The 288,358-nt window shown below is 40.4% G+C and overlaps 5 protein-coding genes and 1 long non-coding RNA gene across 23 annotated transcripts; 3 read left to right on the top strand and 3 right to left on the bottom strand.

The window, feature by feature from the left end:
- Positions 1–38,907: 38,907 nt before the first annotated feature.
- On the bottom strand, positions 38,908–55,273 carry METTL13 (methyltransferase 13, eEF1A lysine and N-terminal methyltransferase). Of its 3 annotated transcripts, none has more exons than XM_059875461.1 (8): positions 54,743–55,273; positions 50,481–51,240; positions 49,008–49,207; positions 47,409–47,604; positions 45,120–45,287; positions 43,610–43,825; positions 40,930–41,136; positions 38,908–39,375 (listed from the first exon to the last, which is right to left on the bottom strand). In XM_059875461.1, exons 1-8 carry the CDS (start codon positions 54,893–54,895, stop codon positions 39,101–39,103), a joined length of 2,175 nt encoding a protein of 724 aa, XP_059731444.1. In that variant the 5' UTR covers positions 54,896–55,273; the 3' UTR covers positions 38,908–39,100. The 3 variants fall into 3 exon arrangements, with proteins under 3 accessions (XP_059731444.1, NP_001092555.1, XP_059731445.1); NM_001099085.2 differs by having other exon boundaries at positions 41,005–41,136; positions 54,743–55,180; XM_059875462.1 differs by having other exon boundaries at positions 54,600–54,835.
- Positions 55,274–69,868: 14,595 nt separating this feature from the next.
- Positions 69,869–99,102, top strand: VAMP4 (vesicle associated membrane protein 4). Of its 4 annotated transcripts, none has more exons than XM_005216916.4 (8): positions 69,869–70,048; positions 72,813–72,929; positions 78,524–78,570; positions 82,403–82,453; positions 87,963–88,063; positions 89,335–89,414; positions 92,681–92,732; positions 95,004–99,102. In XM_005216916.4, exons 2-8 carry the CDS (start codon positions 72,864–72,866, stop codon positions 95,030–95,032), a joined length of 426 nt encoding a protein of 141 aa, XP_005216973.1. In that variant the 5' UTR covers positions 69,869–70,048; positions 72,813–72,863; the 3' UTR covers positions 95,033–99,102. The 4 variants fall into 4 exon arrangements, with proteins under 4 accessions (XP_005216973.1, XP_010811531.1, XP_059731530.1 ...); XM_010813229.4 differs by lacking the exon at positions 69,869–70,048 and adding an exon at positions 70,297–70,358; XM_059875547.1 differs by lacking the exon at positions 69,869–70,048 and adding an exon at positions 70,463–70,799.
- Positions 99,103–129,457: 30,355 nt separating this feature from the next.
- MYOC (myocilin) lies at positions 129,458–143,607 on the top strand. Its single transcript, NM_174118.2, has 3 exons — positions 129,458–130,114; positions 140,023–140,148; positions 142,226–143,607. The coding sequence occupies exons 1-3, from the start codon at positions 129,553–129,555 to the stop codon at positions 143,008–143,010; spliced, it is 1,473 nt and encodes a 490-aa protein (NP_776543.2). The 5' UTR covers positions 129,458–129,552; the 3' UTR covers positions 143,011–143,607.
- Positions 143,608–150,584: 6,977 nt separating this feature from the next.
- On the bottom strand, positions 150,585–154,701 carry MYOCOS (myocilin opposite strand). Its single transcript, XM_059875704.1, has 2 exons — positions 154,465–154,701; positions 150,585–151,496 (listed from the first exon to the last, which is right to left on the bottom strand). Exons 1-2 carry the CDS (start codon positions 154,557–154,559, stop codon positions 151,352–151,354), a joined length of 240 nt encoding a protein of 79 aa, XP_059731687.1. The 5' UTR covers positions 154,560–154,701; the 3' UTR covers positions 150,585–151,351.
- A 6,184-nt stretch (positions 154,702–160,885) lies between these two features.
- On the bottom strand, positions 160,886–256,217 carry PRRC2C (proline rich coiled-coil 2C). Of its 13 annotated transcripts, XM_024976108.2 has the most exons (36): positions 255,985–256,174; positions 227,912–228,077; positions 226,843–227,020; positions 225,176–225,285; positions 223,960–224,085; positions 222,005–222,225; positions 219,165–219,247; positions 218,422–218,555; positions 218,254–218,341; positions 216,624–216,768; positions 215,743–215,796; positions 212,239–212,872; positions 205,888–206,057; positions 205,210–205,459; positions 203,714–203,924; positions 200,220–202,478; positions 197,601–197,809; positions 193,297–193,451; positions 191,440–192,259; positions 190,943–191,028; positions 189,414–189,602; positions 189,022–189,273; positions 187,334–187,426; positions 184,326–184,427; positions 179,764–179,965; positions 177,404–177,607; positions 172,422–172,534; positions 172,050–172,186; positions 168,741–168,972; positions 168,395–168,517; positions 166,878–167,096; positions 166,459–166,562; positions 165,941–166,067; positions 164,863–165,099; positions 163,254–163,306; positions 160,886–162,797 (listed from the first exon to the last, which is right to left on the bottom strand). In XM_024976108.2, exons 2-36 carry the CDS (start codon positions 228,021–228,023, stop codon positions 162,725–162,727), a joined length of 8,505 nt encoding a protein of 2,834 aa, XP_024831876.1. In that variant the 5' UTR covers positions 228,024–228,077; positions 255,985–256,174; the 3' UTR covers positions 160,886–162,724.
- LOC104974427 (uncharacterized) lies at positions 256,185–271,370 on the top strand. The gene is made up of 4 exons (XR_811920.4): positions 256,185–256,467; positions 264,248–264,441; positions 269,897–270,039; positions 270,126–271,370. It is a non-coding gene; the product is annotated as an uncharacterized lncRNA (long non-coding RNA).
- Positions 271,371–288,358: the final 16,988 nt, after the last annotated feature.

Genomic DNA, 288,358 nt, shown 5'->3' with positions numbered 1-288,358 from the left:
CTTATAAAAACACAGAAGCAGGGAACTGCAAAGAAATGGAAATGAAGTCTCTAGTTCTGCTAAAGATAATGATCATATCTGGAAAGACCTTGCAACTCATCCACAGAAAATCATCTAAGCATCTAATGCAGATTCATGCAATGACTATTTATCAACCTGATTTATTTTTCTGGCAAAATGACCTTATATGTTGCTAATAAGAGACAGAAGATAGCAGAGAAATGACAACAGATTTTAGGAAACTTCTCATGACCTGGACACCATCAGTTCTCCTTATCTGATTTCCTCTCCTGACTAAGATAATCGTTTTGACATATCTGGCCTCCAGAAAAAAAACAATTATTCTTACAATTTTCATTCAAGCAGGCATGTTCAGCCTACAAGATGCCCCCTACTGATTAGGTGATTAACTTCGAGAAAGCTGAGTTCAGGTGACAAAATGAGAAGAAGATCATTCTTCTTGAGAGTGAGACTGAAATGCTATTTGTATGAAGATCCAGTCTTGGATCTGGTGATACAGTGGTAAGAATCCACCTGCCAATGCAGGGTTGATCCTGTATCAGTTGCTCCCTGATCTGGGAAGATCCCACATGCCGTGGGGCAACTAAGCCACAACTACTGAACCCTACATGCTCTGGGACCCAAGAGCTGGAACTGTTGAACCCACACGTTGCAACTAATGAAGTCTGTGAGCCCTAGAGCCTGTGCTCCAGAAGAGAATCACCGCAATGAGAAGCCTGCACTCTGCAGGCTAGAGAGTAGCCCCTGCTTGCCAACCATTAGAAAAAGCCTGAAGGCAGCAACGAAGACCCAGTGCAGCCAAAAAGTTAAAAAATAAATAACAAATTCTTTTAAAAATTCAGTCTTGGCTCTCAAAAACATTTCAGAATATTTCCAATTTTTGGAGGAAAAGATAAATGTTATGGATAAGAAGTTGAGCTCTAGCCATAAGAAAAAATTACAATCAAGATAAACCTAATCAGGGTCTGATTGGAGACATGACCTTAATACCTGGTCCAATACCAAATCAAGTGAGGAGCTTAGTGCTATATTATTTAGCTTTTTTAATCTCTTCTAAATCTAAGAATTCTAACCTACTTATAAAAAAAAAACTAGCACACAATATGGTTTCTATTTTCATACCATTTTCGACATTGTTTTAATGTAGGTCTATTTTTGTAGCTAACAAACCTAGCTGTGAAACTATTCTGGGAATGATACGAAACTAGATATGAAACTATTCTGGGGATGCTAAATTTCCTCTTTCCCTAATTGGATACATATTACCCTACCCATTTGCCTCAAGAAGTTGGCATAAAAAGAAGGAATGGCCCTAATGAAGGAGAAATCCAGTCCAAGCCAGATGTATGGAAATGGATGGCTTCCATGGGAAGATCCTTACAACTCACAATGAGTTCACTTGTGGGTTTCTTCTTGAAATTTCTCAAGGGACCTACCAATACTTATAGGAGCTCATCCTTATCCCCCACACTAAAGCCAATGGGAAATTCTATATTAAGCACAGAAGGTTGTCTTAATATAGAATACAAGTCAGAAGTACCATCAAATGTCAGAGGTCGCTCAGCAACAATGGCAAGATGGAAACTCGTGAGTTTCAATTGCCCCATTTTAAGAGACATTCAACTCCATGAAGTGGGAAATTTGCTATCCGTCTCATTTGTTTTCCTGGGGTAGATTTTAAATAAAACTTCAGAGCCAAAAAATTCAATGTTCTATTAATTGCATTTGTTGTTGTTTAGTCACTAAGTCCTGTTTGACTCTTTGTGACCGCATGGATTGTAGCCCACCAGGTTCCTCTGTCCATGGGATTTCCCAGGCAAGAATACTGGAGTGGGTTACCATTTCCTTTTCCAGGGAATCTTCCCGATCCAAAGATGGAACCCACGTCTGCTGCATTGGCAAGGGGATTCTTTACCACTGAGCCACCAGGGAAACCCATAATAGCATAGTTTTAATAAATATTGCTTCTGAAATGTTTCTTCATCTATTTCCATATCCACACCACCATCCAGGAGTTTTTATTAGGATCTATTTGCAAATAGTAGCCTATTCCACTATGACTTAAAGAGAGCTAAGCAAATCCATATGAGAGAATTTACCATGTAAATTATAGTACAGATCCACCCAAGGGCAGAAATGTACAGCTCTAGAATATTTCTGTTGAGTTAAAAATCTAACAGAGAATGAAAAGATGCTCAGTCACTACAGAAATGCAAATCAAAATAACACACTAAGATGGCTAAAATTTTTAATGGGAAATAAGTCTTGGTGAAGATGTGGAGAAACCAGAATCCTCCTACATTGCTGATGAGAATATAAAATGGTGCTATTGCTATGGAAAACAGTTTGCTATTTTCCTTAATAAGCTAAACACTGAATTATCATGTTACCCAGTAAGCAATTCCACTCCTAGGTATATAGCCCTCCAAAACTGAAAATAGGTATTCAAAAATGCCTGGTATACGAATTCCATAGCAGCATTATTCACAATAGCCAAAGGTGGAAACAATCCAAGTTTCCATCAGCTGATGGATGGATAAACACATTATTTAGCCATAAAAATGAATGAGGTACTGATATATGCCACATTAGGGATGACCCTTGAAAATTTTATGCTAAGTGAAAAAGAAGCCAGATATAAAATGCTACATATTGTAGGTTCCATTTATATAAAATATCCAGAATAGATAAATCCAGAGACTAAACCCAGACTGGCAGTTACCAGGGACTGAGAAGAGTAGGAAATGGGGAATGCAGACTTAATGGGTATGGAGTGTTTTTTAGGATGATGAAAATGTCTTAGAACTAGATTATGGTGATGGTTATACAACATTGTGAATGTACTAAATGCCACTGAATTAAATACCACCATGTGTAAAATAGATAGCTAGAAGGAAGTTGCTGTATAACACAGGCAGCCCAGCCCAGCACTCTGATGATTTACAGGGGTGGGATGGGGAAGGGATGAGGGAGGGGAGACATATATATATATATATATAATTATGGCTGATTTGCATTGTACAGAAGAAACCAGTACAACATTGTAAAGCAATTATTCTCCAATTTTAAAAATAAATAAAATGGTTAATTCTATTTTATATGTAACAAAAATAAATGGAAAAAAGTAAACAGGCAGAGCCCACTTAGGCATACACACACACACACACCCCCACCCACACACACACCCCAGTCACTTGTGGTCCTTTACCAGGGTTTGGCAGTCTCATATGTTAGGTGGACAAATCATTCTCTGGTCACCAGAGCCCCCCTGGTAACCCCCACACCCTCAGCCCTGAGCCTGGGGGAGAGCTGGGGTTGAAACAAACATCCTCTATGACCCCCAGGCTTCTGAGTGGGTGATGTTCTCCTTTTTCTTTTTCAGGGAGATGACAGGAAGTACAGGCTGTGCTTTTGTTCCGCAACCTTCAGCCTGTTTCAAGAGCTCCTACCAGCTACAGACTCATCTCCAAGCCCAAGAAGCCTCAGCATGGCTCCAGGATGTCCAGCTTGTGTCCTCAAGAGCTCAGTGCCAATGCTTTGTGCATTCATTGCAGTGTTTCTGAGCAGTTCCACATCAGTATCATTTCCACTGATATTTGCACAAACAAGTTTGGACAACGTTACTTTAACATTCCTTCTCATTCCTACATCCTGAATTCTTGACTAGTAACATAAACGGGACAAGTGCTTGAGGGCTAAACACTGCCTCTACGTTTTTCAATAACGTGACAACTATTTGAGAAGACTATCACTGCCCTTACTCATCTCTTTCTACTGAGTCCCAGAAATGAAGAATAGACAAAACATGTCTGACACGTCATAAGGCTCTTAATAAACTAAACATCTTCCGGAGAGCAATCATTTTCTGTCTGGAAATTTTTTAAGATTGCAGTCTATGCACACACTAATCTTATGCAAATCACTTATCAAAAGCATATGCTAACCTCACTCACTGTGGCTCCTCTTTTGCATGCAGTGGTTTTTGAAACACCCTTGGAAGAACTCTCAGAGCCCAGTGCTGAAGAGAGTGCTGTAATCATATGTATTCTCTTACTTAATAAAATGGCACAAATATCAGATACTTCTTTAATGATTCAATTAATAAACATTTCTTGAGGGCCTTCAGAATACCATGCCTGGCACTGGACATAAAAGAAACAAAAGAGACAAGTCAAAAGAACGCAAATATTTCATTCTCTTTTTGAAAAGATCTATTTCTAAACATGGAAGGAGAACAAGTCAACAACCTGGACAGGTCAAAAGCTGGCACCTCAGGATCTAGATTCCAACTCAAACTCCATTCTTCTGGACCCCTTTTCTGACTGTCCCTAACCAGCTCTAGTCATCTCTAACTGTACTGCTTCATTTTGTATATGTGACTGCATTATTTTGTGTGTGTGTATGTATTCACATGATAGACATGGATATCATCATCTCTTTCTATGCACTCCATATATAGATAAAAGAGTACATGCACAGGCACCTTCATATCTTTCTAACTATAGTACAGGCTTTTGAGGGATAAGTGGCTATGCCTTGTATCTGTCATCACCTTTTTTTTATAGCCCACCCATCTTCGTGCCCATGTTCAGCATCAGGTGTGGGATATAAACTTAATAGGGTCTCAAGAGGGGCTGGTGCCATTAAAAAGAATGAAACAATGCCATTTGCAGCAACACTGATGGTCCTAGAGATTATGCTGTGTTTGGCTGTGTTAGTAGCTCAGTCATATTCAACTCTTTGTGACCCCATGGTCTGTAGCCCACCAGGCTTCTCGGTCTATGGAATTCTCCAGGCAAGAATACTGGAGTGGGTTTCCTTCTCCAAGGGATCTTCCCAGGAATCAAACCTGGGTCTCCTGCATTGCAGGCAAATTCTTTACTATCTGAGCCACCAGCCCTGTGCTATTATACAAAGTGAAGAGGAAGACAATATCATATGGTATCACTTATATGCAGAATCAAAAAAATATGCAAATGAACTCATCTACAAAATGGACTCACAGACTTAGAGAACAAACTTATGGTTACCTATGGGGAAGGATTTGGGGGAGAGATGGAATAGATTGGGAGTTTCGGATTGACATGTACATACTGCTACATTTAAAACAGAAAACCAACAAGGACTTACTGTATGCCACAATGAACTCTGCTCAATATTCTGTAATAACCTAAATGGGAAAAGAATTTGAAAAAGAATTGATACATGTGTATGTATAACTAAATCACTTTCCTGTATACCAGAAGCTAACACAACATTGTTAACCAACTGTTCTCCCATATAAAATGAAAAAAATAAAATTAAGGGCTGGTAAACCAACTTGGAAGTAAGGAAATTACTTTGGTCACTACATTCTCTTCCTTGAAACATAACAGCTATTCAACAACTTCATATGCAACCTTTACAAAACCATTTGGGGCTTTTCAAAACTTTTTACCTACATTATCTCATTTCATTCTCATAACAGAGTAGGTTGTGCGATTTCCCCATTTTACTGATGAACAAAACCAAGAGCCAGAGAAGAAACTAGTATTTCTAGCTAGGAGGTTGTACTATTTTGTTTGCCCTTCCAGATCCTCTCTCCTCTTTCTCCACCTGCTCCCTTTCCCAGGAGGCTGACCTACCTCAAATGCCCCCTTGCTCACTGGCTTCCAGTTAAAGTTAGCCAGTGGAAGGATCTAAGGAGAGAGAGCTGAAGGAGAGTAAGGTTGGATATTTGTCTCTCTTATTCCTTTTCTATGTTGACCAGAAATCAACTGTGACCCTTAAATGATGACAACAGCTCCTCTCAGGTGGCCCTCTCCATATTTCCCCTCCCTCCCAACTCCAGTAACCACTCCCTCTCTTTGGTTCTTCAACCTGATGATGGCTCCTCACTTTTGCTTTCCAAGAGACCCCACACCATCCTTGCTGTTTCCCTCAACCCAGGCCACACCTTGTAAATAATCTTTCTTTTAAGTGCTCCTCAACTGCCCAGTATGAATGTGCCATCTTCCTTGCTAGGATCCTGAGCAATGTAATTAGTACTAGTCACACTTTCTACCTCTTGCTCAATCCTTTGGGTTCCGAGTCTAAATGCTTGCTCACAGTAATATCAAATCAAAGCGAGGGGCATTATCACATCACATAGGCCACCTGTTCCACATCAGGAACTTCCAGGAGTGCTGCTGCTGCTAAGTCGCGTCAGTCGTGTCCAACTCTGTGCGACCCCAGAGACAGCAGCCCACCAGGCTCCCCCGTCCCTGGGATTCTCCAGGCAAGAACACTGGAGTGGGTTGCCATTTCCTTCTCCAATGCAGGAAAGTGAAAAGTGAAAGGGAAGTCACTCAGTCGTGTCCGACTCTTAGCAACCCCATGGACTGCAGCCCACCAGGCTCCTCGGTCCATGGGATTTTCCAGGCAAGAGTGCTGGAGTGGGGTGCCATTGCCTTCTCCATCCAGGAGTGCAAACACTCCCAAATGGAACCTGCTGGTTCTGCTGGTGAGGTCTGTAGCATAGAAGCCTGTACCTGCAGACAGCTGTAACTTGCTCTCAGTAAATAAGTCAGCCCTGGTCATCAACATTAGTGGAAGCAAGACAATGACTCATCAGAGAAGCTGCAGTCACTTGACCCCCCATGACTCAGACATATATTGTTAACAGTCCGTTGAGCTGCATAAAAGCTGAATAAACCAAGGCTCTGGTTCATCCAGGTTCCTGGCAATTAGTGAGGTAAAAAGCACTAGAAATCCGAGTCTATTTGGTTCTGTCCTCAAATATTCTCCCCCATCAGTCCTTCAGTGTCCTTCTGTCATCCCTCCTCTTTCCACCCCACGCACACAAAAAAGCACATTGCTGAAAATGAATCAGATAGAGGTACACAAGGGCTGCACTTCTGAGATAACAAGCACAAGGCCACCAGCCAACACTGCATTTTGCTCTAATCATTTTGTGATGCACAGAATCCACAGCTCCAAAGTCAGCTTTCTCTTGTCTTCCAGTTATAGCTTCAGCAAGGAACTCAGTTTAAGAGGCAAGTACACTCTGCTGACAAGTTTCTCATCCAATTTTTCCACCTCAGTTCCTCTCTCAGTTGAGGATTTCTCAGATTTTATGAGTTTGAGACCTATACCATTGATCTGACCTTGCAAAAGTTTTGTTATAGTAAGTAGATATCATGTTCAGAAATAACATGTTCAGTGAAACAACACTAATTACTCAGTGCCAGGCATTGTGCTAAGGCTTTTACTTTGTTATCCCATTCAATTGTCTTACTAACCATCTGAAACCAATGTGTGTGTATACATGTGTGCACATATGTTTTACAGGTTAAAAAACAGGCTCAGAGAAGTGATTTAGTGAAGGTCACGCAGTTATTGGTTTAAAAAAAAAAAAGGAATTTGAGTCCAGGTCTACCTGTCCCTCAGTTCCTTACTCTTAACCATTTTCCCATTTCTGTGTATATGTCATCATTTAATTTTCAAAATTCAGAGTTCTTCTCCAGACAAAAACACTTAAGGAAGCACATGCCCTTTTAGATTTTTTCAATTAAGTTTAATACTCATTTACTGAGCCCCTACTGTGTACCAGCCACTGTGCAAGGTACTAGGGCCGCAAAGGTAAAAAAGACAGTTTCTGCTTTCCAAGAGCTCACAATATGAGGAAGAGCTTGTGAATTTCTTTTAAGGCTTCTGGTTTCCCTTTGACTCTGGTATTATGTAAGAGTGAGTTTTTGCCTTTTGTTTATGTCAGCCTCATTCATAGCTGAGGGATTTCTGCTTCTTACTCTATGACTGAGATAACAGAATAGGTGATAACATATGTGTATATTTTAGAAAGAAAGAAAACAAAGAAAGGAGGGAGGGAGGGTGGGAGAGAAGTATTAAAAGAAAGAAAGGAAAAGAAGGAAAAACTAAGTTAATCAAGGTAGAAGGGAAGGTGGGGGGGGGGGTGGTGATTAGTAGGGAAACTCCAGAAAAGAGGTGAGTTTTGCAAAGAGAGATGTAAGAACCCCTAGGACTTTTATTGGAACGCATTGGACACATGCTTGATATTCACCCATTAAAGTATGAAAAGGCAAAAAGACAGGACCCTGAAAGATGAACTCCCCAGGTCGGTAGGTGCGCAATATGCTATGGGAGATCAGTGGAAAAATAACTCCAGAAAGAGTGAAGAGATGGAGCCAAAGAAAAAACACCCAGTTGTGGATGTGAATGGTGACGGAAATACAGTCCAATGCTGTAAAGAGCAATATTGCATAGGAACCTGGAATGTTAGGTCCATGAATCAAGGCAAATTGGAAGTGGTCAAACAGGAGATGGCAAGAGTGAACATCAACATTCTAGGAATCAGTGAACTAAACTGGACTGGAATGAGTGAATTTAACTCAGATGACCATTATATCTACTACTGTGGGCAAGAATCCCTTAGAAGAAATGGAGTAACCATCATAGTCAACAAGAGTCCAAATGTTCATAGTCAACAAGAGTCCAAAATGCAGTACTGGGATGCAATCTCAAAAACAACAATGATCTCTGTTCATTTCCAAGGCAAACCATTCAATATTACAGTAATCCAAGTCTATATCCTGACCAGTAATGCTGAAGAAGCTGAAGTTGAACAGTTCTACAAAGACCAACAAGACCTTCTAGAACTAACACCCAAAAAAGATGTCCTTTTCATCATAGGGGACTGGAATGCAAAAGTAGGAAATCAAGAGATACCTGGAGTAACAGGCAAATTTGGCTTTGCAGTACAAAATGAAGCAGGGCAAAGGCTAACAGAGTTTTGCCAAGAGAAAGCACTGGTCATAGCAAATACCCTCTTCCAACAACACAAGAGAAGACTCTACACATGGACATCATCAGATGGTCAATACCGAACTCAGACTGATTACATTCCTTGCAGCCAAAGATGGAGAAGCTCTATATAGTCAGCAAAAAGAAGACCGGGAGCTGACTGTGGCTCAGATCATGAACTCCTTATTGCCAAATTCACACTTAAATTGAAGAAAGTAGGGGAAATCACTAGACTATTCAGGTATGACTAAATCAAATCCCTTAGGATTATACAGTGGAAGTCACAAATAGATTTAAGGGATTAGATCTGACAGAGTGCCTGAAGAACTATGGACAGAGGTTCGTGACATTGTACAGGAGGCAGTGATCAAAAGCATCCCCAAGAAAAAGAAATTTAAAAAGGCAAAATAGTTGTCTGAGGAGGCCTTACGAATAGCTGAGAAGAGAAGTGAAAGGTATGAAAAAGGAAATGAAAAGAGAAAAGGAAAGATATACCCATTTGAATGCAGAGTTCCAAAGAATAGCAAGGAGAGATAAGAAAGCCTTCCTCAGCGATCAATGCAAAGAAATCGAGGAAAACAATAGAATGGGAAAGACTAGACATCTCTTCAAGAAAATAGAGATACCAAGGGGACATTTCATGCAAAGATGGGCTTGATAAAGGACAGAAATGGTAGACCTAACAGAAGCAAAAGATATTAAGAAGAGGCGGCAAGAATACACAGAATAACTATACAAAAAAGATCTTCATGACCCAGATAACCACTGTGGCTTGATCACTCACCTAGAACCAGACATCCTGGAATTCGAAGTCAAGTGGGTCTTAAAAAGCATCACTATGAACAAAGCTAGTGGAGGTGATGGAATTCCAGTTGAGCTATTTCAAATCCTGATAGATGATGCTGTTAAAAGTGTTGCACTCAATATGCCAGCAAATTTGGAAAACTCAGCAGTGGCCAAAGGACCGGAAAAGGTCAACTTTCATTCTAATTCCAAAGAAAGGCAATGCCAAAGAATGCTCAAACTATCACACAATTGCACTCATCTCACACACTAGCAAAGTAATGCTCAAAATTCTCCAAGCCAGGCTTCAACAGTATGTGAACCATGAACTTCCAGATATTCAAGCTGGATTTAGAAAAGGCAGAGGAACCAGAGATCAAATTGCCAACATCCGTTGGATCATCGAAAAAGCAAGAGAGTTCCAGAAAAACATTTACTTCTGCTTTATTGACTATGCCAAAGCCTTTGACTGTGTGGATCACAACAAACTGGAAAATTCTGAAAGAGATGGGAATATCAGACCACCTTATCTGCCTCCTGAGAAATCTGTATGCAGGTCAAAAAGCAACAGTCAGAACTAGACATGAAACAACAGACTGGTTCCAAATCGTGAAAGGAGTACATCAAGGCTGTATATTGTCACCCTGCTTATTTAACTTACATGCAGAGTACATTATGAGAAATGCTGGGCTGGAGGAAACACAAGCTGGAATCAAGACTTCAGGGACAAATATCAATAACCTCAGATATGCAGATGACACCATATGGCAGAAAGTGAAGAATTAAAGAGCCTCTTGATGAAAGTGAAAGAGGAGAGTGAAAAAGTTGGCTTAAAGCTCAACATTCAGAACCCTAAGGCCATGGCATCTGGTCCCATCACTTCATGGCAAATAGATGGGGAAACAGTGTCAGACTTTACTTTCTTGGGCTCCAAAATCACTGCAACCATGAAATTAAAAGATGCTTATTCCTTGGAAGAAAAGCTATGACCAACCTAGACAGCATATTAAAAAGCAGAGACATTACTTTGCCAACAAAGGTCCATCTAGTCAAAGCTATGGTTTTTTCAGTCGTCATGTATGGGTGTAAGAGTTGGACTATAAAGAAAGCTGAGCACCAAAGAATTGATGCTCTTGAACTGTGGTGTTGGAGAAGACTCTTGAGAGTCCCTTGGACTGCAAGGAGATCCAATCAGTCCATCCTAAAGGAAATCGGTCCTGAATATTCACTGAAAGAACTCATGCTGAAGCTGAAACTCCAATACTTTGGCCCCCTGATGCAAAGAGCTGACTCGTTTGAAAAGACCTTGATGCTGGGAAAGATTGAAGGCGGAATGAGAAGGTGTCAACAGAAGATGAGCTGGTTGGATGGCATCATCAACTCAATGGACATGAGGGTGAGCAAGCTCAGGGAGTTGGTGATGGACAGGGTAGCCTGGTGTGCTGCAGTCCTTGGGGTTGCAAAATGTTGGACACAACTGAGCAACTGAACTGATTGAACTGAAAATCACCCAGGATTTTTTTTATTGATGCATAGTTTATTTACAATACTCTGCCAATCTCTGCTGTACAAAGTGACTCAGTTTTACACATATATACATTCTTTTTATTTTCATTATGGTTTAGAGAAGGCAGTGGCACCCCACTCCAGTACTCTTGCCTGGAAAATCCCATGGGTGGAGGAGCCTGGTAGGCTGCAGTCCATGGGGTTGCTAAGAGTCGGACACGACTGAGTGACTTCACTTTCACTTTTCACTTTCATGCATTGGAGAAGGAAATGGCAACCCACTCCAGTGTTCTTGCCTGGAGAATCCCAGGGACAGAGGAGCCTGGTGGGCTGCCATCTCTGGGGTCACACAGAGTCGGACACGACTAAAGTGATGCAGCAGCAGCAGCAGCAGTGAATATAAATGCCTGTGCTATATATTTGGAACTTGTTTATCCATTCTAATTGTTTTACTTTAATGTTTTAAAATACAGTCAAGATTCAAAATTAGGACAATATAAAAGAGTGTGCAATTTAAAATCTTGTTCCCAGGTCTCTGTTCATCATCCCATCTACTCTTCCACATCCCATACTCCCATCTCCATCCCTGTGGTAAGTATTTATAGGTCTATTGTATATCCTTTCTCTGTTCCTTTATGCAGATAAGTGAATACAACTATACAAACACACACATTCCAAGATTTCCTGAAGATGCATGCATTTTTTTTACTATGCTAAAGCATATGTATTAATTGGGAAAATAAAATATTATGCATTTTAACATCTGAAAGAATGATTTTCATGGGTTATTGTTAGCCTTCATGGATGGAGTACCTCCTACATACCATTATATCTAATGCTGACAACAATTTCATTGTATAGATGAAGAGAAATGCGAGTTGAAAAGGTCAAGTAACTTGTCAACTTCAGACAGCTAGTGGCAGAACCAGGAGAATGCCTCCTCCTTCAGCATCCTATTTTGGGGAAAAGGTCCAAGCATTCACCTAATTACTTAAGCAAAAAAAAAAAGTCCTATATCCAGTCAATCACAAAGCATATCCAGTCTTATTTGCATGAACCTCTATATTTCAAATCTATCCTTTCCTCTCTATTCCCATTACTAGCTCCCTCAATGACCCTCATCATTATCTGTTTGATATACCATCATACCTGGTCAAAAACACTGGCTTTCTCACAGGTCCTTTTTCCTCTAGGTGATGTTCCCTGCAATTTATCGTCCCTTCTTCTCCTAGAGTGAGCTAATACACAAATACAACAGTGTCTATCTGCCTCAAATACTTCCATGCTCCCAATTGCTAAGAACATGAAACCTAAACATTCGTGTGGCATGGTTGGGTCCCAGACATGTTTCCTGACCGGATATCCCACCATATGCCTTATGATACAGAAAAAAAAAAAAACAAAGTGCTACAAGTCTCTAGAGCCCTCCAGCTCTCCTGCTCTGGGGTTTTGCCCAGCTGAATCCTCTGCCTAGAACACATTTCTTTTTCTTGGCAAATTCCTCATCCTTCAGCTTAAGTGATGCCTTTTCTGGAAGCTGTCCTTGCCTCCCCCAAACAGACCTAGATACTTTCTCCCTGTGCTCCCATTGGTTTTTGTTCATACCACATGACAGCAGTCATCTCATCTTAATGAATGGACCAGAAATTTCCTTTTCTAAACAAGCAACCCAAGTAATGGTTGCAGTGGTCTACCAGGCTCCTCCGTCCATGGGATTCTCCAGGCAAGAATACTGGAGTGGGTTGCCATGCCCTCCTCCAGGAGATCTTCACAACCTAGGGAACGAATTTTTGTCTCATGTCTCCTGCGCTCGCAGGTGGGTTCTTTACCACGAGTGCCACCTGGGAAGCCCCTTTCATTACGCACTACAAGCATTTTATTTTCTTATTTTTAAATTATATATTTCTATACTTATAGATTAAATGCACTCAAAATAGAAATGTTTAAAAGGTAAGATACAAACAAATCTAAATAGAATTTAGAATTTCTAATATTTTCTTTTCACACATAAGTGGACTGTCTTGCGCATCCTCACTATGGAATCTGCCTATCAATAAACTGAGCATCTTTTCTAATGGTCTCAAGGGCCACATGTAAGAAGATCTCCAACTACAAAAAAAAAAAAAAAATCAAACAAACATCTATTGAGGTCCTTCTATGTACCAGACAATGTGTTGGACAATTTCATTCATATTATCTCACTTAATCTTTTCAAAAGCCTTGTAAGATAAGTATTATTGATCTTTAAGATTGACATTTCATGAGATCCATGTAACTTGCCTAATATCTCATAAATAAATGATGAAAAGAGAATTTAAACTCAAGTAATATTTTTCATTATATTGTGTATATCAGTTAAGAGTGTATCTTGCTACAAGTAACAGAAATTCAATTACAATGATTTAACCAAATAGTGGTTTATTTTTTCCTATGACAGAAAGTTCCCATGGGTGGAATCAAGAGTGGTAAAAAGTATCTAGAATGGCATCAGATGCGACAGGTTTTTCTTTTTTTCTGTCTCACTATGTTTTAGCAAAGTGGGTTTTGTCACAAAATGGCTATTCCACCTCCAGGCATCACAGCCATGTTCTTAGCGTAAAATAAAAGTTGGAGAGGGGACAAAAGATAAAATGTAAAAATTGAAAAGGCACTTATCAGATGCCTCAGCCTCCTTTAACAAGCTGTCTCAGAAGCCCCACTTGGTGACTTGATCTTGCATCTCACTGTCAGAACTATGTAACAAGGTCATCCCTAGTAGCAAGCTGAGTAGCTTGAGCTGGGCATAACTGGGACAAACTTGGATTTCTCTTACTTAGGAAAGGGAATAAATTGGGGGGAGGCAACCAGGAATATCTGCCAAGTCGTTTCTGCCTTAACGCCAGAAATACCACTACATTGTAGCTGCTGCATGAATAGTCCTTAGCATTCCAGCAAGAGACTATTTTCTGGTCATGTAGTCCCCATCTGATGCAAGAATCCAGTCATGACCAGATGGTTATTCAGCTTCTGCTTGAAATTTACAGAGACAGGAAAGTTCATGACTTTACTTTGTAACCTATTCTAAATGAGGAAGCTTTAATTGTTGAAACTTTTATTCTAGTAATAATCACAGTGTATCACATTTACAATTTTACATTAGACCTAGGGGCTGTTTCTTATTCATCTCTGTATCAGGTCAGTTGATTGCCATAAAGAGGTGCCTTGAGAAAAGACCTGAGGCATAAATTGAGCTATCTTTTTCATATTGAGATTAAATGATTCTTTAAGCCATTAAAATCTTTTCTCTCCCAGGCCTATCCTACTCAACTAGGCTGTCATGTTCACTTAATAAGCAGTACGAAGAGTGAAATATTAGGGTCACATCCCAGGAGATGGTCAGGATGTAGAAGAAGCCCTGCAGAGCTCTGGAAATAAGCACTGTTTCAGGAAGAGGTGAATGTGCTTTAGGCAACAGCTTGTGATCGTGACCCACACTGTTGAGAAGAAATGGGGCCCCTGCAGAGCAGTTCCCAGTCCAGCCACCCGTCCTCTCTGCTCATCTGGGTTTCCAGTATTACCTTTGGAAAATTTTTGCTGCCAGGGAATGACCAGGAAATCAGCAAACATGAGAAATTCCAGTCTCCAGGATTGTGGTCTTTCTCCACTTCTTCTCCAGGGCAAGAAGCTCTCAACCCAGACCACAATACCACACACCTGGTGTGTTCGCCTACAGAATGAGTTTGTATTCCAGAGTGAAATATGTGGAGGAAAACAAATTAAGTGGAGACATAAGCTCCCAAATTTCTAGAGAGTAGGACATAATGCTTATGAGTTAGGATCTGCAGTCAGGCCAGAACAAGATCTGAGGGCTTCCCTGGTGGCTCAGTGGTAACAAATCCGCCTGCCGATGTAGGAGATGCAGGTTAGATCCCTGGTCCGGGAAGATCCCACATGCTGTGGAGCAACTAAGCCTGTGGGCCCCAAATGTTGAGCCTGTGCTCTAGAGCCCGGGAGCCACAACTCCAGAGCCCATGTCTGCAGCTACTGAAGCCTGTGTGCTCTAGAGCCCATGCTCCACAAAGGAACCACGACAATGAGAGGTCTGTGCACCACAACTAGAGAGAAGCCCACGCAGCAGTGAAGACACAGCACAGCCAAAAATAAATAAAATAAAAATTAAAAAAGAATAAGAGCTGATCTTGTGATGATTTAACTTCTCAGTGCTTCTGTTTCTTCACCAGTAAAGTGGGAAGCGCAGTATTGCCTATCTCAGAGGTTGTTGTGAAAATCAAATGATACAGACTGGAAAATACTTACCATGGTGCCTGGTGTATATATGCTTGGTAAATAGCTAATCATTGGCACACGGCCCCTTGGATTAGCACAGGTTCTACTCCTGCTATGGGTGCTTTCTGTATCTCTGACCCCTCCAGATCATACCTATTTCTTGTTCTTCCACCCCACATCCCAAACCATCTTAACTCTCTCAATATTCTAGTCCTCTGAAAAAGCAAGCCTTTTTATTTCTGATTATGATCCTCCTCTGCACTTGGTTCATAAACTTGCTAGTATCCTCAAGTGTCCTTCCTCAAATTGTCTTGCTCACCTTTATAAGCACAAATTGGGTAACTCCAAGTTAGCTCTCTTTTTATTTACTTCATTTTATTCTTCTCTGTCTTTGTAAAAGTAAAACAAGGATTTAAATCCTTCTTACTAAAAATAATTTTTAAAAGATTTTATAGCACATTACCATCTACCAAGCCAGGCTTCAGCAATATGTGAACCATGAACTTCCTGATGTTCAAGCTGGTTTTAGAAAAGGCAGAGGAACCAGAGATCAAATTGCCAACATCCGCTGGATCATAGAAAAAGCAAGGGAGTTCCAGAAAAACATCTATTTCTGCTTTATTGACTATGCCAAAGCCTTTGACTGTGTGGATCACAATAAACTGTGGAAAATTCTGAAAGAGATGGGAATACCAGACCACCTGACCTGCCTCTTGAGAAACCTATATGCAGGTCAGGAAGCAACAGTTAGAACTGGACATGGAACCACAGATTGGTTCCAAATAGGAAAAGGAGTACGTCAAGGCTGTATACTGTCACCCTGCTTATTTAACTTATATGCAGAGTACATCATGAGAAACGCTGGGCTGGAAGAAGCACAAGCTGGAATCAAGATTGCCGGGAGAAATATCAATAACCTCAGATATGCAGATGACACCACCCTTATGGCAGAAAGTGAAGAGGAACTAAAAAGCTTCTTGATGAAAGTGAAAGAGGAGAGTGAAAAAGTTGGCTTAAAGCTCAACATTCAGAAAACAAAGATCTTGGCATCCAGTCCCATCACTTCATGGGAAACAGATGGGGAAACAGTGTCAGACTATTTTTTTTGGGCTCCAAAATCACTGCAGATGGTGACTGCAGCCATGAAATTAAAAGACACTTACTCCTCGGAAGGAAAGTTATGACCAACCTAGATAGCATATTGAAAAGCAGAGACATTACTTTGCCAACAAAGGTTCGTCTAGTCAAGGCTATGGCTTTTCCTGTGGTCATGTATGGATGTGAGAGTTGGACTGTGAAGAAGGCTGAGCACCGAAGAATTGATGCTTTTGAACTGTGGTGTTGGAGAAGACTCTTGAGAGTCCCTTGGACTGCAAGGAGATTCAACCAGTCCATTCTGAAGGAGATCAGCCCTGGGATTTCTTTGGAAGGAATGATGCTAAAGCTGAAATTCCAGTACTTTGGCCACCTCATGGGAAGGGTTGACTCATTGGAAAAGACTCTGATGCTGGGAGGGATTGGGGGCAGGAGGAGAAGGGGAGGACAGAGGATGAGATGGCTGGATGGCATCACTGACTCGATGGACGTGAGTTTGAGTGAACTCCAGGAGTTGGTGATGAACAGGGAGGCCTAGCATGCTGCGATTCATGAGGTTGCAAAGAGTCGGACACGACTGAGCGACTGATCTGATCTGACCATTTACTCAACACTTGCACTTAATAAAGCTCTTAGGAAATGGCAACCCACTCCAGTATTCTTGTCTGGAGAATCCCATGAACAGAGGAGGCTGGTGGGCTACAGCCCATAGGGGTCACAAAGAGCCGGACATGACTGAGCAACTTTCTCTTCACTTGTCTTTATAACAGCCTGGCAAAGAACCATTATCTCCATTTTTAAAATGAGCAAACAGATTCAGAGGGCTGATAAAACTTGCCCAAGGACCCAAAGATTGTCAGAATGGATGTAAGACTAAATGTCTGATGCTCTGAAACTCATGGTTTGGTCTCACAGCCAGTGTGACTCAGTGCAAAGGTCATTGTGGGCTGGGCAACCTGGACAGATGATACATAACCAAAATCACTTATCAGACAGGTGAACAGGCACCTATAAATGCTGCCTTTATCCTCTCAGTCTCTACGGTATGAGCTGGACATGTTAGCACAAGCCAGTGGCACTGGGATAATCTGCCTTCTTCCTTCTACTGTGACTATAAGACATACCACCCAAAGAATCTAAGCCATTGCACTCCATCAGGTATTTATTGCACACCTAGAATGTATTCAATACCACAGAACAAACAGAGAGCTCGGACCTAGTCCAGTGGCTCCCCAGAGCTTCCACACTAGTCAGGGACAGAGACTAAGAATATAAAGTAGTAATTAACTGTTAAATTGAACAGCAGGGGTTGTAAATGCTGAAATAACTCAGAAAAGACAGATTCACGAGGTCTGAAATAATAAGGGATGGTTTGATGGAATGCAGTTTCAAGTGGGATGAGAGGATACACTGTGAAAGAAATGGGAACTGTATGTCTAGTAATAGTTACTCCATGTATTTCGTGTGCTAGGCATTTATATACATAAGGTCTCAGAGTATTCAAAATAATCCCCCTGGAAGGCAAGTGCTTTTATTCTAAAGAAACAGAGTCAGAGAAGTTAAACAGTTTGCCCAAAGTCACAAAGCTTTTAAGTGATAGATCCAGGATTTAAAATAAGGTTTATCTAACGCTAATGTCTGGAGAAGGCCATGGCAACCCACTCCAGTGTTCTTGCCTGGAGAATCCCAGAGACGGGGGAGCCTGGTGGGCTGCCGTCTATGGGGTCGCACAGAGTCGGACACAACTGAAGCGACTTAGCAGCAGCAGCAACACTAATGTCAGTGGGGTTTTTTCTACCTATGCTGCTCACTATTGACAGGCAAATCCAAGAACTAAAACAAATGTTACTGGCCCATCAAGAGGTCCTTCTGAGAGGAAAGGGTATAGTGAGAAGAACACTGGAGCTAGAATCAGCAGACTGAATTTTAATACATTTCTGTTTCTAACCTATTTGGTAAATGCCTTAACCCTTTTCAGCTTCCTTATTTAAAGAAAATGGAGAAAATTCTGGCATCTATCTCAAATAACTACTGTAAGTATGAAATGAAAAACATGTAGATATGACTAACACACACAAAATATCCACTTTTAAGCGTGAATTTTAATAAGCAATTAAGATACAAATTGAAGCCCTTAAAGTATGTGTTTCATTGGATTTACTTCAACTAATTTCCAAACACTGTAGCATTTTCAGGCCTTTCAGGGGATGGGAGTAGGGAGCAGGGTGGGATCAGAAAGGGGAGAGAACCTTCTGGGCATTTCTCAAATTATCAGAAGCCCTTATGTTATTGGAGCTACCAGTCCCTTTGTACAACAGATCCTCCCAGGCCCCAGCGTGTTTCCTCTCAGTGTTCTCTCCTCAGAAAGAAGAATTAAGGAGTGAGCTATCTACCAAACAGAGAGCCAAAGACCACCTCAAGCAGAGCACCAAGCTGAGCACACAGCATATGGTCCATAGACAGTGGTTAAACTTAATTGGATTCTCAAGGATCCTAAAAGCCAGCCTCTAAGACTAACCATTCTGTGGAATTCAGCAATAAATTGGGATGTCCCCTGCCTGAAGGACAGAGAGGTGTGCAGGGGGTTGAGCAGAACTTTCTATTCTGGCCCCTCCTCTTCATCCCATAGCCCACTGAGCTGTCTCCAAGGAGGCGAGTCCTCCTGGTAATGGCTGAGTATGCCAGACAGGGGCCTTGACTCATCCCATCGCCTGGTCAGCAGGAGCTATTTAAGCCAGAAGGATCTTAGGGAAAAAAAATCATTTTATGAATTTCAAGACTTTCTTGCTGACTGGTGACATTCACAGTCCAAAACTAGTACAATCAGAATTTCAGGCTTTGGTTCATGAATTGATGAAACAAAAAAATGACCACCTTCTATTTATGCAACTACAAGTGCCTTTTTTCCCCAACAGTTCAAAATACTGAATAGTATTCCCTTCTGAACTCTTAAAAATTCAGAAATAATGTTACTGGATGGGGGGAGAGTTTCAAGAGCCCTAAAGGGCCTGCTCGACTGAGTGGAGCCAGACTCTGGGGGTCGCTGATATTAATGTGATTCCACTGATGTCCAGGGACCCTCCTGCTGAGCTTGCTGGGAGAAGACAAGTGGACAGTACTCTTCTCTTCAGTCAATCATACATGCACCCATTTATTTATTCACTCAATAAGCATGTATTGAGGACTTTTTTGTGTGCTGGGCTCTGCGCTAAGCATTTGAGAGAGAAAGGAGTTTTAAAGGAAAATAACTTTACAGGTAGGGTTAAAGGGGACAGAAAATCAGGCTGAAAACTGTGGCCTATAGGAAGAGAAGTTAGTCATGGCCTAAAGCGTAGCCTTGGAACAGAGCAATTGAAAGTTTCCCTTGGGTTCCCCCACACAGAAAATATTCATGACTTGACTAAGATCATAGATATCATTGAAATCAGAGACTGACCTAAATCCAAGCCTGGAATGTCATTCTGACAACACCATGAGCCTAACACAGTGAGAATTCAGGCTTTGGAAAGAAACACCTGGATTTAAGCCCTGGGATTACCTTTAATTAGCTCAGCTAAACCTGTCTGAACCAAAATATTCTTGTGTGAAAATAGGGATAAAAAAATACTCATTGTAAAATGAGGTTGTTAGGATTAAGTGATATACTGTGATTTACATTTCCAATAAAAAGGAGTAACAGGGACCAAATTTTCCCTCCCACTTGAAACAACTGAAATACAAGACAAAATATTAATATATAATGAAATGGTTTCTAAGACATTGGACATCAAGCAATTAAAGACAAAGGAATACTCCAGCTGCAGCCAGGGCCAGCCTGCCCAGTGATGCACCTGATCAAGATTGATGGTAAATAAATGATGTGAGTCCCACAGCTGAGCCAGCTTACTATTTTCAGAGAGTTCCCAGGCCATGGAGTCAACGTGAAGCCTGCTCAACTCTGAAGACACAGAGATTAGACTCCAGAGATCAATTGACTAGCAATTTCAAGGTTGAGGGTCACTTTAAGTATGTAGTAGAGGACTTAAGTCCATGGGGTCGCTAAGAGTCGGACACGACTGAGCGACTTCACTTTCACTTTTCACTTTCATGCATTGGAGAAGGAAATGGCAACCCACTCCAGTGTTCTTGCCTGGAGAATCCCAGGGACAGCAGAGGCTGGTGGGCTGCCGTCTATGGGGTCGCACAGAGTCGGACATGACTGAAGAGACTTAGCAGCAGCAGCAGCAAAGGACTTAAAGATCAGGGAAAACAATACCCAGAATCAGGAATAATACACAGAATCAGGAATAATTCTTTCATCCTGAGTAGAGAACTCCGTAATTCAGAGGGCATTAGAGTATTCAGAAGGATTTTGCCTCAATAGTAAGACAAAAATCAACCTTACACTAAAACACCTCTGTGTTTCTAACAAAGCTTAAAACATGACCAAAATATCAAATTGTTTCCAAGTAATTTAACTTTGTCCTGAAAAAAAGCTCAAGAATATTTACAGGTATACATATATATCCAGCACTCAAAAACACAAAATTCACACTGTGAAGCATCCAATCAAATATCAACAAGCATTTAAAGAAGCAGAAAAACGCAACCCATAATGAGGAGGGAAAAAATCAGCCACAAAATAGCACAACTGATACAATTAGTGGACAAGGACATTAAAACAATTATTATAATTGTGTTTCACACAACTAAGAACTTATAGGAAGACTAAATATGTTTGAGATTTGTAGGATATAAAAAGACCCAAACTTCTAGTGGTGAAAAACCATATCTGGGATAAAAAATACAGTGGATGAGATCAATGGCACATGGAAAATTACAGGAAAAAATAAGTGAATTTGAAGACTGAACAATAGAAATTATCAGAAGTAAAAATGAAAAAAACAAAGCATCATTGAGCTGTAGAATAACCTCAAGAATCCTGACATATACATAATTGGAGACATCAAAATAGGGGAGAGAAATTTCTTTAAAGACAGATATTACCAAAGCTCACTCAAAAAATTTGTGAAGCCCGAATATCCCTATATCTACCAAAGAAATGGAATTCATGTATATTAAAACGGTTCCATAGAGGATATTCCAGACCCAGAAAATCCACCAATGATTTGCACTAAAGGAAGAAAGAATTCCAATTCTGCAGAAATGCTTCCACATAGTTAGAAATAAGTGAGAGTGAAAAAGTACAGTGTGAGTAGCTGTGTCCGACTCTTTGTGACCCCACAGACTGCAGCCTGCAAGGCTCCTCTGTCCATGGAATTTTCCAGGCAAGAATACTGGAGTAGCCATTCCCTTCTCCAGTGGATCTTCCTGATCCAGGGATCGAACCCAGGTTTCCTGCATTGCAAGCAGATTCTTTACCATCTGAATCACCAGGGAAGCCCAGAAATAAGGGAATATTTCTCAATTCATTCTACAAAGTGAGCCTTACACTGATACCAAAACCAGTGAAAACATTTAAGAAAATAAAATTATTGACTATTTTTCATGAACATTGATATAAAAATTAACTTTAGCAAGGAGCTTCCCTGGTGGCTCAGCTGGTAAAGAATTAGCCTGCAACGCAGGCGACCCTGGTTCAATTTCTGGGTCGGGAAGATCTGCTGGAGAAGAAATAGGCTACCCATGCCAGTATTCTTGAGCTTCCCTGGCTGCTTAGATGGTAAAGAATCCGCCTGCAATGCGGGAAATCCTGGCTTTAATCCCTGGATTGGGAAGATCCCCTGGAGAAGGGAAAGGCTACCCATTTCAGTATTCTGGCCTGGAGAATTCCATGGACTATATAGTCCACGGGGTCACAAAGAGTTGGACACAAATTAATGATTTTCACTGACTAATCAAGCAATATTTTAAGAGGATAATGCATCACTATCAAGTGAGCTTTAGCCCAGAAATGCAAGGCTGATATTTTTAATCAACTAGTATAATTCACCATATTAACAGACAAAAAGGACAAGAAATCTAAAGAAGTATTTGACAAAATTCAACATCCATTTCTGGTTTTTTTTAAATCTCAGTAAACTTGTGTAGAAGGAAAACTCAACCTGAAAATCTATGAAAAACGTACAGCCAATGGCATTTTTTGATGGAAGACAGAATGCTTTCCCTTCCGCAGAAACAAGGTAAGGATGTCTGCTCTCACCATTTCTGTTCAATATTGTACTGGAGATTCTAGTCAGCCCAATAAGGCTATAAAAACACAAAAAATTTAAAATTGGAAAGGAAGAAGTAAAGCTCTTTACTCACCAGTGACATGATTGTCTACAAAGAAAATCCTATGGAATTTTGTAGGGGGGGTGGGGGGAAGTTACTAGAGTAAATGAGTTTAGCAAAGTTTTAGAATGTAAGACCAATATACAAAAATCAATGTATTCCCCTATGCTGATGACAAATAATCAGAAATTGAAATTTTAAAATTCTATTTATAATAGTATGAAAATATAAAGTATTTAGAAAGAAATATGACAAAGGTATATAATGCTTGTACATTAAAATTTACAAAACATTGCTAAAAGGAATTTAAGCACATCTGAATAATGGAAAGATACATACATTGTGTTCATGGATTAGAAAACTCAATACTTTTAATTATATAAATTCTCCTCAGGTTGATCTATAGATTCAATGCAAACCCAATCACAATCCCAGCAGACTTTCCTGTGTGTGTGAACATTGACAATCTGATTCTAAAATTCATTTGGTCATGCAAAAGACCTACACAAGCCAAAGCTACTTTACAAAAGAACAGCTTTGGAGAACTTATACTATTTGACTTCATGACTTAGTATAAAATTATATTCATCAAGACTGAGTGATATTGGCATAGAGATAGACAAATAGTTTGATGGAACAGAGACTAGAAATAGACCCACACATATCTGAACAATTGATTTTGACAAAAGTGCAAAGGCAATTTAGAAAGAAAAAGACAGTCTTCAGCAAATGGTACTGGTATAAAAGGATTTTTTTTTCAAATTGGATCTATACTTCATACCATACATCATATTAACTCAAAATAAATCCTAGACCTATATGTAAAACCTAAAACTATAGAACGTCAGGAAGAGAAAAGAGAAGATAATCTTTGTGACCTTGGGCTAATAGCCAAAGATTCTTTGTGTGTGTGTGTGTGTGTGTGTGTGTGTGTGTGTGTTAATCACTCAGTCATGTCTGTCTCAGGGATCCCATGAACTGTAGCCCACCAGGCTCCTCTGTACATTGAATTCTTTAGGCAAGAATACTGGAGTTGGTTGCTGGTCCCTTCTCCAGGAGATCTTCCTGACTCAGGGATTGAATCCAGCTCTCCTGCATTGCAGGCAGATTCTTTACCTATTGAACCACCAGGGAAGCCCAAAGATTCCTTAGATATGGGTCAAAAACACAATCCACAAAAGAGTAAATTGATAAATTGGACTTAATCAAAATAAAGAATCTCTGCTTTTTAAAAGTTACTGTTAAGAAAATGAAAAGATAAGGTACAGACAGAAAATTTCCAAATCTCTTATCTGAGAAAAGACACAAGTATAGAATACTTAGAGAACTCTCAAAACTGAATAATAAGAAAATAATTTAATTTTTTGAACAGGCAAAAGATTTAAAGAGATACTTCACCAAAGAAGATACACGCATGGTAGACAGACACATGGAAAGATACTCACCAACATTAGCTATTACCACCACATACCTACTAACAATGTCTGAAATGAAAAATACTGACCAAACTTAAGTGTTGGCAAAGACATGGAGCAATGGGAGCTCTCCTCATTGCTGGTAAAAATGTAAAATGATACAATCATTTTGGAAAACAGTTTAGTAGTTTCTTAAAAAGTGACATATACACTGACCACAGGACACAGCCCATTCCACTCTTAGGTATTTATCCAAGAGAAATGACAGCATGTGTCCATTCAAAAACATAGCAGCTTTATTTTTAACCATCAAAACTGTAAATGACATAAACAAGAGACGAAAGGATATAAACCACTTGTGGTGTATCCAAACAATGGAAGACTCCTCAGCAATGAAAGTGAATTAACTACTGACACACACAACAATACGATGAATCCTGAATTATGTTGAGTCAAATAGAGGGTACATTCTGTATGATTCTGTTAATATAAAATTCCAGAAAATGTAAATTAATCTATAGTGACAGAAAACAGATCTTTGGTTACTTGAAGATAAGACTTAGGGTGGGAAGAAATAGAACCAAGGTATTACGAAGAGACAGAATAATTTTCTTCTGTCTCTTCTGAGGGTGATGGCTACGGTCATTATCTTGATTGTGGTGATGGTTTCATGGGTATATACAAGTTATAAAAGATTAAATTGCATTATTTAAACATGTGCAGTTTGTGGCTTGTCGATTATACCTCCAAAAGGCTGCTTCTTAAAAATTACATATTTGTATGGAATCCCCCACATAGTGGGCCATAAATAAATGTTAGTTTTCTTTACCAATTATGTTTTGGAACTATGGACAAATAAGATCTTAATTCCTGGCTAGGCGAGCTCTTTTTTCACCAGAAAAAGGGCAGAAACTGTTTCTGAAAAGCTAAACTGCTCAGTCATCTTTTCTTTCAATTTTCCTAAGCTGGCAGCTCTGTATCAGCAATGCCCTAGAGATTCAGGCAAGAGAGGCCAGCCCAGCTTCACTTCTCACCACCCTCACCTCCCAAAGCCATGGTCTTTGACAACCTAACCCAATTTGGTGGCTTATCAAAATGCAAGGGTCTTGATTATATATCCTACTGCCCCAGAATGGGGTCTGGGATTTAGCTAGTGCTTGATAAATGCTGAGAAGATATTAAAGATCATGGTTTCTATCCCTCTTCCTGTGTGCCTGCATGGTGACCTCTGGTCCTCCGTCTAATATAGGTCCCAGCAGAAACTCAGTAAAGAGAAATCTGAGGAGCCCAGGCACATCTGATATGGGTGAGGAGTGCTCAAGGCTGCAGCCATGGCTTTGCTTGTGAGGGGAGAGTAGGTCTATGAGGGCAAAGTTGATGCAGAGAAGTTGGTGCCACCCGAGGGCATTCCAGGCAGAAGCTGACAAGCTTCTGAAAGGCCTGACCTGGCCCCCGGCAGCACTATTTTAGAAGATGAAGAAATACCGCTGAGTACAGGAGAGAGAATCCTTCCCATTTCTACACAGGATCCATTTACAATGGCATTAAAAATATATAAAGTCTTTAGAGAGAAATCTGTACAATACTTGTGCATTCTAAGTTATAAAACGGCTGAGAGAAATTAAACTTGAAAATTGCACTTCATGGCTTTTGTGAACTAATTTTCAGTGAGAGGTCAAGGTGGGTTTTCTGCAGGACATGTTGACATAGATGCCTTTAAAATTAAATTAATACATGGAGAAGGACATGGCAACCCACTCCAGTATTCTTGCCTGGAGAATCCCACGGACAGAGGAGCCTGGCATGCTATAGTGCATGGGGTCGCAAAGAGTCCGACACGACTGAGTGGCTAATACTTTCCACTTTCAGATTTAAGAAAAGAATTTAATAAAATTCAATATCTATTTATTATTTTTGAAAACATTTAGAAACTAGAAACTAGAAATAGTCTTTAACTTACTGAAAGGTATCTAAAAATAACCAATAGTCAACCATACTTAAAGCAGTGGTTTCAGGACAAATACTGGGACTTCCCTGGTAGTAGAGTGGTTTGGACACCACACTTCCAGTGCAGGGGGCATGGGTTCAATCCCTGCTCAGGGAACTAAGATTCCACTTGCCATGTGGTATGGTAAAAAAAAAATATTTTTAATTAAAAAAAAAAGAGCAAATACTGTAAGATTTCACTTATATGTGAAATCTAAAAAAATAAAGCTAATAAACATAACAAGAACAGACTCATACAAAGAACAAATATTGTCACCAGAGGGGGGATAGCATGGTGAAGGACAAAATAGATGGATTAAGACGTATAAACTTGCAGTTATAGAAAAAATAAGTTATGGGGATATAATGTACAACACAGGGAATATGGTTATTAATATTTCAATAACTTTGTATGGTAATAGACTGGTTCCAAATTGGGAAAGGAGTACATCAAGGCTGTATATTGTCACCCTGCTTATTTAACTTATATGCAGAGTACATCATGAGAAATGCTGGGCTGGGTGAAGCACAAACTGGAATCAAGATTGCCAGGAGAAATATCAATAACCTCAGATATGCAGATGACACCACCCTTGTGGCAGAAAGTGAAGAAGAGCTAAAGAGCCTCTTGATGAAAGTGAAAGAGGAGAGTGAAAAAGTTGGCTTAAAGCTCAACATTCAGAAAACTAAGATCATGGCATCTGGTCCCATCACTTTATGGCAAATAGATGGGGAAACAATGGAAACAGTGACAGACTTTATTTCTTGGGCTCCAAAATCACTACAGATGGTGATTGCAGCCATGAAATTAAGACGCTTGCTCCTTGGAAGAAAAGTTATGACCAACCTAGATAGCATATTCAAAAGCAGAGACATTGCTTTACCAACAAAGGTCCATCTAGTCAAAGCTATGGTTTTTCCAGTAGTCATGTATGGATGTGAGAGTTGGACTATAAAAAAAGCTGAGCACCAAAGAATTGATGCTTTTGAACTGTGGTGTTGGAGAAGCCTTTTGAGACTCCCTTGGACTACAAGGAGATCCAATTAGTCCATCCTAAAGGAAATCAGTTCTGAATATTCGTTGGAAGGACTGATGATGAAGCTGAAACTCCAATACCTTGGCCACCTGATGTGAAAAACCGACTCATCGGAAAAGACCCTGATGCTGGGAAAGATTGAAAGCGGTAGGAGAAGGGGACGACAGAGGATGTAATGGTTGGATGGCATCACCGAGGCAATGGACATGAGTTTGAGTAGGCTCCAGGAGCTGGTGATGGACAAGGAAGCCTGGCATGCTGAAGTCCATGGGGTCGCAAAATTAGACATGACTGAGCGACTGAACTGAACTGAAGGTAATAGACGGTAACTAAAATATTATGGTGATCATTTTGTAATGTAAAAGGACATCAAATCACTATGTTGTACACCTGAAACTAATACAATATTGTAAGTCAATTATATGTCAATAAAAGTATAAAGATAAAACTTTAAAATGTAAAAAAAAGTCAATATAATCCATATAATAAGCATGCTTCCTGTGAAAAGCTCCTGCCGCGTACTAATGAAGCTATGCTTGTTTTTCATCAGACACATAATGTTCATAAGAACAGGAACTAGAACAGTACCTGGCACATAGTAGACACTCAATAAATGTTTATTGAATGAAATAATCATTTAACAAGGTATTTGTCAATTGAATTTGTATGCAATGCTTTGGAGAATTGCCAAAGTTATGTAAATTTCCTTGATCAAAATTGTGGTAACAACTTTATTTAAATACCCTCGCATTTCCTTATTCATTCCTTCACGGAGGGGGGCGGGGAGGGAGTCTATTAGCATCCCCAGGAGACTGGTAGAGATCCCGACCTTACCGTAAAGAAGAAAAGCTAGAAACAGTTGTTTAAGAACTGTAGATTACGTCTCAATTTAACCAGTATTATCCCTGGAGTATGGTATTCCGCAGGCCCCATCAGCAGTTCAGTAAGGACCTCAGCTTGTTCCCATTCACCACCAAAACAGAGAAAAAAGGTTTTATGAATATACTGTCTAGATAAATAAAATATCTCACTAACATAAATTGGCTGTTATTTCTCTGCTCTTATTAAAAGGAAATACCTTGTTGGCCACTCTTCACTTGTAGATACTTAAATACAACGAATTTAACACATTTCAAACCCTTAGTTTTGCAAAATGTTGCAAATCATTCCAATTTTATTGAGAAAAACATTTTAAAGAAACAAGCTTCAAACATCTCCAGTGGGATAGGAAATTCATACTTCAAGAATCACCTGAGAGCTTTGAAAAATGCAGATTCCTGGTCTCTACATAGCCAAGATTCTGATGTAGGCGGTCTGAGATTCAGTCCAGAATCTGCATATGGAAAATGGTCTCCAGGTAGTTTTATTGAGCAACCAGATTTCAGAACCACCTTTTACATTGTGTTGCTTTATTAAAACCTTCCATAATCACTGACTGCAAAATCAGGGGCTTCTTTCCTCTTATTCTAAAAGAGAGGACTGGATCTTTTAAACACACCAAACCCGATGCATATATAGGAGCTACAATCTCACATCCCTGCAAGACCAGGTATGTAGCATAGATACATGAGGGGGAGATAGAGCACAGTGGGGATGGCAGCAAACATGACTGATCTAAAAGGGACAGATATTTACCAGTTCTAGCCAAAGGTCAATGTGAGCATTGCATTACCAGAGTTTCTACATTTTCCAAAGAAATCCATTTCACATAAAATGTCCCGTGAAGGCTAAACACATCTGCAGGTAACACGTGGCCCAGAGACCAAACAATCTCTGGCTCTGAAGAGTGGCGGGGACAAAACCCTGTTAGACCATTGTATTCATTTACTGGTGGCTCAGCAGGAAAGCAGCAGTCTGCCAATGTAGGAGACCCAGGTTTGATACCTGCGTCAGGATGATCCTCTGGAGAAGGGAATGACTTCCCACTCCAGTACTTCTTGCCTGGAAAATCCCATGGACAGAGCAGCCTGGCAGGCTACAGTTTATAGGGTCGAAAAGAGTCAGACAAAACTTCGTGTCTAAACAACAACAACGTTCATTTACTGAGGCTGCCAGAACAAATGATCACAACTAAGTGGCTTAAAACTACAGAAGTTCGTCCTCTCAGATTATGAACCAGACGTCCTCAGTCAAGGTGTTGGCACAGCTGGTTCCTCCTGGAGGCTGAGGGGGAATGGCTTTATGCCTCTTTCCTCACTTTTGGTGGCTGTTTATAATCCTTGACTTCCCTTGGCTTGTAGATACATTTCTTCAAACTGCCTCTATTCTCACGTGGCCTTTCAGTCCTGTGAGTCTCCCCTCTCCCAGTCTGTTTCCCCATCTATTCTAAGGCTTTGTCATAGGATTTAGAATTGCCCCAGTCCAGGATGATCTCCGGAGAAGGCGATGGCACCCCACTTCAGTACTCTTGCCTGGAAAATCCCATGGACGGAGGAGCCTGGTAGGCTGCAGTCCATGGGGTCACGAAGAGTCGGACATGACTCAGCAACTTCACTTTCATTTTTCACTTTCATGCATTGGAGAAGGAAATGGCAACCCACTCCAGTGTTCTTGCCTGGAGAATCCCAGGGATGGGGGAACCTGATGGGCTTTCGTCTATGGGGTCGCAGAGAGTCGGACACAACTGAAGCGACTTAGCAGCAGCAGCAGGATGATCTCATCTCCAGATTCTTAATTACATCTGCAAAGACCCTTTTCTGAATAAAGCCAAGTGTGTAGGTTCCAGGGGTTAAGGCTTGGATGTTTCTTTTGGGGAGCCACTGTTCAACCCACTACAGGCAGGTTTACATTAAAAAATATCCAAACCATTATTTCAATGAGGTTTGAGTTTTTTAAACCCACCTTTTTCTTATCTAGTAATTTACTACAATAGAAATGACATCTGGCAGAAAATTTAACATGCCCAGGTGAGTATTGTTACAGTTTTATTTCTTATATGTTTCCTAGCTTTAAGCTGTTAGAATCATCCCATTACTCCACTTTCAACCATTGTTTCTAAAATCAGGGATGCTGGGCAAAGGGGTTCCTCCCTCTATGCAGTGCTCTACCATTGCAGACCTTCTTGACTGGAGAAAAATCAGTCTATGTCCATGGGAAGGAAAACAAAAAATTATGAAAGAGCAGAGTGGATAGAGTATTGGGTAGAGAGAAAAATAGGCAATGGAGGAATCTGTCCTCAGACACGAGAGAAAAAAAAGCAGGAAATGGGATTTGGGTAGAACAAGTCCTTGAATGAGAGCTGCCTCTCCCAAGGAAATTTTGTAGCCACCTCAGAACTTAACTGATTTCTAGCGCCATCTACTGGGAAGTATAGGAAGCAGCTCAGACGGGAGCTAGAAAAAAACCGAACAGTTGGCCACACCTTCAGTCATTTTAAGGGGGCCGCGTTTACCGGGACTTGACTCTTTCCTGTCCGTCCTAATAAGGATCTAAGAGGATTTACCAAACACCTGGCCGTCTTCTGTACATTCTTCAGTCTTTAAGTACATGCGGGAGCGGGAGGCAGGACGCAGGTTCCAGAATTCATCCAGGTGTGGCAATTTGTTAGTGAGGCTTGTAACAACAGGGTTTGTATCTCTTTCCTCCGCGGGTCCTTACCAAGAGCATGGTGTCTGGCACAGAAAGTGAAAGTGAAGTTGCTCAGTCGTGTCCGACTCTGCGACCCCATGGTCTGTAGCCTACCAGGCTCCTCCATCCATGGGATTTTCCAGGCAAGAATACTGGAGTGGGTTGCCACAGAGCAGCCTCTCAAAAAAAAGAAAAAAAAGCCTATTGAGTATAAAAAAGAAAATCCCAACTTAAGAATTCTACTGCTTAGCAGGGTGGGATGGGGAGGGAAGAGGGAGGGAGATTCAAGGACATATGTGTACCTATGACGGATTCATGTTGATGTTTGGCAGAAACTAACACAATACTGTAACTCAATTAGACTTCAATTAAAAATAAACATAACAAAAAGAATTCTACTTCTGGATTTCCCTGGTGGTCCAGTGGTTCCTGCAAATGCAGGAGACACAGGGTGGATCCCAGGTCTGGGAAGATTTCACATGATGCACAGCAACTAAGCCCATGCTCCACAAGCCAAGCCACTGCAATGAGAGGCCCGCACACCTGCCTTTAGAGAGTAGCCCGAATGCACCAACAGAGACCCAGCACAGCCAAAATAAATAAATAATCTTTTTAAAAAAAGAATTCCACTTCTTGCTGACCATTACTTGTGGACAAATTTGTTAAAAAACCAAATGGCAAGCCAAGCCACAAGAGAAAACTGGATTACCTATGACTTACTCTACTCAAGTCTTGGGATTTTATTAAGCAGTCCTTAGGATGCTCGCTCAGAGAAGGTAATGGCACCCCACTCCAGTACTCTTGCCTGGAAAATCCCATGGATGGAGGAGCCTGATAGGCTGTAGTCCATGGGGTCGCTAAGAGTCAGACACGACTGAAGCGATTTCACTTTCACTTTTCACTTCCATGCATTGGAGAAGGAAATGGCAACCCACCCCAGTGTTCTTGCCTGGAGAACCCCAGGGATGGGGGAGCCTGGTGGGCTTCCGTCTATGGATTCGCACAGAGTCGGACACGACTGAAGCGACTTAGCACCAGCAGCAGGATGCTCTCTGAGGCCCAGTTACAGTGGAGAGAGTGGCCCCTGTGCTCCATGGAGGAAATCACCCCTCAGCACAGCCGACCTTCTCATCCTACTGTCCTCCACTCAAAGGGCAAAGAGCTGAGGTGTGCACCAGTGTACAGGTGTGTGAAATACTAATATAAGTCCCTTTCCAGGTGGTGCAGGGGTAAAGAATCCACCTGCCAATGCAGGAGACTCAAGAGATTTGAGTTTGATCCCTGGGTTGGGGAGATTCCCTGGAGAAGAAAATAGCAACCCACTCCAGTATTCTTACCAGAAAATTCCAAGGACAGAGGAGCCTGGTGGGCTACAGTTCATGGGGCCTCAAAGAGTTAGGACTGAGCACACAGAGACTCATATTGGTCTCTGACCTGCCATAGAGAGTTGCCATTGGTACTTGCCATAGAGTTCCTAAAACTTCTACCATTTCCTGGGTGATAGGATAATTTTTCATTCTAAGGGGTGACTCTTGGTAAGTGCCTGGATGAGAGCTAGACATCAGAAAGACCGAGCTGAGGCAGGCTGGGACCCAGAATCCTTAACTGCAGTGCTTGCACCTGGACACACATCTCCTGGAGCAACAGAATACAAAGAAACTATAAGGAACTAAAAATAACTGCCTGCATGTGCAGTTGGGGCAAATTATTAACAAGATACAAAAAGACCAGAACCCAACTGCCACTTCTGATGAGCCAGGAGCAGAAGCAGGGGGCTGTGCATGACTCCTGCACACAGCCCCACCAAGGGGTGGGCAGACCACCTAAGCCACCCCTCCAGCCTGACCCGCAATCAGCCCCAAACTTCACCCTCTTCAAGAGACCAGCTTGCCCTGTTGGAGAGTGAGTCAGGCACCTGTTACTTGTCCTCGCTCCCTCCTGCTGCAACACAACTTCCAGTAAAGACTTGCCTGCCATCCTTGTCAGGCCTCCTACTCATTTCTGTTGATTAAAGACTCCAAGAACCTGGGCCAATAATAAAGCCTTGATATGATAGAAACTAGGAACTTCCACCCCCAGCCCAACCCCCACCCACTGGGGAATGGAGGCTTAGTAATCGCTGGTGCCTCCATGATAAGGACTCCAAAAGCTCCCATGAGCACAAGGCTCTGAGTGCCTTTAGGTGGGTGAACACATGGAGATACAAGGAGGGGGGCTGCTCAGAGGGCATGGAGCCCCACACCCCTTCCCACAAACCTTGCCCTTTGTAGTGTTTCCATCCAGCTGTTCTGAGTAGTATTTTTTGATAATAAACTGGTTGTCTAAGCAACCTGTTTTTCCGAGCTCTGTGATGCACTCTGACCAATGATCAAACCTGAGGAGAGGGTCATAAGAACCTCAATGTACAGCCAGTTGATTAGAATGCCATGCTTGCATGCTTAGTCATGTCCAACTCTTTGTAACCCTTTGGACTATAGCCTGCCAGGCTCCTTTGTCCATGGGGTTTTCCAGGCAAGAATACTGGAGCGGGTTGCCATTTCCTTCTCCAGGGGATCTTCCCAATCCAGAGACTGAAACTGCGTCTCCTGTGTTTTCTGCTGAGCCATCAGGGAAGCCCATTAGTTGATCAGAAGCACAGGTAACAACCTGGACTTGCAATGTGGAGACAGGATCTGAAGTGGGGCTGGGGGACAGTCTTGTGTGGTCTGCACTAACCCCAGAAAGACAGTGTCAGATATGAATTGAATTGTATAACAGAGTCAGTATCAGAGTTGGAGAACTATTAAGTATGGTGGTCGGGGGGAAGGAGAGGGGACCCACACATGATATCAGAGTATTGTGACTGTGAGTAAAGACAAACCACAGGGTGTTTTTCCTAAACAAGGTGGGAGACCACAGTCCAGTTACCAGGTGACAATTGCTGCTTGCATCTCAGAGCTAAGCTATAGTCACTGATGAGAATAACATCCCATCAGTTATGGCTTCCCTGGTGGCTCAGATGGTAAAGAATATAGGAATGTTGCAGGTAGGAATATCCTACCTGCAATATAGGAACCTGGGTTCAATCCTGGGTTGGGAAGATCCCCTGGAGAAGGGAATGGCAACCCACTCCAGTTTTCTTGCCTGAAGAATCCCCATGGACAGAGGAGCCTTGTGGGCTATAGTCCATGGGGTCACAAAGAGTCGGACACGACTGAGCAACTAACACTCCCCCTTACCTCAGAACACAGCCACTCATAGAACCTACCCCTCAGTGGGCTTCAACTTTGGCTGCACAACATTATCACCTAGAAAGCTTTTTTAAAATTCTGATGCTGCACTCCCATGTCCACTGCAGCATTATTTAACAGTAACCCACACATGGAAACAACCTAACTGTCCACTGATGAATGAAAGGATAAAGACGCAAGATACATGCACACACACACAATGGAATATCATTCAGTCATTAAAAAAAAAGAATGAAGTAGTGCCATTTGCAACAAGGACAGAAGTTGAGGGCATTATGCTCAGTGAAATAAGTCAGGCAAAGAAAGATAAATTATCATGTAGTCTTGCTTAGAGGTACAATCTAAAAACAGGAAAACAAGCTCACAGATGCAGGGGACAGACTGGTGGCTGCCAGAGGCAGAGGGGCAGGGGCAAAGAGGCGGCAGTGGTGGCAAAATGGGGGTCAAAAGACATAAACTTCCAGTTAAAAAGTAAGCAAGTCATGGGCATGTAATGTATAACATAGTTAATAATACTGTATTAGTGTTAGTTGCTCAGTCATGTCCTACTCTTTGTGACCCCAGGGACTGTAGCCTGCCAGGCTCCTCTGCCCATGGAATTCTCCAGGCAAGAATACTGGAGTGGGTTGCCATTTCCTACTCCAGGAATAATACTGTATTGCATATTTGAAAGTGGCCAAATGAGTAGATTTTAAAAGTTCATATCTCACACATCTCTCTCAGTTTCCTATTGTTGCTATAACAATCTACCACAAACTTAGTGGCTCAAACAACCCAAACTTATTACCTTATAGGTCTACAGTGTAGAAGTCAGAAATTTCTCTGGACTGAATTATTGGCTGATTTGCGTTCCTTACTGGAGGCTCTAGAGGAGAAGTGGCTTTCTTACCTTTTCCAGCTTCTAGAGGCTTTCTGAGTTCCTTCCATCTTCAAAACCAGCCAAGCATTTCTCACATCACACTGATTTGGCTTTACTGCCTTGCTCACCCACATTTAAAGACTCTTACGATTATGTTAGGCCCACCTGGATAATCTAGGATAATCTCCATATATTAGAGTCAGCTGGTTAGCAATGTCAACTCTGCTGCCTTAATTCCCCTAGCCAAGTAATGTAACATATTCCCGGGTTGCTGGAATTAGGACGAGGACGTCTTTGAGGACCATTTTTCTGCCTATCTGGGCTTCCCTGATGGCTCAGCAGTAAAGAATCCACCTGCAATGCAGGAGACACAGGAAACGCAGATTCTATCCCTGGATCGGGAAGATCCCTTGGAGAGAAAAGCAACCCACTCCAGTATTCTTGCCTGAAAAGTCCCATGGACAGAGGAGCCTGGGGGGCTTTAGGCTATGAGGGTTGCAAAAAGCCAGACACGACCCTGAGACTGACCACGTGTTCTGCAATCAACATGAAGCTGAGAACTACTGGTTTATCTGTAAGAAGAGGGACTCAAGAAGTAGCTGTCACCAAGCTGAGCCATGAAGGCAGATTGGAGACACACATTGAAAACTTGATGTTGGGGTGAGGGTGGGGGTAGCTACAGCCAGCCTCAGCAACTTTACACTGTTGCAGAATGTGTCTCGGTGGGGAAGGTGGTGGTGTTGTCATGTGATATACTCACATTCACTTCTCTGATAGTCCTGGGAGGTTTCAATTCAGTTCAGTAGCTCAGTCATTTTGTGACCCAATGGTCTGCAGCACACCAGGCTTCCCTGTCCATCACCAACTCCCGGAACTTGCTCAAACTCATGTCCATTGAGTCGGTGATGCCGACTCAACCATCTCATCCTGTTGTCCCCTTCTCCTCCTGTCTTCAGTCTTGCCCAGCATCAGGGTCTTTTCCAATTAGTCAGTTCTTCGCACCAGGTGGCCAAAGTACTGGAGCTTCAGCCTCAGCATCAGTCCTTCCAATGAATATTCAGGACTTATTTCCTTTAGGACTGACTGGTTTAAACTGGGAAGTTTAATTGTACACTATCCCAGAGGTGACAGGGACCAGCCTCACTGAAGAATAGCCGTTACAGAAAATGTAGGTCATAACACAGGATGCAACTTTTCCAGACTTTGAGACTGGTACCTATCAGCTTGTTCTTTGTTTTATGCTCACTGTACGTGTACCAGATTCTCAAGTGCTCCGCAGGCCATCCTGTACAGTGGAAAGTGACTGGCCAACTGGATGAATGTGGCTTGAAGACAGGTTCTGATTGGCCAACACTTTAATATTCACACATACATATCCACTCAGGATTTCTGGGGTCTCTTAAAAGATCTAACACTCCTGCAAGACAACACTCAGCTGGAAGAACAGCTGCCGCCTTTTGATGGGGCATTTATTCTCTGGTTCACAGTAGGCTTTATCTGAGCCTTTCTGTTTTACACCTGGCTCACTTCACCCATTTGTTACTTGCCTGATCTGGAAGGAATCTGACTTTACAAACTTCCCTATCCTCCAGAGTTCATATGCCTTTGTCGTTGTTTAGTCGCTCAGTCGTGTCCAACTCTTTGTGACCCCATGGACTGTAGCCTTCCGGACTCCTCTGTCCATGGGATTGTCCAGGCAAGAATACTGGAATGGGTTGCCATTCCCTTCTCCAGGGGATCTTCCTGACCCAGGGATCAAACCTATCTCCTGTTTGGCAGATGGATTCTTTACTACTGAGCCACCTGGGAAGCCTTTCATATGCCTAAGTTAGGCAAAATTCTCATAAAGACCCATTTGCATCAATGCAAAAGTGAATAATATACTGTGATCATTTCACAGTATACACAAATATTGAATCATTGTGCTGTACACCTGAAAGTAGTATAATGTTGTGTCAGTTACACTTCAGTTTTTAAAAATATGTAATAAAATGAAACACCACTCCCACAAACACATTCTCCACAAACACATACACCCACACAAAAGTGAATAGCTCTCCAAAGAGAAAGATGGCATACAGCCAATGGCATTGCCTTGTATACACAAAACCCTTTCCTCACAACTTAGCGAGCCACACTGAGCAGAGTTAGTCTACAGTTTGAGAAAAACCTGAATCACATGTCCTGGTGAACACAGTGGTCTCTATTGGAACAAATCTTCTAGGAAATTAAGCTGAAAGATGCCCAACTATAATTTCTGCCCACTGGTCTTTCTTCAGCCTTTAAAGTGTTAGTTGCTTAGTTGTGTCCAACTCTTTGCAACCCCATGCACTGTAGCCTGCCAGGCTCCTCCATCCATGGGATTTTCCAGGCAAGAATACTGGAGTGGATTGCCATTTCCTTCTCCAGGGGATCTTCCTGACCAGGGACTGAACCCAGGTCCCCCGCTTTGCAGGCAGACTTTTTAGCGTCTGAGCCACCAGGGAAGCCTTCAGCCTTGAGACACATGTAACCAACCTTACTCGTCTTACATACCCAGTCTTTCAAAAATTTAAAACGATTATCATCACCCCTGAATGCCTCTTCCCACCTCCAAATGCTTCTCTCCAGTGAGACCAATTCCTTGGACTACTCTTCCTAAGACATAGTTGAGACTTCATCATCATTCTGGTAATTCTTTAGCTTAGCCATGCCACCAAGTGTGCTGTTGAAAGTCTGCACAGCACTAGGGGGTGGTCTGACTGCAAGGCAGACGGGACCCTCCAATGCAGACCCTCTATAACCTATCCTAATACCAGATGAGTTTACAAACTAGAAAACAATGGAGGATGTCAAAGCTGAGTCCCTTGGGGTAGAAGGCAAGCCAAGAGATAACTTTCCCTTTACATGGTGCCAGGGAAGACCCTCTCCTGAAGAAGACCTAGTATTTCTAATGGATGTGATCTAAAAACATTATTCTGCACATATGGACTTCTTCTCAACAGGCTGCAAACTGTGTAAGGATAACAACACAGTTCTGAAATATGCTTTGCCTCGAGAGGGTAGAGTCATTTAAAGGGCCTGTGGGGAGAGGAGCTGCGGTGGTGGATTTCCCATAGCACTGCTATGAAGTCAGTCTTGGCTTACTTACTATTAGAAGAGATGAATTGGCATAATAGTTTCAATTGGCTCAAGTGAGATTTGGGTTAGATGCAGTTTTGGTTTAACTATCCTTTATCTGAAATTATGAGACAGTGTACTGAATCATTCACTTAGAAATGTTCCTGGAACATGTTCATTTTTATTACTAATTTGTGCTTTCTGGCCATTCTTAAACATCTTTACTTCCACTACAACTTTTTACAGTGAGTCTGGCATGTAGCTGCCACTCAGTAAATGTGAGTAAACCAATACCAGAGACTTCAGACTGCTAAGACTCTGACACACGAGGTCATGGGGCCAGATATATTCACTCCCTCTGGGGGAACAGAATAGACAGCTTGGGCTATGAGAAAAGTTGTTAGAATGGGTCAAACTTACGGTTGCAGGGGGAAGGCTGAGGGAAGGGTTAGGAAGTCTGGGATGGATAGGTACCCACTGCTATATTTAAAATGGATAACCAACAAGGACCTACTGTATGGCACAGGGAACTCTACTCCATGTTATGTGGCAGCCTAGAGGGGAGGCAAGTTTACAGGAGAATGGGTACCTGTATGTATATGGCTGAGTCCCTTTGCTGTCCACCTGAAACTATTACAGCATTGTTAACTGGCTATGCTCCAATGTAAAATAAAAAGTTTAATATAACATTGAAAAAAATAGAGGAGTGCGTTACCAGATTTTTAAAACATAGGAGCATGTCAGCAGTAGTTTCATCTCCAGGAAGACAAAGTAGATGTTCTCTTAAAGCTGTCTCATATCTATAGAGAGGCTACCCTATTTATAGTCTTTTGGCACAAAATGCTCTACTGTCTATCTCACTTGAGATGGTTCCTATAGGACCAAGAGAGGGAAAAAGCAAAGCAAACCAGTAATCACGTGTGATGTCTCCAGTCCTAAAGAGCTTGGGACACACTTGTTAAGGCATCACGCCTGCTGGAGCTCCAGCAGGAAACCTACTCAAGGACGCAGCACAGGAAGCAAAGGCAATCAACCCAAGCAGTACCAAAGAGGACAGCACAGCAAAGACTTTTTTATTCTCCCAGACCTTCAGGCAACCTCACGAGCAGGAGGGCACACGTAGATGAGTATGAAACTAAGAAAAATACGAGGCTTAATACACATTGTATTTCTTCTGGTCTCTGGCAGGCCAGCAGCCTGAAGTCAGTCTGGCAGGAAGCTGAGAGGACGGCCTGGTCCAGACACTCACACGATCTTCACAGTGTTGAGCATGTCGGACAGGACATACGTGTCATCCCAGCCCTTTCCGGGCTTCCTCAGGGTCTGCTCCAAGGCCCGGGCCATTTCCAGGAGCTCTGGTGTAGCGAGTTTGCACTCAGAGTGCAGCTGACAGAACAGGATCTCGTTGACTTCACCCTCGATTCGCCGGACGTACAGGAGGGGGAACACAGCCTTGAGCCCGGCCAGCACTGAGTCCTTTAGCCCCAGGTCTCGGCACACAAGATTGAGGATAAAGACACCTGCAGGGTGAGAAAGGAGAATGACCGTGGTTCAGGGAACACAGGAGACAAGGTTCTGCTCTGAGGAATACCACCATTCCTGATCCCGGGAGGCAGGTGGAGCAAGGGACACATCCATGGCAGCAGTGACTGTGCCGAGAACACACAGCATACGAAGGAAGAGAGTTAGGGGATGCGTGAACCATAAGGCTTCACGCTCATTTCTTGCTCTCTTGTGCTGCTAACAAATATGACCATTCTCTATGCCTCTGTTTCACAAAGGACAGTTTCAACTCTGTATGCAATCCAAATCAAAACACCTGGGAGGTGGTGAACATACGGATTAACAGCTCCAGCTTTTAAGTCATAAGGACCTGGGTTGGAGCCCTAAGTCTAATCGTGAGTCACTTTGACAAGTCTCTACTTCAGTTTCCTAATCTGAAAACAGGCGGCTCTAAAGATGAAAAAGCAGACTGCCCAGTCCAGGACATGTGGGGTTGCTAGCATCACATGCTAGCAAGGATGTGAACTGCTATTAATACAACTGCATTGTGACACTGTGTGATTGCATCTACAAACTGAATAAATGCATAATTTGTGATCCAACAATTACAACCCCACAGCTATGCCCAACAGACCTGCACACACACTTCACCAAAAGGCATCTACCAGAATGTTAATGGCATTTCAGTTCAATTCAGTTCAGTCGCTCAGTTGTGTCCGACTCTTTGCGACCCCATGAATCGCAGCACACCAGGCCTCCCTGTCCATCACCAACTGCCGGAGTTCACTCAGACTCACATCCATCGAGTCAGTGATGCCATCCAGCCATCTCATCCTCTGTCGTCCCCTTCTCCTCCTGCCCCCAATCCCACATCTATGCCCAACAGACCTGCAAACACACTTCACCAAAAGGCATCTACCAGAATGTTAATGGCAGTACTTCCTATTAAATCCTCAAAAAATAAAAAACCCCAATGCCAACAGCCAAAGGGATAAATTAATCGTGGTAGTCACCCAGCAATACACCAGAGCAATAAAAAGGAATGATGTCATCACAACACCATGAGTGAACCTCACAAACATCATGTTGAGTGGAATAAAAGCAAGAACATTCCATATGGACAAAACTAAGCTGTGCTGATAGAAGTGAGGGTGGTGGGCTTCCCTGGTGGCTCAGTGGATTATGAATCTGCCTGCCAATGCAAGGGACATGAGTTTGATCCCTGGTCCGTGAAGATCCCACACGCTGTGGAGCAACTAAGCCCATGCGTCACAACTATTGAGCCTGTGCTCTAGAGCCCGTGCTCTACAACATGAGAAGCCACCAGATTGAGAAGCCCATGCATCACAAAAAAGAGCAGCCCCCATTCTCTGCAACTAGAGAAAGCCCAAGCGCAGCAACAAAGACCCAGCGCAGCCAAAAACAGATAAATAAAATTATTAAAAAAGAAGTGCAGCTGGTGGTTATCCTTGAGAGGAGGACAAGTTACTGAAAGGAGCTAAGAGGACTTGTAGGGGTGCTGGTAAATGGGTATGTTCAATATGGGGAAACCAATCAAGCTACACACTTACGTGCATTTTTCATTAAAAAGAAAATCTTCCTAAAGGGCCCGTCCCTTCTCCCTCGCCACCTTCTGTTCTTCATACCTTCAGGAGTCAAGATGCTTTTGACCTTCTGCAGGAAAAGCTGGGCCACAAATGCTGGGGGTGGACAGCTCATTCCCAGGGTTGGGTCCTTACTGTCCACATCGAACATTATGACGTCGTAGTGAGGCCGTGCTGGGAAAGAGAAGCAGACAAGTCTCTGTTTTTTGCTGGATAAAATAATACCATTCACATTCCTCCACATTTCCTCTGCGATCTGTGGTTGGCATAGGTGGCTAAGTCAACAGGAATGACATGGAGGATGTGGCGCCTAAGGGCACCAAAGTCACTGTCCAAAGCAGTTACGTCATCAGGGCTCTGCTGGGAGTGCCCACGTCTAAGACAGCATCATCATCTCATCTGCCTCTACATTTTAAAGCCCCTCCACAGACACACATTTCTGGGGTCCACTCCAGCAGGATCATTACTCAGAGTCCATCTATACCAGTGATTTTCAACCCTGGCAGGACACTAGAGCCAAATGGGAAAATTCTAAGTACTCAGAGAACCTGGGCTCCACTCCTGAACAACGGAGTTAAAAACTCCTGGGGTGGAGAAGAACAGATGGGACAGGAAGTGAGAAGCCTCTGGTACTTTTCTTAAGCTCCTCAGGTGATTCGAAATAGAGAGATGAGAACCACTAATTTAGACAAAGCAGCTGCCTCTGCCTGTAAGGGCTGACCCAGCACATGGTATCTTTAACTTAACTCTGGAGAAAAATGTTCTCAAATTAAAGTCAGCAAATCTTTTCTAGTTACTTAAACAATTACTGGCTCTAAGGAATTTGTTCAATGGGTGAGAAAGAACTGATGATGAATCTGATCCACTCCTTAATAGAATGTTAGTTTTTTCAAGGGGTAGGCCTACAATATGAACAACTGGTTTTTAGCAAACTGAGACAGTGCTAATGATTATTCAATAATCAATATATATTTACTTAGGACTACAGCATGCCCATCACTGTTCATAGCACAGATTTAATTTTGGTTTTTCAAGAGCAGAACACGTTGGCTCATCAAAGTTCAAGGACAACCATGGCCCCCACCTGTGGCACTGAGTCCTCCAACAACCTGAAAGGTTGTTGTTAGAGACAAAGGCCAGGGCTGTTCAGATCCGGTTTAGAGGTCCTAACAACAGCAGCACATCCTGGACTGAGTACCTACCACATGCCTGGCACTCTTTTAAGTGCTTTCACATGTATTAGCTATCCTGGGTCTGGGCCCCCACCTTGGCATCAGCCACAGAAAGCAAAGCTGGGAAACTCTGATAGAGTTCAGCTCACTTTGCAATTAAGGCAGCATTTGTCTATCTTCTCTATACCTCAGAGAAGGCAGTGGCACCCTACTCCACCCTACTCTTGCCTGGAAATTCCCATGGATGGTGGAGCCTGGTAGGCTGCAGTCCACGGGGTCGCCAAGAGTTGGACACGACTGAGCGACCTCACTTTCACTTTTCACTTTCATGCATTGGAGAAGGAAATGGCAACCCACTCCAGTGTTCTTGCCTGGAGAATCCCAGGGACGGGGGAGCCTGGTGGGCTGCCGTCTCTGGGGTCGCATAGAGTTGGACACGACTGAAGGGACTTAGCAGCAGCAGCAGCACCAAAATACTTAACCCAGGCATCCCGTTTTGCCACACCCTTCCTAGAAAATGCTCTAACCCAGTGAGAACCAGAGCAACTATTACAGAAGAGCAGACTAGGAAGGGTAGGTGGCCTGGACTCCCCAGGTTCAGGCAGGACTGAACCAACCTAACTTCTCCTTAAGAGGCTCACACTCTGCAAAACATCAGTCACCAGGAGCCTATACATTAAGTTTCAGAAGCATCAGCAGAGCTTTTAGAACATATTAACATGCCTTTTGTCCAAGTCTGGGATACAAATTATTAGAGAAAAATGGAGCCTTAATCCCAGCAGCAGCAGGGCTATTAGAATTCCCATCAACACCTGCATCAGGGTTTAACCTCAGCACTGTTGACATTTCGATCAGATCATTCTTTATTATCAGCAGCCATCCTGTGCATTATAGGATGTTTAGGAGCATCCTTGGTGTCCACCCACTATTATGCCAGAAGCACCCCTACCTAATGGTAGGCTGTGCTTTTACAACCAAAAAATGCCTGCCGACATTGCCAAACACCCCTGGGTTATAACCACTCATCTACATGAATGATGTTTTACTCCATTTCTGGCTTCACCTTGAGCTGAAAGATTTACAGAACACATCTCCCAACACACCCCCCCAACATTTCTTCCCCTTTACCTCACTCAGCTCCAGACACTGACTGTCTTGGGATGATGAGGTGGTGGCAAGGTCACAGGGTCAGAAGAGATTCAGAAGAGGAGCCCGCTGATTTTTTTAGCACAATGAGGGCAGGAAACAGTCTGTTTTACTTGTTGCCACAGCCTAACCCCTAACAGCACTGAGATTATGATAGATACTCTATATTTACTGAATAAATATGTCAACAAATGAGGGAACAAATGAACAAGTGAAAGAATGGGATGATGCTCATATCTCTTAGAGATGAATTCTACAGGCCCTTGCAGACCTGACAACCTTGGATCAATCTTTCCTCAACACCCCTCCAAATTCTCCAACAGCAGTACCTTCTTCTTCTGCCAGGCGGGTTATAAAGTCCAGGCCATCTGCGATGTGGACCTTCATCCGGTCGCTCTGGGAAAAGCCAAACCACTGGGTAGCCACTTCCAACATAGAGGGGTCGATCTCCACAGCATGGATGCAGGACTTTGGGAAATGATCGTGGATAAAGAGAGGGAGGCTGCCCCCGCCCAGGCCTACTACCAACAGTGCCAGTGGGGTCTCTGTAATAAAGAATAAAAGCATTATGTTACCATCTGCTCACTGTAAAGTTCTGCACCAGCCTTAGAGAGGACAAAAGAGACAGTCGGATTGTTCGCTCTGGCCAGAAGATACAAGATTTAGAGACTTGGCCTCCCTTGTCTCTTTCTAGAAATTCAGGAGTCAATTTAATATATGTAAACTCAACCCTGGCCTCATGATCCTTCCTTTACTAGTTCCAGAAGAGCAATCATTATGTTATTATTATGGTTCCTTAAACATCGCAAAGCCCTCAGCTGACTTTACAGCAATAATCCCCACCATCAGCATCATTAAACCCCTCTACGAAACGGGAGGGACAATGGGCAACATCTTGTCCATGATCACAGGGCATGTAGATGTGATGCCCTCTGCCCAGCTTCCAACTCAAAGGCCACAGCTGCCTTTAATAAGACACATCCAACACGTGAAAGAAGTCCACCCAAGTTCCAGAAGTCACAGGAAAACAAAGGCCCAAATCCTACACTCAAGTTCAGAGAAATAGGGGATGAAAGAAGATATGAAACAAGAAAGAATCACCAAAAAGAGAGAAACCCTGAGGATTAAATGTAACAACTGAGAATCCAGTGACATACATCAGCACCAAGATAGACCACAAGTATAGGGTATTTCAACAGGACATACTCAGAGACTTCAAGGGAAAGACAGCTACAAGAGTGGACAGAAATAAATATTTTTGCTCCTGTGGTTAGATCCTAACCTATTATCAGCGATAAGGCTATGACTGTACTACCTACACTATGGATTTTTTTAAAAGCAGAAATTTAAGAAAGAATTACATCTGGCACTCAAAGAATACATCACTGAAAAGCCAGAAATTTTCCTAAAGTACACAGGTATTTCTCTGGAGATGTGATTTTTAAATGTTCCACCTGGTTACAGGGTATATGGATATGCAAAAATTCATCAAGCTGAACAACTTAAGATCCGTTCACTTTATAGATTTCACTGAAGACATTTCATACATTAATTTTTAAAACTGTAGTTAATTTTACACTAATTTTTAAATAAATGAATAGAAGAAAAAATTTAGATATCAGCACATATGTCTGTTTCAAGATTACAATTTGAATTTGTGGGAAAAGTTACTTGGATGTTCATAAATGATGCAGAAGACAGTTGGGAATAAGAAACACATGAATATATGCACATCTGTTGATCTGTAATCATGGTTCTTAAGCTGCAAGGCAGCCAACTCTGATGACATCTGTAATCTTACACATTTCCTACTGTGGAAGGCTGTGGCGACTTCCTCACCTAGAAGCAGCTCTGGGTTTTTCAGCAGCGCAAGGCCGGCGATCATGGCTTTGTGGTGTTCGCAGCACAGGTAACTCTTATCAATGGACTGCCCCTGAGCTGCAGGGAGGTCCTCTGGGGTATCAGCAGGCCGATGCTTCTTCCTGTCCTTTTTCCGTTTCTTCTGGGCTAGATCAGAGACAGAGACGAATGAGCTTGTGTGAGGTATGCCGCTCCTTGGAAAGTAAGGCACGCGAGCAGCAGTGTGCTGCAGCTGGCTGGCTGAGACTCGGGAACCAGTGGTGAAATATGCAGGCATTCTGTGAACAGGCTGACATGCTGGTAGCTTGAAATCTGTCCGTGGTGGCCATTTTTATGCACAGAAATTAGCGAACAGTACAATTCGTGGCTTTTTTTCCCCAAAGAGTTGGTGGTCCAACATTTAACACATGCCAGGGTGTCAGAAAAGGGAAGTGGCAAAGAAAACACCCAAAAACTGAGAACACTGGGATACTTGAGTGAGGGGAGCTAATACTTCTTTAGGGAACATAAAGCTGCTCACAGGAGAGGAGTTTATTCATGAGTTTTTTTAAGCAGAAAAGAACTTAAAGTTACTAATTACTGCCTCTGTGCCAATTATTGCACCAGGACTCTTACTCCTGTAGCTTTTATAACCCTCTTATTCCAATTCTCAGCAGATAGAAAATCTGGCAGTGCAGCTAGGATTTGAATATGGGACCGCCTGTCTCCAACACCTACCATCTTTCAACTGCATCGCACAGATGGTAATGCACACCACCCCAGTGGACAAGGACACTACAAATGTTCACAGAAGGGGGAAAATCCTACAAAAGGTCCCTTTACATTTCCTCTCCCTACTCTCTCAACTGAACCAGGACAGAGTGAACAGCTGGTTTTGCTGTTTTCCTAGGGACCAGCTGCACTCCACAGCAGCGCAGCGATGTGTGAGGGGCAGCCTGATTTAACATAACAATCAGAAAAGTTAAATCACTTTTTAACACATTCTCCTTCTTCTCACCAATACCCCCGTAGGAAAATCACTCCCATGAGAATTAAGTGACTAGGATCTTGACAACAATGGGGGGGAAAAAAACTTGAAACCCAAATTGGAGGGGAATATCTTCTTTGAAGCAATTTTACTCATTTTTTTGGTGAGATGAAGCTGAACCAACCTGCACCTCAAGTGACCCAACGACAGCTCAGGAACCCAGCAAACACAGGTGCACTTGACCAGGGGACACCCCTCAAGAGAAAACCGTCCTGCAGAGAGTCACCTGACCTTGAGCTCTGGGCAAACCCAGGACCTCATGAGGTTCTGAACTCTCTCTTTTCACTCTCCTTCCAGATGGCCTTGCCAACACGACAGCATGGTCATCAGGCAAAGGAAACTTCCAAGAATCAGAAAAGCCAATTTCAAATTCCAAGCCTGAGTCTCTGGGCCTCAAAAGGGAAGTTATACTGGAGAGGTGGAAGGGAGGAACGTTCACCTCTACTCTATACATCTGATTTGTGAGCTGATTACAATAAGCAAGTATTGCTTTTGAAGTACAAATATATACACCGGGGAAAACAGCAGGTGAAACAAACGATTGCTTTCCCCCTTAGGGGGTGTTTCTGAGCAGCACCTGGGAGATCACTTAAAAGGGATCCTAGAGAACATGGTCTGGATCTACCCTGTCCAAGCCTGTAACCCTGGCTACCTGTGTCTATTTACATTTAAATATAAGTTCATTGGAAATAAATAAGATTAAAGATGTAGCTCTTTAATAGTCATACCAGCCATGTTCCTAATGCTCAGCATCCACACTGGACAGCTCACTGGGTATTAAATATTTCCTTCACTGCAGAAAGTTCTACTGGACAGCACTGGACTAGGTGACGTCCAGGGCACCCACCAACTCTACAATCCTCTAAACCAGGTGCTAGGAGGTGGCTGTAAGGAGGAGAGCAGGCCTACTGAATTAATATACAGACGCATATTGAGCAACTTATAAAATAGGTGGTCTCTGAACTCCAGGCATTAAGGCGATGATCACATTTATTTGGTAAACTACCACACCCCACTCCTTATCATTTTAGAACTAGGCTTTGCTCAAGAGGAGAATATCGACCCCTTTCTGTTCATCACCACTCACACTCTAACAGCCCAGAAGATAAGAGGATGACCCACGGAGCCATGTGCCTCTGGTCTGTCCTACAACTCCGCCAAGCTCACAAGTCTTTCTGGCCACCCCACGTTGTCCATATCGCATCCTCAGGGACACCGCCACCACGTCCACGACGCCTCACCTCTGTGAGACACATCCTGCAGCAGCCTGGCTTCTGACTGCACCACGTTCCTGTTGCTGAGGAAGATGAGCCGCCGGAAGTAGCGCTTGTCATCTCCCTGCACGTCCTCGATGACGTAGTCGCCGCTCAAGGGGCTGCAGGCTTGGTGCTGAACGATCCGGACCCCAATGTCCCCACCCACAGACAGGAAGGGCACCTGAAGGAACAGCAGAGCTGTCGTCGAAAGGCCAGCTCCATTGAGAAAGATGAGAAAGTCTAATCCCTTGCCTTTGTGTCTCTGTGAGGAATCCCCACACCGAGGTCCTGTGTAGCAATGACTCCAAAGATTCGCCACTCCGTCAAAGTACTTTTCTGGGGCATTTGACTAGATCTCAAAAAGCTTAATCCATCTTTTTGAAAACCAACTGAATAAAGATTCCCCAAACCATTAGTGAAATGCAGTTGGTTCTCCACAAGAAAAACAGGAGTTTCTCAGGAGTAATTTCTAAAAGGACTTTAAACAGTCCAAGACAATGAAAGTGAGAAGCAACCCTGAAGAAGGACCAGAACCATGAGAGAAGGAATGTGAGCTGGGATAAAGGTGCCAAAATCCACGGGCAAAGCAACCTTTCCAAATCTGGAGAAATTTCTCCCTTCCCCCAGTGATTCTCATCTTTTTCCTGCATTTTACTAAACAGGAAAAAAAGAAAATGAGGAAAAAAATACATTCCCCCCTAAACTTTTCCATACCTTTCCCAATCTTCATACTTAATTCTTTTTAAAGACTTACAGGAATATTTAATCATCATGAGGGACTCCAAACTTTGAGAGAAAATTCACAAAAGAACCTTCCCACAAGCTCTGGGTCTCTCTAATGACACTAACCCCAGTCTTCAGAAAGCATCACAGACTTACTAATCTGTAAGCACAAAGTCAGCCTTGTGGGCAGAACCACAGTCTGAGAACCCAGGAGACTGGCTTCTCTTCTTTCCAGGTCTGTTACTACAGCACCAAGACTCCAGGTAGGTTGTCTTTCCCATCTATCAAGAAGGACAAACTTTTTCTATAAAGTCCTTGCAGTAAAGTCAATCACCCTGTCTTATGACCAGGATAGCACAAGACAGACAGTGTCAACTGATAATACCATATCACCATTTTGGCAAAAACCTTCAGTTCCCTTCCTAGAGAAACATCAAACCCACGGAGTTAATATTCTGAAAATTAAGGTGAGCTCTTTTGGCCCTTTCCCATTCTACCTCACACAATGACGGTTCTAAGGAGGAAAATGGCCAAGGAAATCCTGTGCAAAGTGCATTAGGAGAAGAACTGTCTGAGTAATCAACAGTGTGAGGAGCTGGAGGTAGAGACTTCCTTCATGCTGTCCGAGAGGCCCTGCAGACAGATGCTACTATGGGTCTCAATAAAGGCAATCACTCACCTTCCACTCACTGCCTGGGACATAATTTCTACCCACTTAGCTCTTAGCTGCCGATATGCCCTCTGGGAACAGTCTAGGGTCACAGACTCTAGTCCTAGCTTCTTCCAAGACAACCTCTGCCTTCCTGACTCTTAATACGACTTCTCCAGAGACCCTGAAAGCTGCTCCCCAAGCCTTCTTACCTGCAGCTGGGCGGGCATCCCGGCCGGGGCCAGCTCCATGACTCTGGCTGACAGCTCGGCCTGGATGCTGTCCATGCCTTCATACTGCTGACCTCGGTGAAGAGCCACTGTGATCAGCCTCCTGAAGCCTGCACTGGCTGCCAGCTGCTTCCGGCCCTCCTCCATGCCAAACAGCCACTCTGTCTCCCGACCCTGGGGGACTGGAAAGAGGCATTTCTTGACAGGGAGTCCTGGGTTCAAGCCCACAATCAACATGCCCCACGTGGCAGAGAGCCAGGCCATCCCTTCCAACTGTGACCTACTGAGGGGCTATCAATTCCCTAGTGCACAAGGCCCACTGCCAGCAGACCTATGGCAGGACCCATGGGAAAAAAGTGTGGGTGTGTAAGCGGAGGGAGGCAAGTACCAAGTGTAAGAAAAATAGTAATAATGCTAACATTTCTTACATGCCAGGCATGATTCCAAACAGTTTACAAACAGAAACTAATCAAATCTTCACAAAAGCCCAAGATGCAGGAAGCATTATTACTATTTCCATTTTATAAACGAGAAAATTAAGACGCAGAAGTTACTGTATTTGCCCAAGTTCACGCAGCTAGTAACTGGCTAAGCTAGGACTCAAACCCAGGCAGTCCAGCCCCAGAATCCATGCTCACATCCACTACACTATTTGTTCCCACAGGTGGACAGTCAGGATAAGGGAATACTTGGAAAAATGGATTCCATGTTGGGAAACCAATTACCAGCATGATGTATCAACACTTCACATTTGTCTAGAATATTCTACTTTTGAAAGCATTTCCTCTTACTATCTCTGTTGATCATTACTAAAGTGAACCTGGTATCATTTACCCCTTTCAATAAAAACACTAACATTTGTAAAACCTATCACGTGCCAGGCACTATTCTAAGACCTTTTATGCTTTTCACAACTACAGAAGACAGTTATGACCTCACTTTATAGAGGAGAAAACTGAGGCACAGAAAGAACACTAACTCATCCAGTAGCATCCCAAAGGGACTGAGCCAGGAATGGAAACCAGCCTGGTCCCAGAGCTGCCTTTTTCAGCAGCTACTCTGTCCTATTTGCAAAAACTCAGCAGAGAAACACAGAGACTTCTCCAGGTCATGCTGCTCACAGGCTACAAGGTTCCTTGCTTCTATTACTCTGTTACAAAGTAACATCTCTACAACAGCTTGACCTGCCTAAATTTATCTGTATTACTTCTCCCTACTCCAGGCCAACCCCATTCTCACACTTCATCAGGCCTTTGCCATGGAAGATGGGAAGACATAAACCTCAGATTCAAGCAGGCAGCTCCCCCTTCCTTATGCCGTGGCCAGTCTAACCTCTCAAAGTACAACCCCCTTGCAAGATCAAGCCAGCCAAGGCATACCCATCCACCAAATCCCCAGATCCAGCCCCGGTAAGCCAGCCCCCTTCAGGAAAGAGAGGGAGCAATCCCAACTCACTGATGAAAATGGCAAAATGATTGTCCCGCGATGGTTTCACAGTGGGGCTGTCCACCACGTGGAGGGTGTAGCGTGGCTCCCCCGTGTCCCCATTGCACAAGTCCAGGGACACACTCCCCAGCCCGGCCTTGCGGTACAGCTGGCTGCACAGCCAGGCATATTGCTGCCGCTCCCGCACCGCCTCGGCCAGCTGCTCAGCACTCTCCAGCCGCACAGGCTTGCCCTGCTCCTGAGCACACAGCTCAAAGATCTGAAGGGCAGAGCCAGTGACCGGCCTGAACTTGGTCATGATGAAGGCAAAGACAGGCAGGGAGAACCGAGGCTCTGCTTCCAACAGCTGGTCCTGGCTGCTGGCCACCTGGTGCACCCTCACCATCCACCCCTCCCGAGAGAAGTGACCCACTGCTTTCTTCAGGACGTGAGCCTGAGCCAGGGAGATGCAGAGGTAGCGACCGCCCACCTGCAGGACACGGCCAACCTCAGCCAGCATCCTGTCCACCTGCTGCAGGGTCTTCTCCTCCTCATCTGTCAGGACAGCGTCCAGGGTGCCCTTGTCCAACACCACCTGGAACGAGGCGTCGGGGAACTCCATCTGTGTCATGTCCATCTTCAAGAAGCTCATCCTGGGCCGTCGGCTGGCATTGCGCTCCTTCATTTGCTTGATGACGACCTCGCTAATGTCAATATTCACTATATCCTGATAGCCCACATCATACAGCTGCTCACTTAGCTCTGAGTTACCACACCCAACCACTAGCACCTAGGGAGAAAAAAAAAACAAAAAAAAAACAAGATGGAGGTGATCAAGGCAAAGGAATGAGAACACCATTACAGAGTTGATTCTAGGCTCTATCGGAATTCACTAGTAACAAATCAGATTTAGCCATAACAATGCAAGTTACACAGAAGCCGACTAACCAGGGTTGTTCTTTTCTCTGAATCAAACATTTACTACTCAAGAATTGATAGAAAGTCACAGAATCCAAATCCAAAGTCACTGAAATCTCCTATTTGTTTTACAGTTGAAAATGTAACTTACAAAACAGAAAGAGACTCACAGACTTAGAGAAGGTACTTATGGTTGCAAAGAGGAAGGATAGGGGTAAGGAATAATTTGAGAGTTTGCAATGAACATGTATACACTGCTATATTTAAAATGGATAACCAACAAGAAACTACTGTATAGCACATGGAACTCTTCTCAATGTTGTGTGGCAGCCTGGATGACAGGGGAGTTTGGAAAATGGATAATGTATATGTATGGCTGAGTCCTCTTTGCTATTTACCTGAAACTACTGCAAAACTGTTACTCGCCTAGGTGGCAAGAATACACAGAAGAACTATACAAAAAAGATCTTCATGACTCAGATAACTACGATAGTGTGATCACTCACCTAGAGCCAGACATCCTGGAATGTGAAGTCAAGTAGGCCTTAGGAAGCATCACTATGAACAAAGCTAGTGGAGGTGATGGAATTTCAGCTGAGCTATTTCAAATCCTAAAGGATGATGCTGTGAAAGTGCTGCACTCAATATGCCAGCAAATTTGGAAAACTAAGTAGTGGCCACAGGACTGGAAAAAGTCAGTTTTCATTCCAATCCCAAAGAAGGGCAATGCCAAAGAATGTTCAGACTACCACACAATTGCACTCATCTCACACGCTAGTAAAGTAATGCTCAAAATCCTCCAAGCCCAGCTTCAACAGCACATGAACCGTGAACTTCCAGATGATCAAGCTGGATTTAGAAAAAACAGAGGAACCAGAGATCAAATTCCCAATATCCATTGGATCATAGAAAAAATCAAGAGCATTCCAGAAAACATCTACTTGGGTCTTACTGACTACACCAAAGCCTTTGACAGTGTAAATCACAACAAACTATGGAAAATTCTTTAAGAGATTGGAATACTAGATCATCTTACCTACCTCGTGAGAAATCTGTATGCAGGTCAAGAAGCAACAGTTAGAACCAACATGGAACAACAGACTGGTTCCAAATTGGGAAAGGAGTATGTCAAAGCTGTATATTATCACCCTGCTTATTTAACTTCTATGCAGAGTACATCATGAGAAATGCCGGGCTGAATGAAGTACAAGCTGGAATCAAGATTGCCAAGAGAAATATCAATAACCTCAGATATGCAGATAACACCACCCTTATGGCAGAAAGTGAAGAGGAACTGAAGAGCCTCTTGATAAAAGTGAAAGAAGAGAGTGAAAAAGTTTGCTTAAAACTCAACATTCAGAAAACCAAGATCATGGCATCCAGTCCAATCACTTCATGGTAAATAGATGGGGAAACAATGGAGAGAGTGACAGACTTTATTTTGGGCTCCAAAATCACTGCAGATGATGACCGCAGCCATGAAATTAAAAGACGCTTGCTCCTTGGAAAAAAAGCTATGACCAACCTAGACAGCACATTAAAAAGCAGAGACATTACTTTACCAACAAAGGTCTGTCTAGTCAAAGCTATAGAGAAGGCCACGGCACCCCACTCCAGTACTCTTGCCTGGAAAATCCCATGGATGGAGGAGCCTGGTGGGCTGCAGTCCATGGGGTTGCTAAGAGTCAGACACAACTGAGCGACTTCACTTTCACTTTTCAATTTCACACATTGGAGAAGGAAATGGCAGCCCACTCCAGTGTTCTTGCCTGGAGAATCCCAGGGACTGGGGGGAGCCTGGTGGGCTGCCGTGTCTGTGGGGTCGCTAAGAGTCGGACACGACTGAAGCGACTTAGCAGCAGCAGCAGTCAAAGCTATGGTTTTTCCAGTTAATCATGTATGGATGTGATAGTTGGACTATAAAGAAAGCTGAGCACCAAAGAATTGATGCTTTTGAACTGTGGTGTTGGAGAAGACTCTTGAGAGTCCCTTGGACTGCAAGGAGATCAAACCAGTCAATCCTAAAGGAAATCAAGTCCCGAATATTCATTGGAAGGATTGATGCTGAAGCTGAAACTCCAATACTTTGGCCACCTGATGTGAAGAAATGACTCATTGGAAGTGAAGAAATGACTCATTGGAAAAGACCCTGATGCTGGGAAACATTGAAGGCAGGAGAAGGGGACAACAGAGGATGAAATGGTTGGATGGCATCACCGACTTGATGAACATGAATTTGAACAAGCTCTGAGAGTTGGTGATGAACAGGGAAGCCTGGCATGCTGCAGTCCTAGGGGTTGCAAAAAGTTGGATACAACTGAGTGACTGAACTGAATTGAACTGAACCCCAATACAAAAAGTTAAAAAAAAAAAAAACTGGGTCTGGCATAATCCTATTCCACTCATGCCTTGGGTTCCAGCTCATGATATTCTGCTATTTCCTGAAGCGAAACTTAAAACACAAATTGTTGCCTCCGTCTCTACTGAACAATCTCCCATTGATCCTTCAAAATTCTGCCCCATCTCTGGAAAAGCATGGTACTGTGACAATTGCATAAGCGTTTAAGCTAGGTAGGCCTAAGTCTAAATCCCCACATGAGCATTTACTACATTTATGATCTTGGGCAAGAAACTGCCTCTCAGAGCCTCAGTTTCTGCATCTGTAGAATTCTTGTACTATCCACTCACATTGAAATGTATTCTGAGAACTCAATGACTGCACACACACACACACACACACACACACACGCAGCCCCCAGCATAAAGTCTGGCTCTTAAGACTTTCTTCCTTGAATGTTCGTTTTCTACCCTCTTCCTTCCCTACTTCCAGTACAACCCCATTTCTGTCCAACCTATTACTGTACTTATCACTTCTGGAATGTGCCCAGGGTTTATATATCAACGCACTTGCCGCTAAAGGGATGAGCACAGCGCCTTAAAGTGTGGGCTCACAACAACTGTTTGATAACAGATTAATTTATCAGTAAAGCCACGGATTCTACCAGTTCTCACAAGAACTATTTGGTAACAGATTAATTTATCAGTAAAGCCACGGATTCTACCAGTTCCCCGGGCATTCACAGTGACAGAAAAGCACACTTTCTTCACTAGGAGGAGCTTCCTAGGTTCCACTACTTAGTAAGTCATTCTTCCTGTGAGGTTACTAATTCAAGAATGATCTGGGGGTGGAAGCTGTTATCTGAAAACCGTAGAAGGATATTTTGTAATTACCTTTTAGCCGGAATGTTGCATGAACTCCTGAAAATACCGGCCCAGTTAGGGCCCCCACGCCGGTCACGGTCTACCAAATGCAGGATTTCTGTTTTCAGTTCCTACTTTCCAGAGTACACACCGGGCTGCCAGGCCGCGCTTACCTTTTCCCTGGGCTTGATGTATTTGTGCAGCACCCCGCACAGTTCCAGGTAGGTTCCATACCACTCGAAAGCTTTCTTTCCTCGCTGCTGGAAGAACTTCTCCCAATAGTCAACGGAGCCAAACTCCTTCGAGCTTTTAGGTAAGAGATTCATATTCCCACTACCCGAGCTGCGTCTTCAAGATTCCTGCTCCCTGTGTGGTACCATCAGAGGGGCTTTCCCACACGTTGGCTCTGGGACACCGCTGAGGGAATTCTTTCCACGGACAAACAGCCTCATTTATTTGTTTCCAACTCCAAATCCAAAGCGATGATCCTTACACGCTCACCGCACCCGCGAGACACTGACCCTAAGAAACGTTCATCCCTTGATCCACGCCCAGTGCCCCGACCCACGTGGGGAGCCCCTCACACTTTTTCAGAGTTCGGTTTCAGAACCGGCTATCATATCCGGGTACGAGGCTTCGCGATTGGTCGGTTGCCCAGACCATCCAAGCAGCTCATTGGTCAGTGATTTTCGTTCCTGACACCTAAGTGGCTACAACGACCTCGCCTCACACCCGCGACTCCGTCGCTGGCTCCTCGCGTTTATTTACGTGAGCCGGAACGGGGCGGGGCCGCGGGCCGGAGGCGGGGCGGAAGCCGGGCTGTCCCACTGAGCTCGCCACGGGGGCAGCCTTCTCAGCTCTGGGCGCTCCAGCCTTGGGAGAGACCTCCGCCCAAGCTCGGTGCTCCTGACCTCGGTGTTTCGTCTCTGAATTCTCTTTCTAATCAACAGCCATCCAAGGGCTGAGCGCCGCTGTCAGGTTCACACTGGAGGAGGAGACCTCCGAAAGGAAAAACCTGTAGATTAGAAGGAAGGGGCCTGTGCCGATTCACCAGGTCTATTTCCCAAGAATTTGCATTTCTAACCAGTTCCCTGGTGTTACCAATGATGTGATACCCAGGGACCACACTTTGAGAACTGCTGTTAAGAGATAAGGTAAAATGGATGTTTCCAACTCCACAATTTTAAGAGACTATCTAAAAGCCCTCTACGAGAACCTGAAAAAACATGTATTTTCATGTACCACTTGCTGAGTGCACATTATTTCCTCTCTACTTAAGGTGAACTGGAAGGAGGCTTGTCTTAGGTAAGCCTCAGAGGCTTCAGCTACGGCAGCATGCAGGGTTCTTAAGGGGTGTGACATCTGTTCTTTCAAAGAGCGCTTATTGAGAGCAGAGGACACTGTGCTTGAATTGTTCCCCAATACCAAAGTGACAAAACAACATAGCCTCTGCCTTCTCCCCTCAAGTATTGATTCAACATTTTAAGGGTGTAAATATGCGTCCATCACTGTGGTGAAAGCTAAGGATGCAGTAGTAAGGAAGACAACAGTATGGAAGAACACATCAAACAGTTATAAAAAAGAATCTGTAATGAGGATCTGAGAATAAGTGCTGTGAAGGAGAAGTATAAGCGTCCACGAAAGTAGATCTCTTTCGAAATGTCTTAATTTAGGGGGTGACTAGAGAAGGCTTTCCTAAGGAAGAGACAAAAAGATTTTAAAAGATTTTGTAATCTTGCTGCTGCTAAGTCACTTCAGTCATGTCCGACTCTGTGCAACCCCATAGACGGCAGCCCACCAGGCTCCCCCTTCCCTGGGATTCTCCAGGCAGGAACACTGGAGTGGGTTGCCATTTCCTTCTCCAATGCATGAAAGTGGAAAGTGAAAGTGAAGTCGCTCTGTCCTGCCCTACTCTTAGGCTGCATGGACTGCAGCCTACCAGGTTCCTCCGTCCATGGGATTTTCCAGGCAAGAGTACTGGAGTAGGGTGCCATTGCCTTCTCCTTTTGTAATCTTACTGCTTTGGTAAATATTGCACACCTAAACTTGTTCCTGTAGTATCAGGATGACATAGGAAAGAACCAAGAAGTATTCTCAACCTCTGGAAGTCTTTTCAGGAAACTTTAGCTGCTGCTTTTCCCTCTGTCTCTATTGTCATTTCTTATAAGGAAATGATACTGGAAATGGTCATAAGTGATTTCGATCACAGCCCAAGCTCCAGCCCCTTATTTAATGCCCTAAAAATACAATTAATTTTTGCACTGTGTCTAAGACCAAGAGGGGAAGTAACTCACCTGTCACCATCTGTGTGCTTGCTCCCTTCTTTAAGCTTAGGAAAGCAGTAACAACCAAAGCACTTTAAACTAAAAAACATGTAGGGAAGTTTCCTAAAAGTGTTTGAATGACTAATGCAGAAATACTTTAGATGTAACACTAGACTCTCTTTTTAAAATACCCGTAAGTAAAACATTTCTTTCAAGTTTTGCCAATGAAATGTAATTAGTCCGTGTGTTGTCATTAGTATCGTTAATTTAAGCCAATTAGATATTAAAATATTTTGTTTTATTAGGATCCTCTGAGTGGTTACCAGTATGTATGATTTTTTTTAATTGAAGTATAGATGTACAACATTATATGTTACATGTATAAAATACAGTGATTCACAACTTTTTAAAGTTATATTCCATTTATCAGTTCAGTTCAGTCGCTCAGTCGTGTCCGACTGTTTGCGACCCCATGAATCGCAGCACGCCAGGCCTCCCTGTCCATCACCAACTCCCGGAGTTCACTCAGACTCACGTCCATCAAGTCAGTGATGCCATCCAGCCATCTCATTCTCTGTCATCCCCTTCTCCTCCTGCCCCCAATACCTCCCAGCATCAGAGTCTTTTCCAATGAGTCAACTCTTCGCATGAGGTGGTCAAAGTACTGGAGTTTCAGCTTAAGCATCATTCCTTCCAAAGAAATCCCAGGGCTGATCTCCTTCAGATGGACTGGTTGGATCTCCTTGCAGTCCAAGGGACTCTCAAGAGTCTTCTCCAACACCACAGTTCAAAAGCATCAATTCTTCGGTGCTCAGCCTTCTTCACAGTCCAACTCTCACATCCATACATGACCACAGGAAAAACCATAGCCTTGACTAGATGGACCTTTGTTGGCAAAGTAATGTCTCTGCTTTTGAATATGCTATCTAGGTTGGTCATAACTTTCCTTCCAAGGAGTAAGCGTCTTTTAATTTCATGGCTGCAGTCACCATCTGCACTGATTTTGGAGCCCAAAAAAATAAAGTCTGATAGTTTCCACTGTTTCCCCATCTATTTCCCATGAAGTGATGGGACCGGATGCCATGATCTTCGTTTTCTGAATGTTGAGCTTTAAGCAAACTTTTTCACTCTCCTCTTTCACTTTCATCAAGAGGCTTTTGAGTTCCTCTTCACTTTCTGCCATAAGGGTGGTGTCATCTGCATATTTGAGGTTATTGATATTTCTCCTGGCAATCTTGATTCCAGCTTGTGCTTCTTCCAGTCCAGCGTTTCTCGTGATGTACTCTGCATATAAGTTAAATAAGCAGGGTGACAATATACAGCCTTGATGTACTCCTTTTCCTATTTGGAACCAGTCTGTTGTTCCATGTCCAGTTCTAACTGTTGCTTCCTGACCTGCATACAGATTGGCTATATTGTACAATATATCCTTGTAGCTTATTTACTTAGTTAGTTTTTAATTTGGGCTGCACTGAATATTCATTGATATCCACGGGCTCTCTCTAGTTGCAGGGAGTGGGGGCTACGCTCTAGCTGTGATGCACGAGTTTCTTTTTTTGGTGGCTTCTCTTGTTGCAGAGCATGGGCTCTAAGGCCTGTGCGCTTCGGTAGTTGCAGCTTGTAGGCTCTAGGGCACAAGCTCCATAGTCATGGTGCACAGACTTAGTTCCCCTTGGCATGTGGCCTCATCCCAGAGCAGGAACTGAACCTGTGTCCCCGGCATTAGCAGGAAGATTCTTAAGCATTGGACTACCAGGCAAATCCGTGGTACCTTATTTTATACCCAGTAGTTTGTACCTTTTAATCCTGTACTGCTATTTTGCCCCTCTCTCCTCCCTCTTCCCACTGGTAACCACTAGTTCTCTACATCTCTGAATCTACTTTTTTATTGTAGCTTTAGTTTGCTGTACCTTTTAGATTTCACATATAAGTTATACCATATAGCATTTGTCTTTCACTGATTTATTTCAGTTGCATAATGCCCTCCAAGTCCATCTACATTGCTTCAAATGGCAATATTTCACTGCCATTTTTTATGACTGAGTAGTATTCCATCCACTGGGTGTGTGTGTATACTACATCTTCTTTATCCACTCATCTGTTAATAGATACTTAGGTTGCTTCCATATCTTGGCAATTGTAAATAATGTTGCTATGAACATTGGGGTACATGTATCTTTTCAAACCAGTATGATTTAAAATGTTAACTGAGCTTAGATAGAGACATTCAATATTGTGAGTTTTTTTCCCTAAAAATATAAATCCAGACCTCTGAATGTGTAATTTGCAGTTAGTCTTACTTAATTGAAACAGAAGGATTTTTGTAATAACATTCAATTAATTGATTGTTGCAAAATGAGGAATAGATAATTAAAATCACTTCTGACAACTTAGGGGGCAGAGGATGGGCAAGAGTTTGTGTTAGGCAGAATAATGTCCCTCCAAAGATGTTCATGTTCTAATTCCCCAAATGTGAATATGGTAGGTTACATGGCAAAGGGTAAGATAATCAGCTTACATTAAAATAGAGAGATTAGTTTATCCAGATGAGCCCAGTGTAATCACAAGAGTCTTTAAAAGTGGAAGAAGTGGAAGAGGGAGGCAGAACCAGATAGGTGGTAGCATGAGGAGAAGGACTGGCTTAGTGTGGCTAGCTTTGATGATGGGGGAGGAGGACCATGAGTCAACGTAAGTGCTTCTAGAAGCTGCAGAGGTCAAGGAAAAGGATACTTTTCTAGAGTCTTAGAGGGAGCACAGCCCTGTGGACACCTTGATTTTAGTCGATACTTTCAGGCTGCTGACTATAAGGTAATACATTTGTATTGTTCAAGTTACCAAGTTTTTGTTAATTTGCTACAGTAGCAACAGGAAAAGAACAGAGCATAAACATGAGAGGAAGGGTGTGGTTGGGCAGGTTAAAGTGGAAGGGGAGCAGCAGAAGATAAAGCTAGAAACTAAAGTGAAGGTCAGGTTTTGAGAAGAATAGAATTCTTCTGTTCCAAGCATTTGGACTGAACTTGTCCAGCTGCAAGAAGCCAATGGAGAACCAAGTTTGTTACAGTTGAAAAGAAGTGATAATATGAGAGATGTTCCTAGGAAGAACAAAAACATTTTGATGATTAGTTATCTATATAGGGTATAAAAGACCCTATATAGTGGAAACAGTGACAGACTTTATTTTGGGGGGGCTCCAGAATCTCTGCAGATGGTGACTGCAGCCATGAAATTAAAAGATGCTTGCTGCTTTGAAGAAAAGCTATAACTAACCTAGACAGCATATTAAAAAGTAGAGACATTACTTTGCCAACAAAGGTCTGTCTAGTCAAGGCTATGGTTTTTCCAGTAGTCATGTATGGATGTGACAGTTGGACTATAAAGAAAGCTGAGTGCCAAAGAATTGATGCTCTTGAACTGTGGTGTTGGAGAAGACTCTTAAGAGTCCCTTGGACTGCAAGGAGATCTAGCCAGTCCATCCTAAAGGAAATCAGTCCTGAATATTCTTTGGAAGGACTGATGCTGAAGCTGAAACTCTAATACTTTGGCCACACTGGCCTGCTCCATCATCTACAAAAATACCAAACTCCTTGGTATTGGGAAAATTGGATATGCACATGCAAAAGAATGAAATCAGACCCTATTCTCACCATATACAAAAATAACATTTGCATCTTTAATCCATTCTGAGTTAAGACCTAAAACTACAAAGCTCCTGGAGGAAGACATAGGAGGAAAATTTCATGACATTGGATTTGGCAATGACTTCTTGGATATGACACCAAAACACAGGCAACAAAAGCAAATATGTACAAAATGGACTACATCAGACTTCTGTGCATCAAAGGAAACAAGAGTGAAAAGGCAACCTATTGGGGGGACAGGGGACTTGCAAGTCATATGTCTGATAAGAGGATTAATATCCTGGCCACTCCTAACACTTGCTCTGTTTCGGGTTCCCGGCCACGCTGATCTTGCTGAATGATCATGCCCAGTACAAACCCTTTCACCTGGCCTCAGGCAGCCAGAGCCCTCCAGGCCCATAAAGCTCAGGCCAGTTCCCAACCACCTGCATAATCTCAAGGGTAAAGGGAGCCCACTACCTGAAAACTCCTCTGATGTGGCAGATTTAAACTGGTGACACTCAGTCCTCATTTGGACGTGCTGCCTGATGGAGTCCTGGGCTTCTCCAGCATAGTTCCCAGTGTGTCCTATTGGAGGATACTCTGGCTAGCCTGCCCAGCCACACCCTGCTAAGACCAGATTCCTCTAGCTCTACCTTTAGAGGGAATATGCGTATTTGTGTAGGTTAGGGTTTGGAATTAGGCAGATGACTTACATCCTTAAGAGCCCACTCCATTGACCTGCACCTCCTAACACCTGCCTTGTTCCAGATTCCTGGCTGTCACTGAGTTGGTTGTATGGAACTCCACCTGGCCCCTAGCTCAGTCAAAGCACCCTGCCTGAAAGGTTCTCTTTCCATTCAGATTTGAACAGCCAATAACAAAACCTATGGTGAGAGTGAAACAGCACAGCTTTATTCAGTGGCCAGAGAATGGAGAGGTGGGAAGCTAATTCAGAAATCAACTTCTCAACTCAACTTGGGTTGAGACACCACATTTATGGTGGGCCAGGGTAAAAGAGAGGGAATTGAGTAAAGAGAGGGAGGACTATTCATGACTCATCTGAGAACAGGAATGTGGTTTGCTCAGAATTGGAACAACATTCCATTTTAGTCCTTGTGTGGATTCTTCCAGGGCTTCCAGGTCTGTGGTGCTCTATCTGGCCAGTCCCAGAGGCTGAAAGTTCAGCTTCTCTGTACGCCAGTGTCGAATTGAATCTCTGAGACAGGGTTATGAGTGAAGTAGAAAAGGATAGCTTTATTACTTTGCCAAGCAAAGGGAGCCACAGCAGACTACCGCCCTCAAAACTCTTGAGTCCCAACTTGGAGAAAACGGTGAGAAATTTTATAGTAATTGTTCAAAGAGGGCGTGGTCAGCTCACGGACATTCTTCTGATGGGTTGGTGGTGAGTTAAGTAGGAGCATAATCAACCTTCAGGTCCAACTGGCCTGGGGTCTACATGCTTGTGGACAGCATAGCAACATTAATTGTTAATCTCCCACCTGGAGGGGTTTTCAGTATCTGCAGTATAGCTCAAAGATATTGTGTATATCCGGAGAAGGCAATGGCACCCCGCTCCAGTACTCTTGCCTGGAGAATCCCAGGGACGGGGGAGCCTGGTAGGCTGTGGTCCATGGGGTCACACAGAGTCCGACACAACTTTAGTGACTTAGCAGTAGCAGCATTGTGTATATCCCTTGATGTGGAAAGAGGACCTTGCCCCAGGGATGTTCTTGACAGTCCGTGGTCTCTCATCCCCTCCCTTCCCTAATTAACAACTGCTTGAATCCGCCCATTGGAACTCAGGGAAGGTCGGGGAGGCTGAATGAAGGCTGTTTCCTGTAATCCAAAAAACAGGGGACACATAAGGCCTTCTGCCCAGGAGCCCCACAGGGCCCTGCATAGTATCATCCCCACCACCTGCACAGCCTCCAGGAAGAAGCCCACGCCCTAAAGATCATTATGAGGTGGCAGCCTTAAACTGGTGAGAGTCAGCCCCCATTTGGACTTGGTGCCTGACGGGTTCCAGGCCTTTCTAGCAACCAGAGCTCCCAGGTGTCTCTTGATTGAATGATACTCTAACCAGTCCGCCCAGTCCTTCCCTCCCAAGGCAGCAATCATCTGGAAATCTGTCTTCTGAGGGAATATCCCAATTGGGTAGATTAGGGTTTTGGATTATGTATATGCCTTGATCCCTAAAATGCTGCTCACATTGACCTGTCTCTCCAGACCCTTGCCCTCTTCTAGATCCCCGGCTACCTTGAGCTTCACCTCACATACCTGTGCAATATGCACCTCTTCAGCAGGGATTGGGCAGCCTGGGCCCTCACAAGTATTGCTGAGGAGGTGGAGAATTTGGAACGCTGTGCACTGTTGGTGGGAATGTAAATTGGTGCAGCCACTATGGAAAACAGTATGGAGGTTCCTCAAAAAAGAAAAAAAAAAATTAAAGATAGAATTACCATATGATCCAGCTATCCCACTTTTGGTTTTATATCTAAAATAACTGAGAGCAAGATCTCCAAATGATATTTGCACACGCATGTTCACAGCTGCACTATTCACAGTAGCCAAGAGGTAGAGAAACCCAAACTTCCACTGATGGATGAACGGATAAAGAAAATGTGGTATATTATATATACTTTTTAAAAAAGTATTAGTGTTTTTAGAAAAAGGAACTCTGATATGTGCTACAACATGGATGAACTTTCAGGATATTGTGTTAAGTGAAATAAGCCAGTCACAATAAGACATCGTATTATTACACTTATATGACTTATCTAAAGTAGCAAAATGCATGGAAACAAAGTTGAGTTTTCACTGCCAGGGGTTCGAGAGAGGGAAAACTGGGGAGTTGTTCAATGGGTGCAGAGTTTGAGTTTTTCATGAAAAATTTCTAGAGATCTGTTGCACAATAAAGTAAATGTAGTTAACACTACAGAACTATACAGTATAAAATGGTTAAGATGATGAATTTTATATCATGCATTTTCTACCACAATTTAAAAATGCCAAATTTTCCTGCCTAATAATCTTTGCTCCTGCTATTCTCTCAGCCTGGAATACTCTTCTCTTGCTTTACGCATGACTGGTTTCTCTTGCAGATTGTGACTGCAGCCATGAAATTAAAAGACGCTTACTCCTTGGAAGGAAAGTTATGTCCAACCTAGATAGCATATTGAAAAGCAGAGACATCACTCTGCCAACAAAGGTCCATCTAGTCAAGGCTATGGTTTTTCCTGTGGTCATGTATGGATGTGAGAGTTGGACTGTGAAGAAGGCTGAGCGCCGAAGAATTGATGCTTTTGAACTGTGGTGTTGGAGAAGACTCTTGAGAGTCCCTTGGACTGCAAGGAGATCCAACCAGTCCATCTGAAGGAGATCAGCCCTGGGATTTCTTTGGAAGGAATGATGCTTAAGCTGAAACTCCAGTACTTTGACCACCTCATGCGAAGAGTTGACTCATTAGAAAAGACTGTGATGCTGGGAGAGATTGGGAGCAGGAGGAGAAGGGGACAACAGAGGATGAGATGGCTGAATAGCATCACTGATTCGATGGCCATGAGTCTGGGTGAACTCCGGGAGTTGGTGATGGACAGGGAGGCCTGGCGTGCTGCGATTCATGGGGTCGCAAAGAGTCAGACACGACTGAGCGACTGAACTGAACTGAACTAACTCTCTTGACAACCCTAACTTTTAAAATAGGTCCCCTTCATTCTCAGCCACTTGTTTATTCTTTTCAAAACAAGTGTCCTTTTACATCACATTACGTGATTATGTAACTTATTTCTGCTCGTCTTTCTTGCTGTATTATAAAGTCTGAAGACAGCAACTGTGTCTGTATTTAAACCACTGCACCTAATTTAGCAACAGAGACAACAGATGTTCAATATACTTTTTCGGAATGAAAAATGAGTTACAAATGAGTCTATGTAAACTGGGAGTAATAACATTTGCCTCATGGGGTTGCATGATAATTGGGTGCATAATGTATATGGCATAGGGGCTGATACTTAATAAGAACTCAGCCTGTATTTTCAGGGAAGGATATTTTCATTGTACTATGCCAGGGACCAGCCCCAGCTGATCCAGGGTATTCAAAGGGGAGACGGCTTAGGCCACTATTTAAATATTCATCAAAGATATAAAGAGTAATAGAATGAGGATAGCTCAGTAAGAAAATTCAGTGGAGAAAAGAGGCTGAGTAGCTTGGTTTACGTGGGAGACCAATAAAACTTCAAGACAAGAAGTTTGCACCACTTACGTAGGCCGCAGGCATCCTTCCGTTCTCCCGAAGGAGAGGAGACACTGAGGCCTCCCCAGTCGGATCTTAGAAACCCAGGCATAATTAGTAAGCATGGCGGGTTCCGCGCTCAGATGGAGACTCAGCCAGAGTGAGAGAGAGAGAGACATGGGGAGACCAGTATTTCGAGAAACTGATCCCAATTCTTTATTTTCCATGGTCTACTTTTATACACTGAGATGTTATGCAAAAGTCACATGGGGTCAGCAGTCCTGACTTTTATCAAAGTCAGGTGCTTCATACAAATGTATACAGAGGTCTTAAGGGTGTTACATCATCTTCTGGCCAGGGGGGCCTGCTGACAATTTATGACCCTCTCCTTGTGACAGCGGTCAGTCAACCAGGACACTTATTTCTCCAGGGGTGATTATTCTTAAAACAGACACCACCCAAATAAAGTTACATTCCTATAGGGGGAGGGTATAGTGGGTTTTAGTTAAGGAAAGAATTTACTTAGCCTAAGGTCTAACGTGATTAATATCAAAGGTTAATACTTATTTCTTCTATATATTCATTAATGTGTGTAAGGGCAGGGGATGTGGAGTCTTAGCAACAAACATTGGCTCAACAAATGAAAAACCCTTTACCAATACAATTTCTAATCAGCCCATTATACTTATACTAATAGTTTTCTAACTTTTCTAAGGAACCTGTTTTTAGAAGGTTTAAAGCATCTCATGCCTCTCATGGTTGGGAGGCTGTGAGCAATCACATGTGGCCGGACAAGCCTGTCAGACAGGCTAGAGAACCTTCAGAGGAGTTTGTAGGTTAAAACACTCTTGTCACGCCCAGGAGTTTTGATTAATTGGAGCTCTAGGTTAACTCCTTCTCCGAAAGAGGTGGTGGGGGACAGCCCCCCGTAAAGTCAGAGGTGTAGGGGAGAGCACAAAGTAGTAAAGTAGGCAGGCTCTGGTTATGGGGGTAGATGCTCGAGAATTTCCAGGGGGACTCCTGAGGCTCGATCCCGCCTTTGCGTATGTCGAGCCTCCTTCCTCATGACCTTTGTCATGGGCGGAGTGCCTCACGCCGGCCCCCAACAGTACTATACTCCAGGATTCTCAGGAATGGTGCAAGGACTCTGGGCAAGGCAGAGCTATGAGCATGTTAATAAGAAGTATTCTAATCAGGAGGGGCAACGTTCTGTGCCTGGGTGTATAAGAGCAGAAACAGTTGTTTATTCTTTGCTCAGAAACTTTTCTGTACCCAGTGCCATCCACTCTGCAGGAGAGGATGAAATACTTAAAGCATGAGTTCCAAACTGGGGGACCCTTGATGACCCATGGATAGAATTCAAGGGTCTGTGAATTTGGATGGGAAAGAAATTACACCTTTATTTTCCCTGGTGGCTCAGAGGTTAAAGCGTCTGCCTGCAATGCAGGAGACCTGGGTTCGATCCCTGGGTCGGGAAGATCCCCTGAAGGAAATGGCAACCCACTCCAATATTCTTGCCTGGAGAATCCCATGGACGGAGGAGCCTGTTGGGCTACAGTCCACTGGGTTGCAAACAGTCAGACATGACTTCACTTTCACTTTAATCTTTTAACAGAAATTATTAATTCCTTCACTATATAGCTCAGTTGGTAAAGAATCTGCCTGCAAGGCAGGAGACCCCGGTTTAATTCCTGAGTCAGGAAGATCCGCTGGAGAAGGGATAGGCTACCCACTCCAGTATTCTGGCCTGGAGAATTTCATGGACTGTGTAGTCCATGGGGTTGCAAACAGTTGGACACGACTGAGTGACTTTCACTTTCACTTTCAACTATAAATGGAGCCCCTTAAAACCGCTCAGTAGTGCTAGTGACTGTGTCACCAATAGAAATCTCTAAGATTTTCATATCACATTACAATCAGATATCCTGAAATACTGTTTATGCTCATTACTAATTCAAAACAATGGTAGATGTTAGTCCTGACACTAGATTTTTTTTAAATTTGAGTTAATAAAGAAGTATATATCTTTGCATATAACAAATTTTGCTTTTAAAATATTTTATAACATTATAAATTTCCTTCCTTTGTAATTCTGTATATTTTATTCTGAGGCATTTAGAAATATGATTTTATTAATAATAAGCGGTCCCTATTCACAAGATTGCCAAGGTTTTTGGTATATGTGTATATACAGTGCCTTTCATTTAATAGGAGGGCTTTGAATGATTCTTCATGGTCATGAGAATTTTTCCTTTGGGCACTGCCTTAAATCTATAATTACATAAAGAATAAACAGGAGAGGCCAACTTGATCCCTAGAGAAAACTTGACTATGTTTTTTTAAAAACTGGTACAGAAAGATTTCTTTCACTTTAACTTTTCATCCTCTGAAGAAAGTTTGAAATGTATCTATGCGAGGTATTCTGATGGCATAATTTCATTCCTTCTAAATAACAGCTCAGATGCCACTTGTGACATAGCACCTAAAACAAGGAACTATGATAAAGGACCCTTGTGATTTCTGATGTCAGTGAAGTGTGACTGTGACTCTGAGACCAACTTCATGGATTGTGTTACAGGCTTTGAAATGAGTATGAGCAGAATATGTGATATTTTCTTTGCTGAAAAAAAAGATCAAAAATGAAAAACATAAAAACATTCAGAGTCTAATAAAGGAAAATAGGAATGATAAATGTGTATATATTATGCACAAAAGGTTTAGATATAGCCTATACATGTATATATATAGAGAGAAAAATGTAAAGTAAAAAGAGACCCTACTTGTCTTTCTACTAACTCTGTAACATGTGGCAGAAGGGGTGCTGACCCAAGTATTTCTGATTAAACAATGCTGACTGAATGTGCCTTCATTGCCTAAAGAAACCAGAATCTTCTCATTCTGGCTCACCCCCCTTCACCCCCCCTACCCCCTCCCCGAGTCAGAGTCTATAATAAGTAATGAGTTCTAAGTACCCGCCTGTATGTGAGACGGCATAAGAAATTCTTCCTTTTGGAAACCCCTCCTTCCCATTTTCTTGTGTAGTCATGGCAAGTAAGCTTATCTCTTTATAGTAGTGTAAGAGTGGTTTGGATATAACCAAACCACTTTCAGGTCTGATGGAGTAAACTGAGACACACCAATTCTCTAAGAATAAATGGAAAAGCCAGATAAATACAAACAGCATCTCTATAAAACAATCCAAGAGCTGCTAGAGCATCGAGGCTGGAGGGGCCAAGATTCCAGAAGTGGAACTGCAAAATGGAGAGCTTTTTCCTTGGCCAGCTGGAGGTGTTTACTGATTCTAGGTAGAAGGCTGAGCACCTGGGCTTTGCCTGGGTCAAGGGTCATCACTGGGAGGCGGGGAGCAAAAGAAAATAAAGCAGTTATATTCTGGGTTCTCACAGGACTGAAGACACAAAACTGAAATCTTGGAGAGCCAGGATTTCAGAAAGAAGGAAGGAAGGAAGAACTGAGGGACCCTGATGGTTTCCCCTCAAAATTTTGCTGAATTAGAAAGCTGTAATACTTGGTATAGGAAGTAAGGATGAGAAAATCACTGTTTTTCACAAGTTGTCTGCTTGGCATCTTTACCTACCCAGCAGAGATGAGAGTCATAGTACCAAAATCCAAGAAAAAAATACACACTATAAACCGGCTCACAGGTAATTCACGTATTAGATTAACAGACAAGGACTTTGATTCAAGTATTCAAAAATGGAACTTCCCTGGTGGTCCAGGGGTTAAGATTCCATGTTTGTAATGCAGGTGGGTATGGGCTCAATCCATGGTCGGAGAACTAAGATCCCACATGCTGCACAGTACAGCCACCCCCCTAAAAAAATTCCCCCCAAATGACAAAAACATAAAAGAATTTCTCCAGGGGATCAGAATCTATTTTTAATGGAAATTCTGGAACCAAAAAATACAATCACTGAAATCAAGAGCAGTCTGGGAAATCAAGAGCAGGTATAACTACCTCTGTGCACATAGATATTGACGTTGGCTCAGGACGTGACTCAGTTGCACCTCCGGAGCCGGGTCTCAGTGCTGGAATCCTAAAATCTAGTGCAGACTCAAAGGGTTTGTGCAGACATGAAGGAAAAAAACAAACAAACAAACAAAATCAACTCTTCACAGAGCGGAAGGAGTGGGTAGGATGATCTGAGAGAGTAGCATTAACATATACATACTACCATGTGTAAAACAGATAGCTAATGGGAAACTTCTACATATGACACAGGGAGCCCAGCCCCTGGTGCTCAGTGACAACCAAGGTATCTTTCACTTAGTGTTTGTTTGGCTTAAATACGCACTAAATCAAAACACTATTCAACAAAGAACTTAAAAATATTTGGTAAAAATGACATGTATAAAAAAATGATAGAAAAAAAAGATTAAGAACAATTCAGCTGGGGCATATCTGGGAGGAATGGGTAATAAACAAGACAAAACAAAAACAATACTGGAACCGTTATGGATTACTATGCCCAGGCACTACAGGCTTAAATAAACCACTAACTCGGGGGGAGAGCAAGTGGGCAGAGTCAAGAGAACAGGAGAATGGATGTGCAAGGTAGATTTCCCACTATAAGGCTCCGGTGCCTGCGTGGTGTCTGGACCCAGGCATTTTTGGTTAGAACTCTACAACATAGTGGGGGAAAAAACACTGAGTCCTACCTAGACTCAAATCTGTCCACCGAGCTGGGCAACCTCAAGGAAATATCTTTGTACGAGAGATTGCTAGTCTAAAATAGGGAGACGGGATTAGTAACCCTGAAGATCTACACGTCTAACTCTGAAGCTATAAACAAGGGATCACACAGATCTCCTTCCTTCAGAAAAGGCCAGTCCTCAGGCTTCGAGCCGTCCCGGTTTTTCGGCACATCTGCAGTAGCTCGGGGGATGGACCCCGCACAAAGCACCGCCTCATTAACGCCTCATCAACCCGTCTCGAGCAGGCCTTCAGGGCCCAGCGCTGGGTTTCTCAGCCCTTCCTCCACCTCCCCGGAACGGCCGACCTCGGCTGGGAACCCGCGACTGTGTTTCCTCCCTGAACAGACAAAATCACCTGGGCCATCCAGGACTAAGCTTCGCGTCCGCGGCGGCCTCCGAGAGGAGAGCTGAGGGGAAATCGACTCCCTCGACGATCTCCGCGGCCTGGACCCGCCCCCTCAGCCTGGAGCCAGGCTGCGGAGGGCCGATCGGCTCGATGAGCGGGGGCGCAGCTGCGGCTAAGCGGCCGACGCCGGGTCCGCGCCCACTGTCTCCCGCTCCCCGCTCTCTTCTTCCGATTCCCACTCCTTCCCCCGCCCGTCCAGCGCCGCCCGCCCGGGAGAGTTGCCGGGAGCTCCCAGGGAGACTCAGGTACGGCCGTCCTCCTGGGCCCGACGGGAGGGGCGGATGTGCGGAGCAAGGAAACGGAGACGACGTCCGTGCCCCACCGCCCCCAACGTCCGCGTCGGGCTGAGGGGCTGGCCTCGGGGGTCGCCGAGTGGGAAAAGGCTGGGGTCGGAGGGGCGGGTTACCCTGAGGAAGAACGATCAGGACCTGGGTGTGCAATGAGGGGCGGTTAAGGGGGAGAAGAATAGAAATTGTAGGGTGCTCTGGGGAGATGGGAGGACAACAGCGGCGGGGATAGGGAAGCCTGGAGAAGAGTTGGGAGGCAGCCCGGAATGTGAGTGCGTATCTTGGGGTAAAAAGGACTAGAGTCAGGAGCAGATGGCGGGGGACGTGACCTGGTGCGACTGAGGCGGGGGCGGGTGAACGGGGCTGCTTGCTGGAGGGATAGATTTGTTTCTTTATTCAAAGACTGGGGAGAGAGCGCGCCAATCCCGTTGCGTTTATAATGACCGGAAGGGTAAGGTGAATCATTAACACTTTGACAGCTTTTGTGAAGAACATCTTCAGGCTGTGTCCATCCAAGTCACTCATTTCCGTGAAACTGTACCAACCAACATTGCTGATGAGAGTTGAGGAATCAGAAAGGGAACGGAGGCTGGGAAAAGGGAACCCTCTATACAGATTTCAAGCTTTTTCTAAAATGAAATACTAGGCGTTTTGGTGTGCTTGTTGTTTGCGTAAAGCAAAAAAGAAGCCAACATTTACTGAACAACAGGTTAGAAGTATATTACGTACTGCCTCTTCAAAAAATACAGGAAATTGTGAACGTATGATGATGACATAAGATGCTTATGGTGATGTGACATTATAAAAATGTATTGGTGATGTTGAAATACATCACTGAAGGTTCTGTTGTTTACATATATACCTAGACACAAACACCTGAATTTATATGTATTTTGGGCAGGAGAGATCTAGGGAGAATATATATAAGTCTAATTTCTGAGCATGGTTTATTTCTACTAGTCGTCTGGTGCAAATATCATCATTTGCCCTATCGTTCATCAAGTGCAGTTAATAATCTGCCTGCTGCCTTGTTGATGGCTTTTATGTTTGTCAGTCGCTGATTTCTTGCCTTCATGAAGCTGATTCTTGGATTATGGGCCCTGAATTTGGGTTTGCTCATCGTTAAACTTGTAGTTTTACTGTACGTTTCACAAAGATGTTATGTAAGTCTGCCTGCTATTTGTTTTTGGATGTTGAAGCAGCCCTTTTGTAGGGTTTAAAATATAAATAAAATGCAGGTGTAATTAAAAGCTCAAGTCCTTTGGTTGCTTCTTTTGTCATCTGTTTCTCCATACTTTCTGTAACATTTCTGCATGAATGAATTATTCAGAAATCGAAGTATGAGGAATAAAATGGGTCAGATGCCGGGTGTACGTGACAGAAATATTGTAGAATGAAGAACTCTAGAGCTGTTACTTAGGTAGCAAGTACTTGGTTTTTGTTACAAGTGATTACGTTTCTGGTTTGGAAAATTATTTCTTATCAAAGAAAAGTTCATATCAATTTGTTTGGATGGGAAGTCACCTTAAAATTTTACTTTATCTGGTTTATGAAACTGGACTCTGGGCTTGTTTTTTTCTTTTTTAAGTGAATGATTAACCACCATACTGATGTCTAATTATGCTTAAAGATCTTAGAGGTTGTTGTTTGCAAAGGGAAAGAGGGCTGCTGGGTTGTTACAGGGAAACGGTCTTTATAGAACAGAATTGTGTAACCTGATAGACAACTTATTGAATAAATACTAAAATTGATCATGCACAGTTATTAATAATTTAGGCCTGTGTTTCTGCTATTTCAATCAGTAGAGTGACTAATGCTGTTACTTATCTTTTACCAAGCCTTAGTTTTCTCTTGATTTCTTGGTGCTTACTTCAAAGAAGTGTTGTAAAGAATTAAAAAATGTGTGTAAGTTACTGAGCACAGTGCCTAACACAGAGTAAAATATTCAGTACACCTTAACTATTCTCGTTATTCATCCATCTTCTTGTCCAAGATACTGAAAACTTCTGTTTGCATATGTCAGCTTTTCCTCAAGAAAATTTTGAATATGTTGCATATTCAAGCATGTTCCTGAAAAAACTCAATGCAAATAAGCATTTTAAAAACAGATCTTCTGTAGCAAACAGAAAACCTGACTTTGTTTAACCCAGCACTTAGCAAACATATCCCTTTCCTTGGAACACCTGGTGTTATGCACTGGAACAGGGCATTATAATTTACAGAATGTTTTTGCATGTATGTATTAATCTGATATGACCATCCCAACTCCATGCAGAAGCCTTGAAATCACTATTTTACAGATGAGGAAATGGAATCATTGTTGATGCAACTCACTAAAAGTGAGTGAGAGAATTTGAAGTGTTTTCTGTCTTCTCACTCCAAATTAAAATCTTGAAGCATTTGATGTCTCACTTGCAAGGGGACAGCCTCCTGTTTTTCCCTCCTCTCCTGTGGAGTCTTCTGTTTCATTTTATAAAAATGCTGTCTATCACTGATTTTCTGCACATGTTCTCTAAAAGTTACCTCCATTTTTCTCAGGGTTTTAACTATTTTTTGTGTACTGAGTCCTCACATGGAGGAGGTGTGGAGACCCTGTGAGAGAGAGCAGTTGAAGTCAGAGAAGTGGAGGGGGCCCCATCACATCGGGCCTTGTGTGCTGTTTTTACTACTTTAGCTTGCACCCCAAAGTTTCACATCTGATGAAATTTATTTTCTCTTTAAGGTGGTAAAGATTTATCCTGCTGGGAAGTAGAAGAGTACCTCATTAAAAAAGATGCCTCCCAAGTTCAAGCGCCACCTAAATGATGATGATGTCACAGGTTCTGTGAAAAGTGAAAGGGTAAGTTCAGAATCTTAATCTTTAAAAAGGAAAGATTCAAAATTTGTTTTCTTTTGTAAATAATTTTAGAAAAATCTAATGTTAATGGCTATATTTGAATCCTGTATGTTTTATTCACAGTAAACATTAAAAAGTATATGTTACTTAGATTGGGACTCAGCCAAATTCTGTTTCTATTAGTGACCACATTTTGTTCCCAGCTTCTTTCTAGTCTTTAGAGGGGAATTTCATATAAATACACAATATCTTCTTTTGGACTCTGGAGCCAAATGTGGTTGGAGTTCCTCAGAATTTTTCAGATTTTACAAAGGTAGTTAGTGCACATTTTACAAGAGCCTTTTGAGGGAGTCTAGAGCAGCACCTCCAAACATACTAATGTTTCTCAGTGAAATGTCTGGTTATTCTAAGTATATAAATAAATTAGCAAACATTAATTCAGGTCAGCTTTTCCTTGAAGTGAGTTTTGACTCCAAAACTTACAAAATCTCTTGGTTTTCAAAACTTCTTAGATTTTGGAATTGCAGATAAAGAATTCTGGTCCTGCAGTTGCCTCAGAGCCAGAGTAGCTTTTATATAATGGTCAATTTCTTGTTTATTTTGGAATATTCTATGCAGAATTGTAAAAATCTAAAAATTATGCAGCATTTTAGAAGACAACATTGATATGAATATTGTAGATAGCTTTCTTTTAGAATAAGTAATCAATAAGGATTTATTGAGGGAAGGAATTAGAGCTGTTGTTTTTCATTCATCCACCTGAAGCCCTTCCTCACTTCCTGTCTTCCTGCCATTCCTTTATTTGCTGATTCATGCAACAGATAAATATTGCTATCCATTATATGCTGGGCATTGTGCTAAAAACTGGAGGGCATGGTCTCTCCTCTGTAGAGCTGATAGTCTACTTGACTTCATTTTACACACTCCTTTTTCACACCAAGAGCTTCTGTCCAGCATGTTATGATATAGAGGTTTCTTGAAGTATAGTATAGGAATCATTTGTCATCCCTTTATTCTCTTTATGCAGTTTTTGTTTTTGTTTTGCTTGAAGGAGGGTAGAATCCACCAGTAGACAAATTGCTAGTAAACTTTTAAAATCAACTTTATGTATATACTCAACAGTATAAGATATGCAGTCTCAATCAGTTCTACTACAAAGAATGGCACTTCCTTTCTACATTGTTGGTTGACTACTACCACAATTTGCTATAGAAATAGGATATTAGATACCAGAATTGAACAAAATTGGCTGTTTAAAGAGAGTCCTCCTTTTGAATGTTTATCAGATCATGACATTTGATAACTGGTTATAAGAATTTATAAATCACTTTTATGAAACTTTAACTTTTGTTCCTCTTTTCTATTATACTTTTTTGATAATAGCTTTATTGAGACATAATTCACATGCCATACAATTAACTCATTAAAAGTATACAATTCAGTGGATTTTAGTAAATAATATTTAGTACAGAATTATGTAATCATCACCACAGTCAACTTTCATCATTCCAAAAAGAAACTCTGTACTTTTTAGCAATCAACCCCTGTTCTCCTCGTCCCTGCAACCCTAGGCAACCATAGATCTATAGCTTTGTCTATTCTGGACGTTTTATACAGATGGGAGCATACACTATGTTGTCTTTTGTAAATGGCTTCCTAGCATGATGTTATCAAAGTTCATCCATGTTGCAGTATGTATCAGTTCTTCATTCTTTTTTATTGCTGAATAATATTCCAGTATATGAATGTCCCACATTTTATTCATTCATCAGTTAATGAACATTGGGGCTTATTTATATTTTTTGGCCATTATGAAGAATACTATTGCTATGAACGTTCACGTACAAGTTTTGTTTTCATTTCATTACGTATATTTTCATTTCTCTTGGGTAAATATCTAGGAGTAGAATTACTTGGTACTATAGTAACTGTGTGTGCAGCCTTTTGAAGAACTGCCAAACTGTTTTCCAGAATGGCTGCACAGTTTTTACATTCCCACCCAGAAATGTGTAAGAGTTCTAACTTCTCTGCATTTCTCCTCAACACCACTCTCTCCTCACCAACACTTGTGTTATCTGCCTAGTGGGTGTGAAATGATATCTTGTTGTATTACGTAACCCTTTTTGTGATAATGTATACTTAGCACTTGTGTTTGTTCAGTGGATAAGTGTAAAAACATTGGTTTTCATTGTGTTTCTCATTCGGCAACTATAATAAACACTGTATCTTTAGTATAGGGGGCAAATAAGCTGTGTTATGAATGTAATGATTGTTGCTTATTAGCTACAATAGCATTCTAGAAATATTTGTTAAAAGAAGTCACTAATGTATCTTCCTAAATATTATTAACTTGAACATCTTTTCATGTGGTCATTGGCCATTTCTTTTCTGTTAGGAATTGTCTGTTTCTCTCCTTTGATGATTTTTCTGTCTTGTGTCTTTTTGTCAGAGATCTTTATTTAATAGAGATATCAGACCCTTTAGTCTGAAAGTATGTTGCAAATTTCTTTCCCAGCCTGTTACTTTTTGTTGGAATTTGCTAGTATATTTTCTCCATCTCTCTCTTTTTTCCATTCTTTATTTGACATTTATTTTAGGTCAGTTTCTTATAAACAGATACTGGCTGGAATTTTTTTGAACTTCACATATAGTTTTTACTTTTAACAGGAGCATTCAGACCGTTCATGTTTATTGTGATAACTAATTTATTTGGACATTTTCTGCACTAGCTGGTTCCTCTGCTGGCAGTGAATGCGCTTCACCTTAATCTCTGGTTGGCTCTTTAATATTGTTTGGATCTCAGCCTAAATTTCACCTTTTGAGAATGATTTTCCTTGACAGCCTAATCTCATTTAGTCACCCTGTCACTTTTTATCCCATCACTGTTTTAATTCTCTGCATAACTTTTATCATCATCAGATGTTTTTCTGTAAGAGCTCAGACCTTATCTGTCTTGTTCTAAGCTGGTGCTTGGTCCTTAGAACAGTGCCTGGTACACAGAAGATGCTCAAACATATTTGTTAAATGAATATTGAGCAATCCTCTTTTCATTTTTCTTGCTCATTGTGTATTATTTATAATAATATATAGAGATAATGATATTCATGATATTATTTTTATTTATTTATTTTTTGGCTGTACTGGGTCTTTGTTGAACTCATGGTTTCTTTGTTGTGGCGCATGGGCTTTCTCTTCAAGAAGCAACGGCTTCTCCTTGAGGTGCGTGGACTTAGTTGCGCCACAGTGTGTGGGATCTAACTTGGACCAGAGATCGAACCTGCATCCCCTGCATTAGCAGGCAGATTCTTAACCACTGGACCACCAGGGAAGTCCTTCATTATATTTCTTAGGTTTTCCCAAGTTTCCCTAACTTCTTTTGCTAAGTTGATTATTTTTCCTTACTTTTCCCCTACGCTCAAGACCACTAGATAGTTAAAAAATTTCTTCCCTTTCTCCCTTTTTCCTTTTCTTTTACTAACTTTACATGTTAACATGTGTGTGTGCTATGTTGCTTCAGTTGTATCCAACTCTTTGCAACCCCGTGGACTGTAGCCCACCAGGCTCCTCTGTCCATGGACTTTTCCAGGCAAGAATACTGGAGTGGGTTGCCATTTCCTTCTCTAGAGGATCTTCCCATCCCAGGGATTGAACCCATCTCTCCTGCATTGGCAGGCTCTGTACCAATAGCACCACATGGGAAACCCAGACATGTTAGCAATAATGTTTAAATTTGTGTTTTCTGTCAACATGCTGAGAACTGGGCCCCTCTGGACTACTTTTCATTCTAGGCCTCTTCCCCCTTCCTCCACTTCTCTCCCCACCAAGATGAGCATGTCACTTTGCTTACTTCCTCACTTTACTCTCCTCTTCCTGCTTTTGGGTTTTGTTAGAAAAGTTTGAGATTCTTTTAAAGTTTTTCTTTATATTACATGTTTTCTTTTTCAATAGCTGTGCATTATAATTCATAATCACATTATCATCTTCCCTTTCGGTTTGACCACACATTTGATTAGACTTACTGAGTATATCAGTCTCCATCTTAAGATCTTTGTTCTGATTGAATTTTCTTCTTAGCCAGTGTAATTCCTTGGGTAATTTTCTCAGAAAAGGTACATGGGTGGTGTATTTGCTTCCTATGGCTGCTGTAACAAATTACCACAAATTTAAAGCAACACAAACTTATTATCTTGTAGTTTTAGTGACCAGAAGTCCAAAGTGGATCTTACTGGGCTACAGTCCAGGCACTGACAGGACCGTGTTCCTTCAGGAGACTAGGAAAGAGGCTGTTTTCTTGCTTTTTCCCAGCTTTTAGAGGCTGCCTGCCCTGCGTGGCTCATGCCCCTTCCTATATCTTTAAATCCAGCTGTGTAACATCTTCCAGTGTCCCCCACCTCTTTCACTTCTGCCTCCCTGTCTCTTTTTTTAAAAGTTTGTTTGTTTACTTTTATCTATTTGTTTTTAGCTGTGCTGAGTCTTCATTGCTGCATGTGAACTTTCTCTAGTTGCAGCAAGTGGGGACTCCTCTTTTTGAGGAGCACAGGCTCTAGAACACACGTGCTTCAGTAGTTGCAGCATGCGGGCTCAGTAGTTGGGGCTCATGGGCTCTAGAGCGTGGGTTCAGTAATTGTGACACATGGGCTTAGTTGCTCAGGGGCATGTGGAATCCTCCCAGACCAGGGATCGAATCCTTGTCTCCTGCATTGGCCACTGAGCTACCAGGGAAGTCCCTGCCTCTCTCTTTTTTAAGAACACTCTGATGACTGGACTCACATGATTAATCCATATTGACCTTCCCACCTCAGGATCCTTGGTTTCATTGCTTCTGCAAAGTCCCTTTTACCATGCAAGGGAACATAGTCAAGGTTTCCATGATTAGCATGTCGACATCTGTGGGGAGGCGCTATTCTACCTATAAGGTATATACTGTTGGAGGTCTTGTATGCTGAAAAGGTTTCATTTTTGCTCTTCTTTAGCCTCCTTTTGGAACTTTATATCTTCGCCTTTGGGGGAGAAGGTGAGACATTCCTCATTTTAAGAAAAACAGTTGTATCTTATAAGGTAAAAGTATAAAGTTGTTTTTGTTTGGAAGTTCAAATATGTGTAGAGGGCTGTTCATGGGCTGAGTTGCTATTAGGTGCCAGTTGTTAAGCCTTGTCTCTGAGCTCTAAAACCTACCTTATATACTCCTCTCTCTCTGATGCCGGAGTTGGACTCTGCAACTGCAGTACATTTCTCCTTTGCCTCCTGACTCCTTCTTAGGTTCTGTAAATAGATAGAGACTGGAAGGCCGAGGGAGGAGAAAGGACTTAGCCCTTCCTGATTGCCTGCATTCCTTACTCCCACTCCAGCTTCAGTGACCTCTCTCTACCTTGTGGTCAGTCAGAGGATTCTGTGTTACAAGCATTTTCTTAGAAAGTCCGCACTGCAGTTCTATATCTTTTAGCTTCTGGTGAAGCACATGTAATTACCCTTCCCTCTGTCTGGAAGCTTGGAGTTAAGAAATTTCACCAGGATAGAACTTGTATCACTGCTCTGTCCCTAACAATTTGTAAGCCCCATGGAATCTGAAAACTCAAGTCTTTTTCTTTTTTTGACAGAGAAATCTTTTAGAAGATGATTCAGATGAAGAAGAGGACTTTTTTCTGTAAGTTATTTTTGTTTGTTTTACAGCTTTATTGAGGTCTAACTGACATACAGTAAAATACATATAAAGTATACAATATGCATTTTGACATATCCATTGTATGCCTGTGAAATCATCAGAAAAATCAAATAATGAACATTGCCATCACCTCAGAAGTTTCCTCAAACCTCTTCACTTTTCCCGTCCGTGGGCAGCCACTAGTCTTCTTTCTATCACTGTAGCTTGTATCGTCTAGATTTTTTTGATAAGTGGAATCCTACAGTATGCTTTTGTTTTTACTGGCTTCATTCACTCTGCATAATTATTTTGAGATTCACCCTTGCGGTCACATGTATTAGTAGTTTCACCCATGCTGGCCCATGTATCAGTAGTTTATCTCTTTTTATTTTTGGGTAGTTGTCCATTGTATGAACATTTACCCATTCACTTATTGATGGATATTTGGGGTGTTTCTAGTTTTTAGCTATTATAAATAAAACTGCTGTAAACATTTGTGTACAGGTTTTATGTGGACTTATGCTTTCATTTCTCTTGGGTAAATACTTAGGATGGTAACTATGTTTACTTAACATACATAACATTAAGTTTATGTTTTAATGGCTGGTATATGTTTACAGCTATTTCCCAAAGTGGTGTGTACCACTTTATGTTCCCACCAGCATTGTACGGGAGATCTGGTTGTTCCAAAGCCTCATCACCACTGTGTATGGTCCGTCTTAATTTTAGCCATTCTTGTTGGTGTATAGTGGTATCCCGTTATGGTTTTTATTTGCGTTTCCCTAACTACAGATTATGCTAAACAACTTCTTTTGTGCGTGTTTACGGTTCTCATGTTTTCTTTCATGATGTATGTGTTAAAATCTTTTGCCCAATTCTAAGTTTGTCTTATTAAGGTGTAGGAGCTTTTTTTAAAATATGTTTTACAAGTTCTTTATCAGATAAATGTTTTTACAAATATTTACCCCTAGTCTGTAACTTAATTTTTTTCTTTTCTTTTTTTAGTCTTTTTATTTTCATAAATATCTTTTGAAGAGCAGAGTTTTAGTCAGTTTATTAAATTTTTTCTTTTATTGTTTTTGCTTAAGAAATCTTTGCCAAACCCAAAGATTCTAAGATTTTCTTCTTTGATTTCTTCCAGAAGTTTTAACATTTTGGCTTTTACATTTAGGTCTATAATCTGTAGTACATTAATTTTTTACATATGGTTTAGGTAAAGGTGAAGGATAATTTTAGGGGAGACCAGGGGGACCAGCGTATGGCTATTTGTGCCACCACCATTTGATAAAAAGATTATCTTTTCCCCATTGAATTGCCCTGATGCTCTGTCAGAATTAATTAACTTGATCCATCCTTTGCAGTTATAATTAGAAAGGGCCTAAGTTTTAATTGCAAAGACAGGAAGGATGACATATTGTTGCAGGAGTTTTCTCTGAAGGTTGATGTAGCAGAGTAAGCCTGGGAGGAAGCATTTACCTCCCTCTGCTATAATGTTGTGGAGTTTTTTGTAAAGACTTTTTTCCCCCCAAATAAAAAATACTTTATGAAAGTAATTGACAGCCATGAGGCAATCACAAAAAGAGCCTACAGGATGGAAAGCAAATCCAATAAGAGGAAATAGTATCATTTTTGGCAGGAAGGTCAGATGAAGTGGGAAGAATGTTTCCTATACGTAACAAAATTTCCAGTGTCACAAAGCTAATTGCTAACAGTGCCAATTAAAATGAGAAGCCTTAGACTACAGCAATAGCTACCTGTGAACAAAGGACTCATTATTGAAAAGAAGGTCAGATGCTTTGGCCAAATAAGTGAATACCTGAATGTAAGCAAGAAACAAACTTTTCAGGCCAACTCTGTACACTGGAGATTTACTCCCAAATAATGCTGTACAACTTCCAAAGGGCCTGATGACAAAACCGGCACACTTATTCAAAATCAACTCCCATACACTGTGGTTCTGTCTGTGTATTGAAAGGGAGACAAAGCAATAAAATTCCGAAATAATTTTTAAAGATTATTAAACACTACTTTCATAGCAGGATTATTCATAATTGCCAAAAGGTATAAGTAACCCAAGTGTCTGTCAATGGATAGATGGATAAAATATGGTATGTACACACAATGGAATATTACTGAGTCTTAAAAAGGAAATTCTGAAACACGCTACAAATAAATGAACCTTGAAGACATTATGCTAAGTGAAGGAAGCTGGTCATAGACATTTTACATGATTCTTATCTGAGACACCTAGAGTAGTCAGATTCAGAGACGCAAAGTAGGACGGAGGTTGCCAATGGCTGGGAGTAGGGGAAAATGGTAAATTAACCTAGATAGCATATTGAAAAGCAGAGATATTACTTTGCCATCAAAGGTCCGTCTAGTCAAGGCTATGGTTTTTCCAGTGGTCATGTATGGATGTGAGAGTTGGACTGTGAAGAAAGCTGAGCGCCGAAGAATTAATGCTTTTGAACTGTGGTGCTGGAGAAGACTCTTGAGGGTCCCTTGGACTGCAAGGAGATCCAACCAATCCATCCTAAAGGAGATCAGCCCTAGGTGTTCATTGGAAGGACTGATGCTGAAGCTGAAACTCCAATACTTTGGTCACCTCATGCGAAGAGTTGACTCATTGGAAAAGACCCTGATGCTGGGAGGGATTGGGGGCAGGAGGAGAAGGGGACGACAGAGGATGAGATGGTTGGATGGCATCACCAACTCGATGGACATGAGTTTGAGTGAACTCCGGGAGTTGGTGATGGACAGGGAGCCCTGGTGTGCTGCGGTTCATGGGGTGGCAAAGAGTCAGACACGACTTAGTGACTGAACTGAACTGAACTGAATGTTTAATTGGTCAGAACCTATTCTTTGAGTTTTGTGGTTTATACCTTGTTTTCTATCATCAGAAGAAGGAAAATTACTTAAAATATCCAAAAATTTTTATTTCCATCATACTAAAATGGATATATTTAAATGATACAATACTTGACTATAATGGAGAGATAATTTGAGAAATGTTAATATTTTCATAGACTCCATTTCCCTTTAGTTATGTTGCTAAGTTTAAGATGAGTAATCAGAAAACATACTTTAAAAAACTTAGTGTTTTGAATGGATTTTTCTCTATAGTCATCCCTGAAAATTAGCATTTCATTAGAGCCTAAATTCAAGGTAATTGGACTTACAGTGTTCTATGTGCTTAGTTGCTTAGTCTTGTCCAACTCTGTGCAACCTTATGGACTGTAGCCCACCAGGCTCCTCTGTCCATGGGGATTCCCCAGGCAAAAATACTGGAGTGGGTTGCCATGCCCTCCTCCAGGGGATCCTCCCCACCCAGAAATTGAACCCAAGTCTCCCACATTGCAGGCAGATTCTTTACTGTCTGAGTCACCAGGGAAACACAAGAATACTGGAGTAGGTAGCCTATCCCTTCTCCAGGGGATCTTCCTGATCCAAGAATGAAACCGGGATCTTCTGCATTGCAGGCAGATTTTATAGTTGATCATAAAGTTATTTATAACCCCTAGCACTTTGGTTGTTGTGGTATTTCAAAGCTTAATGATTAGAATATCTGTGTATAACTAAGAATTATATTGAAACTGATAACATTCAGAAGAATTGGGTTGTGACAGCCTGTACTAAGTACCAGTCAAATACAGATATGATTATATATCGTTAAGTTCTATCATTACTAGTAAAATCTGGTTCCTTATGATGAATGATCCATATTTAGAATTCAATGCGTATGTGTGTATTTTCTGCTTTGGTGTTTGTTTTAATGCTCTCTTTATTAATTGTATTTGGTGTCTCTTGGGTTGTTTTTTTTTGTTTTTTTTTTCAGAAGAGGACCATCTGGACCAAGATTTGGACCTAGAAATGATAAAATTAAGCAGTAAGTTTGTGAGATACTTATTTGTTTAAATGATTATCATATTTGTACCTGGACCAGGGGTTGGCAGACTACAACCTATGGGCCAAATCTAGTTTTTATGAAGTTTTATTGACACAGTCATTCCTGTTATCTTAGTTGCTTTCAAACTATAATGACAGATTTCAGTAGTAGTGACAAGAGACTTTATGATCCACAAAATCTAAAAACTATTCTGTCTTATCTTTTACAGAAAAAATTTGCTAATCCTTGAAGTAAACTAATATTCTAGGTTGTAAAAACCCAGTCTTTTTTTTTTTTTTTCCCCACAGAGCTACCTCTTAATTATAGCTAAGGAAATGCAGTTCCTGGTTGTTGATTTTTATTACTGTATATCAGATTCATTTACTTAGCATAATCTCAAGGTCTATTTTGGTTTTAAATCTATAACATGATTCCCATTTTCAGCATGAAAATAAAAGCAACATAATAGATTTAGTTTTCTGAAGTACAGTATCTTTTTTATATACTTCCAGAATTTATTCATACCTATTACTTATCCTAACCCATTTATTGATCTAAGGATTTTTTTAATGATTTTATTTATGTATTTTTGTTTGTGCTGGGTCTTTGTTGCTCCGTGGACTTTTCTCTAGTTGTGGCGAGCAGGGGCTACTAGTTTGGTGTGCAGGTTTCTCATCATGGTGGCTTCTCTCGAGGTGCATAGGCTTAGTTGCTCCAAGGCATGTGGGATCTTTCCAGATCAGCGATAGAACCCATGTCTCCTGCATTGGCAGGTGAATTCTTTACCACTAAGACACCAGGGAAGCCCTGATCTAAGTTTATGGCTCATTAATTTTCAGTTTAAAGCTTTTCTGTATATATTATTGGTGGTAGATGGTGGGTAATGCTATAGTGAATGTATTTAAGAAGTATATGAGTCCAGACAAGAAGGGAGAAGGAATAACTGGAGAAGTGAAATAGCCCTGGAAAATTACCACACTATAAAAGATAAACTGGAAGATAAACTGAATGGCCCAGGTTCAAGATCTAAAGAGGGGTAGTTGCTCCCCTAAGTCTGGATGTAGATGGCACATAGTGAAAAGTATGCTATAATGTAGTGTCAAGTTATTGATGAGATACTTGGGTTTTAGTCACATAGCTGTTGGAATGAAGAAATAGGCCCACACTTAGCCAAATCCTAGTTAATGGATTCTGAAATACACAGTCAAGGTACCAACGAATTAGTATACTAAATGGGATGTTTTCATCTTTTCTTGCTGCATAACAAGTTACCCTGAACCTAGCAGCCTGAAACAACATTCATCAACCCACATTTTCCATGGGTCAGGGGTTCAGTCACTGCTTAGGTGGGCCCTCTGTGCAGGGTCTCACAAGGCTGAAATCAGGGCATCACCCAGGCTTTGATTTCATCTGAAGCTGCTGACCAAGTTCAGGTAGTTGTTAGTAGGATTCACTTCCTTGCAGGTGTAGAACCCACAGTGCTTGCTCCTTTGAGGCCAGCGGAAGAGAGTCTCTGCTGCTTCAAGGGTCTGTTTCGACAGTCAAGATACAATGAGCCACTTAGGTCCAGACAGTTTATCACTCACATAGATTGTCAAAGGAGGAGTAGCCAAAGGTACCAGTTCCCTGGGTTCTTGTCCTATACACCAAAAATGATTATAGGAGGCTGCAGTCTGAGTTGTGAGATACCCTGTTACAAAGGAGCAAGTTCTAGCCCAGGTTTATAGAGGTTTATAGTCTGCAGATATATCCTGCAGAAAGCTTCATGTGTCATCAGACTCATGACAGTCTCCAGAGAGAGATGGAGAGGTGAGTAAGAGATGGCCTCACAAGTCACTCACCCTCTGGTATTCCGGAAGTACCACAGCACATTCAAGGTTGCAAGGATGCCATCGCAGAGAGGTTTTCCTCCTTTGAGCTGGAGTGACTTCTCTGTCCACCCACATATATACGCCTCACCTGCCATTGGAGGAGAGGACTCCACAGATGACACATCGTTTTTTCCCTGCCAATATGTTTCATTTCCTGTCTGACATCTTTCCCCAGACTGAGCCTGGTACTGAGTATGACCCAGTGAATCTTCTCAATATGACTTTCCAGCTGAACTCCTAAACCAGTGTTGGTTCTACATAATAGGCATTGCAGACTATGTCTATGTTAGTAAGTGCCAAGCACACATATATGTGAATATGGATATATGCATAGTAAATTATCACAATAACTTTGATCACAGAATTTTAGAACAGCAAGGGACGGTTGAGTTCTTACTCTAGAGCTGAAGGTTTATCAGATTTACTTAGAAGGTGATCAGTCATCAAAACATACAATTTAAACCTTATTGGTACAACCCCATGAATACTTATCTAACCAGAGTATGACTCAAACCTGTGTCCAAAATGGCCCAAAGTCGTGCAAAATGGCCCAAAATCGTGGAGCATAACATGCCACACCACTTGCCCAAGGACAAATACCTGGCATTTGTTTATGAATAGTAACTAAAATTGCTAGCACTGGTGAGTTTCTTTAAGGTGTATTATTACCACTTAATATGTAACATTTCCATACAAGGCGTGGGTCAGCAGCATTGTTGCTTTGTTCAAATTTGATTGACATACTGATAACATTAATTCCACAAAACAGGCCCAGTGTCCCTTTTTTTCCTTTATTGAAGTATAATTGTTTTACAGTGTTTAGTTTCAGGCATACAGCAGAGTGATTCAGTTATATATACATACATATATAAAGAATCTGAAAAAGTATATATATTCTTTTTCATATTCTTTTCCACTATAAATTATAAGATACTGCATATAGTTCCTTGTGCTATACAGTAGGTCCTTTTAATGGGTTTTTTAGTATACCAGTGTCACTTCTTAGGGAAGATTTTTGGGAAAGATCTTAAATATTCACATGCCTATATAAAAATTTATGATTCTCTTTAGAATGTTTCCTTTGCTTTTAAATTATAGCATTATAAATGCTACTCTAGTGAATTGTAGACATTCTTTTCCATGGGTAGGAAATCTCCTAACTATATATAGCCTTGGTCTAACCAGTTTTAATTTTATAAGGTCCTCAAGGAATATTCCATGATGAACAGCAAAAATATAAAACTGCAAAAATACAACAGACCTTTTAAACTTCTTTTGTCAACAGTACCTTAAGAGGCCACAAGATGGGGTGTTAACTGTGCAAATAAATTTTTTCTTTATAAAATAAGGGATGAGTGTATGTAGCAGAGCATGACCTTTTTTGTTTTCTTAATGGAAGAACACTGACATTAAACACACACTAAACATTAGGAACCATGCTAAGTGTTTAAAAAACACTGTCACATATAATTCTCATAAGGGAAAGATTATCATCTTCATTTTAAAGGCGAGAAAATATGAGGCTCAAAGAGGCTTGCAAAATGACTTGCAAAGCCACATACATAGTAAGTGATGACACTGAATTGCAAACCCAGATCTGTTTGCATCCAGAGCCTGGTCTCTCTACACTACACCATGCAGCTTCCCTATAGTGATAATTAGAGACATTTCAGGAGCTCAAGTGCTGTCAGACTCGAAGGAGGATTAAAAACAATGTTAAAATGTCTTCTCTCTGAGTACCTTTATATTTTCCAGGGTAGGTTCTCTCTTGTGTCCTTTCTTCTACTGCATGACTCTTTAACTGGAAATGAGATAAATCTCCACCCCTTCCTTCAAAAACTTGCTTTTCCTTTGAGTCCTTAATTTTCTTTTCCAGTTAGTGACCATCATCTATATCTACTCAGTTGCTCAGTTTATAAATCTAGAAGTTCTCTACCCTTTTCTTGCCCTAACTCCTTCACCCATATCCAGTTAATCATTGGTTCCTGAAATATCCCCTCCTCTTATTCCTTTAGCCTAGAAATTTCCCACCATCCATCACCTTTTTCTAACTATGCCCAATTCACTCTTAACCCCTTAAAACTTAGCACCAGGATGTGGATGGCATCTCTGGTCCAGGCTGGACTGATCTAGGCTGCATGACAGCTACCATGGACTTCCTTCCATTATAGCACTTAACATATAGTAGTATAATTCTAGCTACCAGTGTTCCCCACTAGACTGTGATCTTGCTGAGGATCAGGTTCAAAACATTCACATGATTGTCCACAATGAACAGCATAATTCCTTCGTAAGTAGTTTTGAATAAATGAAGTACATAATTCAGATCAGAAAATATTTGTTGAATGCCTATTTTCTACCAGGCACATTTCGCATGACCTGGGAAACAGATGAGTGAGTGTGACAGTTTCTGTTTTTACTGCATTTATGGTCTAATGGTGAAGATAAGACCAACATAAAATACAAATAGAAATCAAAGTATTGTGATTGCTGTGAAATGTAAAAGATCATGGGGAAACATGTTTTTACTTTTAAAAAATCCTTTTATTAAAGTAAATAAGTATATAAATTTTTTTCTATAAAAATAGTGTTCTGGCATGAAAATATCTTGAAATGTAGAAGCACAGTCATGACGTTTTCCGTTACCCTAATTGAATGTGTATTGTATTGAATGTATTGGATGAAAGTTATACGGTAGCTGGATTAAGAAGGTTATACCAGTGGATAGTATTATCTGAAGGAGAGCATAACAGTAATTTATTTGTCACTTGATAGAAAAATTAAATGTTGGGTAGTTTCCATTAGCCATGGAGATTACATATATGTCATACTGTTGAGATAATGCCCCTAGGTTTGTGATCATCTAGTAAGAATTAATCCGGAATTTTATGAGTTCTATTCCAATTAATCTGTCTATATCCATGGAGTCTTTTGCTTATAGGGATTCTAGGACATAATGATTCCTTCAGTTACGTTGGTTTTGTTTTAAAATCACATGTGGTGTAGGTATATTGATATAAAGAATAGATATAATCTGATCATGGGTAGGAGCTGCCGTACATTTTGTCCATTTCCACCCTGCTGCGCCTTATTTAGGCTATTGTCTCTTGCATCTGATGGAAGATAACTACCTAGAAATTTCAAGATTGGTCCTTGATGAACAATAGCTCTGCTTCCATTATAGTTAAATGCAGACCTTGACGTTCACTGCCTTATATCTCTTTCTCAAGTAGCTGGATGTGCTTGGCAGGACTTACACCCAAATTGTTCACTTATTGAACTGATAAGTCTTAAGTGCATACTCTGTCCCAAGCAGTGTAACAGGTACTGGGGCTATAAAAATGAACCAAATAGGCAGTTACTGAGCTTTCTGACAATGCATTTAATTTGTAGAAACCGGACTAAGAATAAACTATCTTTAAGTTAAATATTACTTTTATTTATATTATGTTGTCTTTTAATTTCGTGAGTACTCAAGCCCACAAATGGGAGGAATGTTGCCACAAGCCTTAAACTTAAAAACTTTAGACTTGAATGATTCTGAGAACTTGTTATTTTCTACAGTGTCTAATGAAATTTTCAAAAATTGTAAAATTCTCAAGAATACATTATTTTTTAATCTTTTTTTTTTAAACTAGTGTTCAGAATCAGGTGGATGAAGTCATTGATGTCATGCAAGAAAATATTACAAAGGTAATAGAAAGAGGGGAGAGACTAGATGAACTACAGGACAAATCAGGTACAGATACCTCATATATTTCTTGAAATTCTTAATCTGTATTTTGATAGTGTACTTCTCCCATTTTTCTAGCCAAAGTTTAGGAATCTTGTCTTAGGAAAAATGGTATTTATGGTTTTAATGTTTTAACTTTAGCTTCCTTTACTTTTTTAAAAAATTATTTTATTCAAGTGTAGTTGATTTATGTGTTAATTTCTACTGTATAGCATTTATATATACACACCAATATATATACTGTTTCATATTCTTTTGCATTATGGTTTATTCCAGGATATTGATTATAGTTCCCTGTGCTACACACTAGGACCTTGTTGTTTATTCATCTTATATATAATGTTTTGCATCTGCTAATCTCAAAACTCCCAATCCATCCTTTCCTACTGCCTTCCACCCACTGCCCACCCTAGGCAACCACAAGTCAGATTTCTACTTAGGTCTTCTGTCCATTTTTCAATTGAGTTGTTTGAAACTTCATTGTTAAGTTGTATATATTAGCTCCCTTTACTTTGAAACATCTTATTGTTGCATTATTGCTTTAATTGATTGATTGCGAATGGAAAAATTAAAAATTCATTATTGAAGAATTAGAGTATTTTCTTTTGTCCTGTTTTGTTGATGTACTTTGCATCTCTCCTGATCTCATGGAAAATAGGTCTGATCACTTCTGTTCAAACTTATCCAGCTTTTTTATCTCACGCTTTGTCTGTTAACTTAGAAACCTTTCTTTACTGACAGATGTTAGTCTCTGTTCTTATAACAGTTCCTGGCACTTATTAGGTACTCATATATTGTTTAAATGATGAATGGCTGAATGACTATCTGATTAATCCTTGACAGACTTGTTTAACAAAAAAAATTATTTAACCATTTTAAAAATTCGTACTGTTTTGCTTCAGAATCACTTTTGATATCATCTAAGAATCTAGCCTTCTCCAACTTGTAGATTTTTTCTGTAGTTGTGCCAAGTATTTGAGTTTTTAAAGAGTATTTTCTAACAGAATTCATAAGTTTATTGAAAGCACTGAGGCCCTAGAAGACTTCTCTCGTTCTTATCATAAAAGTGGGTTGAGCAAACTGACCTGCATTCTTTTTTTTTTAAGAATACAGAATGCCAGAGTTTGTGGGTGGAGGAAAGGAAAGATGTTGTTTTCATGCTTAAAGGGGAATAAATTTGCAGAAGTAGAAATTAATATTTTCTTGTCTTTGTGTGACTAGATAAAAGAATCCTGTTATGTCGTTTAATCCTTCTCTCCATCCTCTATGTGATATAGAAAGCTTATCGGATAATGCAACTGCTTTTAGCAACAGATCCAAACAACTTCGAAGGCAAATGTGGTGGCGTGGATGCAAAGTAAGTAGATCAGAAGATGTTGGATTGGTTGGTCAGCATATCCAGTGGTGGTCAAAGACATAAAGGAAAAAGGGCCTCTAGATTATAAGCTCTGTAAGGACAGGGGCTACAACTCTCTTGCTCATTATTATATATTCTGAGCCTGAGACACGGTGGAACTCTGAATATTTGTCAAATTAATATCTTTGGGGTTAGAAATAACTAAAGGAACCAAGCAGTGCCTGAAAGGATGTTTTCATGGGTTTCTTCATAGAGAGTAAACCACATTTTATTAATAATTTAGCTTCCTCTAGACTTAACTTGGAGAAGGCAATGGTACCCCACTCCAGTACTCTTGCCTGGAAAATCCCATGGACGGAGAAGCCTGGTGGGCTGCAGTCCATGGGGTCGCTAAGAGTTGGGCACAACTGAGCGACTTCACTTTCACTTTTCACTTTCATGCTTTGGAGAAGGAAATGGCAACCCACTCCAGTATTCTCGCCTAGAGAATCCCAGGGACAGAGGAGCCTAGTGGGCTGCCATCTATGGGGTCGCACAGAGTCGGACACGACTGAAGAGACTTAGCAGCAGCAGTAGCAGACTTATGTTATAAGAAATATTAACTTATAATTTATTATTAGTACCTTTTTGGAACAACCTATACCATTACATACAGATATTTAAAAAATAGAATGCAAGCTAGAGAAAAGTATAATTTTCTGTTGGAAAGGAGGGAAAAAATAAAAGCAGTTGAATGTGTCAAAATTCATATGGCAAATGGGGGGGGGTCTAAAAAAATCCCACTGTCCCTCATTATTCTAGAGAGTCTTCTGCCATACGACCCTGAACCCATCTGCCTGATCTCAGAAGCTTGGCAAGGTCAGGCCTGGTTATTACTTGGATAAGAGGAATAGGAAGTAAAACATTTTAACAAGGAAAAAATTAGGAATCATTATATGCTGATATATTCCTGCAAAACATTTTATGGAAATGAATTTACTTCTTAAATCAAGTATGACTACTGCTTATCAAGCAGAAAAATGTTTCTCTTAAGATTTTATAGAAAATTTCATATGAGCACATCTCATCTTTTTCCTCCTGATACTTTGTATCATTTTAAAGTCTCTCATTTTCCAGTTTAGGAATAACTTTGAAAACATGATGTTGACATATGCTAAGGATTTCTTCCAAGAGTTTCGTTAGATTTACTTCTTTTTATCTGTGTACCTGTTGAATCCTCTTATTTTCAGAAATAGAACTTAGGGGAAGATATAAATTTCATTGCTCCTCTTGTCTAGAATTTAAATTTTCTGGGTTTTTTTTAATGAGTAAATTTTCTATTTCTATACAAATGTTCTGTTCTGGAAATTAGTTTGGTGGAACAAAAGGTCAACGAGCCATTAACCTCCTCTCCAGTACATACACGTGACTCATTCACGTGGCCATTAACAAAATGATAATGTACATTTTGTGTAGCTTTTTTTAACCATAGCTAAAGATTTTCATTTTGTACTTTATGGGGTCCAGATCAAAGAAATAGCATGTTTTTAAGGGGAAAAATTAGAGTATATTTTTAATTTATATTTTTTAATAGTCTGTACATCACTGCCATTTTCTGGTTTAACTTCATAATTATTATTTAGGAAGGACTAAGAAAAGGGCTGTAGAAATGGAAAAGAGATTAGAGGTTGCCACTGGCTAAGGGTCGATGAGTAGAGATTGACTACAGCAGGGTATGAGGGCACTTTCTGAGTGATGAAGTGTCTTACGTTCAACTGCGATTGACAACTAGATGTCAAAATGCATGAAAATGAACTTTAAAAGGGTGAGTTTTATTGTATGTAAAGAATCTCTCAATAAACCTGACTTCTAACATAAATAAGTAAACATGTTTAATGAGAAACAGATTTTTGTCCATGTCATTTGGAAGAAGTGCACTTTTGACATGCGTGAATACTGTCATTTTTGGTTGTAAACATTTCCTGGCCAGTGTTAGAAACTGTTTATTTAGGTGTTTTTAAATTGTTATTAATATTTCCATTTAAATCTTCTAAATGTTAAACCTAGCACAAATTAATAGGGCAAATTAATATGTATTTTTGGTAAATTTGAAAAGCTATTGTAAAATTCAAAATTACTTTAGAAATGTTTTCAGGTTTAAAAAAAATGCAAAGCTTCCATATATTCTCTGGATCACTTTCATCACTAAAGTACTTTATAGTGTAATGTGGACCCAGACACCTATTGAAAATGTACCTATATTCATTTGATCTGAGTCTGTGTCTACATTTTTTGGTTATCATATGATAACCAAAGCTTCCGTGTATTCTCTTGGTCACTGTGTTCTTGTCATGAATATAATGCCACTAAAACGTCAGCAGTATTTTTATCTTAGAAACATTTCATTAGCTGCTTCTAGTTGCTATTTGTGATATCCACTGGAATGTTTCATGTGTTTATAACAACTGGGTACCTTTTTTCTGAATGAACCATCTTTTATCAATTATCTGTGAAAATTGTTGATGATAACACTTTCATTTGAATTCAAATCAAATCAATTTATAATTGCATTTTAGGATTTATAAATGCATTTTAGGATTAGATGAGGAATGTGACAATTTTATAGAGAGAGATGATGTGGACCTAAAATATTAAGTAGCTAAGGACTAATCTTAAGATTTCTCCTATCTGTAAAACTGACACACAGAATGCTCTTAGACAAGTTACTTATTAAATAAGGTTTATTCATAAAAAGTTTAAATTATATTTCTCAAAATGGAGATAAAAATGCTAAGAAAACAAGGGGAGCGCAAACTAACAGAATTCTAATATATTAATACTTTGAGAATAATTTGTATAAGAAATGCTGCTTTATACTATGTATATTGAACCATCTGTATTGGATGCCAATGGTATTCATAGAATCCTGACATTTTTGGACAGAGTTGCTAAAAGATTATTCTTTTCCTAGCCTTACATTAGAAATATGTGTGAAATCAGAGACAAAAAGACCAGGCCCATGAAGGCTTTGATTATTACTGTTTACTCTGTAGCCTTGAACAGTAAAATCTACACAAGCATAACCCCTCAAATTTGGGGAACTCTGATTATTACAGAAAGATGCAAATAGTCAAGTTTATATGAAAAAAAAATTTGGAAACCTTTCATAGAAGGAGATTGTCTGTTGATGAGTTAGTGTAATGTGGTAAATAGAATGACAGATACTCTCTATTATAAAGACGTGAAACATTAATCTTTTCTGTTTTTTGTTTTTTTATCTTTTGTAGATAAAAGCCATCATGGCTTTGGTTGCTGTTATCCTTTTGTTAGTGATTATCAGTAAGTATTTACTGGATTATTAATTTAGAGGAGTATCATTTGAAGTTTTTAAAATTTTCCTTTTTAATTTATTTTCAGTTGACCTAGCATGATTGATGTCAGGGTTGAGTAATGGATTATGGCCCAGACAGGAGCTTAACCTAGAATCTATAACTCTGAAAATGCATATAAATTGTATATAAAATTTTACATGAGTATGCATATGTACGGGTTTTTTTTTTTTAATAAATATTTATTTGTTTTGGCTGTACCAGGTCTTAGTTGCAGCATGGAAACTCTTAGTTTCAGCAAGTGGGTCTAGTTCCTTGACCAGGGAACGAACCTGGGTCCCCTGCATTGGGAGCACAGAGTCTTAGCCACTGGACCACCAGGGAAGTCCCCATATGTACGTTTTTATAGTGAGAGTCTTATCTTACATCAGATTATCAACAAGAATGACAGGGCTGCATGATTTGTTTGAGGCCATATATGGCTACTGTTACACTCAAGACCATAACACTCATTTTCTATTTATTATTAACTTTTAGGTATGGCAGCTCATTTCATAATACTGTGTTTAAAGAAAATCTAGATAAATTCTCTAGATGATAATTTTTGTTTTGGATTTGAGCTTCATTTCCATCATTGAAGCATAACTCTTGCCCTTCCTTTTTTCCCCTTTAATATCCTTTTTAAAGTCAGATCATTAAAAAAAATTTTTTTTAGTATAGTTGGTTTACATTGTTGTGTTAATTTCAGGTGTATCACAAAGTGATTCAGTTATATATTTTTTCAGATTATTTTCCACTGTAGGTTATTACAAGATATTAAACATAGGTCCCTATGCTGAATAGTAGGTCCTTGTTGCTTATCTATTTTATTTATAGTAGTTTGTATCTGTTAATCTCATTTCCTAATCTATCCTTTCCCCCTCCCTTCCCTCTCCCTTCCCCCTTTGGTAACCAGAAGTTTGTTTTCTATGACTGTAAGTCTGGTTCTGTTTTGTATGTAGATTCACTTGTATTAGTTTTTAGATTCCACATACAATTTATATCATATATTTGTCCTTTTCTGGTCAGATCATTTTTAATATCTCCTTTTCTCCCAAGATTCTTGTTCTGTGTTTACAGGGATTTTATAAAGATCTGGACAGTATCTCAGAATAACCATTTGAAAAATTCCATGGTGATACTACTTTTAAACAGAAAAAAAAAAAGTTTTGTTTCAGAGTCAGTCCTCATTATTTGTGGATTCTGTGTTTGTGAATTCATCTACTGGTTAGCATTGATCATTCACCCCAGTGCTTTTGGAGTCATTGGCAGATGCAGTCAGAAAGGTGAAAACTTTGGATCTGTTGATGTGCATATTCCAGCTAATGTCTAATGTCATGCTCTGCCTCAGTCCCACCTCATGAAGTAAACAGGTGTCCTTCAGAGTCTGTTCAGTGCCACATTGCTCACATTTCTGTCACTCTCGTTAATGGTTTTGCTGTTTCAAACGTTTCAGGTGTACCGGTGCTCTGTGCCGTCTAGTGTTGCTGAGTACAAGGCTGTAAGCCTTGTGGAGGAAACGTGTGTTAGATAAGCTTCGTTCAGGCATGAGTTCAGGCCAACTCCTGTTGGCCATGAGTCCAGGGCTAATGAGTCAACACTGTAGTAAATAAGGTGTGTCTACCCAGAAACTTATAAAACAAGGTTATGTACTGACTGGTTGTCAAAAACCTTGTAGCCAGAGGCTGGTAGGAATTTAAGCCTATGTTCGCCCTCAGAGCAGTGGTTCAGAATCCACTCTCTCAGTGTTTGTGGTGACTTTATAGAAAATAACTACTGCCATTACCAAGAATCAACCAGTGGTATGTTGAATGGCATAAAGAAGAAAATAAAATCCAGCTATTCGCTTAGCACACAGAGATAGCTACTATTAATATAACTATTGTATATACTTCAAGTCTTTTCCTATTAATAATATATAAACATGTTTTTCAAAAACTAAGATTATATGTATACTTTCTAATAAATATTTTCTAAATTTTCCCGTGTTATTAAATATTTTAAAAATATTTTAGCCTCTTTATACTATGATTTTGTGTTAATCTATTTGATCAAAATGCTAATATTAGACATTTAGGTTGTCTCATTTTTGCTCCTCCATTCCCATGTGTTATCTATCATTTCAGATTAAAATTGTCCCCGTTACCTCTTTTCACAATGAAAACTACGTTTAGGAATATTGTTTATCACGTAATGTATGAATCTGATTTTGATGTTTCTTTTCCATTTTTGTCTCTTGCAGTTCTTATAGTTGTGAAATACCGTACTTGATTTGATGACAGATCTTCATTAAACAAAATCTGGGACAATAATAATAAAAGGTTGCTGCATAATTTAAATGAAACTCATGTATATAACATTCACAGCTTCTTTTTCAAGAAATTATGAGGCAAGTATCACTTCAAATTGGAGCATTGAGAATGTCCAATTATCTTCCTCCCTTCCAACAAAATGTTGCTTTTAATAATTATGTTTGAGGCAAAGATAACCAGCCTTGATTTTGCCATATTCCAAGGGTCTAATTTGAAACTAGATACTTGCCAGTTCACTATTGTATATATAGTTAAACACTGATAAGGATATTTCATACTGTTATTTTAATGGCATAAGGACTTGAATTTGGTGCATTGAGGTAGGGATCAAGCTGGTGGTCAGGGAGCCTCTGCAGAGTACCAAATTATCATGCTGAAAGATGTGTATAACCATTCCATCGATATTTGCAAGATTCCTCTCATATTAACAATTGCTTTGTAAGCAATGTTCACATGTTTATAGATGTAACAAAAGCAAAATGTTGTAAATGTTGCTGCCTTCAGCTATAACTAAAAGCATTCCAGTAAACCTATTTTTGATTGTATAAGGGAATGTGTAGTGATTTTTTGACATTTGGATTATGGAAATGGGAAATTTAAAGTGTGAAAAGCATAGTATGGCATCATAAACTGGAGGTAATAAAATTATTGGAGAGCGTCATTGGAACATTTGAAAATGCCGAACATACAGCTAAAAGTCATGGTCCAGTCTGTTTTCAGTTAGCCTCCAATAAGGAGGACCAGTCCTAATGTGAGTAAATGAAATCCACAGGTAACTTGTCCCTATAATTTTCTGTTTATTAGTAGCTTTCTTCTTTAACTTCAACTAGCTATTTTACCAGAAATGCTAAAAGTAGCAAAATGACCTGCTTAGGATTTTTGATTTTTGCATTCCCTGATTATCTCCTGGGAAATGCATATTATACATACAATCAAATGTGAAATTAGTAAATAATAATGAGTATAAGAAGTCAGGAGCCTAGCTCATCAGTCGGTAACCAAATGCTAGGGTCACCATTAATCTCAGTCTGTTTTAATAATGATAAAGAGTGTTAACTTTAAAGTGTGCCAACTTTCTTGGGTTGTTTAAACATGTGAAAATGAAAATACAGTTTGCTAGTGTGTGTGTGAGGAAGTTTTATAATAAAATTGGAGGTTCTGTAGAGACTTGTGTACATGGACGTCTTCAGAATGTATATATAACTCTAAATTTGAAATAGGGTTAATAGAAAGTAGCAGTATTTAAATAGGAAAAAAAAATAGTCCATATAGGGTTTATTTCTTTGGTCGTTTTCATTCAAAATGTATGAAACATAGGATCTTTTTTTTTTTTTCAATTCTACAGGATTAGTACTAAGATACAAAAATGTTCTCTTTAGAATGAAAAGACGTTTGAAGGGAGAAAGCAGATTAAGAGATATTCAATACACCCGCAAGTTAAGAAGGTCTAAATATATTTGCTTAGCATTATAGTCCACTAAGAACATTTAAAAAGAGGTAAAGGTCTTACATACTATGGAGTGTGTTCTCTGGTTTCTCTGTCCTTTGTAAATGTCAGTTACTGTAAATAACATAATAAATACTAAACCCTTTGACAGAGGATACCCAGGAGAATGAGCATTTTTAGAATTTCATAGCTAATGTAGTTCAGGAATGGAAATGTTTTAACTGAGTGTACAGAATCAGTCCTAACATGTTTATTTTGTGTGTCCTTCATTCAGGATTGAAACTAGACTCACCAATGGTTAATTTTCTATTGGTTAGTATAGAAATTTGGCTTCTTCATATCATCTATCAGTGAAGATGATTATTTCTCAAAAAGAATCCACATTTCCAGTGTTTCTTTAATAAAGTATGCTTTTAAAGAAATAAAAACAATTTTTAAAACTTTTAAAAATGAAAAAATAAAAGGAAATATTTATATGATAATATCATATATATGTAGTTCTCTTTGTATTTAAATATATTGCTGCTGAGAATACTGGTGGTGGATATGTTACTCTGTTAGGGATCTGTTAGTGGTAGCCTGTTTAGTGGTAGGTCAGTTTATCATTTCATCCTCAGTCTTCATTAGTACTAAGACCCTTAAAGTGACGGACATGTTTATGATTTTATTATCATAACCTTGGAGACACGCACCTTAGGAACAAGAAAAATGTGTTCAAATTGATGCCAGGCCTGCCTTCCTTCCCTCCCTTAATCATTCTTTTTCTCATTCAGCTCAGATCATCCTACACTTGAAAAATGAAGTTTCCCCATCATCAAAACTCTCATTACTTAACAACAATGAAGAGGAACAGGAAAATTCCAAGTAGCTTTGTAAATACCAGTTGATACCCCAGTGAAATCAGGTCACCCCTTTTATAATGCCGGAAACAGACCCTTGTGGTTTATGTTTAACTACTGAAACCTGTTGCCCTACAGTAGTTTTGTGATAATGCTGATTAATTAGTTTTTCCTACAGATATGAGCCAGTAATACCTGTGGTCTTTTTGCTCCTCTGTCCTGATAAAGCTCACTGGAAATCACCCTCAGGTTTTTATAAACTTAGGGATTTCTTGACTAAAGAAAAGTTCAGTATTGAGAATGGAACATTATAAAATGGAGGAGGATAGGTAATAGTACACATTAAATTCAGAAATACCTTCTGTTAGCACTCCTGTGGGTGGCTTCTATATAGTCTTTATGTGCAGTTACTCTGCATTAAAAAATTATAACTTCAGCATTTTCTAATAGCAGAATTGGGCATCTTTCAATTTTGTATGACATGTGGGTATCCTGGAAATGATTATACATATACAAACTGAGAAGGAAAAAAATTGAAATTTCTCATTATCAGTACACTCCTAAACATGCTTGATGGCCTGTCAGCATTTTTATCCACACTCTCTATACTTATGTGTATGCATACTATGATTAAAAAATATGCTAGAAATTGTTTTCTCATGTTGAGAATGAGTGCCATTAGAAGCTAACTGTATTGAGTCAGTATTCCTAAGTCTAGGAAAAGCAACTCTTAGTCTGATTATATGTTTTCATGTGGAAATGTGATTGGAGTCATTGAAGTCAATTTTATTTTTCTGTGAGTGAGGAGTTAGAACATAAATCAGTCGAAAAGCATTTATACACTTTTGTTTTAGAATGCAGTAGAGTACTCATATTTGTGTAGGAAGTTGCCACAAGGCTGTGTGAAGATACTGAATCAGAAGGAGCTGGAAGGTGCCCTGTTTCTCAATCCATCCACTGTTTTTCCCATATTGTAGACAAATGGAACCATAGGGGACACAATCTTTTTATTCTGGCTCCTGTTTTAAGAAGCTGCTTGGAACAGGTCAGTAGGAATTGAAGGGAAAGCATGACCAACTCAATTGAGGGGGATAAACGTAAGCTTGGGAAAGCACAGATCACATCATACTTGTGTCCCCACAGCAGCCAGCCCAGTGCCGTGCACCTGGCTAGATGAATGTGCCTAGGAAATCACAGACACCCTGGTGTGCTTGTTCATAAAGCGTCAGCGTCCATGGCCCTCCCTGCAGAGGTGACACGACTGACATAACTGGGGGTCTTTTGCCTTTACCAGGAGATAGTAGTGCTGTTTTATAATGGGTAAAGAAATATTTTGATTTTACATTATTTCATTAGGTTCTTTTCATTTGAAAAGGTCTTGAAATCAGACCGTCTGTTAAATATTTTAGGGCTACAAAGTAAATTGCATAAATCAGTCAAATGTCAGAAATCAGACTCGAAGAAAACTCAAGCACTTGATCCTCTGCCTGGGGTATGTGTCATTGTTTTAAATTCCACACTCCTTTATTTAATCGTTTTGATAAGTGCCTTTGATGTTTTCAGATGTATGGTGGGAGATGAGCAATGTAAATGGCATGCACCCTGTGCTGTAGACTCTCAAGTCTTCATATCCATTTTCACCAGTGTTGCAAATCTTAGTCCTTGGTGTTCCTGTCAGATACGTATTTGTAGCCCCTCCATAGTAAACAGTAAAATAAACTATTTCATAGAAAACAAAATTAAGCACTTTTTGGCTTATTCAGTCTGTTACCTGTTGCCTTAACTTCATAGCGTAACTTATTTGAAATACCATCTGGCTTACCTGATTTGGGCTTCCCTGGTGATTCAGCTGGTTAATAATCTACCTGCAATGTGGGAGGCTTGGGTTCGACCCCTGGGTTGGGAAGATCCCCTGGAGAAGGGAATGGCTACCCACTCCAGTATTCTGGTCTGGAGAATTCCATGGACTGTATAGTCCACGGGTCGCAAAGAGTCAGACACGACTGAGTGACTTTCACTTTCACCCTGGTTTAGTCCATCCCAGTTTTCCAATAAGGTACATGAAGGAAAAATAAATAGAAGATGTCCTGTCACCAAAAACCATGCCAGTCCCCAATCTATTGACAGAATCTGGTAAGAATGTCTTAGTGTAAAATTACTGAGTCTCAACTGCAGAAAGAACAATTGGAATACTCATGCTTTTGAAAGAGAGGACGGGGGACAAATTTCTCTTGCACTTACACTTAGGTGTTCCAATCAGAAAACCTGCACCCACCCCTCAGCTGCATAAGCTGCTTTTAGAGGCACCTGGAGCAGTGTTCATTCTCTTCAACCTCCTTCCACCCAGAAACTAAAGTTTGTTTCTTTAATACTCAAGAAAGGTGTGGGAGGGGGTGATATTGGGGGAACATTGTACCCAGAAATGTATAGTCTCTACTAAAAGAGGACTGTGCTCAGGAATGGAGATGGGAAGAACTCGGGTTTGTGCATTCTGAGAATGATGGTATTTAATGTAATCCAACCAGTCATTGTATGAGAGAACCAGGCAGGGAGGTCAGATCCTCCCTGAATCCAACAGTCACACTTTATGAATACCTATCCAATGCTGGAAACTTCTGTGGAGCAGTGAGCAGACTTTGCTTTTCAGCTGCAGGTGTAAGAAGAAGTTTGACTAGACGCCAGATGCATAACTGAGCAGGGCCAGGCGCAGTGCACTCACCATGTGTATTGAGTAAAAAGACTGGATCTTGTCTAAGGATGTGTAAGAAGATGCACATGAAGCCTATGAACACATCCTCCGGGAATCCCCTGTAACATACAAAAACACCTCTCCTCCCCAGTTAGCCTCCACCGTCTAGCTTTGCTTCTCTTTCTAGCAATCATCCTTGAAAAAATATCTATGCTTGTGATTTCTAGTTCTTTTTCACTCATTCTCTTAAATACTTCAGTGGAGTTTTTGCCTCCTAACTTAAGCTCTTGTCAGGATCACCAGTGACCTCTGCATTGCTAAAGTCGAAGGTCCACTCTCAGCCCTCTTCCCTGCACGTCAGCAGGGTTGGATGATGCAGCTGATTGCTCTTTTCTCATTAATGCTTCCTACCTGGGCTTGATTTGTTCTTACCTCACTGACTGCTCCTCTTCCCAACTTTTAACATTGGACTGCTCCGGGATTCATTCTTGGTCTGAACCACATATATGCCCTTAGGTAATCTTATCTAATCTCATAATTTGGATAACATTTATGTGCTGATGAATCCCAAGTTTATGTCTCCTGCTTGACTTCTGAATACAGACTTTATCCAGTATTCTAGAGGACCTCAGCTGAGATGGCAGAGTAGGAAAACCCTGAGCTCACCTCCACTTGTAGGCACATCAAAACCACAAGTATTTACAGAGTAACTGTTGATCTAGCAGAAAAGACCATCTCCAAGAAAAGTTATAAAGAAGGAACCACAATGAGATGGGTAGGAGGGGAAGAATTGCAGTAAGCTGAGACCCACACCCCTGGGTAGGCGACCCACAAACAGGATAATTACAACCGCAGAGGTTCCTCCCAAGGAGTGATGGGTCTGAGCCCCATATTGTGCTCCTCAGTCCATGAGTTCTGCACCAGGAAGATGAGCCTCCAGATGCTTGGCTTTGAGGGCCAGTAGGGTTGACATTTGGGAAAACCAGAGGCTTGTGGGAAATAAGGTCTCCACCCTTAAAGAACACAAACAAATCTCACATGCTTTGGGATCCAGGGCAGAAGTCATTTGATAGGAACCTGGGTCAGACCTCCCTGCTTATCTGGGTGAGCCTTCTGGAGAGGTGGGAGACATTACTGGAGCTCCCCTTGGGGACACAGACATTGGCAGTACCCATTTTTGGCCGCCGGCTCTAACACGAGGACGCTAGTGCTGGCAAGCGCCATTTTGGAGTCTTCCCTCTAGCCTATTGACACCGGGACCTGGCCTTGCCCACCAGCCTGCTGGCGCCAGTACCGGGAGACCTCAGGCCAAGCAATTAGCCAGGTGCGCACACAACTCCACCTACCAGCAGGAAACTACCTTAAGACTCCCTGAGCCCACAGCCTGTCTAGGACACAATGCTGCCCACCAGAGGGCAGAGGGCACAGGACCCAGTCCCCCATCCAAAATGCACTGGCAGGAGACCACAGGACATGGCTCTGCCCACCAGTGAGCCAGCACTAGCCTCAGGAACAACATCATACACCAGTGGGCAGGAACCAGACATCCTGGGCCCTAACCCCACCCACCAACAAGGGAACACCAGCCCCAAGACCACCATAGCCCTGCAGCTTGGCATGGCAGGACCCAGCTCACACCAGCAGGTCAGCACCCACCTGAGGGCTTCCCAGACTGCAGCCCCACCCACCATCAGGTCAAACCAGCTCTAAGACACCTTGGAGCCTTCAGCCAGCTGCCCCAGGATCCAGCCCTACTCATTAGTGGGCCAACGCCAGCTTTGAGACACCCCAAAACCCACAGCTAGCCATGTCAGGAACCAGCCCTAACCATTAGCAGGATGACACTAGATCCAGGAACACTGGCCTTGCACCTACATACTTCAGAACCCAGTTATCTCCACCAGCAGGGCAGCACTAGCCCCGTACCCACCCAAGATTCCACAGCCAGCCACCTTGTGACCTGGTCCTGCCAGTCAGTAGCTGCACCCTCTGCACAAGGCAGGGCCTGCAACCAACTGGTCTGGGAGCCAACCATGCCTACCAGATCACCCACAGTAGTCAGCCTGCCACAAGAGAAGGATCCATGCAGCCCACAGCAGGCACCTTTAGAGCATATAGCTCTGGTGACCAGAGCAGAGTAGAGTGCACATCAATGACTAGATCATCCAGACAAAAATAAAAGAATAAGGAAACTGGTCTTAAATGAGACATTACACCAAATGGACTTTATATATATATATATACACATACATACATACATAATATTGCATCCAAAAGCTGCAGAATACACATTCTTTTCAAAGCACATGGAACATTTTGCAGGATGAATCTTATGTTAGGCCACAAAACAAGTTTCAGTAACTTTCTGAAAATAGAAATCATTCATCTGTACCAACCACAACGCAATGAGACTGGAAATCAACTACAAGGAAAGGACTGCCAAAAGCATAAACACACATAGGCTAAACAATATTCTACTAAACAACCAATGGATCACTGAAGAAACCAAATCAAAAAATACCAGAGACAAAAAGAATTAACACAATGGTCCAAAACCTATGGGACTCAACAAAAGCACTTGTAAGAGGAAATTCTGTAATACTATACTGCTACTTCAGGAAACAAAATTCTGAAGACAACAACCTAATCTTACACCTAAGTGAACTAGGAATAGGACAAATGAAACCCAAAATTAGTAGAAGGAAAGAAATCATAAAAAGAGCAGAAATAAATTAGAAATTTTAAAAAGCAATAGAAAAGATCAATGAAACTAAGAGCTGGTTCTTTGAAAAGATAAAACTGATAAACCTTTAGCCATACTCATTAAGAAAAACAGTGAGAGGGCCCAAATCAATAAAACTAGAAACTAGAGATTTCCCTGGTGGTCCAGTGGTTAAGAATCTGCCTGCCAATGTAGGAAACCCAGGTTTGATCCCTGATCCGTTAAGATCTCACATGCTGCGGAACAACTAAGCCTGTGCCACAACTCCCGAGCCTGCACTTAGAGCCTGTGAGCGCAACTACTGAGCCCACGTGCCTCGGGCTCATGACCTTAAACGAGAAAAGCCACCACAGTGAGAAGACTGCACACCGCAACAAGGAGTAGGCACCCACTCACCATGATTAGAGAAAGCCCGCGTGCAGTAATGAAGAACTACCCAGCACGGGCAAAAAATATAAATAAAAGTTTTAAAAATAAATAAAATCAGAAATTAAAAAGTTACAGATACATCAGTGGCGGGGACCAGCCCCGGCTGATCCAGGGTATTCGAAGGAGAGACGGCGTAGGCGAAGATCAGGAAACACTTGCTTAATTAAATGTTAATTAAGGATATAAAGAGTAATAGAATGAGGATAGCTCAGTAAAATTCAGTGAAGAAAAGAGGCTGAAATAAGGATAGCTCAGTGAGGAAATTCAGTGGAGAAAAGAGGCTGAATAATTCAGCCAGAAGGTGAGAGAAAGAACGACATGGTGAGACCAAGTTTCGGTGAACAAGGCCCGCACTTTATTTTCCAAAGTAGTTTTTATACTTTAAGTTATGCATAGAGGATAATGGGGGAAGGGGTAGAGTCAGGCAGCAAGCCAGGCTTTCTTCCTGCAAACCTATCATATGCAAAAGCTTAGGTGATTTGCATCATCTTCTGGCCCGGAGGCCTGTTAACATTTTAAGACCCTTTCTTCAGAAAACTTATTTTTCTCTAAAGGTGATTGGTCAGGAGCCACCCTCCAAAAGCATTAGATAAAGTTGCATTCCTACAGAGCAAAGGTGTGGTGGGCTATAACAAGAAAAAGAATTAACAGGTTACAAACATTAAAGCTACTACTTACACCAATTATATTAATCAATACACTGCCAGGGACACAGCAGGTAAGGGATATGGAAACTTAGCAGCAAACATTGGCCCAACAAGTGAAAATCCCTCACCAATACAATTTCTAATCAATCTTTTAACTACTCAAAAGAATCTGTGTTTAGACAGTTTAGAATATCTCCTGCCTCTCACAGTTGGGAGGCTCTGAGCAATCACATGTGGCCGGAAAAACCTATTCAGGCAGGCTAGAGGATTTCCAAAGGAATTTGTAGGTTAAACACTGTCACACCCAGGAATTATTAACTGGAGCTGTAAGCTAACTCTTTTTTCAGAGAGGTAGTGGGGGACAGCCCCCCGTAAAGTCAGAGGTGTAGGTGAAAGCACAAAGCAGAAAGTAGGCAGACTCTGGTTTTGGGGGTAGATGCTCGAGAATTTCCAAGGGGACTCCTGAAGCTCGATCCCGCCTTTGTGTATGCCGAGCCTCCTTCCTCATGACCTTTGTCATGGGCGGAGTTCCTCACACTGGCTACCGGCAGTGATAGAATTCCAGTTGAGCTATTCCAGATCCTGAAAGATGATGCTGTGGAAAGTGCTGCACTCAATATGCAATATGCACTCAATATGCAATATGCCGGCTCCCGGCACATCAGAAATGCAAGGGATCATAAGATTACTATGAACAATTATATGCCAGTAAAATGAACAACCTGAAAGAAATGGGCAAATTCTTAGAAAGGTACAATCTCCCAAGACTGAGCCAGGAAGAAATAGATATGTGAACAAACCAATTACCATTAATAAAACTAAATTGTTAATTTAAACTCTCCCCAAAAGCAAAGTGCAGGGCCAGAGAGCTTCACAGCTGAATTCTATGAAATGTTTAGAGAAGCATTAATATCAGTTCTCAAACCATTTTAAAAAGTTGCAGAGGAAGGAACATTTCCATACTCACTCTATGAAGCCAGAATCACCCTGATACCAAAACGGGGCAAAGGTCTCACACTCACACTCACACACACACACACACACACACACACACACACACACATTACAGTCCAGTATCACTGACGAACATAGACATAAGAATCCTGAAATATCAGCAAGTCAAATTCAACAATACATTAAAAGGATCATAATTGTAATCAAGTGGGATTTAGTCCAAGGATGAGAAGATTTTTTAATATTCACAAATCAATCAATGTGATAAACCACATTGACAAATTGAATAAAAACCATATGGTCATCTCAATAGACAAAGAAAGACTTTTGACAAAATTCAACATCCATTTATTGGATGTTGGATCCACTGTACTCAACAAGTGGGTACAGGGGAACATACCTCAACATAATAAGGAGCCATATATGTTAATCCTAGAGCTAACATTATACTCAGTGGTGAAAAGCTGAAAGGACTTCCTCTAAGATCAGGAACAAGACAAGGATGCCCACTCTTGCCACTTTTATTCAACATAGTCCTGGAAATTCTAGTCACAGCAGAGAACAAATAAAAGGAATCCAAATTAAAAAGGAAGAAGGAAAACTGTCATTTTTTGCATACATATAAAATCCTAAAGATGCCACCAAAAAAATACTAGAGTTCAATGAATTTGATAAGAGTTGCAGGATACAAAGTTAATGCACAGAAATTTGTCACATTTCCATACACTAACAACAAACTATCAGAAAGAAGAAAATAAGGAAACAATGGCATTTACCATCACATTAAAAAGAGTAAAATATCTAGGAATAAGTCTGAGGAGGTGAAAGACCTCCTTGGAAAACAATAATACACTAATTAAAGAAATTGAAGATGACACAAATAGATGGAAAGATGTACTGTGTTCTTATATTGGAAGAATTAATCTTGTTAAAATAACCATAGTTCCCAAGGCAATCTACAGATTCAACGAAATCCCTGTCAAAATACCATTGGCATTTTCACAAAACAAGAACAAAAGTTTTTAATTTGTACAGAAACACAAAAGACTCTGAATAGCCAAAGCAATTCTGAGAAAAAAAGAACACAGCTGGAGGGAGATATCATGTTCCCTGACTTCAAATTATAGTACAAAGTTACAGTACTCAAAACAGATGCATAACAATGGAACAGAATAGAAAGTCCTGAAATAAATCCATGAACTTATGGTCAATTAACCTATGACAAAGGAGGCAAGAGTTTACAATGGAGAAAAGACAGTTTCTTCAATAAGTGGTGCTGGGAAAACTGGACAGCTACATGTAAGAGTGAAATTAGAACATTTTCTCACACCATATACAAAGCTAAACTCAATATGAATTAAAGACCTAAATGTAATACCAGAAACCATACAACTTCTAGGAGAAAATATAAGCAGAATGATTTGGATAAATTATAGCAACATTTTTTCAGATTTGTCTGCTAAGGCCAAGGAAACAGAAGCAAAACAAGCAAGTAGGACCTAATTAAAGTTAAAAGATTTTGTATAGCAGACCAAACAACCTGACTAAAAAAGGAGCAGAACACCTGAACAGACATTTTTCCAAAGAAGACATGCAGATGACCATCAGGCACATAAAAAGATGCTCAACATCTCTAATCAGTTCAGTTCAGTCGCTCAGTCGTGTCCGACTCTTTGTGACCCCATGAATTGCAGCACGCCAGGCCTCCCTGTCCATCACCAACTCCCGGAGTTCACTCAGACTCACGTCCATCGAATCAGTGATGCCATCCAACCATCTCATCCTCTGTCATCCCCTTCTCCTCCTGCCCCCAATCCCTCCCAGCATCAGAGTCTTTTCCAATGAGTCAACTCTTCGCATGAGGTGGCCAAAGTACTGGAGTTTCAGCTTCAGCATCATTCCCTCCAAAGAAATCCCAGGGCTGATCTCCTTCAGAATAATCAGAGATATGTAAATCAAAACCAAATGATACATCACCTTGCATCTGTCAGAATGGCTATTAAAATGACTACAAGTAAGAAATATTGGCAAGGATGTGGAGAAAAAGAATCCTTGTACAATGCTGGTTGGAATGTAAATTGGTGCAGCCAAGAAAATATGTCAACAATTTCAAATCAATCGAGTGGTACTCACAAACCACTGGCTATCCATTTTACATATAGTAATGTCTATGTTTCAATGTTACTCTTTCAATTCTTCCCTCCCTCTCTTTCCCCCACTATCTCCACAAGTCTATTCTCTTATGTGCATTGCAAGTTTTAAATGCAAATTATAAGAGCTTTTCTCTTGTGTCCAGATTCACCAAAATTACAGTTTGATTTTAGTTCTGACATAGAGCAATTGCTTCACATTTGTTGCATGATAATCGATTAATTATCTTGTTTAACCCTCATAAAAGCAAATATCCTGAGGTGGTTCTTCTACTTGTCATGCAGTCCAGTATTCAGTCACAGATACATATTGAACACTAATCTGTGTAGCCAGGCACTCTCCTTTCTCATCTTTCCACTCACCTTGCCCTTTGGAGCACGGATGAGGAGTGGCAATGATCCTCATCAATGTCAAAGTGCAGAGAATTTACTGCCATATTTCTACCCCATTCCTCTGAAACTAATACCCATTAGTTACTAGCCATTTATCCTACGTAACTGGAAAGTTTATCTTAATATTCCACTCACCTTGGTGTGATCTGAAAAGCTTATGGAAATTTATTTTATTAGAACTTGGTCATTAGCTAAAAGAATTAAACACACTAGCCTGAGCAATATATTCAAAAAATTCAAAATGTTTTAAAATATTTGAGAGGACTGGGCCCAGGATCAGGGCGGGACCCTCAAAGGTTCAGGGCAACAGCTATTCACCAAGGAAAAGAAAATATGTCAACAATTTCAAATCAATAGAGTGGTACTCACATCTACAGCCTGGCAAGACGATAAGGTCCTGCTGCCATGCTGTGAGTCCCTTTTCTTCTCTTTGGATGATGCAAAACCAAGATGGAGTCACCTTGCTTAGACCTCTCCGAAGGGTTGTACCTCAGAACCTCGGTGACTCAAGTGGAAGTCCACGTGAACTCTTGACCTCTGATAAGCGAGCAGCAGGATGCTACTGAGAGGCTTCAGGGACTGAAAAGGAGGGATAGAGGAAAAGAGAGACCAGAGAGGTGTGAGGAGAAATTTTGCTGTCTGCCATCTCTCAGGAGCTGTGGTTCGCCTGTGCTGAGTTTTAAGCACACAGTTCATGAGGAGCAGCTGTGGGATGGCAGGAAGCCCTGTGCTCACATGTGAGGATAATCCCAGACTCACCTACTCATTTAACTAGCTGAACTTGTGCATGCGTGCGCAGTCACTTGCTGCTGCTGCTACTGCTAAGTCACTTCAGTCGTGTCCAGCTCCGTGTGACCCCATAGACGGCAGCCCACCAGGCTCCCCCGTCCCTGGGATTCTCCAGGCAAGAACACTGGAGTGGGTTGCCATTTCCTTTTCCAATGCATGAAAGTGAAAGTGAAAGTGAAGTTGCTCAGTCGTGTCCGACTCTTAGAGACCCCATGGACTACAGCCTACCAGACTCCTCCGTCCATGGGATTTTCCAGGCAAGAGTACTGGAGTGGGGTGCTCAGTCGCTTAGTCGTGTCCAATTCTTTGCAACCCCATGAACTGTAGCCAGCCAGACTCCTCTGTGCATGGGATTTCCCAGGCAAGAATACTGGAATGGGTTTCCATTTCCTTCTCCAGGGTATCTTCCAACCTAGGGATTGAACCCGGGTATCCTGCATTCCAGGCAGATTCTTTACTGTCTAAGCCACCAGGGAAGCCCAACAGCTTAACTCACTTGGTTACATTTTCTGAGTCTCCTGTCTCTTCTTTAAATGCACAGGACAACATTCGCGTCAGAAGACTCTTCACTGCAGTAAAGTTCATAAACTGCATGCAACTACTGTTACTTCCTCAGTGGGACATAAACTTTGCTTTCCTTTTTAGTCAAAACAACAGATTTGTTATGAGTTATTCATTTTCTTCACCCAAACCCTGTGTCTTTCATATATTTATGAAACCAACTGGGTTACCAGTTAAGTCTATTACGCTGCAACAAAGTAAAACAAATAGCTTTATCTATAAGGCTATCAAAATGTTGTCATTTTTAATCTCATTCTTTAGTCTGCTAAACTGCACACACGCTTCAGTGCAAACTCTAGTTAATTTTCTGAATGTATTCTGCATTTGATTCATGACATATGTGTGTCATACTAACTGAATTTGGTTTTACTTTGTAGTCATCAAAAACTTTGTATGATCACTGGCATTTTCAAAGAAAGAATACTAAAATATTATAATAACATGGAAAGATAGCCTATGCAGAAACTGTAATATGGTGGTTCAGTGTACTGGCTCTGTAGGCAGACAGATCTGACTTAGGGTTAAATCTCAACTTCATTACTTAATAACTTTGTGATCTTTACAAATTATTTCATTTCTCTGTGCCTCACTGTCCTCACCAATAAAATAAAAATTTTAAAAGTACATGCAATTAACATTTATTGAGTGTCTTACATCCAATAAATATTTTTTGAATCCATATACAAAATGGGTGTGGACACCAAGAGAATCTAAATATACTAAGAGGAAGTGTAAAGCATTAACTGAATCAGTGAATAATTAGATCTACTTTCAATCTGCCCTGGAAATAAATCCAACATGTCTGATAGGTATTTTTCTTTCCCCCTACAAAGCCAAGTCATTATTAATTGGGACCAGATAATGCCCTGTGTGTTAAGGAATTAAACCTTAGAGATCATTGTAACAAAGAACACCAATATTTTGAAGAAATACCCACCAAATTATTTTATGCCCACCTGACTGCCCTATTTCCTGCTATCTTCTTCCTGGTCACGGGCTCTGACCCAGGGTCACTCAAGTGTCACACATTTCTGAGCATGAGAAATACAGCATATGCTCTGTCTTAATCATCCCCTCACTCTCTCTTTTCTCCTTCCTTTCCTCTCACCCTCCTCCCGTCCCTTCTCTCTTTCTGTCATCTTCAGGGCCATTGTTATCATTGCTAATATTTTTTAAGTACTCAAGCCATGCCAGGAATAGTCCAGATGCTTTATATGCAACATCTCAATACTCGTCACTTTGTCACAAACACTCTATTCTTGAGAAGGTCAACCAAGAAAATAAACTTACCTGTATTTCTACTGTAATTAGAAGGCAAATCTTAAAGACCTCCCTGATGGTCCAGTGGTTCCACCTTCTGGAACCTTCCTACACTGTTGGTGGGAATTTAAATTGGTAGTCACTATGGAGAACAGTATGGAGGTTCCTTAAGAAATAAAAAGAGAGCTACCATATGACCTTGTAATCCCATTCCTGGGCATATATCCAGAGAAAAACATGATCCAAAAGGATACATGCACCCCAATGTTCATTGCAGCACTGTTTACAGCAACCAAAATATGGAAGCAAACTAAATGTTCATCCACAGAGGAATAGATAAAGAAGTTGTAGTACATATATACATTATTCAGCCATTATTCAGCCATTAAAAAGGAAATAATGCCATTTGCAGCATCATGGATGGACCTAGAGGTTGCCAAAAAGTAGATTTTTCAGCATTATAAAAAATATAATTTTGTTAATTAAAAAACAGTAGCTCAATGAACAATGGCTTCTTTTATTTTAAAAAGCTGGTGAAAATATCACGGTTTTGTAACTTTGTCCTTTTAACCTTCAGTTTTACTGACAAGCACTAAACTGAACCTGTTAACTTTTTTTAAGATGAAATGCTTATTGCTTATCTTCCATTGAATCAAGGGGCCTTTCCATCATTGTAAAGGCAGAATTAAAAGAAAAATTTTAAAATCCTCTATTTCAAGCAAATATTAGCCAACAACAATGAAAAATGCCCGTCGTTTTCTTTCTTCTCTTTCATTGCTGGGACTTAACCTCCTACTCTTCTATCTGATTTATTCAATGGAACATTTTTCTTATTCTGTATCTTAAGTAGTGTAAGTTTTCCTATGCCTTTCCTGAAGAGATTACATTTCCCCAAAAGAATATATTATCCTGCTTTCCCCAAAGTATATATTATCCCACTTTCCCTAAAAGCTTATGCTCTTGTCTAAAACTCTTCTCTATACCCTCAGCCGTAGTTCCACTTCTTGATGGCTTTCAACTTGAGATTTCTTCAGATCTACAGCCAGGTCTGGGCTTAGCCAACTTGACTCAGATTTTATAACACATGTCCAAAATTGCCTGGAGAAATACTGGTGCCAGGAATGAAATCCAGGTATTATTAATTTTAAATTCCATATCCCTTTTCATTTAAGAACTCCTCTTCCTCTCCCTTTACCCCTGTTTCCAAACTAAGTCAGCTTTCGAGACAGGGCTCATTCTAGCACCACAAAGTCTTGTTTATCCTAGAAACTTGGCCAGCAGATTCGAATTCTGAACAGTATGCCCTACTTTAAGAGGGGAGGTGACGGGGAGAGAAAATAGCTTTTCCAGAAGCACGTTGCTAACATTTTTACCAATCTACTTTTAAGATTTGGAATGATTTCTTCCTTCCTTAGTTTCCAAGAAAGCTTGGTTGAAAGCCATTGTTGCTTGATGACTTCCAAAAGCAGCCCAGTCCTATGTCTGTAAATATGTTGTTTCTTACTAAAAGCCTTCACCCTAAGTATCTCCTGCCTTGGTCAAACCATCAGTAGTTTATATTATGTATGAAGGAAATTGTGATCAGATACTTGTTGTACTGTAATAACTGAAAATACAAGTCAGTTCTGAAAAGATTGATGACTTCCTTCTTGGCATTCTGCTTGTGATTATAGTTGATATTGCCAAGTAAACATTGGATCCCAGTGTTTGGCAGGGGTCCCTAATCGTAAACTTGCTCCAGATGTGACTGTAATAATCAGGGTGATTTAATAACAAAAAGTACAAATATGAGCATAACTTTCCCATTTCCCTGTAACTATTTTGCTTAATATAAATGTAAATATTTGGAGTAAGACGAAGTTTATTCACCAAGGTACAGGTTAGGCTCTCTTCTCACATTAAACCCAAGCATTAAAGATCATCACTTAACTACCATTTCTCCCATTCTCCCATAAAATTTTTTTTAACTTTTTCCATTTAGAGTTTGGATATCAAATGCCTAAATATAAATTCTGTCTGTCCTAATTATAGCAACTATATTCACAGCAACTATATTCTTCATTTAATCACCTGTGTATGTATGGCTGAGTTCCTTTGCTGTCCACCTGAAACCATCACAACACTGTTCATCAGCTATGTGCTGTGCTTAGTCGCTCAGTCACGTCTGACTCTTTGCGACCTCATGGACTGAAGCCCGCCAGGCTCCTCCGTCCATGGGGATTCTCTAGGCAAGAATACTGGAGTGGGTTGCCATGCCCTCCTCCAGGGGATCTTCCCAACCCAGGTCTCCTGCATTTCAGGCAGATTCCTTATAGCTCAGCTACCTGGGAAGCCCATTCATCAGCTATACTCCAATACAAAATAAAAAGTTTAGTAAGTAAAACATTAAGATGCAGGAACTACATGTAAAGAAAAATCACCATGCTATTAATTCTAATTCTCTAATAAAAGGCCCTTTCTTGGGGTTGCAATCTGATATTCTTAGTCCATATTTCTTTGGGAGACGTTTTCTCTAGGTTATTTTCTTTTTTTAGTTCCCCAAATAAAGAAAACTAAGGAAATTATTACCTTATAATAGTCTCTATTCTATCATGAAAAAACTGCTAAGAAGCCACATCTGGAGATCCTGGTTTGATTTCCGGGTTGGGAAGATCCGATAGAGAAGGGATAGGCTATCCCCTCCAGTATTTCTGGGTTTCCCTTGTGGCTCCTGGTAAAGAATCCGCCTGCAATGCAGGAGACCTGGGTTTGATCCCTGGTTTGGGAAGATCGCCTGGAGAAGGGAAAGACTACTCAGTCCAATATTTTGGCCTGGAGAATTACACGGACTGTATAATCCATGGGATCGCAAAGAGTCAGACACAACTGACAGACTTTCACTTTCATTTTCTATCTCTTTATTTCTCTGTGGTGCCCACCTTGGAATATCTTCCATTTTGCTTTCCAGCTCATCAGCTTTCTCTTCATCTATATCTGATTGCTATTTAACCTATGTATTTCAGGTTTTAGTTTGACTGTATTTGTAATTTTTTTAGAGGTTATGTTTATTTTTCAAATCTGCCTCTTCTTTTTTGAAAAAGTAATAACTTGGTATTTTCTTAAGATCTCCAGTCTTTTGAGTTTTCAATTATTTTTACAATACCTGTTTTTTTAAGACATATTTTTAGTTAAGTCATATTTTTTTAAAACAATAGTATGAAGTTCTTGGGCTTTCTTCCCCCTGTTGCAGTGCCTGCTGGTTCTTGCTGATGATAGATGATTTCTAGGGCCACCACAACACACAGCTCCAAGAGCGTCATTCTCATCATTGCACACGTGCCCCTGCTGTGTGCAACACACAACCTGACAAGCATCTGCAGTGGGCCTAGTGGGCTCTGACTACATGAGTTTGAGTAGGCGCCGGGAGTTGGTGACGGACAGGGAAGCCTGGCATGCTGCAGTATATGGGGTCGCAAAAGTTGGACACGACTGAGCGACTGGACTGAAAACTGATTGGTAAATTATCTTTAGGAGGGATATTTTTTCTTGTGGGAACCCCATAGAAATTGCTTTCTGGTTTTACATTTCTGCCAAGCATTCTAAGAATATTATGAGGGATCCATTTTTACATTATTTCTCATCTTTCGGGGTTTCTGGACCACTCAGGTAGTATCAATTCAACCCTCAAATCTGTACAAAGTGGAAGACAGTTTCAATTCCTCAAAAGTCTTCTCGGGAAACAAACTCAAGCTTCCTTTTATTTCCTTGAGTTGGCGAATTGCTTTTTCTTTTGTCATTCTTTCAGTGTTAAACAATACACTTCTGTTGTTTAAGCCACACAGTCTGTGGTACTTTTGTTATGGCAGTCTTTGTAAATTGCTGCTGCTGCTGCTAAGTCACTTCAGTCGTGTCCAACTCTGTGTGACCCCATAGACGGCAGCCCACCAGGCTCCCCCGTCCCTGGCATTCTCCAGGCAAGAACACTGGAGTGGGTTACCATTTCCCTCTCCAATGCATGAAAGTGGAAAGTGAAATTGAAGTCGCTCAGTCGTGTCCGACTCTTAGCGACCCCGTGGACTGCAGCCCACCAGGCTCCTCCATCCAGGAGATTTTCCAGGCAAGAGTACTGGAGTGGGGTGCCATTGCCTTCTCCTCTTTGTAAATGAATACATTACTATTAGTCCAAGACTGAAAACAATCTAAGTGTCTGCTGCTGCTGCTGCTGCTGCTAAGTCGCTTCAGACACGACTGAGTGACTTTCACTTCCACTTTGCAGCTGGGACGGCTGAGTGACACAGTTCTGGCCAACGAAAGGCCAGTGGGAAAGTTTATGCTTTTCTAATAAAGCAAAGATGCTCTTGGTACCTGCTCCTTCCCTTCCTCCTCCTTCCCTTCCTCCTCCTTCTGGCCTTGAACTACTATGTGATGCCTGGAAGAACTGTCACATTGTGAGGGTGAGAGGCCAACAATTTTTTCAGGCTGGTAAAGTGGGAGGTAAAAGAAACATGGATCCTTGATGATACTGTTGGGCTCCACACCAGTTCCAGAATGCCACTTCCCAGATTCTTGTTGAGAAAAACAAGCTCCATCTATTCAAGCCAAGTTCCCTGTTATTTGTAGATGAAAGTATTCCTAACTGATAGGTCAGTTGTTGTGAAGGCCAAATGAGGTATATATGGGATTGTGCTTTGGAAAATGGGACCCAATATAAACATTTCAGATATTAGTTGCTGGTCAATTAAATATAAAGTTAATAGCATGCAGGCTGTTTTACTTGGGATCCTTTTTCTTTCACTAAGCTTCTCATTCTTCAAAAGTTTATATTACCTTTCTTATACTCTTTCAACTTTTTTTTGGTTATTTAGTACTTATTGATTATTCCCAGAAACTTTTTATGATTAAACCGAAATATACTGTGCATTGCAATTTTTAGAAAATAAATAAAATCAGTTGCCTTATTGTGGAGAGGGCAATGGCACCCCACTCCAGTCCTCTTGCCTGGGGAATCCCATGGACAGAAGAGTCTGGTAGGCTTTAGTCCATGGGGTCACTAAGAGTCGGACACGACTGAGCGACTTCACTTTCACTTTTCACTTTCATGCATTGGAGAAGGAAATGGCAACCCACTCCAGTGTTCTTGCCTGGAGAATCCCAGGGACGGGGGAGCCTGGTGGGCTGCCATCTATGGGGTCGCACAGAGTCAGACACGACTGAAGTGACTTAGCAGCAGCAGCAGCAGCAGTTGCCTTATTGAGTGAAATGAGTGCTATAAACAGTACCATACCTGTATCATTAAATGTAGATTATGAATTCCACCTACAGATGAATAGATAAAGAAGATGTGATATATATAAACAATGGAATACTACGCAGCCATAGAAGGGAATGAAATAATGTCATTTGCAGCAACCTAGATGGATGGATGTAGAGATTGTCATACTAAGTGAAATAAGCCAGAAAGAGAAAGACAAATGTCTTAGAATCACTTATATGTGGATACTAAAATATGATACAAATGAACAGAAACAGACTTACAGGCATAGAGAACAGACTGATTGCCAGAGGTGAGAGGAGGAGGGGTAGAGTGGGAGTTTGGGATTAGCAGAAGCAAACTATTATATATAGAGTGGATAAACAACAAGGTCTTACTGTATAGCTGGGCGAACTGTACTCAATACTCTGTGATAAACCACATAGAAAGAATATTAGGAGAATATATATCTATATATAACTGAATCACTTTGCTGTATAGGAAAAATCAGCACAACATTGTTATCTCAACAAAATAAATTTCAAATAAAGAATTCCACTGTCAAAAGCAAAGATACAGTTGCCAGGAGCATCTCAATTCCAGCAGTTGAGTCAAACCTTCTTAAGAAGGTAGTACAGCCAAACTATCCTAAACTATTGCTCCAAGAACATCAGTTCCTGAGCTAGGAATTCTCATTCCCCTTCCCTGGCTGAGAACTCTTGGAAATGAATACTGATAATGAAGTGAGGATGTAGAGGCCTACATTTATCATCACTCATGATAGTGTGTTTAAAGAGAAGAGATGAAGACTTGGAAAAAGTCACTAGCCACAGAGGTTCAATTTTCTCACTTTAAAATAAGGATTGGGATGGAGGTATTTATCTACCCACCCTGAGGGGTATCATTAAGTGTCAAAGTAATGTAAATAATGTCTTGGCATTTACTGTGTGCTTCTTAAACAGAAGCTTGGCTCCGGTACCAGGGAAGGTGTCTACCTCTTCATTCATGAGCCTCGTGGATCAGATCCCCTCTGTTTAAATCACCCTCATTGGGTGATCTTGGACAAAGTCTCACTCTTCTCATCTGTAAAATATCATAATAACAGTACCTACTTTATAAGTATGTTATGAAAGATTAGTGATGTAATCCTGCTAAAGCGCTTAACCTGGCCCCTGGCACACGGCTGTGCTTAATAAGTGCCAGCTGTTATTATCGTCAGTACTTGCCCTTCTGCTCTGTTGGCGCTTTCCCGTTAGCATATAAACACATCAAGTTTTTTTCCATCCTAAAAAAAGTAATAGACCTTAGATATTACCTCTTTATTTTTTCGCCTGTTCAGTTAAGTCTATGTTCATGCCCTCTAGCTTGCCCCTAGCCACACACAGGGTGCAGTGCTCAGTTGCTCAGTAGTCTCTTTGCAACCCCACAGACTGTAGCCCACCAGGTTCCTCTGTTCCTGGGATTCTCCAGGCGAGAATACTGGAATGGGTTACCATTTCCTCTTCCAGGGGCTCTTCCCACCTCAGGGATTGAACCCATGTCTCCTGTGTCTCCTGCATTGGTAGGCAGATTCTTAACCACTACACCACCAGAGAAGCCCATAGCTGCATACACAGAGCCTAGGTCAATGGCCTGTGGAGTCAATCCCACCCACCCGACCACAGCCCAGGGACAGAGCAAGCACATGACACAGCGGGTGAGCAGGAGGTTAAGAGCCAGAGGGTCATCTTTTCAAATCCTGGCTCCACAGCTTCAAATCACTTGTTTACCTTGGGCAAATTTCTTGTCATCTCTGAACCTCAGCTTCCTCATCAATAAGCTGGGGGTGAGAAGAGCTGCCTTGCTGGATAGCATCAGTTCAGTTTAGTCGCTCAGTCGTGTCCGACTCTTTGCAACCCCATGAATTGCAGCACTCCAGGCCTCCCTGTCAGAGAAGGCAATGGCACCCCACTCCAGTACTCTTGCCTGGAAAATCCCATGGATGGAGGAGCCTGGTGGTCTGCAGTCCATGGGGTCGCCAGGAGTCGGACACGACTAAGCGACTTCACTTTCACTTTTCACTTTCATGCATTGGAGAAGGAAATGGCAACCCACTCCAGTGTTCTTGCCTGGAGAATCCCAGGGATGGGGGAGCCTGGTGGGCTGCCATCTATGGGGTTGCACAGAGTCGGACACGACTGAAGCGACTTAGCAGCAGCAGCAGCAGCAGCAGCAGGCCTCCCTGTCCATCACCAACTCCCGGAGTTCACCCAAACTCATGTCCATCGAGTTGGTGATGCCATCCAGCCATCTCATCCTCTGTCGTCCCCTTCTCCTCCTGCCCACAGTCCCTCCCAGCATCAGGTTAAAACAGACAATGCCCATAAGGTACACAGCACTATGTCTGAAACATTGCAGAAACTCAATGCAGGTGAGATATAGTTACTACCTAAAATGTAAAGTGCATTATAACTTGCAGTCTATACCCACAGAAATGGAGCAAAGGAAGGAAAGAACTCGGCTAAAGCAGAGGAGGAACAATCAGAGGGTCATGAGACCAAGGGAAAGTCAGCGTTAGTGCAACAAGAGTGAAGCAATATTTCAGAAAGACTGCAGAATCAACATCAAATGCTATAATGATAGAAAAGATTATAAACTCTTAAAGAAAAGAAAGAAAGCAAAGTTACATTTAACTTGGATGGTACTATGTTCTTGGTTTTATTGTTTAGTTTTGTTTTAGCAGATTTACCTTTTTATTCAGTCTTGCTGGTACTAATAGTAAAATCATTCTGAGTTCCCTGACCATGGGCTAGCTCGATTTTGTGGAAAAGACTCCTGAGAGATTGGGAGCTTGTTTAGGAAGCTTGCTGAATATGAAATACATCCACAGATAATCTGCAAGGCACAGCATTTCCAGAAGGGTACTCAGGAGTCACTGACATAAGGTCATTTCCTAATTTTCCATACTGGATGCTTGTTCACTTTCACAAAGGACAGAAAGCCACAAAGAAGACAGCTCTTTCTTTTGAGCTCCTTCCCCCTCCACTCAAACTTTGGATATACCCTACCAGCACTGAGCTTTTAAAGGACAAACTGTGCTCACTTAAACCCAGAGTGCCTACTGTAACTGAAAGTGGTGCCTGACTCTGTGGCATTCTCTCATCTCTCAGTTTTGCTGGTGGGAGATCATAGTTCCCTCTTTAAAAACAAAATAGATTGCAATAATTTCTTAATTAAAAACCCTTTGAATCATTACTGAAATCTGTTCCATGGATTTAACTGATTGGCAGGAAAGAGATTTTCTGTTCTCTGTGGACTAAAAGAATTCAGAAAGGAAACGAATGGCTGAAAATGTTCCAGGAATGAAATCCCCCTCTTTAGTACATTTAGTACACTGATGAATTATCGACTGGTAAATTTACTTAACTTCACTCAAATAAGGAATAAACCAGCCACTCAGGAAGCCCAGACCCTGAGGAAGAGTTGGGTGCACATACCAGCTCCTTTTAGCACCAAATGTGTTTTTCTTTGAAACTCAGAAACTGAATTTATTCAAAAGTTATGTGGGGAAATTACTAAGCATCTAATAGGGTGGTTGAAAGATGATTGTACCTAGTGTGTGATCAGGGCCATTTTAGTAGGAAATGATTCTTTTCTCCTGTATCATCCAGCAATGTCTCATGAAAAGAATTCAAGAGAAACTTCCATCCTTATGGGGTCTCCCTGCTCCACTACAGGTACAGCTGAGTAATACCCAGCGTTAAAGATCCTAGTACTATTCTTTAAAGGCTTTCAGTCTAATCTGGCATATGATCTTCACAAGAACTTTCTGAAGCGTTTTAAATCCAGAGAAACTGAGGCCCGGTCAGCTCACCACTGCCCCAGAGACACAGGAGTGACCAGTGTGGAGGTATCTAGGTCCCATCCTTCTTTTGCTACAATATACTGACTCCCAAGGCTTCCCTCGGAGAAGGCAATGGCACCCCACTCCAGTACTCTTGCCTGGAAAATTCCATGGACAGAGGAGCCTGGTGGGCTGCAGTCCATGGGGTCACTAAGAGTTGGACACGACTGAGCGACTTCACTTTCACGTTTCACTTTCATGCATTGGAGAAGGAAATGGAAACCCACTCCAGTGTTCTTGCCTGGAGAATCCCAGGGGCAGGCGAGCCTGGTGGGCTGCCGTCTGTGGGGTTGCACAGAGTTGGACACAACTGAAGCGACTTAGCAGCAGCAAGGCTTCCCTGGTGGTGCAGTGGTAAAGAATCTCCCTACCAATGCCAGAGATGCAGGAGATGCAGATTTGACCTCTGGGTCAGGAAGATTCCCTGGAGAAGGAAATGGCAACCCACTCCAGTATTATTGCCTGGGAAATTCCATGAACAGAAGAGGCTGGAGGAGTACAAGCCATAGGGTCACAAGAGTCAGACACAACGGAGCATACATGCACTGACTCCTGAAGAGCAGAAATATGAGGAATAATAAAAAGAGTGGAAGAAGCTAAATAAAATGTTAAGTTACTTAATAATCACTTAAAAACAGTTCAGGCTGATGATTAATCTTCCACTCTTAGACTAAAAGTAATACAATAGGAATATTTTAATAACATTTTATCATCGTCTATTGAAAATATTCTACTTTTCTGTGAAAACAAAGTTTATATTTATTAATTACCTGTTAGGAAAAATCAGTATAAACAATATAGATCAGGGCTAAAATTGTTTAATTTTTATATGATTTTGATGAAGTGGAACAGGGGGTGAGCAGTAACATAGGAGAGCATGGAAGATGCCCTAGTGGGGTGGTGGGTGGTGGTGCTAGACTCTGTAACCCATTCATGGATTGACTAGTCAATTTCCAGTTTCCTCCTTTGTAAGAGGGAGTTAATGGCACTTATCAGGATGATCATAAGGTTCAAGACAAAAATGAGCTGGTACATGTGAAAATATGTTTATGTACAAAGGTACTGTTTAGAGAGAAAAGGCACCATTTTATTTATTTGTAAATATTCTCAAAAGCCCACAGATTTGGTTCATGTATTTTTACACACCAAGCTCAGTCTGATGTGTTACTCTTGTGGCATGGGGCTCTCTGAGACTCTCATCCCCCCTCCACTGAGTACCGACCATTTATTTCATTAGTAACAGACCCAAGAACCACCTTGACTCTACCCCAAAGATCACAAGTGGATTGTGCACCATTAGTAGTTTATAAACTTTTAGCATATATAACTGAATCTCTGTTATACACCTAAAACTAAGACGACATTGTAAATCAACTGTACTTCAATAAAATAAAAAATAAATAAAAGTAAAACAAGAAAGAAGCATGTTTTTCTCTTTGATGTGAGCCAGGAGAATTCAGCATTTTCCTACTATTCCTTATTAAATGTAAATAATAAGTAGAGTCCCCCGAAACTCATAAAAGTCTATTTTACCCATGCTCTTTCTATTGGCTATTGGGTACCCAATTTTTTTCCCCTCTTTGTGGGTGAGAAGGAAAGTCAAAGTCATCAGGAAGTTGTCTCTGTCTTCCCCTTAACTCCTAAATTTGAAATATCTGTCCCATGTCTAATACAGTGCTGGGCACACAGAAGGCCCTAGAATATTTATTAGATGAATGTCCCACCATTTTTCCTTCTCAAATAGGAGGGAGATGGGCCCCAGCTGGTGTTTGTCAAGTTGAGTAAAATTGAAGCTCTGTTCTCATCCAGACATTCTAAGAACAAAGCTAGAGGCAGAAGCCAAGCTCTGCTGAAGTATAGATAAGATAACCACTCCTGAGGTCAAGAAAAACTTCCCTGTCTGCACATGTGCAGGGAGGCTCCTTGGGGGTCAAAACCTCCATACTAAGTGGGGACATACCCCACGTCTCTCCAAGATTGCTTCCATGGTAATAAATATCGCCTAAACACAGTGAGAAAGGTATTACCGAACAAGAACTGTTAGCTATCTCTTGCTAACACATCTCCACTAAGGAAATCTTTTTTGCTAGTAGGCTTTTCTATTCTAAATAGTCCCCTCATTCCCCTCTACAAAACATAATTAAATGGATTAAATTTGAGTTTCTGTCTCGAGGTCAGAACTTCAATAGGCTACTGGACAACCTCTGACTGATATGGTTGGCTTGAGAGAAACAGATCAAGCAGTCAAATCTCTCAAGAACATGGTCTGGGAAGCAGAGGCTGAATCAGAGAGCAGAGCCGAAGGGCCCTATGCTAGGAGGTGGGCTCAGGCCTGGGCTGACAATGGGGGCCTGGATGAAAGCTGAGGTCAGCAGGAAGATGCTGACGCAGAGAGAAGCTGAGCTGCCATGAATGAGATCTTGCAGGTCCTGAGAAGCAGGGAGAACAGCACACCTGATCACGTTTCAAAAGATCAGTGTCAGTTTCAGTTTAGGGCAACACACTCTATTCTGCTTCCCTACCCACTACTTCCATTGCACATATCCTTTCTTTTTCTTGGATTCTTCTTTTTTATTTTATTTTTTAATTGAAGGATAATTCCTTTACAGAATTTGGTTGTACACACATCCTTTTCTTTCTTTCAATGCACCCCCCCCAACCGCCACCCTGATGAAACTTGAACGGGAATCTGCACCTTGAAACTGAAATAGGAGAATTTCTGTGCTCAACCAAAGGATGAGTTACATCTGCAGCTTTCACACAGTCTCAGGAGGAAACTTGGATTGCCCTCAGGGTTAGTCCAGGACTCCCCAGGAACATCACAGGCCACAGAACAACTGCTCATGTTTCTGCTTTGGCCCACATGGTGTAGGACACATAATCTCACTCTACAGAGCGAGCCCAGAGCAGCCATCCCCATATACGTTTGGGCAAATCTAGTCTTCAAGTTAGGCAATGGCACCCCACTCCAGTACTCTTGCCTGGAAAATCCCATAGATGGAGGAGCCTGGAAGGCTGCAGTCCATGGGGTCGCTGAGGGTCAGACACGACTAAGCGACTTCACTTTCACTTTTCACTTTCATGTATTGGAGAAAGAAATGGCAACCCACTCCAGTGTTCTTGCCTGGAGAATCCCAGGGACGGGGGAGCCTGGTGGGCTGCCGTCTATGGGGTCGCACAGAGTCGGACACGACTGAAGCGACTTAGCAGCAGCAGCAGCAGTCTTCAAGTTGCCAGTCGATAAAATGGGTGGAGGGGAACTATCTGAAGCATATTTGTTAAGTTCATTCTTGAGGGCTTCCCTGCAACACCATTAAATTTAAAAAATTGGATGGAGTAGGAAGGCTGATATCCATGTCCTAGTCTCATCTGCCAGCTCTATGATCTTGAATGAATCAGCTAATGCACAGTTTAACTCTGATCTACAGTTTCTTCATTTGTAAAAGAGGAATTATGGCTTTTGCCCAACTTACTTCAGGGTTATTGTAAGAAGTTAGATAAGATGAGGATGTGAAAGTGTCCCATGAACTCTTCGGCCCTTATTCAGATATATGTCTTTGGCTGAATGATAAAGAATTGAACAAGGAGTGTCCGCTCCAGGGAAGTGCTTGGGCTGTGTCTGCTCTTGTTTTTTAGTGTCTGATGCTCGTCCTGACAGAAGCTGACCTTCAGGAAGCATGAGGGCCCATAAGGTAAGCCCATCAGGGAGAAGCTAAGAAACCAAACACGACTGCCTTATGGCACTTGTCCATGTGAAAATTCCAGGAGAGCAAATAAAAATGGAAAATAAACTTTTCCCTTGTTTTTAATTTCAGGAAAAAATGATGAGAACCAAAGGTTGGTGAATAAGGAAAACAGCTCAGGAAAAGACATTTCCAAATTGATAATTAAGTACCTGTTCCTTAGGAAGGGACTTCCATGGAAACTTAAAGGAAAATGAGAAAAACATAAAAAACATGATCTGATCAGATCCCAAAGTGGATCCTTATTTAAAAAACAAAACAAAAACAGACAGTGTCACAGTGGGGAGGCATGCTCAGGAATGTAAGGCAAGAGAAGGACATAAACATGAAAGCAACAGCAACATTCTCCAAATGCAGGAAGCAAATAGGGAGCGGGAGATTTTAATAGCAGAACGTGGTTAAATATGTTCATGATATCTCCTTGTATCAGGAGACACAAACAATTGACTGGGTTTTAAGGAAAAGATGAAAAAGCATAGGGTAAAACATAGACTGTTCAAAAGTACCTACAACGCTGGATGTATTCAAATCAACGAGAGTCTGCTGGCCAGGGACCCTAAATCCTTTTAGAAGTCCAGTTTTCTTAAGGAATCTCAAGAAACTCTTGAAAGAGAACTAATTTTATTAATTTTAAATATAAATATGTGATACATAATCAATTTAGACAAGGCTAACAGTTTTGTAAAGTCAGGCATACATGAATGGTGTATCCCAGCTTCTGACTGGTGAGAAATCACTGTCCTCCCAAGCCTAGTTCTCCCACCCTGATCTACCGTGGCCTTTGTAACACAAGCCGGATGCTTTTTTCAAACTGGGCTATTGTTTGGTCTTTTGAAAGGGTCTCATTTTTTTCTTTCTGTACTTGCTTTCTTATATCCGTATTCCACCCCCACTTCAATACCCAATACCCTGTAGAAATCCTACCCATTAATTGCTGGAAGAAAATCAGCATAACAGGCCATATGATAAGGCTTTATGGGATGTTCATGGCACTAGTGGTTTAGAATCTGTAGGCTGAAAATTGCCAACAGTGTTATTGCAATCACTTAACTGTGATTTGACAGTATTAGATGCTAGCATGACATTTGGAGCTCTCAGAACTGCCAATAGGGCTGTCCCCACACACATTCAGCCCTCATAAAAGCCTTCTTCTGCAGGGAGGGACAAGCTCCTGGGCTATACTTTGTGGCTGCAGATACTGGGTCCTGCCTTTGAAAGTCTCTCTCTCTCCCGATAGGAAGAGCATCCCCAGTGCGCAGGACCAGCCCACATGGACAGCACTAGACTCCCCTGGACAAGCACTGGATGAAAGAGAATGTGCAAGGTTCACTGGCTTAAGACCTCCCCTTCTTTTGTACTTTGGGCCAAAGGATGGTGGGAGGCAGTGCCAAAGAAAATAGACATGCTTAATCTGAACGTGATTCTGCCTGCCTTGTCATTAGACACAATGTACACGTGAAGAACTCAAGGCTGACCTGTAACCAAGCCACAACCAGAGTGCCTGAGCCATTGTTTACATGTCATCTCATTAAGTCCCATTACAAATGCATCTCCCCTGTGAAGCCCCTCCGTTCACGAGGGACATGAGCGGCCCCTAGGCTTCTCCAGTACTTAGGTTACTCCGCTAGCCAAACAGTGTTACAGCCTAAGAGATCCTTGAGGGTGAGGGCTGTTTCTTATACAGTTCTGTGTGCGACACAGCCTTTAATACATAATAGGTGCTTAATAATGAGTCATTTGAATGATGAACCCCCGGGGAAACAGATGAAAAGTGTTGGGTGGAGAAAGGTGCCTTGAGCTGGCCAGTCAAGACTGCTTCTCATCAGTCCCTTCCCTGGCCTCCTCATGCTAGTAAGTTACAGTTTTAGTTCACTGTGTTTTGTAATAAGCCTCCTTAACTGTAGTGAAATAAAGGCATACAAAAAATAATCCCAATTAAGGCTATGTGTGTCCGTTTAGGGGAGAGGAGTGTGCCCCCAGCAAACACTTCTTCTCCAGCTGGGAGAGCCCTGCACTCAGACTCCAGGGTTGTGCCCAGAGGGTCCTGAGCAGCCCAGAAGATGGCACCACCTGTGGGTTTGCTCTGAGGGCTCTCTTGCTTTCTCTTTCTGCTTGAATGATGTACCCATCCACAAATCCATTGAAATTTTATTGAGTACTTGATGCTACTCTTATGGCAGAAAGTGAAGAAGAACTGAAGAGCCTCTTGATGAGTGTGAAAGAGGAGAGTGAAAAAGGTGGCTTAAAACTCAACATTCAAAAAACAAAGATCTTGGCATCTGGTCCCATCGCTTCACAGTGAACAGATGGGGAAAGAGTGGAAGCAGTGACAGATTTTATTTTCTTGGGCTCCAAAATCACTGCGGATGATGACTGCAGCCATGAAATTAAAAGATTCTTGCTCCTTGGAAGAAAAACTATGACAAACCTAGACAATGTATTAAAATCAGAGACATCACTTTGCCAACAAAGGTCCATCTAGTCAAAGCTATGGTTTTTCCAGTAGTCATGTACGGATATAAAAGTTGGACTGTAAAGAAAGCTGAGCTCCAAAGAATTGATGCTTTCACACTTTGGTGCTAGAAAAGACTCTTGAGAGTCCCTTGGACTGCAAGATCAAACCAGTCAATCCTAAAGGGAATCAGTCCTGAATATTCACTGAAAGGACTGATGCCAAAGATGAAGCTCCAATACTTTACCTGATTTGAAATGCTGACTCACTGGAAAAGACCCTGATGCTGGGAAAGATTGAGGGCAAGAGGAGAAGGGGACAACAGAGGACTAGATAGTTAGATAGCATCACAAACTCCATGGACATGAATCTGGGCAAACTCTGTGAGATAGTGAAGGACAGGGAAGCCTGGCGTGCTTCAGTCCATGGAGTCACAAAGAGTCTGACAGAACTTACCAATTGAACAACAACAATTTGCCAGACCCTGGGGACAAAATGGTAAGCCAAGTAGTCCCAGCCCTACCCTCACGAAGGTTCCAGTTTTTCCTGGAAGAACTGCAGAAGAAAACCAGTAGGCAGTCAGCTTAAACCCAGGTTGTGCTTAGTCACTCAGTCCTGTCCACTCTTTGCGACCCCACAGGCTATAGCCCACCAGGCTTCTCTGTCCATGGGATTCTCCAGGCAAGAATACTGAAGTGGGTTGCTATGCCGTCCTCCAGCGGATCTTCCCAACCCAGGGACAGAACCCAGGTCTCCCGCATTGCAGGCAGATTCTTTACCATCTGAACCACCAAGGAAGCCCAGACTCCAGGCTACAAGGACAGAAATAAACACAACCTTGAATCCAATTGCATTAATGGATACGCCTTAAGAATGCTGCTCCCTAGCTCCCGCTGCTGGCCTCATCTTGCATGAGAGGCCCCAGGCCAGCACCTTCCGTGCCTGCTCCAGCCACAAGCTTAGCTCTGTGGTTGGCTGCCGGACACACGCCTTCCTGGCTACAAGCATCTGAGCTGGAGACACCCTGGCTGCAGGTCCTAGGAGCTGGGGCACACAGTTTAACGGCGAATCTGGAGTGGACTAGGTTTCCTCAGAGAGAAAGGGGTTTGCACGTCCAGAGTTCCCGGAGGTGGGGACTCAGGGAGTCAGGGTCCTGGCCGCAGTGGGTAGTGAAAGGCAGAACGGTGAAAAGGGCAGAAGGAGGCAGCCAACCAGATGTTTGCTGCTGTTCAGGGGGCTGGAAAGTTTCCTGTGTCTTCTAGTGAGTCCTTTTCTCTGCTATTAGGAAAAGATTTCATGAAAGGATGTAGTTTTCTAAAATCAGCTGTGAAAACTCAAGGGTATGCATGAGGCCTTCACTGAAGGCCTTTGTTTAATGGGATTATAGGAAGCTAATTCCTCTATGGCTCAACCGGTAAAGAATCCGCCTGCAATGCAGGAGAAATAGGAGACATGGGTTTAATCCCTGGGTTGGGAAGATCTCCTGGAGGAGGAAATGGCAACCCACTCCAGTATTCTGGAAAACTCCATAAATAGAGGTGTCTGGCAGGCTACAGTCCCTGGGGTTGCAGTATCAAACATGACTGAAGTGACTTAGCACACATAGCAAGGTAGCTTATTTTCTTCCTAGAGCAGTGATTCCTGGAAGAAGTGTTTGGAGTCTTTCATGTATTCTGGGCAATTAGTGTGCTCTTGGGTGGACTTGGCTTATGTGAGAAGATGGAAAACCTTGGAATCTGGAGACTTCCGTTTTCTTTCTGGTTCTGCCACTCATTGGCTGTGTGACCTTGAGCAAGTTCCTCTCCTTCTCTGGGCCTTAATTTCTCATCTGGAAGTACCCTTGTGACTCTAGTGTTCCCTGAAGGCTTTGAGAGGGAGATGCTGGGAGCAAGCAGCGAGCAGAGCTCCAGTGGAGGTGGTGGTAGCAGGTCAGGGGAGGCAGGATGTGGGGTCCTGGTCAGTCCTTATCACATCAGGCTCCAGGGGAAGACAGAACAGTGAACCACAGTGATATAAAAAAAGGTCAACAACCCAACAGTCACATTTCTTTCCCTAAGCACAGTGACTTTTGCTAGGAACCATGAAGAACATTGAGAATGATTGCTTTCGCCTGGCATTCAAAAACTGGGTTGGTTCAAGTGAAAATGCCAGGGATTGTTAAACTCTTCACCCCTGACTGGCACCCACACAGCATAACAGTGACTGGCCTGAAGCTTAGGGGAGATAAAGCGAAAGAGAGATGAAGTGTGGGTAAAAAAATACAAAAATTTACTAAAGGGCAGTGGGAACCGACTGGTAAAGCCCTGAGAAATACAGATTGTGTGTTTCTGGATTATCCAAGGCAGAGCTGTATTGCAAAAAGGAAATCAATATAAGGGATGTTCAGAAGACCTGATTTCTAGTCCTACATTTGAAGTACAGGGAAGGCTGGTGTGCTGCGGTCCATGGGGTCACAAAGAGTTGGATATGACTTAGCGACTGAACATCAACAACAGTCCTGTGTTCTTCATTTACAAGCAGTGATACTGAGCAGACTGAAGGCAGTAAAATTATTTACATTTCTCTTTATCCATAACTCTTTTTCTTCCATGAAGCTGGCAGCCCAAGAATGATCTTAGTCCTTCCAACAGAAAGAAAGCATACATAAGAGTAAAGCCAAACAGATTTGAATCGATTCTTGCTGACTATAAGGTATTAAAAAAATCATTTTGGTAATGTTTATTATCTGATTCAGGAACTGAGAATAGTAGCCTTTAGTCAGCAGTAAACAGACACCTACTTGTAAGAATCTCAAGTTCAAGGCTAACTTTAGAACCAATCAAATAAGAATAGACTCTTTAGAGCAAAATGTATTTTTTCAGACTTGAGGTGAGTCTGCCCTAGGGCACATCTGAAATATTTATTTCACTAATACTGGAGATGTTATCAGTATCAAACAACATCAATTGCTTCAATACAAACATTATTTTAAAAGTTACTGATAAGGCTGTTACACATGTTCTGATTTGTATACTTGATGGATTTTGTTGTATTGGGGGGGATTTTTCTCTTTAGGTTTATTAATATAAAGCAAGGATTATTAACCGAGGGTCCAGAAAGCCTGTGACATTAAATGGAAAAAAAATTACATCTTTATTTTTTTACCACTTTTAAACTAAAATTGGACTTGAACATTTCCTTCCATAAATCCAAAATTGTATCAGCAGTATCTGTGACTTTGTCACCACCAATAGAGATCATAGACATTTTATATTTCAAATTACAGTTGTTGCAGATAGCATACAATAGCATTTACACTCAAAACTACTTTGAAATTAGACACCGCCCCCCAGATCTTGTTTTAAATATGTTAATGAAAGGACATGAATATTTCAATTTTTAAAATCTTTCAGTAGTATTTCAATATCATATGTTTTCTTTACAATCCTATATACATTTAAAAACATCTTCCTGGGAAGGGGCCCACAGATGTCATCAGCGAGACTGATGGCATTTGCACACGCACGAGTGCACACTAGGAGAACTCATAGTAAGAGAACTAGTCTAGAGGTGATCATTGACTTTGGTGCCTGAGATGCAAGACTGAAGTCAGAAAGTCCTTCCGGAGACACACCTGCTCTTATTTTATAGTGAGGGACAGGGGAAGAATTCTGCTTCCAACTGCTTCTAGAGGATGGCTACTCCCCGAAACCTGGTGGCATTCTGCCCTTGTACCCTGTCCAGCTGCTTTCATCTCTGTCACTGCGACAGGGACAGAGGGGCTTGTCTTAGCTATGGATGTATCCTCATTTTCTAGGACAGGGCCTGATACACAGCGGGTTCTCGAGAAAGTTTGCAGAGTACATGGAAATATGAACTAGAAGTAAATCCTTGTTGAAACAGACACACAAGTAGTGATGCTGGACGAGGTGGGCACGTGTGAGGGTGTGTGAGAAAACAGGCCAGGGATACAGGGACTGTGTTGGGGGTGTGGGCTCCGGAAAGTGGGGCATTCTTTTTTAAAAGAAATTCAAAACAGACTTCTGGAAGGTCATTTTTTAAGAATCTTGCTGGCAGTGTGAAAACACCCACCCCCCGCCTGTGCATGGCCCCACCCAGCCTCACGTGGCCACCTCATTCTCCCCCCACGCAGGGCTGGCTCCCGGCATATATGAGTCTCTGTGGAGCTGGGGCAGAAACCAGCAAGGCCACCCATCCAGACACCTCTCGGCGAGGGGAGAGTGTCTGAGGAGCCTCACCCAGGCTCTGCACTGAGGGCCTCCGAACACATCGCTGCCACCACAGTCCCAAGATGCCAGCGGTCCAGCTGCTACTGCTGGCCTGTCTGCTAGGGGGTGTGGGGGCCAGGACAGCCCAGTTCCAGAAGGCCAACGACCGGAGTGGCCGATGCCAGTACACCTTCAGCGTGGCCAGCCCCAGTGAGTCCAGCTGCCCTGAGCAGGGCCAGGCCATGTTGGCCATCCAGGAGCTGCAGAGAGACAGCAGCGAACAACGCGCGACCCTGGAGTCCACCAAGGCCCGCCTCAGCTCCCTGGAGGCCCTCCTCCACCGCCTGACCTCAGGCCAGCCCGCTGGGCCCTTGGAGACCCACCAGGGGCTGCAGAGGGAGCTGGAAGCCCTGAGAAGAGAGCGAGAACAGCTGGAAACCCAAACCCAGGAGCTGGAGTCAGCCTACAGCAACCTCGTCCGTGACAAGTCGGCTCTGGAGGAGGAGAAGAGGCGGCTGCAGGCGGAGAACGAGGATCTGGCCAGGAGGCTGGAAAGCAGCAGCCAGGAGGTAGCAAGCCTGAGGAGGGGCCAGTGTCCGCAGGCCCACAGCAGCTCTCAGGACGTGCCATCAGGCTCCAGGGAAGGTAAAGACGTGGGGTGAAGGTGACAGGATTCATGGTGATCTGTTGTAGGTGGCCCAGGCCTATCCTTCCCACCCTGTCCTTTCTCCCGGAGACCACACACACAGCATGAGGCAGACAAATGAAGGAGGGCAAAGCAACCACTTGCACATATTCCTAGTACATTAACTCCTGAAAATTCTGTCGAGGTTACTGGTTCTGAGTTCTTGTACTCACCCATGACAGTTTTCACCATTCACAGCAAAATGAGAAATAGAAGGACCAGATGAGATGCCTATATATACAATCAATAGGAAGTTGCCAACTCTCCTTTTAGAAAACTATCCTTTTGTGAATCTTTGTTCAGAGGTTGTTGATTCTTGCCTTTTGTTGTTAACATGTCCTCTATTTATGAAATGATTATAGGTGATAGGGGTTTTTTTTATGTCCTTCCTTAGCCAAATAAAGAGGCAGCAACCCTTTTGTGTGTTCCCTCACTATGTTGTTTTGGAGGTTTTCCTGCTCTCTGGGTAATCTGATAGGGATTGACTTAAATCTGTAGATTGCTTTGGGTGGTATTGCGATTTTAACAGGATTGATGCTGGAAGTTTTCCTGCTCTTGATTCAGTCTGAGAGCCTCTGCCTTTAAGTCACTTTGAGGTGGCTTTTGCTGCCTCAGATGCTGTTCTGTTCATCCTGCCCGTGCCAGAAGGTGAGTCCCTGAGTGTCTGGGCTGGGGGTGGGGGCACTCTTCGAGCAGCTGGGAAGACAGTATCGTTGTTACTTTTTGTGAAATTGTGCTCCCAAATATTTGCTGTTTAATAAGTTTTCCAGTCATGAGGAAATAAACAAGCAAATCCAGTTATGGGACAACTACCCCAGAGTCTTCAAAGATGTTGATATCAAGAAAGAAAAAAAGGGAGGTGGGGGACCTTGTTTTCAATTAAAGGGGACCATAGAGATGTAGTGACCAAGTGCAGTGCGTGACCCTGGAGTGGCTCCTGCATCCAGGGGCACAAAGCTGCAGAGAAAAGGTTTGGGATCCTTGAAGAAATTTGAATATAGACTGCTTGTTAGATTACGTTATTGGGTTAATGTTCAGTTTCTTGGATGAGAGATGGTAGTGTGGTTATGAAGAATAGCCCTGTTCTAAGGAGATACATACTCAAGTACTGAAGGGTGAGGTGTCAGAAAGTCTACAGTTTACTTTAAAATAGTCTGACAAAGATTATGAATATATAAAGAGAGAAAGAAAAAGAATACAAATTAACAAAGTCTGAACAGTTGGTAAATCTAAGTGAACAGCACATGGGGATTTATTGTATTAATGCTATTCTTTCAACTTTTCTAAAGGTTTGAAAATCTTCAAAATAAGATGATGGGAAACTTTTCTAAAGAGAGGCAGGTGTGAGATCAGAAAACCCAAGAGCTGATGCCTGGGTATGACCTCAGGCAAGTCATCTAGTCTCTGCATCTTGATTTCTCACCTATAACATGGCAATGAAAATTCCTACAATGAATAAAGATTTCTGTGGGGTTCAAGTGAAATGACTCTAAGATATAAAGTATTTTTAAAAATTTTATATTGCTAGAGTTGGAAGATATTCAGTTTAAAATTTTCTTTTTAAAAATGTATATTTATTTGGCTGCTTTGGGTCTTGTTTGCAGTGCACAGGATCTTTAGTTGTGGCATATGGGATCTAGTTCCCTGACCAGGGATCAAACCCAGACACCCTGCACTGGGAGCATGGAGTCTTAGCCAGTGGACCATCAAGGAAGTCCCCTAAATTTTACAGTGAAGGAAAGTAAGATGCCAAGGGACCCCAGGTGGAAGAGCTGATCAGTGACAGAGCTAAGATTTGTTGAACTTAAGTCTTTGAGCACTAATGAAAGAATCATTATTAATACAAGTGTTAATGAGGCATTATGTATTTCAGACTGTTTACTGAATGAAAAGCAGTGTGCGTTTATGAAAATGAGGCAACTTTTTTTTATTGTCTTGTGGTCATTTAACAAATCTTTGGAAATTTATTCTATGTGTTTTCTGATTTTATATTTCTTTTTGTCCTTTCCAGCTGCTCTACTTTTGAAATAAAGACAACAGCCTATTAGAGTGAAGTCCAGACTTGGAAGCTCTTTTCTAGCAGTGGGATTTTCCTGAGCAGGATATTACATTAGTACAAGAATGTACAGCTGGAAAGGGGGCCTCGAGAGCATCTGGCATCTCTGGCTCATTTGGGCAGACCTGGAAACTGAGGCCCACAGAGGTTACTCAGTGCTCCCCAGTTGCCAGTCCACTGCTGGCAGAGCTGGGACTAGAATTCAGCTCTACCTAGAGGTTCAGTGGCTCCTAGGACCCTGGTGGGACCTCTAGTTTGTAGAACCTAAACATGAAAGACAAAAGGGTTACATTGAAGTGACGAGGAAAGGCATGCTTGGAACAAAAGATGTGCTTCTGAGAGTAAAGGGCTTGGGTGCTGGGCCTCAGGTGTGGGTGTACATATGCAGGGGAGGCAATACCTGGGGAATGGAGGCTGGGCGGTGAGAGCTTACTGAGTGAGCAGAGGAAAGGACTAAGAAGGGGGACATTTTCTTACTCCACCTGTAATTCAAATTGTCACCACCACTTTATTGGGTAATTGTTGCTGCTGCTAAGTCACTTCAGTCGTGTCTGACTCTGTGCAACCCCATAGATGGCAGCCCACCAGGCTTCCCCGTCCCTGGGATTCTCCAGGCAAGAACACTGGAGTGGGTTGCCATTTCCTTCTCCAATGCAGGAAAGTGAAAAGTGAAAGTGAAGTCGCTCAGTCATGTCTGACTCTTAGCGACCCCACGGACTGCAGCCCGCCAGGCTCCTCCGTCCATGGGACTTTCCAGGCAAGAGTACTGGAGTGGGGTGCCATTGCCATAGGGAAAAAAGTCTCTATAGAATTACGAAAGACGCTTGCTTTTGCGCGTGTGTGTGTGTGTGAGTTGAAATAAAATACACATATAAAGTGTTGTATTAATAGTTTTGTAGTGAGATGTCTGGAGGGACTTCCCAAGTGGTCCAGTAGTTGAGACTCTCTGCTTCCTACTTCAGGGGGCACGGGTTTGATCCCTGGTTGGGAAATTAGATCCCACCTGCCTCACAGCCCAGCCCAAAAGTTAAAAAAGAAATGTCTGGAAATCTTTTAAATAACCCCTAAATAGAAAACACAGATTACCAGAGAAAAATTAGAGTTGCTTGTAGAGTCACAAGAGAAGCCCCACTTCCCTTTATTTCTCCTCTGCTTTGGACTGGTCGTCTCAGAGAACAGAATCCAGCATGTGGGCTTGTGGCAGCATTTGTATGACCACATCCCAGGGAGGAGAATCAGGGATGGGGGGAATGTGACAGGGAAGGAAAGAGAACCAACAAGGGGTGGCGGTGAGGGGCATTCTCCAGTGGGTCCCCATGGTGGGCAGCAAAGACTTGACCCCACAAGACTTCTGAGGAGTGGAATGCAGCAGAGGAAGGGAGCACTCCTCCCTGGATCCTGTGCTCTGTTGGCCAAGGATCATCCCATGGGATGTATCTCATTTCCCTGATCCACAGATGGGGGCACCAAGCTGGTTCTTGCAGAGCCCGCCAGGCTCCTCTGTCCATGGAATTCTCCAGGCAAGAACACTGGAGTGGGGTGCCATGCCCTCCTCCAGGGGATCTTCCTGACCCAGGGATCGAACCCGGATCTCCTGCACTGCAGGATGCAGAGAATGACCTGCAACTGGAGGTAAAGTGGAAAGCACGCACTGAGGTGTCTGGCACACAGTGACCAGCCAGGGGATGGACTCTAACTACGAAGGGCTTCTTTTGCCTGAGTTCCACCGTGGTTTAAAAATGTCACTTACAGATCAAAACGTCAACACGTATGTATCGTTTCTGTAACACGCATTGATTCCAGAGACAATAGGTGTTGGAGCAGCACTCAGGATAGTAGTCTGCTAGCAAATCTTCAGTTTCCTGGAGTATTCATGACAGCCTGTAACTTTGTCAGCACCCTTCTTTTTTTTCATCTTCTTCATGTATATAATACTGACCTAACTTTTTAGGCAGATAGAAAATAGCTACATTAATCATTATAATGTCATTTGCATATAGATATATATATGTTATGGAGAAGGCAATGGCACCCCAGGAGCCTACGGTGGGCCGCAGTCCATGGGGTCGCACAGAGTCGGACATGACTGAAGCGACTTAGCAGCAGCAGCAGCATATATGTTATGCAACCTTATGTACCTTATATATATATTGCCTCTGTGTATGTGTGTGCATGTGTGTGTGTGTGCATGGTATGCAAACAAGTTAATCAGCTCAGGTTAAGCTCTCTAGCATGTGTCCATCAAGCAGCGGTGAAAGAGTCAGGACAGAGCATGAAGAAAATATTTCCAAAATTTTGTAACCGATATGAACTTTTCAACCATAGAAAGACTGGATTTTCAAAGAAACAACTCCCTAAAACTTTTTGGCTGTCTGATACAATATAGTTCTTAATCTTTTCAAAACCTCTTTTTGTTTCCCCCCACACATATTCAGAATGAAATTTGAGTGATTCTAAAACATTCCAGAGAAACTTTAGCTTTCTGTTACATTTTTTATTGAAGACCATTTCATTTTCAGTTTGAGCTAAAACTTCTGAGGGTCCAAGAGTTTGAGGAACTTGTCCAAAGTCACACAGCTGGTACATGGCTGGACTGAATTAGGAAAGTATGACTTCTGGCCTTGCCAGGCCCCTTCACACAAGAGCTCCCCTGCCTTTTGGGCTCTGTATCCTCTCCCACAGGCTTCAGTTCTCATGCCCGCTCTGCTCTGGGAATAGGACCATTGCCAGGTACTGCTGGCTGACACAGCCACGCAGCAGCCAGCAGGCTTGCAAGCCAGCCATCCCACCTGCCAAATGAGAACTGGCCTTGCAGTCATTCTGGAAGCGATTCCCTGACATTATGTTTTATTGTGATTCTTGTTTATTCCAAAGAAAGCCATGAGGCGTGGTTCCTGCAAAAAGTGATTAAAGGGGATGGATGCAGGGGAAGGCAGGGAGAAAGGCCCCTGGTCAGAGCCCTGAGGGCCTTGGTGGGACCAGGAAAGGAACTGGGAACCAGTTAGGCACGGGTAGGGGGAGAAGAGTTGATGGCAAGATAGCTCTTTGGGTGCACCGTCTGGGAGCTGTGCGTGTGTGAGTCACCCACTGGAATCTGAGTCAGCTCCAGGAGTGGGTCACCGCCCCAAAGAGCTAAGCAGCATCTTCCAGGCTCTTGTAGAGCTTCTGGTAGCAGTCTGGGTTCATACTGGAGTCAGAAACCACATAGCAGACTAAGTCAGGAATGCTTCACATGAAGAATAACTGATGGAGGAGGACCAACTATGAGATAAAGTAAACTCTGCATGGCACCCTAGGTCTGAGTGAGGGGAACCAGAGGGAGCACAGACTTGGAATGGTCCCGGCTTCATGGAGGAAGGCGGTTTCAACCCATGAGACAGCAGAGAGGCTGGCCGGTTAGCCTGAGCTGGAGCTGGTATGGCCACCTCTTGAGTCTGAACCAGGCTGCAGGCATCTGCAGAACCAGCGTGGGGGCTTGCAGAGGTCCATAGAGTAGGGGGGGGTCCCTGTGCAGGGACTCGGGGTGCCATGTAGCGAGGGCTGTGGAAGGGTTATGGCCAATCTGAGGTGGCAAGGTCACAGAGGAACCAGGTCCTGGACTCGTGCCTAGGCAGGGCTCCACCAGGTGTCCTCACACTGGTGCCCACCAGCCCAGCCCCTGCAGGAGACCCACCTGCTTCCCCTGCAGTGTCCCTGCAGCACCCTCTACTGAGAAAGTTCAGCATTGTGCTCACTTTAGAAGAGAAATACCTTGTGTTTTAGAGAGCATCCATGAAAGGGTGTGTCATCTATGCATTCAGCACTGACAGGCAATACATTTGTAACTGACACTCAACCCCACCATAGGGTGGAAAGGTTCACAGCTGCCATGACCATGATAGATATGGGTTCAAGTCCCAGTCCCACCACTTACCAGCTGTGTGATCTTGGGCAAGTAACTTAACCTCTCTGAGCCTGTTTCCTCTTCTGCAAAGTGAGGATCATAAGGTTCCCTTTTAGGACTGCTATGCAGAATAGAAGAGCCTAGCATGGTACCTGGCTCATAGGAAGCACTGAGTAAGTGGCCATAGTTAATTAGGTGCAGACTGCAGTTCTAAAGCCTTACTCTATTTCTCTAAAACTTGTGAAGGCAACAGATCACATAAATAATGTATATAAAACTGCTTTGAAATGTGGAAGGAGCCATAAATACCTCTTAATCATCTCTTTTCACAAATAAACTGTTTTTCAGTATTTCAGTGCCAGTACTTTAGCTGGCTTCAAGGAAGTTACCTGGGGAAATGCCTGTAACTTTGGGTTCCTCCCCCTTCACATTTCTTTATTCCCTGTGGCTAAAGATGAGGTTTTTCTTTTTTATTTCTCTCTCTCTCTTTTTTGGCTGAACTACACAGCTTGCAGAATCTTAGTTCCTCAACCAGGGATTGAACCTGAGTCCCCCTGCATTGAAAGCACAGAGTCTTAACCACTGGACCACCAGGAAAGCCCCCCATTTTTCTTAACTTTCTTCTCACCGAATGGCAGGTATATGCCTCTACTTTTCTCACTATACATCTTTTTTTTCAGTAAAATTTCTCACTGAATTATATGACCATCCTAGTTACATTCAGAGAGTGAAATAATTTGTATCAGATGCACAGAGGAAGAAGCTGGGTGCAGGGGAGGGCGGGTCACAGTGACCCTCGATGGATGGCAACTTTGAATCATGGAGCGGACAAGCAGGGAGCTAGAGAGAAGCAAGGGAACTCTCTAGCTTTGCACAGATGCCACTGTGATGATATTTCTTGCTCACCTGAAACCTCATCTCCACAGCTCTGCAGACAGGAAGGCAATTCAGGGAACCGAATTAATGTCCCAAGACTCCCCAGGAACCATTTGGATTGAATGTTTCTGAATCCCAAAATGAACCCATGTTACTTCTCGGCCAAGAGGACTTGCCAGACTGAATTCCTCTGGGAATTCTGAAGGGAACCAGGGAACCAACTGTACCCCTTTTCTCTATATCTAGCCTTGCACGTCTGGAGAAGGAAATAGCAACCCACTCCAGTATTTTTACCTGGAGAATCCCAGGGACAGCGGAGCCTAGTGGGCTGCCGTCTATGGGGGTCTCACAGAGTCGGACACACCTGAAGCGACTTAGCAGCAGCAGCAGCAGCCTTGCACCTCACAGGTGCTCCAGAGGGGCTGGCTGACGGGATGGATCAACAGCTTGCCAAGGCTGCAGACAATGAAGACCTTCCACACCCCTAAGGGTACTCCCAGTTAACCCTGGAGTTTGGGTGCATAACCAGGATGACCTCAGTTGATTACACATTTTGATTTAGAGCTTTTAACCCCTCAGGCAGCCCAGTCTAGGAACATCCCCGGGTGTGAGGATGGTGCCCCCCAACCCCCACCCCCAGGGCAGTCACACTCTCCAGGAGGCCAGCTGAACAGCTGCACTAAAGGCAGGGTGGAGACTGTGTTGGGATCAGGGATTGGGGATCAGGATGGGTCAGGGCTCGCTGTGCTGCTGGGCCACACAAAAATACCACCACCAGCACCCTGGCCCAGCCCAAGCCTCAGGGCTTCTTTCCCTGCCTCCTTCCAGGGAGAAACATTTCTAATATTGTAGTTCACTGAAGCTAAACTCCATGGACTATAGCCCACCAAACTCCTCTGTCCATGGGATTCTCCAGGCAAGAACACTGGAGTAGGTTTTCATTTCCTTTTCCAGGGGATCTTTCCAACCCAGGTATCGAACTTGGGTCGCCTGCATTGAGGGCAGATTCTTTACCATCAGAGCCACCAGGGAAGCGCTTCACTGAAGCTAAATACCAGCAACCGTGAGAGGGAGCCTGGATTTCAGACATGAGAAAATGTGAAAGAATGTGTGGCTTAAGATTACTGAAATGTGGGCACATCCAGGAGGGTTGATTTCCATTACCTGAGAGGTCAATTTAAAAGGGTTAAGCTAACAAGTGATGAAAGACAGAGAATGTCTTCCTGACTTTCTGGGCTGTAGCCTCAGGCATTGCACTGACCACCCTCCTCTACCGTCCTGCACACCTGGGAACGCTGGGCTGGGAGCCAGGTCAGACTGCCTGAGATGGTCGGCAAGAGAAAAGGCCGATGATTGGAGCATATCTTTTTTATTCCAATACTTTGACATCTTGGCCTTGCCGCTACAGAAGGGACTGCCCCTCACAGGGTAGTATTCCTAAAGATAGTAAATGACTCAACTGGAAGCACATTTTTCATATTCAAACCAACCAATCCAGAGCCCACAACCTACTCTCTCTTCCTTTGAACTCACACTCGGGGCCACTATTCCTCCACCCTGATCAATGGGGGCCAGGTACCAGACACCTGTGGACAGCTCCCACACTTCAAAACCTTTCAGAAATTATCCAAAGTAACCAATCCTAAACCTGCTTATCCTGCCTCACTCATTCCTTCTCCTGGAAATCACAGTAAGTGCTCGCCCATGTTCCCCCTCCCTCCTGACCAATCCTGGTGCTACCCTGGGAGGTCACCCTTTGGTGACCTGTGGTACTCCCTTTGGAGTGGTGTATCCCCATCTCTAGAGATCAGTGAGTATAACAACTATCTTTTCAATGGCAATGTCTCTTGATCTGTTGGCCTCACCATTGCTATTGTTTAGTCTGAGTCATGGACTGTAACTGACCCCATGGACTGTAATCTGCCAGGCTCCTCTGTCCATGGGATTTCCCAGGCAAGAATACTGCAGTGAGTTGCCATTTCCTTCTCCAGGGAATCTTCCCAACCCAAGGATTGAACTCACTGCTCTGGTATTGCAGGTGGATTCTTTACCACTGAGCCACCCGGGAAGCCTGTTGGCCTCACCATACCTGAATGACAATCCATCTTACATTTTAAAACAGCTGCTCCTGTTATATTCAAGGGCTGCTATATGCCATAATGCTAATCAAAGTAATAATAGCAGTAACTTAATATCTAACCAATGTCATCCACACCTCTCCCCTTCTCCATGGTTCAAACCCTCCACCAAATTCCTATAGGAATCCTTCCTTGTCCACAACTAGCTTTGGAAAGGGATCTGACAGAATATTGCAGCTGAGTATGTAAAGCTTAACATGTTACTTCTTACAGACACATTGGTATTGTGACAAGGGAAAAAAAAAAAGTCTTGCAGGGAATTTGTTCATTGTTGAATTTCAGGCATCCCAGTTGATGCTAAGGATCTTCCCAATATCCCAGCATCAGACCTCACCTACTCATAAATCAGACCTTCTAGTGGGAACCATTTTAACTGTGTACAAGCTTACTTTATTTTGAATACTATACTCTGTGCTAGGCATGTTTCTATCCAATTTATTATTTGTGAGCTTTCTATTATGGGCTTCCTAGGAGGTACAGGGAATGAGGGTTCAATCCTGAGTCAGGAAGATTCCCTGGAGAAGGAAATGGCAACCCACTGCAGTATTCCTCTCTGGAAAATCCCATGGACAGAAGAACCTGGTGGGCTACAGTCCATGGGGTCACAAGAAGTCGGACATGACTTAGTGACTGAGTACACATGCACAAGTTTTTTATTATGGAATTTTTCAAACATTCACAAAAGTAGAGAGAATAACACAAACCCTAACATACCCATCACTTGGCTGTGACAGTTGTCAGCACAGCCCAGTCTTGTTTCATTGTCCTTCCCCTTCCACAACCCCACTTATTATCTTAGAACAAATCTCAAACATGGTCATATCTTTGAAACCCTATTTAAATCCCATCCTCAATATAGTCTAGCCTTAGACCTTCTTCCTCATGGTATAATCTTGCCTCTTTCTTTTAATATAGTTGCTAAATGGAATTTGGAGAACATGGACTTCCAGGAACTGAAGTCAGAGTTAACAGAGGTTCCTGCTTCCCAAATCTTGAAGGAGAGCCCATCTGGTCATCCCAGGAATGAAGAAGGAGGCACTGGTATGGAGTGAAGTTTCTCCTCTTCTGTACCCACATGGTCTAGTTCTGTGCTCAGAGTTGGTCAGTTCACTATGCGGGAGGCAGGTGGACAAGTAACCTCCCTGGGAGCAGAGGCAGGAAAGGAGAAAAAGAACAGAATCCCTTTTCTGCTCCCTTTCCAGGGTACACTGGCAGGGAGTCGGTCTTTCCTGGCAAAGCTCTGTATTTTGTCACTTACACTTACCATGGAGACTGCACTGCCCCAGGGGAAGATGAGAGATGTATCAATTTTTCCCACTTGGTTGTCATATAGAATGGATTGCATCTGAAAAATGACATTTTTCAAGTAGATCCTTAATATCTTAATCTTGGGGCCAGACAGACACCATGTACCATCCCAGCATATTATTAACTAAAGGTATCTTTCTTTAATTTTGGGTACTAAGGAAAAGTAGCATTGCCCCTCTCCAAGGTGTTCCCTGAAAGCCTGACTTTAAGATGATGAAGACCGTGTCTTTTAGAAACAGGGACTATCCGTAATATTGACAGTTATTGCTAGCACAGAGAGGCATGTAGGAGGATGGGGAGTTTTAAAATATTCAAAATAAGATTCTTTGAGATATGGACAACACAGAGCTTCCACTTTCTCTAAGGAGATTGAGATATCCATTATAATACAGAGATGTGATTCAAATAGTTCTCAACCATCTCTTCATTTTAAAAATCATATTCAGATTTTATTGTATTAAAATAAAGGCTGAAGTATGTGGTCCATTGGGAAAGGGCTTGAAAAACTTTGTTTTATTGAGATTATTGTAATGACTTGATTTTAATCTTACTGTTTAAAATAATGAAATAAACCAGACATAAAAATCATAAACAGTAATATAATGAACACCATGAGAACTTGCCCAGGTTTAGAAAAATATACAAATATAGTGTGAAAAGCTCTGTGCAGCCTTTATCTTTACAACCAATACCAAGTTGAAGTATTTATTCAAAACAATCCATGTATAAGTGGACTCATATAATTCAAACCTGTGTTGTTCAAAGGTCAGATGTACTTGGATTCATATTACATGGTGATCAAATAATATTTCCTGGGCATTTACTCCATACCAAGCACTTAACATGTATAATTACATGTAAAACTTACAACCCTATTACCCAAAACTACTCTTATCTCCCTTTACAAATGAGAATACTGAATCTTAGAGAGTAAAGTAACTTACTGAAAGTCACACAAGTGGCAGGTGGCAAAGTCCAGGGTTTTTTTTTTTTTGGTTGCTTTGTTTTTTGGCGTTTTATTTACTAGGGTTGGGGCTTCCCTAGTAGCTCAGATGGTAAAGAATCTGCCTGTAGTGCAGGAGACCTGGGTTTGATCCCTGGGTCAGGAAGATCCCCTGGAGGAGGGAATGGCAACCCACTCCAGTATTCTTGCCTGAAGAATTCCATGGACAGAGGACCCTGGTAGGCTACAGCCCATGGGGTTGCAGAGAGTCAGACAAGACTGAGCGACTAACACTTTCACTAAGACTTTACTAGTGTTAGCTTTTAATGTCATTCACTAGCCAGGATAAAGTTTGAGGAGAACTTTTGAGGACAGTTTGGAGTATTGTGGAAAATGATTTTTCATAATCTGAAACCACCCATTTGTGCTTCTCTGGACTGGCAAATAGAGGCCTGGGGTAGGGGGGTCGTGTGCCTTAGTTTCCTCAACAACTGAATTTTTATAATATCTGAAAATTGAGGGGGCTTCCCTAGTGGCTCAGACAGTAAAGAATCTGCCTGCAATGCAGGAGATGTGGGTTCGATTCCTGGAGATCCCCAGGAAGATCCCCTGGAGAAGGAAATGGCAACCCACTCCAGTAGGCTTGCCTCGAGAATCCCTTGGACAGAGGAGCCTGGCGGGCTACAGTCCATGGGGCCACAGAGTTGGACACGACTGAACCACTGACACACACACACAGAGGGGAAAAAAAGCTTAGGTTTAAACCTGGACCGTTTGCCTCTGGGGTTCTCACTTCTGCGAGCTCTGCCATGCTCCACATCCTGGAACGATGGTGAACACAGTTTTTGTTTTGTTTTCGTTCACCAGGATGCGGAGAACTCGTTTGGGTAGGAGAACCCATCACTCTGAGAACAGCTGAAACAATCACCGGCAAGTACGGAGTGTGGATGAGAGACCCCCAGGCCACCTTCCCCTATACCGGGGAGACCACCTGGAGAATCGACACCGTGGGCACAGACATCCGCCAGGTGTTTGAGTACGACCACATCAGGCAGTTCACGCAGGGCTACCCGTCCAAGGTGCACGTGCTGCCCAGGCCGCTGGAGAGCACGGGCGCCGTGGTCTACCGGGGCAGCCTCTACTTCCAGGCGGCCGAGTCCAGGACAGTGCTCCGGTACGACCTGCGCACCGAGACGCTGAAGGCGGAGAAGGAGATCCCCGGAGCCGGCTACCACGGGCAGTTCCCCTATTCCTGGGGCGGCTACACCGACATCGACCTGGCCGTGGACGAGATAGGCCTCTGGGTCATCTACAGCACCGAGGCGGCCAAAGGCGCCATCGTCCTCTCCAAGCTGAACCCCGAGACACTGGAGCTCGAACAGACTTGGGAGACCAACATCCGTAAGCAGTCCGTCGCCAACGCCTTCATCATCTGTGGCACCTTGTACACGGTCAGCAGCTACTCCTCGCCCGACGCCACTGTCAACTTCGCCTATGACACAGGCACCGGGAGCAGCAAGGCCCTGACCGTCCCGTTCAAGAACCGCTACAAGTACAGCAGCATGATCGACTACAACCCCCTGGAGAGGAAGCTCTTTGCCTGGGACAACTTCAACATGGTCTCCTATGACATCAAGCTCTCCCGGCTGTGAAAAGCTGCCAAGCTGTCAGAAAAGGCAGAAGGAGATAATGTTCAGGGTTCTTGAAGGGAGAGCCGGTCAGCCAAGCCCCCACAGCTTTCCTCTGCTCTCCAAGCTTGCATTAACCCAGAAGAATGTGCATGGTCACCGGGTCCGACTGGGCAGGAAGAGCCGTCTGGGGATTGAGACGATTCCATGTTATAATAGATATTCTTTTCCTCTGTCTGCTCTTAAATGGATATTTAGCCAAAATAGTGTAAGTTTTCTGGTGATTTGAGGCAAAAGCTATAATGTGTAGGGGGTTTCTTCATGAAAAGCACAAGACTTTTGATAAATGGGCCTCACTAGCTAAAGAATGTATGTTTGGAGAGGAGGGTGGGAAAAACAGGTTGCCCCACAGGGAACCCAGAGCCAGCACCTGCCCTTGCATGTTGCCTGGTTACCATGAGCTACAATAACAAGCAGCGCTTCTAAAGGAAAAGGGATGGTTCTTGTGGCAGCATGAGCATGCATAAGATGTGTCTACTATAGTTGGCTTCTAATGCTTCAGGTGGATCCAGTTGTGTATGACAGAATCTTTGCCCCATGAAATAAAATAATCTTACACAATGTTCTTGAACTTTGTGTGATAGTTTGTAGAAGAGAAGAGTACAGATTCTAACCATCAGATAACTCCTTTGGGTTGGGAGCAGTGATTGCAGGATGCTAAAGTTATGTTTTGTGTGTGTGTGTGTGTGTGTGTGTGTGTGTAACTTAAAGGTTTGTGCCTGGTTTTGAGGTCTTGCCCATGATGACCCCAGGCAAACTGCGGAGTTCATTCCTTCCCACCCCCATCTCCTTTTGCTTTTGGTCCTTCTCAAACAATCTTTCCAGCTTTTCTCCAACTTACCCTCTTTCACCCTAGCTGTATTTTGGTTTTTATTTGCTGTCATGGGTATAACTTTCAAAAGCCAAGACCTCAGGTGAGCAGACCTAAGGAATTCAGTGACTTCTTTACCTAAATTTAATTCTCTCTTTAAAGGTCTGTCTCCACAGACATCACAATATGAGGTACTGGGGGCTAAGACTTTAACATATGAATAGGTGGGAAAGACCATTGAACCCATATCAACTGTGTATTACCACTCTACTCCACTGGTAGCAAACTCTTGAAGACTAGAAAATCCAGAAGTCAGTGCATGAACTCATTCACTTCTAAGCACCTTTAGCTGGCAAGTGTTGAATAAAAAGTGGAAGGTGAGGAGACACCTTTGGTGGTGAGTAAGTGGTCACAGCACACGCACAGGTGAGGCAAACCCTGCTAGCACAGCCCTGTCCACGTTTCTTTCCTTCCACGAGCTACTGCTTTCAGCTTTGGGATGGAAGACGAGAGTGAAGAAAGGAGAAACAGAAAGGAGAAGGAAACTCTTAGCTTAGCTTCCAGGGCATTAGATACTCCTCCACTGTGGACTGTTCCTTCTGGGGTTGTGTTTGTTTTGCTAGTTCCTCTTTTTAGTCTGTATTAGTCAGGGTTCTCCAAAGACATAGAACCAATAGGAGATATATAGGTATAAGTATAAATGTAACACCAGGTCTTCCCTGGTGGCTCAGAGGTTAAAGCATCTGCCTGCAATGCGGGAGACCTGGGTTTGATCCCTGGGTTGGGAAGATCCCCTGGACAAGGAAATGGCAACCCACTCCAGTTATGCCTGGAGAATCCCATGGACAGAGGAGCCTGGTGAGCTACAGTCCATGGGATCGCAAAGAGTTGGACACGACTAAGCGACTTCACTCACTCACTCACTCATAAATGTAAAAAACAGAGATTTATTATGAGGAATTGGCTCATGCAATTGTAGAGAAGTCCCACGGTCTGCCACTTGCAAGCTGGAGACCCAGGAAAGCTGGTGGTATAATTCAGTCCGAGTTCAAAAACCTGGAAATTAGGGGAACTAATGGGATAAGTCCCAGAGCAGTTGCAGAAGACCAATGGGAGGCCAGCAGGGAGCAAAATGGGTGAATTTCTCCTTCCTCCACCTTTTTGTCCTTTTCAGGCCCTAAATGGATTGTACGATGCTCACCCTCCCTGGGAAAGGAGATTTACTTTAGTGAATCCACTAATTCAAATGCTAATCTCATCCAGAAACACCCACTCACAAACATACTCAGAAAGGTTTAATTTGGCCACCCCCTGGTCCAGTCAAGTTACATGAAATTGACCATCATGAAGTCCCAACCTCCCCAGGGCTTACTTTAGGGTTTATCTACTCATTCCTCTGGTGATCTTACCCAGCACCATGGTTTTAAATGCCACCTCTATGATGATAATCCTTTAAATTTATATCCTCAGCCCAGACTGCTCCTGAAATCAAGATTCATGTATTAATAATTTAATAACTAATTATTAATCTTTAATTAACACATGAATCTGGATTTCAGGAGCAGTCTGGGCTGAGGATATGAATTTGAAGAATCTACCTGCAATGCAGGAGACCCAGGCTCAATTCCTGGGTTGGGAAGATCCCCAGGGGAAGGAAGTAGAAACTCACTCCAGTATTCTTGCCTGGAAAATTCCATGGACAGAGGAGCCTAGTGGGCTACAGTGCATGGAATCACAAAAAGCAGGATATGACTGAGAGATTAGCACACACTCAAACCACCATATTTAAAATTGCAACTCACCTGGTGCTTCCCCTGCCACTTCTATTATGACTCTTATTATTTTTAAATTTTTAATTTTTTAATTGGAGAATAATTGCTTTACAATGTTGTGTTGGTTTCTGCCATACAACAATGCGAATCAGCCAGAGGTATACATATATCCAGGAACCTCTCTCCCTCCCCACCCCATCCCACCCCTCCAGGTTGCACAGGGTGCTGGGTCTCACTTCCTGTGTTATACAGCAGCTTCCCACTAGCTAGCTATTTTACACGTGGTAGTGTTTATGTTTCAATGCTACTCTCTAAATTCACCCCACCCTCTTCTTCCTCCACTGTGTCCACAAGTCTGTTTTCTATGTCTGCATGTCTATTCCTACCCTGCAAATAGGTTCATCAGCACTATTTTTTAGATTCATATATATGCTTTAATATGTGATGTTTGCTTTTCTCTTGTTGACTTACTTCACTCTATATAACAGGCTCTGGTTCATCCACCTCACTAGAACAGACTCAATTTTTTTCCTTTTTATGGCTGAGGGACATTCCATTGAGTATATGTACCACAACTTCTCTACCCATTCATCCATCAGTGAACATCGAAGTTGCTTCCAGGTTCTGGTGATTATAAATAGTGCTGCAATCAACACTGGGATACATGCATTTTTTGAATTATGACTGTCTCAGAGTATATGCCCAGTAGTAATTGCCCTTATTATTTTTAAATGTCTAGAGATCTCTTCAAGAAAATCAGAGATACCAAGGAACATTTCATGCAAAGATGGGCTCAATAAAGGACAGAAATGGTATGGACCTAACAGAAGCAGAAGATATTAAGAAGAGATGGCAAGAATACACAGAAGAATTGCACAAAAAAGATCTTCATGACCCAGATAATCACGATGGTGTGATCACTGACCTACAGCCAGACATCCTGGAATGTGAAGTCAAGTGGGCCTTAGAAAGCATCACTAAGAACAAAGCTAGTGGAGGTGATAGAATTCCAGTTGAGCTATTCCAAATCCTGAAAGATGATGCTGTGAAAGTGCTGCACTCAATATGCCAGCAAATTTGGAAAACTCAGCAGTGGCCACAGGACTGGAAAAGGTCAGTTTTCATTCTAATCCCAAAGAAAGGCAATGCCAAAGAATGCTCAAACTACCGCACAATTGCACTCATCTCACATGCTAGTAGAGTAATACTCAAAATTCTCCAAGCCAGGCTTCAGCAATATGTGAACCGTGAACTTCCTGATGTTCAAGCTGGTTTTAGAAAAGGCAGAGGAACCAGAGATCAAATTGCCAACATCCACTGGATCATCGAAAAAGCAAGAGAGTTCCAGAAAAGCATCTATTTCTGCTTAATTGACTATGCCAAAGCCTTTGTGTGGATCACAATAAACTGTGGACAATTCTGAAAGAGATGGGAATACCAGACCACCTGATCTGCCTCTTGAGAAATTTGTATCCAGGTCAGGAAGCAACAGTTAGAACTGGACATGGAACAACAGACTGGTTCCAAATAGGAAAAGGAGTACGTCAAGGCTGTATATTGTCACCCTGTTTATTTAACTTATATGCAGAGTACATCATGAGAAACACTGGGCTGGAAGAAACACAAGCTGGAATCAAGATTGCCGGGAGAAATATCAATAACCTCAGATATGCAGATGACACCACCCTTATGGCAGAAAGTGAAGAGGAACTAAAAAGCCTCTTGATGAAAGTGAAAGTGGAGAGTGAAAAAGTTGGCTTAAAGCTCAACATTCAGAAAACGAAGATCATGGCATCCGGTCCCATCACTTCATGGGAAATAGATGGGGAAACAGTGGAAACAATGTCAGACTTTATTTTTCTGGGCTCCAAAATCACTGCAGATGGTGACTGCAGCCATGAAATTAAAAGACGCTTACTCCTTGGAAGGAAAGTTATGGCCAACATAGATAGCATATTGAAAAGCAGAGACATTACTTTGCCAACAAAGGTTCATCTAGTCAAGGCTATGGTTTTTTCAGTGGTCATGTATGGATGTGAGAGTTGGACTGTGAAGAAGGCTGAGCACCGAAGAATTGATGCTTTTGAACTGTGGTGTTGGAGAAGACTCTTGAGAGTCCCTTGGACTGCAAGGAGATCCAACCAGTCCATTCTGAAGGAGATCAGCCCTGGTATTTCTTTGGAAGGAATGATGCTAAAGCTGAAACTCCAGTACTTTGGCCACCTCATGCGAAGAGTTGACTCATTGGAAAAGACTCTGATGCTGGGAGGGATTGGGGGCAAGAGGAGAAGGGGACGACAGAGGATGAGATGGCTGGATGGCATCACTGACTCGATGGACGTGAGTCTGAGTGAACTCTGGAAGTTGGTGATGGACAGGGAGGCCTGGCGTGCTGTGATTCATGGGGTCGCAAAGAGTCGGACATGACTGAGTGACTGATCTGATCTGATCTGATCCATTACATTTATCATCTCCTAACATATAATTCCATTATTTTTAAATACTTTTTTTCTGTCTTCTTCCACTGGAACATAAATTCCATGGAGGCAGGTATTATTTTGTTCAATAATATGTCTCTAGAGGGAGAATATTCAAACTACCGCACAACTGCATTCATCTCACACGCTAGTAAAGTAATGCTCAAAATTCTCCAAGCTAGGCTTCAGCAATACGTGAACTGTGAACTTTCAGATGTTCAAGCTGGTTTTAGAAAAGGCAGAGGAACCAGAGATCAAATTGCCAACATCCACTGGATCATCAAAAAAGCAAGAGAGTTCCAGAAAAAACATCTATTTCTGCTTTATTGACTATGCCAAAGCCTTTGACTGTGTGGATCACAATAAACTGTGGAAAATTCTGAAAGAGATGGGAATACCAGTCCACCTGACCTGCCTCTTGAGAAACCTTTATGCAGGTCAGGAAGCAACAGTTAGAACTGGACATGGAACAACAGACTGGCTCCAAATAGGAAAAGGAGTACGTCAAGGCTGTATATTGTCACCCTGTTTATTTAACTTATATGCAGAGTACATCATGAGAAACACTGGGCTGGAAGAAACACAAGCTGGAATCAAGATTGCTGGGAGAAATATCAATAACCTCAGATATGCAGATGACACCACCCTTATGGCAGAAAGTGAAGAGGAACTAAAAAGCCTCTTGATGAAAGTGAAAGAGGAGAGTGAAAAAGTTGGCTTAAAGCTGAACATTCAGAAAACGAAGATCATGGCATCCGGTCCCATCACTTCATGGGAAATAGATGGGGAAACAGTGGAAACAATGTCAGACTTTATTTTTCTGGGCTCCAAAATCACTGCAGATGGTGATTGCAGCCATGAAATTAAAAGACACTTACTCCTTGGAAGGAAGGTTATGACCAACCTAGATAGCATATTGAAAAGCAAAGACGTTACTTTACCAACAAAGGTCCATCTAGTCAAGGCTATGGTTTTTCCAGTAGTCATGTATGGATGTGAGAGTTGGACTGTGAAGAAAGCTGAGTGCCGAAGAATTGATGGTTTTGAACTGTGGTGTTGGAGAAGACTCTTGAGAGTCCTTTGGACTGCAAGGAGATCCAACCAGTCCATTCTGAAGGAGATCAGCCCTGGGTGTTCTTTGGAAGGAATGATGCTAAAGCTGAAACTCCAGTACTTTGGCTACCTTATGTGAAGAGTTGACTCATTGGAAAAGACTCTGATGCTGGGAGGGATTGGGGGCAGGAGGAGAAGGGGACGACAGGGATGAGATGGCTGGATGGCATCACTGACCCAATGGATGTGAATTTGAGTGAACTCTGGGAGTTGGTAATGGACAGGGAGGCCTGGAGTGCTGCAATTCATGGGGTTGCAAAGAGTCAGACACGACTGAGCGCCTGAACTGAACTGAGAGCAGGGCTCAGCTCAGATAGTAGGTGCTTGATATTTTTTGAACAAAGAAACAAACAGAAAAAAATATCCTGGAACTTGCTCAGAATAAACTGGAAATAAAGCTGCCACAAAGGGTGCCCCTTCCCAACATTTCCCCTCCTTGATTCTACTCTTAACTGGTTGTATGACCTTAGGCAAGTCACTTAATCCTTGTTCCAGAGCCAACAGAACTTTCTGTAATGGTAGTCATGCTATCTTAACATGCAATATGGTAGCCACCAGTCACATGAAGCTATTGAATGCCTAAAATATGACTAGTCCAAGGAACGGAATTTTATATTTTATGTAATTTTGATGAATTTAAGTAGCCACGTGTGGCTAGAGGCTACCCTATTGGAGTGTCTAAGTGTGTTCTCTCATCTGACTGAGGATGAGGTGATGTGTGTTGAGTCCCCCAGCTGGCAAGGACGGGTGCTCCAGGCATGCTCCCCCCACCCCACGCTGCTGCAGCAGACACAAGGGGAGGAAGCTGACTTCCACATCAATAGCAGAGCCCTCTGACTAGGTGGGGAGGGGGACATAGGCACACTTACAAGGGTGGACTTGGAGAGAGAACACCCACAGGGGCTCTATAAAGAAGTGAATGCAATAAAAGATGACCTCGTTGGGGCCCAGGGCAGTTTTCCCCAAAATGTGCCTCAATAGCATATGGATTATCTTGAATTAAAGTTACTTAAGGGGCCAGAGCAAGAGGAATACTCTGACCCTCCTTTCTGTCTGACCCTAAAAGCAGGAAATAAACCTCTCCTGTAAAAGGACATCCTTATTGTCAGAGAGAGAATTCAAGCTGAGAAGCCTATATAAACAAATCTTGGTGTTTTTTTAAATTTACTACTCGGAACCCAAACTCTGTTTAGATTCTTTAATTGAGCACCCAAAACCTAAATTTATTTGTCCTATCCACTCCTCACAAATGTATTGTTTCTTGGTCTAAAAAGTATAAAAACTTCCTGCTTTGGTCCCATTTCCATGACAACTTCACACGCATGAATCAAAATTTGTTTTTCTTTTCCTGTTCATCTGTCTGGCATTAATTTTATTATTAATCCAGTCACCAAAACTCAAGAGGGATAGAGGAGGAAAATAGCACCTGAGGACATTTCTCAGATGTGGACTTGGATGATCACCTCTTTGATGCTTTCAGATTCTTCACAAGAGCCCTTGGGAGTCCTTAGAGGTGCTTTAGGGTGTCTTGAGCATGGGATCTGAGCAGTATTCTTCTCCTCCCTAACTAGGTCACTTTGCACTTGGCTGCTTTTCCAGTTAAGTATCTTCTGTTAGAGTTTGAAGTTCACTTAAACCTCTGAGAAGCAAAATTTGAAAATGTTGTCCATAAATGTGAAATACAGCCCAGTCCCAGCCCAGAAGACAGGACGCAGCTACAAAAGAACATAAAACTACTGTGCCCCAGGCTGAGCTTTGAAAACCCAAACCCCTCAGAGTTCTCTGGAACTCAGATCTTTAAATTCACAGAGGCCTGGACTTTTCACTCATCCAGATTTATTAACAAACATTGGAGGCCTGGTCACTTTTTTTTATTTAATTCAAATACAACTGACTACCATAACTGTTCTCTAGCACAACAAAAATTGACTACTGAATATGAACATCATTTGGCTTGAGACCAAAGATTAAGTGCACGAGGAAGGGTAAACAGTGTTCAATGGTGGTTGAAGAAAACTGGGAAAGAAAGAATAAAGATTTGCCAAGACATTCTTCAAAACCAACCCCAATGACTTCGCAGAAACAGTTTTCTGGAGTTTTCTGTCAAAGTCCAGTTCAAAATGACGGATGTTTTAGGTGCTTAGGAAGTCTTCAGCTGGAGAGGGAGGTGGGGCTGGGGGTACTTTGGGGCTAGCTGCACTCGGGAGGGCTTGTCTGGATTCCACATCTGAGGGTATTTCCCCAGCGTCATCACTTTGCTTGGTAAATCTTTCTTCTCTGGGAGGAAAGGCACACTGAATGTCATTTAAATAAAACCGGGATTTTTAAAAAGGAGGAAAAAAGAACACCCAGGTCCCAGCCCCTAAAGAGAACACTCAGCATTTTAGATGACATCCTGCCTTACCTAAAATGACATACTCTCTATTTACACTTTGCATGTCATTTCTTCTCAAAGAGAATTGAACCATCTCCTCTGGTCCCACGGAACCAACGTAGCTGGGGTTCACCTCTACCAGCCAGCTCTCTGTAGTTTCTCTAGGGTAGGCTCTCTCTCTCAAGATTTTATTTGCATCTGGCCACCTGAGTTTGGTCCCTGGGTTGGGAAGATCCCCTGGAGGAGGACATGGCAACCCACTCCAGTATTCTTGCCTGGAGAATTCCATGGACAGAGGAGCCTGGCGGGCTACAGTCCACGAGATCTCAAAGAGTCGGACACGACTGAATGACTTCCACTTTCATTCTCTGGCCAGTTCAGCCTAGGCTCACTTCAGCTCTCCTTTATGCCCAGGCCTCACTCCACCCTGTATACACCCCTTCCCTGCCCCACACCCAGTCTGCTGGGTTCTCCTCCCCTTCTGCTAGAATGCACCATGCATCTCCGTTCTACTCAGGGCTTGGCAAACCCTGCCTTCAAGGGAATAGCCAGTCAAGTGATTCAAGATTCAGATTTAACAGTTCTGTACCTGCTATGGATTAGGACTTGGAAATTAACTAGAAACTAACTACATTTAGATTCTCAGTGGCAGCTCACTCCTACTAGTTTTTTTTTGCTGAGGAAGCTGAGACAGGTGATTCACTCAGGTCATGTGGCCAGTATAAGACAGAACTGGAATCCAAACTCAGATCTCTCTTGACCACAAGCTCAGTGCTGCATCTCCCAGTCAGAGCTGATCCCTAATGTTGCTGAGGGGGTGTGGGGTAATGGGGGAGGGGGTAACAGGGAAGGAAGCCAGGAGAGGCCCCAGAACTGTGAAACCTCTTTATTCTTGAGTGGATATTAACGTACAGTGACCACAACCCCCTGGAGACAATGCCCACTCTCACAGTCTAATCAGTCAGGTCAAATTTGCCATGTAACCCCATCAGTAAAATGTAACACCTCCATGATAGGGGGTATTGCTCAGTAGTGTCTGACTCTTCGTGACCCCATGGACCATAGCCCACCAGGCTCCTCTGTCCATGGGATTTCCCAGGCAAGAATACTAGAGTGGGTTGCCATTTCCTTCTTCAGGGGATCTTCCCAACCCAGAGATTGAACCTGCATCTCCTGCTTGGCAGGTGGATTCCTTACCACTGTACCATCTGAGAAGCCCTTAACACTTCCATATCTATGATAACTAAGAAATTGTACATGATTTTTAAAATCAATTCACTAAAATCTTACATTCCAATAAACACTGAAGTCAAGAAACACTGTGAACAAACTGGATGGAGATCCCTATTTCAAATTTTTTACTTTTGGCCAATTTTTTCAGGTTTTATAAAATCACCATTTTAAAGCTCATACTATATCCAAAGAACTCAAAAGTGTCAGCCCTGCTGATTGTTGTTTACCCATATTTGAATTATTAGAATTATTTCAACCCAGATTTCTTGGCAGAAATTTATGTTAGGCCACTTGTCTCTACTGAGGGTTACATTCATTGAGACTAGATGCTATAACTTTAAAATCACAGAAACACCCAAATTGCAACATGCTAGCATGTGCTGCAAGTGAGTGAAGCAGGCCAATAGTGCTGGACTTCCTCCAGCTTTTTATCTCCCATCCTTCCATCGGAATCTACACATGACCTCCTAACACACAGCGAAGGTACAGCATCAAGTCAAGTCAAACATTAACTTCAAAAGAGCTCAGTTTTCATAGAAATTGGAGTCCTAAAGTTTTTGTTATGAACCTTTATATATGAGATGTCTTGGGCATCCTACTGGATCTGGGGATTTCAGACCAGAGAGGAGACAGAACAGCCTACTGTGGATATTGTAGGCTTGCCAGATTTAGCAAAGTAAAACGTAGGTTGTCCAAGTAAATTTCAAATAAACAACTAACATTTTTTACTGTATTTATGTGTGTGCTCAGTTGTGTCCAACTCTTTGTGACCCCATGGACTGTAGCCCACCAGGCTTCTCCGTCCGCGAGATTTCCCAGGCAAGAATACTGGAGTGGGTTGCCATTTCCTCCTCCAGGGGATCTTTCTAACCCAGGAATCAAACCCGTGTCTCCTCCATTGGCAGGAGGATTCTTTACCACTGAGTCACCTGGGAGTTCTCTTTTACTGTAAATATATCACAAATCACACAGATTAAGTTAGACCCAAAAAACTCCTTCTGTTGTTCACCTAAAATTCAAATTTAACTAGGCATCCTGTATTTTATCCACTGACCATACCATCCAGGGAAGGTTGTCAGATGGTGGACTTTTTGAGAACTCCAACATGCAGCTCAGGCAGCTAGCTACTTCAAGGCAGGCAAACTCTCTTCTGTGGGCCAGACAACCTGCTGAGGTCTCTCCTATCTAAGGGCGTGCTAGCCCAGTCCTGAGCATCAGGCATAGAGTGGTGAAGGAGACAAATAGTTCTTGCCTTACAGGGAGCTGACCATCTACTTGGGAGAGAGAAAGAGCTTCTTGGCATCCATGCTGTCCCCAAATCTTGCAGCAACATACATTTTTATATTGTGAGGGCACATCAAAACTTCAAAGTTGTTGTCAAAGTGATCCTCACCCCTCAGTCAAGAGCCACTGATCTGAAGTCAATCCCAGTACCCTTATCATTGTCTACTGAAGGACCACGTGACACAGGTCTGCTTCCCACTGTGGGTGACAACGTGTTTTCTCATCCATAAATTCTGCCCTGCTGCAATAGATGGATGCCTTTACATAAACCTGAATCTAGAAGCAGTCCTTGGCCTTTGGCGTGCATCAGCATGTGTGCCCCATCCCAGCCCCCACCACAGATCCCAGGAGTACCTCCTGGTCATGGTGATCCTGCGCCTCATCACCTCGGAGGCCAGGTCTCTGTAGGGGAGGTTAATGCTGTAGCCCGTGGAGCCTTTCCCAGCCATGGCTTTGCACTCAGAGGGTTGAGATTCACTGACACCTGTGAATCTAAAACAAAAGCACCAGCAAACCTGCTTCAGGGATCAAAACAGCTGTGTCTGGGTCCAGCATGGCAGGGTTTGCAGAGGACTCTCCCTGCCTGTTTTCTCAGTGGGTTCCTCCACAGCCCACCCCTCTCCCACTCCCTGCCCCACCCCTGTCCTGAGGCAGACATCTTCTCATTTCAATGCCTGCCCTGGGGAAGAGCCAGGCCTCCCCACAATTAGATACAGCCGGTATTATTACCCCAACCTGGTGATATGGAAACCGAGGGCAGCTATGGCTCCCCCAAGGGAACAGCTGAGGAAACAGAGGCCCAGAGAGGTAAACTGTCTTTCCCGGGGTTGCACAGCTGGGCCTTGTCCTGGCTGCTTCCCCTGTAGCGAGCACCACTCCCTCACAGCCCTTCCTTCACAGGGCTGTTTGGCATCACTGAGGCACACAGAGCCCTCTTCCTGGAACACTTCTAAGAACAGGAAGAGGGGGCTTCTCTGGGACTCAGTGGCAAAGAATCCGCCTGCCAATGCAGGAGACACGGGTTTGATCCCTGATCCGGGAACATCCCACATACCACGGAGCAACTAAGTTTATGCACCACAACTACTGAAGCTGTCGAACCCTAGAGGCGGTGCTCCGCAACGAGAGAAGCCACTGCAACGAGCAGCCCACTCAGCGACGAGGGCCCAGCACAGCCGGAAAAACAAGGGACACGGGGTTGACAAGGCTACTTGTTCAAAGGCACTGGAGGCTTGATACTGAGAAGAGAAGCAGCAGCAGTGGGAGCTCTTAACAGTCAGACATTGTGGGATATCCTTTTACAGTATCTTATTTGATAACCACAGTAACTGCAATGTAAGTTATTATGATCCCTACTGAAGCGCTTGATGAGGAAACAGCAACAGAGCAGTTAGGCAGCTTCCCCCAGGGCACAGAGCTACAGTCCGAACCTAAGGTCAGTCTGGCTTCAAAGACGCCACTGCAGAGCCCGGCGACTCTCCAGTTCTGCCTCGGTGCCAAGTCATTTCCAAAGGAATAAGAAGTGAATCTCCATTCCTGGACACCCGGTCACACTCTTGAGGTGACATGGCTGTTCTCAGAAGAGGAGTTGCAAGGGCCTGAACTCACCAGCCTGACGTTCCGTCTGCAAAAGTCTGTTCTCAGGAGGAAGCCCAAGAGACTCACCTTTGATGTCAGATCAACTTAGGATATGACCCCTTCCACACCTCAGCTCATGGTCTTTAAAGAAACACCCTTATTCTGCACAGACTGTTCATACATCAGTTACTCCACAGCCTCCATGAAGGAAAAGGCCCAAACCAGCTCACTGCTGCCAACTGCCTCCTGGGCCTTTTTATCCTCTTGTAGTCAATCTTTCTCAGCTTGTGTTGGTAGATTGATTCGTGCCCTTCGAAGGTAACAGCTGACACAGGTGTTCCCTGTGACCTTGATGAGAAATCCCCAAGATGTTGCAGGGAGGAGACGGGTCTTGAATGCAGAACAGGGGAAGGGACTTCAGCCACATGTGCAATGAGGAAGCACAGAGGCCAGAAAGCAAGACATCTCAACCTGTTACCTATTGACATTCTAAAAACTAATTCATGTCCTCCCCTCCTCCCAGCAGCATGATGACTGATTTCCCCTCCTTCCTGATGACTCAGCACTTCTGCTGAGGAGGCAGGTGCTTTGGCTTTCAAATAAAAGTGGTTGATTGATTTCAGGACTCTCAGTTTTGAGCCAAATGATACTGAGCAAGTAATTTTAGCTTTTATGAGGCTAGGTTTTTCTACCTGTAAGAGGAGTAATATTCATAGCATCACTATTCATAATAACCAAGACATGGAAGCAACCTAAAGGCCCACCGACAGGGGAAGGATAAAGACGGATGCGTGTGTGCACGTGTGCACACACACACACACACACACACACACACACACACACACAATGGAATACTACTTAGCCACAGAGAAGAATGAAATAATGCCATCTGCAACAACACGGATGGACAGAGATGGCCACACTAAGTCAGTCAGACAAAGATAAATACCATATAACACTCTAATCTCAGATATGATACAAATGAACTGTCTATGAAACAGACTCACAGACACAGAGAACAGACTGTGGTTGCCAAGGGGGAGGAGGATGGGGAAAGAGGGGTCTGGAGTTTGGGGTTAGCAGATACAAACCATTGTATAATATAAAGAATGGATAAACAATGAAGTCCTATTGTATAGCATATGAAACTATATTCAATATCCTCTGATAAAACATAATGGAAAATAATACATATGTGTATAACTGAATCACTTTGCTGTATTGCAGAAATTAACACTATAAATCAAGTATATTGCAGTTACAATAAAGAAGCAATACTCTCTCCCAGGGCAGTTGTGAGGATCAAGAAAGTATTTGCAAAAATCCCTAATTTAGCCCTGTTTTGGTCTTAACTATTTAAATGCATGTCTATATAAACATATCCGTATATATGTGTATGTGTGTGTGTATATATATATAAAACCCAGGATGAATATGAATATATATGTATACTGCCCCTCATGTACTACCACGAATGTAAGCTTTTCCTCACAAATTCCATGACTACAGTTTCCCACTCACAAAACAGAACACGAGAATATGTATTCTCTGTAACATAATAGAAAAATGTACAACTATCAATATTATTACTAACTTTACAACAAGGGCACTGAAACTTCTCTTAGGCTCCCTTAGTCGTGTGGAACATAGACCAAGGGTATCTCCCAGCTTTGCAAATAGCTGAGAAGAGAAAAACAAAGAAGGGGAAGGCCGAGTTCCAAAGAATAGCACAGAGAGATAAGAAAGCCTCCTTAGGTGAACAATGCAGAGAAACAGAGGAAAACAACAGAATGGGAAAGACTACAGAGCTCTTCAAGAAAATTACAGATACCAAGGGAACATTTCTTGCAAAGACGGGCACAATAAATCACAGAAATGGCAAGGATCTAACAGAAGAGAGTAAGAAGAGATGTAAAGAATATACAGAACTGTACAAAAAAGGTCTTAATGACCTGGATAACCATGATGGTGTGATCACTTACCTAGAGTGTGTGGAGTGTGAAGTCCACACACACACACTTCCTGGAGTGTGAAGTCAAGCAGGCCTTAAGAAACATTACTACGACCAAAGCTAGTAGAGGTGATGAAATTCCAGCTGAGCTATTTCAAGTTCTAAAAGATGATGTTAAAGTTCTTCACTCAATATGCCAGCAAATTTGGAAAACTCAGCAATGGCCACAAGACTGAGGTTGGTTTTCATTCCAATTCCAAAGAAAGGCAATGCCAAAGGATGTTCAAACTACCTCACAATTGTACTCATCTCACACGCTAGCAAAGTAATGCTCAAAATTCTCCAAGCCAGGCTTCAACAGTATGTGAACCGAGAACTTCCAGATGTTCAAGCCGGATTTAGAAAAGGCAGAGAAACTAGAGATCAAATTGCCAACATCTGTTGGATCATACAAAAAGAAAATTCCAGAAAAACATCTACTTCTGCTTCATTGACTACCCTAAAGCCTTTGTGTGGATCACAACAAACTGGAAAGTTCCTAAAGAGATGGGAATATCAGATCACCTTACTTACCTCCTGAGAAACTTGTATGCAGGTCAAGAAGCAACAGTTAGAACCAAACATGGAACAGACTGGTTCAAAAGTGGGAAAGGAGTACGTCAAGGCTGTATATTGTCACCCTGCTTATTTAACTTAAATGCAGAGAACATCATGCAAAATGTCTGGCTGGCTGAAGCACAAACTGGAATCAAGACTGCTGGGACAAGTATCAACAACCTCAGATATGCAGATCAGTTCAGTCACTCAGTCATGGCTCTCTTTGCGACCCCATGGACTGCAGCATACCAGTCTTCCCTGTCCATCACCAACTCCTGGAACTTGCTCAAACTCATGTCCATCCAGTCGGTGATGCCATCCAACCATCTCATCCTCTATCGTCCCCTTCCCCTACTGCCTTTAATCTTTCCCAGCATTAGGGTCTTTTCCAATGAATCAGTTCTTCACGTCAGGTGGCCAAAATATTGCAGATTCTATCCTAATGGCAGAAAGTGAAGAGGAATTAAAGACCCTCTTGATGAAGGTAAAAGAGGCGAGTGAAAAAGCTGGTTTAAAACTCAACATTCAAAAAACAAAAATCATAGCATCTGGTCCCATCACTTCATGGCAAATAAATGGGGGAAAAATGGCAACAGTGGCAGACTTTATTTTCCTGGGCTTACAAAATCACTGCAGACGGTGACTGCAGCCATGAAATTAAAAGAGGCTTGTTTCTTGGAAGAAAAGCTATGATAAACCTAGATAGTGTATTATAAAGCAGAGACATCACTTTGCCGACAAAGATCCTATAATCAAAGCTATGGTTTTCCCAGTAGTCTTGTATGGATTTAAGAGTTGGACCATAAAGGAGGCTGAGCACCAAATTGATGCTTTCAAATTGTGGTGCTTGAGAGTCCCTTGGACAGCAAGGACATCAAACTAGTCAATACTAAAGGAGATCAGTCCTGAATATTCATTGAAAGCATTGATGATGACACTCCAATACGTTCACCACCTGATGGGAAGAGCTGACTCATTGGGAAAGATCCTGAGTTGACAAAGATTGAAGGCAGAAGTGGGTGACAAGAGGATGAGATGGTTGGATGGCATCACCAACTCAATGAATAGGAGTTTGAGCAACTCCAAGGATAGTGAAGGACAGTGAAGTCTGGCGTGCTGCGGTGCATATGGTCACAGAGTTGGACATGACTTACTGACTGAACAACACTACCAAGTTATAAAAAGATCGTGACTTCTGCCTTGGTGCTTTTTTTGGATGTTCCTGGAATACATATGAGTACCCATGTGCCTTTCCCTGCGGTTAAGAAAGTGACTGCTTTGTGTGGGAGGCCTACTTGGCCATTCTATTCTCCTTAATTATACCTAATGTACCTTTGGCAGGAAGGTTTAAAAAAAAAAAGCAGCACCTGAACCACGTCATTCTGGGCTGCTGAGGAAGGAAAGTTGGTAATATCTATGAGTAGTTGTTTTCCCCCCGAGACTTGAAATTGAACACCCCCTATTGGCAAGGGCTTCCCAGGTGGTTTAAGTGGTATCAAGAACCCACCAGCCAATGCAGGAGATGTGGAAAGTGGTTTTGATTCTTGCGTTGGGAAGATCCCTTGTAGTAGGAAATGGCAACTCACTCCAGTATTCTTGCCTGGAGAATCCCCTGGACAGGGGATCCTAGTAGGCTACAGTTCCCATGAGGCCACAAATAGTTGGACACAACTGAGCACATCTCTTGGTAAAAAAAGAGAAAGAATACATTGATCCATCCTCTTTCTGTCCCTCTACATCATCCTTGAACCTAGGACTTTCTCATCTGGAATCTCAAGCCTGATTAATGAAACTTCCTTCCTTTAATTCTCCACTGAATACTAATGCATTTATTTGGGAGCTCCCTTTTCATTTCAGGTGAATAAATTGTTGACTTTGCTTTTTTTGCTCAGAAACCAGCTAAGACCAAAATTTACATATAAATCTACTTATTAGCTAGCGTGTCAATAAATCAATTAGTATTACCCAAACAATTTTAGGTTTTAATCATACAATCAAGTTAAGCAGTAGGATCAGGGGGAAGACAGAGTGACTGGAAAATGGTCCCAGGAAATAGAGGTCAGGTATCAGTGACGGCAACCTGCAAGACTTCAAGCCACCACTAGACTACACTCAGGTAAGAACCGTCTTCTACATTCCCAGCACATGACAAATATATGTACTTGATCAACTGACTAAATTATATCAAAGCCTCATCTCTTGCTTAAACTCTAGTTCATGTAAAATATCCTTCTCCTTTGATATTTCTCTGTCCAGGGAAATGTGTGTGTTTTTGACAATAATTCTTTGGAGTAATTCTATGTTGGAATATGGAGTAAATTAGTGAGTCTTGCCCAAGCTTTACTAAGATTTATTTTGGGTCCCTCCATTTCCAGCCAGAAGAATGGTGATTCTATTGTCTACATTCAGCAGTTTACAACACCAAGAAAGACGACTCTCCTCTTCCTTGACAGACTGTTTTCAAATGAACATGGCTACCTCGAGAACAGGGGCCATACATACTATCCTCAAAAGACAGTCTTTACTTTGACTGAATAAGCTTTATAGTTCTTCAAAGTCAGAAATCAAGTTTTGGGGTGGCATTTTTTCCCCCTAGAGCATAATGTACTCTTACTTCAGATTTTAGGAATGGATAGGAAGCTCCAAGACTCATTATTTAGAGAATACTTTATTAGTTTCTGTAATCAAACCCATGTAGATAAGACCTTACATATTTAATACAGTGTGTTACCCCTGTACAAATGGAAAAAATTATGTTTAACGTTTCTAGACCAATATGGCTGTTAATTTCTGTACAATGCCAACCCAACACGGTACAACTGGGATACTTTTTCCAAAGTTGACAGCACAGCTAAAGTTTCCAAAAATTCAAATTATATATATATATGTATATATATATATAGATTTATTTATTTATATAAAAAGACCAATAGCAGTATGTTATGCATCAATAGCAGCAACAGCTTTTCCAAGTTCTGCAGTCATCTGAACAAAATTATAGAGACATCCAGCACACTCCATTAAAAAAAAAAAAAAGTAAAAAAACAAAACCTCAGAAAACAGCTAAGTTCTGTTACTGTTGTGGTACCTGGCACCATTTTTTAATTACGTTTCTCAATCATCATCTGGAAAGAAAACATTCTAGAATAACGTCATTAAAAACAGATCTGATAAAGCACAGTCACTACTACATATCATAAAGCAGGTACAAGATATTTTACATTCACAGAGGTATGATACAGTACTGTCCTACATCTATAATACTAAAGGATATAATTAAAAAGGCATTATTTGAGACTTGATTCTACTTTCCAGCAGAGGGCCCAAAGGATGGTTATGACACAGCTCTGGTACAGAAATGCACCTTCTTAGATAGGATTTCCTTTCTTCATTGGCATAGTTCTAGGTACTCACTGCTCTTCATGAACATCAGCTAAAAACCGTTTAAAAAAATAAACAAAAACCAACCATTGGATTCATACAAAGATGACTGAGGAGAGGCAAGCAGGACTCAACCTAAGTAGTATTTGACCAACTCCGTCATGTCTGAATGGTTAAGAGCTTCACGGAAGAAAGGAGATGCCAAGTAGCACTTCAAAGCTTTGGGCCACAACCAAAACACAGCATCATTTCAAACAGTAGCCAAACACTGCCCACTTGGGTATGTTCAAGGATGTTGACGTCAGTATTTCATCATCTGCTCACTCATCCAGGAAGAAGGGGAGATCAGTTACTGTACTTTGATTGTGTTCAACTCAATCACCATGTTACAAAAATAGCAAGCTGCCATAATAAAAAATAAGGCTCCTCTATCCAGCACCAGTTATCTTCTGTTCTTCACCACCAAGCCCATAAATGCTCTAACCATATTCCAAGAACATGAGGGAGCACAGAAACCACATCTGATGTCTTAGCTGGGACCATCACTTTGTTCAGGCTGAGCTATTCCTCTGTGGTGTTATTTCCCTCATATTTCTGGTGTTTCATCTAACCATAAGGATTTTAGTTCTACATTATATGCACTCAGGAATGTGTGCACGTATTCACATACAAATTCTGACTGAAGATGCATGGCCGTCAACAGAGTGCATGTTATACAGTAGGTGCAAGCTGGCAAAGCCTCATTTACGGGTGCAGCAGCTGCGTGTCAGTGTAAATTGCTCCTATGTCCCTTGTGCACCTCCAGGCTCTGGACGGGATACTGTCAGAGACCACTTTGCCCCTTTGGCTGATGACATTGTCTAACTTCATTCTCCCTCTTTCCCCTCTCCCTTCCCCTTCCCCCTGCAATAACCCACAGCCTTTAAGATTTTGTTTCTTCGGTTTTGATCGCCTGAGGTTTGATTGGTCCAGTTCTAATAGGTTTGGTGGCTATGGTGGGTGCAGGGGGTGGCTTTTCTTCTACTTTTTCCTGACAGACACCAGGAGGGTCGGTCAGGGTTTCAGGAGGTTTACTTGAGTCACTGTCCACTTTCTGGGCTTTGCCTCCTATCTGTTTGTTCTGTTGCTGTTCAGAGAAGAACCGTTGCGTGGACTGAAGAACCTCTGCTCTCTGCTTTGCCTTAAAAAATGAGAAACAACAACTGAAAATGCTGCAGTATAACCAAAGCCTGTCAATCAATCTCAGTTCAAATCTTTTTACCAATCACAAATCAGTTTTCCCCACGTTGGTTTGGCCCCAAAGTACCTCATTGATCTGTCAGCTTTTAATGGATAGATTTCTTCCTATTTTTGAGAACATTCCATGTGATTCAAAACAAAAACAAAACAAAACAAAAACTGAAAAGAATAGGACCACCTCCCACCATCTTTCCAAAGTTTGCCCTTGTAAAAAAACAATAAAATATAAATTGCTGTTGGTTTGTATCTTTTCTGTAAAAAACTTATTGATATCAAATTTTATTTAGGGAGCCTGCTTGCAAATTTGAAAACATATATATGTAATACTTAAAACTTCTATTTATCAATATGTGGTCTACAATAAAATGAAAAGGAAGCACTTATATTGTGGCATTACCAACACCTAGGACCAAATGTCTTGTGGCTGAGTCCTCTTCCCACAGCTCTCTTCTGCAGGGGAAGAGCATCAGAAATTAGTAACTACAACTTCACTTGATCACTAAGTTCTGATAGCTCCTACCACATTCTGAGCTGGTAAAATAATTTCCTAGTTTTATTGACGCTGTGCCCCCAAAGAATATACTTACGTCAATCTGTAAATTATACCACCATAACATACACAATTAAGACTAAAGTTTCTACACCTCTTGCATATAACAAAAGCTCTTCATGTTCTACAGGTAACCTGTACTATTCAAAGATCTGAAGCAATTTCATGACATCTGTATCCTTTTCCACCCCATTATTAAGCTCTAATGTAATTTCCAACATGCGGATGTAGGAAAATCAAGTGGCAAGGAGGCAATAGAACTGGAAACCAAGGCCAAATGGTTTCCAAAGATTTCTACACATATAGTATTTTTAATAGTTACAAATGGATGGAAATCCTAGGTACGCAGCCTTAATAAAAGCAGATAACATTCAACAAGTGTTTCACTTCAGGGCAATCTTTAAATTTGATTATTCAGGATCACAAACAAGGGACATCAACCCAGAAAGAAACTTTACTGAATCAACTGAATTTTCTAACAGGATTGTCCTAAACATATTTCTAATTCAGAATAAAGTGTGACTATGGACATTTCCCATTTGAAAGCGGTAAGCTTTTTTTTGTTCTCATCTTGCCTGATATATATACTGACAAAATTGGCAGAAGTACTAAGACTTTAAAAGTCAAGTCTAAGTAAATATAGAAACAGAAATAAATTATTCAGCTATCTGTACTGGCAGACAGGTTAAGTTTATGCTGCAAGAACTGTCCCCACACAGACTCCTCAAGGCACCCTTCTGCGTTTAGCAAACCTCATGTTTATCAGTGCCTTTTATCATGAAGGATCCCAAAGTGCTTTTTGAGTTCTTCATCTACAACTACACAATCAGTTGTGGAATACGGATGCCTCAAATGGCAGGCAAAAAAAAAAAAAAAGATATGAAACCAGTTTGAGAAGAAAACTATACTTGGATGCTTGGATGACTCATGAAGGAAGAAAAATCAAGATAACATGCCTTACCCATTCCAGAGGTTTCACATAACAATGATTTATATCTTGGGATGGGGGTGGGGGTGGGAAGGGAAGAAAAACCAAAAAGAAAGAAAATGGGGAAGCCTGTAATAATTCATATTACTTATTTGCTCTTCCCAAAAAATATACCAGCTAAACTCAGATCTCAAACATTTATTCTATAAACAATTCATTTGGCCACAGAGTTTAAAACGTTAACTTGTTTGCTGACTATAATTGCAAAAATAAGAAACAAACAAAAAATAAAAACATAAAAAAGAAAAAGAAAAGTGTGTGTGTGTGTGTGTGTGTGTGTGGGGTGGGGGGAGTAGGAAGAAAAAAAATTAAATTAAAAAAAGGAGGTGGTGATGAACAAAAGTAGTTAGTGTGGTCAAGTCTGCTAAGACAATGAATGCCTGGATAGGCAGTTACGGGTCCAGAGGCATCGTAAGACATGGTTCAGAGACAGATTCGTGCTCTGTTGGCTGTTAACACTGTACTAACCTTCATGTCTTGTTCAGCCTTCAACGCAGCCTGGGCCTGATTACCTCTGACTCCAGATAGTGATCCACAAGGACCCCTGGCTACATGTGGCAAACGAGCATGGCTCATGAGGCCTGTGGTCAGCGGAGGAGGCATCTGACTGGCCAGTGCCATTGGTGGCCTCTGAACAGGCGCTGGGAAGGTGTTAGTATGTGGGGCTCTTACCAATGGAGGGACCAGGTTAGGTTGAGAGAGAATCTGAGTGAAAAAAACAAAACATACAACATTGAACTGTTAAAAAAAAAAAATTGCCAACTAGACTAGGTTGGCTTATACCAGAGTAAATCTGTGCCCATTCTGCCAGTGAAAGGAAGTGTATGGGTTTGTGCCATTCTATTACAGGACCAAGAAGAAACATTCTCCATGCTTGGAGAATCTGACAAAAATTAGGCAAAGCAAGCTATGGCACTTCAGTTGGTTCTAGCATTTCAGCTACAAATTCTGAAGGGGAAATAGAAAAGCTATTAAATAGGATATCTTTTTAAAAAGATATAATTGCAGAAAAGGCACATATACCAACTATAATCTGAAGATAAATGAAAATACTACTAATCAACAAATATATGAGAGTTCTTATCAACTTTAGTCCTTCCATAGGATTAGCGAAGGGAAGAGAAGCCAACATGTTTACACATATATTAGAATGTCTTTTAGAATTTCTGTATCAATTGCATATAGTTACCTTTAGAAAACAAAAACCAAACCCCCCTCCCCAACTTTTAAACTAGAAAATGTTAAGCACTGGGACCCTTCTCTGAAAAGTCAGCTTCTTCAAAAGATAAAAGGTTTGGGACTGAAATAAATTTTTAGAGCTGTGTGGGGAATCTTTTGACTATATTTCAATTGTCTGCTTTAGAACTATATGGTTACTACTTGTGTCTAGCTAAAAATTGTACAGAATATATTTGAATGTCATAAATTTACTAAAAGCTGTTTCTAAACTGGTTATAATATGGCAGGATTATAAAATCAGAGAATTAGCCAGATTAGCAATCACTCGCAAGTAAGTAATACTCATTTCTCATTTGTATCTGCCCACCTGGGGTGCAAACTGTGTAGGAAATGGTTGTGCCATTCTCACAGTGGCAGGGGCTGACTGGAACTGCTTCTGATAGACAATGCTGTTCATTTTGCTGGACTGGCTGTTCGGACTTGTGGAAGTAGCCCTTGGAGAGAAGCCATCACTGGTCAGTAACAGTAGTGCCATGTAAGTAATGCTGTTAGTTTTTAGAGACATGGCTTTTGGTAGATTCATCATACTTGGTAGTTGATGAAAATTTACTGGAGATACCAAACATTATGCTGGGAATGGAAGTGCAGATGTGAGAAAGCATACTAGCTTGATTTTCCCAGGGTTAAATTTTTTTCCCCCTTAAAACAGAGTATAACAAATACATTCTTATTATAGTTAAGCTTAAATAATAGTTTAACACTGTGGGTAAAAGTATGAGAATGTCTTATACTTATTATAGGAAAAGTGACATATTAAGTATCTGACAGAAACATGCTACTCAGCTATTTGGAAATTCTATAAGCAAATTTAAATGCCCATTTTACCGGAAAGGACTAGATGTTGGTGTGGTGCTTCTGCCACTGATTGGAGGAGTGCCTGGTTTTATATCAATGCCACTTCCAAAGGCTTTTAGTTCCATTTCAGACATCTGAGGAAGAGCATAAAGTAAACTTAACATTTTTGCAATTCCATAAATTAAAGTGCTGTGTTTAGTATTTTATCTATAATTTCATCTGGCATAGAGCAAAGAACCTTAGAACAAGATTTTATGATTTCTTTGTTATAAGGTAAAGACAGAGGGCCTAAACACATTAATAGTAAGTGGATTAAAAAATAAGTATACTGAGCCTGACATTTTTGGGGGAGTGAAAGAAGCTTGATTTTTATAGACTATACAGATACATAAATCTAAACTCATGGCCTTAAATTCTCAAAAAAACTGCATACATTTCTCTTCACTTACTTTTCCTGTGGTTGCGATCATGCTATGCTGTGTTCCAGCAGGGATCAATCCCCTGAAAGGCTGGCTTACTTGTGCAGTACGACTCATGCTCTGGGCCTGTGCTTGTGGGGCAGTATGCTGTAATGGGGGCTGAAGAGTCTGAGGCAGAGCAATTAAAGGCTGCCCTGTAGATCCAAAATTAGGCAAAGAAAGTTGGGATGCTGGTAAAGGTACTGTAACCTAGAAAATAAGCAAACAGAAACTGTAGCAATTTGCTTAATCTGTTGTATGTATATCCCTTTAACTATATACATGACTCTTCAAATACTTCTGAGTAAGATTTTAAACAGAATACTTCAATCTATTAATATATTTCACATGTAAATATCTTGATTAGTGACTACCTCCATTCTTTTATTAAATGTGCAACAATAAAACAGATTAGCAGTAGAGAAACTCTGTATGAAATAATTATGACTGTCTTTGAATCCACAGTATGTCTTAATAACCCCAGAATACAATAAAATCATGAACATACACTTTAAGAAAGTAGTTACAACTTTCATTTTTACAATAGATATTTTTTATATTATTTTAAAGGTGTGGTCAAAATGAGCTTTGACCAAAAAAAAATCTTTCCGGTGTCATACAAATAGTATTTAATTTGAATGTCAATACGGTGATATTTTCTTAATTTTCACCCCCTAAAATATCCACCAAAAATAGCTATGAGAAGATGACTAACGGCTTGCCTCTCTCCTCCAGCCCTCCACCAACTTTTTAAAGAGTAAGCTGATTTATGAGATTGTCAGAAGGCAGTTTCATAAACATATACATTTCACTGAAAATTATTATTACATTCATATACTTAAGAAATTTTTTTGTTATTTTTACTCTATCATACTCTGCTACACAGTCCTATGTATTATATTAACTGGTGTGGGTGGTCTTCAGGGTCTTCCTTCACCTCTAGCATGGATGGGTAAAACATTTATCACACTTAGATGTAACTGCATGTACTGGACAATAGTTTTCCATTGTGGACTTTCCATTGTGTCCACAAGACTTGTGGACTCTTTTGTTAAAATAATTGATTATATAAAAATCCATTTTAGGGACTTCTCTGGTGAACCAGTGGCTAAGACTCCATGCTCCCAATGCAGGGGGCCTAGGTTTGACACCTGGTCAGGGAACTAGATCTTACATGCCAAACTACAGATCTTGTATGCCACAAAAAAGACCTTGTGTGCTGCAACTGATACAAAATAAATATTTATTAATAAACAAATAAAAAGAAGTCCTCTTTAAAAAGAGGTAAAGAGCATTACTGATTTTATGGGAAGTGAGGGTGAGAAGAGGGGTGGTGTAAGACTGAAACATGTCCCACTACCAGTGGACCCCAGAGAATTCCTAAATTCCTCAGGAAAAAACTCTGAGGCCACTGGACCATCTCCCCATCTTGGTTCTATTTTAATCCCCCAACAACAACAAAAGCAACAGCAACAACAATAATAATAAAGAAAATTGAGGAAATTTACCATGCCATAGTTTACCTGCTGGAGAGCACTTGGTGACTGGGCAGTGTTATAAAAATTTGTCTGACCAGGCTGTTGTACTTGTCCAGAATAAAGATTTGAAGCCTGGGTAAGATTCGCTCTAGCCTAGAAAATATTTTGTAAGAAGTAGATTGAAATACTTTCCAATTCAGGATCAAAGGTTACAACTTCAAAGTAATCTCAAAGAATCTGATTAGCATTAGACAGAAAGGAAGATCTTATTTTTTCATTGTGTCTTTTAACATTTTTTTTTTCCCCAAAACTCTTTCTTAAATAATTTGCTGAATAGGAATACAAAAACAGTGCGTGATTCTAGCTCTTGCCTTACCTGGAGAAGATGTGTATCGATCAGTTGAGAACCTCCTAGTCCTGATGCCTGACCCAGCTGATGTTCATACAATATGGGAATAGGTTGAGTATTTGAAGTTTGTTGGAAGGCCAGACCTGACTGTGCTTTGGCAAGTTCCTGGTGTTGGACAGCTGGAAAGTTGTGGATGGCAGTACCAGAAAGGACCATAGATGGCTGGGACAGACTGCTTTGCATAAAGGCTGGCTGAGATCTACGGAAGTATTAAAGAGAAAGGCATGTTTTAATCCGAACTCTTAAGAATGAGTATCTCAAATGACCAAATACTCTACTTAGCGTAACTAAAGAGGTAGAGAATACAGTGTCTAAAGCACTTGTTTCAAGACTTATTGAGCCCTACATACAGTAGAGCTCTGCACGTTAAACTTCTGGGAAAAGACTTATTATTACTCTTGCTGAGAAAATGCTAAGATTTTCTTCTCTTTAACAATGAGAATAATTCTATTTTCCTGTGTTCATTAGTAAGCTCAGAACCAAATCTGTTGTTGTTGTCTTTGGTATTACCAGTCTATTTGAATTTATAGAACCAACAGCTCTGATTTTTAATATCTGTATTTCATTACAGATAATATATACATAGTATACATATATAAACATGTAGTACATATATTTCAAGACCTCTATGGAATAAAGCAGAGTAGCAGTTAACAACAGGAGCACCCACAAAATTCCATTTTGTTAATTGAAGCATAATGGACTCATAACATTAGACTAGTTTCAGGTGTACAATGGAATGATTCGGTATTCATACATATGCAAAATAACCACCACAATGAGTCTAGTTAACATTAGTCACTACACATAGTTACACATTTTTTTTTGTGATGAGAAACTTTTTAAGATCTATTCTCTTAGCAATGTTCAAATATGCAAAACAGTATTATGGCCAAAGGGTATATGACTCCCTTATAAAGGGGATGTAATGTACAACATGGTGCCTATAGTTAATAATACTGTATCGCATATTTGAAGGGTTTTTAAAAACATACAATGCTGAAATATAACCCCAGACTGCCCTATTATTTCTGGGATGGAGGCAGGAACAAAACCCATTAAGCAGGAACACCTTTCTAGGGACACAACTAATTTTTACAACATCTACTTATAATGCTTCAAACATAAAATGTGAAAACATCAGTATACAGTTAAAACTATACCATCTTGGCAGAAATTAACGCCAATGATTCCCTGTTAATAAATACTATGCTAATTAGGTTCAGAACATGAAACAGCAGAATGATGTGGAAGGGATACAAACAACTACTTTCAAAGTCGAAACTGGTGCCTTTCAGGTAGCCATTTGTCACAATTACATAGACATTTACATACATACACACACACACGTTACATATAACATATATATACTTAAAAAGTTCATCTTCCAAGGGCAATTGTTAAAATGGGGGTTACAGAATGTCGGTGCATTGCAAATTCATCTCCCATGACTATTGAAGACATTACTAATTACTGAACTCGGTTTAACACAGCTCAAAGGTAGCAAACTTTTCAACAGTGTTTCAAACAGCCAATTAAAAGGAGATTGGTTTTGAGATTAAATCTATTTGCTATTTCTAAATCTACTAAAGTTTTTTTTATAAATATATACATTTTCTGGATTTTTACATTTGTGGAGTTTGGTTTTTTGTTTGCTGTTGAGTGCAGAGTCTTAACCACTGGAAGTCCCTCTACTCAACTTTTAAGTTTTACTACAAATTTCAATATAATCTCAAATTTAACAACATGAAAGAGACTGCCTATAGTTATATTTAGGGTAATAATTTTACTTGTACTGAGAATTTTTTGGAATAACCAAACTAAATGACAAGAGTAATATCAGAATTAATTAATTAGTATTAATTATACAGATGTACTCAATGCTACTGAAAAATCTTTAATAAAAAACAAAAGTGAGAGCCCCATTTATTAAGTTTACCAATAATTCTGCTCCTTTGAGAAAGTGTGACTAGCTGAGACCACCTTCTTTAGGAATGAAACATGATCTGTAGAAATGAGCTATATCAATCAATGCCAATTTTAACCTATAAAGTATGGAAATTCTACCTGAATCACTTGAAAGCAAATTTCCAAAAGAAAATGTCTAATTTTGCAAGCTAATTTACACTAAATGTCCTGAAAGGAATTTTTCTTTTTGATGGTTCAGAGCTATTACCATGAGTACTGATGACAGATGTACCATGATGATGACTGAGTTATGCCATCATCACTGCTATTATTCAACCCTTAGGCAACGGCACCCCACTCCGTACTCTTGCCTGGAAAATCCCATGGATGGAGGAGCCTGGTAGGCTGCAGTCCACGGGGTCGCTAAGAGTCGGACACGACTGAGCGACTTCCCTTTCATTTTCACTTTCATGCACTGGAGAAGGAAATGGCAACCCACTCCAGCGTTCTTGCCTGGAGAATCCCAGGGGCGGGGGAGCCTGGTGGGCTTCCGTCTATGGGGTCGCACAAAGTCGGACACGACTGTAATGACTTAGCAGCAGCCACCCTGCCAGTCTCATTAAGTTGGAGATGAGAGACACCTGGGTTAAATCCAGGATCTGCCACTTATTTGTACTGTAACATTAGGATAAAAACAAAATAAAACCCACAACCTCTTCAAATGTCAAACAGGGATGACTTAATCTACTTTATCTGGTCTTGGGAAAACCAAATAAGTTAGTGTATGTCAAGGGCTGAGTAATATATATTAAGTTGGATAAAGATCAGTTTTTATTACTTGCTTAATTGCAAAGATAACAGGATGAATCTTTCAAAAGAATGGTTTCTTCTATACGATACTCATATACGACAACATACTCATCACTACTACTTCTGTTCTGTTTCAGACACTCCACTTCTCTCGCTTTTATTACATTCCATCCTGGCCTCTGCCTTCTTACATACTGCTATCATCTGCTGTGCCTTAGCTCTTACACAGAGCAAGTCTGATTTACAGTTGTTAGCAGCGAGGTGGCACTTACACCTTTAGGTCCTTAAGCAGTTTTTCTCTGTGATTTCTAATTTTTATGGGACTGCTGTTAGCCTCTTCTTCAAGAAGCTTTGAAGCTTCACTTTGTTCAATAAAGTCTGACAGAAATTACCAGAGGCTGAAGTTCATGACACACATGCAAAACAATTATATAATGCAGTTTATAAGAAGGTCATCTTACTTTTGGGGGGAAGGAGGGAATAGACAGGATATGGCAAGAAGGTTCAGCATTTACATTGTTTCCAACATCATCACAAACATAATTATAAAGCATTTACCTGTATGGCTGAAGTGAAGAACTGAATAGTTCCTGAGCCTGGGAAACAGCAGGCCCAGCACCCAAACTCAGCTGGGCCTGATGCTGTCCTTGCAGTGGGGCATAAATAGGGATTGGGATCTGCTGAACTGAAGTTGGCTGCAATGCAATGTAAAAACAGTATGTGAACACCACATACACAAGCGACACACTTGGAAAATAAAAATGTAAGACATGAAACAAAACATTAATGCTACGTATCAGTTCCCTTTGAAAACAAAACAAAATGTAAACGTCTAAAATTCCTTTTCAATCCATTACTAGTCCTAAACTGAACCCCCAAATACTATTACACCATAAACATGATAGGGTGAAAGAAGCCTGTGATATTTACCTGAGAGAGACCTGGTTGGAAGCCTTGTTGCTGAGCCAAGGATGGTGGAGCCAGTCGCGCATGTTGGGTATTGAATAGATGACTTGTGTCCATGTAGAAAGCTGGGATCTGAGCTACAGATTAGCAGGAAAAATAAGAACCAATGAGTGCCTCACCTTCAGAATCTTCTAAACAGTAACCCCAACCAAACTTTAAAGCAGACTTCATATTAAGTGAGCCTTCTGAAAATTCATATAGCTAAGGAAAAACTAGAAATGTGAAAAGATGCAAAAGGAAAAAGATGTAACATTTCTACCTGACAGGTATATGCAAATTAAAACAATGACACTCTCGTACTTGTGGAAGGTAGGAAAAAAACACTTTCATATACTGCCACTGGGGTACAAACTAGCAAAATTTTATATAATCCACAAAAACTGAAAATGAACCAGCAAATTCACCCTAATTTTAAATCTACCAATTAGAATTTAGCAAAATATTTCCAAAGAATTATGCCAATTTATACGCTCCTTGGAAGAAAAGCTATGACCAATCTAGATGCATATTAAAAAGCAGAGACATTACTTTGCTGACAAAGGTCCGTCCAGTCAAAGCTATGGTTTTTTCAGTAGTCATGTATGGATGTGAGAGTTGGATCATAAAGAAAGCTGGGCACCGAAGAATTGATGCTTTTGAACTGTGGTGTTGAAGACTCTTGAGAGTCCCTTGGACTGTAAGGAGATCGAACCAGTCAATCCTCAAGGAAGTCAGTCCTGAATATTCATTGGAAGGACTCATGCTGAAGCTGAAACTCCAATACTCGGGCCACCTGATGCAAAGAACCTACTCACTGGAAAAGACCCTGATGCTGGGAAAGACTGAAGGCAGGAGAAGGGGACGACAGAGGATGAGATGGTTGGATGGCATCACTGACTCAATGGACATGAGTTTGAGCAAGCTCCAGGAGTTCGTGATGGACAGGGAAGCCTGGCGTGCTGCAGTCCATGGGGTTGCAAAGGGTAGGACATGACTGAGCGACTGAACTGAACCAACTAGAATTTGGCAAAATATTTCAAAAGAATTATGCCCATTTATATGCTCACTAGCAATGTGCTTTAAGAGCCTAATAATTGAAAGAATTTGGTCTAGATTCTTATCAGATTTCTTCTCCATGTTTATATTCACTACTTTGTGTTATGTTGTTTTAATATAACAGTATGTTTGGGAGAACTTTCCATATTGCTTTTATTATCATTATAAACAGTACTGCAATGAATGAACATCCTCATACATATATCTCTGATTAACAAGTAGGCTTATCTATACGGTAAGACTCCAAACTGGCTTCCATGGTGGCTCAGTGGTAAAGAAACCACCAGCCAATGAAGGAGAAACGGGTTTGATCCCTGGTCCGGAAAGATCCCACATGCTGCAGAGCAACTAAGCCTGTGTGCCACAACTATTAAGCCCAAGTGCCTAGAGCCTGTGCTCTGCAACAAAAGAAGCCACTGCAATGAGAAGCCCTCAAACCACAGACAGTGATGATGAACACATAAAACATTCTGAGATACTTTTCTAAAAGAATTATGCCAACTTACATGCTCACTAGCAATGTGCTTTAAGAGCGTAGTAATAATACCTATGGATCCTTACAGATACTGGGTATTAAATATGCTAAGTATTATCAATCGTCCTAATATTTCCCAAATACAAAGACAAAAAATAGCCTCACTGTCCTTTTATTCTGAATTTAAATCATGAGTGAGCTTGAATATTTTTCAATCATTTATTTACAATTTAACTCTGATTAATGTCTTTGTTTTTAAGGCAACTCATTCAATATCACAGTAATTCAAGTTTATGCCCCGACCAGTAAGGCTGAAGAAACTGAACAGTTCTACGAAGACCTACAAGACCTTCTAGAACTAACACCCAAAAAAAGATATCCTTTTTATTATAGGGGACTGGAATGAAAAAGTAGGAAGTCAAGAAACACTTGGAGTAACAAGCAAACTTGGAGTACAGAAATAAGCAGGGCAAAGGCTAATAGAATTTTGCCAAAAGAATGCACTGGTCATAGCAAACACCCTCTTCGAACAACACAAAAGAAGACTCCACACATGGACATCACCAGATGGCCAACACCGAAATCAGGTTGGTTATATACTTTGCAGCCAAAGCTGGAGAAGTTCTATATAGTCAGCAAAAACAAGACCAGGAGCTGACTGAGGCTCAGATCATGAACTCCTTGTTGCCAAATTCAGACTTAAATTGAAGAAAGTAGGGAAAACCACTAGACCATTCATGTATGACCTGAATCAAATTCCTTATGATTATACAGTAGAAGTGACAAATAGATTTAAGGGACTAGAACTGATAGAGTGTCTGATGAACTATGGACAGAGGTTCGTGACACTGTACAGGAGACAGGGATCAAGACCATCCCCAAGAAAAAGAAATGCAAAAAAGCAAAATGGTTGTCTAAGGAGGCCTCACAAATAGCTGTGCAAAGAAGAGAAGTGAAATGCAAAGGAGAAAAGTAAAGATATACCCATTTGAATGCAGAGTTCTAAAGAATAGCACGGAGAGATAAGAAAGCCTTCCTCAGTAATCAGGGCAAAGAAATAGAGGAAAACAATAGAATGGAAAAGACTAGAGATCTCTTCAAGAAAATTAGAGATACCAAGGGAATATTTCATGCAAAGATGGGCTCAATAAAGGACAGAAATGGTATGGACCTAACAGAAGCAGAAGATATTAAGAAGTGGCAAGATTACACAGAAGAACTGTACAAAAAAGATCTTCATGACCCAGATAACCATGATGTTGTGATCACTCACCTAGAGGCAGACAACCTGGAATATGAAGTCAAGTGGGCCTTAGGAAGCATCACTACAAACAAAGCTAGAAGAGGTGGTGGAATTCCAGTTGGGCTATTTCAAATCCTAAAAGATGATGCTGTGGAAGTGCTGCACTCAATATGCCAGCAAATTTGGAAATCTCAGCAGTGGCCACAGGACTGGAAAAGGTCAGTTTTCATTCCAATCCCAAAGAAAGGCAATGCCAAAGAATGCTCAAACTACCGCACAACTGCATTCATCTCACATGCTAGTAAAGTAATACTCAAAATTCTCCAAGCCAGGCTTCAGCAATATGTGAACCATGAACCTCCAGATGTTCAAGCTGGATTTAGAAAAGGCATAGGAACTAGAGATCAAATTGCCAATATCCGCTGGATCATCGAAAAAGCAAGAGAATTCCAGAAAGACATCTATTTCTGCTTTATTGACTATGCCAAAGCCTTTGACTGTGTGGATCACAATAAACTGTGGAAAATTCTGAAAGAGATGGGAATACCCGACCATCTGACCTGCCCCTTGAGAAATCCGTATGCAGGTCAGGAAGCAACAGTTAGAACTGGACATGGAACAACAGACTGGTTCCAAATAGGAAAAGGAGTATGTCAAGGCTGTATACTGTCACCCTGCTTATTTAACTTATACGCAGATTACATCATGAGAAAGAAGGGCTGGGCTGGATGAAGCACAAGCTGGAATCAAGATTGCTGGGAGAAATATCAATAATCTCAATACACAGATGACACCACCCTTATAGCAGAAAGTCAAGAGCCTCTTGATGAAAGTGAAAGAGAGTGAAAAAGTTGGCTTAAAGCTCAACATTCAGAAAACTAAGATCATGGCACGCGGTCCCATCACTTCATGGCAAATAGATGGGGAAACAGTGGAAATAGTGGCTGAGTTTCTTTTTTTTGGGCTCTAAAATCACTGCAGATGGTGATTGCAGCCATGAAATTAAAAGACGCATGAAAAGACGCTTGCTCCTTGGAAGAAAATTTATGACCAACATAGACAGCATATTCAAAAGCAGAGACATTACTTTGCCAACAAAGGTCCGTCTAGTCAAGGCTATGGTTTCTCCAGTAGTCAGGTATGGGTGTGAGAGCTGGACTATAAAGAAAGCTGAGCGCCGAAGAACTGATGCTTTTGAACTGTGGTGCTGGAGAAGACTCTTGAGAGTCCCTTGGACTGCAAAGAGTTCCAACCAGTCCATCCTAAAGGAGATCAGTTCTTGGTGTTCATTGGAAGGACTGATGTTGAAGCTGAAACTCCTACTTTGGCCACCTGATGCAAAGAGCTGACTCGTTTGAAAAGACCCTGATGCTGGGAAAGATTGAGGGCAGGAGGAGAAGGGGATGACAGAGGATGAGATGGTTGGATGGAATCACCGACTCAATGGACATGAGTTTGAGTGGACTCCGGGAGTTAGCGGACAGGGAGGCCTGGCGTGCTGCAGTCCATGGGGTCACAGAGTTGGACACGACTGAGCGCCTGAACTGAATGCTGTGGAATTTAGTAGGATGTTACCCCTCCCAATATATAAATTTCTTTGTTGTTCTTAGGTTTATTCTTCCCTCATGTACTTTATCATCAATTTGTCAGGTTTCAGATAACAAACTTTGGTTCTCTGTAGAGGGTTGGTTCCACAATACCACCCTCACTGTCCCCGGCCCAGATACCAAAATCTTTAAATGCTCAAGTCTCTTATGTAAAACTGGGTACATTGTTTGCATATAACCCAAGCATATCCTTTCATATACTTTAAATCTCTAGATTACTTTTAATACCTAATACAATGTAAATACTACATAAATAGTTATCCCTACACAGACAATACAAGCTTTGTTTTTTGGAACTTTGTGAAAATTTTTTTAAACGCTTTCAATCCACAGCTGATTAAATCTGCAGACTTTGAATCCGTGAGTACACTAATCTACTATCTATGTAACATAAGTGTAAGAAACAATTGCCAGAAGCCCCTGAATACTTACCAAAGAGAGACAGCATTCAATTCTATGAGGAAACAAATTTGCAAAGCAAATCAAAAAAAACAAACTTGAAAAGGTAAGGGAAAGAGAAAAACACAGAAGCATTAAAACATCTTCATTTTCTAAATTCCTTATATTCAAATCTTAAAAATCTTACCTGCTGCAGACTGAGACACATAGACTTGTGGACTCTGTTGCTGCTGAGCAATAAGGGAAGGCATACAGCTTAACTGTGAAAAATGACTTGCAGAAGGCAGGCTGCTTGTTTGTAATTGTTGGGGTTTCACTTTACAGATATTAGGAGGGTCTGATGTGGTTGTAGATTTTGTACTCAAAGAAGAGGTAGTATATGTACCAGCTCCTACATTGGGGAGAGGGATAAAATGAGAGAAGTGTAGTGTATATTTAAGTAAATTCAAGCAAATTCAAGTAAATTCAAGCACCAACTGGAAACTGGAAAATTAATATTTATGCTGAATAAGTACTTATTATGTACTTATATACTGCATCTCAGACCAAAAGTGGATATGAAGTGGCTTATAATAGGAAGAAACAATTATCAGATGCAAATAGGACAACAAAATCTGGAGAAATATAAATAGAAAATTGAAATATAAACTCACAAAACAAGGAGGCTGACAGCCCACAATATTGTCATAGCTTAATGTCAAACTAATACATAGTTTTCAATCATCACAAAGGATAATTGTCAGTAATGCCTAATGCAGCTCCCGATAGGCATTACTGACAGACAATCAAGAACTTTATTCATTTATGGTGAGACATAAATACAAGCACATAAATGGGCCCTGACAGAACACAACTGCTCCCCAAATGTCACAGAAACTTAAGGTTAGATTTTTTTTCCTCTTTGTGGCAAAATACCTTAAGGAGCTTTAGAACGTCAAATAAATATTTGAACATCTATTAAAGGCTAGGCATAAATGTAAGAAACACAGGGAAAAGTGCTGTACCTTAAGAATAATTATTATTAATGTAATATAAAAATTTAATATAAACTGCTCCTAGAAAGACATACAAATTTATTTCTCTCCTTGTATTTAGTAATTCTTTAAAAACAAGACAAACTATTAGTAATACTACAGTAAATAACAATACAGGTATTTGATTCAAAAGTCAGATGAAGTAGGTATTATTATTTTCAGACATCAAATGATGTTCTAAGAGGGGACCAACATTGAGGTATCTCTATTCTTCCATATGGATGACCAGGCAAGAAGGTCCTAGTTAAAAACTTATCCTAGTTGAGGGAAGTATAGGGAAACTAGACTCCAAGGAAAGGAAGTAGTTGGGTTCCAAAGAAAAAAGCAGGAAGCTTCTCAATCTCTTTATTTCCTAATCTTCCTACCGTACTCTCCTGGTTCCTTTACAGCCTCACTCCCTATCCCCAAGCAGTCTGGGGCCTAAGCTGTTAATATTTATATAATGAAGATGTCTTGCAAACGGGTGGTGGAAGAAGTACAGTTGGAATACTGTCTTTGATGTGAACCTCTGGGTTTGTCTTAATACATGTCTGATTCCAGATAATATCAAATAACTATAGTATAACCCAAAGTCTAGTCCTTTTGGTGCTTAAAACTAGCACAGAAAGCTGGAATACTGAGAATCATTACTGCAATCATTAAATGAAAACTAGCCAGAGAAAGTAAATTCTGTGCTGTATACATTTTACATGTCTTGGAAAAGGAATTTCCCACTGTTTTGGAAATATAGACAGTATTAGGAAAGCTTAAAATGAAACTTCTATTTTCAGAAGAAACATGGTTATGCATATTGTAAAAGGATGTATCTTCATAGAGTCAAATATTTCAGAAACATCTCTGGTTCTTTAAGAATGATAAAGCCCCATATGAGATAAAGGATTACACTCTAGTGAAACATTTAAGAAAAACATCTTCTAACTTGGGGTGTTGATGGACTCTCCTTAAAAACAACATAAAACCCAAAACACCAAAGCCAATGGATATCATTTATTCAAATAACAGACTGGAAAGTCTCTACCCTGTAACTCTTTCCCAGAAAATATGTCAAATCAATAGACTTAGGCCAAGAGCTCCTTCAAATTAGATACAGACCACAGAAAACTTAAAAGCTTTGTGATTCTGTGTTATTTCTGAATGGGTCTAATTAGCTGTATGAGTTAAATAAAAATCAAAAGGTAAAATTTATAAAAAAGTTTAGAGGAACAAGACAGGAAATTTCCCACCAATTACTTCTAGGTATCTGTATTGACAACTGGGGTGGGAAGAAGAGAAGATCAACTGAAGTACTTTAGTAAGCCGTCATTAAATATTTACCAAGCTACAACTGGGAGTGGGTAAAGAGAGGGGGAAGAAGGCAAACTGGTAAGAAGTTTATAAAAGAGCTGATAATTATCTCATGTACAATTTTACATCTTTTACGATTATATTTTTGGGAAGAGTAAATAGGAAAAGATCTGAAAGAAATTTTAAATAATTTAAGATCGTTAAAGAAAAGGTACATGAGGATTTCTACCTGACAGTGAAGTTGTGGGAGTGACTGAAGCAACAGGAATCTGCGGCACTGATGCACTTGAGAACGAACTGTAATTAGCAGTGCTTGGTCCACTCGCACTACTGCTGACCCCGCTTGCAATTGGAGGTGCTGTAGAGGTTACTGGGGACCCCTTTTCCCTTACATTTGGAGAATTCTCCCATGCCTTGCGAGCAGACTCCATCTGGAACAAAAAGAACATTTTTTAAAGCCAAAAAAAAAAAAAAAAAAAAAATCATTATCCTAACACAGAACTAATACACATATATAAACAAATATATATACATAAATGTATTCCAAATACAATCTTTCAGATTAGGACCATAAGGCTTTTAAACCTTTCATTTTCTCCTTTATCTCCACTCCTTTACTCAATTGCAATGGGTTTTAATTTTGTCTCTACAGAGTTTGTTGAACGCTCTGGCAAGCAGGTCAGTGAAGTATAGTGACAGCTTTAATCATCTAAATATGACTGGGACTGGTAGGAGTCCCTATTCCTACCAGTGAATAAGGAAACGGAAATACCATGTCCTTTCGGACTGATTTAAGGCTCTGATTCTAGTAAGCAAGACATTAAAGGTCCTCCATTAAATATCCATTCTCTCCACTCTTTCTTTTTAAGCCTTTAAGCCAACATTTCTTGAATGGCAAGTGAGATGTATCTTCTGTTTGGCTATTTTATGTTCACAGTGCTTTAAAGGCAATGTAACCAGCAGGCTTTAGGCTTGGGTACAGTAGTAGTATTTCTTGTTTCATGTCCAAATCCTATTCAGCATTTCAGGTTCTGACTGCCACCATTTGTATTTGTGGGTGCTGATTTTACCTGTAGTCTTAGTTTCTTAAAAAGTAGAAATGGGTCTTATTTGATCGATTTACAGCTATTCAACAGACATATGCAGAAGGCAATGGCACCCCACTCCAGTACTCTTGCCTGGAAAATCCCATGGATGGAGGAGCCTGGTAGGCTGCAGTCCATGGGGTCGCTAAGAGTTGGACACGACTGAGTGACTTCACTTTCACTTTTCTCTTTCATGCATTGGAGAAGGAAATGGCAACCCACTCAAGTGTTCTTGCCTGGAGAATCCCAGGGATGGGGGAGCCTGGTGGGAGGCCATCTATGGGGTCGCACAGAGTTGGACACGACTGAGGCAACTTAGCAGCAGCAGTAGCAGCAACAGACATAAATGTAAGCCACATGTAATTTTATATTTTCTAGTAGCCACACTTTAAAAAATAAAGAGGTAAAACTAATTCTGGTAACATATTTCATTCAACCCAATATATCTACAATAATAATTAAAACCTATAATCAATATAAAAATTGAGATGTTTTAATTTAAAAAGTAACATTTCAAATCCAGTATCTATTTCCTTTTACACTTACAGCACACACCTCAACCTGGATTAGCCACATTCAAGTGCTTAGTAACTACATGTGGTGTGTAGATACTGAATTGGAGAGCAAAGATGTAGATCCTCAGCTATTCTGCGGCTCATTGAACAGGAAAGGAACAGATACAGAAATTTTAAAGTTTCTTGTTCTACTAGTCAAAATATTGAGTGGAAAGGAAAACTCCAAGATAATCTACAAAACTCAGCAGCAATGACTTATATGTGTACGTGTTAGTTGTATCCGACTCTTTGCAACCAAACAGACTGTAGCCCACCAGGCTCCTCTGTCCATGGGATTTTCCAGGCAAGAATAATGGAGTGGGTTGCCATTTCCTTCTCCAGGGGATCGTTCTCAAGGAGGGATCGAACCCTGGGTCTCCCACATTGCAGATAGATTCTTTACCATCTGAGTCACTAGGTAAGCCCCATGAGAACACTGTTCACAAATAAGATTTTAAAATACCACTGTTGGGAAGTTTGTAGGTCCCTGAAGTGCCAACTTTATAAAAATTTCAACCTGATTTTAACTTTAATAATTTTAGAAATATTATGTATCTCCCTACTTCCCTCTTAAAACACACACTATATACAATTTAACCTTGATGGCCAATATCGCTACTACAAATTCAAAATATAAGACACTTTTAGGTTTGCTTCTTTCCTTTTCCTCACAGTCACCTTGCTGATTTCAAATGTGTTTTAAAACAAAAGTCTTAAGAGGGTAAGAAACAAAAGCAAAAAAGCCCCACACACTACCATTTAAGAAGTCCAACAAAATGCAATTTGCTAGTATTGAGATTTTATGACTTAGAGCAATTTTAAAGACTACAATGCCTTTTATATCCAGTTTTGTTGTATTGGAAATAAATTATAGCTTACCAATTTTACATAATATTTAGGCCATATACATTAGTTTCATTTCTTAAGCAGCAAGAAAATTTAGATTCTAATTTTAAAAATTCAAAGAACCTAAAAAGTATAATTTCTTAACTATATTCATTTTTCCTTTTGACAAATATATTGTCAGTAATACCCATATAATATTAATAGAGATTTCCATACTTTGTAAATCTCTCAAATAAAGAGAGGCATTAACAAAAAAAAGTAAACACAGATAAATCAACAAGGACCTACTGTATAGCACAGAGAACTTTACTCACTATTCTGTAATAACCTATAAGGAAAAAATACCTGAAAAATAATGTATATATGCATATGTAGAACTGAATCATTTCACTGTACATCTGAAACTAACAAAACATTGTAAATCAACTATATTTCAGTATAAAATAAAATTACACTAAAAAAATAAAAATAAAGAAACTAGAAAAAGTCTTAAGCTAATACAATTTAAGTTTAGTGTAATTCAACTGTATTTTTTGGGGGTATTAAAAACATGCAGTGAAAGGCAATGTGAAGAATCAACACCCAGCCTAAAGAATAACTAATAATATTTGCTTATTTGAGAAATCAAATGTAAGATATAAGTATGAAACACAGGTCGAGACAGTCATTCAAGGGGAAAAAAAAAAAAAAAAGGCTGAGTATGAGGTTCAGTTCAGTTCAGTGGCTCAGTCGTTGTCCTACTTTTTGCGACTCCATGGACTGCAGCACGCCAGGCCTCCCTATCTACCACCAACTCCGGGAGCCTACTCAAATTCATGTCCATCACGTCGGTGATGCCATCCAACCATCTCATCCTCTGTTGTCCCCTTCTCCTCCTGCCTTCAAATCTTTCCCAGCATCAGGGTCTTTTCCAGTGAGTCGGTTCTTCACGTCAGTTGGCCAAAGTATTGGAGTTTCAGCTTCATTATCAGTCCTTCCAATGAATATTCAGGACTGATTTCCTTTAGGATGGACTCGTTGGATCTCCTTGCAGTCCAAGGGACTCTCAAGAGTCTTCTCCAACACCACAGTTCAAAAGCATCAGTTCTTCGGTGCTCAGCTTTCTTTATAGTCCAGCTCTCACATCCATACATGACTACTGAAAAAACCACAGCTTTGACTTTGAGTAGGAGGAACTGGCAGTAAACAGTAAGGACTGGGTAAAGATGGAGATGACACAAAGCAGAAGTGGTTGTCTTGTAAAAATTTTATTGTCTCAAACTTATATTTAAGCAGCTTCTTAAAAAGAAGTTGTGGGTATTAAAAAAAAAAAGAGATGTGTGTGGGGGTCAAGGGGACAAGTGGTCAGGAGGCTGGAGAATCAAACACCAAGAGTCTAGAAACAAACATTGACCACATTATAAAACAACTTAGTTACTTCCTCTCTTGACCATCATCAAAAAGATTCACTGGCAACCAATGCAGCATGACAAAGTCCTGCTATAGTAGAGGATAAATACTGGCCCAGGTTGTAAAACTATAAATACATAGCACCAAAGAGATAAATAAATTGCAGCTAAAAATAACCCTCACTTAATTCCATATCTGTACATCTGTTCTTTTTAACCACTGACTACTTTTGAGGTGAACAACTGATATAAAATAGTCTCAAATAACTCTATTGTACAAGAGTATTAGTAACACGTAGCACAGTTCAAGATTTTAAGTTTAATAGGTGATTAAAAAAAAAAATAAGCCTAAACTTCTTGACAACAAAAAGCATGTGCTGTGTAAAATCTCTTTTGGACTCTTATTCAATAATTATCCAACAAAAATCAAATAAAAAATTACTTGTTTTAATCAATTACATCTTTAGAACTACCACTTTGCATTCATTCAATTCACACATGACTTACAGGAAAGACAGAAAACTAGCATTCTTAACCATTATTGGTACTTATGATAAAACAAAACAAAACAAAACAAAACATGCAACACCAGGTTACTTGCTTTCTGCATGACTAATGTTTCCAGTAACTATTAGTCTCTAAGAGGAACCCAACACAAACCAAATATAAAACGTTCTCTTGTATTTTTAAGACAAAATTCACAAGCATAGGCCTCATTTTAAATATGAAGATATATCAAGCTACTACTATGTGGTATTAAAAACTAATAAAATTTTAAGGTGTAATTTGACGTCACTCCATTTCCTCAGCTTAGTATTGCTGATTATTGCACTAAACTAGTAAGAACACCAAGAGTATTAACTTCTGTCCCCTTGCATGCAACAATCAAGGACCTTTAGAGACGGATGTTGTACATACCTTGAAGGTGAGGCTGAAAGTAGTGGGAGGAACTGAAGTGAGGCTGGAGCTCTGTTGTATAGTCTCCCTCTTAGGGAGTGGGAGGGTGCTGGGCAGGGGCACCTGAAAAGGTAGGCAACACATCACAATCTAACTAAGTCTGCTGCAAAAGCCCCATTAAATATAATGCTAATGTATTCTAAGGTTATTTTCACTAGAACCAACAGGAATATTTGACTGAAGTTACACTGCATTTACACTAATTGATAACTATGGACATCTTAGATCAAACTTCTGAAAAGAAATACTATCTGCTTATTTATACTTCACTGACAGAAAAAGAATCTGTCACATATATAAGGTATAAACTTAAAGGCCATGCTCCTATATTTTAATGTATATACAAAACACTTGGGGTTTTTGTTGAAACGCAGATTCAGACTCGCTTAGTCTGGGGAAGTCACAAAATCCTGCCTTTCAACAAGATCCCAGGTAATGCTGATGCTGCTGGTCCCTGGACCATACCTTGTAAAGCAAAGCTCTAGGGAATATAATTTCTATAATTTACAGAACCCACAGGTTCTATATGAAGCATTTAACATGATAGAGTAAATATAAGAAAGTCTCTCTACAGCAACCTAGTTAACTTATAACTAGATTCAAGAATAAAAGTAATGTTAGGAGGAAAGGCTATAATTATCACCTCCACCTTGTTACACTAAACAAATTATGGTAGCAATACATAACTGTGATAAGTACTGTTATTTAGTAGAAACTTGAGATATTGGAAACTTGCTACCTTTATCTCTTTTTTTCTTCTAATTCTCTGGATCTTAAGATTTTATTATGTACTACTACATGACTGATTTTGATGGTTCAGTCAGTTGTTTAAATAAAATGAAATGCTGGGGAGGGGTTTAAGATAATCACTTTGTGATACTATGGGCAATCTAATGGAGATTATTTTATAAATCTTTAAAACAGCTGCGCTATAATGATCAAAAAGAACACCTGCATTTAAATCTTCAAGATTTAAATGGATATGAATCATCCAAGATTCAAAACAACTGTAATATTAGGTACTACAACTGATAAATCAGTTAAGATCCTTAAAAAAAGTGTATTAAGCCTCAACAAGAGAAATAAGCCATCTTTCAGTTTAATTTTTATTTTTTAGACAGGCCAAGTGGCTTGTGGGAATCCTAGCTCCCTGACCAGAGATTAAACTCATGCACTCTAGGTGCAGAGTCCCAACCATTGGATTGTCAAGAAATTCCCCAGTTTAATTTTTAAAAAGACCACAGTTCTATGCATAAAATGGAACCCCTAGCCTAATGAATAAAAAAGCGACATTTCAAAAAGTCCTAAAAATTTCTACATATAGAAAATTTGTTTTTAACACTATATTAAGCTCAGAATCACCACCAAACTTGGCACAAATAAGCAACACTGTGAAATCATTTTACACTGATGACTTTTTATAAATGCTCCCTGACCCAAACTGAGCTTGTTTTCAAATACATTCTGAATACATTGCTAAAAATCAAACACAGACTATTTACTTATACACAAGACGGGACATCTTCCCTTCAATAGTCCTCTGTATACAAGCCACTATGTTAATTAGCCCTGCAGATCAGACGGAAACCATTAAAACGTTCATGAAGATATTTAATGAGTTTTAAGGGTTTTGAGATTAATGATCTTTCCTTTCATATTCATATTTTATAAATTAAATTTTTAGAAAAGGGTAGTTTGGCAGAAGGCATCATAATAACTCTGGAAAAGGTAACATATTCTATATTTTTCTAAAATGAGAAAAGACACTACAATTCAAATATAATTAAACCTTACTGAAACATTACTGATTCAATTTCAGTTATCATTACTTGATAATCCACATAGTGACACTAGGTATTAAACTGACCAAGCCTTTTTGCCCTTCCCTAGTATTCCATTGTTTCCTACAGAAAGTTAAATAAACCTTTCCTCAAAAGGTCAGGGGAAGAGGAAATTGGACAAATTACATTCATCAGCTCCAAAAGTGCTCTCCTATCACAAAGACAAAATGTGTGACTTCTTCCTTTCTATACCTTTTCCTTCAGCCAGACTACAAAAGTTGGATTAAATGATCCTTAATGCATTTCACCTAAAAGTCTCTATACCTGACACTAAAGACAAAAACAGAAAACATAGCAAAAACATTGTAATAAAACATAATTGAGAGTTTTTATTCTCAAAGTTATAGAATTGAAGCCTTTTAAGAGCTCTCTAAATGTATTTGTAAAGATTATTATTATTATTTTTATTTTTTAAAGAAAAGCCTTTGTTTATCGAGGACTATATTTAAAAAAGAGCAGATGACCAAATTTCTACCATATCTGCTCTACAAAACAAGAGCCACACATGTAACTTCTAAATGCTTTTTTTTTTCCGCTTACTCATTTTTCACCTGTCAGTCTGTGAACTAGGCAAAGTACTGGACTGTACCAATATTTAACAGATTCTTAAATTATAACATGGTTGCTCTGGGAGGCGAGAGCCAGATTTATATAACTGACTGTCATCTTTTAATAGAGTACTCAAGGGTTTATGAAGATAAACCCTTCACAAGAGGAATGAAGTCGTTAATGTCTAGTACCATTTTTCAAATTAAAAAAGAAACACATAAATCTTCAGTAATAATCGTCTTTTTGTTTTAAGTGAACGGCCTTTCACAGCATTATAAAAAGGTGTCATTTAAGAACAAAATTACCAACAAAATTAAATGCTGAATCAGTAGAATGTGAAAACTAAGAATAAAATTTTTTTACCAAAACCAGGTTAACAGGATTAGTACATATGAAATCAAGCCTAAGCATCACAAGCCTGGATATTAAAGTGATGATTTTCAGGGGAAAAAGAACTCAGCTTTGACTATTTCCTCTAATTACATTACAGTGCTCCCAAATACAAACTTACTGCCAACTCTTAGGTAACAATAGCCAGGTTCCTATCCAAACCTGCCACATCTCCAGTTGATTACTTACATTATTAACCAAAGTATCCTCCATCTTTGCATTATTAGTAGCCACAGTGTTAGGCAGAGAGGAAGAAGGTGTAGTATAGTCTGTTACAGACTCCTGTGGAGTTGTAAGAGAGAGAAAAAAAAAAAAGTTTTAAATTGAGTTAGTCACTTTCTAATGGCAGCCTAACAGCTGTAAAGTTATTTTGGAAGAAAGCAGGAGAGTATACCAAACCTTAACACTCAAATCTTAGAGACCAACAGTGGGATAAAACAAACATGGACCTACCACATTTCAACCATTGCTAGAGTCCTATAAATTTAAAATATATACTGCAATATAGGAGGCTGTCAACAGTACCAAATATTTATTTCTGTGGATTTCTAAAATAACTCTGTGTGGTTCTTATACTCAAATCTATAGCTTACTTTCAACTACTGATTTTTTGTTTTCTTCAAAATAAAACATGGATAATGAATGTCAAGATCTTAGTTGTCATAATTAGATTTTAGGATAAACTCTGTGTTTATCATCATGAATCTCTCCTTTAAACATGGTAGAGTCAGATCACATGAGCTTTTCACCTCCATGAACTAAGTTGCACGGCAATTAAAAAGAGAAGAATATTCAAGTAACATAAAAGGTTCCATCCATCTTTCTTTTCAGTGAGCATATGTTCCAGAGTGAACACCAAATGGCAGATAGAAAACTCCCACAAGTGTCAGTCCCCATAAGTCACTCAGTGTTATCTTGCCTTAATGAGTATTTTTAAAGACATGCATTTTTCCATTCAATGTAGACCCTAAATGCAAGTCAGTCATTCCTCTGGTGCTCAACCAATGAAACAGACTTGTTCCAACTCTGGAAGAAAACTGGCTATACTGGAGTTACTTTGGCTTGTGAAGTCGCTCAATTGTGTCCAACTCTTTGCGACCCCATAGACTGTAACCTACCAGGCTCCTCCGTCCATGGAATTTTCCAGGCAAGAGTACTGGAGGGGGTTGCCATTTCCTTTTCCTTTTCCTTTTCTTAGTACCCAGAGTTACTAAGTTAATGTTATTTCCTAACCTCAGAATCTCATTAGTGTGCAAGATAAGGAGGGGGTCCATTATAACTCTATTAACAAAATAAAAAGAAATATGCAGCAATTCTTTCAAAGTCTATAAACTTACTTAAAAGCATTCTGCTGCTGCTGCTAAGTTGCTTCAGTCGTGTCCGACTCTGTGCGACCCCATAGACAGCAGCCCACCAGGCTCCCCCATCCCTGGGATTCTCCAGGCAAGAACACTGGAGTGGGTTGCCATTTCCCTCTCCAATGATGAAAGTGAAAAGTGAAAGTGAAGTCACTCAGTCATGTCCGACTCTTAGCGACCCCATGGACTGCAGCCTACCAGACTCCTCTGTCCATGGGATTTTCCATTGCTTTCTCCAAAAAAGCATTCTAGTCTTGTGTAAATATTTTTTCACTTTAAACTACTCAGTAGTCCAGAATTAAGAGTTAGTTTCCACAGAAAGAAATAATTTACTGTAAGGAATTTTAGATCACATATGCACACCATGAAATAAAATCTCTGTAGAAATAATAACCCACATAAGCTACAGAATTATATGCCTGAACCAAAAAAAACCAAAAGTATGTTGCTGCTGTTTTCCCCATTCATGTTAGACCTGGCTTGCATCAACTGAATTGGTAATCACTGCCTGTTGCTTACCTTCACATTAGTACCATATTCTGTGGATGAAACTGAGATCATTGTTCCTATTTCAGTAGACATTTCTGAAACTGCTTTGGTTTCCTTTGTTGTCACAGGATCTGTACTTCTGACTGTAGCAGGACTTGGTTTCTCTTGTCCTTCTGGCTCCACCTGTTGGGCATCTTTTACTTTTCTATTTTTTAATGAACGTTCCTTTCCAATAGGACCAGGTTTATGTTCTTTGTTTTCAACTGGACTCAAATCTGGAAGCTAAATTCAACATTTATGACAAAAACACGTCATGATCAAAGACATTTCACTGAAATTAAATCCAATTAAAAAACCTATTTATTCTCCTTATATGTTAGTGGCTTTCATACAATTGTATGTGGAACACGAACAGTATTTACCTTCTGGGCTTTGATAGGGCCTGCCCGTGGTTGCTTCTGCCGTTGTTCTTTAGGTTCAGATATTTTGTCGGTAGTTTTTTCCGAAAGCACAGGAACAATTTCATTTTCATTCCCATTTGAAGCTGGAGCACCAAACTGAATTGTGTCAATTCCAATTTCAACTCCACTTTCTTGACTATTCTTTGTTCCCTAGTAAAAGAACATTTAAAAACTTGCTTCAAAGTACAGTTCAAATTTGACTGAATGATTTATGTAATACTACAAATTTTAAAAGTACAACAGAAGGTTTAAAGCAATCTACATCTAATTGAGATTAATTGAAATGCATGCATGCTAGTCACTTCAGTCATGTCCAACTCTTTGCGACCCCATGGACTATAACCCACCAGGCTCCTCTGTCCATGGAATTCTCCAGGCAAGAATATTGGAGTGGGTTGCCATGGCCTTTTCCAGGGGATCCTTCCGACCCAGAGACTGAGCCCGTGTCTCTTATATCTCCTGCATTGGAAGGCAAGTTATTTACTATAGCGCCATCTGAAAAGTCCCATAACTGACATTGGTTAAATTTAAGAAAGTATTCCTTTAACTGGGAGAAGGCAATGGCACCCCACTCCAGTACTCTTGCCTGGAAAATCCCATGGACAGAGGAGCCTGGTAGGCTGCAGTCCATGGAGTTGCTAACAGTCGGACATGACTGAGCGACTTGACTTTCACTTTTCACTTTCATGCATTGGAGGAGGAAATGGCAACCCACTCCAGTGTTCTTGCCTGGAGAATCCCAGGGACGGCGGGGCCTGGTGGGCTGCCGTCTATGGGGTCGCACAGAGTCGGACACGACTGAAGCAACTTAGCAGCAGCAGCAGCAGCATTCCTTTAACTACTACTGATCTGTATTAGAAAACAACTGATAAAATAAAAACTAGGGCAAGACTTAAGTTTTAAAGTTCTGGCTTTAATTGCCCTGAACTGTAGGACAAATCACACCCTCAACTTAAATGTAAAAAATCATTAAAAAAAATGTAAACAAATACAGCAACAAATAGATGAATAAATTAATGGAGGAGCAGAAAAAAGACAGGAATTCCAGTGTCACCCACTTCTGCTCTGAAAACAAAAATTAATATACATGAAAGCACTTCGTGATTGGTAATGGAGTGCACACACCCTAGGAATTATCTTTTAAACTTCTAATTTATGTAACACCTTGTTTGTGCTAGGCACTGATCTAGGCAGACACTACCAATCTAACTTGCAGAATCTGCACTATAATGGATAAAGAAAATAAGTAACAAGTTTAGATAAAAGATGTGCAACAATTAAAATATGGTTAAATCACTTAGAAAAAGGTCCTTAAGAGGTCACACTGAAACTGAATCTAAAATACAAGATTAGTGGAAGGTGTTTTTTGCAGACTAAGAATCAGGAATTAAGCTCTCCAAGTGATTCTGATACAGGCCAAAGTTTGAGTAACTGTTTTAAGGAAACTGCCACAATAGCCCCACAAAAGCCATTACTAAATCTGCTCCTACCTCTGATGAAGTAGCTGATCCAAATGATGTTAGGGGCTTATTCCACGCACTGACAGAAGGTGGCTGTGGTGGACTAATGGGACCTACTGAAAAGAAGTCACAGGAAATACGACCATTAAAATTTAGAGGTTAATAATTCATGATCCATTTAACCCTTTCTTTTTTTAATGGTAGCTAGACCATAAAAAAGTGACTTTTCACATGGTATTTAAAGAGATTCTTGCACACCAAAATAAATGATTCCCCCAAAAAACTGTACATTGTTTTATCAACAAAAAGTTGTGTCCATAAAATATGGCTGTCAAAAGTTTAACACACTTGACTTAGAAATAAAGGTTTTAAGAAAGGAAGCTAAGATTACAGATTACTGTTATTGCTTCCTACTAATAAAAAAAGAGATGGCTAGAAAAAAACCCGTGAGTTTATAAATAAAATTGAAAACAAACTCTCAATTCCCACACCATTCCCCACCCCTCACTTCTCTGTTGCACACTTACATTTCTTAGAAATGTCGTTCAGCACAGCTGGTGGGGCCACCTTGTTCTCCCATAATTCAGCTGTAAGAGTGCCATGTGACTGAGAGGTCTGGATGGGTTTTCCTGTGGCTACATAATCTGTGCCATTAGGTGTCTGAGCTGAAGGTAGTCTAATTGAAGGAGGTGGCTGTTTCGAAGATTGTGTTGTAGTCTGTAGTGGACTTTGGACTGGTTTGTGAGTCTGTCCCTGCGTCTGACCTGGGGCAGTGGGAGCTGGGACTGGGACTTGGACTAGGGTGGGGGTTGGGGCTGAGGCTGGGGCTGAGGTTGGGGCTGTCGGGGCTGAGGCAGGGACAGCTGCGGCTGAGATGGCTGGAGGTGGAGCTGAAGCTGGTGCTAGGGCTGAAGCAAGGATGGGAATTGAGGCTGAGGTAAGAATGGGGACAGAGGCTGGAGAGGAAGCTGAGGCGAGGATTGGGGTTGGAGCCGGAGCTGGAGAAGAGGCTATTGCTGTAGTTGGGGTGGAGGCTGGAACTGGAACTGAGGCTGAGGCTAAGGCTGGGAGTGGAGCTGAGGTGGAGGTTAAGACTGGGACTGTAGTAGGGGCTGGAACAGAAGCTACGGGTGATGCTAGAAGGGGAGCTGGGGTTGAGGCTGGAACTGGAGCTGGGGTTGTGGCTGGAACTGGAGCTGAAGTTGACCCTGGACCCGGAGCTGAGGTTAGAGCTGAAGCTGGAGGCTGTACTTGCTGGGTTCCTGTAGCCTGTTTTTTGGCAAATCTTGGTGGGAGCTTAGAAGTCTGATTTCTTCCCTTTTCATTTGCATTCTTTTTATTCCAGACCTTAAAAAATTTGCAGGAATCATTTGTGTCAATAACATTGCTGAAATGTTCATGAACAGATCTTCCAACAAAGTTACCTACTGCTAATTTAGTTCCTTTACAAAATACCTACTCAATAAAATAAAAACATCAAGGTTGCTAATGAGATTTTAAATTATGAGAAGCCAATATGTTATAGGGGAAAAAACGTATATTCTTGATACACAGGTCCACAAGCTCTTTTCACAATTCTGAAATTAAAGAAATTAAGTAAATTTGCACTAATTTCATTTGGCAGCAAAATCGGACTCTACCTGACAAAAAATTATTGGTTCCACTCAACTGATGTTTGCCACAAAAACATTAATTCTGAGAGTGTTGGTGGGTGTTATGCTATATAGAATGTATGCACTAATTTACCTTCTTAAAACACAGTAACAATAAATGACTTCGGAAAATATCTAGTTCGAGGACTATGCTCAATTAAACTCAATATTATCACACAGATAGGCTTTTTACAGTGCTTCCTGTTTTAGAACTTTCTAATCTATTAGGGCTCTTTATCACTGTGACCCACGTGCTCTATTTATGTTTATACTAGTTCAGCATTTAGCAAAATGGGTGTATGGGTCGATAAAAAGAAAAATTTAACTTACTGTGATTCATACTATGCATTTAAATAAACTAATTTAGATTATAAGAGAAATTGGTTTAGGTCATGAATCTGCAAGTTATTAGAGATCATGGCAGTTGTGTTCATTAGATTTCCATGATTTAAAAACTTTTAACACTGCAATGAAGTAAGATGGGGCAAATACGTTGCTCTGAAATGAAGATGATCTTCTCTAAGGCAGATAGTGAGATACAGTAATTACATTTTATTTAAAACTGATCTCACTGCGGTTAAAAACAGTTTAAAGTTGTGAAAAATCAGGTCATTCTCAGCACTTGAATAATAAATACAGCCCTGACCTTAAAGGTGGGAAGAAACCTCAACCATTTCCTAGTATATTTTGGGCAATAATCCAAATTAGCAGCAACAAATTGAAACACTAAACCTGTATTATTTGTTCTTCCTTCTTTCGGCGTTCTTCATCCTGTAAACGCTTCTGCTGTTTTTTAGATACCACTTCAGTAAAACCATCATCATTCAAATTTGACTGGGGGTCTTCAACTACTGTTACTTCAGGATGGTCATCAATTATAACAACACCTATAGGAATAGAATAAGATTTAAAGTGAAATTTTTTTCAATTGAAAAGATAAAACAGAAACGTTTATTCCAATAATGATTGGAATAAAATAAAAAAGGCAAAAATCCAATACTTATAATTCATAAAATAACCCATTTCCCACACCATAAAATAGCCATTACTAAAATTTGAAGGTTTCATAGATAAATCAAGCCCTAAAACTACCTGCTATGAATGGTATACATCTTTTTTTCCCTTAAGCAATGAAGTGGTAATGCCTTTTTTTTAAAAAAGAAAAATCAAAAGTCTTTTATCTTATAAAAGATCTTATATCTTTATATCTTATCTTATCTTTACCTCTCCTGGTCTCAAGATGTGTATCGTGCTATGAAGATCTATGTTAGCACTTTTATCTTATTTGCATCTAACCATTCTAAGAAGTGGGCATTACTATTGTTTCCCCTTTTCAAAGGACGCAATAAGCTCTAAGAGGCTGATTTGCTAACAACATGCTACTGACAAGCCAAGCTGCTCTTTTGATTCTTAATGCCTTTAGTTTATGTAGACTATTGTCTACAATGTGGAGCTGTTAAAAACATGAAATATGTTAAAGTTCCATGGGAATGTAAAGTGATATAGATGTACATATATCATAATGTATGTACAGCAGAAGAACAATTCATGATACACTTTCAATGCATTGTCTAAGAATTATTTTGCTGCTATGGCTAAGTCACTTCAGTCGTGTCCGACTCTGTGCGACCCCATAGACGGCAGCCCACCAGGCTCCCCCGTCCCTGGGATTCTCCAGGCAAGACCACTGGAGTGGGTTGCCATTTCCTTCTCCAATGCATGAAAGTGAAAAATGAAAGTGAAGTCGCTCAGTCGTGCCCAACCCTCAGCAACCCCATGGACCGCAGCCTTCCAGGCTCCTCCGTCCATGGGATTCTCCAGGCAGGAGTACCGGAGTGGGGTGCCATTGCCTTCTCCGAACAATTATTCTACCTTGTTAAATTACCCTATACATTCTAGTCAGTATAAGAAATTTAGACCCATTAACATTTAAAAGAAAAATAAAAACAGTCCAGGTGATATGATTTTGGGTTGCAGGTATAAAGCTTACACAATGAATTTAAGAAATGGGTGAGGCAATTCAAATAAATTAATTTTGCAAACAATATAAATATATGGGGTTTTTTAAAGCAGGGATTCTTTTTTAATATAATTAATGAATTTATTGTAATTTTTTGGTTGCACTAGGTCTTTTGTTGCTGTTTGTGGGCTTTCTCTCGCTATGGAGAACAGGCGCTGTTCTTTGGTTGTGGAGCACAGGCCCTATGAGGGCTTCAGTAGTTGTTGTGCATGGGCTTAGTTGCTCCAGGGCATGTCGGATTTTTCCAGACCCGGGATTGAACCCAAGTTCTCTGCACTGGCAGGCAGATTCCTATCCACTGCACCATAAAGTCCTATACTATGTTGTGATTGGGGAACACATAACTAAAAATTGCTTGGCAATGATATACATACAATTCAGAACGGTGATAACTTGCGGGGTTGCCAAGAGAATATGACCCAGAGTAGACCAAAGGGAATCTACCTGCAAACAGTTCTTTTTAAATAGCTAAAAATTCACATTCATAGAAATACTGACAGGGGAAAAAAATACTAAGATTGGCTTTCACTCTTTACAAACCTATTACTGTTAGTCTGTTTAATAAAAATCTGATTTAAAAGGAAAAACATTGATTCTGATTTATCTGTGGCACTTCTATTTGTGTTTTAAATCCTTTATGAAATTAACTGTGTAAAACAGAGCATATGCTTACCTCAATGCAAGGTTTTAGTTCAACATTTCAAAGGGTGTTATGCACTCCAAGAGACCTCTTCATAATTCTAAATTTGTCTTGGTTTTTCACTTAAACTAGAAAGTGTGTGTAAAGCTTGTCCTCATAGTCATACCATCACTAATTATTTTCATTTTCTTGCCTAAGAGCTCCTTTATAAACCTTTTGAATAGTTCACTCAACTGTGTAAAGCATTTATGGACATGAGAACAATACTTTGTGATCAACACCACGTTCTTGTCTGGTGCTATGTAACATTTGGAACTAATTTTAGGAAATTTAGATTATTTTAAAGAACCTAAAGATCACTCAAAATTAATTAAAGGACTTCTCTGGTGGTCCAGTGGCTGAGAGGTCGCCTGCCAAGGCAGGGCACACGTGTTTGATCCTTGGTCCAGGAAGATTCCACATGTCGTGGGGCAACTAAACTAGTGCCCCACAACTACTAAAGCCGTGTGCCTAGAGGCTGTGCTCTGCAATATGAGAAGCCATCACAATGAGAAGCTGGTGTTTGTAGCAATGAAGACACAGCACAGCCAAAAATAATTTTTTAAATGTTGTAAAAAAAAAAAACAAACACAAAACTTCAACAAGTTAAAACTAATAGCTCAATTTTCATTATAAATTCAGAAACAATACTTACCTTTTTATATTGTCTTAATAATACTTTGCAAATATATTCCAGAAGTTGTTTGGAAAAACTAGTAAACAAATATTTGAGAAGACAAATCTGCCATGTTCTGTGGACTTCTGTTATCTTCACTTGTCATTTTCCAAATGTGATGTCTAGATGGATGCTAGTCTCTCTTCTCATGGACCACACAGGCATCCAAATTTCCTATGGATTTACTTTAAATCAAAGCTTTCTAACTTTAGCACTGTTAACATTGTGAGTTAGCTGTTCTGTGCACTATAAAACATTTAGCAGCATTTCTGGGCCTAAACCCACGAATATGTCAGTAGGTGACTTTTCTGGAGGCCCAGTGGTTAAGAATCCACCTTCCAGTGCAGGGGACGTGGTTCAATCCCTGGTCAGAGAACTAATATCCCACAGGTCAAGGAGCAACTAAGCCTGTGTACCACCAACTACTGAGACCTCGAGCTCTAGAGACGGTGCACCACAACCTGAGAGAAGCCCACGTGCTGTAGCTAAAACCTGAGGCTGACAAATATATACATATATATAAATATACAAATGCCAGTAACATCTAGCCACCAGCTGCAACACCAAAAATGTCTCTAGAAATTGTCATATGCCCCTAGGGTACAGAATCATCCCTGTTAAGAACCACAGTTCTAAAGAATCTAAACATTCTTAAAACATACAGTTATGATTCTTTCTTTTCCACACGAATCCTAAAATGATAGTCCAGAATTCGCTCTCAAGTTTGTGTGCAATGGAATTAGAATCCCCTGGAGAACTTGTTAAAACACAGATTGCTTCACATGCCAAGAGTTTCTGATTCAGTAGACCTGGGGTAGGGCCTAAGATTTTGTTTTTCTCACAAACTTCCAGGTGATGATGACGGTCTAAAGACCCCGTTTTGAAAATAGCTGGTCTATAAATAATAATGTCAAGGTCCTGGGCCTGAATCAAATTGAATATGTATAAACAACCATTAACTAGATGAAAGAAAACTCTTATCAACATCTCTAATATGCAACAACAACAGTACCTAACCAGTTTCCCATTACTACTATCTAGTCTCAATCTTACTTAGTATTTTGAGCTTAAGTCTCATCTGAATGAATGGGAAATACCAATATTCGTCTGTGTAAGTGTCTACTCTTAGAGATTCCTTGTTAACGTCTTCATCATGCATTTCCTTCTGGCTGTGTTATCCTTCACATTTGACATCCCATCACTCCATGGCTTTCTGAAAGTATTTATCTACAGCAACACTACCTCCCATCCTATTATTTATTCTGTGTTTACCGTATCTTAGATACCAATTTTCTCAAGGTCATAATTCATTGAGGTTAACACTTCTCTCTTTTCAAACACAGCATATATACAAAGCATCTTCATTTGAATTTCTGTGTGTCCCCCCACATCCGTTTAGCAAGGAAGAGTGGTTAATTTACTTTCTTAAGAAAAGTGAAACTGTGGATTATCTTTAACTAGAATTTTATCGAGCACTCACAGGTATGGTAAAAGGTGTTATTTCAATTAGAGCTCTATCTGTGATTCATCATCAGTCTCTATGTCTACCTTGAAGTCCAACTTTCTTTTTTTGATGACTTATTTATTTATAGTATCTACTTAAATGTAACAGATGGACAGACAGACAACAGACAGACAGACAAAGGTGATCTGAAACGCACTTGCATAGTTGTTGAGATCAAACTGTGACAACGCATCCACTTTCTCTTTGGGTTTCTTAGGGCCTGGTTTGGGGTCTTCTCTTTTTTTCCCAGTAGAATCTTTGGAGTTCTTTTGTCCTGTACCATTAGGTGCTCCTTCTTGATGGTGTGCAGAGCTGCCATTGACAGGATCAGCACCACTTGTGCCTGCCGACTGGTCATCAAATGGCCTACAAAACAATAATCTGAGATTTTATTACTAGCTCCACATGTGTGTGTGGCGTGTGGCTTAGCTGCTCAGTCATAACCGACTCTTTTTTGACTCCATAGACTGTAGCCCGCCAGGCTCACCTGTCCATGGAATTTTCCAGGCAAGAATACTGGAGTGGGTTGCCATTTTCTACTTCCCAAACCAGGGATCAAACCTGTGTCTCTTGCATCTCCTGCATTGGCAGGTGAATTCTTTACCACTGAACAACCTGGGAAGCCCACTGTCTCCATATACTTGATCAAAAGAAAAATGCCCTTAGTGGCAGTTTCTAAAGTTCAATCTAAGAAGAAGTAACAGTGGGATAGAAATGCCTTAGTGATTATTGTTGGGTACAACTTTACTAAGATGGAGCTTCCCAATACAGGAAATAAGACTAGCTCCTCAGAGTTCTTTCCAGCAATTAAATTCTAGAATTCTAATTATTCCCTGAAGGTTCTTAACTGTGTCTATTCTTACTGTGTTCATTATGTTTATAAATAAGCTAATTGACATTGTTCATAGCAGAAAATTTCTGTGATCTAAGCTAGTCCAAAGTATTCACGGGTGGATCTTCTCCACAAGAGGGCGGTATATGAAAAAAAAGTGTAAAGAATTCTATGCTTACAAGTCTTTGTTTTAAAAGTTCAATCAGATTTATACACATACATACATATATATATATATAAACATTTTAAAAACCAGTTTTAATATGGAAACAATTCACTTCACAAACCAAAAATATTTCTACAGGGTTTTTTCCTGTTAACAAATTCTTTTCTTGGGTTCATTTTATAAAAACTTCAAGAACATACACCATGAAAAATGGGCTTATCAATTCATTTTCAGCTCAATCTATAGTATTACTCAAGATAAAAGCTTATCAAGAGCCTGACAAAAACCATGATCTCAAACATGTGAACTATGAATTCATTTCTTCTAAATGTGACACTTAGAAAACATTAATCTATAGCCAGTAACTGCTATGTCTGCAGGTTCAAGTTGCTACCATGTATATGGTACAAAAGACTTGCTAAAGTAGCTGAAACCTTGAGTATTACTACTTGAAATTCAAATAGCTTGGTTATAGTCAACAACTACATTGTTAATGTAACTATATATATTATCCTATTCTTTTGACTTTTAAAGGGAGGTTTAAATTCTGTGTTAAACTGGTACTCAATTAACACAACTTGGTAGTATTACTTTCCTGGAACTTCTTCTACATTATCAGGAAGTGAAAATATTTCTTACTGACTGATATGGTAACCTGACATGCTAAGTGTATCTAACCAATACAGATTAAGATAATATTTTGTCTGTATAAATTTCTTATCAGCTCAGGCTGCAAATCTGGGAATTTGTTTTTTTAAAAAATGGGCACACCATAATAATAGTTGCTGACTATATACCAGGTGTTACATTGTTTCATAAATTTCATGTCACGGAATCGTCACACATTTTTAAAGTTCTGCTGCTTTCTCCTCATTTTACTGGTGATGAAGCAGAGAATTTATACAAATAGAAGTACCAGAGCCTAGATTTAAAACTAGAAATAATGCTACTTTATAATTTTCTTAGTACTAAAAAATAATTTACTATAATCAGCATTTTAATATTTAAAAAGAACAGGCCAAATGCTATTTGTGTTACTGGTGGCCCTGGTGGTGGGGTAGGACTTTGCTTTCTAGGCCTCTCTGTAAGCTAGATGGTTTACTGTAGGTTTGCAACTTGAGAGGGAATATAATGTATCCTTAAATTTCAACATTCACTCTCTAGAAACCAGTACAGAGGGACTGAATATGATTACAACATACTAATTTAAGTCCCAGAGGACACCTGTGAGCACCACAGTTTTCCAGAGAGAAATCAAGAAAGGCAGGCTACTCATCATTAGTAAGATGATCTACCAAATGGAAGACATTGTATATGTCCTGTTCTTGGGTGTGTTGATTTTCCCAAAGCTACAAATTTCTAACAGGACTCTTTTGGGAGATGCTGCAATTCATGGGGTCGCAAAGAGTAGGACACGACTGAGCGACTGAACTGAACTGAACAATAGGCAAGGACTTCTGTGATCCACTAACAACCTCTTTCTCAAGCACTCTTACACTTTTAGAATAGAAAAAAAAAAAACCACCTACAGGAGAAGACTGTCTTGATCCTCTATAGACTGATGCCTTTGCATAGTTCAACCAAGAAGTATACTTTTAGTTTCTCTAAAGGTGCAAAAGCAGCCATTCGCGGACCCTGAGCTTCCACTGCCAAGGGCCTTGGTTCAATTCCTGGCTGGGGAATTAAGATGCCACAAGCTGAGTAGCATACCCCAGACCCCCACCGCCTGCCCCCGCCAAAAGATGCAAAAGTAATTATAGGTAACATAAAATACTCACCCTCGCTTTCCACCTTTTGATGGTGGGCCACTTCTCCTTTCATTCCTAGGACCTGAGAAATTCCTTCCGGATTTGGGTGGACCATTGTTACCACGCCGATTCTGGCGATCTATGCCAGGCCGCTGACTAGAAAAACTTCTCTTTGCTATTTCCCTCTTTGGAGGTACAACATTCTCTCCCGTCTTTACCACCACTTGAGCATTCAAATCAGCATTTTTTTTTTCATCCCTCTCACGCCTCTCATTGAAATCACTGCTTTCAGAGGCTGTTTCCCATTCTTCATTTGCCTGATCTGAAGAGTTCTGGTTAGATAAGTCCGGTGTCTTATTCCCAGAAATATCCCCAGCACTGTTAACTGGTTCCTGAACCACATTATTAACTGTGCCATTTGTGGGCACTGCCACCTCATTGGTTTTTGAAGCAGCCTCCCTCTCCCTTAGTCGTCTAAATCGGGGAGGTTTATCTTGCCTTGGTGGTCGCGTAGGACGCTGCCTTCGGGGCCTCTCTCTAGCTGGGTCAAATTTTCGTTCAAATTTTGGAGGCCGTTTATCTGCTGGGATAGGGATAAACTGCTCGTGTCTCCTTGGTGGCTCCCCACTGTCTGGTTTAGGAGCTTCTGTCTGCCTTGGGTTCCACTGATTATCCCGATAAGCAGGTCTTCGTAAGGTAGAAGGGCGTGATGGGCGACCTCCAGGATCTCTTCCACCACGTCTGAATGTTCCCCCTCTGCCTCGCCTTGTAGGCTCTCCTTTAGGAAGGAAGCCTGGTTTAGATTTATCATCATCCCTTACAAAAGATTTTTCTAGAGGTCTGTTATCTATTCGGACATGATTTTCAGGCTTGAAAGAAGACTGAGGCTTTATAGGTTTTTTGCTTTCAGGCCGTTCCTCTCTTTTGGGAAGCTTACTTTTGCTTAAACTATCCTTGTCACTTGCACTTTCATGAATTTCACTGTCTGTGTCAGTCTCTGAACCTCGCTGTCGTCTTCTTTTGGGAACAACTTCAAAGTCCGAGCTCTCACTCCGTGTTTCACTTTCTTCCCGCTGCCTGAGGGGCCCTGGGGCCACGTGCTCTGCTCGTGGCTTGCTGTCTCTGTACTGAGGATAATCTCGAGTGTGCCCTCTGCCGCCCCTGCCGCGTCCTCCATAAGAGCCTCTGTAGCTTCGCCCTCTGGAGTAATATTCACCTCGGCCTCGACCTCTGTATCCCTGATCTGGAAACCAATCTCTATCTCTAGCTTCTTTCCAGTAGGTCCTAGGGGGTAAAGTGGATTCTTTTTTAGCTGTTGGTCTTGAATCTGGTCGAGTTCTCTCTGTAACAAGGTCTTTGCTGATGACTTTCTCAGGCTGCTTTTCTTCCTTGACTACTGGTGCTGTGACAGCTTGTTGGTTTACGGTTTTAACTGCAGGCTCTACCTCAACACTACTTACAGATTCCAAAGGCTTCTCGGTATCTTGAGGTGGCTTTTGTACCAAAGTTGAAGGCGAAGTTTCTACTGAAGGAAGCTTCTCTGGTTCTGGTTGAGGTTGTGGTGGAACCGACTGTGGCTGAACTGGTGCTGCAGGTGGTGCGGGTGGTGGAGGAAGAGGTTCTTTCTTTTCTGTCTTTTCAGGTTTCACCACTTTTTCAGTGACCTTTTCTCCCTTTTCTCCTTCTTTCTCCTTCCTTTGCTCCCGTTCTTCTTTCATATCTCTAAGTATAGGTTTTTTAATAGGACCTGATCTTCTCACAGGCCTGTCGTTACCTTCTTCTCTTCTGTTGGAGCTAGGCCTTGGGCCCCAACGAGTTTCCGATTTAGATTTATACAATTTCTCAGGTTTTGGTCCATCAGAAGATCGGATAAAGCCCTCTTTTTTTGGTTTTTCCTCTGGCCTTTCTGCTGGTTCTTTTGAATCAATACCTCTGCTAGTTACTTTAGGAATGTTTGCAGATGGCTCATTCCTCAGCTCCTCTGATTTTTGAGTATGGTTAGATCCATGGCAAACACTTCTTTTCCTGGCAGGCTGACTTTCTCCCGCTGAAATTCGCTCTTCTTGAGGAGTGGTTATAGTCTTTTGATCAGGTACATCAAAACAAGTAGACTGACTATTTGTGTCAGTATGACGAGGTCTAATGTCTTCCACTGATCTGCTTAAAAACTTCTGTACGTCTGTCTCACTTGATTCTCTGACAAAGTCTGGTTTTGGATGAACCTCTAACTGACCATGTTCTACAGGATAGGCAGCAGTTATCTGTTCCTGATCCAATGGAGCTTCAGGCCTATGATAATGAGAATTCAAAGAATTAATAGCCATCACAGCAAAAATCTTTTTCACATGTACATGTACAGCAAAATAATCCCTCCAATTTAAAAACAAAAAATGGGTCCTAATCATAAAGAACCTTATGTCTCTACAAAAAGTTCAGTGCAACATTATTTGTAAGAGCCAAGAGATAGAAACAACCCAAATGTCTACTGCAGATGAATGGGGTAAGAACATGTATATGCATACAACAGCATGTTGTTTAAAGAAAGAAAATCCTGCTATATGCTACATCATAGATAAGGATATTACACTAAATGAAATAAACCAGTCACAGAAGAACAAATACTGTATGATCCCACTTATATAAACTATTAATATAATAAAACTATAAACTATTAATATAATAAAACTAGTCCATAAAGAAGTAATTACCAGGGAGTAGGAGGAAGGGGAAAATGAGTTGTGATGAAATGGGTAAAAAATTTTGGTTGTGCAAGATGAAAAAGTTAGAGATCCATTATACAATATTATGCTTACAGTTAACAACACTGTCCTATATACTTAAAAATTTGACAGGAGGGTAGATATTGTGTTATGTTTCTACTCCCCTCAATTAAAAAGAAATGAAACTCAGTCCTTGAGAAAAAGAAGTTTAGACCATGCTTATGTGAAAGTTTTATCTATCAAAACTGGTAATTTTCACTTATAACCAGAGTACACTAGAGTAGGTCCATCTTTCCCAATGAATCAGAATTTTAAAACATCATAAAACAAATTCCTTAAAAGGGCAAAAGCTCAAACTTATCATTATAAATTACTGAAGATCACCAATTGTCTGATACTTCAAAGTAACAGTAAATTAGTGTTTACCCTTAACTTGACCTTAGAAAACTTCCATAAGACATTGATAATTAAATGTCTAACATTTCTCAATAAGTGGAAGAATTATATCAACACTTTAGCCAGACTATATGTCAAGTACAGGAGAATCTTGACAATTTTGACAGCTACCACTAAATTTCAGTATTTAAATAAGGGTACAGAAAGAACTATGTCGCAAAATGCCCTAATCAATTAATACTAAATGCTGGGCAAAGGAAAATACATCCTAGAATGAAATAAGGCATATTAAATGGGAGAAAATCAGATCTGTGGCTCAGTCCTAAGTCAGAATGATCTCCAGGGAGTCTACATAGTTTTCATTTCCCCACAATATTCTATTGGCTTGCTAATGACTTTAATAATTACCTTACATCCTCAGGTTCTTCTGCTGCCTTGGGAGTGGTGGCCTGCTGAGGCTCAGTATGAGGATAGGGATCTGACCCCCACATCATTCGAGGCTCAGAGAGCGAAATCGCATGATCTCTTGCAGAGCGAGCCAAATGCTCAAATGACTCAGAATTGTTTGGTGACCCTTCCATCTGATCTCGTCTCATTAGTGGCTTAGGAGGAATCATTCCTACACAAAAGATCACAAAAAGATCAGAGTGCAGGGAGAAAACAAAGGAAACAGAATCATTATAGACATGGTATCCAGGTTAATACAGTATCCAGATTAATACTTAATTACTATTTGGACATCTCTATATTTAAAGAAATACTTTTGGCAAGTAAAACTGATTAACTCAAAAAATCATCAGTGAAAATTGAATTTTTCTGTGAATGAGATTTTTATTGTTGCTGTTAAATAAATAGATTTAAAAATCCAGGAAGCAACACAAGCAAAACCATAAGAACAGTCTATTTTACTTTAAAGGAAAGAAAAGATAATGCCTATAAAAATCAGATAATAAGTATCACGACTCTGTGCATGTTAAACATTTTGAGAATTACTACCAAGTGATGAATTTTCAGAAAAACATTTCCCATAGAAAATTCTATTAATTTAATTAGTTGATCAGTATGCCATACATTATGTCTCTTAAATTTAAAGTTTTCATATATGATAATATACATGTTTCAATGCTATTCTATATGAAACAGATCGCCAGTCCAAGTTTGATGCACGAGACAGGGTGCTCAGGGCCGGTGCACTGGGATGACCCAGAGGGATGGGATGGGGAAGGAGGTGGGAGAGGGGTTCAGGATGGGAAACACAGGTAAACCCATGACTGATTCATATCAACGTATGGCAAAAACCACTACAATATTGTAAAGTAATTAGTTTCCAACTAATATAAATAAATTAAAAAATTTTTTTCAGTATAAATTTTAAAATCAAGATGTAATTCTTGATTGTATTTTTATCCCCTCTAAATTTTCCTCTGTACCATCTTGGTGCTGGATTATCTGAATTTATTCTGATAAACACAGCTATTTTATTTGTTTCTAGCTAACCTATTAGGAAATTCAGGTGGTAGGCTGGTAAATGACAGAAAAAATAGCTGTAATATATAACATATGCATAAAATTAAAATGCTGAAACACCTGAAAGAATGAAAACAATGCAGCAAACAATAGATATTGTAACTAAGATAGTAATTTTTCCATCTGAAATTTTTGAAGTAATATTCACAAAACAGAAAGTACAGTATTTTGGTCTTCCACACTGTTGGTATAGTAACTGGAATTTAACTACTCTGTGCTCAAAGACGATATATCATTTTATGACTAAGAAGTCTTATACAAGTTCTTACTAGATTTTCACTCTCAAAGGAAGTAAGACTAAAATTGTGGGGAAAATGAAAAACTCTAAACTTGCACAACTGCAAGTAAGCCAGGAGACAATGCCAATTTCAACTTACCAGGATGAATGGGTGGAATATCCATGGCAGGTCTACCTGATATCATCCGAGGATCCATGTATGACTGCATCATGAGCCACCTTGGATCAAAACCCATGGAAGCCAAGTGCTGGGGGTGAGGCTGCATGGGCTGGTAAAGAGGTCTGTGTGGTGGTGGAGGGACAGCACTGCCGGATGGCTGAGAAGGAACCGTCTGCGGAAGCACACCCTGCTGTTGCTGCTGCTGCCACTGCTGCTGCTTCATCTGTTCCTGAAAAAATAGGCAGGATCTCACATTTTGAGCCTTTAGTTCCATGTGATAAATTAATACAACCAATCATATTGGAAAACAGACTTTTTTGAAACCCTAAGGGAAAAGAACTCAAAACACATTTGACAGTGAGAGATGGCAAGACAAGAGAACACAGGTTCAGTTATGACATTCTGCCTTATACTTGAGCAACTAATCACTCATTGATTTTACTGCAAGAAACCATTTCCTAGAAAGGAAGATGAGGCAGAAAAAAAGGAACGTATAAAGCCCATATCAACAAACTTTTACTAATTTAAAAGAGGCAAACTTTTCAGAGGAAATTTGTATGTTTTGGGTATTTTGAATTTTATGTTAAATTATTTCTCATACTACTGAACAATAAACCTTTCAAACACACGTACAAGATAAAATGTTTTTATTGTTACCTGCTGCCGCTGGAATCGTGGTGGTAAAGACTTCTGAAACTGTTTAAAATAGCCAGATAATACAGCAGGCCGAGGCTGAGACCCTGATTCTGGTTCTGGTTCATGTGCTACCTGCGTGGTCTCTTTCTCACTGCGATTGCTATCTTGTCTAGTGAAAACTGGGTCATCCTCTGTCCAAAGAAAAGGTGAAAGAAAATTATACTCATCTATGACACTTAACATTAATACATGCTGTTCATACTGGAGTGAAATAATCAGACATATTTTAAAAGCTAATGAGGAAGAAAGTATCCTTACTCCAAAACACCATTTTGTATTTTAATATTGGTAACCATCAATGCAATGAGGTAACATTAGTTTAACAAAACCTCAGATTTTCTCAAAGCTGGATTCTTAAGACAGAACTCACATGCCCAGATGCTTTATTATACAAAAGTCTGTATTTGATATTTTGTGATAATAAACCATTTCAAATTCTATTTTTCACTGTTTCAATAAATATTAACACTACTGTCAACATTTACTTGTGGTTCACTAGCATTTAGATGAAAACAAGAATGGCCTATAAATGCTTAAAATAGAACATGCTGGTTTATAAAATTTTTTTGATTAGGGGACTATTATCTATAGATATATTAACTAATGATAATATTATAATGATAATATAATTGATATATTGATATAATTGATAATATAATAATATAATGATAATGATAATATAATGAATTTAACTATGATCATTCATTTTAATGATCATAAAACGAATGATCATGACAACCAAATGATCACCAGTATCTTCAAATATATAAATCATTGTTCTATGTAAAGGGTATCAATTATGATACACAAAAAGGAGAACCACACACATCCCTTCAACCAAAAAAAGTTCTCATCCCAAAGAAAACCAGAGTTATATTCATTTTAGAAAATGACATTTGTTACAACTACAAAGCCATGTTATGTTATAAATTCTTTTCTTAGAGAATCAGAGGTGAATTTTAAGGGGAAAGCTAATGTAAAGTCAATGTAAAACCACGCAGTAAAGAATCAAAAGTCACACTTTGTATTACATTCGATATTAAAAATGTTTTAAAAATGATAAAATATTAAGAGGGAAAAGACAGCCAAGAAGGTGCAACACTTAAAAATGAAATGGGTACACCTTACTGGTAAACCCAGCTAAAGTTAAATTGCCATCAGAGGACATATGAAATGTGAATGAAAATACAAGTGCCACTAAATAATGATCACTACAAACAAAACTAAAATTAGTCCATGTACAATATATAGTCGCTGTTGACGGTAAATTAATCAGGGTCAACACATGTATTTGCTTGCAAAACTATGACTAATTAAAGGAATTTCCTTATTTCTAATTCATGGTCTTTTCTCACTAATTGCGAATAAAATTCTCAAAGATTGTTCTTTCAGAATTCATCAATTTTAAAGTAATAAAATATTTTTCATTTCTGTGGTGAGAACTTTTGCTTTACCTTTTTTAAGTGTTTTGAGCTAAGTGCTTAGGATACATAATAAAAGCCCATAATCAACATCAAATTATCTCTAGACTGCTTAATATAAGAAATCTGTGAAATGTGGTAACTAAACAATCTGCACGGGCTATATCTTATTTTCTAAAAAAGTTGAGATAAGAAAAAGTTGAGATAAAACACTCTTACTTCTCTTTATAGTGACATTAAGGACCAAATTTGAAGGCAACTTAGAATACAGATTAAAAACTTAAAGGAAAACTTTAAATAGCTTTATAACTTCAAGCAGCATTGTCTTATAGAAACAGCATGAGTTTTACGGTAAAAAAAATTTCAGTATTTCCATAACAGAAATGTACTGAAATAAAACTATTTCTATCTTAAATCACTGTTAACTCTACTAAGATGAAACTTTAAATTTGGAGCATAGTTCTATTAATTAGAGTTTATGATCCAATTTTGGGAAGAACACATCAGCTGATTATAGCTAGCAAAGGCTTTTTTTGGGGGGTGGGGGGGTGCGGTGCCACACATCAACAGGTATGAACCCATGCCTCCTGTGATGGAAGCACAGAGTATTAACCACTGGACCACCAGGGAAGTCCAGCAAAGTTTTTTTTTGGGGGGGTGGGGAGGGGAAGCATTCTGGTAAGCATATAGATAACCTATGAAAGCTTTTATATATCTAAGCTGGTAGAAAAACAAATATGAAATTATGAACAGAGCAGTCATTTAATTATGACAATCCAAAATTCCCATTAAACTCTATTCAACTTTAAGTTTTAGAGGTATTAACCCATGTATAAACAAAGGAGATTTCATTTAGTTAAATGCTGTGGAATCAGAAAAGAGTAAAAGAATCAGCATCTATGTATGAAGCCAATACTATTTTGCTGACAAAATAGAACTGAAGGTCATCTAACTATATGATATCTACAATAAACTCACTTTAGATCCAAAGATACAAATAAACTGAAAATGAAAAGACATTCCATGGAAATAGTAACCAAAGAGAGCAGGGTGGCTACACTGAGATAAAACTGACTTTAAATCAAAGTTTTACAAGAGACAAAGAAGGTCATTGCTAATGCTAATGCGAAGTTGCTTCAGTGGTGTCTGACTCTGTGCGACCCCATAGACGACAGCCCACCAGGCCCCGCCGTCCCTGGGATTCTCCAGGCAAGAACACTGGAGTGGGTTGCCATTTCCTTCTCCAATGCATGAAAGAGAAAAGTGAAAGTCAAGTTGCTCAGTCGTGTCCGACTCTTAGTGACCCCATGGACTGCAGCCTACCAGGCTCCTCTGTCCATGGATTTTCCAGGCAAGAGTACTGGAGTGGGGTGCCATTGCCTTCTCAGAAGAAGGTCATTAAATACTAATAAAAGGTTCAATACAGCAAGACGCAACAATTATAAACATTTACACACCTAGTAACATGACCATCAAAAAAAGTATGATGCAAAATACTGGGGGATACATACTTGCACATTCAGAGGCTTCAACAACCCTATCTCAATGATGAATAGAACAGCCACAAAGAAGTAAGGAAAAAGGACTTACTAAACCAACTAGACCAACTCTGGGCTTCCCTTGTAGCTCTGCCTACAATGCAGGAGACCCAGGTTTGATTCCTGGGCCGGGAAGATCCCTTGGAGAAGAAAATGGCAACCCGCTCCAGTATTCTTGCCTGGAGAATCCCACGGACAGAGGAGCCTGGCAGGCTATATAGTCCATGGGGTCAAAAGAGTCAGACATGACTTAGTGACTAAACCACCACCAAACCAACTAGATTCACAGACATATACAGAACACTCTACTCAAAAACAGCATATATATTCTTTTCAAGGACATTTTCAGAACAGACGATGTTAGGACCCAAATTAACTCTCAAAAGAGTTCAAAAGACAGATATAGAAAAGTTTTTTCTCTAACCAAAATGAAAAGAAGTTCAAAACCACTAGAGAAGTAAGGAATATTCATAAATTTGTGGAAATTAAATAATTTTTTTTTTTTTTAGTTCTACCAGTTTACTGCTACCAGCCCATCTCTCTCCACCCTCATGCATGCATGCTCAGTCATGTAGCCCGATGTACTGCAGCCCACCAGGCTCCTCTGTCTATTGCCTTTTCAGGCAAGAATATTGGAGTGGGTTGCCATTTCCTTCTCCAAGAAATTAAATAACACTCTTAAACAACCAAAAAATTAAAAAAGAAAGTGCAAGGGAAGTTGGAAAATACCGAAGAGATGAATGTAAACGAAAACACAACATAAAAAAACTTACCGGATGCAAGAAAAGTAAAGGGGGGAATTTATAGCTATAAATGGTTGCATTAAGGAAAAATAGGAAATCTCTCAAAATCAATAACCCAGAGTTATGACTTAAGGAATGAGAATAAGAACCAAACCCAAGGTACCAGAAGGAAATAAAATTCACAGCAGAGATCAAGAGAGAACAGAAAAATAGAGAAAAATCAATGAAAACAAAAGTTGGTTCTTTGACAAGCTCTACAAAATTGACAAATATTTAGCTGGGAGAGTAAACTAAGGAAAAAAAGACTCAAATTACTAAAATTAGAAATGAAAATGGGACACTACTACCAATCCTACAGAAATAAAAAGGATTATGAGAGAACTATGAACAACTGTACACCAATGAACTGGATAACCTAGATGAAATGTACAGTCTCCCAAACAAAAACATCTACCAACACTAAAAATCACAAAGAAATATAAAATGTGAACACTTTTAACTAGTCAGGAGATTGACCTGGCAATCACAAATCTTGCAGCAAAGAAAAGTCCTGGACCTGATGGCTTCATGGATGAATTCCACCAAACATTTAAAAAACTAACATCAATTCTTCTCAAACTTCCAAAAACTGAAGAGGAGGGAACACTTCCTAATTAATTTACAAGACCAGCATCAACATGATACCAAAGCCAAACAAAGACACAAGAAAACTGCAGATAAATACAAATATCTCTTATGAACACTGATGCAAAAATTCTCAACAAAATACTAGAAAACAGAATTTAGCAATATACTGATAGTATACTAATTACCAAGTGCGATATATTCCTGGGATGCAAGGATGGTTCAATATATACAAATTGATCAATATACTACACATTGACAGAATGAAGGAAAAATAACATGATCATCAAAATTAATACAGAAAAGGATTTTTGACAAAATTCAACACATTTTTATGATAAAAATACTCAAACCAGGAATAGAAGGAAACTACTTCAACATAATAAAATCCACTTATCAGAAACCCACAGCTAATACCACACTCAATGTTGACAGGCTGAGAAGTTTTTCTGCAAGATCAGGAAGAAGACAAGGGTGCCTCCTTTTGCTTCTTTTATTCAACTTAGTATTGGACAATTTTGAGGCGTTCAAGACTGCAGTGGAAGAAGTAACTGCAGATGTGGCAGAAACAGCAAGAGAGCTAGAATTTGAAGTGGAGCTGAGATACAACTGAATTGCTGCCATCTTATGACAAAACTTGAATAGACAATAAGCTGCTTTCCAATGGATGAACGAAGAAAGTGGTTTTTATGAGATGGAATCTACTCCTTGGGGATGACTATGAAGACTGTTAAAAAGACAACAAAAGATTTAGATTATTATTACATAAACTTATTTGGTAAAGCATCAGCAGGGTTTGAGAGGACTGACTCCAATTTTGAAAGATTTTTTGTGGATAAAATTATGAAACAGCATTGATGCTATAGAGAAATCATTTGTAAAATAAGAGCCAACTGATGCAGCAAACTTCATTGCTATCTTAAGACATTTGCCACAGCTACCACTCCAACCTTCAGCAACCACCACCCGGATCATCAGCAGCATTAACACTGATGCAAGACTCCCTCACCAGCGAAAAGATGATGACTTACTGAAGGGTTAGTGACGGTTAGTATTTTTAGCAATAAAGTATTATTAAGGTATGCATATACTATATATATATATATACACACATATATATATATTTCTAAAGAAAATGCTACTGCACACTTAATAGTCTGTAGAATAGTGTAAACATAACTTTTATATGCACTGGGAAATCAAAAAATTCACATGACTTGCTTTATTGCTATGGTCTGGAACAAACCTGCAACATCTGAGGTATGCCTGACTCAAAAGAAATGAAAATAGGGTCTCAAAGAGATATCTGTACACTCATAGTCACATCAATATTATTCAAAATAGGTAAAACATGGAATCGACCCAAGTGTCCATCAACAGATTGGGTAAGCAAAATATGGTGTGTGTATGCATTTATATGATGAATTAGTAGATTTAAAAAGGAAGGAAATTCTATCCTTTCTTTTTTTCTTTCACTCATGCTACAACTGATAAAACTTAAGGACATTATGATAAAAATGTCAGTCACAGAAAGACAAATACTATGATTCCACCCACACGAGGCACTGACAACAGTTACAATCACACCCACAGGAAGGAAGCAGAATCACCACCCAGGGGCTGGGAAGTTATTGTTTAATAGATACAGAATTTTGATTTCACAAGATGAAAGGAGTTCTGGAGATAGATGGCAGTGATAGTTCATTATGAGTGCTTTTAATATCATTTTAATAAAAAATGGTTAAGATGCTAAATTTTATGCTACATGAATTTTATCATAATAAAAAAATTACAGAACAAAACCCACATTTTCAAGTATTCAATTAAAAAAAAAGTATCCAATAAAATTCAACCTATAACCAAAAAACATCAATCACTTTTATTTGGATTACATATTTTAAAAATATACAAACATACAACATTCACAATATAAGTAATAGGAAGCCTTTTGCAAAGCTTATTTAAGGACAAACAAGACTATCATACCTTTGTTACAGCTGTTTTCACTTTCTGGTTTTTCTACCATAGGTTCTGAAGTAGGTTCTTTGTGTTCAGTTTTTTCATCCACTTTCTCTCTGTCTCTCTTCTCCAACTCACATTCCTTTTCCTGTTCTTTCGTCTTTTGCAGTTCTTTTTCCTTTTCTTGCTGCCGTTCTAGCTCCTTCTCTTTTTCTTGCTTTCTTTCCTTCTCCATTTCTCTCTGTTTTTCCTGTTCTCGCTCCAGTTCTTTTTCCTTTTCCTGTTGCCTTTCCCTTTCTTTTTCCCTCTCCTTTTCTTGCTCCCGCTCTTGTTCTTTTTCAAGTTCTTTCTCACGTTCCCATTCCTTTTCTCGTTCTTTTTCTCGTTCCCTTTCTCTGATTTCCTCTGGAGAGGGTTGTTTGTCCACTATGCCAAGCTTTTCATCCAGTCGTTTAAGTTTCTCTGCACATGCTGCTTTCCTTTGTTCTTCCATTCTTCGCTCTTCCTCTTCACGCCGTTTACGAGCACGTTCCACTGCTGCAGAAAGTTCTGACTGCTGCCTTCTTCTTTGCTTCCATATTTCATCTTCATCTGGGACCTGCTGCTTGGGGGGGAAAGGGCCTGGTCTTCCAGGTACTGCCTGTCGGTCTGGAGGAGGATGCTGAAATTTTAAAATAAATTCTCAGATGAGTATGACAACACAGGATATATCACAGACATATAGCAGGAGCAAAATTCTCCATGGAATATCAGAAAATTTCCCTGAAAAACATACACATTAAATGCAAAATCAATGTGGGGAAAATAGTATATCCAGATAAGTTTCTAGAATAGTTAATCCAGCCATCTAATATTATCTGAGCTGAGTAAAACTAGAAGCTGCCACAACATATATTTCAAAATCTAAATTTAGAGACAAAGGAAATTTAGAATATGAGTGCTTTAGTAGTAACTGCGAGAGATGGAATGCCTAAAGAGGGAGAAAAGAATCCATAAAGATGCAACATGGCACCACATGAGCTGAGATCAGGGTACAGTTACAAGGAAAGAGTGGACAGTCAAAGATGCTAAGTGAAGCACATAGAGACACTGCTGCTGCTGACACGCCAAAGGAGAAGAAATTCCTAGAAAGCAGGCTGGGTAGAGAATTCTTTTTTTTGAGAAGTCTATGTTTAAAGAGAGATTCATATCTAGAGCCCATGGTGGAGAGGGGATCACCTGAGAGACTGAGTTTTACTGATTTAATTTTCAACTGATGTGCTCTAAAACAATTACTACAAAGTCTAAAATCAATGTCAGCAACTATACAAAGACAAGCAGAATGAAAAAAAACACATGAAGAGCTGAAACATCAAGAACTTAAAAATGTGCTTTAAAAATACTGATAAATAGCTACTAGGGTGAAGAAACCTTAAAAGCCATGTAACTATTCAGAATTCCTACAAAAGAGATAACAATGATATGGTGAAAACACTGGACTGAATACTAAAAACAACCAACCAAAGAAACAAACCATAAATCCAGACTCTACCATTTACTAACAGTTTATCTTAGAAAAACTGCTTCATCTCTCTGGTATTGTTACTTAATCTATACCTCAAAGACAAACTGCAAAAACAAAGTAATTATATAAGCACACCTAATTTACACAGGGTAAGCATTTTTTTGAAAAGCAACTTTACTGAAGTATAATTTACATAAAATGTGATACATATATTTTAACTGTATAGTTTGATGACTTTGGACAAATGATAAACTTATGTAACTACTGCCCCATTCAACATATAGAGCATTTTCGTCAGTCCTCTGTATGAATCCCTGACCCCATGCAACCAGTAATCTACTTCTATAGTATAGAGTACTTCTGCCTTTCCTAAAATTTCACAAAAATGAATACAATAAGTTATGTTGTTTTGTATCTGGCTTCTGGTGCTCATGGTAGGGATTTTGGGGTCAGTGTACAACAACTGTTCGCTGAATTCTATTGCTGGATACTACGGCATCAGAAGCATACTGTTTCGTCTGTGGACGGACATACATTCGGATTGCTTCTAGTTTTTAAGTAGGAATAAGACAGCTACAGACATTCCTGCTTAAGTATTTGTGTAAATGCATGTTTTCGTTTCCTTTAGATGAATACCCAGGAATGGAACTGCCAAGTCATATAGCAACTATGTGTTTCTCTCTATAAGAAACTGCCAAACTGTTTTCCAAAGTGATTACAGGTTTTATGGCTCCATCAGCAATGTATGAGGGTGTCACCTGCTCTATATCCTTGCCAACATCTGGTGCCATCAGCCTTGAAAATTCTGGACATGTAACAAAATTTCAATGTGGTTTTAGTTTTCATTTTGCTGGGAACTAAAGATGTTGAACATTTTTCCATGTGCTTATTAGCCATCTGTATACCTTACTTTGTGAAATGAATGTTCAAATCATTCTGTTGGACTTTTTGGTCTCATTGTTGAGTTGCAAGAGTTTTTAAATACACGTACGTGCACCCCCCCCCCCCCCGCAACCCAATATAAGTTCCTTGTCAGATGAATTACTAATATTTTTCCTGTGATCTTTTCTTTGCCTTAGAGATGTTTTTAAAAAATCAGACTGATCAATCTCTTCTTTCTAATTCATGTCTTTTTTGTCTCATCCAAGACATTTTTGTTGGCCCAAGTTCATAAAGACTTTCTTCTACATTTTCTGCTAAATGTTTTAGTTTTAGCTTGTATGTGTATAGAAATGCTACAAAGAGCATGCAGTGGTTAAAAGGAAAATGACTAGTGCAGATGACGGTGATGGTATGTGCACCTATCACATCAGAGTGATCAAGGAAGGAAGGCCTGTGGATTGTTAATATCTGTGATACTTCAAAAGCAAAATTTTAGAAGGATGGAGGGACGAAGAGATTACCTATGCTAACTGCTGCTGAGATTAAGTAAATGAATACAGGAGAATGGATTGTGGCAAGATGGAACAGTCATTACTAATCTTGATAATAACATTTTTTCAAAGGTATACTGGGAGATCAAAGTATAACTGGAGAGGGTTAATGAGAAAGTGATGGCAGAAGTGTAAAGAACTCACTAAAACAATTTTGCCATGAAGGAGAACAGAGATATAGGGAGGAAATTGGTGGTGGTGATGGGGAGGTGTGAACTGTAGTGAGTTGAAGAAGGGTTGGAGTTTAAAACTTTTTTTAAAGGTGAGAGACAATATTACTGGTAACCGACAAAGATGGGATCCAGGAACAAGTAGAAAGGTGGTCCTAAGGAACAAGGACAATAGAAAAAAAGTCAGTACAGGAAAGGTACTTGATTGGGAAGAACAGGTGCTTCTTTATTTTCTTAGAAAAATTAGGAGCATGCTAATGAGCTGAGAAGGAAGAGGGAAAGCTAAAGAAAGAGGTGCAGCTACAAGGTAAGGTTGGTAACTATTTCATAAAAATTATCAATTAGAAACACAGAACCTTTCCACTGTAACAAACAGGGCAAATAATACCTACAGTCCATTAACAAGCATTTAATTAAGATTTACCTGCTGTGCAAGCAACTTTGGAGGTGGTGGCAAGTGTGATGATGGTCCACGTTCCTATTATAAAGAAAATAATTTTTACAAAATAAGATAAAAAATATCTACTTCAAATATTTCTGACTGTAATGTTTTTCAGTGAGACCAAAAGACTGCAAAAAGTAAAACATCATTACTCTTTTCCTTTTTAAATAAAAATACATCAGTCCCTATAACTACATTCTATAGAATCACTCAAGCATTTCAATAAAGTTACAAACACAAAATAACTTTGTTAAAAGTAGATTCTTAGTGTGAAAATCCTAGAATTGTAGCCCAAGTAATCTGGCTGTGGAGAATTATGCCTTTAATTTCAAATTTTTATTTATATAGGTCCAATTCTTTTCATGGAATTTTTTTCCTAATGGCAGACTAAACTTTTTAAGTTTATATAAAGAAAAGAAACATTTAAAACACTGGAACCAGATATGAATGGATTAGTTACTTGTTTTTATATTTCAGGATCTCACACACACACATATGAAGATATGGTCTATATTTCTCTGTTCATTCATCATTCCCTATTATGTCAGTTAAAAGTCACACAAAATACAGGTTTTACTTAATAATTAATTTAAAAAACCTGCTTTTCCAGAATTCACAAATTTATTTTCCAACGACTCACCAATGGCTTATGAAATTCAAACTTGTGGTTTAGCATATACTACTCGACAACTACTAGTTCTTACACAGCTCTTATTGGTATGCAATAAGTCTATGGTTTATGTCTCTTTAAGAAAAAATATATAGTTTCCATTTCCTAAGTCTTTTTCCAACTCCATGATTATAAGATTAATTTATCCTTGTCCCTTGTCTGCAGTGACAAGAACCTCATGATTCCCACAAACCTGATTAAATGGCGGTCCTTTCCCATAGGGACCTTTTGCTACTGATGGCTGGGTAGGTATCTGAGAAGATGATTTGGTGTTGGAAACTTCATCTGGTTCTTTTCGGTTTTCAGTGTTTTCAGAGGCTTTTGAACTTTGATCCTCACTGAAGAATCAAAACCCAAGTGAAATAATAAATAGAATAGACAAAATATAAATGTTAAGTAAATGCATTTTCTCAACATAAAAAAGACATTACTTTCATTCAGTTTTGGGGGAAAATTCATTAAGGAATGAGGTGGCTTTTTAATTGAGCAGTGCTAATTTATTCACTCAAGAAATATACGCTATTATCTGCAATGAGATGGGGCCTGGGCTTGGACAGATTATCACAAGATATAAGCTGCAATGCCTGGGCTTGGCCAGATTATCACAAGATATAAGCTGCAATAGAGTACTTGTCAAATACAGACACACCCACTTGACACACAATATGATTCCATCATTTTCTATTATTCTATTATTCTCACCCAAAACTCTCATCTGAATGCAACTAATACTCCAGATAATTAATTATTCTCATTTACTCTAATTTGTTCTGATTTAGTGAAAAAGAGCAATCAAGCTATAGTATTTTAAAAGTACTGACAAATCACAGGCATCTCACAGCTGATAATCAAACAGCAATGTATTACAACATTATGGCTGAAAAACTATACCGATGTGTACATGCAAGCTCCTGTTTAAGAGCCCAATTTTTATGCTTTATGACCCATATATTCCTGACCTCGCCCCATGTTTTTAAAAAAAAAAAAAAAAAAGGAAAAGCTCCCATTTCCCAAGAACTTATTGCTCCTTGTTAAGTTAAAAAAATCAAAGACTTGAAGCAGCTGTTGTAACCCAAGTAAGTTTTCTCCAGTTTCATAAATATGGATCAGGTCAAGCAAGTAAAAAGTTTTAAATGATCCCTGATACGGTGTCTCAAAGTACCTCCATTAGATGACAAGCATCTATGCAGTTTTTAACTTTTTATTTTGTATTAGGTATAGCCAACTAACAAACAATGTTGTGATAGTTTTAGGCGAACGGGTTAGGGACTGAGCCATATAAACAGCTTCTTTTAAAAAAAATAAGTATTTTCTTTAGAAACATCAGACTCTTAATTCCTTGATTATTCATACTTTGAAACTTTGGCTCATCAATCACCTTCCCACCCAGTAAAAATCCTCGGAGTAGGACACAGAAATTCTATAAGCAGGGAGCAAATACCTATCAATGAAAACTCTTTGCATAAATGGCTCATGTGGGACTTCCCTGGTGGTCCAGTCGTTAAGAATCCAACTGCCACTGCAGGGGACATGGGCTCACTTCCTGGACTCCCTGGTCCAGGAAGATTCCAAATGCCAAGAGGCAACTAGGCCCACAGGCCATAACTACTGAAGCCCGCACTCTCCAGAGCCCGTGCTCTGCAACAAAAGCCGCCACCGCAAAGAGAAGTCCGTGCAAGACTAGAGAATAGCCCCTACTCGCCACAACTACAGAAAGCCTGTGAGCAACAAAGACCCAGAGCAGGCAAAAATAAAATTAAATAAGTGAGCCATGTTACATTAACAAATTCACACTATTATTAGTAACAGATATCACAACTTACCTGCTGTTTTCTTTAGGACTACTACTTCCTTGCTCATCATCATCACTGAAATTCAGCTGTTCTGTATAATCCACTTCCATCTGAGCACCTATTAAATTAAGGAGAATTCAGACTGACTGTTTCAAAGTGTATAAAATCTAAAAGTGCTTTATTAATCTTGTCTCCTACCTGCCCAACCTTCGTCAGCTTCAGCATCTAGGTTATCAAATTTATCAAGCTCCTTCAGTTCTGATGCACTAAGGATGGAGGGACGTTCAGGCTCAGAGGCCCATGAAGGAGGTGGGCCTCTTCCTCGAAGGCCTCTAAGCAGTGACAGGTTATGAGGGAAAAAGGATACCAAGTTTTAATGATACTAAATTAGGAAAATAGTAAAAGACTGGAATTTAGTTAACTTCAATTCAACATTAATGCTTTCTACATGGTAATATACAAAGTATTCTGCACTGGCATGTGTATGAAAAGACTTTAAGATTAACACATAAATTTAAGACAATACATAATGATGTTTCTTATGCAGATATTTAACAGCAAAATTTTCAAGCATTTAAAATAAAACAAATATACATTAGAAGTCTATATGGCTAAGAGTTCTATTCATCTGAAAATAAAGAACTTGAAGGAAAATCATCATTCAGGAGGATGCTCAAGGTTTACAATTAAGGAAAAAAAGAATGGGGGTTATCAACGTCATGGAAGGAAGACGGAGTAAAGTGCCATCCATTTTGGGGGCCACAATTTTCAGTTTTCAGAATTTTATGTCAAGTGATTTAATGTTTTAGAAGATTAAAGTATTTTTGTTCTATTGATGAAAGTTAACCAATTACTTGTTGATGACAAATGTACCTTGAAGACAGAATAATAAATCCCCACAATCTACTCAACCTCCTGAAAATCTTAACAAGTAGTCTTACTTGTTTGTTTCAGATAAAGAAGGTGGAAACCTCATGGGACCATGTAGAGGAGGATAGGCCATCCTAGGATACTGCTGAAACATCTGCATAAAGGAAACAAAATTGGTAAATTTAGCTACTAAGTTATTTAAAAAAAAAGGTTACCCCTAAGCCTGAAATTATAATATATAGAAATTATTAAAATAAATAGCACTGTGAATACAGAATTTTATCTACTGGTATAGATTATCATTCACTGTCAATAACAAGCCATTTATAAAACTACTGCCTCTACCAAGTCATTACAAAGAGGTAAGAACTAGGACACATCATATTAAGAACTTCTGTTATCTCATTAACAAAGTTACATAAAAATAACTGCACGGAATTGAAAATAAACACAACATGCATGCACCTCAGAAAACTTCAATTTTCTTAACCAAGTTTAAAGATGTGAAATGATACAACGTGAAACCTCCATCCTAATGCAAGAGTAGAGTAACTGAGAGCAGATTTGTTGGTAAAGAACTCAGTTCAGATACAAGGATAGCCCATAACCCGAGGAAGGTGAGGGAGGAAGTGGGCAGGCAGCTAATTGAGGGATTTTCTATGGGTAGGGCATAAGTGGATTCTGAGCCAAGTTATTACACAGATAGTAGTTACATAAAAAGACCCAAAGATGATGCTCTCCATGGGAACTTGGCTTTGTGAATCTGACTTTAGGAAAATTTGTAAGATAGATTATGAAGACAACTAGTAATACCAAGGGAATTAACCTATGATTTATAAGGGAAGAAATGTCAAGCAGTGCTTGGTTATTTACTCTGCTCATATCCAGGTTAAATTATGTTTTAAAAAAATGAAATTGTATTACTTTAAATACATAATTTATATCCTGAAACAGATTAGTTTTTCTTTAAAAACAAAAAAACCATTAGATGAGGAAATTACTTCATACTTGAAGAAAAGCTATGCTTATATGATTGTGCTATGTAAAGAAGAAATTTCTAAGAAGGGTTGGGGCAACTGAAACTCAACTGGGGCAGCTTTGTGTTTGGGGAATACTCCAGAGAATTTTTGGTTCCATCTCACTTCCACACTGAAATTAGCAAATAGATAACTGGAGGCAAATGGTCATAGATTAAGTTGCATTAGATCCTTCTGCTGATTACTTAGGCATAGATATTATGTGGTGGTAAATGTTTAAAATTTAGGAATTTGCCTCAAGAACATTGTAGAAACAACTTTTCAATATATAATATTTTTAAAAATGTTTGTTTAGTGAAACACTTTATTTGAATAAATTCATTGATGAAATTGGTAACAGAGCTCACTTGATCTTTCCTCTTACCTTCCCTTATCCCACCCCCACATCTGGAAATTCAGGGGTCCTTGGAAGCACAACTTGAAAAATACCGGGAGACAAGTATTTGGATACAAATCATTACTCAAGGTCAGGTTAGCATTTAAGACCGATCTTATTATACACTCCAATAATTAAAGAAAATATTCAACAAGCAATTGTACTAATAATTGATTTCCCTCTATCTTAGAATGGTTAAATAAAACGTAAATTTATTTACTTGAACACATGTAACTCGCCATACAATTTCACAGTAGACTGAGAGCAAACAAAAAGAGGGCAACAAATTTATAGGAAATACAGGGGTCAGAAGTATATATAGTAATACATACTTTCAAAATTAAATTTCCCCTGCCACTCTTAGGTTCTTTTTTTTGAGGTGGGGGTGCAATGTGTGGCATGTGGAATCTAATTCGCTGACTAGAGATTGAACCTGTGCCCCCTGCACTGGGAGTGTGGAACCACTGAACTGCCAGGCAAGTCCCCTCAGAAATATACATTAAATGAAACTACAAGGACAGAATCAGCAAAACCCAGACTGTGAGAAACTCCACGGGTAACAAACTGTGATAGATATGCTCCAAAGAAAGTAAGAGATGGAGGCAAAGATACCCATAGATAACAAAAATGCTATGAAAAATACCAACCAATCTCAAGAATAGATGGTATCTGGATCCTAATTAAGAGACAATCAGGGAAACTGGAACAATGACTTAGTATTTAAAGAAGAATTTTTTTTTATATGTGTGATAATGGCACTGTGAGCTTTCCCCTAGTCTTTCTCTTTTAAAATCTAATCTAAAATATATATGGATGAGATGATCTACTAGGATTTGTTTAGTAATTCCAGGTGGTGAGAAATGTAAGTGAAACAAGATGTACCACAAATTGGTAATTGTTGAAGATGTATGGCAGATAGGGGAAGAAGAAAGTTCGTGCTTTCTTTTAATCATTTCTATTTTTGAATGTTAAAAATATTTCATTATAAAAAGATTTTAAAAACACTTAAAGGTATATTAATAAAAACTTCAGAACTAAAGCAGGTATTAACCTTTTTTGTGCCATGAACAACCCCTTTAGCAGTCTGATAAATCCTATGGACATCATCTCATAAAAATGTTTTTAAATGCATAATTGAAAACACAGGATTACTAAGAAATTAATTATACTAAAATTCTGTCCCCACGATATTTAAAAAACAAAATTTGTGATACAGTAACATGCATGCTTCAGTAAGTAACACTAATAACTATTTTGAAGTTATGCTGAGTATAAAAAATATTTGCAGTATCTTAATGTAATGTTACATGATGCCTATAAAGGATAAAACTCAGGTACTGCTGTGATTGATTCCTAAATTCATAATCAAAGGAAATGTTAATTTTTAGTTAGATGTTAATGAAAATAAAGACCTAAACTTTTCCCCATTCCAATTCTTCCCTTGGTATCCAGAGCAAAAACCTCTTATTTAACCCCTTGCTGATTCAACAATACTCACATAAGGAGGCATCATAGCTCTGTATTGCGAAGCAAGGGCAGGCTGTTGTCCATTCAGTTTAGCCTGTGGAGGACCACAAGCTATCCTCTTTTCTACCACTTTGAGGATATCACTTTGCTCTGATGTTCCAGCTGTGCTTTCATCCTGGCCAGGCTTTTCATCTTGGTCAGATGTTAAAGATGAACTAGCAGATTTGCCACCATCTCTCCAACAAGCAACATCTGGTGTGAAGAGAGATAGGAAAAAAAGAAAACAAAGAAAATCTCAAAATGGAACAGAGTGAAACCAAGTGAGGCATATTTCAAGAATATTTAATCAAGTAAGCACAGTGAAGGAACAGTAAAGTCTAATCTACTCTGTACTAGAAATCAAGTAAGCATAGTGAAGGAACAGTGAAAGTCTAACCTAGGCTGTACTAGGTATCTAGGCTTTGAAGGTGTTTAGGTAGTCAGAGCAGTGACTTCCAAAGTAGAGAGGATACACCTCAGAGGGTACCTCCAGAAGCAAACACTGGGGTTGGGGAAGAAAATATTAGGAATTCCCTATCAAGCTTCACCAGTTTTTGATACAGAGATTAAAATCAGTTATACCAGAGCAGTCCTGAGGGAAGGGAGTTCTATACCCCAAAAGGATTGATAGTGATGCATGCTCTCATTCATTTTCCATCTATTACTGCCTATTACATGTGCCCAAGCGCACAGATTTAGTGTCTGTGTAACCTGATTCAACTACATGTAACCAGATAAAACAGATAATTGGTTTTACAAGGAAACCCTGTTTGGTTCCAGTGGTCTCTACTCCTTCTATTCACACCTGGTGTAGTCCACTCAACTGTGTCCCAGGATTGGTCTGTGCAACCTGTAGAGTAAGACAGATGTGTTGGCGGTCTTCTCTGAAAACAGGCTATGAAAGCCTAGGGGTTTCCATCTTGAGTGAGAGATGTCTGTCTGTCCCTCCTTATTTTTTCTGAGGAATTCATGTTGTGAGCTGCCCATACACAAATGAGCCATGAGAGAGCTTGACACAGTACGCCTAGTCAAGTCAGCATCAGATGAAGGCTTCACTGTAATTTTGATGAGAACCAACAAAACCTGAGGCAGAACCCCCAGCTAAGTGGCTGCCAGATTCCTAACCCTCAGAGACTGAAATGTCCAGTTCAATTTGTTATCTTACTGCCAAATACATTACACAGCAACAGATAACTGGTGAAAAGAAACTAAACAATAGTGGAGTCGACACTACTATTCCTAATATAAACTCATCAACCACATAACAATAATTAAAAAAAAAATTATCTACTCAGATCTGATAAGAAATAGCCAAAGAAATACAAAATGTATCAGGTTATAAAAAAACATGGATTTGTAACTATTACTGCAAAGAGGAAAACCCTGTACAGGGTCCAGGGTCCTTTGAGGTATCTGTTAACAACACTATGAATCCAACATAACTCATTAGACATTTTAAAATCTCTCAAAGATTTTACATTTCTATTTTTATTTTCTGCTTTATAATGCATATAATACAAGTATCTCTTACTATTTAAACTGATTAGCTCCTCAGTTTGAATTCAGAAAGCAAGGGATCCCTGAATATTAGCAGAAAGCAAATGAATGGATAAAATTTATACATAAACATTTGCATATCGGGGAGGTTTGCTAAAAATTTTTACTATTGTAAAAATAACCAAATACTGATGTAAGTTCTCTAGTCATTTTGTTAAAATGCTAACTTTTGATTTAGTAGGTTGGTGTGAGGCCCAAGACACATACTTCCAACAAGTTCTCAAGTTAAACTGATGCTGTTCATGTAAAAACCATACTTAAGTGGCAATCAATTATAGTTACTGTCTGCCTTTTCAAACTACATACAACAGCAGCAGGCAGGAGGTTGTATCAAAACAGAACACAAATATAATCTCACTCTACACTTTTACTAAGAGAAAATATTCTTACTTGGTGGGCGTAAACTGGGTCCAGGTCCATAGTTGTCATCATTTGCTTCTTTTTCTTTTTTTTCCTGATCCCCAGCTGCCTGTAGGCTGGGAAATTCTTGTTGAAAATGACTATTCACCTGGATTCCTAAACATTAAAAAAAACAACAACAACAACAACATATAATACTGAAGATAATACAAAAACCCTTCCAGGATAGAGCTCTCTCCTTTTTCTGGTAATTTATTCCACACTGCAATGGTGACTGTACATATCCATAAAATTTTCAATTTATCTAGAATTAGAATCCCTTGGAAAGTTAATGAACAGCCATGAGGAGAAAAAAAAATCTGAGAAAGGAATCTGCCAGACATTGTTCTGGCAGACTCATTAAAATTGGTGCAGCAAACGAGGAGAGTTTCACTTCTGTTTCTCTTTTATTATGACTCCTTTCATTTTCAACACAAGTTAAATTTTTTTGCTAATAAATAACACTAAGAATCAGTTCAAACAACATTACTAAAACAGAATTTATGAATCAACACTACAAATATGGTGAGGCTATGATGTTTTTGTTTAACTGCTGAGATACTGATGGCACCTCACTATTCACTCATTTGCCTATCTACCTGCCTGCCTATTTTACACTTCCATAAACTAAAAGAACTGACTTCATTAGCTTGAGTGCCTAGACGGGTTTCTCTGTATGTTTTACAGACATATTTGCAAGTGGGGAAATTAAATTTTGTTGGGAAGCCCATCATTCCTAGCGGGGAGGGAAGTATTACAGCTACTATCCTTGATGGCTATTCTCCTAGATCTTCTCTACAATGGAAACTGGGAGTAGCATGCTTGAAACAGAAAAGGTTAAAGGGCACGGATGGAGATTAATATGGTTTACAGCAATCAACATTAATGTCTGGGTATTTTCTGTCTCAGAACTGAAGGCACAAGATTTTGTCTGGTTACAGAGGGTAAAGACAGAGTAATATGGGGCTTGGGGTATCTTAAAGACTACTTCTTTGATTCCTATTACTGGCTCATATATAGGTCTTAATACTGAAACTTAACTAGCCCAAGAGATTTTTTTAAAAGATCCTTTTTTTTAAGGGTCTAATAATTTCTTTTGACAGTGTTCTCTGCCCCTGCCAAAACAGTATAATTTGTCCCTTATCTTCTGTCTGGCTGTTCAGTAACTATCAAGCCTAACCAGTTTCCCCAGCTAATGTCTACTTACCATCTCCTTGCCCACCTTGCTTGTTACTGGCCCATGATTTGGGAGCAGGTGCTACTTCTGGGGGAGCTGCAACCCCAGGTTTTGGTTGTGCTGGTGGAACTTCTGGTGCTCTTAAAAAAATATGAATCCATTATTTCAGATATTGTATGTTTAAACAAAATAAATATTTCACTTAAGCTAAATCTGTATATAAATGATTTTGGCTACATATTTACTCAGATGCACCCCCCTATGCTTTCTCTCTGCAACATTCCTTTAAAAGAAGTACACCTATTTTTGTCCTCTTTTATTTCTACCCTTGAATAACCCAAGGAGATGACAGCTTTGTTTTTAATTTTGGAAGGAAAGGAAGGGAAGAGGGAAGGAAGAGAGAGAGAAAAAATAGAAGCACTCATTATTGAACATAGCTACCAAAAATTACTTTTGAAGAAGTAAACATTTATAATTAGAAATAACATTATAGGCATACATACAGTCTGGATTGGTGGGATTAGCCAGGAGCAAAGGCTAATAAGCAAGCTCTCCATTCAGCAGTCAATAGGTTCACCATTATATATTACTATTAATCAAAAGAAGTCATAGCAACCTGACTGATGTGTCCCCATGAGTAAAAGGTGTTTTACAAGGGTCTACAGTTTCAACTGACATCCCTGGTGGCTCAGATGGTAAAGCGTCTGCCTACAGTGCGGGAGACCTGGGTTCAATCCCTGGGTCGGGAAGATCCTCTGGAGAAGGAAATGGCAACCCACTCCAGTACCCTTGCCTGGAAAATCCCATGGACCGAGCAGTGTGGTAGACTGCAATCCATGGGGTCGCAAAGAGTTGGACACGACTAAGCGACTTCACTTTCACAGTTTCATTCAATCCTTGCAATGAGTTAAGGCTTAAAAATAAAACAGTTAACAGACTTAAGAAATGCAATATATTTCTGGTATACTCAGACCTAAAACTGACTTGCTACTACAAAATAATTCTATTAACTAAGAAGTAGAGAACAATAAGCCTTTGATAAGGTTCACCCAAGTAGTAGCATTTATCATATAAAGCTCCTCAGAATCCAGAGCTTTAGTAATAGTTATAGACAAAAAGTATCAAGCACTCATTTTCTTGTCTATTTTTAAAAATTACCACTACTTGGCTTGGTCATTCAATAAACCAAGAGCCCTGCATAATTCTTGACACAGAATACTAAATACTAAATATTTATTGAATGAATTATGATTAAGAGGGACATTACTAATTCCATGCCAGTTTTCTTATTAATTCTTTATTCATTCAAATAGTATTACTTGATTACCTATGATGTACATCAGGTAGTTTCAATGAGGCAGACAGAAACTCTAAGCTTTGTGGAAATTATTTAACAGAATGACTCTTAAATCATAGAAAGAGAATGCCTGATTTGGTGAGGAATAGGAGGGAGCCTAACACAGTGTACGATAAAAGGAAAGTTGTGACCAGTATTTCTGTCATCTGTTCTGCCCTGACACCTGAAAATACTGCCACTAAACCCACTCCCAGTAAAAATTACACTAGAGTTGACTATATATAAAACATTTTAAAGGGCATGATATATGTAATACACATAGCATATCACCTAGCACATAGAAGGGACTCAAACATAAAGAATGGGGAATGATTTCATTTTTTAGTAGACTTTGACTTACTTTTCTTCTTCGTGTTGCTCTTGTTTTGAAGCCCATCCTGTGCCGTCTTTAGGTACAATGTTCACATTAGGATCATTGCCTTTGTTTTCTGCTTTGAGACTTGGGAGGTTAGCAGGTGGAGGCATACGCCGAGAAATACCAACTTTTCCAAGACTCTGTAATCCATGGCGAGCTGCAACTAAAGATCAGTAACATCAACTTTCTTAGTAACTATTTTATTCTTAAAACAACACAAAAGACAATAGGAATTAATGGAATCTTGAGCTATTATTTTCTAATATTTTAAGAAAAAAAATTTAAAACTAAGCCACAAACCTGCAACATGACCCAAGGAAGAAGTTGTATTCAAATTAACTATCAAGTCACTGAACAGATGCTTGAAAAATTCTAACAGCTAAACTAACTCTATAAACTACAAAAAAGAAAACACTGACAGTGCTGTTTTGTACTTTTTCCCAAGGAACTGATTTTAAACTCAAAACTTCATACGTGAAACAATAAATAAGATACAAAACAATCTCACAGACATATAGGACAGACCTGTGGTTGCCCAGGGGAAGTGGGTAAAATGGGAGTTTGGGATCAGCAAATGCAAACTAGTATATACAGAATGGATAAACAAAGTCCTACTGTACTCAATATACTGTGATAAATCATAATGGAAAATGAATATAAAAATGTATATATATGTATAACTGAATCACTTTGCTATATGGCACAAATTAACAAACACTATAAATCAACTACATCTGATTAAAATATTTTTAGCTTTATACCTATTAATCTCATTAACCAAGTCTCCCCTTTGGAACCATACAGTTTAACTTATTTTCTGCTGACAACAAACTGGAAAAAAATAAACATTTTAAAACATTTATAAACTTTTAACTTTAAAAACTTCATATCCCCTCATAGATGTGTATGTACATAAAAAGCACAATGCAAACAGGGCTGCTTTAACACAGGTTTACCTAGATCCTAACAGCAATAGCTCTAGTATGTGATTTAGAGTAATAAAATGAAACCATGAAAATTATAAAAAACATAAAAGCCACTTGATTTTACTCACCTGTGGTTTTCTGAGTTTCTAATGATTTACCCTTGTAAGTATTAAATAAACTGAGTGTCGCATACTTTTTCCCATCCTTTGCTTTTGTGCTCTGGCCTGACTTCTCCGACATTTCGGTGGAAACTCATCGAGTCTAGAACCTTCTGCCACACCCCTTAAAATCAGTCTGTAAGATTAACAGAAGAAAGAGAATTAAGGAGGAACATTTTAGTTTACTAAAAACTTAGTAAATTCAAATGTTCACAGAAATTCTGAAAAATAAAAATGAGATGTTAAATCATTCTTTAATAACTCACATTAATAATAGTTTCATGAGCCTGTTTAATACTATAAAATTCCAACAACCAACATGTGACAAAGTTAATCAAAATAAACTGCCATCTGCTTGGTGAGTATATTATTTATGGTTTGTAACCACTTAACTATGTATAGAGAATATGGGTTTTAAGCCATACTGAGATGAACAGTTGAACTACAGTTAATCGATGGAGAATGTCTTTCTGTGTAATAAGCAAATATTATTCAACCTAATAGGACTGAGATGACCGGCATGATCGGCTTACACATATGGAGTCCAAATGTGACAGAAGGATAACATCCTTTTCTTATAAACTGCATGCCTGTGTTTTCAGGCAATATGTGTCTAACAAGAATCTTTTATTTAACAGTCTAGAATAGAAAGAACATTCTATTTTCTATGCATTCTGCAAAGGGTAGAACACTCCCTCATAAATCTAAGACACAATATTCTATTTCACTACAGAGTAAAGTGTTCAAGAAATAGTGTACACTTGTCAAAAGTCTCTGTATATATGAGAAGTAAACAGTATTTTAATGAACATTCATATACAAAGAGAACGTTCATCTTTGGAATTAATATACCCTAATTAAAAACTAGCCTAATAATACACAGGGGAGGTGATACAGATTAGCTCTCATACTATTTCTCTTCAATTTATTAAGATATACATTATCAATCTTAGGAATTGTTTCTTTTTTTGTGCATGTTTGCTCTATTTGTTTTGAGAGTAGAAGTAGGGCAGGAGGTAGTGACTCTAACAAGAAACCAACAATAGCTAAAAGCATGAGAGCTAAAGACAGTACAGAATAGGATGTAACGCAAAAAGCATTCGAAGTCAAGGAACGCCTGAGTAGGTCCTATCATCATAAAGATCCTTTCATGTATTGGTTTTACATTTGTCAATTACAGAATAAGCATCACATCCAGAGGTATGATTTTACATTCATATCAGCTAACATACAGTATTCATGTGGTTCCATAAAGTTTATCTGTAATCTTTACATCTATTATCTCATTTTAGACTAAAAATGTTATGATATAGTTAGTATTCTGGTTTTTACAGATGAGGAAACTGATGTTCATAGGCAAATGAGACTGGCTTTGAAATCAAGGCTTCTGGTCAGTCGGTTTATACCATGCTGCCTCCTATAACTAATTACTTAGCTTCTCCAAGTATACATTTACAATTTGAAATAAATTGTGTAAATCACTCACCTGCAACCAAAAGAACTACATTAACACATAGATCGCTTGCAATCATAGGTGCAAGGATGTATATAATTAATTTTATCCCAAGGGTGCTAATGATGACAGTGTGAAGACAGCTATACTCAGAGAATCTTTCTTGTTGACACATTTTTACCAATAACATGGACAAAGATATACAGGAAGACTATTCCTCTCCAGTGACAAAAAAGAGGACAGTGCATATTCACTAGATGACAAAATTAAGATTCAAGGGGATCTTTCTTCAGGTGAAAATAAGGTAACTGGTGTAAAATAAAAACTGTCAACTTCTTCTTTCACCCTCATTTGATGGCAATTTAACACCTGAACATGAACATGAAGTTGCTCAGTCGTGTGCAACTCTTTGTGACCCCATGGACTGTAGCCTACCAGGCTCCTCTGTCAATGGGATTTTCCAGGCAATAGTACTGGAGTGGACTGCCATTTCCTTCTCCAAGGGATCTTCCCAACCCAGGGATCGAACCCAGGTCTCCCACATTGTAGACAGACACATTACTGTCTGAGCCACCAGGAAGTCTAACACCTAAGAATCTCCAAACCTCTCTTAAAACCACAACTACTCATGGAGACCCTCACCTGCCTATATCATAAAAAAAGCAGTAACATAAAAAAACTTTAATTTCCTTAGGGCAAACCTACAAGCCCACCTGCATCTACATCCATCTTTCTGAAGGGTTGCCTTTCCTTCATCTGTTGTTGAAAGTAGTTCTCAGGATCATCCAGAAACTTGTTAGATATGCAAATTCTCAGGATCAAACGCATACCTACTGAATCAAACTGAGGATAAAACCACTGTGCTTTAAAAAGCCCTCCCAGTGACTGTGAAAAAACACAAAAGTTCAAGATATAATGATTTACTACGAGCATATATATATATATGCTACGGCATCCCTGGTAGCTCAGCTGGTAAAAGATTCTGCCTGCAAGGCAGAAGACCCCTGTTTGATTCCTGGGCCGGAAAGATCCGCTTTAGAAGCGACAGGCTACCCACTCCAGTATTCCTGGGCTTCCCTAGTGGCTCAGGTGACATGACTGAGCGACTTTTACCTTCATATATATGCTAAGCAGTGGTCCTTGCTGCAAATTAAAATCACTTGGGGATTTTAAAACATACCAGTTTCTAGAGTTGTGAGGTGGGATCTGATTATCAATTCTTATTTTGAAAATGCTCCTCAGGCTATTCTAAACATGTAAGCAGTCTTCAGAATCACTGCAATAAAGGAAGTGTACCTTTCCTTACATTCCATCGAAGACCAATCCTTCCTTCTGTGCTACCCATCCTCTCACTACTTTCTTTCTCCTCCTCAATTTGTCTGCAGGGAATCTCACCCACTTCTAAGGCTTCAACTACCAACTGTGTATGTCAAATTTATATCTCCAACCCAGAATTCTGTGTTCCTAAAGAATCCCACTGCCTGTTTACATTTCTCCTTTGTTTTGAATTACCTGGGAACACAGGCATCTACTTCACATTAAGGGTTTCAGATGCAGACCAAGCCAAGCGAATGTTTACAAAGCATGTGAGGAACTGTAGAGGGGGGAAGGAGAGGATGGGATGAATTGAGACAGTAGTACTGAAATATATACAATTACCACAAATTTGCTGTATGATGCAGGGAGCTCAAATGGGTGCTCTGTGACAACCTAGAGGGGTTGGATAGGGTGGGGTGGGAGGTGGGAGGGAAGTTTAAGATGGAGGGAACATATACCTATTCATATGTTGATTCATATGCTGATTCATGTTGATATAAAGCAATTATTCTCCAATTAAAAATAAATAAATTAAAAAAAATTAAGTTGGGGGCTTCCCTAGTGGTTCAGTAGTTAAGAATCCACCTGCCAATGAAAGGGACAAGTGTTCAATCTCTGGTCGCAGAACTAAGATCCCACATGCCAAAGGACAGTTAGGTCCACTCACTGCCCATGTACTACAGAGAAGACCCAGCATAATTCAACCCCCAAATAGCTGAGTCAACAGGAAAAATATCTCAACATGTGACAAAAATGCAAATGTTATACAAGAACTCAAACTGAAGAAAAAACTTGAAGAAACCCAATTATTAATGCTATGTTAACAGACAATTCACTAGAGAAATAATACCACTAAGCAAATGTATTGAAATGCTCAATTTTATAAATAAACAAAACTAACAAGTTAGGGCAGTTCAGCCTGTCCATATGTTTACACAAGGAAAACAAAGTAACAAAACACAATCTAACCACAGGGTGACAGAATATCTAATTCAATTCAGTCATCACAAAACATTTAGAGCTTGGGAAAAAAAAAAAAATCACAAAATGAACTTTAATTTTCCTACTTAAAAGTAAAATGAAATAAAAACATGTCTTATAAATTATAAGGAATTTCCAAATACAAAGAAAAAAAAAAGTTCTTGAAAATATATTAAAAACTTCTGTTCCAGTAGTTCTTTTTAAGGTTCAAACTTCTGTACAGAGTTTCTCCTTCCACTATTAATAAAACTACTGCCTATATGGTACTCCCTTCAGTGCATCCTCTTTCACCAAATAGATGAACCAAATACACACTGGGTGTATTCTGAGGTAAGAAAGATGGATAGAGTCAGATTCTCAGGCCAACAGAACAGAGAATTTATTCTTTCATATGCATATGAGTCTGTAATATAAAACCCAAAAAAGCTTTATACTACCAACTAACTCTCCCAAAAAGTAAATCATAAATACACATGACTGAAGCTAGTACAAATGATAATTATCAAAAGATAATTCAAAGATGAAACTATCACAATGTATCCATTTCTAAAGACAAAGAATTTGTAATCGTAAACAATGCTGGATACATGAGAAAAGCCAACTGCACCATAATGGTTTGCCAGTTATGTGTGGGCACTTTCAGCAATCCCATTCCTAGGCATATATGCCAAGACAACTCTAATGTGAAAACAGACATGCATCCCCCCACCCCCATACCAGCACTATTTACAATAGCCAAGACACAGAAGCAACCTAAATGCCCATCAACAGATGAATGGATAAACATGTACATATAGACAATGAACAGTACTCAGGCATAAAAAGCAATGAACTAATGCCACTTGCAGCAACATGGGTGGGTGGGCCTGGAGACTGTCATACTAAGTGAAGTCAGAAAGAAAAAGACATATACCATACGATGTCACTTATACATAGAATTGTGAACTTCCCAGGTGGTCCAGTGGTCAAGAACTGAACTGCCAATGCAGGGGACATGAGTTTGATCCTTGGTCCAGGGAGACTGCACATGCCATAGGGCAACTAAGCCCTTGCACCACAACTACTGAGCTCACGTGCCGTAACTACTGAAGCCCTCGTGCCCTAGAGCCTGTGCTCCGCAACAAGAGAAGGCACCACAATGAGAAACCTGCTCACTGTAACTCGATAAAGTCCATGGGCAGCAAAAAGATGGGTTAAGTTCTGGAGAGCTAATGTACAGCATTATGATTACAGTCAACAATACTGTATATGTACTGCAAAGCTGCTAAGATGTTAAATGCTGTCACCACGCTCAAAGTAATGATAATTATGCACGTGATTTGTGGAGGGTTTAGCTAATACTACAGCCACAATCACCATACACCTTAAACTTACACAATATCATATGTCAATAACAACTATTAAAAAAAAAAGAACTACAGACACAGACAAAATGTAAAACCTGAAACTATAAAACTTTTAGAGAAAACATAGGAGAAAATCTTTGCGACTCTGGATTACATTATATAAAGACTGCTTAGTACTCTAAAAGCACAATCTATAGGGAATTCCCTGGCAGTCCAGTAGTCAGGACTCTAAACTTACACTGCTGAGGGCATGGTTTCCATCCATGGTCTGGGAACAAGCCACATGGGGGATGGGGAACACAATCCATAAAAGGTGAAATTTCTAAATTGGACTTTTGCCTTTTGAAAGTTCTCACTGTTGAGAATGAAAACACAAGCTAGTATCTGGGAAAAAAACATCTGCAAATCATGTATCTGATGAAAGACTTTTATCTAGAACATGTACAGAACTCTGAGACCTAGTAACAGTACAATCCAGTTGTTTTTTAAAGGGCACAGGATTGGACACCAGAGATACATAAGTGGCAAATAAACACATGTAAAGACGCTCAGCATTTCGGTATCATTAGTATTTGGGAAATTCAAATTTAAACCACACTAAGATACCCCTATACTTCTACTGTACTGGCTAAAACTACAGATTAAACCAAGTGTTGATAAGGATGTGGAAGAACTGGAACTCTCAAAGTCTGCTCACGTGTAAAATGTTATAACCAGTTGGGAAAACAGTTCGGAGGTCCTTAAAGAAGAAAAAACATCCAACAACCATACAATCACAATTCTGTTAATAATGTTTATATGAGAAATGAAAACATACGTCCATATGAAGACTCAGACTTGTACTCTGGTTCATAGTTTTATTTGTAACAGGCAAGCACTGGAAACAACCCAACTGTTTCACCAACAGGTGACTGGAAAACCATATTGTTGTATATACATAAAAGAAATGAATACCCAAGCAGTAAAAAAGAATGAATTACTGGTAAATGTAACTGCATGGATAAATCTCAAAGTGATTATGCTGAAAGAAGCTAGATTTCCAACATATACACTATATACAGAATTTAACTCTGGATGAAAAATACTGCCTTCCATTATCAGTAAACAAAGGATATTACTGCCATCAAGCCAGCAGCTACAGCTCCCAATGTCAACTGTGCACCGTGAGGGGATTCAGGATGAAGAAAAGGAGGACACTGGCCCAAGACAGTTAAGGTGCATATAAAAGGAATGATTTCAAGGGGCCCAGACCCTTGAATCATACATAGAAAAACATTAAGTTCATTAACTTGAGATGTCTGGTTTTCTTTAATTAACAGTAATTTTTCAATGTTCCAACTACCTGGGTTTCTTTGTAAAATTTCTATATATCCTGGCTCCTCCCTTACCTCTTTAGACTGATTTCTAAGAGCCACCTGAGAAGCTAACTTCCAGACTTGTCTTCAGTTTTGTCCACCAAATAAAACGTAATTCTCAACTTTTACGTTGTAGTCGACACTACAAAATGCAAACATATCTATGGTACAGGGAATGGGTAGGAACAGAAGGAATTTTTATTGACATGTTCCTTATCTTGACTGTGGTTAAGTTTCATGATGTGTATATGCAAAATATCAAATAGTACACTTTAAGTATGTACAGTATATTACTTGTCAATAAAAAATATTTTTAAAAAGATCAAGGCCCTCTAGATTGAAAACAAACAAGAATATTACCATACAAATCTACCAGGGCAAATTAAGGAAGAGAGGGCTTCCCTGGTGGCTTGGACAGTAAAGAATCCACCTGCAAAGTAGGAGACCTGGGCTTGATTCCTGGGTTGGGGAGATCCCCTAGAAGAGGGCATGGCAACCCACTCCAGTATTCTTGCCTGGAGCATTCCATGGACAGAGGAGCCTGGTGGGCTACAGTCCATGGGGTCAAAGAGTCTTTAATACTTTGTAATAAACTGGTGATCTAATAAGTAAATTGTTTTCCTGGATTCTGTGAACTGCTCTAGGAAATTAATCAAACCTGACTTATAGCCAGCCTGCCAGTCAGAAGGATGGGTAACAATCTGGACTTTCGACTGGCATCTGAAGTGTTGGGGGGATAAGAGACAGTCTTGTGGGACTGAGCCTGTACTAACCTCTTGGATGTGATGCCCTCCAGGTACCTAGGTCAGAAAAGAGTTAAATTTTTAAGATACCCGGATAACGGCTCGAAAATCTAATTGCTTGATGTGGGGACTCTCCCCCCACCTCACAAGGCAACCAGAAATGTCAGTAGAATATTAAAAGTATAGGAGACATAAAATAGTGTTTTTAATTTGTACAAGGAAAGAAGATGGGAACAGCAGGGCAGGAAATAGGCTGGTAAGATATGAAATTGGAGAAATCAGTAGGCCTGATAAGGAATAATGAAGAACAATGTAAAAATGGGGCTAATACTGGAGCAAAAGAAAATGTCAGAACATAATAAGCAAGAAATCAACAAACTGCTTTTGTTCCTGGAATTGATAAGAAAGCAGTTTAAGATTCTTGTGGCTATAAAGTTAACCAAAGGACAAAACTAGAAACATACAAGAAAATCAACTGGAAATGAAAAATAAACACACCTCTTGTCAAACTATGTTGCATACATCATATAATTGAAAGGAATGCTCTTAAGTACTTTCGTTACCAGACAAATCATTTTAAGTTACCTCATTAAGAGCAGAAAATAAAAATCAAATTTTTATTTGAATAACAACAACTATAAATTCAAGAGCTGACTCTTTTGGAAAAAAATAATATAGAAATTAGCTGAATCACTTTAATTTTAAGTTAAACATTAAGAAGAATGAGATAAATACAATAAAATACACACATGAAGAGAATGCTCTGAAATAAGTATTTTCTAGGAAAACAGAAATTATCAGATTTGGCTCAAAATAAATAGGCAAAAACAATAAAGGAAAAAAAATAAACAACGTTGTTCAAAAACTGCCCATCCTCAAACAGTGTCTGGCCCAGGTGATTTCACAGGAGAATTCTGACATTAAACAGAGACAAGTCACATGCTATTTACAGTGAACTAAATGCAGGTCTTGGCAAACTAAGGCCTATGGCTGAATCCAGTCTGTGGCCTGTTTTGTAAGGCTTGGAAACCAAGAATGTTTTAAGCTGTGCCCACTCCAGTACTCTTGCCTGGAAAATCCCATGGGCAGAGGAGCCTGGTAGGCTGTAGTCCACGGGGTCGCTAAGAGTCGGACACGACTGAGCGACTTCACTTTCACTTTTCACTTTCATGCACTGGAGAAAGCAATGGCAACCCACTCCAGTGTTCTTGCCTGGAGAATCCCAGGGACGGGGGAGCCTGGTGGGCTGCCGTCTATGGAGTCACACAGAGTCAGACACGACTGAAGTGACTTAGCAGCAGCTGCGTTCTAAACCGAAGTCTAAGCATCTATCCTAAAAAAATACTAATGTGCAAAATACACATACACATAGGATATTCACTATGATATGGTATGTGATAAAATTTATTTATAACCTAGGTCAGTCATTAAGTGATCCATATTTTGAAACATTACTGAACTGGAGATGTAAGAGCTAAGAATCTGCTCTCACAAATCTTTTCAGTTTGACAACTCAAATAACAGGTAAATAACATCACTTCACATGGTGACAAATACTGTAAATAAAACCAACAGGACAACATGAGAAAGTACAAAAGGGTAGAACTAAAGTACTTTGGATCAGTGGATCAGTATCAGCCTCTCTGACTTGAGAGAGAGCTTCTGACTTGAACCTAACAGAGAAGCAGGCAGCTTCAAGGCTTAAGAAAAACAAAGGCAAAGGCCTTCCCATACTGATATGCTAATCATGTTCAAAAACAAAAAAGTGGTGAAGTGGAAGCTATTAAGAGAGGGTTGGCTGGATGACCATTAGGATTTAAAATTTTATCTTTGAAGCAAATGAACTCTGAGTAGAGGCTGTCTTTTTGTTTCAAAGATATTCTGGGAGTTCTGGTGATCCTGGGGTTAGGATTCGGCACTGTCACTGCTGTGGCCCAGGTTCAATCCCTGGTGGGGGAACTGAGATCCCCACAAGCCTCTTGGCATGGCCAAAAATATATGTATCATTCTGGCAACAACGTGGAGAACGACTGCAGGGGCCCATACGTGGAATATGAAGATACCAGACTGTCACAGCCTAGGGACAAGAGATAGGCCATGGCTGAAAAATGGAGACTAGACACAGGAGTGTAGGAAAGAGGAGTCAAGGACAAGAAGTCAATGATTCAAATTTTACGTTAACACTAAGAGGAATGAAAAAGATTAGCGTGAAAAACTAGACATTAAGTAAGATGGAAAGACTAGATTTAGAGAAGATGGGGGAAGAAAGAAGCTTCCCAGGTGACGCTAGTGGTAAGGAACCTGCCTAAGAGATATGAGTTCAACTCCTGGGTTGGGAAGATCCCATGGAGGAGGACATGGCAACCCACTCCAGTATTCCTGCTTGGGGAAATCATAGACAGAGGACCCTGGTGGAGAGTTGGACACGACTGAAGCAACTTACCGTGCATAACAGGGGAAGAAAGCAAAAGAAGCTGGTGAGTTCGTTTGACTTCTCCTGATCTGCCTTGTAGGTTACACAACAAATAAAAACCAGAAAAAAGTAATATCCAAATACATGTATAAAAATACTTTGTGTTCATTGAGTACAACACCATTGTCATTATTCCTCCCTATATCGTAAAAGGTCCTTCCAAGTGTGGTAATGAGAAATGCCTCTTCCTTTTGAGCACTGGCATGGGAACCTAACCCACATCAACAATCCTGTATCCAAGGGACAACATATCTTCTCTCTGGTGTGCTCTTGCCCTTGGATACTAAAACCTGAAATAATGAAACCTAAGTTCTCTTAAAGCCTGCTGGAGTAATTAGTATAGTCTTTGAAATAGAATTTAGCAAAGCAACCCTCTACAGGTTACACAGAAACAACAAGTCTTCTGAAATACCTCCCTACTGCTGCAGTGACAATATCCATTCAACATTTATAAAACAAATGTGCTGAGAACTAATAAACTGCCAAATGTTGTTTTAAACGTTCAGTTGCTCAGTTGTGTCCAACTATTTGTGACCCCACGGACTGCAGCATGCCAGGCTTCCCTGTCCATTACCAACTTCCATGATGCCCCTGTGTTCATGGAACTTTTGACGATAAGTAAATGAAAACATGGAAATGAAAAAACTGGGTAAAGGGACAGCAAAGAGAGGAAAGAGACTTTAGACAGGATGATGAAGGTTTGAAAGACCTCTATGCACAAGGGGATATGAGTTAAGAAAATCCATCTGTGGTTCTCAATGCAGGTTGCACAGACTTATCCAGGAAGATCCTGAAAGATAATATATGTCCAGGTCTCAGTGCTAGACCAGTTAAATCAGAATTTCTGGGGCTAGGTCTGACAATGACATTCTTTAAAAAGCTCCCCAAGTGTCTCTAAAGGATAGCTATGATTGAGAACCACCAGAAAAACAAAGCAATTCTGATCCTGAAAACAAGGCAGGAGAGGAAGTCAGGTAGACAGAGGTCAAATTTTGCAGAATATTTTAGGCTAAGAAAAAGAGTTATCATCCATGTGTTTGTTCTAAATGTCATGAAGAGCCAATGGAGGAGAAAAAAAAGAAAGAAAGTGAAGTCGCTCAGTCGTGTCCAACTCCTTGTGACCCTATGGACTGTAGCCCACCAGGCTCCTCTGTCCATGGGGATTCTCCAGGCAAGAATACTGGAGTGGGTTGCCATTTCCTTCTCCAATCGAGGAGAAAATAATCCAAAAAAAATCTCAATTTCTGAGTAAATGCATGACTGCATTCAGTAGACCCACATCTTGAGTAACAAAAGGGTACAACTGACATAAATTAGTAATTAAAGAAAAAAAAAAAAAAACCTTTGAAGCTGTCTGTTCTAGAGGAATACTCTCTTCAAACTTGCTATCTTCTGATTTCAAAAAAACACATGGACAGTTACGAGAGACCAAAGAACTATATCCTCTATTTGTATCCCTTTTAATTTTGAAAGCTTTTTATCATTTGTATAAAGAATAGTTTTTAGTTCCGTGGTGGCCTGGGTTCAATCCCTGGTCAGGAAACTAAGATTCCCATAAGCTGAACAGTGAGGCCAAAATACAAACATACATACATATTTATATTTAATATACACATATTTTATATGGTTTATACATTATAAACCACAAATATTTGCATTTTCTAGACATAAAACTGATTTTTAAAATTTATATATATATTACTACCCTGTCTACTATGTACTTAAAAGTCTAAATCATTATGATTTGAGGGTCAGTCTGCAAAAACAAAGCTGTGTGAATAATAGATCCTCTTTCTCTGTTTAAGGAAAGAAAAAGTGAACATCTAAATTCAAAGTTCTATGACTCTGAGCAAAGCTGGTAAGAAACTAGTTGTTTTCCCCACTGAAATTAGATGTAGCAAAACATGCACCTACATTTTCTAAATTTTGAACAGTGAATATGTTACCTTTTTTGAGCAAAAAACAAAAAAAAAGTTGAAAGGAAGAAATGGAGGAGAGTGGGAAAAAAAGGAAGTCAGTTCTTTCAAAGCAGTCTGTTTCCAAAAGGTCTTAAGGGAAATTTGAAAGGCAGCAGCTTACCATAATATAAACATCAACCTTTTGAAATGAAAGAATGGAACAATGATAACACAAATATGGTTTTCATGATAGGACAGGTATTGCAGGCTGAATATTTGTGGGAAAAAAATCTTAAGGGATATCCACACACCAAGAGATTAGGTACCATTTCTAAAATTTCTTCAGTGCCAAAAATTGTAAGATTCTAAGGTGACTGATTTATAATTACAAAAAGATTTGTAAGTATTCCAAACCAAGAATATTAAGTGATATTTAAAATCTAGTATATTACAGGGTGACATCATACTTTTGCAAATCACCAACCTGCAAAATTCAATTAAATGACAGAATTATAATCTTTCTGGCCTCCATGAGCTTCTAGGTATCCAAGATCTGTTTACTTCTCTTCCCTCAACGTTCTTATGGTGATTGTTTAGTTTCTTTAGGAAACACAGCACAACGTCCCACTCATTTAAATTATCTAACATTAAAAAGAAACTGCAAACATTTCCAGAGAAGCGCACTGGATGCATTTAACAAACGTTTTATTGAACAAATAAAAGAAGAATATACACTACTAATCGTCAAGTATCACATACAAATATAAAGACCTTATGTGTAAACCATTTTCATTGGTTCCTGTAACTGACATCTGTATCATTTTTCTTCCTATCCCTATACAGGAGAGTTGGTTTTGTCAGCTTTCTATTCTCTATGAGCTTTCCTCTTTGGCCATCTAATATACTGTTCACTGCTTCAGTAAGGATAATTCCCAACCAAACCCTTCCATCAAGCTACAATCTTTACACATTCATTTTTAATTGTGTATAAAACAAAATATCTTCACTTAAATTTATTGACAGAATTACAAACTAAAAACATCTAACTCCCCCACTCAAGCACAAAAACATTTACTCAGTGTCTACTGTATTATCAGGCAATACTAGGAACAAATGAAAGACATATGCTGATCTCCATCAACTAAGTATAGGTTTGAACAGGCTGGAAAAGATGTTCAAAGAACTGGGAGGAAAGAAAGTCAACTACTAAAATGAGGCATTGAAAACACAGAAGCAGCTGGAAACCAGGGACACAAGTATTCCCAAGACTGTGGTTTGAAGACTGTTAACAATGAAAAAACCTGGCTTAAAACTCAAAATTCAAAAAACTACGATCATGGCATCACTTCATGGCAAACAGATGGAGAAACAATGGAAACAGTGAGAGACTATTTTCTTGGGCTCCAAAATCACTGTGGACTGACTGCAGCCATGAAATTAAAGACTCTTGCTCCTTGGAAGAAAAGCAATGACAAACCTAGACAGCGTATTTAAAAACAGAGACATTACTTTGCCAATAATGGACCATATAGTCAAAGTATGGTTTTTTCAGTAGTCACATATGGACTCTCTGAGAGCTGGACAATAAAAAGGACTGAGCGCTGAAGAACTGATGCCTTAGAATGGTGGTGAAGAGTCCTGAGAGACTCCTGGACTACAAGGAGATCAAACTGCTGCTGCTGCTGCTAAGTCACTTCAGTCGTGTCCGACTCTGTGTGACCCCAGAGACGGCAGCCCACCAGGCTCCCCTGACCCTGGGATTCTCCAGGGAAGAACACTGGAGTGGGTTGCCATTTCCTTCTCCAATGCAGGAAAGTGAAAAGGGAAAGTGAAGTCACTCAGTCATGTCCGACTCTTAGCGACCCCATGGACTGCAGCCTACCAGGCTCCTCCATCCATGGGATTTTCCAGGTAAGAGTACCGGAGTGGGGTGCCATTGCCTTCTCCACAAGGAGATCAAACTAGTCAATTCTAAAGGAAATCAACCCTGAATATTCACTGGAAGGACTGATGCTAAAGCTGAAGCTCCAATACTTTGGCCAGCTGACGCAAAGAGCTGACTCACTGTAAAAGACCCTGATACTGGGCAAGATTGAAGGCAGGAGGAGAAGGGGACAACAGAGAATGAGATAGTTGGATGGCATCACCAATTCAATGGACATGAGTCTGAGCAAACTCTGGGAGATGGTGAAGAATAGGGAAGCCTGGCATGCTGCAGTCCATGGGGTCACAAAGAACTGGACACGACTGAGCGACTGAACAACGTTTAGCAGCACGTCTAGGAGTGGGGAGTAATGGGAGGCTTTGTAAGCAGCTGGACTGAATAAGAAATTAGAGTTGTGTCAGATAGGTGTAAAGAAAAGGGAGCTAAGGATACTGCCAGAATGATTAGAGTAACATTTCAAGAAAGTCTAAACTTCACAAGAATGAAGAGAAGTTGGAAAAAAATAAGGAAGGTAGAAGGGACTGGAAATTTCAAAAAGACTGAATTAAAAACTCTAGCAATAGTGATTATTTAATGCTTGCTGAATCAAGTTTATTACTGATTGCTCTGTTCATTTATCAACAACAACAACAAAACAGGAGAAAGTGTACTATCTGTGTGAGAAAAGTGGAGGCATAGGAGCTTGTCATTTGAATTTAAGTTTACAGGTAATGAAAAGTTAAGTACACATAACATGCACTGAGTGTGTACACACATACAACACAGAAAATGGTAAAACGAATACAGTAATAACCATTAATAGTCAGGGACTATGGATGAACACATGTGGGAATTCTTTGTATTGTTTTTTAAAATATTTATTTTACTGCGCCAGGTCCTAGCTGCAGTATGCAGGATCTTTGAGATCTTCACTGTGGCATTGAGGATCTTTATGTCGCATGTAGACTCCTAGCGGAGGCATGGAGGATCTAGTTCTCTGACCAGGAATCAAACCCAGACCTCCTGAACTGGGAATAGGGAGTCTCAGCCAGGGAAGTCCCTCTTGGAACTATTTTTGCAACATTTTTGGGAGATTAAAGATTATTCCCCCTCCCCTAAAAGAAGCTTTCAAAAAATGTTTATCTGCTTTCCAAAACATGTTCTCCCTGATTTTACCATAACCATTTCCCTTAACCTCTGGTTTAAAACCCTGAGTAATCTTTGATATTTATGTCTCCCATTTCTAACATAAAGAGGGATCCAAGTTCTATACAGTCTAACTCAGTAATGTCTCTTGAAGCCAAATTGTTACTTAAATCTGAGCTATAGAGATGCAGAATGTAAAAATATCAGTTGGATGTAAGAGCTCAAAGCCTAAGTCACCAAAACTTACTAATAAAGAAATAACTTTAATAAAACTCATAATATAGGAAGTGATGACTTGATATCAAAGCCAGTAACCAAGGCAAACTCACCATATGAAAATCAGAACTCAATTTTCATTACAGAAGAAATAAACATCAAACATGGAATAATAAATATCATTTAAAATATGTAGTAATAAATATCATTTGAGATTAAGAGATTTTTAAAGATTCAAGTTTTCAGTATCAAAAGTTACTGTATTATAATAGAGTTGAATATCAAGGATAAAAAGTTAAAGCAACAAGACAGTGATATCTCAATCAACAAATGTATTTCAACTGTTGTAGAAACATCATTTTGAAGTATATTAATGCAAAAAGCATAAGAATCAATGCACTGCTGCTGCTGCTGATGCGTCGCTTTAGTTGTGTCCGACTCTGTGCCACCCCATAGACGGCAGCCCACCAGGCTTCCCGTCCCCGGGATTCTCCAGGCAAGAACACTGGAGTGGGTTGCCATTGCCTTCTCCAGTGCATGAAAGTGAAAAGTAAAAGTGAAGTCACTCAGTCATGTCTGACTCTAGCGACCCCATGGACTGCAGCCTACCAGGCTCCTCCATCCAAGGGATTTTCTACGCAAAGGTACCGGAGTGGGGTGCCATTGCCTTCTCTGAATCAATGCACTATAGATTGTAAAAGGAGGGGTGACTACTAACTGAATTGTGTCTCCCCAAAATTCACATGGTGAAGCCCTAAACACCAATTAACATAAGGTATTTGGAGCTGGCACCTTTGGGAGGTAACCAGGGTTAACTGAGGGGATGAGAGTGAGCCTCATATGGGCATAGTACTCTATAAGTACTATAGAATGGGAACATATATATACCTGGGTTAGAATGGGACAAACGTAGAATGGGAAAGACTAGAGATCTCTTCAAGAAAATTAGATACCAAGGGAACATTTCATGCAAAGATGAGCACAATAAAGGACAGAAATGGCACAGACTTAACAGAAGCAGAAGATATTAAAAGGTGGCAAGAATACACAGAAGAACTGTACAAAAAAGATCTTCATGACCCAGATAATCACAATGGTGTGATCACTCATCTAAGCCAGACATCCTGGAATGTGAAGTCAAGGAAGCATCACTACGAACAAAACTAGCAAAGGTGATGGAATTTCATCTGAGCTATTTCAAATCCTGAAAGATGATGCTGTGAAAGTGCTGCACTCAATATGCCAGCAAATTTGGAAAACTCAGTGGTGGCCACAGGACTGGAAAAGGTCAGTTTTCATTTCAATCCCAAAGAAAGGCAATGCCAAATGTTCAAACTATCCCACAACTGCACTCATCTCACACGCTAGCAAAGTAATGCTCAAAATTCTCCAAGCCAGGCTTCAATAGTACATGAACCAAGAACTTCCAGATGTTCAAGCTGAATTTAGAAAAGGTAGAGGAACCAGAGATCAAATTGCCAACATCTGTTGGATCATACAAAAAGTAAGAGAACTCCTGAAAAACATCTACTTCATTGACTACCCTAAAGCCTTGACTGTGTGGATCTCAACAAACTGGAAAATTCTTAAAGAGAAGGGAATCCCAGACCACCTTACCTGCCTCCTGAGAAATCTGTATGCAGGTTGACAAGTAACAGTTAGAACCAGACATGGAACAATGGACTGGTTTCCAATTGGGAAAGGAGAACATCAAGGCTGTATATTGTCACCCTGCTTATTTAACTTACACGCAGAGTACATTATGCGAAATGTCGGGCTGGATGGAGCACAAGCTGGAATCAAGATTGCCTGGAGAAATATCAATGACCTCATGGATGCGGATGACACCAGCCTTATGACAGAAAGCAAAGAGGAACTAAAGAGCCTCTTGATGAAAGTGAAAGAGGAGAGTGAAAAAGCTGGCTTAAAACTCAACATTCAAAAAACAAAGATCTGACATCAAGTCCCATCACTTCATGGCCTATAGATGGGGAAACAATGGAAAGAGTGACAGACTTTATTTTCTTCGTCTCCAAAAATCACCGCAGCCATGAAATTAAAAGATGCTTGCTCCTTGGAAGAAAAGCTATGACAAACCTACACAGCATAAGTAGAGATGTTACTTTACCAACAAAGGTCTGTCTAGTTGAAGCTATGGTTTTTCCAGTAGTCATGTATGGATGTGAGAGTTGGACCACAAACAAGGCGGAACACTGAAGAATTCATGTTTTTGAGCTGTGGTATTGGAGGAGACTCTTGAGAGTCCTTGGACTGCAAGGAGATCAAACCAGTCAATCCTAAAGGAAATCAATTCTGAATATTTATTGGAAGGATTGAAGCTGAAGGATTGGCCACCTGATGCAAAGAACTGATTCACTGGAAAAGACCCTGATGTTGGGAAAAAATGAAGGGAGGAGGAGAAGGGGATGAGAGAGGATGAGATGATTGGATGGCATCATCGACTCGGCGGACATGAGTTTCAGCAAGCTCCAGGAGTGGGTGATAGACAGGAACCTGGCATGCTGCAGTCCGTGGGGTCAAAAAGAGTCAGACATGACTGAGCAACTGAACTGAACTCTTATAAGAGGAAGAAATATTAGAGCTCTCTCTCAGTCATGTGAGAACTCAGCTAGAAGGCATTCAGCCATGTGCAAGCCAGGGAGACTTCACCAGAACCCAAGTATGCTGGCATCCTGGTCTTGGACCTCCAGCCTCCAGGACTGTGGTTAACACATTTCTCTTGTTTAAGGTATTTTTCTTATGGTAGCTGGAGCTAACAAAGATAGAGAAGATTGATATATAACTTCAGAAAACAGCATTCATCACTCAAATTTTAACTAGATCTTCCATTTCAAGTAAAGAAGTCAAGACATTCACCACACTCTTGAGTTCCAGGTCAACTAGCAGTCACAAAATTCTACCTTTCTTTCTAAAATTAACTTTTATTGGAATATAGTTGATTTACAATGTTGTAAAATATTATCTTTCTAAAAAGCTTATTTTTGATTAATCCCTCCTCTAGTTGCTTGACTTTAAACACACTAATCAAAGTACTAATCTTTATGTACTCCTTAAATACATGACAAATGAGAATCACAAAATATTTGAGGCTGAAAATTATTTTGATATTTGAACAGTCAATATGAATTAATGGGACCAGAAATATGAATATATTGGAGCCTGTCCTTTCTTTTCTTGTCAAAAACCTCAATAAAGACCTGGAAAGTAGACACCACATATGACACATACATCTGAAAGAGTAACAATGCATTAAATGATTTTCTTAAGATTTAAAAAGATATTCAAATGTTGAGTAGAACTAAATTAGATCTAATAAATAGCTATATAGTCATACTTCAAGAACTGACTTTCATAAATATAGAATACAGATTTAGTCTGTTCATATCAAAAAGGACAGTTAGTGACAGCTAGCAGTGTGATACTGCTGCTGCTGCTAAGTCACTTCAGTCATGTCCGACTCTGTGCGACCCCATAGACGGCAGCCCACCAGGCTCCCCCGTCCCTGGGATTCTCCAGGCAAGAACACTGGAGTGGGTTGCCATTTCCTTCTCCAATGCATGAAAGTGAAAAGTGAAAGTGAAGTCCCTCAGTCGTGTCCAACTCCTAGCGACCCCATGGACTGCAGCCTACCAGGCTCCTCCATCCATGGGATTTTCCAGGCAAGAGTACTGGAGTGGGGTGCCATTGCCTTCTCCAAGTGTGATACTACTGTTTTATAAAAACTGCTACTTTAACAGAAATCTAATGTACAACTCTGGAACTGTGACAATTCTACTGAATCTTGTGCTTATCACACAGTTTATAGAGTATTACTCTCAATTCTTAAGATAACCAATAAAAACAAACTAAACTGGATACAAATGAAAAACTTTCTGTTCAGTTTATCCACAGGTGGAAGAAGTTATATCTTAAACTCATTCTCTACTTTCACCATTAGCCAAGCAACCCAAAGAGCTGTGAAATGAAGTGATACGTATTTTTGCTGAGGCACAAAATGTGCATCCAATACCATGAGGTACGTGAGAGAAGGGTGCTTCTAGGAAATAAACCTAAGATATTCTCTCTCCCTCCTGATGTTCCATGCCCATGGCTTGTTTTGGTTTTTAGAGAAACAGTAACTCTTGTGAAGAGATACATAACTGTTTCTGTGTGTGGGGGTGGAGATGGGGGTGGGGAGGGGAAGAAGAGCTCTGAAAAGAAAGCCAAATTCTGGTGCAGATGATGGAAGCCAAGAGAAAGTGAAGAGGTCTGAATGCTATTATGGTGTTCAAATATTTGGAAACTTAGAAGACCTTAAAATATGAATGCCAAAGGTCAACTACAGCATCTTCCTGGGCACCAGATACATTCAAGCAGAACCAAGATAAGCCTTTATCAAAAATATTTTAAAAGGTAACTTCTGCTTTGAATGAGAATGAACTGGTCAAGTTCTATGGTCACTTTCATTTTTAACTGTTATAATCACTTTGTTGTTGTTTAGTTGCTAAATAGTATCCAACTCTTTTGTGACCCCATGAAGACCCCCACCAGGCTCTTCTTGTTCATAGGATTTCTCAGGCAAGAAGCTGGAGTGGGTTGCCATTTTCATCTCCAGGGGATTTTCCTGACCCAGGGATCAAACTCATATCTCCTGAACTGCGGACAGATTCTTTACCACTGAGCCAACCAGGGAGGCTCATAATTAGTAATTCTAAAGTCAGAATGACGTAACGTTATTTGCAGCAACATGGATGGGCCTAGAGATTATCATACTAAGTAACTCTGACAAGAAAGACAAGGATATGATACTGCTTATATGTGGAATCTAGGGAAATAACAAATGAACTGACTTACCAAACAGAAATAGATTCACAGACAAAGAAAACAAACATGGTTCCCAATGAGAAAAGAATTTGGGGAAGGGGGGCGTAAATTAGGAGTTTGGGATTAACGATACATACTACTATATATAAAAGAAATAAACAAGGATCTACTGTATAGCACAGGGAACTGTATTCACCATCTTGTAATAACTTAGAAAAGAATATATATGTATAACTGAGTCACTGTGCTGTACACCTGAAACCAATATTGTAAATCAACCACATTTTGATAGAAAATAAATTAAAAAAATAAATCAAAGAGTGATAGCCAATATTTCTTAAGATCATCTGCTTCTATAATAGTAAAGCTAAGAATATCGCCATATGTTGAATGCCTCTACTACAATATCACTACAGCAAAAGCATTAAAAATTGTCCTTTAAAAAAACAAAGTGTAATATAAATAGATCTGTTGGCATTCTAATCAAAATGGTAGAAGCACTCAGGCTGTTCTTAGTAAATGAAATGTGAAATTAAGACTCTGGGGCCAAGAAAGCCTTAAAAATCAGAAAAGAAATGTAGCTATCAAATCTTCTGTACTATAAACTACTATAAACCAGCAAAGTGAAGCTGTGTGCCTATCACTTCCTCTATAAAGTGACTGTCAGAGCACTCTTTTGGACAATCTGAAATATTTTAAAATTGTTCCTATTACACAATTACTTCTCTTAAAAACTGATTCAGTTTAAATCTCAGCGCTAACATTTAGTAGCTGGGTGATATTTTTATAGCATAATTGTGGCATACACATATTATGGCATAAGCATTTTCTGTCATTAAATGTAATTCTGAATTTTTCTTTCCCCATCTGTGGGCTACATCTTTTGGCCTGTTGTGAGTCTTAAGTGTGTACAGAGCTGTTAAATTGTGTCTAGTACTTAATAATAAGCTTAATAAATGCTAATTTAACACTTTCAAACTTATATGTAATAAATAAAAAATAAATAATTTCTTAGTGAACTTTGTTTTTTTGCAAGGTTAAGTATGTTGGGTATTACGGAAGAAAAAGAGAAGCACTGTCCTAAGATGGTCATCCAACATCATTAATTATTCAAAACTTTTCATACGACTAAAAAGCTGTCTTTAAGGGTTGGAATTTAAAGTTTTAATTTTTAAGTATAGAAAACTAGTTAGCATCCCTCCCCATCAAGCACTGGCTCTATTCCTCCACCATTAAAACGATCTGTCTCGAGACATGTTAACTTACCCAGCTCTTTCTACTTCCACTTTTATACTATGTTTTCAGGTTTGTGACAAATACAACCGAAAGAAAAAAAATTTGGGGGGTGGGGTGGGTTGGTGGTGGTGATGGTAAGGTCAGGATTTCAAGCAATCAGCACATGTAAGCTGTTCTTGACTTTTCAATCCATATTCAACAGTTCTTTCTTCAAGAGAGATAATGTGTCTCCAAAATGTCAGAAGACTGATTCTACAGCTGGGAGATATTTCACCTTTCTACATTCTGTATTGTGTAGCTACATGTAACTACACATTACCAAAACTTACAGAACTGTACATTGAAAAATCCAGTTTTTCTTAATCTAATTTTAACACTTATACAGCAATATAACCAATCTTCCATATCTCTGTCAAAAGATTTCAATAACATCCTTTTCCTGCTTTTGAAACAAAATTCCTCTGTCTCATTTCAGAAGCAATTTTTCATGTAATATTCTTCAGTTAAGATCTACAAAATTTAAACCAAACATTAAGTTACTTAAAAGTACAGGTCAAGCAACAATAATCATATTGCCAAAATATTTAGTTTTTTTTTTTAAAGATTAAATAGTAAGTATAGTTTTACTCATGTATGCTCTTGCCTCTCTGAAAGCTGATAATCTATGTATATTTTAATATACTGTTCCCAAATTACTAGAAATGTTTAATACGTTATAGTGCCCATCTTTAAAATATACTAGATAAACTGAAATTCTGTACTTGCTGTTGTGCAACTACTTAACCCATCTTGGTAGTAAGTTCTAGGCTTTCTGTTCCTAGAGACCATTTCTCCAGTCTCCCAGTTGTTTTTGACATTCTAAACGCATCCTTAACATCTCTCCTTAAGGAGCCTTTCAGAGCACTGGCCTTCCCAGGGCCTTTGTGCAAACAGGAAAACACACCCTCTGGGAAGAAACAGGTACTCCTCTTGGTGAGGGGGTTGATGCCTTGGGAGGGAGAAGAGGAAGCACAACTTCCCCTACTGCTGCTGCTAAGTCACGTCAGTCATGTCCGACTCTTATGGACCCCACAGACGGCAGCCCACCAGGCTCCCCCGTCCCTGGGATTCTCCAGGCAAGAACACTGGAGTGGGTTGCCATTTCCTTCTCCAACGCATGAAAGTGAAAAGTGAAAGTGAAGTCCCTCAGTCGTGTCCAACTCCTAGCGACCCCATGGACTGCAGTGCACCAGGCTCCTCCTTCCATGGGATTTTCCAGGCAAGAGTACTTCCCCTAGGAGGCCTACAAAGGGCACAGGACTCTGCAAGCAGATTATGGATGGATTTCAGCCCTTGCTACCTCTCCCTCAGCCTGGCATCTGTGCAGTACACAACTGGTACAACCATAGACAGCAGCCCTGCACTTTCAGATTATAAATGAGGAAAGAATGCGGAAGGAAGATCAATTTTAACTTCTGTAGACACCCATTCTCTAACTACATACACATCCATGAGGAGATCTTCCAGTCTCATTGAGAATATCCTCAGTGGAAGCCTTCCAATTTCTATTTTTCATGTTTTTCTGTTTTAAATGTGGTTAGGACTCATGTTAGTCACTCAGTCGTGTCTGACTCTGCGATCCCATGGACTTTAGCCCACCAAGCTCTTCTGTCCATGCAATTCTCCAGGCAAGAATACTGCAGTGGGTAGCCATTCCCTTCTCCAGGGAATCTTTCCAACCTGGATCAAACCTGGGTCTCCAACATTGCAGGTGGATTCTTTATCTTCTGAGCCATCAGGGAAGACTCATATGATGTCAAAGAATATTACATTCAAAAAGCATCAATTCAGTTAAGTTCAGTCGCTCAGTGGTGTCCGACTCTTTGCAACCCCATGAGTTGCAGCATGCCAGGCCTCCCTGTCCATCACCAACTCCCGGAGTTCACCAAGACTCACATCCATCGAGTCAGTGATGCCATCCAGCCATCTCACCCTCTGTCATCCCCTTCTCCTCCTGCCCCCAATCCCTCCCAGCATCAGAGTCTTTTCCAATGAGTCAACTCTTCGAATGAGGTGGCCAAAATACTGGAGTTTCAGCTTTAGCATCATTTCTTCCAAAGAAATCCCAGGGCTGATCTCCTTTAGAATGTACTGGTTGGATCTCCCTGCAGTCCAAGGGACTCTCGAAGCATAGGAAACACATTTAATGTGATCTTTGTAACAATCCACTAAGATAGGGAAAACAGGCATTATCTTTATTTTCCAGATGAATACAGTGTATCTACAATTTGAAGAAGCCAAGTCAGTTGCCCCAAAAGTTTAACAGCTTTTGGCACAAAGTGACAAAAGGACTAACCCTAGGTTTTAAAACTCCTAGTCCGGAGCTTATTTGAATATTCAACCTACCTAAAAATTAAGAAGTCTCACTACTAATTCCTCCATGCTTAACCTTTCAACCTCATTACTTGACCTACGTTCTGTTAGGGTCCACCACCAATCACTCAAGCCAAAGCCTAAGAGCCACTTTTCACATATTTTTCTGAACTTGGCTATATTTGGCTCTAACAAAACCTAATTTTCAGACTTTTCTCTTTCACTTTGATTTCTGTAGTGACAAGTTACTCATTAGTGTTCTCCTTCTCTTGCCATAGATTGTCTTAGACATCCTATTGCATTTCTCTGTCTAAATAAACCCATTCTACCTTGCAGTTTATCCTGGTCATGGCTGACCCAAGTATGCAGTTAAGGTTCTAATTTCTATCTCTACTCCTGCAATGCTATTTCCTGTTTGATGAATCTATTTCTGGACTTTCATCACTTCTGGCCTTCATTAATGCTAACTGCTGCCTGATTCTATGCAGGATTCATTTCTTACAGCAGTTTTGTTCCAAAGGGTGGAATACAAATGACTACTGATGGTATATTACATGATTTTAAGTGGTCCATAAGGGGATATTTAAAATTACATGTTTACTTCAACACATATGAGGGGAAACTCTAACACCGAATAATCATGTAAATTTTTCTTTCAAATTCATTTAATTAAAAGACGGTAAGCTGAATTAAAGAAAAATGTTGACAGATGGTTTGAAGATAAAACAAAAACTGTAAATGACTAAAGTTTGGGAAACAATGGCCACTGGGAAATTCATGTAGTATACAAGTTAAGCACTGAGGCCCTGGGTCAATGATTCAAATCTCACTTACTAGCTAAGTAACTTTGAACAAATTACTAAATCTCTTTAAATCCCAGTTTTCTACTTGTGTCATGTTAATAAAATAATCCACATTGTAGACTTATTGTATGGAATGAGAGAATCCTCAAAGTGTTCTTAGTTCAGTGCCTGGCATGATAAGTGCTCACTGACTATTAATAATTACAGTTAAGTCTCTTCTGGCCATCATGCCTTTACTTGTAATCAACTGGACACTTGACCTATACTATAGACAGTTTTCCATATATGAATTTTCTGCCCAAATTTTCATTGCCTGCCTGTGTATTTTTAATTTTCTAGTATGAATCCAAAGATCACACAGTAACTTTTAATATTAAAGACTGTGAGCATCTTGGAAGTAGGAACCAAAAGCCATTTCCCTCTGATGCACTGTGTCTTACAAAATTAAAGAACTGTAATGTTGTTGAATAAATCTAAAAATTAGGAAGGATAATCTGATGCAAGTAAATCTCACAATGTACAGTACAGAAACACAAACTACCTGAAAGCATTTGATTCCAGTAGGTAAATAAAGGTGCGGGGCGAGGGATGATGGGGTATTCTTTTGCCCCACTATTTGTCAGCTGAACCTTAGTTGTGGGTCTAATCTTTGTGTTTCCTAGTCTCATTAACATATAATAAACTCTAGGCATATGCCAAGTATTGTACAAAGTGATAAGAACACAGAAACTGTCTAGTAAGGGAAAACAGACTAGTATCAGAACAGACAAGTAAATAGAATACTACTAGATAATGTTACGTAAATAACACCCAATAACGTTTTGAAGTGCTCCACAAATGCTGATGATGTCCTACTCTTCTTTAATGTAGAACACCCAGCACTACCACATACGGATCAGTGTATTACACTGACAGAAATAATTTCATTGCTATCTTGTGTTCAACTCTAGGTACATACTAACCACATAAAAGTTTTTGTCTGCCAACCAGACAACTGTTGAAACTCAGTAACAGCCTTTCTTCTGATTTGCCAGCAAATATGTTCAAACACAGGCCCCAAAATGTGATAGGCATTCTGTCAATCAAGAGCAAAATAATGACTAGAAATATAACTGGCAAAAAGGTCAGACTATATTTAGCCTGGGGTGAGGGTGGTGGTGGTGGATACACAATAAAAAGTTTACTGAAGCTAGCCTCCCCAGAGAACACTTTTATCCCAAAAGATGTACTGACTGATGCATCAAGGGCATTACTGAGAAGTTTAAAATGTTATGACTCAAAACTAACATATCAATTCTAAACAACAGTTAACATAGACTGAGAAGTTTTCATGGGGTTTGCCAGTTCATAAAATGACAAGTTTTGCTTTACTGAAGGTATATTAGTCATAACTCAAGCAGACACAACTTCTGGATCTCCTTCATGGTAAGAACAGGATTCTATACCAATTTGTGTTAACATTTTATCAGTGATCAATCCTTGCCTTACACAAATACAGCATAAATAGAATCTGAAACACAAGTTACTCAAGTGACTTACATACTGAAGTGGTGTTTGGGAGACGACAGAGGGAGGAAATCACTTGGAGGTTTAATATAGTCTTGGAGGACATAATTTAGTCTTCAAAGATATATTACCAGTAAAGACAGAGGGGTAAGGGTAGAGGAGAGACAGGAATTGGGATGAGGCAGAACTTCTGTATTTTCAGTCATGTCCAATATATTGATACCAGGTGTACTGACTTCAGAACATGAAGAAATCTTTAAGAAACAAAACCTAACACACACGTGTTTTGTAAAAAAGATATTTAGGTCTAAAAATATCTTAAAAAAAAAAAGGGGGGGTGGACTATTTATTAAGTTATCAAAGAAGGTATACCCTGTTCTGAAAATATACAGGTTACCCTCTGCTGAGAGTGTTTTCTTCTACCATTATCCTGCCATTCTCCTTCCACTGCTAGTTGACGTCTTAGTATGTATGAGCACAGCAATAAGCCCTTTACATACATTATCTATGATAATCCTATGGCAAGACTTCTTTGAAGGAGTTATTATCATCTCCAGTTTACAGATGAGAAAATATTTTATCAATACAGGCCAGATAGCAGAATTTAAAACTCATGTTATACCATAGAGCTGTTACTCAATTGTCCTTTAAATCATACAAAGTACAAAAATTAGCTTCTACCCCATCCCCAGAATAGCTGTAATCTATTTTTTACATCTTGCGACACTTTAACCTTCACATGCAACAATGTTTCTATATTGACTCAAGCAAAACAAAAACTAGGCTAATAATACTGTATCTTATTTAGTTACTATAGTTTACAAAATTACAAAGAACAGGGAGACAGCTTGATAGCTCAAAGCATCCCCCTTCTGTTTAGACAATCTGGGTTTGAACCTATGCACCATCAAAAACTGCCCTGTGACCTTGGTCAAACCACTTTCATTTCTCAAATTTCATTTCCTCATCTGTAAAATGGGGATGATGATAGTACCTCCCTCAAAGGCTTGTTGTAAGATTAACAAAGAGAATGTATGTAAAGAGCATATTTCTGTGCTCAGTAAAGGTCAACTAGTGGAGGTGGGAAAACAACCATATATAGAACTCACTCGACCAAAATATAAAAGTAAAATTAAAAGTCTATATTCTGAAAATTCCACTACGGAAAAGGAGAGAATTACTAGTTGATTATATGCTAGAAACTCAAATTCCATCTATTCCTCCTCTTTTTAGGAGATCAATGCATCTGAGGTGGGCCAGAAAAGATGCTGCAGTGCATCTGATGGCACACACCTAAAAATGGCTCCAGTCAAAGCAGCATCTTAATTACCAACAAGGGCGGTTATATCTACTTTTAACAAATGCTGGAGCTGGACTTGATGGGCGCTTAAGTTATCATCCTATCATTTCTATCTGCAAGAGTAACCTATCAAGCCTTCCAATCAAGAATACTGATTCTTCTGAGGGCATTCCAAATGAAAATCCTACAGCACAGCCGCCTACTGTACAATTCCAAGTACCCTGGCGAGGTATGAATCTATGGACCTAGGTTGAAGATCGGTCAATGCGGAAATCCGGGTAGCCTTAGAAGCCAGCAAACATCAGGCATGTCAGAAACCTCAAAAGAATCTCACATCAGGTCAAAACAAATATACATCCCTTTAAAGGAATTAGACATATTCCCCTCGAGGAAAGGAAGAATTTAACAGGATTCCTATTGCCCGCTCCCACCCACCATGTCTTTTTCAAGTCCTAAAGTGGGGCCTTTACCGTAACACCAATACTAACGCTATCTCAAAGCCAGGAAGCCGCAGGGTGGGATTCACCCTACAGGTGAGGGGATGGAGAGGCCTATGGGGAGAAAAGGCTATCCGAACCCGCCTCTGGAGTGGGGGCAGCACGTCCCTAGCGGAAGTAGGAACGGTGCTGATTCCCTCAAGAGCCCCTGACCGAGCCGATCTTTAACCCGGTCTCTCCCGCACACGACTCATTGCAAATTTCACCCTCACTGAACGCGAAGAAAAGGCAGGCATTAAAGGGCCTACCTGAGCCCTTCAGTCTGGGGAACGCGTGCCCACACTACGAAAAGAGACCGCGCACCCGTCTCTCCTGCGGGAAGGAAAACTCCCTTCCCTTAACCGGCAACACGCGTAATCCCCCTTCAGGGCCTGAGCTAAGGCCTGGGTGGGAGGAGACCGACGGTCCGGAACTCCCGCTGCAGACCACATGGGGCGGATCCGACCCCGGTTTCCCGCTCCCCGAGCAGGAGGCCGAGGCTCCCCCAGAAGCAGAGACGATGGTAGTAAACGAGAAAAAAGGGGATGCCAGACCCGAAGGCCCCACTGCACGCGGCTCCCCCGACGCTGGGCACCAGGGTCGGGGTGCGCTCCCATGCCCCGGGACGCCCCACGCCAGCCCTCCCCGATGGGGCCCGCTTTGATCACAGCTCCTACGCCCTCGCTTTCCTTACCCGCCAGGGTGTCAAGCTGAGTGTGTTTGCGCACTTCGAGGGGTTCCGCCGAGTTCTGATACGGGGAAAGGGAAAGGGGAAATAGGGGTAGGGGGCGGCTGGAAGGACCACGGGACCCGGAAAGCCGAAGCTACAGGATGGAGAAACCGCCAAAGCACTTTCGCTGCCGCCCGAGAGGCAGATAGCGAGCGAGAAAAAGAAGCAAGATGGCGGCTAGCCAGCCCCTACGTACGACGTCATGCGGCGGCGTGCGTAAGGCGAATCCCCGAGACCGCCCCCACGGCGCGGAGACGGCCGGATCACGTGAGGACTCCGTGGCGGCCCAACCCCGGCGGAAGGCTACGGCGCCTCTTGCTGGACGGAGGGCGTTCCAAAGATTAGAGCTCGCGCTGCAGGGCAAAGATTTTGTTTGAGATCTCTCCAAAAACTCTTCGAGAGACCTCAATTACAGGTTGTTATGCTTCAGAGAAGTGAGCACTCTTGGTAGGTGTTGGATAGTTGTGTGACTTGGTTCAAACAACAGTTTGACAGTTTAATTAAAATTAAGCTATGCGTAAAATTTAACCTTGATATTTGGCAATATGTTGGTATTTTCTAGAAAGGTGCAAACACAACACTCAGTACTCATAACACCAATACTTGTGTGTTGTTAAAGATATAGAGATAAATACATTATGATATATTGATATTATGGAATATTTGAAAGCTGTTAAATTCTGAGTAATATCTAAAGATAAGGGAAGTGCTTAAGCCATAATATGCTTATGCCGTAAATATGTTATAAAAACACACATATTAAAAAAACACATATATGCATATTTTGGAGAAGGCAATGGCACCCCACTCCAGTACTCTTGCCTGGAAAATCCCGTGGACCGCGGAGCCAGCTCCGCGGTCCATGGGGTCGCTAGGAGTCGGACACGACTGAGCGACTTCACTTTCACTTTTCACTTTCATGCATTGGAGAAGGAAATGGCAACCCACTCCAGTGTTCTTGCCTGGAGAATCCCAGGGACGGGGGAGCCTGGTGGGCTACCGTCTATGGGGTCGCACAGAGTCCGACCCGACTGAAGCGACTTAGCATAGTATTAGCATATGCATATTTATAGGAAAAAACTTTAAAATATATTTTGAACTATTTGTAAAGGCGAACACATTAATAGTGTTTAAAGCCATCAGATTTTTAAAAAAATGTTATGTTCACCTTTCTATAATACCCAGATTTTACAGTCAGAAAAATGGTTTGGTTTTTTTTGTTTTAAAATTTTTGGCTGCACCCACGGGCGTGTGGGACCTTGATTTTCCCACCAGGGATTGAACCCTTTACCCCTACGTTGGAAGGCATAGTCTTAACCTCTGAACCACAGCAGAAGTCCCAGGAAGAGTTTTAATGTGTAATGAAAAAAATTCATGACTCATAAAGTTGTTATGAGAAACGAATGATAAATGTGTGCATACATATGTACAGTGTATATATTGGCACCCCACTCCAGTACTCTTGCCTAGAAAATCCCATGGACGGATGGGGGGCTGCCCCTGGGGGGCTGCCATCTACTGGGTCTCACAGAGTGGGACATGACTGAAGCGACTTCACTTTCACTTTTCACTTTCATGCATTGGAGAAGGAAATGGCAACCCACTCCAGTGTGCTTGCCTGGAGAATCCCAGGGATGGGGGAGCCTGGTGGGCTGCCGTCTATGGGGTCGCACAGAGTCGGACACGACTGAAGCGACTTAACAGCCTGGCAGCAGTGTGCATGCATGTGTAACTATATAGCATTGTGTGTCAGATTTAAAAAGATTGCATTTTTTTAGTCTTTAAATAAAGCTCAAACAGGTTAGCTGTCTTCTACACCATTATGATTATGAAATTGTCACTGTAGAAGTGTTGGAACAAATAAAATAATAAAGAGAGGTAAATCACAGGCATTCAGCCCCCACACCATTGATATCAATGATCTTTTGAAACGGAAGCACTTGGCTGGCATAGCCAGGGAAAGGCCTGCTGGCCGCCCTCAAGCAGACAGGAAGCATTACTTTGGTGAATTTTCCAGAATACTCTAGAATGTTGTCTGGAGTATGTTAGAACAGAAGTGTCTTTCATTAGCAACATGCAACAGCTCCAGCAATCAGATGAACTTACCTTAACCAAGGTCACAAGACTAGCATGTGCAACCAGAATAGTTATTAATTTCCAAGAGCTGTACTTTGTGTACCTGAATACTCAGGATGGAAAGCCAGTGCATTTTCTATGTAGACAAACTTACTTAGGAAACCAAAGACATTATCAGAAGGTTGCTTGATGAGCACAAATTCAGAACAAGCTGAGTTGTGTGTATAGACTGTTCTTGATTCATCTATCTCCATGACAGGACAATTTCATCCCAAAGATAGAAATACTCAGTTTCCAATAGTTGGAGCTTTATATATTGATCTCCAGTACAGTAGGGACATCTTGCTGCTCTGTTGATTTGGGCGTCTTCTCTCCTGACAGCATTTGGATGGACACTGGCCCTCAGGTGCCTCTGTATGCTCTTTTCTCTGTTTCCATGGCTACCCAAACCTTTTAGCAATATTCTTCAATAAAATCAAGTCACAATCAAGTCAGGCAAGTTTGCATTTTAAAGGTGACTTTGCCTACTTCTGCTCGTATCCATTGTATATAATCTTAAAGTTTAACTTTCAGGAAGCGGTCTTATCATCCCTGTTTCAAATATCTTGGGAAAAATCTGACTGCCATCACTAGGTATTGGTGCAATGTCCAAAGCCAAATAGTACTCTTTAAAAAGTTTTATTTTGTTTTGGATTATTTGCAAATCTCCCCTAACACCCTTTTGGTGTAGATAAATTTGTCATTGGTAACAAAAATGTTTTCATGACAGTTTGAATGAAAACATGCGTTTAATTTCCTGTTGTGCTTTTTAAACATTAAGATAACATTAGCAAATTGCCAGTTGATATATGAAATAAGGACAGTCTAGTTTTTTTACTGAAAACAAATTGATTCTCCAAACAATATGACCTACTTTGTTTGTGATTGTCGAGCCTTATTAGCTAGTGGTTTCATTGAGTTTCTACCCTTCTCATTGAAATTGAATCTGTAAACCTGTAGATACTGAAAATTTATTAGGTATGCGATGAAAAAGAACCAATGAAGGTTTCATGCTTCATTAGTAATGGTGTTTCTTAAATGTTTGTGTGCACCTGACAATTTTAGTTTCCTTTCACCAATAGTCCAGCATATCATATTTAGTAAATTGTGAAATAGTATGAGCCTGATGTAATGAAAACCATAATTCCCAAATACTGAATGAAATTGTAAGCTCATTTTATAAACCTCAACAGATATTGTAATTTTGCCAATAAAGAAAATGTATTGCCAGTGCTTTGAAAAACTACTTCTGTGAACTTCTAAGAAGTTATATACTAAATATATTGTATGTTATATAAAAATATTCCATTATGTATAAAATAATGGAATATTACTTTAAAGATTTTCATTATTTGTCAGACTATTATTAATTTGCTTAGCAGACCCTTTTTTAAAATAATGGAATAAAAGGTGCTTTTTGGATAAAAGCATTGTTCATTCATTGCAAGTTGTGCGTCAAAGAAATTTGAATAATTGGGATTTACTGTCCACCCCCGGAATTTTCTTAGCTGAGAAGAGAAACTAAGTTCTTGGAGCAGTGGATTTAAGTCAAGAGGGTATAATATCATTAATGAACTGAGGGTATCATGGAGAAGAAAGGGGAAGAGGAAGGAGATGGAGGAAAGAGACTTACTGGTTTACAGTTTTGCCTCAGGTTGGAAGTTACTCACCGAAGTCAGGAAGTGAGTAATGTTATAGGGCAAGGATCCAGAGGCCAAAAGGAAAGGGAGAGATCTAGGGAATGCAAAGTAGAAATGATTGCAAAGAAGCTAGGCAGGTGGTAATTGAAAATATAGAAAAGGTGATTTCTAAATGTTTTAGGCCAGAAAGAGAAACTTGAAATGTTGCTGATAAACATAAATACAGTACTCAGTTATTATGTCTAAAATTGTAACTTTGGTTGCTACCTGTAGCATTTCTGAAAGTATAAGTCACTTTTAACTTTTTTGTTGCCCAACAGATTGTATGTAAAATGTGTAAAAGAAGCCACGAATTCAAATCATTTATTGCCACATAGTAATGAAAATAAGTAAGATTGATAATAAATTTCTCTTTTTTAATTGACATATATATATATATACATATGCATCTGTGTTCTCAGATTCTTTTCCATTGTAAGATATAGTTCCATTACAAGATATAGTTCCTTTATCTATTTTATATAAAGTAGTATGTATCTGTTAATCCCAAACTCCAAATTTATCCCTCCACCACCCCTTCCACTGTGGTAATAATGTTTGTTTTGTCTTAAGTCTGTTTCTGCTTTGAAAATGAGTTAATTTGCATCTTTTTTTTAGATTCCACATATAAGTGATATCATATGATATTTCTCTTTCTCTGACTTATTTCTCTTGGTATGATAATCTCTAATTCCATCCACAGTTCCTGCAAATGGCATTGTTTCATGATAGTACATTTCTTTGTTAGCACTAGAACTAGATATTTTGAATAACCTTTAGGCTTCTATGGCGGAGAAGGCAATGGCACCCCACTCCAGTACTCTTGCCCAGAAAATCCCATGGGCAGAGGAGCTTGGTAGGCTGAAGTCCATGGGGTCGCTAAGAGTCGGACATGACTGAGTGACTTCATTTTCACTTTTCACTTTCACTTTGACTTTTCACTTTCTTGCATTGGAGAAGGAAATGGCAGCCCACTCCAGTATTCTTGCCTGGAGAATCCCAGGGACCGCGAAGCCTGGTGGGCTGCCATCTGTGGGGTCGCACAGAGTCGGACACAACTGAAGCGACTTAGCAGCAGTAGCAGCAGGCTTCTGTGAAAGAAGAGAATTTCATGTGGTTCAAAATTTCATCCCCAGTTCAGATTCTGTTTCTTTGTATTCTCCATTCTTATTTCTGCTGGGGTTAATTAAACAGTTATTTCAGAAATAGTTCTTTGTGTTGCTAAGAGTATCAGTGAGTTAATTGCTTCAAATGGGAATTAATAGCACAATACTCGAACCATTGTTAACTTTATAAAGAAAAGAGAAATAGTGATTCAAAGAGAATGAGAAAAAGCTTCTCAAAGTTTTCAATAGCCTGGGTAAATTGCAATGAAATGAAATTCTTCATTTCAATGTTCATTATTACCTACATGAGAGTTTTAATTGGAAAGTCTTAATCATTATAGTATTAATACAATTTATTGTTGTTGTTCGATCACTTAAGTCTTGTCTGACTCTTTGCAACCTCATGGATGTCAGGCTCCTCTGTCCTCCACTATCTCCTGGAGTTTGCTCAAATTCATGTTCGTTTAGTCAGTGATGCTATCTAACCATCCCACCACTTACTTGTTAGGCTACATATTATCAGGCTACCTGCCCAGTCTTGGAAAATGCTAGGATGATAAGTCATCTCAGTTTGCATGAGACTGTCATGGTGTTAGTACTGAAAGTCCCATGATCCAGGAAACAGTCCAGGGCAGGATGGGGCAGTTAGTTACCCTATGCTGGCTGCAATGAAGCAGGGACATAGATCTTAGTTCTAAAGTTCTTCCACATTAAGGTCTCCTTCTGATCTCCATGATGTGCTGAGAAGATGCCCTTTCTGGAGACCACTAACTCACCTGCCAAGACATAAGAGACACGGGTTTGATCCCTGGGTCTGGAAGATCCCCTGGAGGGGGGCATGGCAACCCACTCTAGTATTCTTGCCTGGAGAATCCCGTGGACAGAGGAGCCTGGCAAGCTACAGCCCACTGGGTCTCAAAAAGTCGGACATGACTTAAGCGACTTAACGTGTATGCACGCAAGAGGAAGGGAGCCTTGTCTGATAAACAGAGAAGGTTCTTTTAACCTTGAGGAGTTAGCCAGGTTGCAGAAAACCAAGAAGTTTGGCCTGAGGAGCCCCTGGCAGCAACTGAACACATCAGTGCTGTGTTTCTCATTTGGCTGTTGGTGCTGCATTAACTACTGCATATAACCCTGGTATAGCTGCAAATTATTACATGCTGGGACTTCCCTGGCAGTCCAGTGGTTAAGACTTCATCTTCCAATGCAGGGGGTACAGGTTTAATCCTTAGTCAGGATCCCACATGCCTCGTGACCAAAAAGCAAAACATATAATACAAGTAATATTCTAACAAATTCAATAAAAACTAAAAAAAATTATCACATGCTTAATGGGGGCCAGCACTATTCTGAATCTTTTTAATATAGTTCTGTTCAGTCACTCAGTCATGTCCAACTCTTTGCAACCCCATGGACTGCAGCATGCCAGACTTCCTTGTCCATCATCAACTCCTGAGGCTTACTCAAACTCATGTCCATTAAGTCGATAATGCCATCCAATCATCTCATCCTCTGTCGTCCCCTTCTCCTGCCTTCAGTCTTTCCCAGCATCAGGGTCTTTTCCAGTGAGTCAGTTCTTTGCATAAGGTGGCCAAAGTATTGGAGTTTCAGCTTCAGCATCAGTCCCTCCAATGAATATTCAGGACTGATTTCCTTTAGAATCGACTGGTTGGATCTCCTTGCAGTCCAAGGGACTCTCAAAAGTCTTCTCCAACACCACCATTCAAAAGCATCAATTCTTCGGCATAGCTTTTTTTATAGTCCAACTCTCATATCTGTACATGACTATTGGAAAAAACATAGCTTTGATTGGACAGACCTTTGTTGGCAAAGTGATGTCTCTGCTTTTTAATATGCTGTCTAGGTTGGTTGTAACTTTTCTTCCAGGGAGCAAGTGTCTTTTAATTTCATGGCTGCAGTCACCATCTACGTGATTTTGGAGCCCCGCAAAATAGTCTGTCACTGTTTTCCATTGTTTGCCCATCTATTTGCCATGAAGTGATGGGACCGGATGCCATGATCTTAGTTTTCTGAATGTTGAGTTTTAAGCCAACTTTTTCACTCTCCTCTTTTACTTTCATTAAGAGGCTCTTTAGTTCTCCTTCACTTTCTGCCGTAAGTGTGGTGTCATCTGCATGTCTGAGGTTATTGATGTTTCTTCTGGCAATCTTGATTCCAGCTTGTGCTTCATTCAGTCCAGCATTTCTCATGATGTACTCTGCATATAAGTTAAATAAGCAGGGTGACAATATACAGCCTTGACATACTCCTTTTCCTATTTGGAACCAGTCTGTTGTATGTCCATTTCTAACTGTTGCTTCTTGACCTGCATACAGATTTCCCAGGAGGCAGGTCAGGTGGTCTGGTATTCCCATCTCTTTCAGAATTTTCCACAGTTTGTTGAGATCCACACTTTGACATAGTCAATAAAGCATAAGTAGATGTTTTTCTGGAACTCTTTTGCTTTTTCAATGATCCAGCGGATTTTGGCAATTTGATCTCTGGTTTCTCTGCCTTTTCTAAATCCAGCTTGAATATCTGGAAGTTCATCTTCACACAGGATTACTTTGCCAGTGTGTGAGATGAGTGCAATTATGTGGTAGTTTACACATATCATTTTACGTGGCAGATTGCAATGCAGTTGATAAAACTGTGCTCAAAAGGATCTGGGGCTTACTTTGAGCTCACAGTGCTGATTGGTGCTAGAGTTGGTATTTGAACTTAGGTCTAGCTTCAAGCAAGGCTGATGTCATCATTCTCCCAGCTTGTCTGGAAGGCTCTTTGCATACTTTCTGTGACCCTCACTCAAGGAGTGTATCTCTTCATCACTTGCTGTCTAACCTGGAGGGACAGTGATGATGCTATTGACTAGATTAGGCTCTTTTCTTACCAGTAGAGCATTATGCTACATGACCATTACTAGTGAAATCGCCCTCAACTCAACAACAGGATGTGATTTAAAGTGATTATTTAAAAAGCACAGAAAGAATAAGCATGAACAAATATTCATTGTTAAAAGGTCAACACCAAAAGCAAGAAATAATGTTGCTTAAAATCATTAAGTAATACATCAACAGTAATTTGGTCTGATACAAATAAAAACACTGAAGTAACCAGCTTATTGATTTAGAGAGTGAAATCCACAGTCATTCTCCTTAAAATTCAAATTGAATCAACATTTCAGCAATGAATTAATTATCCAGCTTTACCAGTGTTATGAAACGAGGAGGTAATGAGAAAGTATTTATGCTTATTTGGTACCATGCAAATATAAGTTCTAGTTATTTGCTGGACATTTTGACTGTTTTTTTTTTTTTTTTTGGCCAGGCTACATAACATGCAGGATCTTAGTTCCCTGACCAGGGAGTGAACCTGTGCCCCTGTGGTGGAAGTGCACTGGGAGTACAGTAGAAGTGGACCACCAGGAAAGCTTCTTGACCTTTATCTAAGATCAAAATATTAAAGAAAATTTGGGCTCAAGATTATCATTATCATTTTTTGTTCACTCAGATTTGCATAAGGTAAGTTTTTTCCAGGTACGGTGGAGGAAAAAAACAAGGAGCAACAACTTGTTGCCTGTTCTCTAACAGTGTGACTTCTGAGCTGGCCAGCCAGCCCTTGGTAATAGTTGAGGGTTTAAGGACTTATTAAGATGAAGTGGATTGTTAACAAATCGTAGCTAATTATTGCCACCTTGTATTAGAAGACAGTTTCCCTAAATCAGCCTAGAGGGAATTTTGCTTTAAAGAATTTACATCAATCTTGCAAGTAAGTGTTCCATAGAATTTCATGAGGTCAATGAGATGACCTCATGTCATGGGGAGAATTCACCTTTTTGAAGTGGATAGCAGAAAATAAATGGAATGGGAATTTTTAATACATTACTCAAATGGCATATTTGCCATTTGTCTATTTGTAAATGTCATGATGTGTATCATGAATCTGTATTATTTACTTTGATTTTAATATGTAACATTTAATATATGTTATGCTTTCTTTTTCCTTCAACAAATATTTATTAAGAACTTACCAGGTGGCACAGTGGTACAGAATCCGCTTGCCAATGCAGGAGATTCAGGTTTGATCACTGAGTTGGGAAGATCCTCTGGAGAAGGAAATGGGAACCCACTCCAGTATTCTTGCCTGGGAAATCCCATGGACAGAGGAGCCTGACGGGCTACAGTCCATGGGGTCAAAAAGAGTTGGACACGACTGAGCATGCATGATGTTCTAGGCACTGTGCCAGCCACAAAGGAGATAAAAATGAATAAAGCAGTCTAAACTCCTGTTCTCAGGGAGAGTATAATCAAGTGGGGCGAGGTTAAAAAAATTACAAGTAGTTATAATTAATGGTTATAAATGGTCTGATGAGGGAATTAAAAGGTAGCATGTGAACTGAAAGAATGGGCACCTAAACCAGATTTGCAGAGAGGGCTGGTCAGGGAAGGTGAATCCTAACAGACGGAGGAGCCTGGTCGGCTGCGGACCATGGGGTCGCTAAGAGTCTGACACGACTGAGCGACTTCACTTTTACTTTTCACTTTCATGCATTGGAAATGGCAACCCACTCCAGTGTTCTTCTTTTTTTTTCCCCCAGTGTTCTTGCCTGGAGAATCCTAGGGACAGAGGAGCCTGGTGGGCTGCTGTCTATGGGGTCACACAGAGTCAGACACGACTGAAGCGACTTAGCAGCAGCAGCAGCAACATTGTATAGGAATTAGCGACATATGTGGATGTATGTTAAGAATGAGTGTGTGTCTGTGATGGGGGAGGTATGGCAATATTTAGTAGAACAGTGTTTAGGGAAAGAGAGGCAGTTGGCTTGTATATAGAGAAGGGTGAAGAATGGTCCAGGCAGAGGAAACATCATGTGGAAACACACCCCTAAACCAAAGGGAACATGGCATGTTTGAGGACTCCTTGAGGACGTAAGGAGAAAGAGGAGAGATTGGAGTAAAAAGCAAAACTGCAGAGGTGATCAGAGACTATACTGCCAAGAACCTTATAAACTGAGTCAGATTCTACCCCAGGGGCAAGAGGAGCCTTTGGATGAATTTATACTGGGATATTATCTAGTCTAGGTGAAATTCATGAATTTTCGTGGCATTATACATTGAATACAGTATAATGTATATTATTCCTTACTCATTTTTTTCTTTCAACAAGTATTAATTGAGCAGGTACTATGCACCAGGCACTGTGCTAGCTGCTGGTTAGTAGTTAGTATAAATGGTTAGTATTTGAAATGGAGAGAACAGGTTGGCTGAGCATAGGAGCAACTGTTTTAGGAGGCTAGAATGATAATCAAAGGAGTAGTCAGGGCTTGGGGTGGGGAGGTGGGTTTGAATCCTACAGTGTGGATGGAGAGAAATAGAGAAATAGAGTCAGTCTCCTCAGATTATTTTTATTTCCAAAGAAACTTCATCATTATCATCTTAAGAAATTGGAGAGTTTTTCCTGCAGTGGTGTGATTTCAGAAATTGAGGCTTCTAAAACCGTTTTGTAACCATCAGATTTAGACTTTGTTATCAAACTATTTATAGAATCCTCCTTGAGTGCTGTTTGTGCCTTCATTATATGTAAAGTTGTTATCAGTCTAAGAACTAAGTGTCCTATGTCTCTCAGTGAGAGGGTCCCCAACAGTGGAGGACCCTGATATATGCTGCCCAAATTAATGACTTATTTTTCCGGTTCCTGAGAGATGGCTGGCTGGCAGTGGCCTGCAGATATGAGTCCTCTTTGGGCATTGCCTCATCTGAAGAGAGCTGCTTTGCCCAAGGCTGCTCCTCCTTCCTCTTGTCCCATTGGTGTGATGGTGTAAAGGTCTGGCCTTTCAACCTCCTCTGTGGGCTATTTGAAGGGCCATCTCTGTTCCAGAGCTCCACAAAGGGCTAGCTAATTCTCAGTCTAATTCTGCTTTCTTCTCCCCCTTTCACTGGTGTTGATCCCAAGAGCAGTCTAATTAAAGTTCTGCATGCTAGTTTTTGTTTCTTCTCTAGGGAACTTAACTTGCAATACCACCATCTACCTAGCTTGCTCAAACTAGTAATCTGGAAAATCCCCAGATTCTTCTCTTTCACACTTTATCCTTCATACCCTCCATATCCAATGAAGCATCAAGTTTTTTCTCCATTCCAGTTGCTGCCATCATAATAATCTAAGCCCTCACCATCCATCATCTGAGTAGAGTATTTTGGCCACTGCTAATTTGTCTTCCTATCTTTGATAAAAATTGCTTATTTTTTAAGAAAATAATTTATTATGTTTAATCCCTTTCATTGATCACAACCTTGTCATGGCGAAGGAGCTTGCGTAACTCAATAAAGCTATGTGCAGGGCTACCCAAAACGGACGGACCATAGAGGAGAGTTCTGATAAGATATGGTCCGCTGAAGTTCATGGCAACCCACTCCAGTATTCTTGCCATGAGAACCCCATGAACAGTATGAAAGGGCAGAAAGATCATGACACTGGAAGATGAACCCCCCCAGGTCAGAAGGTGTCCAATATGTCCAAGGGAAGAGTGGAGAGCAATTACTAATAGCTCCAGAAAGCTGGGTCAAAGTGAAAGGTATATTTGACATAAAATATAGTTCATATGCTTCTCAGGTGGTGCCAGCAGTAAAGAACACACATGTCAGTGCAGGAGACATAAGAGACATGGATTCAATCCCTGGGTAGGGAAGATCCCCTGGAGAAGGTCATGGAAACCCACTCCAGTATTCTTGCCTGGAGAATCCCATGGACAGAGGAGGCTGGCAAGCTACAGTCCATAGGGTCACAAAGAGTCGGATATGGCTGAAGTGACTTAGCACGCGTGCACATACTGCATATATTTAAAGTGTAAAAGTTGATAAAATTTGACTTACACCTGTGAGACTATTACCACAATCAAGGTAACACACTCATCACTGAAATTACTAAAGCTGCACGTGCAGACTAATTGGAAATTATTACACACACACATGCATATATAGTTGTTCAGTTGCTAAGTCTTGTCTCACTCTTTGTGACCCCACAGACTGTAGCCCACCTGACAGCCTCCTCTGTCCATGGGATTTCTTAGGCAAGAATACTTGAGTGGGTTGTCATTTCCTTCTCCAGGGGAATCTTCCTGGACCAGGGATAGAATCTGAGTCTCCTGCATTGGCAGGAAGATTCTTTACCACTAAGCCACCAGGGAAGCCTATCAGTTCAGTCCAGTTCAGTTGCTCAGTCGTGTCCAACTCTTTGCAACCCCATGAACTGCAGCACGCCAGGCCTCCCTGTCCATCACCAACTCCCAGAGTCCACCCAAACCCATGTCCATCGAGTCGGTGATGGCATCCAACCATCTCATTCTCTGTTGTCCCCTTCTCCTCCTGCCCTCAGTCTTTCCCAGCATCACGGTCTTTTCCAGTGAGTCAGCTCTTTGCATCAGGTGGCCAAAGTATTAGAGTTTCAGCTTCAACATCAGTCCTTCCAATGAACACCCAGGACTGATCTCCTTTAGGATGGACTGGTTGGACCTCATTGCAGTCAAAGGGACTCTCAAGAGTCTTCTCCAATACCACAGTTCAAAAGCATCAATTTTTTAGCATTCAGCTTTCTTTATACTTCAACTCTCACATCCATACATGACTATTGGAAAAACCATAGCCTTGACTAGACGGACCTTTGTTGGCAAAGTAATGTCTCTGCTTTTTAATATGCTGTCTAGGTTGGTCATAACTTTCCTTCCAAGGAGTAAGCGTCTTTTGATTTCATTGCTGTAATCGCCATCCACAGTGATTTTGGAGCCCAGAAAAATAAAGTCTGACACTGTTTCCACTGTTTACCCATCTATCTGCCATGAAGTGACAGGATCGGATGCCATGATCTTAGTTTTCTGAATGTTGAGCTTTAAGCCAACTTTTTCACTCTCCTTTCACTTTCATCAAGAGGCTCTTTAGTTCTTCTTCACTTTTTGCCATAAGGGTGGTGTCATCTGCATATCTGAGGTTATTGATATTTCTTCCAGCAATCTTGACTCCAGCTTGTGCTTCCTCCAGCCCAGCGTTTCTCATGATGTACTCTGCATATAAGTTAAATAAACAGGGTGACAATCTACAGCCTGACGTACTCCTTTTCCTATTTGGAACCAGTCTGTTGTTCCATGTCCAGTTCTAACTGTTGCTTCCTGTCCTGCATACAGGTTTCTCAAGAGGCAGGTCAGGTGGTCTGTTATTCCCATCTCTTTCAGAATTTTCCACAGTTTATTGTGATCCACACAGTCAAAGGCTTTGGCATAGTCAATAAAGCAGAAATAGATGTTTTTCTGAAACTCTCTTGCTTTTTCGATCATCCATCGGATGTTGGCAATTTGCCTATATATATATATACACACACACACAGTGAAGGTGAAGTCGCTCAGTCGTGTCCAACTCTTTGCGACTCCACGGACTATAGCCTACCAGGCTCTTCCGTCCATGGGGTTTTGCAGGCAAGAGTACTGGAGTGAGTTGCCATTTCCTTCTCCAGAGGATCTTCCTGACCCAGGGATTGAAACCAGGTCTCCGGCATTGTAGGCAGACGCTTTACTGTCTGAGCCACCAGTCCATTCTGAAGGAGATCAGCCCTGGGATTTCTTTGGAAGGAATGATGCTAAAGCTGAAACTCCAATACTTTGGCCACCTCATGCGAAGAGTTGACTCATTGGAAAAGACTCTGATGCTGGGAGGGATTGGGGGCAGGAGGAGAAGGGGACGACAGAGGATGAGATGGCTGGATGGCATCACTGACTCTATGGACGTGAGTCTGAGTGAACTCCAGGAGTTGGTTATGGACAGGGAGGCCTGGCGTGCTGGATTCATGGGATCGCAGAGTCAGACACGACTGAGCGACTGATCTGATCTGATCTGATCTGATAAAATGAAACAAATTCTCTCCACCCTCCCTTGGTGTTGTCTTTTAAAATTTGAATCTCAACAAGTCTCTTCTTGTCTTAAATTCCTTTAGGTGCTTCAGTTGCCTTTGTACAAAGATAAACATCTTTACCTGAAGGCTTGATATGGTCCCCACCTGCCTGTCCAGCTGTCTCTGGCAGAGCTCTCTACAGCAGGGGACCGCAGCTTCTGGGATCTAAGGCCTGATGATCTGAGGTAGAGCTGATGTAATAATAATAGAAATAAAGTACATAATAAATATAATGCACTTGAATCATCCTGAAACCATCCCCCTTCCCCAGGCCTGTGGAAGAATTGTCTTCCATGAAACCGGTCCCTGCTGCCAAAAAGCTTGGGGACCTTCTCCAGGACTGGATCTTACAGCAAGTTATGTGATACTTTGCCCCTCTTGGCTTATGGCCTTTGCCCTGCATTTTCCTTCTCCTATTGCTCTTTTCTCTGTTTTACCCCTGCTTTTGTGTATTCTTAAATATGAATGAAAATTTTAAATAGCTGTTAATTAATAATTATTGAGTGGTTACTTTTTGTCAGTTTCTGTGCTTTACATACACTGTATCTCTTAACCTTCACAAAATCTGTAGCTGGTGTTACTGTCATTATTTTGCAAATAAGGAAGTGTAATTCTCCCTAGGTCCTGCAGCTGGGAAGTGAAGTTCCTGAGTTTAGAAGGATTTGGCTACTTCCTGTGTCCTTAGACCAAAATAAGTTCCTGGTTACCCACTCCTGAATAACATCCTGTAGTTCTCCCTTATAACCCTCATTGCATTTACTGTTAAATACCTCCTTTTCCAGTTAAACTAGAAACTGTATGAAGACAGAGACCCTGTGTATCTGCATCTATGCCAGGACCTGGTATATAGTAAATGCTTATTACATACTTCTGGAGTGGATAACATTGAATGGATAATTATCTCCATTGAACAATATACAGTAGTTTAGGGTCTATAGCTTCAATTCTAGAGTCAGAAAGAAGAAAAATTCAAATACAAACTCTGTCAGTATATAATTGTGAGATGGTATTTAACCTCTTTAAGCCTCAACTTCTTCACCTGTAACCTAGAGATGATAATACTTTTCTCCCCTAGAGAATTGCTCTGAGGAATGAATAAGATGATATCAAAAGGCTCCCAGCATAGGATGTGATACATCCTTCTGTCTTATCAACTTGAATATTCAAGGTTAAGTATCAAGTCTTGTAATCATTCTGTATTCTCTACTGTGCCTGCCACATATACAGTCTATAGTAGATAACCAATTAGTAGTTATGTTGAATATCAGGAGGTATTTCTGTGAGGCCATGATTTATGATTTCAGTCTATTTACTTTACCAGTCGAGGGGTAAAAATAAAGCAGTTTTCTTATCATTGTTTTTTGGCTGAGTAGGATTGTTGGTGACTGCTTGGGGTGGAATGGGGTGAGGTCACACAGATCAGAATTCAGTCAGCATCTGTCTAGGTCAGACAATGCAAGTTGCAAGATAGAAGAGACTAGACCTTATCTGTACAAGAGGGCTGAGATCAAAGGTTCTTTAGGAAAATTCAATGAAGTCATATATATATATATATATATATATATATATATATATATATATATATAAATAAAAGACACTAGACCAGTAGATCTTGGGTATGGTTAGAACTCAGAGATTTGCTGATTTCTACAGTCTTGACTTATTCATTCATTCATCAAATATATGTGTGTGTGTGTGTGTGTGTGGGTATAAAACATTTGTAGGGACTCTGTGGTCCAGTGGCTAAGACTCCAGCCTCCCAATGCAGGGCACCTGGGACCTGGGTTTGATTCCTGATCAGGGAACTAGATACCACATGCCACAAGTAAGACCCAGCATAGCCAAATAAATAAATATTAAAAACATTTATATAAAGTAACTGTATATAGAGTGATGTTCTAGGTATTCTGGGCAGTGATTCTCACACACTCTTGATGCTGGCCATAGAAAAAGCATCTGAGGAACTTAAGATCACAGATTCTTGAGTCTCACACTTTGGGATTTGTGATAAAGGGCTGGGGGTTCCTGGGGATTCATGGTTTTAAAAATTTCTTTGTATGATTCTGATGTAGTGTTCTAAGAAAGCAAATATACTGAAGGCATTATTCCTGTTCACAAGGATGACTGATAAAGGACCATAGCTAATAAGAAAAACTTAGTCAAGCCACATCAGCTTTTTAAAAAACATTTATTCAATTAGTTGTTTTTGGCTGTGCTAGACCTTCGTTGCTGTGTGCAGGCTTTTTCTAGTTGCAGTGAGTGGGGACTAGTCTTTATTGTGGTGGTTTCTCTTATTGCAGAGCACAGGCTCTAGAGTTCATGGGCTTCAGTAGTTGCAGCTCCCGGACTCTAGAGCGCAGGCTCAGTAGTTATGGCACACGGCTTAGTTGCTCCGCAGCATGTGAGATCTCCCCAAACCAGAGCTTGACTCTTAACCACTGGACCACCAGGGAAGCCCAAGCCACATCAGTTTTTGTTGGTTGGTTGGTTTGATTTTGGCTCTAGGTAATATAAATGGAACCAGAGATCAAATTGCCAACATCTGCTGGATCATCGAAAAAGCAAGAGAGTTCCAGAAAAACATCTATTTCTGCTTTATTGACTATGCCAAAGCCTTTGACTGTGTGGATCACAATAAACTGTGGAAAATTCTGAAAGAGATGGGAATAACAGACCACCTGACCTGCCCCTTGAGAAACCTGTATGCAGGTCAGGAAGCAACAGTTAGAACTGGACATGGAACAACAGACTGGTTCCAAATAGGAAAAGGAGTATGTCAAGGGTGTATACTGTCACCCTGCTTATTTAACTTATATGCAGAGTACATCATGAGAAATGCTGGGCTGGATGAAGCACAAGCTGGAGTCAAGATTGCCGGGAGAAATATCAATAACCTCAGATAAGCAGATGACACCACCCTTATGGCAGAAAGTAAAGAAGATCTAAAGAGCCTCTTGATGAAAGTAAAAGGAGAGTGAAAAAGTTGGCTTAAAGCTCAACATTCAGAAAACTAAGATCATGGTATCTGGTCCCATCACTTCATGGGAGATAGATAGGGAAACAGTGTCAGACTTTATTTTTCTGGGCTCCAAAATCACTGCAGATGGTGACTGCAGCCATGAAATTAAAAGATGCTTACTCCTTGGAAGGAAAGTTATGACCAACCTAGATAGCATATTAAAAAGCAGAGATATTACTTTGCTAACAATGGTCCGTCTAGTCAAGGCTATGGTTTTTCCAGTAGTCATGTATGGAGGTGAGATTTGGACTGTGAAGAAAGCTGAGTGCTGAAGAATTGATGCTTTTGAACTGTGGTGTTGGAGAAGACTCTTGAGAGTCCCTTGGACTGCAAGGAGTTCCAACCAGTCCATCCTAAAGGAGTCAGTCCTGGGTGTTCATTGGAAGGACTGATGCTATACTTTGGCCACCTTATGTGAAGAGTTGACTCATTGGAAAAGACCCTGATGCTGGGAGGGATTGGGAGCAGGAGGAGAAGGGGACGACAGAAGATGAGATGGCTGGATGGCATCACCGACTCGATGGACATGAGTTTGAGTGAACTCTGGGAATTGGTGATGGACAGGGAGGCCTGGCGTGCTGCGATTCATGGGGTCGCAAAGAGTGGGACACGACTGAGCGATTGAACTTAGCTGAAAATAAATTTTTTTGCCCATATGATCCCTTCTGCAAAATTCAGCCTACGGCTTCAGAGAGAGGCCAAGTGCTATTGTTTTATTCATGTTACTGTTAGGAGTGAAGGTGTGCTTCCAAACTGATATGTGGGCTGATGGAATGTGTTTATATATAAGCTGGTATGTAATTAGAAGCATACACGATAATGTAAAGTCTACTTAGGTCTAGTGAATTCTAGGTCAGGAAAAGATGAAGCAGAATTGTCTGGAGAGGTCTGATGTTCTTACCGAGTAGACTTTCTATCCAGAAGAATTAGTGCAAAAATAAAGTGTTGACAAGTGCCTTCCTATCAGTGTCCAGAAAATGCCCCCATTATCACCTACCCCGTGGACAGTCCTCTGGCTTTCCTGAAATTTGGGAGTGGGGTTGAAGTAAAGATGCTGCAGTCTCCATTCACACAGATGCAGATTCAGCATGAACCTTGAATATAAATGTATAAATTGGGGACAGCAGTAAAAGTGCTGAGTGCAGAGCAAAACACGCATGAGAAAAAAGCTTTTCTCCTACTCAGTTCCAGAATGTGAAGTAACACATATCCATTGCATTTTACATAATCAGGAATTTAATAGTTACTATGTCGAAAAAAGTTTGGTTCCAGTGTTAAACCCAGTCAGCAGGTGTTCTTGAGCACCTTCTGTGGATGGAGGGGTCTTCCAACAGAAGCAAAACGCTGGTAGTTTGACTCTGAAGTTTACTCAGAGATTTTTTTTTTTTACAAGCTATCTCAAAATTTCTGTTATTAGTGTTTGCTTTTAGTATGGAAGGTAATGTGACCTGTCACCCAATTACCATTAATTTTTTTGTGACGTTTTTACATTTCTAGGTGTGAATTTTTTGAGGGTGTTTTGTGAGGGTGTTATGAGGCAGATAGTTGAGTCATAGGACAGATTATTAATACAAGACTTTCCAAGTGACTAAGTAACTCTTCATCCAAGGTCGTGGATACAGACCCTGACAACCACCCTGATTTAGCTTTCAATGTATCTTTTGGTCAGAATTTTCCACCTCAACCTAAAATATTTTTTCCCTGAAAAAAAAAAAGTGTGATTAAACATATTAAACTGATTTTGAGTTAAAATATCAGGAAGAAACATAACTAAAAATAACAGGATATGATTAATGGTTTTGATTCATAGACTATTTTTATCTTCTTTTGGAATCTGAGTGTCCAGATTTATATTTGCAGAGCAGCACAAGAAAAAAATGAGATTGCGGTCTTTAGTTTTGAAGTACTTCTCTTCTGAATTCTTAGCCTTATTGAAAGCTTATCAGGCCTTATTGAAAGACTTGCAATCTTGATTCATTCTTGAAAATTTCCATACAGCTAAATTTCTCCTGAACTAGATGTTAGCTTTTTAAGGGTTTATTGTTAATTTTAAGGGGTATGATAATATCACTGTGAAGCCATGCAATTCAAATTGGGGCCTGAACCCATGGTTTTTTAACTGAGATCACACACCTGGTTTCAAGACTTAATAAAGCTCAGTTGATGTCTCATTGCAGAAAGAATTCAGTGAGAGACTAAGCGATAGGTAAGAAATGGATTTATTTAGAGAGAAACACACTCTATAGAGTGGGCCATCTCAGAAAGTGAGAGGTCTCGAAATACGGCTTTGTTAGTTTTTATGGACTGGGTAATTTCATAGGTTAATGATGGTAGGATTATTCCAACTGTTTTGGGGAAGGGGCAGAGATTTCCAGGAATTGGGCTGCCATGCATTTTTTATTTTTATCACCCATTTTTTGATCTCTGATTGTTATACTTGAAATGTCTTGGCAATGGTGGGTGTGTCACTTAACTTATGCTAATGCAACCTAGATAGCATATTAAAAAGCAGAGATTATTACTTTGCCAACAAAGGTCTGTCTAGTCAAGGCTATGGTGTTTTTCCAGTGGTCATGTATGGATGTGAGAGTTGGACTGTGAAGAAAGCTGAGTGCCGAAGAATTGATGCTTTTGAACTGTGGTGTTGGAGAAGACTCTTGAGAGTCCCTTGGACTGCAAGGAGATCCAACCAGTCCATCCTAAAAGAGATCAGTCCTGGGTGTTCATTGGAAGGGCTGAAGCTGAAACTCCAATCCTTTGGCCACCTCATGCAAAGAGTTGACTCATTGGAAAAGACTGATGCTGGGAGGGATTGAGGACCGGAGGAGAAGGGGCCGACAGAGGATGAGATGGCTGTATGGCATCACTGACTCGATGGACATGAGTTTGAGTAAGCTCCAGGAGTTGGTAATGGACAGGGAGGCCTGGCGTGCTGTGATTCATGGGGTCTCAAAGAGTCGGACACGACTGAGCGACTGAACTGAACTGAATATTATAATGAGTTTATAATGAGGCTCAAGGTCCATTGCAAGTCAGATTTTCTGCCATTTTGGACCTAGTTGGTTCTAACTAGTTTTTTTTCATGTCCAGGGATAATGAATCTGCCTGCAATGCAGGAACCGCAGGAGATTCCTTGATCCCTGGGTTGGGAAGATCCCCTGGAGGAGGGCATGGCAACCCCCTTAAAGTATTCTTGCCTGGAGAATCCCATGGACAGAGGAGTCTGGTGGGCTGCAGCCCATAGGGTTGCAACGAGTCCGATATGACTGAAGTGACTTAGCACACATGCATGCATTTTTATGTCATTATTTTAAAGATTGTTCCCTGCCCCCTTCTCTCCTGTTTTTCTTTTTTAAAAAATAATTTTATTTATTTATTTATTTTTGGCTGCACAGGATCTTCATTGCTTCAAAGGCTTTTCTCTAGTTGCAGAGAGCGGGGGCTACTCTTTAGTTGCTATATGAGGGCTTCTCATTGCAGTGGCTTCTCTTTTTGCAGAGTATGGGCTCTAGAGCACATGGGCTTCAGTAGTTGCAGTTCCTGAGCTCTGAGCCCAGACTCGATAGTTGTGGCACAGGGGCTTAGTTCCTCTGTGGCATATGGGATCTTCCCAGACCAGGGATCGAACCCACGTCTTCTGCATTGGCAGGTGGATTCTTTAACAATGAACCACCAAGAAAGCCCCCTTCTGTTTCAGTTGTGGTTATGTTGTTCAAAAATCCTCATCTGTTAGAGATACATATAGAAATATTTATAAATAGAATGATACAATGTCTCAGTTTTGCTTTAAAAATATTCAATATTCTAGCCAAACAAAGCAAAAGAAAAAAAAACAATTCATATTGTAATAAGAATGGCAGAACGTCAATAATTATTTAAGGTGGTGATGGATACATAGGCATACATTGTATTCTCTTTTCATTAATTTTTTTAAATTTTATTTTATTTAACTTTACAATAGTGTATTGGTTTTGCTATATATCAAAATGAATCCGCCACAGGTATACATGTGTTCCCCATCCTGAACCCTCCTCCCTCCTCCCTCCCCATACCATCCCTCTGGGTCGTCCCAGTGCACCAGCCCCAAGCATCCAGTATCTTGGATCAAACCTGGACTGGTGACTCATTTCATATATGATATTACACATATTTCAATGCTATTCTCCCAAATCATCCCACCCTCTCCCTCTCCCTCAGAGTCCAAAAGATTGTTCTATACATCAGTGTCTCTTTTGCTGTCTCGTATACAGGGTTATTGTTACCATCTTTCTAAATTCCATATATATGCGTTAGTATACTGTATTGGTGTTTTTCTTTCTGGCTTACTTCACTCTGTATAATAGGCTCCAGTTTCATCCACCTCATTAGAATTGATTCACATGTATTCTTTTTAATGGCTGAGTAATACTCCATTGTGTATATATACCACAGCTTTCTTATCCATTCATCTGCTGATGGACATCTAGGTTGCTTCCATGTCCTGGCTATTCTCTGACATACATCACAGCAGGATCCTCTATGACCCACCTCCCAGAATATTGGAAATAAAAGCAAAAATAAACAAATGGGACCTAATTAAACTTAAAAGCTTCTGCACAACAAAGGAAATTATAAGCAAGGTGAAAAGACAGCCTGCAGAATGGGGGAAAATAATAGCAAATGAAGCAACAGACAAACAACTAATCTCAAAAATATACAAGCAACTCCTACAGCTCAATTCCAGAAAAATAAATGACCCAATCAAAAAATGGGCCAGAGAATTAAATAGACATTTCTCTAAAGAAGACATACAGATGGCTAACAAACACAGGAAAAGATGCTCAACATCACTCATTATCAGAGAAATACAAATCAAAACCACTATGAGGTACCATTTCATGCCAGTCAGAATGGCTGTGATCCAAAAGTCTACAAGCAATAAATGCTGGAGAGGGTGTGGAGAAAAGGGAACCCTCTTACACTGTTGGTGGGAATGCAAACTAGTACAGCCACTATGGAGAACAGTGTGGAGATTCCTTAAAAAACTGGAAATAGAACTGCCTTATGATCCAGCAATCCCACTGCTGGGCATACACACTGAGAAGAAAGAGACACATGTACCCCAATGTTCATCTTTTCATTAATTTTTAAAAATTTCCACAATAAAAAAATTTTAAAGATTTTTCTCAGTGACACATTCTGTCATATTCTTGCTTTCCCCTATTTTAGAAATCTTTCTTTTGGCAAACATTCTTCCAAAAGAACAGCTAGAATATAAACATCATGAGAATGACCCTTCCCATCCTTTTTTCATGAATATAAATTTTGCACATTTACTGGATAACTTATGCTTTGGTGCAATTGCTGCTGAGGTTAGGGGATTCAAAAGGAGCACGTGATCTGGTTACTGAGAGCAAGTCACATTTCTGATCTTCAGTTTCCTTTTTTGGAAAAGGAGCAGACAAGCTGGATGATCTCAATAATCCCCTTCCAGTTCTAAATGTCTTTGAAACTAGCTTCTTGGGAATAATGACCCTAATGATCTTTCGCTTGAGACAGTGTAAGCAATTAGACTTCATATACATCTGCATTTAATAAAGGTGTTTTGGAACAAGGTGCCTGTTCCTTCATCTGATGATAGGATACTCTTCATAGCAGTCCTTTCCTTGCCAATCACCCTTTATTTTCTCTTCTGGTGCTCATTTCTTTTCAAGGATAATATGGGTTTTTCAGTATTCAAGGACCTACCCTACAATTTTTATGTTACTTAGATGAATCTTTGGAATTAGCTGGCAGTAAATATTTACTTATAGTCGAAGATAACCTAGTTATTGCCACATAATTTATGGTCTAGCTTCCAAAATTCATGACATTCTAAAATATCATATTAAAACGTTTTATAATTTAGCCCAGTTTTTTTTAAATAAGGGTTAATACTTTCTCAAACTTAATATGATTATTTTCCTTACCTGCAAAGAGTGAGATCAGGATGCAGTAACATCCTAGTATTAGGACATTGGGAAAACTTAAAACTTCAATTTTACATACTATGAAAAGAACAAATAACCAGGGTATCCTGAAGAAATGAATTCAGAGCAAGTGTGGAAAATGTGTTTAGCAGAAGCATGAGGTTTACAGGGTGATAGCTTCTGGTGAACGATGTTTGATTCGTAATCTCTGAGGAAGATTTAGCTTCAGGACCAGGGACTAGGCTTGATCACTTAAGAGCTTTTGTGTAGCAGAGTTTTACTAAAGTATAAAAAGGGACAGAGAAAGCTTCTGACATAGACATCAGAAGGGGGACGGAGAGTGCCCCCCTCGCTAGTGTTAGCAAGGGAATTATATACTTTTAAAATTAGTTATTACAATAAATCAAAAGAATGTCTCAAGGCTGTAAAGATCTTACTAGACCCACTCCCATAACTTACATTTTAAGATAACAGGATTAGCCAGAAGGTTTTCAGGAAGGATAAACTGTCCTCAAGCAGGTTACATTGTTGTTATATAATAATCCTTAGTACAGAGTTTAAGCTGAGTTGTTTGTTGTGTAATCATCAGTTCCAGGCTTTAAAAAAAAAAACAAAAACATTTTATGTGACTAGGAATGTAGAGGAAAAAAAAAAAAAAAACAACACAAACCAACAATTTGTCCTTTCCTTCTTTTTGAGAATTCCAGACCCCTGTCTCCTCAAGAACCCCAGACCCCTTTCTCCTCCTCAGGAACCCTGGACTTCTTATCAACCTGCCTAGGAATTAACTCTCTCAAGAGTTAAAAGATTCTATGGAGAATCCAGAAGTTAACTGTATATATATATGTCACCACAGTAAAAAATAAACCAATTCCCACAAACCACTTAGAACAGTAAAGTAAATGGCTGAACCTTGGATTCAAATTAAGTCTGTTTGATGGCAAGCATCCATGCTTTTTTGCCATCATCACTCTGCCAGTTAACTTCCAAAAACAAAAACAAAAAAACCTGTTTTGCTCCCAAGAGAAAGAATGGATTGTTAAAAAGATAATTTGGGGGAAATTGGCTCATTATATGGGGAAAACTAAGACCTACTTTCACCTAACACCATATAAAAGAATGGACTATGGGTGGATGAAAGATCTAAAAGTGAAAGGTTAAATGACAAAGTTAGTAGAATGTAGGTGAATATATTTGTGATTTCAGGCCAGAAAGACTTGTTAAATAAAAGCTTCAACTGTAAGAAAAAAAATTAACAAATGTGATTGTATCAAAACTCAGTAGTTCTATAAATGATGTTAACAAAGGAAGTAATAGGAAGAAGTATTTGTAATGTCTAAACCTACATTAGACAGTAGAATGTAGACTATTTTGAAAGTATTCTTACAAAAGACAGCAGCCCCAATGGGAAAAAATGGCTAAGAATTAAAAAAAAAAAAAAAAAGGCCAAAGATGTTTACAGAAGAGGAAAGTTGAAAAACCAATCAGTTTATGAGGAGAAGCTGGTTGTTGGTAATCAGAGACATGCAAATAAAAATGTCAGTTTTTTTGACATGAATTAAATGTCAGTTTATAGCAAATAAACTGGCAAATACTAGAAAGTGTAGGCAAGGGGAGGGAATTTACCCTCATTCATTACTGGTGAAAGTGTAGCCTAGTATAGCTACTTTGGAGAGCAGCCTGGCATGATATAGTCAAATTAAGTATATGCATGTTGTACAGCAGAAACTAACACAACATTGTAAAAAAACTATACTCCAATTTAAAAAGTTTTTAAAATAAAATATTAATTTCAGGGGAAAATGTATATACATACCCTGTATGTATATACTGCTCTTGAGTAATGAGTAATGAGTAATTCTGCTCTTGAGTATGTTTTTTGGGTTTTTTTGGGGGGTGGAGTGGGCATGCAGCATGTGGGATCTTCCCCAACCAGGGATAGAACCATTTCCCCCTGTGTTGCAAGCATGGAGTCTTAACCACTGGACCACCAGAGAAGTCCCAGCTCTTAAGTATATATTCCAAAGGAATTCTCATACAGATGTATGACGGACACATAAGGGGACCTTCACTGTAGCTTTTTTTTGGTATGATAGTAAGAAGTTGGATGTTTATCATCTGAAGAGTGGGTAGTAAAATGTAATGACTGCACACCCTTATGTACTGTATAGCAATTACAGTAAACAGATTAGATATACACAGAGCCATATGGATACATTTTAAAACCATAATGTTTAGTTAAAAAATGCTAAATAATGGCAGCAAAAGAAAAAAAACCACTAAGAATGAACTATGTGACAAACTATCATTTACATAAATTAAAAGTGTGCACATTCTGTAAGAACACATAAAACAAAAAAAATATCGTTAGAGCTGCCTTGGTGGTCCAGGGGTTAAGAAGTCAGTGCCAGTGCAGGGGAGTTGGGTTCAGTCCCTGGTTGGGAAGATTTGAAGTGCCACCTGGCAGCTGGGCCTGTGCTGCACAACTATTGAAACTCCCACACCTAACGCCCATGCTAAGCAACAAGAGAAGCCTCTAAAATGAGAAGCCTGTGCACCAAAACGAAGAGTAGACCCTGCTCACCACAACTAGAGAAAGCTCTCACAGAGCAAAAAAGACCCAGTGCAGCCAAAAATAAATAAACAAAATCTTAAAAAAAAAAATACATTGTTATACATAAATCTTCCATATATATATATATATATATACACACATACAGTCACCCTGCTTATCCCGACCCAGGGATTGAACTCAGGTCTCTTGCATTGCAGGCAGAGGCTTTAACCTCTGAGCCACCAGGGAAGCCCCTTATATGCAGAATACGTCATGTGAAATGCCAGGCTGGATGAAGCTCAGGCTGAACTCAAGATTACTGGAGAAATATCAATAACCTCAGATATGCAGATGCCACTACTCTAATGGCAGAAAGAGAAGAGGAACTAAAGAGCTGCTTAATGAAGGTGAGAGTGAAAAAGCTGGCTTAAAACTCAAAATTGAAAAAACTAAGATTATGGTATCCGGTCCCATCACTTCATGGCAAATAGATGGGAAAACAATGGAAACAGTGACAGACTATTTTCTTGGGGTTCAAAATCACTGTGGACAGTGACTAAACCCATGAAATTAAAAGTCACTTGCTCCTTGGAAGAAAAGCTGTGACAAACCTAGACAGCATATTAAAAAGCAGAGATGTCACTTTGGCGACAAAGGTCTGGATAGTTAAAGCTATGGTTTTTCCAGTAGTCATGTATGGATATGAGAGTTGGACCATAAAGAAGGCTGAATGCCAAAAAATTGATGCTTTTGAACTGGTGTTGAAGACTCTTGAGAGTTCCTTGGAGAGCAAAGAGATTAAACCAGTCAGTTCTAAAGGGAATCAACCCTAATATTCATTGGAAGGAGTGGTGCTGAAGCTGAAACTCCTATAGTTTGGCCACATGATGCGAAGAACTGACTCATTGGAAAAAGACTCTGATGTTGGAAAAGATTGAAGGCAGGAGAAGAAGGGGACGACAGAGGATGAGATGTTTGGATGGCATCACTGACTCGATGGACATGCATTTGAGCAAATTCTGGAAGACGGTGAAGGACAGGGAAGCCTGGCGTGCTGCAGTCATGGGGTCACAAAGAGTCAGACACAACTGAGCAACTGAACAGCAATGTATATCATTAAACCTATCATGATTGCATATGGTAGGAGTTAAGGGCAATGAGAAAGAGTATCAGGATAAAAAGAGAACAAACAAAAGGAGAGTTTTGTCAGGATAAAAAAATGATAATAAGCCATGACCTGTCAAGTATGATTAACTCTCCCTGTGCGTCTGAGTACCAGTAAGACTAATATCCCTACACATGTGAACCCACAGAACAGAGAGACCCACTGTCCTTATCACTCCCAAAGTTAAAACCCTTCGTCGAAAATTTCTGTCACCTATAATTCAAAGTCAAATTTCATAATGATCTGGCCCTAAGGTCCGCTTCTTCTACCTCTCCCTGAAATTCTTGCCATTCCTGAATACACCTTTCCTATTGTTTCTATCTTGACCAGTTCAGTTCAGTCGCTCAGTTGTGTCTCAGACTCCTTGCGACCCCATGGACTGCAGCACTCCAGGCTTCCCTGTCCATCACCGACTCCCGGAGCTTACTCAAACTCATCCTTTGTTGTCCCCTTCTCCTCCTACCTTCAGTCTTTCCCAGCAGCAGGGTCTTTTCTAGTGAGTCAGTTCTTCGCATCAGGTGGCCCAAGTATTGGAGTTTCAGCTTCAGCATCAGTCCTTTCAATGAATGTTCAGGATTGATTTTCTTTAGGACTGACTGGTTGGATCTCCTTACGGTCCAAGGGACTCTCAAGAGTCTTCTCTAACACCACAATTCAAAAGCATCAATTCTTCAGCGCTCAGCTTTCCTTATAGTCCAACTCTCACATCCATACATGACTACTGGAAAAACCATAGCTTTGACTAGACGGACCTTTGTTAGCAAAGTAATATCTCTGCTTTTTAATATGCTATCTAGGTGGGTCATAACTTTTCTTCCAGGGAGCAAGCATCTTTTAATTTCATGGCTGCAGTCATCATCTACAGTGATTTTGGAGTGCCCCCAAATAAAGTCAGCCACTGTTTCCACTGTTTCGCCACCTATTTGCCATGAAGTGATGGGACCGGATGCCATGATCTTAGTTCTCTGAATGTTGAGTTTTAAGCCAACTTTTTTACTCTCCTCTTTCACTTTCATCAAGAGGCTCTTTAGTTCTTCGCTTTCTGCCATAAGGGTGGTGTCATCTGCATATCTGAAGTTTTTGATATTTCTTGATATTTGACCCTTATCAAATTGTGTTATGATAATTTGTTTACATGTTTGTCTTTCCTGTTAGTCTGTGAGCTTCTAAAGATCCCAAGGGCATATAAATTAATAGAATGTGATTTTAATCCTCAGGAAAATTACAGGTTGTCAGATGATACTTCTGTTGTCCACATATACAACCATTTATTGAAAAGTTTCTAAATGTTTGTTGAATTAAGTAATTAATCAGTTAATTATCAAACCCAGCCACAACCTTGAGAAAAGAAATCTGTATCCAATTAAACCTCTAATGTCTTCTGGAATGGAATATTGCTGTGGGGTAATCTGGGGCTACCCTGACTTTTTTTTCCTTTCAGTTCAGTTCCTTTCAGTTCAGTCGCTCAGTCGTGTTCAACTCTTTGCGACCCCATGAATCACAGCACGCCAGGCCTCCCTGTCTATCACCAACTCCCGGAGTTCACTCAAACTCGTGTCCATCGAGTCGGTGATGCCATCCAGCCATCTCATCCTCTGTCGTCCCCTTCTCCTCCTGCCCCCAATCCCTCCCAGCATCAGGGTCTTTTCCAATGAGTCAGCTCTTCACATGAGGTGGCCAAATTATTGGAGTTTCAGCTTCAGCATCAGTCCTTCCAATGAACACCCAGGACTTTAGGTCCTTAGGTCCTGATCTCCTTTAGGATGGACTGGTTGGATCTCCTTGCAGTCCAAGGGACTCTCAAGAGTCTTCTCCAACACCACAGTTCAAATGCATCAATTCTTTGGCGCTCAGCTTTCTTTACAGTCCAACTCTCACATCCGTACATGACCACTGGAAAGACCATAGCCTTGACTAGATGGACTTTTGTTGGCAAAGGAATATCTCTGCTTTTCAATATGCTATCTAGGTTGGTCATAACTTTCCTTCCAAGGAGTAAGTGTCTTTTAATTTCCTGGCTGCAATCACCATCTGCTGTGATTTTGGAGCCCCCCAAAATAAAGTCTGACACTGTTTCCACTGTTTCCCCATCTATTTGCCTTTATAAATGATTTAATCTTTTGCCTCACTGTACAAAGAGTTTTTTTATTTATATTTTCAGCACAATAACTTTACTAGGATATACTTTTGAAATAAAATCCGTATTTTGTAGCAAGACAAGAAAAATGTAAAGAAAAAAAATTTATCTGCCCTTTGGCCTTCTCTCTTCCCTCACTGTGTATTGTGTGTGTGTTTTAAGCAACATCAACCTCACTTCCCCATCAGCAGAAATACCTGCTCAACTATAAAGAACAGTAATTTTTTTAGCATCAATAAGGCATCTCCTTGAAGGGAACTGTCCTACATTGTTGGTGGGAATGTGAATTGGTTCAGCCACTGTGAAGAATAGTATGGAATTTCCTTTAAAAAAGCTAAAAATAAAGCCACGGTATGACCTGACAGTCCCACTCCTGGGCAGATAAATGGAGAAAAACATGGCCTGAAAGGATATATGCATCCCAGTGTTGACTGCAGCACTGTTTACAGGAGCTAATACATGAAAGCAACCTAAATGCCCATCAACTGAAAAATGAATAAAGAAGAATATTACACAGCCATTAAGGAAATGTCTTTTGCAGCAACATGAATGGACCCAGAGATTGTCATACTGAGTGAAGTACGTCAGACAGAGGTATGACGTGGAATCTAAAAAGACATGATATAAATGAGCTACTTACGAAACAGAAACAAACTCAGAGAACAAACTTATGGTTGCCGGGGGAGGAGGGGAGGAATATGGGGAAGGGATAGTGAGGGGTTTGAGATAGACAGGTAAACAGCATTATATTTGAAATGGCTAACCAGCAAGGTCCTACTGTATAGCACAGGGAACTCTTCTCTGTGTCATGTGGAGACTGGATAGGAGGGAATTTGGGGGAGAATGGATATGTGTGTATATGTATGGCTGAGTCCCTTTACTGTCCACTGAAACTATCACGAAACATTGTGGCTATACTCCAATACAAAATAAAACATTTTCTTTAAAAAATAAGGCATCTCTGTAAAGATAACATTACTTACATGGTGCTTAAATCTGGATTATGCAAACTGTCAATAATACATCATTTGATGTACAGCCCCCATCTCAAAAAACTTACATAACTATACCATGACTTCTAATGGGCAGAGTTCTCAGAGCTTTCTGAGATGTTCTTCCTAGGTTACACTACTCAACTTTGACTCAAATAATATTTTCCATTTCTTTTTTAGATTGACTGATTTATTTTTTATCACCAGCTTTTTTTTTTTTTTTTAATTTATTTTTTAATCTTTTTTTTAAATTTTATTTTATTTTTAAACTTTACATAATTGTATTAGTTTTGCCAAATATCAAAATGAATCCACCACAGGTATACATGTGTTCCCCATCCTGAACCCTCCTCCCTCCTCCCTCCCCATACCATCCCTCTGGGTCGTCCCAGTGCACTAGCCCCAAGCATCCAGTATCGTGCATCGAACCTGGACTGGCATCTCGTTTCATACATGATATTTTACATGTTTCAATGCCATTCTCCCAGATCTTCCCACCCTCTCCCTCTCCCACAGAGTCCATAAGACTGTTCTATACATCAGTGTCTCTTTTGCTGTCTCATACACAGGGTTATTGTTACCCTCTTTCTAAATTCCATATATATGCGTTAGTATACTGTATTGGTGTTTTTCCTTCTGGCTTACTTCACTCTGTATAATAGGCTCCAGTTTCATCCACCTCATTAGAACTGATTCAAATGTATTCTTTTTAATGGCTGAGTAATACTCCATTGTATCACCAGCTTTTTTTGGATGAATTTTCTCTGGTATTTAGTATGTTCTTTCAAAATGTACACTCATGTATAAAGTTTTCTTGGATATCTTTATTTTTTATAACATTATTTTGATTTTCTTCTTCAAGGTTTTAAATTATGTGTATGTTGATGCTTCTTTACTTGTTTCCTGTATAATTTGCCTTCCTTTAAAATCTTTATTTCACTTAAAAAAATTAGTATTTATTTGGCTGTGTGGGTCTTAGTTGTGACATGTGGGATCTAGTTTGCAGGCCAGGGATTAAACCCAGATGCCCCACATTGGGAGCACAGAGTCCTATCCACTGGACCACCAGGGACATCCTTTTATTTCACTTTTCTTATTATACTCTGTGATCCTTAGTTTTCCTTCTGTGTCTACTCTCTTTTTGGTTGCTCTGTATTGTCCTAATCTCTTTTGAGTTTAGTTTTTTCTTGTACTTCTTTCAGTTCATATTTTATCTCCTATTATAGTTTCATCATCTCTTTCCAGAATTCTTGTTTTTCTACTTTGTGAGTGTCTTCCAGAAATGCAATTACTTCATTAAGATTTCTTAAATTGTGAAAATTTTGGTTACAGTTCCATGTTTCTTGATAGCTGTTTTTCTCCTGGTTGGTATGATTTGCCCGTTGATAACTTTGTAATGTTTTTACATTTAAAAAATATGTATCAGTGCTGGGCCAGAAAATTTTTTATTGCCTATTAATGAATGAGTTAGGTTTTCTTAAACCATCTTTTTGCATACTATTGCACAGCAAGAGGAGCAGGTCAGGGTGGCCTTTCATGCTTTATAACCAAAGGTTCTCTCCTCCTCTGTTGGTACAAAAACATACTGCTCCCTAAGATTTGAATTAGCTGTGTGATTTTTGGGTAGTCCCTCCACCTCTACTTCTCTGGACCATATGGTGTCCAGGAAGGCTTCTATTAGAGCCTCGATCATCCAGATTTCCACAACACTTTTTGCAAAGAAGTGATAGTGCCTCTCAGCTGCAAAGTGAGTTCCTCAACTTCAGAAAGTGAATTTTTTTTTTTTTTTTTACTTGTTGGTTGCACTGGGTCTTTGTTGCCTCACATGGGCTTTCTCTAGTTGCAGCTCCCAGAGGCTATTCTCTAGTTGAATTGCACTGGCTTCTCACTCCGGTGGCTTCTTTTGTTGTGGAGCACAGGCTCTAGGCACTTGGGCTTAGTAATTGTGGCACATGGGCTTTAGTTGCTTCTCAGCTTGTGGAATCTTTTCCAGACTGGGGATAGAACCTGTGTTCCCTGCATTTGCAGGCCGATTGTGATCCACTCTACTACCAGGGAAGTCCAGAGAGTGAATCTTTTTCCCTGCTATTTTCTGAACTCTGTTATAAGGATCTGTGCAGCTATCCACTGCAGGACTTTTTCATCCTCCTAGGCTTCATCTCTGTTAACCTATTAAACACTAATTCTCCATCTTCCTCTTGCCCCAAAGGAAGATATTCTACTGTTCTACTTCCTGTCTCTCTAAATTTGACTACCCTGGGTAATAAGTGAAATCATACAGTATTTGTTCTTCTGTGTCTGGCTTGTTTCAGCCATCTTGTAGCATATATCAAGTTCATTCCTTTTTAAAGCTGAATAATATTTCATTGTGTATCTGTGCCACATTCTGTTAATCCATTCATTCTTTGACAGATATTTGGGTTGTTTCCAATTTGGGGCTAATGTGGATAATGCTGCTATGAACATCTATGTATACAAACTATATATTTGTTTTTATGTTTTATTATTGTTTTCTTTTTGGGGGGTATGCTTTCCAGGAGGTTTAGGATGCTAATTTACACAGCTGTGATTATTCTGGAAGTCTCTTGGAAGCTACTATTGGGCTTCTCTTGTGGCTCAGCTTCTAAAGAATCTGCCTGCAATGAGGGAGACCTGGGTTTGATCCCTGGATTGGGAAGATCCCCTGGAG

Source organism: Bos taurus, chromosome 16 (genome assembly GCF_002263795.3).
Source record: "Bos taurus isolate L1 Dominette 01449 registration number 42190680 breed Hereford chromosome 16, ARS-UCD2.0, whole genome shotgun sequence".
Taxonomy (NCBI): Eukaryota; Metazoa; Chordata; class Mammalia; order Artiodactyla; family Bovidae; genus Bos; species Bos taurus.
This window is presented reverse-complemented; position numbering and strand designations above follow the sequence as displayed.

Bases quoted from the DNA above. Each gene is read 5' to 3' on its own strand.
- PRRC2C (XM_024976100.2), bottom strand. From the start codon at position 228,023: ATGTCGGAGAAGTCAGGCCAGAGCACAAAAGCAAAGGATGGGAAAAAG. The intron at 189,274-189,413 runs GTAAATACTGTT...TGTTGAATTTAG, and splicing joins GCCCTATCAAAGCCCAGAAG to CTTCCAGATTTGAGTCCAGT. The intron at 172,187-172,421 runs GTAAATATCACA...ATTGCATTGCAG, and splicing joins TCCAACCAGGTCTCTCTCAG to CCAACTTCAGTTCAGCAGAT.
- MYOC (NM_174118.2), top strand. From the start codon at position 129,553: ATGCCAGCGGTCCAGCTGCTACTGCTGGCCTGTCTGCTAGGGGGTGTG. The intron at 130,115-140,022 runs GTAAAGACGTGG...CTTTTAATATAG, and splicing joins GCCATCAGGCTCCAGGGAAG to TTGCTAAATGGAATTTGGAG. The intron at 140,149-142,225 runs GTATGGAGTGAA...TTCGTTCACCAG, and splicing joins GAATGAAGAAGGAGGCACTG to GATGCGGAGAACTCGTTTGG.
- MYOCOS (XM_059875704.1), bottom strand. From the start codon at position 154,559: ATGGCTGGGAAAGGCTCCACGGGCTACAGCATTAACCTCCCCTACAGA. The intron at 151,497-154,464 runs GTACTCCTGGGA...CTTTCCTCCCAG, and splicing joins AGGATCACCATGACCAGGAG to AGAAGAAAGATTTACCAAGC.
- VAMP4 (XM_005216916.4), top strand. From the start codon at position 72,864: ATGCCTCCCAAGTTCAAGCGCCACCTAAATGATGATGATGTCACAGGT. The intron at 78,571-82,402 runs GTAAGTTATTTT...TTTTTTTTTCAG, and splicing joins GAAGAAGAGGACTTTTTTCT to AAGAGGACCATCTGGACCAA. The intron at 89,415-92,680 runs GTAAGTAGATCA...TATCTTTTGTAG, and splicing joins TGTGGTGGCGTGGATGCAAA to ATAAAAGCCATCATGGCTTT.
- METTL13 (XM_059875461.1), bottom strand. From the start codon at position 54,895: ATGAATCTCTTACCTAAAAGCTCGAAGGAGTTTGGCTCCGTTGACTAT. The intron at 49,208-50,480 runs GTGAGTTGGGAT...GCCTCTTTCCAG, and splicing joins TCATTTTGCCATTTTCATCA to TCCCCCAGGGTCGGGAGACA. The intron at 39,376-40,929 runs GTAAGTGTGTAG...CTCACCCTGCAG, and splicing joins CTTTTTAATGAAAAATGCAC to GTGTCTTTATCCTCAATCTT.